The 272,702-nt window shown below is 54.8% G+C and overlaps 59 protein-coding genes across 59 annotated transcripts in view; 26 read left to right on the top strand and 33 right to left on the bottom strand.

The window, feature by feature from the left end:
- HRG_08603 (ent-kaur-16-ene synthase) overlaps positions 1-2,563 on the bottom strand; it is a gene marked incomplete at both ends in the record, with an annotated part of 2,812 nt that extends 249 nt beyond the window's left edge. The window contains 5 exons of the mRNA XM_044867074.1: positions 671-841; positions 908-1,831; positions 1,886-2,169; positions 2,225-2,345; positions 2,402-2,563. Coding sequence (XP_044717961.1) covers positions 671-841; positions 908-1,831; positions 1,886-2,169; positions 2,225-2,345; positions 2,402-2,563 — 1,662 coding nt within the window. The remainder of the gene's footprint in view (positions 1-670; positions 842-907; positions 1,832-1,885; positions 2,170-2,224; positions 2,346-2,401) is intronic.
- A 3,465-nt stretch (positions 2,564-6,028) lies between these two features.
- On the top strand, positions 6,029-6,778 carry HRG_08602 (enoyl-(Acyl carrier protein) reductase domain-containing protein; the record flags this gene model as incomplete). Its single annotated transcript, XM_044867073.1, has 1 exon — positions 6,029-6,778. The coding sequence occupies one exon, from the start codon at positions 6,029-6,031 to the stop codon at positions 6,776-6,778; it is 750 nt and encodes a 249-aa protein (XP_044717960.1).
- A 5,291-nt stretch (positions 6,779-12,069) lies between these two features.
- Positions 12,070-12,825, top strand: HRG_08601 (uncharacterized protein; the record flags this gene model as incomplete). Its single annotated transcript, XM_044867072.1, has 1 exon — positions 12,070-12,825. The coding sequence occupies one exon, from the start codon at positions 12,070-12,072 to the stop codon at positions 12,823-12,825; it is 756 nt and encodes a 251-aa protein (XP_044717959.1).
- A 2,076-nt stretch (positions 12,826-14,901) lies between these two features.
- HRG_08600 (ATP-dependent DNA helicase) lies at positions 14,902-17,407 on the top strand (the record flags this gene model as incomplete). The annotated part of the gene is made up of 7 exons (XM_044867071.1): positions 14,902-14,949; positions 15,136-15,285; positions 15,327-15,531; positions 15,613-15,703; positions 15,758-15,780; positions 15,835-17,308; positions 17,362-17,407. The coding sequence occupies 7 exons, from the start codon at positions 14,902-14,904 to the stop codon at positions 17,405-17,407; spliced, it is 2,037 nt and encodes a 678-aa protein (XP_044717958.1).
- Positions 17,408-17,753: 346 nt separating this feature from the next.
- HRG_08599 (PIF1-like helicase domain-containing protein) lies at positions 17,754-18,900 on the top strand (the record flags this gene model as incomplete). Its single annotated transcript, XM_044867070.1, has 5 exons — positions 17,754-18,052; positions 18,100-18,163; positions 18,218-18,313; positions 18,368-18,761; positions 18,815-18,900. 5 exons carry the CDS (start codon positions 17,754-17,756, stop codon positions 18,898-18,900), a joined length of 939 nt encoding a protein of 312 aa, XP_044717957.1.
- Positions 18,901-21,641: 2,741 nt separating this feature from the next.
- HRG_08598 (polyprenyl synthetase domain-containing protein) lies at positions 21,642-22,437 on the top strand (the record flags this gene model as incomplete). The annotated part of the gene is made up of 4 exons (XM_044867069.1): positions 21,642-21,666; positions 21,726-21,827; positions 21,885-22,030; positions 22,114-22,437. The coding sequence occupies 4 exons, from the start codon at positions 21,642-21,644 to the stop codon at positions 22,435-22,437; spliced, it is 597 nt and encodes a 198-aa protein (XP_044717956.1).
- A 3,160-nt stretch (positions 22,438-25,597) lies between these two features.
- On the top strand, positions 25,598-26,618 carry HRG_08597 (uncharacterized protein; the record flags this gene model as incomplete). The annotated part of the gene is made up of 2 exons (XM_044867068.1): positions 25,598-25,829; positions 25,885-26,618. The coding sequence occupies 2 exons, from the start codon at positions 25,598-25,600 to the stop codon at positions 26,616-26,618; spliced, it is 966 nt and encodes a 321-aa protein (XP_044717955.1).
- A 2,327-nt stretch (positions 26,619-28,945) lies between these two features.
- Positions 28,946-30,846, bottom strand: HRG_08596 (reverse transcriptase (RNA-dependent DNA polymerase) domain-containing protein; the record flags this gene model as incomplete). Its single annotated transcript, XM_044867067.1, has 6 exons — positions 28,946-29,077; positions 29,165-29,724; positions 29,949-30,115; positions 30,170-30,279; positions 30,334-30,383; positions 30,453-30,846. 6 exons carry the CDS (start codon positions 30,844-30,846, stop codon positions 28,946-28,948), a joined length of 1,413 nt encoding a protein of 470 aa, XP_044717954.1.
- Positions 30,847-31,370: 524 nt separating this feature from the next.
- Positions 31,371-32,096, bottom strand: HRG_08595 (endonuclease-reverse transcriptase domain-containing protein; the record flags this gene model as incomplete). Its single annotated transcript, XM_044867066.1, has 2 exons — positions 31,371-31,727; positions 31,794-32,096. The coding sequence occupies 2 exons, from the start codon at positions 32,094-32,096 to the stop codon at positions 31,371-31,373; spliced, it is 660 nt and encodes a 219-aa protein (XP_044717953.1).
- An 11,707-nt stretch (positions 32,097-43,803) lies between these two features.
- HRG_08594 (cytochrome p450 domain-containing protein) lies at positions 43,804-45,644 on the top strand (the record flags this gene model as incomplete). Its single annotated transcript, XM_044867065.1, has 6 exons — positions 43,804-44,136; positions 44,189-44,360; positions 44,421-44,736; positions 44,884-45,026; positions 45,091-45,161; positions 45,603-45,644. The coding sequence occupies 6 exons, from the start codon at positions 43,804-43,806 to the stop codon at positions 45,642-45,644; spliced, it is 1,077 nt and encodes a 358-aa protein (XP_044717952.1).
- Positions 45,645-50,131: 4,487 nt separating this feature from the next.
- On the top strand, positions 50,132-51,825 carry HRG_08593 (cytochrome p450 domain-containing protein; the record flags this gene model as incomplete). Its single annotated transcript, XM_044867064.1, has 4 exons — positions 50,132-50,266; positions 50,354-50,639; positions 50,697-51,305; positions 51,362-51,825. The coding sequence occupies 4 exons, from the start codon at positions 50,132-50,134 to the stop codon at positions 51,823-51,825; spliced, it is 1,494 nt and encodes a 497-aa protein (XP_044717951.1).
- Positions 51,826-53,191: 1,366 nt separating this feature from the next.
- HRG_08592 (DDE superfamily endonuclease domain-containing protein) lies at positions 53,192-53,676 on the bottom strand (the record flags this gene model as incomplete). Its single annotated transcript, XM_044867063.1, has 4 exons — positions 53,192-53,219; positions 53,269-53,291; positions 53,350-53,609; positions 53,664-53,676. The coding sequence occupies 4 exons, from the start codon at positions 53,674-53,676 to the stop codon at positions 53,192-53,194; spliced, it is 324 nt and encodes a 107-aa protein (XP_044717950.1).
- Positions 53,677-55,153: 1,477 nt separating this feature from the next.
- On the top strand, positions 55,154-55,789 carry HRG_08591 (uncharacterized protein; the record flags this gene model as incomplete). The annotated part of the gene is made up of 1 exon (XM_044867062.1): positions 55,154-55,789. One exon carries the CDS (start codon positions 55,154-55,156, stop codon positions 55,787-55,789), a length of 636 nt encoding a protein of 211 aa, XP_044717949.1.
- Positions 55,790-59,489: 3,700 nt separating this feature from the next.
- On the bottom strand, positions 59,490-62,632 carry HRG_08590 (PIF1 protein; the record flags this gene model as incomplete). Its single annotated transcript, XM_044867061.1, has 3 exons — positions 59,490-60,777; positions 60,852-61,945; positions 62,009-62,632. The coding sequence occupies 3 exons, from the start codon at positions 62,630-62,632 to the stop codon at positions 59,490-59,492; spliced, it is 3,006 nt and encodes a 1,001-aa protein (XP_044717948.1).
- Positions 62,633-65,329: 2,697 nt separating this feature from the next.
- On the bottom strand, positions 65,330-66,757 carry HRG_08589 (ATP-dependent DNA helicase; the record flags this gene model as incomplete). Its single annotated transcript, XM_044867060.1, has 1 exon — positions 65,330-66,757. The coding sequence occupies one exon, from the start codon at positions 66,755-66,757 to the stop codon at positions 65,330-65,332; it is 1,428 nt and encodes a 475-aa protein (XP_044717947.1).
- Positions 66,758-72,094: 5,337 nt separating this feature from the next.
- On the top strand, positions 72,095-72,649 carry HRG_08588 (uncharacterized protein; the record flags this gene model as incomplete). Its single annotated transcript, XM_044867059.1, has 1 exon — positions 72,095-72,649. The coding sequence occupies one exon, from the start codon at positions 72,095-72,097 to the stop codon at positions 72,647-72,649; it is 555 nt and encodes a 184-aa protein (XP_044717946.1).
- Positions 72,650-74,414: 1,765 nt separating this feature from the next.
- Positions 74,415-75,564, bottom strand: HRG_08587 (transposase-like protein; the record flags this gene model as incomplete). Its single annotated transcript, XM_044867058.1, has 5 exons — positions 74,415-74,444; positions 74,509-74,552; positions 74,615-75,088; positions 75,219-75,497; positions 75,540-75,564. The coding sequence occupies 5 exons, from the start codon at positions 75,562-75,564 to the stop codon at positions 74,415-74,417; spliced, it is 852 nt and encodes a 283-aa protein (XP_044717945.1).
- A 2,302-nt stretch (positions 75,565-77,866) lies between these two features.
- On the bottom strand, positions 77,867-79,839 carry HRG_08586 (kinase; the record flags this gene model as incomplete). Its single annotated transcript, XM_044867057.1, has 4 exons — positions 77,867-78,161; positions 78,458-78,759; positions 79,413-79,527; positions 79,607-79,839. The coding sequence occupies 4 exons, from the start codon at positions 79,837-79,839 to the stop codon at positions 77,867-77,869; spliced, it is 945 nt and encodes a 314-aa protein (XP_044717944.1).
- A 375-nt stretch (positions 79,840-80,214) lies between these two features.
- Positions 80,215-81,504, bottom strand: HRG_08585 (uncharacterized protein; the record flags this gene model as incomplete). Its single annotated transcript, XM_044867056.1, has 1 exon — positions 80,215-81,504. One exon carries the CDS (start codon positions 81,502-81,504, stop codon positions 80,215-80,217), a length of 1,290 nt encoding a protein of 429 aa, XP_044717943.1.
- Positions 81,505-90,284: 8,780 nt separating this feature from the next.
- HRG_08584 (GLEYA domain-containing protein) lies at positions 90,285-91,337 on the bottom strand (the record flags this gene model as incomplete). The annotated part of the gene is made up of 1 exon (XM_044867055.1): positions 90,285-91,337. One exon carries the CDS (start codon positions 91,335-91,337, stop codon positions 90,285-90,287), a length of 1,053 nt encoding a protein of 350 aa, XP_044717942.1.
- Positions 91,338-95,300: 3,963 nt separating this feature from the next.
- HRG_08583 (uncharacterized protein) lies at positions 95,301-96,237 on the top strand (the record flags this gene model as incomplete). The annotated part of the gene is made up of 3 exons (XM_044867054.1): positions 95,301-95,350; positions 95,374-95,463; positions 95,550-96,237. 3 exons carry the CDS (start codon positions 95,301-95,303, stop codon positions 96,235-96,237), a joined length of 828 nt encoding a protein of 275 aa, XP_044717941.1.
- A 3,814-nt stretch (positions 96,238-100,051) lies between these two features.
- Positions 100,052-103,330, bottom strand: HRG_08582 (PIF1-like helicase domain-containing protein; the record flags this gene model as incomplete). The annotated part of the gene is made up of 8 exons (XM_044867053.1): positions 100,052-100,209; positions 100,265-100,427; positions 100,509-101,649; positions 101,704-101,865; positions 101,982-102,405; positions 102,471-102,503; positions 102,564-102,719; positions 102,964-103,330. 8 exons carry the CDS (start codon positions 103,328-103,330, stop codon positions 100,052-100,054), a joined length of 2,604 nt encoding a protein of 867 aa, XP_044717940.1.
- Positions 103,331-103,418: 88 nt separating this feature from the next.
- On the bottom strand, positions 103,419-104,152 carry HRG_08581 (ATP-dependent DNA helicase; the record flags this gene model as incomplete). Its single annotated transcript, XM_044867052.1, has 3 exons — positions 103,419-103,616; positions 103,692-103,793; positions 103,880-104,152. The coding sequence occupies 3 exons, from the start codon at positions 104,150-104,152 to the stop codon at positions 103,419-103,421; spliced, it is 573 nt and encodes a 190-aa protein (XP_044717939.1).
- Positions 104,153-108,290: 4,138 nt separating this feature from the next.
- On the top strand, positions 108,291-109,312 carry HRG_08580 (uncharacterized protein; the record flags this gene model as incomplete). The annotated part of the gene is made up of 2 exons (XM_044867051.1): positions 108,291-108,328; positions 108,394-109,312. The coding sequence occupies 2 exons, from the start codon at positions 108,291-108,293 to the stop codon at positions 109,310-109,312; spliced, it is 957 nt and encodes a 318-aa protein (XP_044717938.1).
- A 5,911-nt stretch (positions 109,313-115,223) lies between these two features.
- Positions 115,224-119,336, bottom strand: HRG_08579 (PIF1-like helicase domain-containing protein; the record flags this gene model as incomplete). Its single annotated transcript, XM_044867050.1, has 10 exons — positions 115,224-115,565; positions 115,644-115,872; positions 115,925-117,066; positions 117,125-117,318; positions 117,410-117,648; positions 117,730-118,261; positions 118,340-118,622; positions 118,676-118,837; positions 118,930-119,023; positions 119,314-119,336. 10 exons carry the CDS (start codon positions 119,334-119,336, stop codon positions 115,224-115,226), a joined length of 3,240 nt encoding a protein of 1,079 aa, XP_044717937.1.
- A 241-nt stretch (positions 119,337-119,577) lies between these two features.
- HRG_08578 (uncharacterized protein) lies at positions 119,578-120,576 on the top strand (the record flags this gene model as incomplete). The annotated part of the gene is made up of 4 exons (XM_044867049.1): positions 119,578-119,795; positions 119,848-120,042; positions 120,091-120,209; positions 120,251-120,576. 4 exons carry the CDS (start codon positions 119,578-119,580, stop codon positions 120,574-120,576), a joined length of 858 nt encoding a protein of 285 aa, XP_044717936.1.
- A 2,364-nt stretch (positions 120,577-122,940) lies between these two features.
- On the top strand, positions 122,941-127,112 carry HRG_08577 (PIF1-like helicase domain-containing protein; the record flags this gene model as incomplete). The annotated part of the gene is made up of 10 exons (XM_044867048.1): positions 122,941-122,994; positions 123,211-123,928; positions 124,000-124,213; positions 124,590-125,135; positions 125,305-125,520; positions 125,574-125,748; positions 125,925-126,380; positions 126,435-126,530; positions 126,616-126,973; positions 127,027-127,112. The coding sequence occupies 10 exons, from the start codon at positions 122,941-122,943 to the stop codon at positions 127,110-127,112; spliced, it is 2,919 nt and encodes a 972-aa protein (XP_044717935.1).
- Positions 127,113-134,787: 7,675 nt separating this feature from the next.
- Positions 134,788-135,931, top strand: HRG_08576 (tc5 transposase DNA-binding domain-containing protein; the record flags this gene model as incomplete). The annotated part of the gene is made up of 6 exons (XM_044867047.1): positions 134,788-134,837; positions 135,026-135,082; positions 135,132-135,460; positions 135,514-135,654; positions 135,818-135,854; positions 135,904-135,931. The coding sequence occupies 6 exons, from the start codon at positions 134,788-134,790 to the stop codon at positions 135,929-135,931; spliced, it is 642 nt and encodes a 213-aa protein (XP_044717934.1).
- Positions 135,932-137,141: 1,210 nt separating this feature from the next.
- HRG_08575 (reverse transcriptase (RNA-dependent DNA polymerase) domain-containing protein) lies at positions 137,142-142,468 on the bottom strand (the record flags this gene model as incomplete). Its single annotated transcript, XM_044867046.1, has 11 exons — positions 137,142-137,607; positions 137,663-137,996; positions 138,074-138,434; positions 139,068-139,134; positions 139,194-140,186; positions 140,393-141,091; positions 141,189-141,433; positions 141,475-141,590; positions 141,636-141,899; positions 142,018-142,141; positions 142,292-142,468. The coding sequence occupies 11 exons, from the start codon at positions 142,466-142,468 to the stop codon at positions 137,142-137,144; spliced, it is 3,846 nt and encodes a 1,281-aa protein (XP_044717933.1).
- A 4,624-nt stretch (positions 142,469-147,092) lies between these two features.
- On the bottom strand, positions 147,093-148,599 carry HRG_08574 (phosphotransferase enzyme family domain-containing protein; the record flags this gene model as incomplete). Its single annotated transcript, XM_044867045.1, has 2 exons — positions 147,093-148,149; positions 148,205-148,599. 2 exons carry the CDS (start codon positions 148,597-148,599, stop codon positions 147,093-147,095), a joined length of 1,452 nt encoding a protein of 483 aa, XP_044717932.1.
- Positions 148,600-155,339: 6,740 nt separating this feature from the next.
- Positions 155,340-156,174, bottom strand: HRG_08573 (tryptophan dimethylallyltransferase domain-containing protein; the record flags this gene model as incomplete). Its single annotated transcript, XM_044867044.1, has 2 exons — positions 155,340-155,442; positions 155,507-156,174. 2 exons carry the CDS (start codon positions 156,172-156,174, stop codon positions 155,340-155,342), a joined length of 771 nt encoding a protein of 256 aa, XP_044717931.1.
- Positions 156,175-157,793: 1,619 nt separating this feature from the next.
- Positions 157,794-158,207, bottom strand: HRG_08572 (uncharacterized protein; the record flags this gene model as incomplete). Its single annotated transcript, XM_044867043.1, has 1 exon — positions 157,794-158,207. The coding sequence occupies one exon, from the start codon at positions 158,205-158,207 to the stop codon at positions 157,794-157,796; it is 414 nt and encodes a 137-aa protein (XP_044717930.1).
- A 9,129-nt stretch (positions 158,208-167,336) lies between these two features.
- Positions 167,337-169,147, top strand: HRG_08571 (cytochrome p450 domain-containing protein; the record flags this gene model as incomplete). Its single annotated transcript, XM_044867042.1, has 6 exons — positions 167,337-167,543; positions 167,609-167,725; positions 167,787-167,886; positions 167,941-168,009; positions 168,060-168,650; positions 168,720-169,147. The coding sequence occupies 6 exons, from the start codon at positions 167,337-167,339 to the stop codon at positions 169,145-169,147; spliced, it is 1,512 nt and encodes a 503-aa protein (XP_044717929.1).
- Positions 169,148-172,127: 2,980 nt separating this feature from the next.
- On the top strand, positions 172,128-173,003 carry HRG_08570 (phytanoyl-CoA dioxygenase (PhyH) domain-containing protein; the record flags this gene model as incomplete). The annotated part of the gene is made up of 1 exon (XM_044867041.1): positions 172,128-173,003. The coding sequence occupies one exon, from the start codon at positions 172,128-172,130 to the stop codon at positions 173,001-173,003; it is 876 nt and encodes a 291-aa protein (XP_044717928.1).
- Positions 173,004-173,648: 645 nt separating this feature from the next.
- Positions 173,649-175,832, bottom strand: HRG_08569 (MULE transposase domain-containing protein; the record flags this gene model as incomplete). The annotated part of the gene is made up of 1 exon (XM_044867040.1): positions 173,649-175,832. The coding sequence occupies one exon, from the start codon at positions 175,830-175,832 to the stop codon at positions 173,649-173,651; it is 2,184 nt and encodes a 727-aa protein (XP_044717927.1).
- Positions 175,833-177,159: 1,327 nt separating this feature from the next.
- HRG_08568 (cytochrome p450 domain-containing protein) lies at positions 177,160-178,527 on the top strand (the record flags this gene model as incomplete). Its single annotated transcript, XM_044867039.1, has 1 exon — positions 177,160-178,527. The coding sequence occupies one exon, from the start codon at positions 177,160-177,162 to the stop codon at positions 178,525-178,527; it is 1,368 nt and encodes a 455-aa protein (XP_044717926.1).
- A 383-nt stretch (positions 178,528-178,910) lies between these two features.
- Positions 178,911-180,376, bottom strand: HRG_08567 (tryptophan dimethylallyltransferase domain-containing protein; the record flags this gene model as incomplete). The annotated part of the gene is made up of 2 exons (XM_044867038.1): positions 178,911-179,043; positions 179,118-180,376. 2 exons carry the CDS (start codon positions 180,374-180,376, stop codon positions 178,911-178,913), a joined length of 1,392 nt encoding a protein of 463 aa, XP_044717925.1.
- A 1,280-nt stretch (positions 180,377-181,656) lies between these two features.
- On the bottom strand, positions 181,657-183,043 carry HRG_08566 (o-methyltransferase domain-containing protein; the record flags this gene model as incomplete). Its single annotated transcript, XM_044867037.1, has 3 exons — positions 181,657-182,157; positions 182,243-182,761; positions 182,828-183,043. 3 exons carry the CDS (start codon positions 183,041-183,043, stop codon positions 181,657-181,659), a joined length of 1,236 nt encoding a protein of 411 aa, XP_044717924.1.
- A 1,251-nt stretch (positions 183,044-184,294) lies between these two features.
- HRG_08565 (cytochrome p450 domain-containing protein) lies at positions 184,295-185,707 on the top strand (the record flags this gene model as incomplete). The annotated part of the gene is made up of 5 exons (XM_044867036.1): positions 184,295-184,714; positions 184,778-184,899; positions 184,980-185,278; positions 185,349-185,450; positions 185,520-185,707. The coding sequence occupies 5 exons, from the start codon at positions 184,295-184,297 to the stop codon at positions 185,705-185,707; spliced, it is 1,131 nt and encodes a 376-aa protein (XP_044717923.1).
- Positions 185,708-187,702: 1,995 nt separating this feature from the next.
- HRG_08564 (AMP-binding enzyme domain-containing protein) lies at positions 187,703-192,141 on the top strand (the record flags this gene model as incomplete). Its single annotated transcript, XM_044867035.1, has 3 exons — positions 187,703-188,693; positions 189,174-191,874; positions 192,087-192,141. 3 exons carry the CDS (start codon positions 187,703-187,705, stop codon positions 192,139-192,141), a joined length of 3,747 nt encoding a protein of 1,248 aa, XP_044717922.1.
- A 6,583-nt stretch (positions 192,142-198,724) lies between these two features.
- HRG_08563 (RNase H domain-containing protein) lies at positions 198,725-200,592 on the bottom strand (the record flags this gene model as incomplete). Its single annotated transcript, XM_044867034.1, has 6 exons — positions 198,725-199,253; positions 199,387-199,490; positions 199,712-199,847; positions 199,901-200,134; positions 200,220-200,355; positions 200,526-200,592. The coding sequence occupies 6 exons, from the start codon at positions 200,590-200,592 to the stop codon at positions 198,725-198,727; spliced, it is 1,206 nt and encodes a 401-aa protein (XP_044717921.1).
- A 1,013-nt stretch (positions 200,593-201,605) lies between these two features.
- On the bottom strand, positions 201,606-202,583 carry HRG_08562 (endonuclease-reverse transcriptase domain-containing protein; the record flags this gene model as incomplete). Its single annotated transcript, XM_044867033.1, has 3 exons — positions 201,606-201,935; positions 202,054-202,221; positions 202,329-202,583. 3 exons carry the CDS (start codon positions 202,581-202,583, stop codon positions 201,606-201,608), a joined length of 753 nt encoding a protein of 250 aa, XP_044717920.1.
- A 355-nt stretch (positions 202,584-202,938) lies between these two features.
- On the bottom strand, positions 202,939-204,006 carry HRG_08561 (Ribonuclease H-like protein; the record flags this gene model as incomplete). The annotated part of the gene is made up of 1 exon (XM_044867032.1): positions 202,939-204,006. The coding sequence occupies one exon, from the start codon at positions 204,004-204,006 to the stop codon at positions 202,939-202,941; it is 1,068 nt and encodes a 355-aa protein (XP_044717919.1).
- Positions 204,007-205,536: 1,530 nt separating this feature from the next.
- Positions 205,537-205,882, bottom strand: HRG_08560 (centromere DNA-binding protein complex CBF3 subunit; the record flags this gene model as incomplete). Its single annotated transcript, XM_044867031.1, has 2 exons — positions 205,537-205,646; positions 205,726-205,882. The coding sequence occupies 2 exons, from the start codon at positions 205,880-205,882 to the stop codon at positions 205,537-205,539; spliced, it is 267 nt and encodes an 88-aa protein (XP_044717918.1).
- A 100-nt stretch (positions 205,883-205,982) lies between these two features.
- HRG_08559 (centromere DNA-binding protein complex CBF3 subunit) lies at positions 205,983-206,952 on the bottom strand (the record flags this gene model as incomplete). Its single annotated transcript, XM_044867030.1, has 2 exons — positions 205,983-206,846; positions 206,896-206,952. The coding sequence occupies 2 exons, from the start codon at positions 206,950-206,952 to the stop codon at positions 205,983-205,985; spliced, it is 921 nt and encodes a 306-aa protein (XP_044717917.1).
- Positions 206,953-208,592: 1,640 nt separating this feature from the next.
- On the top strand, positions 208,593-209,719 carry HRG_08558 (Cyclin-like F-box; the record flags this gene model as incomplete). The annotated part of the gene is made up of 3 exons (XM_044867029.1): positions 208,593-208,691; positions 208,755-208,849; positions 208,906-209,719. 3 exons carry the CDS (start codon positions 208,593-208,595, stop codon positions 209,717-209,719), a joined length of 1,008 nt encoding a protein of 335 aa, XP_044717916.1.
- Positions 209,720-210,222: 503 nt separating this feature from the next.
- Positions 210,223-210,717, bottom strand: HRG_08557 (uncharacterized protein; the record flags this gene model as incomplete). The annotated part of the gene is made up of 2 exons (XM_044867028.1): positions 210,223-210,600; positions 210,682-210,717. The coding sequence occupies 2 exons, from the start codon at positions 210,715-210,717 to the stop codon at positions 210,223-210,225; spliced, it is 414 nt and encodes a 137-aa protein (XP_044717915.1).
- A 28-nt stretch (positions 210,718-210,745) lies between these two features.
- Positions 210,746-215,468, bottom strand: HRG_08556 (PIF1-like helicase domain-containing protein; the record flags this gene model as incomplete). The annotated part of the gene is made up of 9 exons (XM_044867027.1): positions 210,746-211,334; positions 211,556-211,821; positions 211,872-212,037; positions 212,154-212,351; positions 212,405-212,674; positions 212,735-212,829; positions 212,874-213,791; positions 213,867-214,790; positions 214,947-215,468. The coding sequence occupies 9 exons, from the start codon at positions 215,466-215,468 to the stop codon at positions 210,746-210,748; spliced, it is 3,948 nt and encodes a 1,315-aa protein (XP_044717914.1).
- Positions 215,469-218,378: 2,910 nt separating this feature from the next.
- HRG_08555 (uncharacterized protein) lies at positions 218,379-219,399 on the top strand (the record flags this gene model as incomplete). Its single annotated transcript, XM_044867026.1, has 2 exons — positions 218,379-218,509; positions 218,574-219,399. 2 exons carry the CDS (start codon positions 218,379-218,381, stop codon positions 219,397-219,399), a joined length of 957 nt encoding a protein of 318 aa, XP_044717913.1.
- A 2,302-nt stretch (positions 219,400-221,701) lies between these two features.
- HRG_08554 (centromere DNA-binding protein complex CBF3 subunit) lies at positions 221,702-223,865 on the top strand (the record flags this gene model as incomplete). Its single annotated transcript, XM_044867025.1, has 7 exons — positions 221,702-222,034; positions 222,095-222,326; positions 222,404-222,495; positions 222,692-222,866; positions 223,015-223,104; positions 223,178-223,317; positions 223,380-223,865. 7 exons carry the CDS (start codon positions 221,702-221,704, stop codon positions 223,863-223,865), a joined length of 1,548 nt encoding a protein of 515 aa, XP_044717912.1.
- Positions 223,866-228,100: 4,235 nt separating this feature from the next.
- Positions 228,101-229,756, top strand: HRG_08553 (chromo (CHRromatin organization MOdifier) domain-containing protein; the record flags this gene model as incomplete). The annotated part of the gene is made up of 2 exons (XM_044867024.1): positions 228,101-228,531; positions 228,607-229,756. 2 exons carry the CDS (start codon positions 228,101-228,103, stop codon positions 229,754-229,756), a joined length of 1,581 nt encoding a protein of 526 aa, XP_044717911.1.
- A 3,720-nt stretch (positions 229,757-233,476) lies between these two features.
- HRG_08552 (PIF1-like helicase domain-containing protein) lies at positions 233,477-234,727 on the bottom strand (the record flags this gene model as incomplete). The annotated part of the gene is made up of 1 exon (XM_044867023.1): positions 233,477-234,727. The coding sequence occupies one exon, from the start codon at positions 234,725-234,727 to the stop codon at positions 233,477-233,479; it is 1,251 nt and encodes a 416-aa protein (XP_044717910.1).
- A 544-nt stretch (positions 234,728-235,271) lies between these two features.
- Positions 235,272-236,523, bottom strand: HRG_08551 (uncharacterized protein; the record flags this gene model as incomplete). The annotated part of the gene is made up of 3 exons (XM_044867022.1): positions 235,272-235,448; positions 235,675-236,213; positions 236,295-236,523. The coding sequence occupies 3 exons, from the start codon at positions 236,521-236,523 to the stop codon at positions 235,272-235,274; spliced, it is 945 nt and encodes a 314-aa protein (XP_044717909.1).
- Positions 236,524-238,397: 1,874 nt separating this feature from the next.
- HRG_08550 (ATP-dependent DNA helicase) lies at positions 238,398-243,510 on the bottom strand (the record flags this gene model as incomplete). Its single annotated transcript, XM_044867021.1, has 3 exons — positions 238,398-238,428; positions 240,800-241,678; positions 243,479-243,510. The coding sequence occupies 3 exons, from the start codon at positions 243,508-243,510 to the stop codon at positions 238,398-238,400; spliced, it is 942 nt and encodes a 313-aa protein (XP_044717908.1).
- Positions 243,511-244,110: 600 nt separating this feature from the next.
- HRG_08549 (MULE transposase domain-containing protein) lies at positions 244,111-244,925 on the top strand (the record flags this gene model as incomplete). Its single annotated transcript, XM_044867020.1, has 2 exons — positions 244,111-244,690; positions 244,888-244,925. The coding sequence occupies 2 exons, from the start codon at positions 244,111-244,113 to the stop codon at positions 244,923-244,925; spliced, it is 618 nt and encodes a 205-aa protein (XP_044717907.1).
- A 648-nt stretch (positions 244,926-245,573) lies between these two features.
- On the bottom strand, positions 245,574-250,495 carry HRG_08548 (PIF1-like helicase domain-containing protein; the record flags this gene model as incomplete). The annotated part of the gene is made up of 13 exons (XM_044867019.1): positions 245,574-245,886; positions 245,952-246,388; positions 246,609-246,884; positions 246,950-247,493; positions 247,555-247,646; positions 247,840-248,072; positions 248,138-248,339; positions 248,383-248,606; positions 248,693-248,705; positions 248,896-249,167; positions 249,244-249,282; positions 249,571-250,360; positions 250,427-250,495. 13 exons carry the CDS (start codon positions 250,493-250,495, stop codon positions 245,574-245,576), a joined length of 3,504 nt encoding a protein of 1,167 aa, XP_044717906.1.
- Positions 250,496-255,485: 4,990 nt separating this feature from the next.
- On the top strand, positions 255,486-259,537 carry HRG_08547 (PIF1-like helicase domain-containing protein; the record flags this gene model as incomplete). The annotated part of the gene is made up of 14 exons (XM_044867018.1): positions 255,486-255,953; positions 256,005-256,375; positions 256,418-256,579; positions 256,648-256,991; positions 257,062-257,200; positions 257,452-257,524; positions 257,609-257,659; positions 257,732-258,025; positions 258,081-258,605; positions 258,745-258,891; positions 259,017-259,171; positions 259,238-259,259; positions 259,305-259,404; positions 259,503-259,537. 14 exons carry the CDS (start codon positions 255,486-255,488, stop codon positions 259,535-259,537), a joined length of 2,886 nt encoding a protein of 961 aa, XP_044717905.1.
- A 2,202-nt stretch (positions 259,538-261,739) lies between these two features.
- Positions 261,740-262,636, bottom strand: HRG_08546 (cyclin domain-containing protein; the record flags this gene model as incomplete). Its single annotated transcript, XM_044867017.1, has 1 exon — positions 261,740-262,636. One exon carries the CDS (start codon positions 262,634-262,636, stop codon positions 261,740-261,742), a length of 897 nt encoding a protein of 298 aa, XP_044717904.1.
- A 4,557-nt stretch (positions 262,637-267,193) lies between these two features.
- Positions 267,194-268,109, bottom strand: HRG_08545 (myb-like DNA-binding domain-containing protein; the record flags this gene model as incomplete). Its single annotated transcript, XM_044867016.1, has 2 exons — positions 267,194-267,460; positions 267,765-268,109. 2 exons carry the CDS (start codon positions 268,107-268,109, stop codon positions 267,194-267,196), a joined length of 612 nt encoding a protein of 203 aa, XP_044717903.1.
- Between the last annotated feature and the right edge of the window lie 4,593 nt (positions 268,110-272,702).

Here is a 272,702-nt window from a genome sequence, read left to right as displayed (position 1 = left end):
CGCGGAATATGTCCGCGCCGCCCGCCCGCACGGGACTAGCCGGGGCTTAGCATCCTTGATGATCACTACGTTCCACAAGAACTGACCAACTACTCATTCTGCGAGCCCGTATGATTTGTTTGAGCATTTCAATTGCCGACAGCGGCATTCGTGGTTTGATCCATAGCTAGACCCTGTCCCTCTTCATACTGCTGGATAGATCCCGAAGAACGTACAACTGATCATAAAGGTCTGTAACATCACAGAACCACTTGATTATGCTCATCTTCCTGCTGTCAAGATCCCTCCCTCTATTGTCGCCATGTGTTCGAAGAGATTCATGGTCTAGCATTCTGAGCGTCCGGGTGAGACAGTCGTGTTCATACTCGGCGAGCTCTATAAGAGCCTCTTTCTTTGTGGTAAAGGCCCCAGTTGGCGCTGTCGGGCACCGCACGAACTCAGGGAAATGGACCGAGTTTACATTGCGTTCAGCAGTGTCACGAGCTACCGAGCCAACATCATTGTACATACGACACATAGTCGTTAGGTGGCGAGTGGCTGCGGCGGCGAGATATTTCTGTGTTACCGTGGGGAAGACTTCCGTGCCGAAACACAGCGACGAAGAGATGAGGCAGCATGCAAAGGCGAACGAATATGCACAAGCCACATGGTTCGCTGCTGTCATGCGAACCCATTGGAAAAAGGGCCTTGTGGTCGAGGTGTAGACATCGGTGCTCTGTGGTACCTGGTGCTCGAACTGTGAGTTATCCCCGATTTGAGTGGCATGTGCGTGCAAGAAAGCCCGTAACTCTTCGCACAGGTTGTTACGGTCCCAGAGGCTAGACCTCAGAACAGCTTCATGCTTTAGGACGTGTCTCACAAAGCGAGCCAGAGGGTCGCTGATCTCTCGGGGTACTGATAAACATACGCGACTGCAGTTATCACCATCTTCGGCATTGATGCTCTTCAAGCCATTGGAGTCATCGACACAGTCAGTATCATCCTTTGTAGTGCTGTCAATAATTTTGTCAATGAGCTCGTGCAGCAGGTTGGTGGTCTCGGGAAAAGCCGGAGCAGCAATCGTCTCGATGAACTCGTCAGTTTGATAGCCAAGCAGTGACAGCAACATCAAGTCGTATAGAAATGAGGCCGATGCAAAAATGCGACATCTATTGTTGCACCCGACCCAGGTAAAGGGGATGATGTTGAGATACTTGTCCTCAGTTACCCGGGTCTCGTCCCTCGCATACACTTCAAGTCGTTGCGCCCGCAGAAGAGGTATAAATAGGGATGACTCAAGCAATGATGCTCGAATCTGCCATTCCGGAACCGCAGAGAATAAAGACGTCTGGCGCACCAGATGGACGTAGCTATCCATTTCAGCCGCAGAAAAGCCGACTCCGAGACTGTAGCCGACACTTCCAGGGACCTCCGTTGGGTGACGGACCTTTAGAGATGCTAGCGTGTATGCTTCTGCTACAAAGGCAACTTGGTAAGCTGTTTTGGAAGTCCAGTTATAGTCCGTAGATCGAAAATTGTTGGATTTTAAAGAGTCGATCCCCCGATCAATGGCAGACTGTAACTGCGCCTGTATCGGATTGAAGAAGCACACATGGCGTGCTTCCGCGAGCGCCAGGATGGCATAACAAGTCTGTTCGGGCAGGCCATTCCAGGAACCGTCCTCTCGCTGTTCCAGCATGGTACGAAGACAGGCTTGGAACAAGGAAATGGAAACTCTCAAATGCAACTCTGGGCCCGCCATGTCCAAAAAGGCGCCGCCGCTGTCCAGAAGTCGAAGGAGGTCTGTAAAGGCCTCGGCCAATAGCATGGTTGGGTACAGGTGACTCAAATGCTGCAAGGTAATGTCAGCAAGAACTCGTCAAGGGTCACGCAGCGCTATACCTACCCATTTGTCCTTGATATGGTGATCGCCATTCCACCGGCGCCCACAAATAAATCTGGTCGTCTTCAAAATTTGCGGATAGTAGCGAGAGTTGTCTGGATGATGGAGAAGCGCAAGCAGGACGTGGCAGTTTGAAGTGAAACTCGGATCTCTTTCTGAGCCGAATGTGGCAAAATGATCTCGTACTTCAAAGACTCTGATCATTCGATCCGGGTTGACATGACGATCAAGCATACCCAGGGCCAAAAGACATTTGGCCGTGTCGTCCACGTCAGCGGCGCGAGGCGCTTCGCTCTGTCAGCTGCATCAATCAATCCAGGGGCCACAATGGAGTGGACTTACCAAACCCAATAATGCCCTGTTCCTCTTGAAATGCTCTGCCGAGGATATCTGATATTCCTTGTAGCTCTGCGCATTCGAGGTCCAATTTCGAGAAGCCGCTTCGGAGGAGTGTAGCAAGAATCTACTTATCTGTCAACAATCTCCAACACCCGCAATAAACGAGCTGAACTCGCTCACCCAACTATACTCAAAATAGGTTGTCGGAAAAGTACCAGGGATCCCGCCATCGCCGTGGCCAGTACCGGCCTTGACAACATGTCTCAAATAAGCTTCAGCTTCCTCATTCCAACGTGAAGCATTTATCAAGTAAGCCGCAGTTGACGAAGGCGACGCCATCATAGAGCCTCTGAAAATATGATGGGAAACTCGGTCGTAATCGATCTTTCCCAGAAAAGCCTCTAGCGAATGGACTGCCGACGATGGCGATTGGTCGTACAACGACTCAGGCCTGAAGCGGGACAATTTTGCCGCATTCAGGGAATTGAGAGTATCTTTACCCGGAAAGTCAAAAGTCAATGTTTCATCTTCCTCCTGAAGATAAGCGAGCAAGGGGGGAATAATCATTTCAACACCAATGTGATTTGTCTCTTGGACATCGTCCCATGTTGCCATCTGATCGCGAAGTGACCTAGAAGCACTTTCAATGCGCTTATGGATCTCGTCGGATGATACGTCGTGGATTTGAAGCGGCTCTTTAACATGCTTGAGGAGAGCCAGCAGAGCAGCGGCGGTGTCCAAGATACCTGCGGTTTGCGTGGCGAGATGTGAACCCCAGCTACCGTCATCCGACTGTGTTTTTAAAAGATAGTAAAAGCTTTCCGGAAAGAGCCATAATTTCTTGTTACCCGTTGTTTTGACAACCATGGCTACCCAGGCCGTGTCATAGATCTGACAACTCGTCGTACTAAGGCCATAATAACTATCATGACTTGCGTACGACCGTTGAACCAGTGACCTTGCAGCTGCCGTGAGTGGCTCAGCACCCTCCGTTCCAGTAATTTCAGTCTTCATGACTAAAATGCTAGGTTTGGAGAAGAATTTGGATCGGTTGCGGAAAAAAGAAAACGGTAAGCTGCCAGATATATCAAATCCTTTTAGACTATCAATCTCGCAGGTGTTGAAATGGGAAGGTACCTAAAGAGTCAACATGTGTCACGAAAAATCAAGCCACCTGTTGTTCAGGTGACATGTTCAATTGAACATCAAATCTGCTTCGCGACACACCCCCTCAGGGATCACGGGCTAGCCTGGGATTCCTGAGACCACTCTCGCTTTAGCTCTGGGCCTTCTCTGCCTTGTGCCATTCGGGCTACTCTGCGACAGTGCCTCGGGCTCTGGCTATGGCATTACACAGGTGCAGGTCTCGAACACTGACTCCGTCGGGGTGCGCGCTAGCCTAGGTGGTCGTGCGCAGTTACCGGAAGTTCCAGGAGGGGTTAGCCCCTCCTCCCGGGCTCATAACTGTCACGAAAAATCAAGCCACCTGTTGTTCAGGTGACATGTTCAATTGAACATCAAATCTGCTTCGCGACAACATGTGAATTGAGGTCTATCTAAACGAACTAAGAAGGGGAGGAAATTATCCCCTATTTAAGGAAGGTGGAAAAGATTTAAAGGGAAAAGCAGCGCATCTGATCAGGACAGATTGCAGCTTTGGGGAACGTTCTTTGAGAATACGAATGTATTCTTGTAGGTGGCTTGAACCTGCTGACGTGTTCTTAAGAAAAGGGGTACCTAGTGGCTGAAAGCAAGGGCGGAATCAAAGGATCCGTGATGTGTCAAGTGCAAAGGGGCTTACAGGGAGGCAGCATCTGCACATTCTGACAGGACTGTCGATTGTTTGACACCCCTAACAAGATAGGAGGTGCGGCTTAACTTCGTACTCGTGCCCGCCCCCACTTTTTCGGATTTGAAATCCGAAAAAGTGGGGGCGGGCACGAGTAGCACAATTTACGGAGGAAGCTTTTCAAAAGTCATATCCCGCGCAAAAGCAGCCCCTGTAAGAAAAAGAAAGAGCGTACCGAATTTCTGTTACTGTATGTTATTTTTTGCTAATACTGTATACTGTCTCTCTTTCTCTCTTAACACTTATTTCTGCCTTATAATTTAAAATAAAATAAAAACTATATATACCGAGGAATTCGCTCTATCTAGGCTTATATCTATCTCCTTATACAGCAGATTTTTTAGGCTTGCTTTATCTTTTTAGATAATTATTCTAGAAGATGTTTCTTATGTTCCTTTGCAAAGGGAAATAGACATGGGGGGCTCTCTTTCTTCCTTTTTCTTAACAGGGGCTGCTTTAGCGCGGGATATGACTTTTGAAAGCTTCCTCCGTACGGAGTACAGCTTTACTTAATAAAAGTGGGGCGTAGCACGGGTAGTAAACACAGGTAAACAGCCTCTTTTACCAGGGGGTTTGGCCAACGAGTGAGACAGGCCAACGAGTGAGACAGGCCAACGAGTGAGACAGGCCGGCGAGTGAGACAGGCCGGCGGACAGGCCAGCGAGTGAGATCTCACCACGGCAAAGGCCGACTACTGCGTCTAGCCCTGCATGGCTGACGACAAGGGTGCCACTCAAATAGCTCCCTCTACGAAGGCTGGTCTCAAAAGTCGGGTGACCCGTGCAGGGAACCCCTGTCACCGTGCCAATCCAGAAGCCGGCCAGGCCGGATATTACCCGATTAAGCTACCGCTTCTGTAACAGACCAATCAGATCAGCCAATGGCAAATGCCACTCAGCGTCATCAACGTCTTCAATCCCTTCTTCATCCAACGACTTCCTTCCGGCCAATAATCCCTTGAGTCGTTGAGGCACCCTCTTTTGACCCCGTGGTGTGGAATCTGCCCACTAAATCATACAGGTGTGACCCTCCTTGAGCGGAGAAACAGCAGGACAGTGCAAAAGACAGTAGAATTATTCAGCCGTAGGCTGACTTTACATTAATCCGAATAAGTTTTCCCAATATGAGGGTTTGGTGCAGACAGGGATCAATAAGTTTCTTGGGCTCTGATTGGTCCTAAATTTGTGTTGTGCTTCACGACGAGGGCCATTCCGGGAACGAACATAACGATGCTGGTATCGATCGGTATGGAACTCTCATTCCCCTGACTTGTGTTCGGATATGAAAATCCGCAGCGTTGCCTGGTGTTGTCCTGGAAAGACATTGGTGGCATCCATGTTCAAGTTTCACCGGTTCCTATGTGATGCCCCGGTTCAACCTCCTGGTCACACCGGGTGCTGAGGTCTATATCCCACCGGTCCTACTGGTTGTTTCAAAATAGGGTTCGTTTTCTCAATATCCCCCCGCCTTTTCGAGACACCTTTCAGCCCATCACATCAGGGCACCATGTGCGACAGAAACCCCGCACCTCGTCAAGCCACCCAAAATGCTGCTCCGCCTGCTTGTCAACGTCCATGATGTCTAGAGCGGGATCTTCTTTGGCTATTAATGATTCAAACACTTTTGGAACTTGTCATAGCCCTGAATAAGCTGACGACAAGGATGCCCCTCACACACAGCTCCCTCTAGCTCCCTCGAGCCCAACTACTCAGCTAGGAGGCCTCCTAGCCGGTCAGGTTACTCTGGTAGGCACTGCTCTCAACAACTTAAAGCGTGCCTCTGTGTTGCAGACCTCTTCCCTCCCTTCCGTCCCTTCCCTCCTTAGCTTATATCAGGCAACAGTCTAGATAACATCAATCGGCTGTCCGCTTCTTACAGCAACAAACATATTAAACGGAGGAGACGAAGTCACAGGTTCAAGCAACAGATCAAGATCACAACAACTTCTCACATATAGAATGGCATATTCAGGAAAAATTTTCGCAGTTACTGGTGGTGCGTCAGGTATCGGACTTGCCACAGTCAAGTTGCTTTGGTCCCGCGGGGCTGCCTTAGCTGTGTCCGACGTGAATGAAACAACTCTCGAAGCACTCGAATATCTGGGGGGGACCGCGATTGGAGAATATCAGACACTTTCAACAACTGTTGTCGATGTCACCAAAGCCAGTCAGGTCGAAGCCTGGGTGGCTAGCATACTCAAACAGCACGGCAAGCTTGATGGAGCGGCAAACGTGGCCGGTATGAGCGACAGTGGCGGGCTCTTAGCGGAGAAATCGGACTACGACTTCGACTTCAGTGTTAATCTGAATCTGAGAGGGGTATTTAACTGCATGAGAGCCGAGCTCAACAGCATGTGCGATGGCGCTAGCATCGTCAATGTCAGCTCGGCAGCAGGTATCAGGGGCATGGTTGGATTTAGCCTCTATTCGGCGGCCAAGCACGGTGTGAATGGCTTGACGAAGTGCGCGGCGAAGGAATACGGCCCCATGGGCATCAGGATCAATGCCGTATGTCCTGGCATAACTCACACCCCGGCACTCGACACGCCGGTGGCGAAGCCTGTCGTTCGGTCGCAGGTTGAAGCTACTCCCTTGGGTCGATGGGCAGAGCCGGAAGAGGTGGCAAGCGTTATTGGATTTTTGCTAAGTGATGAGGCCACTCATGTGTCAGGTGCTATTATCCCAATCGACGGAGGGACTTTTTGTTGATTGAGATCTAATTGTCAAGTTACGAGCCAACACCAAGGGCATAAAAGTAGTCCGTAAAGTTGTCACTGTGACGGGCTGCACTCACAGGCTCCATAAAGGTTGTGAGGGCCGATGCTGTTTATTGCTAAACTAAAGAGAAGAGAAAGGAACGATCACTTTCAAGAGCGATGCTGCCTCTTAAAAGGGCCATCTCGCAAAGGTTAAAAAAGGTAGGTAAGAGTCAATCTGTTTATTGTCGTCTATCTAAAAATGAAGGTGAGAAGTTCTGTCTTCTTATACAAAAGCTATTAAGGTAGCAAAGGGAGCCTTCTGGGACGGGTTTCTAGGCGAAGCCTCTGGAAAAGACGTCTTTACAGCCTATGCATACACGAAACGCCAGCTTAGTCCTATTCTTCCTAGTATTTCATATACGAAAGATGGAGTAGAGACTTTGGCTACCACCTTTGACGAGAAGTGCGAAGCCTTCCTCTCGACTCTCTTTCCGACCCGCCAGCAACAGCCCCTATAACCTCTAGGGGCCAACCGGACCCAAGATAGCAACCCTAGACCCCAGAGCCCTCCGGAAGAGCCTCAGGGCTATACGGGCAGTAAGGCTAGAGGAGTTCCTATCTCACGGGAGGATGAGCAAAGTAGGCATAAAGATCAGGGACTGAAGAACTCTTGATTCTCTATCTAAAGAGTGGAAATGATGCGACTATAAATACATAGTGCAAACAACTAGAACCTTCTAGGTGATTGATAATGCTCACGTTATGTGGCAAATAGTCAACGTGGCAGGTGGCGAAGGTTGCAAGTGGCAATAGTAAGCAAGTGGCGATAGTGGGTTCATCTAACCACCATGGCGAGGGAGCCTGTGAAGACGACTATGCGAATAGGGGGATCAGACTGTTGGAGGCTGATATTCCCTGTGTGACATAGCTGGTATCCATTAGACGCTATAATGTCCCGCACGTAGAGAAGGAAGAGGATAGGACTAATAGGGGACCCTTGCGGCCCGCGGGACCCCTTCGTTCTCACTGATTACAAGCCCAGGGGAAAACGTTCGTGGAGGTACTGTTGGAGCTGCGTGGAAATCGTGTGACCAATGGTGAACCCTCCAAGTGCGATTTTACGAGCCTCTATGTGCAATTGTCCAGGTGCACCTCGCTTCGGGGCATCAAGCTTCTTGGTCCCGTGAGACGGTGAGACACCTAGGGGTGATAGATGAAGGCAAATTTTTCGAAGATTTTGAATGAAGGATGAATCAAATGAAGTGAATTTTTTGGATCTTGATTCAAAATCTTCAAGCTCCAATTTTCGCGATTCAAGTTAGGTTTGGGCCAATTCAGGCCATTCATGAATGGTTTGAAGGGATCCCCTAAACGAAGTGAATTTGGTGTGTACCTAAGCGATTGCAAAGATGCCTCAAAAACGCCAATAAGGAGTATATAGTTTTATAGCCTTCAGAAAAACCTCTCGATAATCCCGAATACTACAAAAATTACCTGTCCTAGGTAAATCGACCGAAAATAAGCACTTTCAAAAGCTTTGCCGAATCCTCAAAATACGACGGTACAACGCGCTCCAATCCGCCATTGTACACGGTTACACACCCGTATAGCCTCAATCCTCCGAAGCCTCCATTGTATCTGGACAGGGGGTTGATATCGCAGATTCATCGGCTTGGGAGGTAGGAGGTTTGTGGGTAGGAGGTTCGGTGGGAGCCTCAGCCTCGGTGGGAACTTCCGCATCAGCAGGGGGTTGATAAAGTTATATGACTCCTGTACACACAGGTTGTATTGTGAGCCAAGAACATCTCTTGGAAAGCAGGAGTCTCGACAACAGAGAAGGGTTGTCGATGTTTTACAAACCACCGGCGGATAGACTCCTTTGCTGTGAGCCTTGCTCGTTGCCTAGGTCGACCGCTCCATGCATCTGCCTCTGTATAATCTCCTCCACCAATGGCGCGGCCGTATCCATTGATTCGAGCGTGGTGAGACTCCTTCGTAATACTGTGCGTTTTTAAATGGTCTCCCATGCCAGAGGTAACCCCTCGGCGGTTCGATTCAAGGACCTGGAATATCTTCCGAAGAGTAGAAGGATTTCGAAGGCATTCTATACAAGTCCACCGGAACTCTTGGAAGATCTTCGGTCCATCCCTGTACTCCGAGTAAAAGCTTTTGGCTATAGCTTCTCTCTGCATGTACCAATAAACGTGGCTGTTCTTGTCTCTCTTCTTGCGAACATGCTTCTGTTTGTTGTCGGCCCACTTCTCGATAAGTCCGGCTTTCTCTACGAGCGTCATATGGCTACTGTTCAATGGCGGCTCTGGCGTATCCGCGTCGGGCATGTCATCATCTGACTCACAGTCAGGATGGCCCGGGGGCGCGCAGACGATTGTATCTTCGCCAGTTAGAAGAGGAGACGAAGGAGCCGGAGCGGTGCTAGGATCAGGGCGCGCGCGTGCGGGATTCTGAGGGTTGAATTGAGGACGTTCGATGCGAGCATAATTCTGCGTTGGCAATTTACGCCGGGTCCTAGGGGCGAAGAAGTTCGCTGCGGCAGATGTTTTTGATTCGGCAGGGGCCATACTATGTAGCACGTTATAATTAGCTATCCACTCGTAAAGTAATTAAATAAGGAGCGGTAGGTTGGAGTTTTACCTGGTCTTGGCTCAAGGGCTCGAGAATGGACGCGCGACACAGGTAGTCGAAACGACACCAAATAACCCACAATAAATGTAAGGGATTCGAGGTTGAACGGGCAGGATAGCTCGTCGGGCAGGACGTTGATTCGGGGTCCGACCCGAAGCCGCTGTCGGATTTATTGAAGCAGGAATTAGGCGAGGTCGTGGTAAAATAATGCGGCAGTTGTCGCGAAGACCGTTGCGCATGCAGGCAAAAAGTGGGAAGGGCTGACGACCGTGTCTTGCCGACAAGCAGGTAGAATTAACAAATGGTCAGTGGAGCACGAATAACGCGTCTAAACGCAGCTAGTTGACATAATATATCCTTATCATGCAGATGTTGCGGGTACTTCCTGATCATGCCAATTTTATGTGGACAAACAAGTAACAGTCGTATTGGGCCCGAGGAGTAGGTAACTCCCTAACAGCCTCCAAATCGCGACCTGACGCAATTCGTGTCAATTCCAATTTTTCGCGCAATATTGAGAAGTTGACGGGTCTGAACGCGTTTTTCGAATCAGCTTGCCAGAGGCTGTTTAACGGTATAAGTATCGTATTATATATCCAAAATGTGGACTGCCGAGCGTGATATGCGCTTCAAATGTAGTTCTGCAACTAGAAAATGACTTAAGCTATCGATCGCCTTCAGGATGATGTGGCATTTCTTAAGCAAACGTTAAGGACATGTATCGAGAGTTATATCATCCGAACGAGAAAATCCAGAACATCGAGTGGCACTACATTTAAATTGTGTGCATTCTGACATGGCACTGTTCATAAGCTTCCCGGTGTTTTTGATGCTCCCTCTAGGGTGGCAAGATTGGCGAAACGGTGGGGCGTATCAGGCACTGTTAGGGTAGTTATACCAAAATATATGGACGCCCTAACTACCCCACTTCCAATCCATTCAGACTGTGCGAACTGGAGTGTGGACGGAAGATTTTTTTTCGCCTTATATTTCGACCATATCGCCATTCATTCACAATTTGCATGAATGAATTGAATGAAGACTCCTGAATTTTTATTCGTCGAATTTGAAGACCTTACCCGATTCGGCTTCATTCAATTCAAGGGTCCTGAGGCCGATTCGACTTCAAAATCTTCAAATAGGGAGCAGTTATCCATCCACCACTTTCTACTATCCATCCACCAAGGTGGGGGCGATGAGAGTCCTGGCCGCTCTACCCGTTGATCTTGGTGTGGGGCCACAGCAGCCCAACTAAGTGTCTTCGCCACTTAGTTGGCCCAAAAAATCCGGCACAGCCCAAAAAATCCGGCACAGCAGCCCACCTCCAAAACGTCAACCCTATGCATCTCAACCGCGTTTTCTCGCGCAACTTGACTTTATTTACGTATCTTTTTGCCGGAATACATTATGACAGATAACATGGCTACCCTGGAGGCAGCAAAGCCGTTCTGGCGTCTCGTCGCGACCCCAGAGCCGATGTTCGTCGCTCAACAACACCAAAGAACGCCTCTTTCCGTGCGAGATGCGGCCATCCGTTACAATGTGAAGAGCTCATCCGTACAGAGAGCCATTAATTTCATAAGAAACCCCTTTCCCGTGCTCCAGGGCGTCCATTGGCGCTGACGGAGGACGAAGACGACGCCCTGGTTGCGTATGTACAGTGGATGGAACGCACCGGCATGCCCGCCACGAGAGCAACTTGAAGCTGTCGCAAATGCAATAAGAATGCGTCGAGATCCCAATGCCCGCCCGGTCTCGTCAAGTTGGCATGACAATTGGCGGGAAGTCATCCTGCGATCGCGAAGACGTATCTCAAAGCAGTTGAACGAGCCCGGAAGTCCTTTGAAGCCCACGGGGTAGAAGAAGTCGAATTTTTCTACTCAAAGCTTCGAGAAATCATCACCAGCTACCGTATTGGCAGTTCAGAGATCTGGAATGAAGACGAGGCCGGAATACGCATTGGGTGCCTGCGAGAACGCATCCAAGTTCTCATCACGCGCACCACTAGAGTCAAGAGCACCCGGCCCCGAGTTTTAGACCCAGCAAACCGAGAATCCTGCACGGTAATTGCCTCAGTTAACGCAGTGGGGGACTCTCTTCCACCCTGGCTTGTTTTCCAACATTACCCTACCACCAACTGGGCCGGCATCGACATCATGACAGGCGTACGGTTTGCCCAGTCGCCAACTGGCTTTTCCAACGCAGAGATACACCTTGAGTGGGCAAGGCATTTCAACTGCTGGTCTTGGGCATCGTCAGCGCAAGCAAAACAGTCAGGAAATTCGCTGGAAGAGTGGTTCGGCTGTGACGAGCATCTTCGGCGCCCCAACATGGGGATGAGTCGCGTGGAGGCGCCGCCAAACCAACGGCCTGACGACGAGAAGATCTACCGATTGCTTGTTGTGGATGGCTTTACAGGGCATACCACCCTTGACTTTGCTGAGTATTGTATCAAGTTTGATATCATCATTGCTATTTTCCTCCACATTCCACCCACCTCATGCAGCCGCTTGATGTTGGGGTATTCCAGCCACTAAAGTCAGCACATCAGAAAGCGCTTCGAAGTCGCTCGCAGAAGGCAACATATCATTTTCGCGGGTCAACTTCCTCACAGCTTTTCAGGACGTATATGAGGCTGGCTTCACGCGGCATAACATTATGGCGGCATTTGAAAAAACAGGCCTCTTTCCTGTCGACCCAGCGCCGGTGATCACCAAGATCCTCCACGAGCAGCTACGACAACAGCAGCCGATCAATCCTGCATACGCCTCGCTCCTACCCTCGGAGACGCGTTTCCAAGTCGCCGCGGATGCCCTCAATGATATCCGGCAACGGTATGGGCCCCTCATGAGCTCGCCATCACGAGAAAACTTGCGGGTTCTTGCGAAAGTGAACACCGAGTCTATCGCGATGGCGTCACATTCCCAGGGCATAGTCAGCGATAAGAATAGCCGAACCCAGGCGTATGCGAATCGAATGAAGAGAGGCAAGATTGTCAGGCCGCGCGGAGAGTTTATCACGAGCTCCAGCATGGCCGACATCACCCGGGAGTATGAGGAGCTCCAGGCAAAGCAAACCCGGCTTCAAACGCGCCAGGAGATAAGGATGCATCTTAAACGAGTTCGTGGAGAGATGCAGAAGATCCGAGAAGACTATAAAGTCGGGAAGAAGCAGTTAGTCAATGGCAGAGTCAAGACATTGAACTTTAAGCCCTGGCTAGAGTTTACGGGACGAGACGTTGAGTTCTACACTCTGGAGCAAAGTTGCGATACCCTCATGCGGGAGCTCAAAGAGCCATCCAAGGAATCCTTTTCTATGATACCACGAAGAGAAATAACTCCGCCAGAGATGTCAGGCGCGCGCAGCGACCCGACCTCGCCCACTTACAGATATGTCGTCGTTGCCCGGCAGTGACGATACCGTCTATTTCACAGGCCTCGATCTTGACAAACATAGTGAGGATGGCGCCGACGATGAAGACGAGGACAATTTACTCGACACGCAAGAGAATATACCCTCATCGCCGCCGTTAGCAGCGGTTGAAGCGGTAGTCGATACACCATGCCCTCGACCGCGCACCGATCGTCCAACAAGATACAGCAGACGCTCCAGGAACACAGGTATGGATAAAATAGCTCTCAGAGACGCACAACAGGCGAAATTACTACATAATACGTCTATTTGGACTCACAAACGCGGTCTTCCTATCTCTTCGACTGGAAGGCGGCAGCTCCTAAATAGGCCCAAAGACGTGATTTTTTTCACTTTTCGTTGTTACTTGCGTCTTTAGGTGATCCGCAGCTATTGATCACATGTATATTTTAGCTATTTGAAGTCGCATTGACGGCACCATGAAGCGAAGCGTAGAATTTCCCTTGATTTTGCACCCCAAATTGAGGACCCTGCTGTGCCGGATTTTTTGGGCTGTGCCGGATTTTTTGGGCCAACTAAGTGGCGAAGACACTTAGTTGGGCTGCTGTGGCCCCACACCAAGATCAACGGGTAATTCAGCCCGAAGGGCGTTCTACTCAGTCAGAAAGAAGAGCATAAAACCTCTTCTGATTGGCTACTTGGCCTCCCCTGTCCTCAACTCGTGCACGAATTGGTCGGCTGATAACGCCACCAAATGAAGGCCCACTACAAACCCCTGAGCGTTGTCTAGGTAACTAGCGAGCTCTCGGAGAGCTCGCCGAGAGCTTTCAGTTCTTCTTTTCTTCAATGCAGCCAATTTGTTAGTTTCTACGCACGCTTCTACTTCCCCTTTCCGTCGAATCTATCAAACCCATCGGGTTGCTAACGGTATCTAGGTTCCCATATCACGGCAGCCGACCTACCTCTCCAGATTCCCCAAAGCACCACCAAGCCCTCGCAAAGCCTCCCTGCCCGAGCCATATCTAGCAGTCTATGTGGGTAAGAGGTGGATATATATACGGTCAGATGGAGAACGATACACCCCAGGCAGTCCGCAACTGCCGTACCTGCAAGCAGGACCTGCCCGAAGTCGAGTTTCGAAGCGTCAAGGACCCTACGAAGTTTACAGGAGAGTGTGCTAGCTGTAGGGCACGCCGAAAGGAACGGGAAACCGAATCCCGAGCCGCCGTTGCCTCGATGCGGAATATTGCCTCGAGGCCATCGCCACGCAAAGCCACGAAGAGGACGGATTCGCTAGCTAACCTGACGCCTCCAAGGCGAACTGCGCCAACGCCTGCGTCTGTGAACGGCCTACAACCTCCTGTCACGCCTGCTTTATTTCGTGGCCTGGCGCCTGCGCTGGGACTGCCTAGACCTCCGCTGAGGCCATCTACCCCAAGCGTTGTAGAGGGACCTTCCCCTATTCCTCCTACCCCTGGCCTGCCAACAGTAGTTCTGGGCACGCCGATACAAGACACTCCTCCTACAGCTCCCGTTGTGCAAGGCACTCCTATACCACAGGAATCGCTTCCGACCACTCCTTCATTATTGCCACAGGGTCATCGCCGCGGCCATTATACACGCCAAGGCACACAGCCCCAAGAGCGACAGTTTGATCAGATGGTCGATCCACCTTTTACAGGGGACCTTGACTTGCCCGCCCTTGGTGAGGAGGATCAGGCGCTTGTGTGGGGGTTCTATACTGCCCTGAATGACGACAAGATGCATAGTTGCATTCGCTGCCGGGAGCGTTGGTTCGATATGAAGCGAAATAGCTCGAAAATCTGCAGTCGCTGCATTGGTCGAGACAGGAAGAAAGCCCTCGACGAGCCCTACTTCTTTAGCGCTGCGAATAACCTTGACTTCGGGGAAGTCCCCGCCAATCTACCTGATCTAACGATGGTCGAGGAGATGCTCATCGCTAGGGTTCACGTACATGTGAAAGTCTTGCAGGTGCGTGGCGCTCAATACAAATATCGCGGTCACGTTGTCCACTTCCTTCGCAATGTTGGCAGGCTATTTGAAGAGCTCCCAGTCCTACCTGAAGAGCTAGATATCGTCCTCCTGCGGCCTCCTAATATGGAGGGCGACCCTCGCTTCCGGCAACAGTTTGCTCGCGATTTCCGGGTACGTCGCTCATTCCTGTCGGCCTGGCTGCATTACCTACACCGCCACCACCCGGGCTATCGCGATATCGTTGTGAGCCAGAATCGCCTGCAACGGATTCCTCTTGATGGCAGCATAGTTGCTTCCATTGCCAGCCAAGTGGCTGACATACCTGATGGCGAGGTCCCCCAAGGCCCCGTTGAGGAGGTTGTGGAAGAGGACCCTAGCGATGCCGATGCATCAGCGATCCCGAATTTGCAGGTCACTGATACCGAATTGAACGCTCTGCAGTCCCGATTTCTTGATGGGACCCCTAACCCTGAGGGCATGACTGATCTGGAGTATATGCCGCGTAGCGCGCAGACTCACCACCAGATGCCACTGCCTTCCATTCGCAGGACCCTATCGACGAATTCAACCGTTCCCAGCCGCTGTTAACGCTCGCGTTCCCTACCCTCTACCCTGACGGCAAGGCCGACTTCGTGGAGCCTCGCCTACGGAGCATCGCGTACCAGGACTACCTTGGCCATGCGATGAGATGGCATGACGGACGTTTTGCCCGCCATAAAACGTGGCCTTTCGTCGCCCTCAACACGCTGCTACGTGCGCAGGTCCGAAAGCGAAGTGACTACTTCGTCAAGCAACGCGACAGCCGCCGTCAACCCCTTACACGCGCTGACCTAGAGGAAGCGATGGCTGAGCCTGACGAGCCAGAGGCTCAGGACCTGATCCAGTCGATCACGCGCCAAGCCGCGGTAATCAGGGGCACCCGGCCGTATTGGTATAAGCAAAGAAAGGAATTGGAAGCATATGCCTACAATCTGGGCAGACCTGGCCTTTTCGTTACTGCAAGTGCGGCCGATTACCACTGGGAGTCCCTATATCGTCACATGCCTCGATTCCAAGAGTGGAAAGCAGCTCCTGAGGCGGCGCGCATGGTCCTGTCCCGGCAACTACTGCGAGACAACGCCCACATCGCCGCTTACCACTTCCATAAGCGTTATACGCTGTTTAGGACTATTGTCCTGAAGCAGAAGTTCAACCTAACGGACTTTTGGGGCCGTTACGAGTGGCAGGGCAGGGGTTCCAGTCACCACCACGGCCTATATTGGCTAAGTGGCCACCCAGACTTAGATCCTGACAACGATCAGTCCCGGGAGCAATTCGCCCGCATCTGGGGATATCACGTATCTGCTGTCAACCCAGAGCCTCAGCGAATACAGGCGCCTGGGGAAGGGAATCCCCTGATCGGCAATCTATTGGAGCAGCCCCTTACGGTTCAGTTCCTATCAATGGTGGTCAACCGCGTGCAACGCCACCGCTGCAACAACTACTGTATGCAGCTCAATAAGCATACCAAGCAGGTGGAGTGCCGCTTTGGATTTCCTCACGGACAGCGCCTGCTAGCCTCCCTTGACAAGGTTCCTCATTCTAAGCACTGGAACTTCAGGGGCGAGAGGAACGATGGCCAGATTAACCACTACAACCGCTTGCTTACCGTTGCGTGGCTAGCCAATACAGACGTTTCGCCCTGCACGAGCCTCCAGCAGGTAATCGATTACGCGGCCAAATACTGCTCCAAGTCGGAAAAGAAGAGCGAGTCTTTTGCCCAGATTGGGAAGGCTTTGATGTCCCGGGTCAAGGACCACAACCCCCTGATTTCCTTCACGTCAAAGCTCCTCAATCAGCTGGTTGCTGAGCGGGATTACTCGAAGCAGGAGGTCAGCCACTTGCTCCTCGGCCTGCCGTTACGGGAAGGCTCACGAACCTGCCTGTACGTTGACTGTCGTAATCCTGACAGGCATTCCCGCTCCCTCCGTATTGACGGCGATGAGGTTGACGAGGCCCCCAACGTTTTCGAAAAGTACTGTCAACGCCCGGAAGCCCTAGCGGACCTAAACTACGTCTCCTTCCTGAAGTGCTGGAATTTCCGCCCTAGGGACCCTTCCAAGTGGAAGCAATGGCAGCCAGGCAACGTTAACGGCAGGCCTCGTGTGCTGGTTTACTTTCCTCGCTATCAGGCTGATCCAGAAGGCCAACAGTGGCTTGATTACTGTCGTGCAAAGCTAACATTAAATCACCCACATCGGCAGGTTGATGATCTCCTCACATTTGACGGCCAGCTTTTGGTTCTCACGCTGAGGCCTTCTCCTATTGTTGGCAGCACCACAGTCATGGTGATGACCATTATGGTCGGCCAAAAGAGGCTCGATTACAGCCTCAAGATGATCAATACGAGGCTCTGCCTGTGGAGGAAGAATTTGATGATGAAGACTGGATTCGCCTCGCCGCCCTTTTACCTGGGAACCCCCTTACCCAGGAAGATCTTGACCTTCTTGGCCGCCGTGATATCGACGTCAATTACGACTGGACACGGCATGTGGGTACATATCCGGAACTTCGAGACGGCTACTGGAAAGACCTTATCGCTAGCCACCCCATGGCCAACGATGTGGAGGTCCTGGCCTCACTGGCGTAATACGCTGAATCCGCAACAACGGCTCGTGTACGACACATTCATGGGTCACTTCCAGGCGAAAAATCCTACTCAAATCCTTCTCCACGTTGATGGTGGTGGTGGCACCGGCAAGTCGTTCCTTATCAAGGTGCTTTCCTCCCATCTTCAGGCGGCCGCTCTACCGAATCCTAGCCCTATTTGCCGCGTAGCGCCAACAGGCGTTGCGAGTAACCAGATACAGGGCAGCACCATTCATTCATTGCTACGCCTCCCAGTAGGTGGTGTTTTACCGACCTTCCCCAGCCGACGCAGCCGCCCTTCAGTCCCGCCTACGGCACGTCAAATACCTCGTGATCGATGAAAGAGCATGCTGGGGATTGAGCAGCTCGCGCGGATCGATTCCCGTCTGCGACAGGCCTTTCCACAGCGTAGCCTCGAGTTCTTTGGTGGTATGAGCGTCTTGCTTGTGGGCGATTTCTTCCAGTTACCACCAGTCCGGCAAAAGCCCCTGTATTCGACTAGCACCAGCCTGTCTGCGTTGGAAAGGAGAGGGCATGTGGCCTACCGGTTATTTGATCGCACCGTCTTCCTGACCACGGTACAGCGCCAGGCTGGTGATGATCAGGCCCAGTTCCGTCAGGCGTTGCAGGAACTGCGTGAAGTCAAGTTATCCATACCGTCCTGGAACCTCCTTAGCAGTCGGTACAGGCCAGGCTAACGCAGAGCGAGGTTGACAGCTTCAAGGCCGCTTTGCGGGTGTATTCTACAAGGGCGCGGGTCAACGAATACAATTACGAGCATATGGTTCATCTAAACTCTCCGGCAATACAGGTGGAGGCAAAGAATCAGGGCAAGGGCGCGGGGCAGGCACCAAGCGACAATGCTGGCAATCTATCTAACAAGTTCCCCATTGCTAAGGGCGCCAGGGTAATGCTCACTACTAACCTATGGCAGCCAGCTGGCCTAGTTAACGGTGCCCAGGGTACTGTATACGATATCGCCTGGAACGCAGGCGCCGAACCATTGGAAGATCCCCCGGCCGTTATTATGGTGGACTTTGATAGCTACGACGGACCGCCATATCTAACAACTAACGAGGGCAGGAAAATCTCACCCATCCTCCCAGTCAGGCGAGACTTCCTTGTGGGCAACGAGACCTGCGCTCGCACGCAGTTTCCCCTGATCGTGGCGTTTGCCATCACTGTTCACAAATGCCAGAGCCTAACGAAGGATCAAATAGTTACTGATCTCGCTACACGTGACTTCCAGGCCGGCATTAGCTATGTTGCTGTCTCACGGGTTACGTCGCTGCAAGGCTTACTCCTCGAGGCGCCTTTCGATCGTCAGAGCCTCTATAACCACACGCCGACGGAAGGTTTACACGTCTGCGTTTCCTACGTACCGCGTTCACGACTAACTATAAGGCAGGGATGAAGATGCGCCTCGCTGACCAACAACGGCGTCAGGGTCAACAGCTGACCGACGCACCATATACACCACGCTACCTTGACTAAACGACATCTTCCTCTCGGCTGCAGGGAAAAGGGAGGTTCGATATATAGTATATAGTTTACAGTTAGGTTGGGCCTGTTAGGAAGCAGCAGAGACTCCTAACTATCAATTCCCTTAGTGCAGGTTTGGGGCGATTTAAACAGCTGGTTGCCCGCGGCAGGCGAATGGGGGGTTCTAGGGGGTCTCCCCCTAGGAAAGTGAATTGCAGGTATACGATATTTACCCTTCGGGCTGGATATTCAGCCGTTGAGCCCCTTGCCTTGGCAACTTAACGGGTGTTCGAAGTATTTTTGGCTATATCCGCGCGATCTACTCTAAGTACTCTATACCTACGAGGCATCACTCCACGTTCGCTCGGGGCAAAACCCCGAGCTGCTCAGTAAATTTAGAGGGCATTTTCTCTGCTTCGGCCTGCGGCGCTTATAAGCAATTGCCAATCCGGCACAGCAGGCTGTTGTGCCGGACTTAGAGGGCTCAATTTGGTAACCCTTGGGTAGGTACTCGGTACTTCCCCTACGCAAATTTGGTGGATGGATAGTAGAAAGTGGTGGATGGATAACTACCCCCTTCAAATATCAGCCCTAGCGGCTGGCGAGCCTTCCCCTCGTCTGCGTATATCCACGGCGCGCGCCGTTCCGACGGGGTTGGATATCCGCAGATACGATTGGCCCGCCTGGTCGCTGATTCTGGGCTCGCCCCACCCGACCAGATCAGCGGCGCTCAGCAAGCCCTCGGATACCACAGAATATCAGGTCATCTGAGAATATACCTACTAAAAGTCCCTTTATTCACTTTTATGCCCACTCTTGATCTCTCCTTCGCGAGAGTGGGTAGACTTACATCCGTACCTCAACTTACGATCCGTCGACACTTTTGTAGACCCACTGTACCCCCAAATTCTAGACCCTTTTTGGGTGTGGTTAAATCCACAACAGCTTCCGCTAAATCCACAACAGAAAGTGGGGCAATCGTGGCTTGGTGTAGGTACCGTAGAAATTCAGCAAATTCGTTCGACTTTTAGCGCCTGGACCGGGGGGTTCCCCACAGGTCTCAGCGCCACCAAATTTGTGTACAGAATGTACATCTAGCCGGGCCCGCCTCTGCCAGTCTGACAACTCAGCGCACAACGCCGGCACGGCCAGGTACCTTTCGTATACAAATTTGGTGGGGCTGAAACCTGTGGGGAGCCCCCCGGCCCAAGCGCTAAAAAGTGAAACGAATTTGTTGAATTTCTACGGTATCCATGCGTGCGCCGGGCAGGCGGTACAGGCGGGCGATACTCGTACTATGGACCTTCCATACAATCAATTGCGGCGTGGAAAGGCGACCAATGAAAAATTGCGGCGTCACGATTGCCCCACTTCCTGTTGTGGATTTAGCGGAAGCTGTTGTGGATTTAACTACCCCCATTGTTTCTTGCCCCATCCCCCCGCCGCCACTGCCGCACCCAATCAATAGTGGGGAAACTTGAAGGCCCACACCTCAAATGGTACTATTTGTCAGCTGATGTCTGTACCTGGTCCATGTGACCTTGGAACACGTGGAGCCAATGACGACTTGCGGATGTCTCACAGCGGAGGGGAACGAGTCGGGAGTCTCGGGACAGGTCAACCTTAGGGCATGTCTCGTTACAAATTGGAACACGGGGACCAATGACGGATGCCAGGGGACCAGCACCCCCCCTCCATCGCCAGGCTTAATGATTCCCGTTGAACCATCGCCCAAATCGTCATATCGTGTCTCAGGAACGGGTCGAGAACTAGGGGAACACGTGGACCAATGACGACTTGCAACCCCATGTTACCTATGCACAGACCGGAAACATCAAGCCCCATTCATAAACAAGGAACATAAAATCCATCACGGACGACGTATGATGGCCGATCTTGAGACACTTAGCCGAGAATACTTCATGGCTCTAGTGGATGATCTGATATTTCTTGCTCTCGTCAATGTTTTCTTCGTTCTAGGCTACGTGTTCCTCTATCGTGAGTTCCAATTATCTACCCTCGCAGACCATTCAACACAGGAAAGGGAGGGTCTGCGCGAGAGCATCCTACTCCGAGTCCAACATCAAGATTTGAAAGATATGGACGTCACAGCAGTTCAGGAGGATGTGACTTCGAATGCCTGCCTATTCGAGATGACGACAGAGCCGTTGAAAAACACAGCAAGTGCGAACCGAGATGGTAATGAGTGTAGAAAGCCGTACAAGCATGACGGTGACGGTGAGATTAAAAGTCAGGTTCAACCGAAGTGTATTCAGACTATCGAAAATACTAGTTGGGTTCTCCCCAGTGAGACTGAGAGCGGCAATGTTCCATTTCCTGAGTTAAAGGCACTCGGGTTGGACAAACTCCTCCGAATCAGGGACCTACCACTTCTGGGTAATGAAGTAAGAACTATAGGTATGGCTAATTTTGTCCACAACATGTACTAACTGTCTAAGGTGATCGAAGCGCCGGCCGTATATTTACAATCACTCCCTGCTAAAGGAGTTCGAAATACAATTATCGATACTCTGAATATATGGTTCAATGTTCCAGAAAAGTCGACAACCACCATCAAGCGAATTGTCACCTTGCTGCATGAGTCTTCGCTGATGCTCGATGATATCCAAGATTCGTCCAGTTTGCGCCGAGGGATGCCCGCAACTCACACCATCTTCGGACCTGCCCAGACCATCAATTCGGCAAGTTACAAAATCATACAAGCGTTGGATGAGGTGCTCAAACTTGGTAGCATGGATTATGTCAGCATTGTGCTCGGTAATTATCTTATCATATTGCCTCGTTCTTATGCGTGAAGGTTGACTAACAGTCTACAGAGGAGTTGAAGATTCTATATATCGGCCAGAGCCTTGACTTATACTGGACTTGCAATCTCGTGTGTCCGTCAGTTGGGGAACACTTGAAGTCGGTCGACAACAGTATGACTTGCCATCATAAATTCGCAGTATTCAGGTGATATTACTAATTTGTTGCAGAGACAGGTGGCATCTTCCGCATGCTCCTCAGGCTTATGGAGGCGACATCGCTTTCGACAAACAACCCCGACCTCCGTTGCCTTATCATCCTCCTTGGTAGACACTTCGGAATTAGAGACGACTACCAGAACCTGTGCTCAAATGACGTAAGTGATTCCGATCACGGAAGTCGCACCTTGCATGGAGATAAGGAAAGGGGGAGAACTGATGTAGCTAACTCGGCTATCAGTATGCCAGACAAAAAGGGTTCTGCGAAGATTTGGACGAGGGCAAATACTCCCTACCTATAATCCATGCACTCCATTCTCTCTCAGAGGACCAGGGCATGGTTTTGCGTAACATGCTAGCCCAAAGACGAGTCAACGGCAAGTCGTCGCTGGAGCACAAGCAACTGATCCTGCAGCTCATGCAGCAGTCGGGCAGTTTGAACTACACACTTGCGGCCTTGAGGCAGCTGCAGTCCGAGATCGATAAAGAGGTTGAAGCGATCGAGCTCTTGTCGGGGTTTCGAAATGACGGTCTCAGGGCGCTACTTTACAAGCTTTACGTCTAGAATTGTGAAGCGCTGCACTCACAGGCGCCTTAAAGGTTGTGAGGGCCGATGCTGTGTCCCTGTGGAACAGGGTCGGGGGCCGACTTTTAGGCAACCCTAGGAGTACGAGGTATCTCTTTTTTTTCCCCAATCAACGACTTTTTTCCTACTCAACGGACCCCCCTGTGACGGTACAAGTGCACGAACAAGGTCGAGTGCGACTTGGGTAAAGTGATTTTCTACAAAGAGAGAAAGAGGTTCCTAAGGAAGACTCTGACTTTCGCTATTTACATGAATCAAAGTGAGACATTTCATTCAGCCGTAGGCTGACTTTAAGGGATTTTCCGATGATCTGCCGGATCTGGTGATCTGCCGGATTGCGGCGACTTCGCACGCTCAACATCAATCGACAATAGCTCAACAACAACGGTGCCAATTGACGTATCCTTTGATTTCCTGAATCATCAGAAGCAGTGAAAGTCTGGCATATATTTAGAACTTTTATCTAGGGGGCAATGCGCTGCGGTGCTGACATCAAACCAAGCAACGGCCAAAATAGGATGCCGACAGATTGTGTAAGTCATTTCAGCCAATACAGCAAAAACAGAACATTATTGGCTTTCATCGTAGGCTTTAATCATGTGGGATTCTCCCCATTCTATCCATAGTGCAGAACTTGGCTCAGGATACTGCAAAAAATGGGGGTTGGAAGGGCGAGCTGGATAACTTCATTCTACGCACCCGTAATGAGCCAGATTGAACGTGATTCGACGGTACAAGCATCTTCTGAAAAGAACCTATCTATGCATCTGAATGTAAGGTTTATTTTTAGCTTGAAATTCAGTGCGCGAGGCTCCGCTTTCACACCTGACAAGGAAAGACGTGCACGAAAATTGAGAAATTCGACACCCTACCCTAAAACACGTATAACATGGATGAAATGGGCTTTCTATTCCTTATGAGCATTTGAACGAACAGGGTATTCCTCTTATTATAAGAAAACAAGGCAAAATTGCTCGGCGTATTAAAAAATGGCAACCCATCCTCCCTTACGTTCAAGATGTGCGTCAGTCAAGAGATGGCATCGCTGCCCCATTTCTCATCCACCAAGACAAGCCAGCACAAACTCTGGACTTTTGGTTCGTGAAACGTGAATCAAGTCGTCAATAAATATTTTTAACACGTCAAAAACGAGGTGGACGAATCACAATATTGGAAATGAGCAGCTCACCGGTACGTTCGACCGGTTTACCAGGGTGAAAGCTCGAAACGGTTGTGCTTATCGCCTTTGGTTCCCGATGGCCACTTAACCATTTTAGTATCGAATTTATGGAGTGGTGTGACCGGCACCGAGTGATCGTTGTGGTGTTTCCCCTCAATCCATTCATCGGCTGCAACCCTTGATGTATCGTTATTCAGCCTCTCTCAACAGCGTATACGCATGATCTTATCCAGTACACAGACAAATCAAAAGGTTCATTGGATTGCTGAAATCGAAGATCTAGACTGTGTTTTGGAACGCATTTCAGGAAGTAGTCGAGAAGTCCTCTGTTGATGCTGGCCGCAACAGCCGAAGGCTGAGCAGCACCCTCGGGAGCCCTCAATATGAGTTTTAAGTGCTTGATATGAGAGTTAAAGTATGCAGAGAACAAGTAGTCACAAGAACCAGCGCAGGCAGACCGGTAAGGCTTCAAAGATGATCTCTTCTGCTGTACAGATTCTAGTGCAGACGAGGTGTTTAGCTCTAAAATTGTGGCTCAAGCTCGCCAAAAATGACAGTGAAAGGACTCCAAAGAAAGAGGAGGCTCTGAAGAAGGAGGCCCGAAAGCTTCAGCGACAGCAGAAGGCAGCGGAGCAAAAGCTCTCGCTCTAGAGAAGAGGAAGCAATGAGAGGCGGAAATTGGGAGAAAACGACGGATGACGGAGGCCGTGAAGCAAAATAAGGAGATAAATTGGCATTATTAACAAGAGCTGAAGATTTTGAAAGTGGAAAAGCCACAGAAAATGCAGAATGAGCGACGGGTGGCTTCTGAGGGTCGCGAGAGGAGTCAGGATGTTCACGCTGCAAAAATTGTCACTCTTCCGTTCACACCAGAGCGGGCCATAGCATTGCAGGTACCAAACACACTATATAATAACGCAAATAATAAGGCAATGATAACTTCAAACGACATATCCTGTCCTCAAAGGCCCTCTTTAGCTGTTGATAGTGATCGGGAGGCAATGGGTGCATTTCGGGGACTTGCGCGATCGGAGAGTAACAGAAGACGACCTCGATGGCTGGATGACTTCAAAAAGATTGAGTGGCATCTTTGAGCATTATTAACTGCTCTTATAAGATTTTAGAACAATTCAAATAGTATTCGTGAAGTTATTCTCAGTTCTTTGCTGGAATGCAATGAGCCCAAAATCCGGCGAATCGCCAGATCCGGCAGATCACCGGAAAATCCCTTACCCGTTGGCATGTTCCTTCGTACCTCCGTAAACCAACTTGGGGCCCCTACCCCTAAGTTGGCGCCAAATCCTCTGGACAGGGCCAAATCCTCTGGACACTAATTTTGGTGTGCTACGCAGCCAAATGTGCGTGCACTTATTCCACAGGCGTCTAAACGCATTTTTATGATATCCAGCGTGCATGGCAGATTAAAGTAATCAATTGAAGCATCTGACGATACGAAATAACGCGCGTTATGCGTTATAGCGCGGCGTTAAAGTGTCGCGTAAAGGACTGAACACGCCCTTTGTCAGACATTTGGCTCCACACGGGTCAGAGATGGCATCAGGCAATTGATGAGAATTATCTAAAGAACAAGAAGTGAACGAACGAACGCACGGAGTTGTGCAGCTCTTTATACGCAAATGAAAGGTCCGTCGCGTGATTACGCAGTAGTGGTTGCCTAGCAGGCAACAGCGGCGTTGCGAGTAACATCGCCACTTCATGAATAATCATCCTAGGCAGGCTTGATATGCGACACCCTTACTACCACGGCAGGCGCGTATTTGGTGTCCATTCCTACCTAAACGCCACCTCTGGCTTCGATAAGACAGGCGTTTTCCCTCCTACACACGAACCTGCCGTAAACGGATCCTCGAAAGGCAGCTCAAGCTTCGTGAAGCCGTCAACCCTTCATTCGCCTGTCTGCTGCCAAAAGAAACTCGCTTCGCCCAAGCGGTTGACTCTATGCAGCACCTCAAGAAGCGGTATTCCGACCTTCTTAGCTCCCCAACACGCCAGAGGCTCTCCAACGTTTCCTCAGTCGTCACAGAGGCATCTCTTCTAGCCTCAAACCTCCAAAGGCATAACAGTGACCGCCTACAGAGGATCGAGAAGATGAGCGCTCGGCCCAAAAGGGGGAAGACCGTCACGACCCAGGCGGGCGCCCACCTTCTATACCAGCGTCAGCCTCAACGAGGTCCGCAAGTCAGCCCAAAGCATACAAGCAGCTGAAGCGAAATCCAAACGTAAAGAGCTTATGATGCTTCATAAGATGATCCGCCAAGAGAAGGAGCAGCTGCTTGCTGAATATCGCGAGAATAAGTTCCAGGTCATTGACAGGAAGCGAAAAAGGCTCACGATTAAACAGTGGCTCGACCATAAAGGGAAGAACGAGGAATTCCTTAGCCTTGAGACCAGCGACGAGACCTCCAGGCGACTCCTCAAGCGGCCTGACCCGTTTACCATCGATATAACGAGAACACCCGTTGTTCGCTCGGCTGCGGAACAAGAAGACGCTGACGAGGCGTGTGCAACGGCGAGGCCGTTGCGGAATATGCGCTGGCCTCACCTCCAGCCAGAGCGCGAGGTCCCGATCTTCACTTCTACACAAGCAGCAGCAGCTGCTGCGGCCGCAGAAGCGATCGATCCCGCCCTCATCGAGGAGGCGTACGACTATGATATGGAGTTTGAGCGGGCGTGCAATGATGAGGTTGAGCGGGCGTTGCGATCATCGTCGCCGCCTCAGGGGCCCACGCCGGGGTCATCGCCACCAATGACCCCAAGGCAGAGGTCATCGCCGCCGTTGGGCTCATCGCCGATGATAATCCCAAGGCAGGAGACCCTAAGGCGGGGGACCCTCCCAAGGCAGAGCCCAAGGAGCCCAAGCATAAGGCAGCCGAAGTGGAAGGTTATTGAGCAGATGATCAAGGACTTCCGGGCTTCTCAAGCGTCCAATTCGGCTCAAGAAGACACTGAAAACGTATAGTGGCGGCATCTGCGAGGGATGTAGTGCCAAAACCGCCATCTTCGCTACGTACGTTCAATACACGCGCGCGGCGGCTTCAACGCCGCACCAAACGCGCAACGCGCGTTATTTCGTATCGTCAGATGCTTCAATTGATTGCTTTAATCTGCCATACACGCTGGATATCATAAAAATGCGTTTAGACGCCTGTGGAATAGGTGCACGCACATCTGGCTGCGTAGCACACCAAAATTAGTGTCCAGAGGTTTTGGCCCTGTCCAGAGGTTTAGTTTAGTTTAGTGTATTTTCCGTCCAGCAACTTTTGGTCGCTCAGGTCTCCGCAGGGGAGCACAGGACGTGCTGAGCTACAGTGGGGGGACAAAAGTTCCGGTCAATGACGCTAGCGCGTCGCGTACGCGCGTCTCCCACATTCCAACCCTTCCTCTTCAAATCACCATCATGCCTTCAAAATGAGCCCAATTACGCCCAAAAAACACTGGAGCCCTCATAAGAGGACGAAGATTGTGACCCTCTTTGATTGCGGCTTCTCAGCTGCCCTCGTCGGCGTCAAAGAGGACGTTTCTCCTAGAGCTGTCTACGGAATCGTCAGGCGTTACAGGACACAGTCGAGTGCGAAATCTTTGCCGCGCTCTGGGAGACCCTCAAAGCTCAATGACACCATAAAAGATATATCTTTCGATGCATCGCGAAAGACCCTTTCATCTCGAATGCTCAGCTTCTTCGTGAGGCTTCTCTAGAGTGTTCTACACGTACTTTAACACGGTACCTTCGACACCATGGCATACAACATGTACGCGCTCTTCGACGTCCAAAATTAACAGAAGAACATGCTGCAAAGAGGCTACAATTTGCACTACAATACCATCAAAAGCCAGCTTCCTTTTGGCATACATGGATTTTCTCTGATGAGACGTCAATCGCTCGTGGGGACGGCGAGAGACAGAAGTGGGTTTTGCAATTCAGTACGTCTTAATACCCTTACTTCAAAAATCCCTCCTAATTGCAAAAAGGGGGATAGATTAAATCCGAAAAACGTACAAGCAAGAGGAAAACCTACTCGACATTCCCAGATGTTTTGGGGCGGCTTCTCCTTTAATCGGCGGACTTCTCTTACACCAATGCTAGGAGACCCCGACTCAGCCCGTGGTGGCGTTACTGCACGCCGTGTGCTCGAGACCTTACAAGAAAGCCTACCTACAATTGCAGAGCCAGGCTATACATTCGCCCAAGATAACGCCTCAACACATACGGCGGCCATTGTGCAGGCGTGGCTTGGCTGCTGGGTCGAAGAAAACAGGGTAGATTTGGTCGACTGGCCGCCATATTCACCTGACCTAAACCCCATAGAAAACGTATGGAAGCTGCTTAAAGAGAGCATTATGGAGACTCACCTGAGCTCTCAGACCTTCCAAAGAACTATAGCTCCAAGCAGAAGCTCTGTTTGCAGCGGTTGGAGCGTGGAAGACCTTGAAGAGGATACCCTCAATCACCTAATAGAATCAATGCCTCGGCGCCTTCAAGCTGTTGTGGCTGCACGTGGCTGGTATACCAAATACTAGCCGAAACAACAATAATCTCCACTCAATTCTCTATATATTTATATCTTCGGCTTCATAATTGACGTTCATTTGGCAAAGTAATGTGCTGTTGAAAAGAGGGCTCTGATGCGGCGTTGTGGTGGGTGGGCCGGATTGACCGGAACTTTTGTCACCCGACTGTAGCAGGTGTCTACATGCTACATATCGTACACTTCACCCACTATCCAGCATTTCATCGGCTCAACGGCGCTCATGACAAACCTGTTGCCCGTCAGCGGGACGTCCAGGCACGAAGAGAAAGCTGTCCCGTGGTCAGATCAGCCAATTTGCTTCTGGGGCCTTGCAGCCCTTGATGACCTCGGCGATCGCATGGTCGTGAGACCTTGACGCCGCCCGAGATCGGAGCAGGTAACAGAAAGAATTGAGAGGAAAAGGTAGGGTGAGAGAGGAGAATGATGACCGTCTAGTGGCGTGGGCAGATCCCTCCGAAGAAGGAGCTCGCTGTCGCCAGCCTGACGAATTTGTCAAAGTCCTTGCCGATTGCGCGGTTGATGGCTGCAGCCGGCCAAGGTGCAAGCCGCATACGATGCCGTGGCGCAACCTTTCTGCAGTAAAAGATGTGCTGCTCTTTTCGTCGTCCGCACGAGCACGTCAGTCGCGCATCGTCGTGACCAAACCTTTCGTGGTAGTCAGCAAAATCTCCATGGTGGGTTCTTGCTGCAAGCAAGTTATGAAGCAGGGGCCGAGAGAGCGCCAATTCTGACGGACAGCTGGTTGTGGCTTTAAGCCTCAGGTCTCTGTATCGCTCCGGCGCAGAGGTTTCCCACCAGGCACTGCCTCTTTCCGCTGCAGTCGGGCAATTTTTCGCAGATGCGCTAGCGTCGGTTCGCCATCAGCGGGTTCTGGCAGTGATGCTCCCGCCTTTGCCAGAGCATCAGCCTCCTCGTTGCCTGGGATGTCAGCATGGCCGGGGATCCAATGGACCTCCACAGCTCCGTATTTTCGCGCCAAAGATTGAAACTCAAGGAAGACCTCTTGCGAGGAGTCGTTCGGCGTGCCCCGTAAGCATGTTGCGGTCGCGAGGTTGTCGAGGCAGACAAAGATGCGGTCAGTTTCTGGAAGGCTCACCGCTGCCTTCAACCCCTCCAATGCACCTTTCGCCTCAGCGTCGAAAACCTCAGCTGTTCCAAGACGGCCCTTGCCGCTCAAGACGGTGGATCCGTCCCGGTGAACAGCATAGCCGTATCCGATGTGGCCTTCCTCAGAACGAGACCCGTCGGAGTAGACGACAAGAGTTCGGGGCGACAGTGCCTGAAGCCAGTCGCGAAATTTTTTCGCCGTCTCGTGTTTCGATGCACTCTGCAGAGGCGCAGTCTGCTCTTCGGCAAATCCGCGCTGCAGTAAAGCAGGTCTCGGGCAGCTCGATAGCATTTCGTCGGCTCGCCGCAGTCTGGTACGGAAGGGCTGTGGCTGTTTCTGGTACTTCAACTTGATAAGTTTGTTCACGGTCACGACGGGAGCTTTTGGTCGCGACGTGCGCTGGACGAGCGGGTGAGCTTCGTCGAGAGCTTTAAGGCGCGCAGCAAAGGCCGTCCGACGCCCTTCGAGGAGTAGAGGAACGGGCGGTATTCCCGCCTCCTGTGCAGCACGTTCGTCGGTGTCGTCCTCCACACTGGCAGAATAGCCCGAAGAGACGTGTAGAGTGCCTTGCTCATCTTCTTGACGAGGTTGCCAATCCCCGACGGCCTCCTTGGAAGGCTTCGTCCAGCGCGGGCTTTTCGGACCAGGGTACCAGGCCTCCGCCGCGTACAGTAGCACGGGGATGACGCAAGCGCAGACGGCTCGTCGCATAGCACTCGGCAGAGGCCATGTTTCGTGTTCGTCAGTCTCCTAAGATGAAAGGCAACAGCTTGCGCCTTGGCCGTCCATTTCTCGACGTGTGTCTTGAAAGAGAGAGAGCTGTCGAGCCAAACGCCGAGCCAACGCATCGCTCGATCCGGCCGTTTCTCAAACTCGCCGTGGAGCACCGGCGGCGCCGTCTTGGGCTTCGTTCGAGAGAAGTGCATCACTTCTGTCTTGTCGGGGTCGAAAGAGATCCCGTTAGCGGCGCCCCACGAAAGAAGCTCACGTACATGGTGAGATGCTTCGGCGGTCGTTTCATCAAGGCTATTACCGACGCATAGAATGGCAGTGTCGTCCGCGTAGCCGAAGCGTCCCTGAGAGTGACCTAGGCGATATATCGGCTCCGTGTACAACAGGAAGAGGATCGGCGAGACGGGCGACCCCTGCGGCAGACCGCACTGGAGGGGCGATGAATCCGTCACGATGTCTTGATAGCGGATGCGTGCCGATCTGTCCTGCATGAACGAGCCGGCCCAGCGCGCGAGGTTCGATGGCCATCCTTGTTCTCGTAAGCGGAGGACCAATCTATTGCAGAGAACTGTATCGAAGGCGCCTTGTATATCCAAGGTCACCAGGGTTGCGACTTGCTTCCGGGCGAATGCCTCCTCGATGTCGTGAACCAAGGCAGCTACGAGATCCACGGCCGACCTCTTCGGGAGCGCGCCGGCTTGTTGTGGGTGTAGTACGCCGAAGTGGATTGAGCCTTCCGAGCCTGGAGATGTGTTCCCGGTGCGTAGAGTGGCGTCGCGAGCCTCCTCGAAGGAGACCTGATTGGGAAAGGGAATCATCTTATCCGTGTTCACGGAATCCACGGGTCTGGGATGTCGTCGCTCGCTGTGCGCCGCTCCAGGTTGCTCGCCGCAAGGCGGTGGCTTTCTCCAGCTGCGTCTCGTACACTCGGCCGTCTACTTGCAGGGGAGGTGCCTGGCACGGCCCTGAGGATTTTAGCCAGCGGACCGCCCGAAAGACGGAGTCGCCGTCGGCAAAGCTGTCGATCAAGTCACGCCAGTAAAGGCGTTTTGCTCGGCGCACTGCATTGTGAAGCTCCGCTTGGCTAGCTGCACTTCTCGGTCGAAGCCGAGAGGGTACCCTCCTCCACGCGCGATAATTGGCCGCCGCCTTTGCGCACTCTTCGTTCCACCACCGCGCCCCATGCGTCGTCTTACGGACGGGTCGGCCCGCAGCTCTCGCTGCACAACCAAGAAGGTCCACCAGCGCCGACGCAAAGTTGTCCAGCTCGGAGGGAGTTGAGGTTGTAGTCGGGATGAAAGCTGCACCGGCTTCTACCAGCTCGACAAATCGCTTCAATTCCTCATCGGAGTTGAGGCGGATCTTGCATAATGGAAGGGGTGCTAGGCTTGACTAGGCAGCGTGATACTAGGGTAAAGTGGTCGGACCCGGTTGCTAAATGATCCTCAACAACCGCGTCCGCCAAAGGTATATTGGAGAAGGCGAGATCGATCGTGCTGCCGCGCGCGTTAGTCGGGACATCGACAGCATTCAATAAGCTGAGTCGGTTATCCATGGCCCAGAACGCGATGTCTTCACCGCGGTGCTCTTGTCGACCGGCCTGCCAGCTGGGATGCTTGGCGTTGAAGTCGCCAGATACAAGGCATTTATCCGTCGCGCACCAGCCAAGCAGTATTTCCAAAGCCGCGTCGTAGTCCGGCTGCCGATAGAAGTTAACTACCGTCGTCCCGTTCACGGTGAGCCAAAGGATGTCACGAGTCGCCACAGGTCTCTTTTGATCAGCGACGAGGCCTGCGGAGCGCCGGACGTATGTCATGACTCTCGGACGAGTGTCGCGGCCGTCCCAGTCGGTGACGGGTGAGAATGTGTCGTAGGCCGGATGCGTCTTGGTGAGGCATCGGCCGTCTTTAAGTCCTGTCCATGGTTCCTGCAGCAGGATAATGTCGTATCGCTCCGAATCAGCCAGCGCGAGCGCAGTGTCATGCGCCGGAGGGATCTTGCCCACGTTGGCTTGGAAGACTCGCAAGGCCCTCCTGTTGCTTCGATTGTTGGGATGACGGTGATGCATTAGGGCAGCGTCACAGGGCTAGTGCGTCGTTTCTTCGACGGGACGACAGGGTGAACTGGTTGTCATCGCTAGCGTGCGGCGGCGTCGTGGCCACGACAATGCAAGGGGTGAGGAAGCGGCTCGCTCTGGAGTGGCGCTTCTGCCGGAGCTTCCATCCTCCACCTGCGTGCGACTCCGAAGAACGTAACTGACTCGAATCAGGGCTCTGACAAGACTGCTCGGGCACGTTGTGGTTTGGTGTCTGTCTTTTCTGCTGCGCGAAGAGCTGAGCTCCCGCCTGCCTCACCAGACCCTTCTCCTCTTTCGTCAGGCGCCGTACAATGCCATGAACGCGCATGGGGCGGGCAGGGCATTTAGGGTCATCAGCGCAATGTGGCCCGAGGCAGTTTGCGCACTGCTCGAGGGCTGCGCACTCTTGGCTACGATGGTTGGTCTTGCCGCAACGTCTGCAGCGCGCCGTCCGGTCGCAGCTGTGGCGAGGAAATCCCAGCATTTATCGCATTGGCTAGGGATGCTGGGTTTGTCAATGTAACGGGCGAGACGGCTGGCGCCGAAAAGTCTCCAGGGTCTTCGTGTGGGTTCCAGGAAGGACACAATCAGGGTCTGGGTGGGCATATCACCCGAGTCGTGTCGCGATAGACGTATGCTGATGGGCTTCAGTCCGGTTTGGCAGGCAATCTCTTCTTTGACCGCCTCCTCGTAGTTGATCACGACACCTCGTAGGTCTGTGAGCCTACGAGGACAATCGGCTACCACGTACGAATGCCATTTCTGGCTTATCTCTACGGCCGCGGCTTCCAGGTCTGCAGCCCACTCCGCCTGCCGTTGCACAAGTAAGTCACGCGTGGCCACATCCGATGCCTGGATGGCCCAGCCCGTGCTTACCGGGAAGGCTGCCGGAATGCGGCGCAGGTCAATACCGACTCTAGCGGCGATGTGGGTCCGGATTGCGTATCTTTCGTGGTTTCGGGCCGGAGCGTCAGCGTCAAGTCGGACGAAGACACGGAGGTCTTCCTTCGGTGGGGCTACGGGCGGTCGTCCTGGCAGACGAGTGGTGGTCTGTGGTTTTCGCTGTGGTGGGGCGGAGGCTGTAAAGGCCAGCTGTCCTTGCTTCGGCTTGCCGGATGCAAGAACGCTGCTGTACGTGGGCTTCGGTGGTTCTTCGAGTTCGGCAAGCGATTGAGTCAGAATTTGAGAAATTTGGTGGCGACTTGCTTGGCGATGCTGTTTTCGGTGCCAGACGTGAACTGCTTTGCTGCTTGTTCGAATGATTCGCTAAAGACCCGTAAGACTGCCAGCTTGGCGTTATGGGCTGCCGTTTTGTCGCGAGCAATTTTCGTGGCCGCTTCGAGGATTGAGACTGGCGCGTGCTCAGTGGGCTGGGCCGAGTCGAAGAGATTCGGGGCTTCTTCCAGCTGCGCTCCTTCCGTGACGGCAGCTTCAGGCGTTTCGGTGGACGAGATTGACTGGGCCAGCTGCTGGGCCGCGGGAAACGAGTCGTTTCGGCGAGCTTCCGTCGGGTAGCGAGGTCGGAGATGCGATATGTGAGCCGCCGGATTTGGCGGCGATCGTATGCCTGTCTCGAGGCATTGGAGTCGACATGCGAACCTGAGGCTGGTGCCATGGTCGCTGCCGGCGCTTGCGCGCGGCTCAATTGGAGTTTTGTCAAGAGCACTTGTTAAGCGAAAGTATGTGAGAATAGGCTACTTTCTTAACACTTGCGTGCCAAGAAAGTAAAAATACAAGGAAGGATGCCCTGTCCAGAGGTTTTGGCGCCAACTTAGGGGTAGGGTACGGCAGCCTATAGGGGTCACTGTTGCAAAACCCCCAAAACCGCCTCCGACTAGACAAAACAGGTTAGTGTGATATGCAGATTACCCCTCAGTACATTGCTCCATGTTCCTCAGTATGTTTCTTGAATTTTTGCCGCAAAACGAAGTACAATTCAAGCAGCGGGGCCGCAGAGGACCAGCAAAACGCATTTCTACAGACATTGCACCACAGCTCTAGGTGCAAGGCGTACAATCAGCCGAAGGCTGCGAGTCTGGCCAACAGTCAAGCAGTCACCGAACAATCAGTACAGTATCTACAATCATACGTTCATCTGTGCCTTGGAAAGTGTCGTTCTTGTCGCGGGTAGCATCAAGTGGAATTACGTAGACCCGTGGCGGCGACGCATAAGTCAGGTGATTGCGGTCAACGGGGCATCCAGCATCAGACCCTGCAGCGTTTTCACACGCGAGACGTCCACGTAGCTCAAACCGGTCTGAAAGTCACGGCAGGACAGATCTGTCACGATCATGTCTTCGGTGATGCTTTGCGACTTGTGGATAGTAATGGCGTAGCATACGATCAGGGGAAACTGGGTGCGTGTGCAGATTGTTGGCTCTGAAGCAAGACGTGAAAAGGCGTTGCGTGAATGATTTCCCCATGTGAAGCACATTCCTAGTAAACAAACCAGGGGGGTCCCACTTTTTAAGAGCCGTCGTCCAGTTGCTCCTCGTTTTGCGGCCGTCCATACAAATTTGGGACCAATCAGAGCCCAAGAAACTTATTGATCCCTGTCTGCACCAAACCCTCATATTGGGAAAACTTATTTGGATTAATGTAAAGTCAGCCTACGGCAGAATTATACCTGAACACAGGATATGAACATAGGGAAGGCACAGAGGGATATAAAAGGGGAGGGCTAGACGGATACAGGGCAACCGAAGAGAGCAAAGATACCTGGGTTGCCGCCGAATACGCCGTCACAGGAGTAAGCAAAGCTGTAAATTGTCACGAAAAAGAGAGTCGCCTGCTGTTACAGGCGTACACGTCAATTGACGCATATGGTACAGGCAGGCGCAGGCTTCGCGACATAAATTTCCGTGCTACGAAGATGCAAGCATTGATGTACGGCGCGCGCTGTGAGATCCGTTGCGGCAAAGGTGGGGGTAAACTTCCCTATGGCAAAGCAACGGGTAAACCATTTTGGCCAATCAGAAGCGTTTCGTACGGTACGAATAATTCTACGGCGTACAGTATACATTGGCTCTGGCCAATCACAACGCTGCCCACGGGTGAACTCTGGGTAAATCTGACCTGACCAATGATGGTTCTGCAAATTATGAGTAGGGGGTAGTTATCCATCCACCACTTTCTACTATCCATCCACCAAATTTGCGTAGGGGAAGTACCGAGTACCTACCCAAGGGTTACCAAATTGAGCCCTCGAAGTCCGGCACAACAGCCTGCTGTGCCGGATTGGCAATTGCTTAAGCGCCGCAGGCCGAAGCAGAGAAAATGCCCTCTAAATTTACTGAGCAGCTCGGGTTTTGCCCCGAGCGAACGTGGAGTGATGCCTCGTAGGTATAGAGTACTTAGAGTAGATCGCGCGGATATAGCCAATTAGAGCGGCCAGGACTCTCATCGCCCCCACCTTGGTGGATGGATAGTAGAAAGTGGTGGATGGATAACTGCCCCCTATGAGTAGGCCAATCAAAACGCTGGGTAAGGAAAAAGTGGTCTGCACTTTTTCCTCAGTAAAGAAGCACAGCTGAATCTGCGCACTGCGTGTACTTCGTCACTAAATTTACAGCTTTGCTTAATGAACACATGCATTTCACATACTATCTGATCGTATGATACCGGTACTCGACCTTCGAAAAGTCCCTTTATCCACTTTTATGCCCACTTTTGCTCTCTCCTTCGCGAGAGAATGAGGAGCAGGCACGGGGACTTCGCCGACTGTCATAACCACGAAGTGGCCCCGGATCGAACGCTCCTGCGGGAGAAGACAATCGCCATCGGGGCGAATCCCCGACTAACATTGCTACACTCTCTGCTTCCTTTTTCTTTTTCTTTCTGCCCCGTAGGCCCTCCTCGAGGGGGGCGGCCGGCCCATGACTTCGTGGGCTTTCTCAGTCACCCGGCCTCGGCCAAAGACTGACTACTATTACGGCTTCACTGCCGTGCCTGGAACCCGCTGACGGGGGAAGGGCCCCGAATTTCCGACCGGCCTCAGAGCCTCAGAATTGCTAGATGGAGTGGTTAGGTGCTACACACGGTCCTTAGTCCAGGTACTCGGGATATTCTATGTATCTAGTTCAGCCCGAAGGGCGTTTATTCAGTCAGAAAGAAGGGCATAAAACCTCTTCTGATTGGCTAATTGGTCCTCCCCTGTACTCAACTCGTGCGGGGAGTGGTTGGTTGATAACGCTACTAAATGAAGGCCTGCCGCAAAGCCCGCAAACCCCTGAGCGTTGACTAGGTAACGAGCTAGCCAGCTTTCCGGAGAGCTTTTCAGTTCTTCTTTTCAATGCAATCAATTTGTTGGTTTCCAAGCACGCTTCTACTTCCATTTTGCGACGAACCTATCGAACCCATCGGGTTGCTAACGAAATCTAGGTTCACATATCACTCCGCGGCCGACCTAGCTATCAAGATTCCCCGGTTACCCTGTCTCCGGGCAAGCAGTGCAGTTTCCCCCCTAATCATTGAGACTTGATCTAACTACCTCAAGGACAACCTCCCCACCGAGATCCATCACGGCATTGGACATCTGGGCTGCCAGACAACACCCTTGCGCATGTTTGAGGCGGTTTTGTGAGCTGCTAGCACCGCCTGCGGGTGTGTGTTGCGCAGCCACGTAAGTCCTCGCAAAGCCTCCTACCCGACCAATATCTAGCAGTCTAGGTGGGTAAGAGGTGGATATATATACGGTCAGATGGAGAACGATATACCCCAGGCAGTCCGCAACTGCCGTACCTGCAAGCAAGACCAGCCCGAAGTCGAATTTCGAAGCGTCAAGGACCCTACGAAGTTTACAGGTCAGTGCGCTAGCTGTAGGGCACGCCGAAAGGAACAGGTAACCGAATCGCGAGTCGCCGTTGCCGCAATGCGGAATATCGCCTCGAGGCCATCGCTACGCAGAGTGACGAAGAGGACGGATTCGCTAGCTAACCTGACGCCTCCAAGGCGGACTGCGCCAACGCCTGCGCCTGTGAACGGCCTACAACGTCCTGCCACGCCTGCTTTATTTCGTGGCCTGGCTCCTGCACTGATACTGCCTAGACCTCCGCTGGGGCCATCTACCCCAAGTGCTATAGAGGGACCTTCCCCTATCCTTCCTACCCTTAGCCTGCCAACAGTAGTTCTGGGCACACCGATTCAAGACACTCCTCCTACAGCTCCTGTTGTGCAAGGCACTCCTATACCACAGGAACCGCTTCCTACCACTCCTTCATTCTTGCTACAGGGTCATCGCCGCGGCCATTATACACGTCAAGGCACACAGCCGCAAGAGCGACAGTTTGATCAGAGTATTGATCCGCCTTTACCGGGGACCTTAACTTGCCTGCCCTTGGTGAGGAAGATCAGGCCCTTGTGTGGGAGTTCCATACTGCTCTGAATGACGATGAGATGCATAGTTGCCTTCGTTGTCATGAGCGTTGGTTCGATATGAAGCGAAACAGCTTGGGAATCTGTAGCCGCTGCATTAGTCGAGACAGGAAGAAAGCCGCCGACGAGCCCTACTTCTTCAGCGCTACAAATAACCTTGACTTTGGGGAAGTCCCCGGCAATCTACCCGATCTAACGATGGTTGAGGAGATGCTTATCGCTAGGATTCACGTACACGTCAAGGTCCTACAAGTGCGTGGCGCTCAATATAAATATCGAGGCCACGTTGTCCACTTTCTTCGCAACGTTGGTAGGCTATTTGAAGAGCTCCCAGTGCTACCGGAGGAGCTAGATATCGTGCTCCTACGGCCTCCAAATATGGAGGGCGACCCTCGCTTCCAGCAGCAGTTTGCTCGCGATTTCCGGGTACGCCGTTCATGCCTGTTGACCTGGCTGCATTACCTACGGCGCCACCACCCGGGCTATCGCGATATCGTCGTGAGCCGGGATCGCCTGCAACGGCTTCCTCTTGACGGCAGCATAGTTGATTCCGTTGCCAGCCAAGTGGCTGACATACCTGGCGGCGAGGTACCTCAAGGCCCTGTTGAGGAGGCCTCAGAAGAGGATCCCTTCGATGCCGACGCATCAGCGATCCCTGATTTGCAGGTTACCGATACCGAACTAAACGCCCTGCAGTCCCGATTCCTTAATCTTGCCCCTGACTCTGAGCGTATGGCTGATGTTGAGCATATGCCGCCTAGCGCGCAGGCTCAACACCGGATGCCATTGCCTTCGGTTCGCAGGACCCCCATCGACGAATTCAACCGTTCCCAGCCGCTGTTGACGCTCGCGTTCCCAACCCTCTACCCTGACGGCAAGGCCGACTTCGTGGAGCCTCGGTTACGGAGCATCACGTACCAGGACTACCTTGGCCATGCGATGAGATGGCATGACGGACGTTTTGCCCGCCATAAGACATGGCCTTCGTCGCCCTCAACACGCTTTTACGTGCGCAGGTCCGAAAACGAAGCGGCTATTTCGTCAAGCAACGCGACGGCCGCCATCAGGCCCTTACACGCGCTGACCTAGAGGAAGCAATGGCTAAGCCTGACGAGCCGGAGGCTCAGGCCCTGATCCAGTCGATCACGCGCCAAGCCGCGGTAATCAGGGGCACCCGGCCGTATTGGTATAAACAAAGGAAGGAATTGGAAGCATGTGCCTATAACCTAGGCAGGCCTGGCCTTTCGTTACTGCAAGTGCAGCTGATTACCACTGGGAGTCCCTGTACCGTCATATGCCTCGATTTAACGAGTGGCAAGCAGCTCCTGAGGCGGCCCGGATGGCCCTGTCCCGGCAACTACTGCGAGACAACGCCCACATCGCCGCTTACCACTTTCATAAGCGGTATACGCTTTTTAGAACCATTGTGCTGAAGCAGAAGTTTAACCTGACGGACTTTTGGGGTCGCTACGAGTGGCAGGGTAGGGGGTCCAGTCACCACCATGGCCTGTATTGGTTGAATGGCCACCCAGACTTGGATCCTGACGATGATCAGTCCCGGGAGCGATTTGCCCGTATCTGGGGATATCACGTATCTGCTGTCAACCCAGAGCCTCAACGAATACAGGCGCCCGGGAAGGGAATCCTGATCATCAATCTATTACAGCAGCCACTTACCGTTCAGTTTCTATCCATGGTAGTCAACCGCGTGCAACGCCACCGCTGCAACAACTACTGTATGCAGCTCAATAAGCATACCAAGCGGGTAGAGTGCCGCTTTGGATTTCCTCACGACCAGCGCCTACTAGCCTCCTTGACAAGGCTCCTCACTCCAAGCACTGGAGCTTCAGGGGTGAGAGGAACGATGGTCAGATTAACCACTACAACCGCTTGCTCACCGTTTCATGGCTAGCCAATACAGATGTTTCGCCCTGCACGAGCCTCCAGCAGGTGATCGATTACGCAGCCAAATACTGCTCCAAGTCGGAAAAGAAGAGCGAGTCTTTTGCCCATATTGGGAAGGCGCTGATGCCCCGGGTCAAGGACCACAACCCCCTGGTTTCCTTCACGTCAAAGCTCCTGAATCAGCTAGTTGCTGAGCGGGATTACTCGAAGCAGGAGGTTAGCCACTTACTCCTCGGCCTGCCGTTACAGGAGGGCTCACGAACCTGCCTGTACGTTGACTGCCGTCATCCTGACAGGCATTCCGCCCTACGTATTGACGGCGGTGAGGTTGACGAGGCCCCCAACGTCTACGAAAAGTATGGTCGACGCCCGGAAGCCCTGAAGGACCTGACCTTCGTTTCCTTCCTCAAACACTGGAATTTCCGCTCTAGGGACTCTTCCACATGGAAGCAATGGCGGCCAGGCAACGTTAATGGCAGGCCTCGTGTGTTGGTTTACTTTCCTCGCTATCAGGTTGATCCAGAAGGACAACAGTGGCCAGATTACTGCCGTGTAAAGCTAACATTAAACCACCCACATCGCCGCCTTGATGAGCTCCTCACCTTTGACAGCCAGCTTTTAGTTCTCACGTTGAGGCTTTCTCCTATTGTTGGCAGCACCACAGTCATGGTGATGACCATTACGGCCGGCCAAAAGAGGCTCGATTACAGCCTCAAGAGGATCAATACGAGGCTCTGCCTGTGGAGGAAGAATTTGATGACGAAGACTGGATTCGCCTCGCCGCTCTTTTACCTGACAACCCCCTTACCCAGGAAGGTCTCGACCTACTTGGCCGCCGCGATATCGACGTCAATTACGACTGGACACGGCATGTAGGTACTTATCCGGAACTTCGAGACGGTTACTGAAAGACCTAATCGCTAGCCACCCTATGGCCAACGATGTGGAGGTCCTTGGCCCTCACTGGCGTGATCGGCTGAACCCACAACAACGGCTCGTGTATGACACATTTATGGGTCACTTCCAGGCGCAAAATCCTGCTCAAATCCTTCTTCACGTTGATGGTGGTGGTGGTACAGGCAAGTCATTCCTTATCAAGGTGCTTTCCTCCCATCTCCAGGCAGCCGCCCTACCGAATCCTAGTCCTATTTGCCGTGTTGCGCCAACAGGCGTTGCGAGTAACCAGATACAGGGCAGTACCATTCATTCGTTGCTACGCCTCCCGGTAGGAGGTACTTTTACCGACCTTCCCCCAGCCGACGCAGCCGCCCTTCAGTCCCGCCTACGGCACGTCAAATACCTCGTTATCGATGAAAAGAGCATGCTAGGGCTTGAGCAGCTCGCGCGGATCGATTCCCGTCTGCGGCAGGCCTTTCCACAGCGTAACCTCGAGTTCTTTGGTGGGGTGAGCGTCTTGCTTGTGGGCGATTTCTTCCAGTTGCCACCAGTCCGGCAGAAGCCCTGTATTCGACTAGCACCGGCCTGTCTTCGTTGGAAAGGAGAGGGCAGGTGGCCTACCGGTTATTTGACCGCACCGTCTTCCTGACCACGGCACAGCGCCAGGCTGGTGATGATCAGGCCCAGTTCCGTCAGGCGTTGCAGGAACTGCGTGAAGTCAAGTTATCCATACCGTCCTGGAACCTCCTTAGCAATCGGGTACAGGCCAAACTAACGCAGAGCGAGGTTGACAGCTTCGGGGCCGCTTTGCGGGTGTATTCTACAAAGGCCAGGGTCAACGAATACAATTACGAGCATATGGTGCATCTCAACGCCCCGGCAATGCAGGTGGAGGCAAAGAATCAGGGCAAAGGCGCGGGGCAGGCACCAAGCGACAATGCTGGCAATCTATCTAACAAGTTCCCTGTTGCTAAGGGCGCCAGGGTAATGCTCACAACTAACCTATGGCAGCCAGCTGGCCTAGTTAACGGCGCCCAGGGTACTATATACGATATCGGCTGGAACACAGGCGCCGAACCATTGGAAGATCCCCAGCCGTTATTATGGTGGACTTTGATGGCTACGACGGACCGCCATATCTAACAACTAACGAAGGCAGGAAAATCTCACCCATCCTGCCAGTCAGGCGTGATTTCTAGTGGGCAACGAGACCTGCGCTCGCACGCAGTTTCCCTGATGGTGGCGTTTGCTATCACGGTTCACAAATGCCAGAGCCTAACGAAGGATCAAATAGTTACTGACCTCGCTACACGCGACTTCCAGGCCGGTATTAGCTATGTTGCTGTGTCACGGGTTACGTCGCTGCAAGGCTTACCCTTGAGGCGCCTTTCGATCGCCAGAGCCTCTATAAGTACACGCCGACAGAAGGTTTATACGCCTGAGTTTCCTACGTACCGCGTTCACGGCTAACTACAAGGCAGGGATGAAGATGCGCCTCGCTGACCAACAACGGCGTCAGACTCAACAGCTGACCAATCCACCGTATACACCACTCTACCTTGACTAAACGGCGTCTTCCTATAAGCTACCGGGAAGGGAGATTCGATATACGGTATGTAGTTAGATTGGGCCTGTCAGGAAGCAGTAGAGAGATTATTAGGCTGCAGGTTGAAGCGGTTTAAACAGCATGTTGCCCGCGGCAGGCGAGGGGGGTTCTAGGGGGTCCCCCCCTAGGAAAGTTCAATTACAGGTATACGATGTTCACCCTTCGGGCTGGATATTCAGCCGTTAAGCCCCTTGCCTTGGCAACTTAACGGGTGTTCGAAGTATTTTCTTCTGTCACACATAGGATATCAGCCTCCAACAGTCTGACCCCCTATTCGCACAGTCCGTTTCCACATTTCCCCACAGAAACTTCTAGGAGGCATCATCAACGCATCAGTGGCTTCCAGATGATCCGATCAGATGCTTCCATTCACTACCATTCCCTTCCATTCTCATATTCAGGCAGTCTATAAAGATCTCGCCTCTTTCCCACCTTAAATAGCAGAATCAAGAGTCTTCCAGTCCCTGATCTTTATGCCCACTTGCTCATCCTCCGTGCGATATCTTCTCTGGCCTAGCACGTCTTTTGCCCTTATAGGGATGTCCCAGACGGTAATCAATACTACTACTACTACTACTTCGCGAGAGAATACGAATATCTCTGAAGGCCACATAGGCCTGCCTTCCCTAATTCGATTGATCCACTGCATCACAGCCGTGCCTTTCCTATTCTGGGATCACCTAGAACCTCCAGTTCTGACAAATGGCTATGCTGAAAATCGATATCGATAGGGGTCGATACGATATTGATCGACGATACACTGTGTCAAACGACATTCCGCCCCAGTCGAGGAGGTGTCCCGACCAATTAGATAAAGTGACGGTACTAAGCTAGAAGGGTAATCCTAGCGCAAGTGGCCGGAACTTTTTGTCCTCCCACCACTGTACCATAGGGCCGTGTGGTATCGGCCATGACTGTGGCTCCAACTCTGTTGAGGATCAATTAAATCGGATGTTGTCGGGAGCAGTCATTGGATATGTGTCAGTTGCAGCGCACCTGTTGGAGCGCGTTCCACTTTTGCCTGCGTGGCGCGACGGTCTTGGCGACAGATGTTTCCTCACCGCTTGCGCTATCGCGGCGTTATTGGGGTGGCACGACCGCAGTGTGGGTATCCACTGGCCAATGATGGTTTGGCCATCTGGTTTGTCTTGGTCCTGTTGTCTGGTCAATGTAGTGCCGGGTGATCGCTCCACACGTTAGTTGGTGGCTGCGGCCTTAGCGGCGAAGACTAAGGCCAGCGCCATGTAATGTGTCATACCTTACCAGAAGCGCTATGCATCACGACACGCGATGCCGAGTAATCAAAATATACACTCCTGATTTTCAAACATACACTCCGACTTAAGCCTATTCGAGACCGCAGCCCCACTCGCGCGCGTACTTCAATTAATTCTACTGCGCCGCAAGGCGCCCGGCTACCAACACTTTCTACTTCCCAACTTTCCCGTTTAAAAGAATTGGCAATTGAATTATCACCGCCGGATGCCCGGAGCAGAGTTTTGGATTCCTAATTTATGGGTAGCAAGGGCCTTGGCCCGCGCGAACATGGTAGCGTTGTGTCGCGCTCGGAGAATTGAATTTGCGCGCCAGAGGCGCCCGAAGTGCGCCGGAGTGGGGCTGCGGTCTCGAATAGGCTTAAGTCGGAGTGTATGTTTGTTTGATTACTCCGCGATGCCGGGCACCCGGATTCTGGCCTCGCGCCACCGTGTCTTTATTATGCAATTTCTCATCCAGCACCCACACACCTGTCCGAATACAGGGTCGGCAATCTTTTGTTGCCCGTGCTGTTGTCCCTACGGTTACCTGGATTATAAGATACGCTCAGGTACCCTATAATCCGCAAGGCTCTTCGTGACAAAGACGAAACTTTCTACTTCCTTTGCCAAAACGAGTTCCCATCTATCACATTAGAGCAGCATGAGTCCTGCAATCGGTCTGTTGGCGTTGGCGCTTAGCGTCGTCTTGATAGCTTATTCCATTCGGCCCTTGACACTGCAAATTCTACGGCTTTCCAAACCGTCGCCGTTCCCTTTGGTCAACGGCAAACGCCCTTTCGAGCTCACCAATGTTCGCTCGAAGAAACTGTTCATCGTCAAGGCCGGGAATATGATATCAAACCGCCTTGCGCAAGTTCCAGGGCTGCCTTTTCGCATGCTTGCCGACGTTGGAGAGATTCTAATTCTTCCAGCCAAGTACACCCATGAGATTCGCAATCACGACGAGCTCAGTGTCACACAAGCAGCCTTCAAGGTGGGCTAACCCAGAATATCATATCTGACAGGTTATAAATCGAATAAAACAGTGGTTTTATGCGCATCTTCCAGGATTTGAAGGTTTCAGAGAAGGGACCAACGAAAGTGATGTCATGAAGCATGTTGCCATGCATCAGCTTACGCACCAACTCACCCTCGTAACAAAGCCGGTCTCCGATGAATGCAAAGTGGCCTTACAAGAGATTTACACTGACAATGAAGGTAACGAAGCGTGCTTGCTTTGCCTGCCTCAACTTTTTGCTAGCCTGCTGACCGGTACAGATTGGCATGAGGTCGTGGCCAAAGAAGTCAACTTGCAGCTCATGGCACGCATCACATCACGCGTGTTTTTGGGGCTGAAGATGTGTCGAAATCCTCAGTGGCTCCGCATCATGTCCACGTATACGACCGTGGCCTTTCAGGCGGTGGAAGAACTTCGGCTGTGGCCACACTGGCTTCGGTCCACTGCCCAATGGTTCCTCCCACATTGCACCTCGGCTCGTGCCTTGGTCCAGGAGGCAAGAGATCTCATCAATCCACTAATAGAGACCAGGCGTTGTGAAAAGGCTGCTGCCGCTGAGCGAGGAGCCAAGTGTGAGTACAACGACGCCATCGAGTGGTTGGAGCAAACGGCTCGGGAGAAACATGTGAGCTACGACCCGGCGTGTGCTCAACTTTCTCTCTCAGTGGGAGCGCTGCACACCACAACCGACTTCCTTACTCAGGCCATGTTGGACATTACCAGTCATCCGGAGCTCATCGAGCCCCTTCGTGAAGAAATCATCGCAGTGCTAAGCCAGAGTGGGTGGTCAAAGCGCTCTCTATACAGCCTCAAACTCATGGACAGTGTCTTGAAGGAAAGTCAGAGGATGAAACCGATTTCAGTTGGTAAGCTCGATCCCAGACTTGGCGCTCCACGTCGCAGTCACTTATCATTACGCCTCGGCATTAGCAAGTATGCGGCGCTTCACGACTGCGGATGTGAACCTCTCAGACGGAACAGTTCTGCCCAAGAACAAATTGGTACTGGTATCTGTTGAAAAACACTGGAATCCTGAAACATATGTGAATCCACATACCTTCAACGGCTACCGCTTTTTCAATATGCGCAAGCAGCCTGGAAAAGAGAATACGTCCCAACTCGTAAGCGCCAGTCCCAACCATATTGGTTTTGGGTACGGACTACATGTTTGCCCTGGGAGGTTCTTTGCCTCAGAAGAGATCAAGCTGGCTTTGTGTCATATGCTCTTAATGTATGACTTCAAGCTGGTTCCAGGGTCAAACGTAGAGCCGCGGAAATTCGGACTCAGCATGAGCGCCAATCCAACTGCGAAGCTAGCAGTTCGAAGAAGGACGGAGGAGATTGCCTTCTAGATCATGTCCTGGCCGTGTGTGGAAAAGGGAGGAGGGGGCGTTGTTGAGTTGGGCGTGCACAGTGTGGCTAACAGACAGACCGTCTGACAGGCTGCAGACCGACAGACCGGACAGGCCGGTCGGTCCGTCTGAGTCGGTCTGGGTTGGCCTAAGTGGGGCTGTTTCAGTGCCGCCATTGGTCCGATACAAAGGACTATTGGGGCATGTTGCATTGCCATTTTGCGATGCCAAGGTGTCACAGACCACGACACATAGGACCATGAAATGACACCGGAAAATGTAAATTCAGTCATTTGGCTACATGCTACAGGTGACTGCTTGTGAAAAGCTTTAAAATTGAGTAGATTCTGTGCAAGTGAAGTTGGTCCAATTTGTATGGAGCGGCGACATTTTTGCTGAGCATAAGGTGTCAGCTATCAAGGTGGGTGGCGAGTTCAGCCGCACGCTATCGCAATCCGCAACTGCTGCCTGGCAGGCAGCAATTACTGCCTAAACAGGCAACAACCTTTCATTTGTGTATAAAGTACAGCAAGATTCTGTGCATCCGCTCATTCAGTTCTTGCTCCTTAGATACTTTTCACTCAATTCAACCAAGACGCCTTTGCCGGCTCGTTTCATGCCTTGTCCAGCTTATAGCTGTAGCCCAGTTCCATACCGTGCGAATACCACATGTGGCCGCAGCTGTCTGACATAAGGGGGTGAACAAAACGGGGGTAAGCATGGTACAAATTCATGATCCTTGACGAAGCACAGCAGCAGCCTTTGCCTTTCTAGAAAGAGGATGTCAAATAGAAATATCCTCCTGCCTTCTTCGTACCGCCAGCTTCGCAGTCGGGTTTGCATTCATACTTAGTCCGAACTTCCGTGGTTCGATATTCGACCCTAGGACCGGCTTGAAGTCGTACTTCAAAAGGATGTGACACAAAACAATTTTCGTCTCTTCAGAGGCGAAGAATCGTCCAGGACAGGCATGGAGCCCGAATCCGAAGCCCATATGATCAGGACTGGTGCTGACAAGCTGGGCCTTGTTCTCCTTCCCTGATTGCTGACGCATGTTATAAAAGCGGTACCCATCGAAAACATCCGGATTCTCATACGACTCAGGGTCCCAGTGTTTTTGAAGAGATACAAGCGTCAACTTGTTCTTAGGCAGTACCGTCCCATCCGACAACTTCACATCGGCAGTTGCCATGCGCCGCATACTTGCTAATGATGGAAGATGTCTCGTTAGCTATGTTCAGAAATATAGTCTCGTAGAAATATGTGATTGACATACCCACTGAGGTGGGCTTCATGCGCTGACTTTCTTTAAGCACGCTGTCCATGATCTTCAGCTTATGTAGAGAATGCTTTGACCAACCACTCTGGCCTAGCACCGAGACAAGTTCTGCGCGTAGAGGCTCTATAAGCTCGGGATGGTTGGCAATGGGCCTAGTTAAATAGGATGAAGACGACCCTTTGGCAGGCGACTGTGACTTTGATACGATGGAACGGCTTGATGAGGCTAACGCCCTTGCGCTAAGGGAGATGGCGGAGGAATGCCCTTTATAGCCCTTGTAGTTATAGTGCTCTTGAATTGACGATGCGGGTCTAATGACTCCTAGAAAAGTGGCATTTCTATGTGTTCTGTGCATCGCGGCCGGCTTCACTTGCGTTGTGTGCCTTGGGCCTTGTGCCTTGGGTCTCGTTTGTGCACTGGGGCCGGCCGGACGTTGTGTGCGGCGATGCGCCACATTGACCCACTTTTGGGTGGCAGATTAGTGGGAGGAGGTGGTTATTTAACTAGGCCCATTGCCAAGGGCCTAGATGTTGCGCGGCGTGCCTTGTGTGCCAGGGAGGTTTTTGCGTTACGCCACCTTTACCTTAAAGGTGCGCCACATTGACCCACTTCTGGGTGGCAGATTAGTGGGAGGAGGTGGTTATTTAACTAGGCCCTTTTATAGTTTGGACACGAGGACGTTGATGACTGGTCGACCATCCGGCCCAACTACTACTAGGGGGGCCTAAAGGGGGTGGTTATCCGTACAACACATTTTGGTAAATGTACAACAAAAAGTGGAGTAAACGTGGCTTGCGTGTACCCAATACATGGCCAAAGGTCGTAGGCACGCAGGCATAGCACTTGCACAAGGCCACACAGGCAGAGGTTGCAAGGCCATAACAGGTAGACGTTGTGAAGCCTGCAGAGTGTTGCAAGGCTATAAAAGAAGAGGGCACGCAAGCAGAGGCCATACAAAGCAGGCGGCTTGCAGCCTCACAAGGCTACAGCCTGCCTGCTGCCATGTCTTATTGCGCGAGAGGCGGGCTGTGGAAAAGGAGTAATCAAACATGCACTCCTGATTTTCAAACATGCACTCCGACTTAAACCCCATTTGGAAGAGAGCCCCACCAAAATTTGGCGCGGCGCGTTCCCAACGCCGTGGCCGCCGCGGCTTGCCGCCGGCGCCCGAGGCCACCTCTGCACACGTTCGTTCGTTTTGAAGCCATCGTTTTGAAGCTATCACCAACTATTCAGCACACCACACCAACGCCGCCACCGCCGCCGCCGCCTACCGCACAACCGTCACGATGAATTCGACCGATCGCAACATGAATACAAACAGACGATGCCCTCACTTCCACAGGCGCCGCCGGGCTCACAGGGGTACTACGTAATGCCACCGCCTACAACACATGTGCCTGTATACACACAGGCGCCGCCGGCGGCATCGTACGTCTACCCGATGCCACCTACGCCCTCACAGTGGCAGGGGCCGCCCCCTCGGCACAGGGACATCACGATAGCTGCCTGTGGGCACAGCCGCCGGTACAGTCGCAAGGGACGGCAGGGAGCCTGCCCGACAGCCAGGGGATCAGAGGACACGGCGCCATACAATTTTGGTAGGCAGGCCGGGCATACGTTCGTCCTTACGTGCCTCGCCCTCCGCCGCGTCGGACGGATCCTCCGGCACCGTCACAGTCATAGTCACGGCGTTGATTGATCTCACGGGCGGTAGTCAAAGTGTGCACATTGTATATATATCGGAAAATAGGTCGGGCCGGGCGTATTGATATATTTGAACGACTCAAGGAACGCAGCTTCCAGCGTTGGTGATAATTAAATGCTGATTGAATGCGACCGGGCGGCAGCCGCGGCGGCCACGGCGTTGGGAACGCGCCGCGCCAAATTTTGGTGGGGCTCTCTTCCAAATGGGGTTTAAGTCGGAGTGCATGTTTGAAAATCAGGAGTGCATGTTTGATTACTCGTGGAAAAGCTCTGATGATGCGGATGCTAGCTACTGGCCCCATCCCTAGTGGAGGGGCGCGCAGACTATAGACCTGTGCGAGGCTGCAATCCCTGCAAATAAGGGCTAGGGCTGCACCCAGCGTTTGTGCAGTGAACTGGCCCTGCACAGTAGGCGGGCGATGCGCGCGTACGTACTAAGTACCTTCTATACAATTGACTGTGGCGTACTGTGGCGTAGAGAACCGGCCAATAGAAAAAGATGGCGCCACGTCTGCCCCGCCTTTTGTTGTACATTTACCAAAATGTGTTGTACGGATAACCACCCCCGATAAAAAGCATGTTTCAGGGGAAAATGGCGGTGAAGAGATAATGTCTCTATAGCCTCCGAGACAAACCAGATGGCAAACCATCATTGGCCAGTGGATACCCACACCGCGGTTGTGCGGCCCCAATAACGCCGCGATAGGGCAAGCGGTGAGGAAACATCCGATTTAATTGGGCACCCCTAGTCCTCAACATGTGGGGTAGGAGCCATAGCCATGGCCGATACCAAGCCCTGTTCCTTTAATCTTGGGCTTGACTAACCGGCAGACCACTCTGGCGCTGTGCCTTGACCAGCCACACTTTCTCCACTTTTGGTCTGCCGGTTAGACAAGCCCTTAATCTTCAAGGGCAAGCCTACCTCCTTTTATCTAAACACTGGAAGCTATTTCTTCGGTACAAACATTTCAGATTCATGGAGCAAATCGTCATCATTTTCAATACGCGATATCTTTGACCGGATGAGAACTTTTTCTGCTCATTGCGGACATATTCTGTGTGCAGGCTCGTTGCGCAATTACATCCCCTAAGCAGCACACACTTGCGATGCTCTACCCCAATCAGGAATTCGTTTCATTGAAACGCCCACATTGTCTCAGCCGCTCGAACCCTCAGGCAAAGAGGGAGAGGGAGGAAGCTGACCTGTACACGCTGCGGGGGCGCTAATAATACAACGTGGACGAATGGTAGCTGTCGTAAGCCGAAAGCCGATATAGCGCCACCGACAGGGAGCACCTAGTCAACAGCTCCATTCCTCAACGGTCGGAGCAAGTCGCTCAATGACGGCATATCCTGATCCAAGAGTGTCCAGTGATGTGCCGGAGCCGAGCGTCCGTCGGCAGAGACATGGTCAGGGACTGATCATGCTTCATTGAGGCTGTCGAACTATACTCTGCTTTTGTTACGCTTGTCAACACTCCATTCAAATGTTCGAATGACCAACATGAACAATAATACTACAACCATGACTTGGCCTTTATTATTCACTTTTGAGTTGGATCACATCCAACAAAACGGAATTAATGTGCAGACTGCTATTGCTTTGGGAGTGGTGTCATTGTTCTTGGCGTCCATGTCTTTGACACTGCTTAAAGCTGAAGTCAAAGTTCCGTTCGCCGGATATCGAAGCTATTGGGAGCCTACTTGGCTGGTCCGTCTCCGATTTGTGCGAGACGGGCCTTCCATTATTCGTCAGGGTTATCATCAGGTCAGTGATTCGTGAGGGAGGTGACAGAATAACCAATTGCGTGGGAAGCTTAAGTGCTGATGGTCTAACGTTTATGCTTCAATCAAGTTCAAGGATTCCCTGTTTCAAGTTCGGCGCATTGGGGCTGACATCGTCATCCTCACACCCAAATATGTTGATGAGATTCGTGCCCTTTCACAGGATAAAGTACGCTCTGTTGAGCCTTTCATCCATGACTTTATCGGTGACTATACTCGCGGCACGGTTTTTCTGGAGAGCGATCTACAAAACAGAGTGATCCAGCAAAGACTGACCCCAAACCTGGGCCTTCTCACTTCCATCATGAAGACTGAACTAGACCTTGCTCTGAAGAAAGAAATTCCCGAATGTAAAGGTAAGACCCATCGGCCATAACTCTTTAGGGTCATTGTCTTAGGTTGTATTCCCACAGACCAATGGTTTCAGGTTGATATAAACCACCTCCTGGCGCGGACTGTTGCCCACATTTCTTCCAGGGTGTTTCTTGGCCCGGAAGAGTGTCGGAACGAAGAATGGCACACAGCAACGGCTGAGTACAGCAAGAATCTTTTCATCACTGGCATGGCTCTACGGATGCTCCCGCGCTGGCTCCGACCAGTTGTCGCCCCCCTAATGCCTTCCTACAGGGCGCTGCTCACAAACGTTGCAACTTCTCGAAAAATCATCGGCGGCATTTTGAATTCACGTCAGGCTTCTAAGAAGGAGCTGGGGCCGAACTATGCGAAGCCTACGGATATCTTGCAGTGGATGATGGACGAAGCGACTGGCCGAGAGCGATCTCTCGACAACTTGGCCCAGCGGATGCTCATCCTGAGTTTGACTTCAATACATACAACGGCCTTGACGATGACGCAGGCGCTGTATGATCTATGTGCACACCCAGAATATTTCGAGCCGCTTAGAACAGAAGCCGCCAACGCATTGTTCGACGTCGGCCGATGGGACAAAACTCTCCTCAGTCGACTCTATAAGTTGGACAGCCTTTTAAAGGAGTCACAGCGATTCAGTCCCGTGTTTCTCTGTAAGTAAGGTGTTTGCATAAAGAATACGGCCAAGAGATAGCTGACATGTTCACAGTGACTTTTAACCGCATCTTTCATAATCCAATGACACTCTCTGACGGCACCTTTCTTCCGCCTGGGACTCGCGTCGCAGTGCCTTCGAATGCCATTCTGCAGGATCCTGGTCTCGTCCCCGGGCCCGCCGCGCCCTCCAAATTTGACCCTTTCAGATACTCTAAACTGCGCGAGGATCCGGCTCAAGCCGAGAAAGCACATCGATTCATGTTCACCATGACCAACTCTAGCAACATGGCCTTCGGATACGGGAGATACGCGTGTCCCGGCCGGTTCTATGCTGCCAACGAAATGAAGTTGATTCTATCTCACCTGCTTCTACGGTACGAATTTAATTTTCCCGCTGGTGCAAAGAGGCCCGCCAATTTTACGATTGACAGCGATATGTTTCCCGATCCTGCAGCTCGTCTCTTGATTAGGGAGCGGAAGTCTCTGGATCCCTTCCTATGGAAACTTACAGGATGAAGCTGAGCCTGGAGCAACGCACAACTCGGCCATTCTTTTTGGCAGTTGCTATGCGGGCGGAACCAATTTGCTACGGGGGCCGTCTTACGGAGGCCGTGTGACTGGTGTTTCCAATTTGGCAGTCGATGCATTCCATGGGTGGCACGGGTAGTGGATTGAGGGGAGTGGCTTTCAACCTGGCTAGGTCGGAGCCGAACAGACGTCGAAATCTTTCCCTTTCGGCCCTTCCTCCGTCTCTCAACTGGCTCCGGAATCCGAGCGAGCCGGGGCCGGCCTGCCGCTTGCCTGCCGCAGTAGGAGCGTTTACGACTGCTCTCTATTAACAATTCGCGTTTCTCGCACTTGAAATTGTCTTTCTCCCATGTGATCTCATGTGACGCGCGACCTTCTTTGTCGTATACGGAGTGATGCAATATAGATCCATTCTGGTCGTTCCATGTAACGGTCTCCACTAAGTATGTTGACAACTACCATGCCCCACCCCCTTTTCGGTAACACCCACCTTTCGGTAGCGCAATTGAAAAATTCTCCACCAAAAGTCTACCATTTGAACTACATGAAATATGATCAGAACTTAACATTATAAACACAAAAAAATATCATTCCGTAGAGAAATGGACGCTCTTATATGTACCGGCGCTTTTTTACCATTCGCCCGGATCTGGTGGTGACTGGAAGGGCTTCGGGTGCCACCTTGACTTCGATCACTGAAGCTGTCTCCACCTCTGAGACCGCCTCCTCCTCTGTGTCAGAATTCAGCACAACGGCTATCTCTTGGCTTTTAATTTGGGAATGGCCTCAGCCACCAAAGCTTCACTGAGAGTCATGAACCGTCTGTTCGGGTTCGGAATTGCTCTCCTCTTCTTGCCTCTCTGCAGCCGGGCCACTTCTTCCTCTAGCTTCGCGATTCTGTTGCTGTGCTCGGCAAGCGTCTGTTCTTGGGCTTCAAAGCCTCTAGCTATCACGGCGTATCGTCTCCGGGTGCCAGGAGTCTTGTTCTTTCCGAAATCGCGAATCTGGCGGCTGTTTCTTGGCGTATCATCAGAACCCAAAATGGCGCGGACTTTGGAGACGTCTCTACAATGTCCGCGTGAATTTCTGGATGCCGCAATGCCTTGGATCGTGAGATCGGCCAATTCCAGTGACCTCCAGCCGGACAATATATTCTTTGCCGTCATTCCAACCTCGCGCGCTTTAGCATATGCCCGTATAAAATTGACCTTATGAACAGGCGCAGAATCGGTCAAACAGGTCAATTTCTGAAGTTCTTTCCGGTAAGCTGCCTTGGAGGCATTGAATACCCCGTTATCTAACGGCTGGAGGCCATGAGAGCAGTGGGCAGGAAGGTAACAGCAATAAACGTTGTTCAAAAAGCATGTGGCCATCCATGCATCCTGGTCCCGGTTAACAGTAATTCCTACAGAGGTGGATAAAGAAACGCACCGTTGCATGACTTCCATGTCCATCTAATATGATCAATCTAGCATCTGAGCCATCGGCTGGTCGCGTCTGGGGCAAATAGACCCTCTCAAGCCACTCAATAGCGATATGGTTGTCCGTCCATCCGTTGGGCGACGTTATGTAATGCCAGTTGGCTATTTTGCCGAATTCCGTCAAGAACCACTGTTTCTGAAGTTCTTTGCCCTTAAAGATAATGCCAGGGGTAAGGACACGGCCGTCCGCGGTGATAGCTTCAATAAATGAGGTCCAGTTGCGGGACTGTGGCCCTTTCAGAAGAGCCTTCCGTTTTGGGTCTGCACTCCCAACCACAAGACTATCCAAACCTGGCAAAAAGAGTCTGGTTAGTAAAAGTAATGAAAGACAAGCCAAATACTCACCAAAGCCAGACATAATACCGCCTTCGTCAACATTCACGGTATTTTCTGGTTTAATCCATCCATACTCCTTTTCCTGATATCGAAGAACCAGTGAACCGCCCGAGGCGTAAAAGCATTAAATCGGTTAGCTTCCTGACGTCTCCACGCTTGTTCTTGATGTCCGGATGGCGATTGATGAATTTAGAGACCCAGTTGCACCCCACTGTCCGCTCGTTGTTCAGTTGCTTCATAAGAGCCTCCACACATGCGCGGATCTGACTGTGGGAGGGAGCATAGCCGAGAGACTCTTGGCGGAGGATCCAAGAAACCAAGCGAGCTTCCTGAGACTTACTCAAGAGTTGACGAGGCTGGATCTGATCAGCCAGGGCTACCTGGCCTTTGAGTCTGTCGGAAATAGACTGCTGAGGTATGTCATACTTTTGGGCGGCGCGGTACTGCGACAAGCCGTTTTTTGTGACATCAATTATCGCATTAGCCATAATATCCTTCGTATAAATACTCCGAGGCCGCTTTAAGGTCATTTTGGTCTTGTGGTGGAGGAATAACGAGAAGAATCATCGTCAGGAGGCGGAAGGAGATTAGGGGGTTGGATGGTAATTTCGCGTGCAAGGTACGCACAGGCCACAGACCCTGTACAAACATTCAACCATCGAAAAGTAGAATTCAATCAATCCTCTATCTACTCCAAGTGACGGCTTGTGAATATCTTCAAAGCTGGCTGGAATCGGTGTAAGTGAAATTGATGGTTTTTGGTGGGGATATTTTCTAATGCGCTACCGAAAGGTGGGTGTTACCGAAAGGGGGGTGGGGCATGGTAGCTGAGCGGCTGCAACGAGTATCCTAAATATCCTAAAGCTGGAGAGAAAGAAAGGAAGAGAATTGCAAGGTATTGGGTTTGCCAAACAAGCGACTGTGAACACTCCCATTTGTCCTCAGCGACCGGCTCAAAAGCGATTGGTTGAGGCCCTCGCCGCTCCACTTGGCAACTAGGGCTGATATTTGAAGATTTTGAAGTCGAATCGGCCTCGGGACCCTTGAATTGAATGAAGCGGAATCGGGTAAGGTCTTCAAATTCGACGAATCGAAAATCAGGAGTCTTTATTCAATTCATTCATCAAAATCTTGAATGAATGGCGATATGGTCGAAATATACGGTGAAAAAAAAGGATCACCCCGCTTCGCAGCTGCCAGCCAAGGGGGCATGCAGGGGAGGAAAAGGCTATAATGCCCAAGGGCCTAGTTAAATAACCACCTCCTCCCACTAATCTGCCACCCAAAAGTGGGTCAATGTGGCGCACCTTTAAGGTAAAGGTGGCGTAACGCAAAAACCTCCCTGGCACACAAGGCACGCCGCGCAACATCACACAGTCAACCGTAAGTGAAGCTTTTCGCGATATCTTAACAACGCCTTAATCGGTTGCAACGCCGTTATCACCGCCGCGCCGCCACGTCACGACCGTGCCACCCACGTCACCGTACCACTCGCCGCTATGGAGTCCATGAGCACTGTGTTCTCTACCACCTACGAGTCCGAGGCCGAGGCTACTCGTGCCTGCAAGACCGTAGGCTGGGAGATAGGCTTTGGCCTTAGGCGCCGGAATGCGAAGCCTTCGGCTCGTGCGCCGACCTATGTGTTGCTCGTCTGCACGAAGTACGGCCCGTACGTTGATAACCACGACCCAGGCGTACACGAGTCGAAGAGCCGGCCGAACACATCGTCACAATGCACCGACTGCAAGTTCGCCCTTGGGCTTAAGAAGCAGCCTGGAGCGGGAGGCGGCTGGACTGTGCAGCCTACCGCGAAGTGCGAGCCTCACAATCATCCCTTTACTCCAGCTATCACACACAGCGGCTTCCGTGCCGAAGTCATCAGCCAACGCCGCAAGCATATAATACACTTATACAACTGCGGCCTCCGCCCATATCTCATCGCGGCACACCTTCGTGGCCTAGTCCACGAAGACCCTAGTCTCGGCGGCATACAGGGGGCACACATCGCGAACGCCCTCGCGGCACACCGGCGCGAGGAACTTGCCAATCGTACGCCCATACAATTCCTCTATGACCTTCTCAAAGACTCGTCCTTCGGCTTCTTTCGCGATGCACGTGACGGGAGAATCGGCTAACTGCCCTCTTTGTGGCCCCGCGCTCTGGCATCAACCTTTGGCGTCAGTTCTGGCACGCCTTGCTGCTTGACTGTACGTATAAGACCAATAGGTTCAGGATGCCTGTCCTCAACTTCTGTGGCTCCACGTCAGAGAGGAAGACCTTCTCTATAGCCGCTACGTTCCTCACAGGAGAGACAGAGGGTCACTACCAGTGGGCCCTGCAGTGCCTCGTTGAGCTAGCTGTACAGGAAGGAATTCCTCTGCCGCGGGTGATAGTCACGGACCGGGAGCTGCGCTTATGAATGCCCTCCTTTCTATCCCGGAGTTAGCTGCAGTGCTTCACCTACTGTGCCGCTGGCATATCAACAAGAATATCCTTGCGAAGACGAAGGCCCATTTTCCTGGTCCAACGAAGGAAGGCAACCGCACCGTCAGGGCCCCCGAATTCACAGCCTTCCTCCAAGACTGGGCCAGCCTCGTCAACGCCCCTGAAGATGACCTCTTTAACACACGGCTACAGGCGTTCAAGACCGCTGGGCACCCCCCGGCCGCTGTGGCATACGCTATAAATACGTGGCTAGACCCCTGGAAGGAAAAGTTCGTCTTGTGCTTCGTTGACCGGCATAGGCACCTTGGCCATAGGACTACTTCTATTATAGAAGGCATGCACTCTACGATGAAGAGGTTCCTCTGGTCCTCAACGGGCGACCTGACCTCTGTTTTCCAGCGCCTACAGGCCTTCTGGAGGCATCAGGCAGAGGAAATCTCAAGTCACCAGCAGGCCACAGGCCACAAGGTTGCAATAGCAGTGCTGCAGCCACTGTTCTCGAAAATCCGGCCCAATTTGGCTAGGTGGCCAGTCCTACAGATAGGGGCTGGATGCCGTGCTGTGCCGAGGAACGTTGCCGCTACCGACGAAAAGGCGGAACCGCCTCCTGGCCGCTGTGATCGTCAGCATCACTGTGCCTTCAAGTCAACACTCGGCCTGCCGTGCCGTCATGATATCTTTGGCCGGCTTCAAGGCAGCGCCCGCGGCGGCGCCGGCGTTATACCCTTTGAGATGAGCGAGGTAGACGAATTCTGGCATCGACAGCGCCCACAGCGGCCCGACGATGTGCCACAAGAGCCGCTGCCTGTGCGTGGCAAGGGCCGGCCCAAGGGCTCATTGAACCTCGAGAAAACCACCCGCCGCGATGCCTCCGAATTCGAGGTCGTTGAGGCTATTGAACGTGCCGAAGCATCGCCGCCTTCCACAGCGCCGGCCGCGTTGCCGGGCACGAAGAAATCCACTCGCAAGCGCAAGGCTGACGGCAAGGCCGCCGGCAAAGGCAGAGGCAGGCCAGCCGCTGCTGCTGCTATTGCTGCTACAACCTCCACCGCACGCGGCTTAGAATACCTTCGTCAACACGGCGATTCGTACGAGCCGGGCACAGCTGCGCCGAGAAGCTGGCAAGATAATAACTCTGACAATGAGCTTGCCGACGAGACCCAGGGCACAATCCACGTACGTATAACGCAGGCAACACAGCCGGCTTCACAGTGGACCTCACAGCGGGTCACGATGCCTTCACTTGGGGAAGAAGCAGAGGATGAAGACGACCCTTTGGCAGGCGACTGTGACTTTGATACGATGGAACGGCTTGATGAGGCTAACGCCCTTGCGCTAAGGGAGATGGCGGAGGAATGCCCTTTATAGCCCTTGTAGTTATAGTGCTCTTGAATTGACGATGCGGGTCTAATGACTCCTAGAAAAGTGGCATTTCTATGTGTTCTGTGCATCGCGGCCGGCTTCACTTGCGTTGTGTGCCTTGGGCCTTGTGCCTTGGGTCTCGTTTGTGCACTGGGGCCGGCCGGACGTTGTGTGCGGCGATGCGCCACATTGACCCACTTTTGGGTGGCAGATTAGTGGGAGGAGGTGGTTATTTAACTAGGCCCTTTATCATGGTGGCTTCAAGAGCGACATAGGAACCGACGGCGTACGTGCAGCCAAGTGTCTTCGAGATATTTCACGAGCCTCGGCTGGTCTGTGAAGCCGAGAGTGAGGGCATCCCAACGCTTATCGAATTCCGCTTCGTCTGGTGCGTAGAGGAGGGATTTGAATGCCGTGACGAATTCTCCCGGGCCGCTTTTCCCTGGGCAGCTGGACCAGCGGCCTGGGTCATGACCGTGTTCGCGGCGCGATTCTGCTTCGAATGGATCGTCATTATCCCCTTGCCAGTGGCGCCGGGCATACGTAGAGACGTTCTTCATGATATGCCACGTACACACTTGAAGCTGAGCGATAGGAAAAGTAGCAGCAAGCGCGGCTCGCGCCGCGCTATCGTAGTCAGTAATCACGACGTACGGGATGAAGGTATCGCGAGGTCGCCCGTGCTCTTCTGCCTTAGCTGTCACCCACTCTCGAAGCTGCTCAAAACACCAAGTAAAGGCCGGGGTGTCTTCTCTGGGCACTAAACAGAAGGCCACGGGAAAGACAGTGCCTAGGGAAGTGATCCCGTTGATCTCGAGCAACTTGAGGCCGTACTGGTTCGTGTTATTTGTGACGTCTGCCATCATAAGGTGGGAATGTTGACTCCAAAGTTCGAGGTCCTCGTCAAGGCCGATAAACTGATACTTAAAGCGGTTTTCATCGTCAAGCCTCTCTTTATGGTAGACGCCTTCGCGATCGAGTAAGGCTATAAGCGCCTGGGTTGACGTATGGGCTCCAAGACGGTGCCGATGAAGCCGGGCGATGATGTTCATGATGTCCTGCTCAGTAGCTAAGACGCGGCTACGGCTAGCCGCTCGTAGCGAGAGCAAGATCTGCCGTGCCGTAACGCCGGCGTCAGCAGCGAGCATCTCCACATGCTTCACTTGCGGGTCAGACAAGCGGCGGTATTCCGGGAAGGCGCCCGGCGGGCTGGGGTCATGGTTATGATCCGGATTGATCACTATAACCCTCCATTGGTCGCCATCGAGCTGCCGCTGTACTATCTTAGCTGCGAAGGGGCAATTAGTCTTCCTCGAGCCGGCACGGCGAAGGCCGGCGGAGGAGGTTACGTAGCCTCGTCCGCCGCAAGCGCATACGAGGTCTAGCCGACGGGGCTTTCCACCCCGGTAATTACTCGGCTTATACTTGATGACGGCATACCCCTGGACGCGGGCATGAAGCTCAATAGCGCTAACGGCGTCCTCGAGACGTGAAAATAGCGGCATATCGCTCGGCGGAGGCAGGAGAAGCATCGTGAGCGAAAATCCGGGTCGATTGGTGCGTGTGTGGGCGTTGGGCGCGGTGCGAAGATCTGGTGGTCGTACGGCTACGTGTGAAGTTGTAGTATCACGAGAGGCATCGCGCACGAAGCGTGGTGTTATGGGCAATTTGTATGCGTGCATCGCCAGGGCGCCGCACTTACAGGGAGGTTATAGTGGCAAGGGCTGCTAGGAAGGGCCATCTTGAGGGCAGAATTAAAGACTATAGGGGATTAGATGCCCTGTATTTACAGGGCATCGCGCTTTAACCTAATGCGGCTAGCATACAGGATGGATAAAAAGGGCACACAGGACGATTAAGATGACCCCTTTTCGACCTCTTTGGGGCCTTCCTTCTAATTGGTCCATCTAGTGTATGGTTTGGCTGCTGGCCCTGTCGTTCTCCTTATCCTTCCTTTGTGCTATCACAATCCTCTAGGACATGCCTTCCCTCGCCTTAAATATATTATGACCCCAATGCCGCCCACCTTTAGCCACGGAGCAGGCTGCCTGCCTCCCGTGTCGTCTGCCTGCTTAGCTCCTCTAGCCGTGCCTGCGCCGCCGTCATCTCCTCTGGCACCCGGTTCCCTATGAAGTCCCGCTCCCGCACCTCCGACACTAGCGTGATGCCGTCGAGCGTCGGGCACCGCGAGAGCTGTACGTAGAGGCTGTAGGGGTCGCACGGCGACGCCACCGCCCTGCCCTCGACCGTCGCCGTCCTCGCCCCCCGCAGCTCGAGCGCGACGCGCTCTATCGTCCCGCCCTGCACCTTGTAGTCGGTGCAGGCGAAGGCCGCGGCGCACGGCAGGCCCCGCCGGCTGACGTCGTTGCGCTGCCAGGGCCGCTTCCGCTGCGCCGTGATCTTCACGCTGATGGGCGTCAGCAGGATCGTCCCCGCCGGCATCCCGACGAAGTGGAAGTCCTTGGTCGTCTCCGACGCCAGCACGAGGCCCGCCGGCGGCCCGAAGTGCACCGTCAGCTCCGCCGAGACCCGGTGGCCGGGAAAGGCGCGGTCTGGGATCACCGCCACCGCCGTGTACCCGGCCCCGTTCACCACCTTCAGCCCCTGGTGCGTGTTCTGGTTTACGACGACCGGCATCCCGGGCACGAAGACGAAGACGGCCGGCACCGGCGTCGCGCTGTCATCGCCCTGGCCGAGCATCAGCACCGCCTCCTCCTCCGTCGGCTCGCCCCCCTTCCACTTATGCTCGGATAGGAAGACGCGCGCCGCCGTCTGCTGCAGTACCTGGAACGCGAGCGCCGCCTCGAGGTTGAGGTTCCAGCGGTTCCGGTTCAGCGGCGTCACCACCGTCACCCCCGTCTCCCACGCGATCCGCGTGCCGGGCCGGTGGCACCTCGAGTTGAGCAGCTCTAGGTCCGACCGGTCCTGCTCGCCGCGCCGGATCCGCCCGAGCAGCCGCCGCAGCTCGGGGTCGCCGGCGGCCCGCATCTGCTCGTCGAGCATGACGACCGTCGTGAAGCGACGCCACAGCGCGTGCGCCTTGTCGTGCTGCCGCCGCTGCTCGGCGGCCTCGCCGCCCTCCCCCTCCGCCCGCGCCGCCGTCAACTCGCCTTCCTCGGACGTGGCAGCCCACTGCTTAGCATCGCGCTTCGCGTCCTCTGCCGACCTCCGAAGGAGCTGTACGTTATCTGTAAGCCGGGCGACCCTCGGTGTTAGCAGCTCCCGTGCCCGCGCCCAGATGTCTTTAATGTCGCCTACTTCCTCGCTAAGAAATTTCCCCCACGGCACGAAGAGCGCGAGGTGCTGTACCGCTGCCCTATGTTTAGTTAGTAGCGACCTTCTTACCTAGGCCGTCTTGGCGGATGCTAGCCTCCATCTTGCGACACGCACCTCTGGTGATAGGGGTCCTCGTCTTCCTCGCTAAAATCCTTGCTCAAGTATCCGTCGAGGCATACCATCGCCCCCTTACCTAGCCGCCTAAGCGCCTGCACCCAGCCCTTCCCTAACGCCCAGCTCTCCGTGAAGGATATCTCGCCCCAGCCTACGCAGCCATCCACGCCAGCATCGTCCCGCCTCTTTAGCCTGACTAGTGATGCGTAGTCATAAAGGCAGAGTCCCTGTAGGAGCTCGCCTCTATGCTGGTAGGCCTCGACGAGCGGCAGCCTCGGCCCCGCTGCCTCGACGACGACCGTCTCGTCCGGCCCGTCGCCCGTCGCCGCCGCGCCGCTTACCTGTCGGAGGTGTTGCCACCGGCGGAAGACGGCCCAGTAGAGCTGGTTTACATTTATATATGCCCACGCTGCGCCGCTGCTAAATTCGGCCGGGTACCCTAGAAGGTGCGCTATTACCTCGACCTGCGATAGCGACCGCTCTGTAAAGACTCGGTTCGCTGCCTTTAGTAGGAATACCCGAGTCTTGTTTTCCTGTACGGGGTCCGCCGCTACCTTGTCTCTGGACTCGGTCCCCTGGCCGGCGTCGCGGTCGGTGCTAGTGTTATCGCTCTCTGCCGTCGGCTCCAAGGTAGGCAGCAGCTCGGCAGCGGCGGCTACCCGCTTCCATATCGGGTCCTCGACCTTTGTCGCATAGTTGGTGATGTAGTAGATCAGGGCCATGGTCTTGCGCTGCGTCGCGATGAACGAGATGTCGTGGTTGTGCCGCAGCCCGACCGCCATCGCCCTGTTCCACCGGTTCACCATGCTGTGCGTCCGCCGGACCTCGAGCACCCCGTCCGCCGTCAACGCTGTCCTCTCCACCAGCCTCCACGGCGCCTTGAACCGGCAGAGGTCCCCTTTGCGAGCCCCGGCGCCGAGCGAGTACTTGACGCAGGTCGCGCTGTGCGTGTGGACCTGCGTCGCGCCCGCGCAGAAGTTGGCCTCCTCGTCGAAGGCGTCCGTGAAGCGGGCGACGTCGTAAAGCTGTGACGATATGTCCGCCGTGGCTGACCTCTCCACCTGTACAACGTAGTAACTTTCTGCGTCTAGCTCCTGCGCCCCTAAGTTAGCCTTGGCTCCTGGGTCTGCTGTGGTTTGGCCCCTCGGCCGCCTTACCTCGGAGAAGACGCTATCTATATATCGGACGATCCGCTCCCGGTACGCCGCCTGCTCCCCCGTGTCGGCGCCCGCGAGCGCCTCGCCGAGCCCCCTGTTACCCTTAAGCCAGAGGAGCCCGTGGAGGTGGAGGGCGCCTCGCTCGTTCGTCTCTACGGCCCCGTAGTACGCTCCGACGTGCCCGAACACCGACTCCTCCCCGGTCCTGACGTAGTGCTCGAAGAAGAGCGTCATCTCCCGGTGGAAAAAGACGGCCGAGCTCATCGGGTCCGAGATGGCTAGCTGTGTCCGCTTATACGCAGTCCCTAGGTCTCTTAGGAAGGCCTCGGCCGCGTCGCCGTCGCGGCCGCGGTGCGCCGCTAGCCGTAGCTTCACCAGGTTCGTGATGTCGTTCGGGTTTAGCGTAAACCAGATGACCGGCACCCCATACCTAATGGGCCCCCTTTCCGCTCCCTGTGCCCGATTTTTAGTCTCCCTGTGCACCTTACCGTACTTGGCAAGACTCCACACGTAGACGCGTAACACACCATAATACACACAATTGGCGTCGCGGCAAGCAGCCTCCTGGTACAACACCACAAGCCAAAATAACTCGTGATAACCACCCACCTCGCAATACCACATCGCGTCTGCGCAGCTAAGTTTCCAGAGGCACACAACCGCCACAAAGCAGCTAATCAAACCGTTCTTTTGTCAAGATGCTTCTCCAGCCCCGCCAAACAATATGCCACTCTTTGAGACCTTTGACGATGCGTTTGACGAGCTCCAGCGGCATGCGCGCTGCCAAGGCTACGCCATAGTTAAGTTCAAGCCAAGCAACTACGAACATGGGCTCCCACGCCGTTACGACATCGTATGCGCATGCGGCGGCCGTGAATACAAGTCAGCCTCGTTAGGACTCCGGAAGACTGGCACTAGGCGGACTTCCTGCCCGTTTAGAGTCAAGGTTGTGCGCCTGAAGCTAGAGGGAGGCCTCTGGCGAGTCTCTGTGATGTGCCCAAGGCACAACCATGAGGCCAATAGGGCCGGCGCCTTCCCAGAATACCGGCGCCTTCATCCACATCAACTCCAGCAGGTTAAAGATTTATCTCGCGATGCTGGCTTAACGGCGCGGCAGATCCTTCTTGCTCTTCGGGCTAAGAACCCGCGGCTACTTGCAACAGAGCAGGACATCGCGAATATCTGTGCCCGGCTTCGTCTCCGGGAGCTTGGGGCACATACATCCACACAAGCGCTTATTGCCAGGCTCGACGAGGAAGGTGCCTTCCATAAAGAGCTACTTGACGATGAGGATCGCTTCTTCTACCAGATTGTGGGCCTTGACCCTGCCTTGCGGCTTTGGGCACAACATTCACACCTCATGATGGCCGACGTAACGAACAACACGAATAGATATGGCCTCAAGCTGCTAGAGATCAATGGAATCACTGCCTTGGGCTCTATCTTCCTGTGGCTTTCTGTTTAATCCTTCCGAAGACACGAACGCATTTACCTGGTGTTTTATACAGCTTCGCGAGTGGTTACAGTCAAAGGCAAGGCTAAGAGGCGAGGCTGACGGCAATGCCTTTATCCCACACGTTATCATCACGGACTATGACGCTGCTGCGCGCGCTGCATTGTCGGCTACCTTCCCGGACTCGCAGCTACAGGTCTGTACGTGGCATATCATGAAGAACATCACTACAAACGCGAAGAAGCGCTGGCTTGGCGACTATGACGATGATGACCCATTTGACCCGCCGCAAGAGCCCCAAGACGATGAAGACCCCGGGCGCTCTGCAGCTACCGGAGCCACTGCCGGAAAAAGAGGCCCTGTGCCTTCACAACAGCCTTCCGGTCCGTAGTGTATGCCCCGACCGAGGACGAGTTCAACAGCCGCTGGGGCATCGTCAAAGGCGCCTTCTCAGACCAGCACATTATTCTTAGGTATGTAGAAGAGATCTGGATGCCTGTACGAACACAATGGGCGCGCGCTTGGGTCTGCCGTTACCGCAACTGGGGCCACACAACGACCTCGCCTTGTGAATCCCTTCACTCAAGCTCGCACCTTCCTTCGCAACGGCCAGTCGAACCTGCTTGAATTATATCATGCCTTGCAACTACAAGCCTCAACCTCACGAGAACACCATGATCGGACCGTTGAGCGCGAATCACGACGGACTCGCGACCCGTTCCGGCTACCATTATATGAGGATGCCGTCGAGAAGGCGTCATATCGGTCTCTCGAGCTTGTACAGAAACAGGCACTAGCCGCCTCGGCCGGCCTCCTCAAACCACAAGAGCGGCCACTTGGGGAATGTGGGAATAGCTTCACTGCCCAATACGGGCTGCCCTGCAAGCATATTATCGCCTCGTACCTCCAGGTCCAAGGGAAGGGGACTAGCCGCAAAGTTATAGCTACAAGACCCTTGCCCTTGAACTTGTGGGACAGCCACTGGCTTCTACGGCAGGATCTTGCCGTCACAGACCCATACAGACGAATTCGCGATCCTCGAGTCATTGCCCGGCGCCGCAGACCAGCCAGAGCCATAGCCTTTGCACCTGTGGCCACGACTGCAGCCGTTGCAACAGCCGCTGTAACTGCACCTGTGGCCTCGTCAGCAGCGGCAGCAGCAGCTACCCCACCAGCTTCGCAACAGTCACAGCCTCGCGGGCAACAGCAACAGCGGCAGCCAGTCTTGCAGACAGTGCTTTCGCGGCTTGAGGCTATTGGCAACTATCTTGGCATTGGGCCGGCTATAGCTTCGTGGTCGGTGTCAACACCACAAGCCGACATCGTGATCCGTCAAACGCCTACACAACCGACCTCATACCAGCAGCCGCAGACTTTCCGGCGCTCAGAGTCTGCCACCCAACTTATGCGGCGGCTACCCTCCGCCTTCGAATATCACGAGCCGCCGCGGCCGCCGCGTCAAGGAGGTTCTCAACGGGGCATCGCGAGCGCCCTCGTCTCTTTACCCTTGGGTCCTCGACCCTCTTTCTAGCACCCTTACATCAGTGGAAGGAGGATTCATGCCGCTCCCGGCTTCGCAGATAAGTAACGCTACAGTTAGAGGAAAGGGGAACGCTCGCCACGGCGGAAAAGAGGCCACGCAATGCGGCAGCCGTATGAGCTTGTAATGCGGCTAGAAGATATGGAGGAAATGTGCGAATAGCTTCAAGTTCATAATGTTCAACGCAAGACTCTACAATCCGTGACTACCTTCTAATTGGTGTGTTGCACACACAAATGCATGTCTTGGCCGATTCGCGATGCTTCTACCTAATACGGTAAGGTGCACAGGGAGACTAAAAATCGGGCACAGGGAGCGGAAAGGGGGCCTACCTAATGATAAGCGAAAGTATCTTCTTCCGCATGCTAAGCCGGCTTTCCCTCGACATCGGCTGCCGATGCCCAAACACCGATAGGGACCGTAGCAGCTCCTTCACCCCTTCGTCGCCTGTCTTACCCGTGGCCTCGAGCTCGACCCTCGCCGCCTCGAGTCTCTGCGCCGTTAACGACTTTAGCAGCCTCTCGACCATTGGGAAGTTCTTCCTCGTCATGCCTAGCATACTGGCCTGGCGGTTCCTGGACCGCACGCTCATATTGAAGACGAGGAAGGCGAAGATGGGGTGTGTTGCGAACCGGCCGCCGTGGCGCCGTAGCACAATATCGGCCCACGCTCTTAGCCTCATGTTCCGCGTCGATGTGAGACTCTCTGCGACCTGCTCCGCCTCGGCGCCCCGTGGGCCGGCGCTAGGGGCCGCGCCGTCGCCCGCGCCGGCCTCGTCGGCGAGCCTCGGGCCGCCTAGCCCGAAGGGGAAGAGGGTCGGGAAGGCCTTGGCGAAGAAGGACGCGTCCGCGGAGTCGGCAAAGTCTTCGCCGCGCCGCACCTGTATATAGGCCTCGCTATCCCCGCCGCGGCCGCTGCCACCCGCCGCTTCTCCGGCTGCCATACTAACCCACGTCCTCGGGCCTGTAAGCCCGATGGCCTCGCGGGCGAACCGGATCTTGTCGGCGTCCGCCACGTCGGGCGCCCCGTCGAGGGGGAACATGCTCGACGACGTTACCTCATTGATGATGTCCCCATCCTCTTCGGGCCTAGCGTCTTCTGCGTTCTCGCCGCTACCCTCGCCCTCTCGTGTGAGCGCGACGTCCCCTCTGCCCTCTGCGGGGTCCCGGCCCTGCCTCAGCATCGCGAGCACCTCCTCAATCTCGACGGCGCCCTCGTCGTCGAGGGCCCGCTCCGTCGGCGGCACCACGTGCGCCGTCTGCGTTCTCTCTCGCGCCGACGGCTCGTCCCGCTCCAGCCGCTCCAGCACAACCGCCGGCACCCCGTGCGCCGGCTCCCCCCAGCTGTCCATCTCGGCCGTGTCGATCTCGACCTCGCCGTACAGCGGGTTGTTATCCTTGAGCCACGCCAGCGCCCTCTCGACCGCCCGCCGCCGCACCGACAGCAGGCCCGACAGGTCCCGCGGCCCGGGCCTCTCGGCGCCCTGCCACGAGACGTGGATCTCGTCCATGACCCGGAGCAGCGGGTGCTGGAGCACCTTGGTCGCGAGCCCCTGGACGTCGTTTGGGAATACTGTGATGTGGCCCTTGACGTGCCTCGGGTACCTCACGCTCTGCCTCTGGCCGCCGGGAATACTGTACTTTGTCACGAAGCCGTAGCACGAGTTGAGGGCGATCAGCTTCTCCTCGACCGGCGTCAAGTCCTTGAGCTCGTCCGGGTATAGGTGCTCGCAGCCGAGCCGCCGGTGGAGGTGCATCGCCGCCGATGCGCCGTCGCGCCCGACCCGCCGCGCGCACTCGGCGCATACCGGCACCGGCGTGCCCTCGGGGAAGCAGCTTCGGCACCCGAACGGCGACCGCCCGCCTCCCTGCGCCGCGCCGCTCCGCGACCAGCCCTCCCACGCCATCTCCCTGAGCTCCACCCTGGCCTGCTTCCGGTAGCACAGCGTGCACGTCGCGGTCGGTAGCGTGCCGGCGTCGTGGAACGCCCGGTAGAATGTCACGGCGAGCGAAAGGAGACTGCAGACAAAGCTAGCAAGATACTCTGTAACGAAAGAATACTAAGATGAAGAGGAAAGAAAACCACATAACTCCTAACGCCGTGACCTCCTCATATCCTCCCTGTCGCTTCGGACCTGGATGACGGGGCTGCCCGTACCTACCGTCGGAGCTGCCCGTGCCCGTGCCCGTCCGCGGGTGCCGTGCCCGTCCGCGGTTTCCGTAGTAGTCCCCAGGTGTGTCACGGTAACCCAGGGGTCCCAGGTAGGGCCCTGACACTACCCCCTCCTTCCGGAGAGCTCGCCCCGAGCTCTGACCAATGCCGTAATGCCAATACCCAGAGACATACCTACTTCGTTACCCGTTGTCGCCTCATTTTTGTGTTGTCTTGCCGTTGAGTCGGGAGGTCGTCATCTGGTGTGTCTAGGGCGATTTGGTCCGTCGCCGCTGCTTGGATCCATGCAGCTAAGCGGCCCGGAGGGCCAGGCTTATCGGGGTGGGCGTTGTGGAAGTGTTGTAGGGCTAGCGGAGCGTTTTTGAAGTTACTCGCTAGATACCAATCTGGGTCCGGGTCCCAACCCTTCCAACTAACCTGGTATTGCAGCTTTCCCTGGCAATCCTGGATGCAAGGACTTGGTCGATCTCCCACTCGGATTCCCCTGTATGACTACCGGCGGGGCGGTTCGTAGGTCTGTCCTGGTACCGGATCCGAGGGCGCTTTAAGTAGTCGGCTAGCGTTAATAACCCGGTGGATTTTCATCGTTGGTGGTAGGTCCAATTCGAAAGCGTTTGGCCCCTTAGCTGATAAGACCCGAAACGGGCCGGCCCCCTTTCCGCTCCCTGTGCCCGATTTTTAGTCTCCCTGTGCACCTTACCGTACTTGGCAAGACTCCACACGTAGACGCGTAACACACATAATACACACAATTGGCGTCGCGGCAAGCAGTGCCTCCTGGTACAACACCGCAAGCCAAAATAACTCGTGATAACCACCCACCTCGCAATACCACATCGCGTCTGCGTAGCTAATTTCCAAGAGCCACACAACCGCCACAAAGCAGCTAATCAACCCGTTCTTTCTCCAAGATGCTTCTCCAGCCCCCGCCAAACAATATGCCACTCTTTGAGACCTTTGACGATGCGTTTGACGAGCTCCAGCGGCATGCGCGCTGCCAAGGCTACGCCATAGTTAAGTTCAAGCCAAGCAACTACGAACATGGGCCCCACGCCGTTACGACATCGTATGCGCATGCGGCGGCCGTGAATACAAGTCAGCCTCGTTAGGACTCCGGAAGACTGGCACCAGGCGGACTTCCTGCCCGTTTAGAGTCAAGGTTGTGCGCCTGAAGCTAGAGGGAGACCTCTGGCGGATCTCTGTGATGTGCCCAAGGCACAACCATGAGGCCAATAGGGCCGGCGCCTTCCCAGAATACCGGCGCCTTCATCCACATCAACTCCAGCAGGTTAAAGACTTATCTCGCGATGCTGGCTTAACGGCGCGGCAGATCCTTCTTGCTCTTCGGGCTAAGAGCCCGCGGCTACTTGCAACAGAGCAAGACATCGCGAATATCTGTGCCCGGCTTCGTCTCCGGGAGCTTGGGGCACATACATCCACACAAGCGCTTATTGCCAGGCTCGACGAGGAAGGTGCCTTCCATAAAGAGCTACTTGACGATGAGGATCGCTTCTTCTACCAGATTGTGGGCCTTGACCCTGCCTTGCGGCTTTGGGCACAACATTCACACCTTATGATGGCCGACGTAACGAACAACACGAATAGATATGGCCTCAAGCTGCTAGAGATCAATGGAATCACTGCCTTGGGCTCTATCTTCCTGTGGCTTTCTGTTTAGTCCTTCCGAAGACACAAACGCATTTACCTGGTGTTTTATACAGCTTCGCGAGTGGTTACAGTCAAAGGCAAGGCTAAGAGGCGAGGCTGACGGCAATGCCTTTATCCCACACGTTATCATCACTGACTATGACGCTGCGCGCGCTGCATTGACGGCTACCTTCCCGGACTCACAGCTACAGGTCTGTACGTGGCATATCATGAAGAACATCACTACAAACGCGAAGAAGCGCTGGCTTGGCGACTATGACGATGACGACCCATTTGACCCGCCGCAAGAGCCCCAAGACGATGAAGACCCGGGCGCTCTGCAGCTACCGGAGCCACTGCCGAAAAAGAGGCCCTGTGCCTTCACAACAGCCTTCCGGTCCGTAGTGTATGCCCCGACCGAGGACGAGTTCAACAGCCGCTGGGGCATCGTCAAAGGCGCCTTCTCAGACCAGCACATTATTCTTAGGTATGTGGAAGAGGTCTGGATGCCTGTACGAACGCAATGGGCGCGCGCTTGGGTCTGCCGTTACCGCAACTGGGGCCACACAACGACCTCGCCTTGTGAATCCCTTCACTCAAGCTCTCGCACCTTCCTTCGCAACGGCCAGTCGAACCTGCTTGAATTATATCATGCCTTGCAACTACAAGCCTCAACCTCACGAGAACACCATGATCGGACCGTTGAGCGCGAATCACGACGGACTCGCGACCTGTTCCGGCTACCATTATATGAGGAAGCCGTCGAGAAGGCGTCATATCCGTCTCTCGAGCTTGTACAGAAACAGGCACTAGCCGCCTCGGCCGGCCTCCTCAAACCACAAGAGCGGCCACTTGGGAATGTGGGAATAGCTTCACTGCCCAATACGGGCTGCCCTGCAAGCATATTATCGCCTCGTACCTCCAGGTCCAAGGAGGGACTAGCCGCAAAGTTATAGCTACAAGACCCTTGCCCTTGAACTTGTGGGACAACCACTGGCTTCTACGGCAGGATCTTGCTGTCACAGACCCATACAGACGAATTCGCGATCCTCGAGTCATTGCCCGGCGCCGCAGACCAGCCAGAGCCATAGCCTTCGCACCTGTGGCCACGACTGCAGCCGTTGCAACAGCCGCTGTAACTGCACCTGTGGCCTCGTCAGCAGCGGCAGCAGCAGCTACCTCACCAGCTTCGCAACAGTCACAGCCTCGCGGGCAACAGCAACAGCGGCAGCCAGTCTTGCAGACAGTGCTTGCGCGGCTTGAGGCTATTGGCAACTACCTTGGCATTGGGCCGGCTATAGCTTCGTGGTCGGTGTCAACACCACAAGCAGCGTCAACACCACAAGCCGACATCGTGATCCGTCAAACGCCTACACAGCCGACCTCATACCAGCAACCGCAGACTTTCCGGCGCTCAGAGTCTGCCACCCAACTTATGCGGCGGCTACCCTCGGCCTTCGAATATCACGAGCCGCCGCGGCCGCCGCGTCAAGGAGGGTCTCAACGGGGGCATCGCGAGCGCCCTCGTCTCTTTACCCTTGGGTCCTCGACCCCTCTTTCTAGCACCCTTACATCAGTGGAAGGAGGATTTATGCCGCTCCCGGCTTCGCAGATAAGTAACGCTACAGTTAGAGGAAAGGGGGAACGCTCACCACGGCGGAAAAGAGGCCACGCAATGCGGCAGCCGTATGAGCTTGTAATGCGGCTAGAAGATATGGAGGAAATGTGCGAATAGCTTCAAATTCATAATGTTCAACGCAAAGACTCTACAATCCGTGACCACCTTCTACAGTAATTGGTGTGTTGCACACACAAATGCAAGTCTTGGCCGATTCGCGATGCTTCTACCTAATACGGTAAGGTGCACAGGGAGACTAAAAATCGGGCACAGGGAGCGGAAAGGGGGCCTGATGACGTGTGGCTGTTCCCAATTTGGACTTGCATCCGCATGCGTGATCTGCTCGTCTGGATCACATGGCCACACCTGTGGACGCGCGCCAGCACCTGACCCCGCACTAGTGATCTGCACGGCAAGAATCGGACGAAGCGGGCCCCTGTCACTCCACAATGATCTGCACGGCAGGAACTGGACGCCGCCACCACGTAACGACGTCGAGAAACCGACATGTACTGTAGCTGCCCAATGCCAAGCAAAGAATCGGACGGCGCACGCCCCTGCCACTGTATTCCCACAACGGTGATCTGCATGTCAAGAATCGGACGAAGCGGGCCCCTGTCAATGCATCCGCTTACAAGCTCCACATCAGTGATCGGCACGTCAGTAGCGAGAGATGCCACCAAACGGCGTCAAGAAACCGACATTCAGCTGCGGCTCAATGTCCACACGAAGAACGGGACAACGCACGCTTCTGTCACAGTGATATTCACGCCGAGAATTGGACGGTGTACGCCCCTGCCACTGCATCGCACAAGCTCCACATCAGCGATCTGCCATGTCAGGAACCGGACGACGCTGTCCACGCGAAGAATTGGACGAAGCAGCACCCGTGCTATCTTATCTGTCTACCAGCCCCGCGTGACGATCTTCCTTGTCCAGTTTTGGGCGAAGCGGGCCTAGGGAAACTGCATCTGACCATACCCCGATGATCTGATCTGCTCCTCGGGAACCGGAGGACACCGTAGCGAGAGACACCACGTGACGACGTCCAGAAATTGGCATTTGGCTTTGGCTAAATGTCCATATACTCTTTTATCATACAGAGTTAGGCCATTCACGCAATGCCGCAACACGCCCCGGCTTCACAACAGGACTAGGCGTGCCTCCGTGCAATAACTGCACGCCTCACAGCGGCAGCTTTTGTCCTTCAACGATCTGAAGGAGTGCGCTCCAAAAACGTTCGCACTCTGCCGGCATAGGAGCTATCAATAGCAAGTCAAGAGTCATGCGTGACAGCCGCGGATGCTCCGTGCGCCTCGCCCACCAATTTTGGAAAGGGTCGGCAAGCAGGGGATCGTTCTCCGAATCTGAGCTGGACAGCCAGCGGTCGTATTCATCATGCTCTGAGCAGCGAGGGCTGGTGCAGAAACATCGACGCAGAGGAAAGGCGAGCCTATAATGCCGTGCGAGAGCATTGACACTGCCAGAATGCGCACTAAGTATGGTTCTCTCATTCAAAATCTGCTTCGAGAACGCCTGATCATGGAAGATTCTCGATCCAGCAATACAAGGTGGGACAATAGCCTGGCACTTCTTAACCGAATCTTTCCCTCTGATCGCGACATACCGATCGCGCGAATCGGACACATATCAACGATGGCCGACAACGCGGAGGTTTGGTACGCTACAGAGGAAGGTATGGGGAGCCTCATGAACCAAATCTTCATTTTGCGCAAACCCACGGTGGTGAGATCACATCAAATGAGAAGATGGGGCCAGGGACTCGACCAGTTCTTAGAGATTCTAGGCGATCATTTTGGAGGTGGCACCGTGGACTTCCAGGACCCAAGTACTACAGACAAAAGCCCTGTTCCCATGCCTGTCGACGCAGTCATCAAGCGAATCAAAGAAGGGACGGACATTCACGCCAGACGACTTCCAATAAACCCACTGAACTTGAAATATTCTGGACAAGCTCCGCCGGCCCCTGCCTTCCTCAACCTGCCTCGGTTCGGTGTCCTCCCGGCAATCAGTTCACGCCTAGAGGCAGGATTTACTGGACAAGCGATCGCCGGGAAACGGGGCCACGCCACAATGGTCGGAGCCAGATATGTCGACCTGGACCGCTCCTTAACCTTTTCGCTGTTTGCCCAGCGAGATTCTTTTACCGGATTCCATGTCGATAGCCCAGATGGAACATGGGTATGGTAAAGAGTGGGGCTTAAAGCTTTGGATCTTCGCTACAAGCACGGACGAATCCGACATGGTCAAATTCGCAGATGAAGGCGACGACTGGGTTCCCGATAACGTTGTCGCTATTGTATTGGAACCGGGTGATACGCTTATCATGCCCTCCGCGCGGATAGTCCCTCACGCTGCACTCACGTTGGCAGGCTCACGCATGGTGGGTGGCATGTTCATGGATGCACATCGCATTTTAGAATCGATTGAGAAGCTCCTCTGGATAGCAACACGCCCTTTGGTCTCGAACGAAGCAATCCCGCTCCAGCTTCTCAGAGGATGGGATCACCTGCACAGCTTTTCTTTGCCAGAAACCAGTCTGAAGCTAACCGGTTCAGGTTCGAGGGGATCTCGGGGCTTCTGCGCGAGAACTTGAGTTGTTAATGTTCCGGCTCATGTCGGAAGTCATGTTCCACCTGCAGATGCTCATCGTCGGTAGCGCAGGATGGAAGGTGTATTCCTTGGTGCCATGCTGCTCCGACAAGAAAAAGAAGCAGAATATCCAAAGACACACTGTCATGCGCCATCCTCTATGGCCTCATTTCCGCCGTTGGTGTAACATGGTGCTGGTGGTATTTAAGGCGTAACTGCGTCTGGATTATTTATCGCCTATTGTTGGGGGGTAGTTATCAATCCACCACTTTCTACTATCCATCCACCAAAAAAGCGGGGACTGTGGCTGATCGCGGTAGAGCGCGCCCCTACCAATTTTGCGCGCGCTCCTGACATACAATCTCGGCGCGCACAATTGATGTTGCAAAAGAACCGCACCTCTTTCAATTTTAAGTTACGGGCACTGCTAGTGGCTATGAGAGGCCCTCGTCAGCCAATTCTTGCTGTATACATTCTTCCTCGTCTACCTCTTCTTCCATCTTGTCAAAATTGGCCACAGGGTCATCCTCAGTGTCCTCTCTATAATTATATCAAGTTTGAGGCGAAATAAACTTACTTACTTGAAATACATTGGATGGTCAACTTACTTGACTTACTTGATATGCTTGACTTGATACTTGAATTGGGGTCAGCGCTGGAGGGAAGGGCCATGGCGGTCCTTTCTTTGTTGGCTTCAGCATACATCTCTGTCATGAGACTCTTCCATGTCAAAGTGCCTTTGTTCATGTCTCGCTCAAGGAAGGTATACCATTGGGGGTACACTTCACGAAGCCCTTTGATGGTGAACCATAAACAGGCTTTGTCGTCAAAACCGCAGTTCAACTCCTTTGTTCGGAGCTTGAGATACTGAATGCGGGTCTGGTAGGCCATCAGGCTGTCAAAAGTCTTGCGATTAATGCTGCCAAACTTGGCCACAAGACTCCGGTTGCATCCGCAGAGACCTTCGGGATGGCTCGTTGGATAAGTTCGTAGAGAGCTTTTGCATCCTTTTCCGTGAATCGGCTCCATCCAGCTGCTTCAAGGGTATTCTGGACTGGCGAAATAGACCCCTTGATGATTAGCATGACCTTGGCCCAGTGTTGCTAATAATATAAACAATACGTATATTGGCAATATGGACCCCTCGCAATATTATTGTATTGTCAAGAGGTGCGTATTGTATTGCGCAATATGGCATTGGTCCATATTGTATTGTATTGCCAGTGACCCAATATATTGCCAGTAAAACAATATATCCCGTATATCCCACGTGACCCTCATTATTCAACCGTCGTTGCTGAAATATCGTCACCTTGAAAATCCTGTATCCCAAACCATGACTTCAAGCACTCCAATGCCTGAATTACATCACTCCCAAGTCGATTTCGACGGTCTGTGATGGTTATTTTGCCCCAAGAAAAGAGTCTTTGGGGCTCAGCAGACATTGCGGAATTGACAGTATATCCACCGCCATTTTGCTCAGGTATGGGTAGTTCTTTTGCTGTGTTTCCTCCAGCCACCATGCGAGGGCGCTTGTGAACCCATAAACCCGTTCAGACTTACAATATCGCTCGTACTCGTCTGTGATAAGTGCTGGTTGTAGGTGCTTGTTTCTCCAATTCAAGAACTCGTTCGTGGTCGTCAACGGAACCTCAGATAGAGAAGGCGGCTCCACAGGTTTATAATCATCCCACAGTGTCTCCATCAGCTTCTTTGACGAGTCAGCCCACTCCTTCTTCCAGTTTTCGTGTATGTAGTGCCATTTATGCGAAGGGTGAAGCACAATCGCAGCGACGTAGGCAGGCGATTCGTCAGTAAGACAATAGTACTTATCCATCTTCGCCCAGCCCGAGTTATACATTGGTGCCATAATCGGATCGTCGATATGTGCCTCTTTTCCTGCTTCGAATTGCGCCAATACGAAGTCCATAGCCAAGAGAACATTGTCAAGAGTTGCAAACGATGACTCAAGGGCCTTTGTCGTCATTTTAAGCTTCTCCAAGAAAGACTTGATCTTCTCGAGGATGACCCAGCCCCCTAGAGAGAGCTCGTCTCCGGCACAATCTCCTTCCACCCATTTGTTGAAATATCCTCGACTGCGCCTCTAAGATGCAAGGCCGCTCGTAGCATGGTGTACCACGAACTCCACCTCGTGTCATTATCTCACGCAAGCTTGCGATTATGGCTGATGGCCAGAAACTTTTGGCGACGCTGAACACTACTTTGGACGAAAACCACGAAGTTGTGGAGCTTGCCAAGGGGACCCTTTTCCGCCACGCCTCGATCTCTTTTAGTGTCACATTATGCCCATCACGTTCGTCGTCTTTGAGCTTCTCATTATCGGTAACGAAGAGGAAAGCTTTGGCGGCAAGGTTGATAATGTGACCTTGGCAGCGGAGTCGGTGAGATTTGGGATCGTATCGAATGTCATATCGACGTAGAAGGCCTGTAAATGTTAGGGCCAGTCAGAAAAAACAGTGCGCCGTACTTACCAAGGAAAGAGATCTCATCATTGTATCGTTATTGCCTGCATTGTCCATCACAAAATATCCAAGGTTGGAAGCAAACCCCAGTCATCAACCACTTCCAAAATTGCCCTTGCCAGGTGATATCCGTCGTGCTCACTGTCGATGTCTTTCAAAGCCAAGACATGGTGTTCCAACTGACTGTCTTCTGCAACGTAATGAGCAACTACGCCTAAGATGGCCAAAGAGTTGGGGGAAGTCCATAGGTCGCAGCTGATATGAATTTTTGACTTTGCTGACTGGATGCGCTGCTTGACCTTCTCCTTCTGACCTTCGTACTGCCGCATAATCCATTTCTTGATGGTCTCGTGTGTATCTGGAAGCCAAGTATCGATATCGGCGTTGAGGTAGGCTAAGAATGCTCGGAATTCTGGGCATTCCACAAGCCTAAATGGGAGAGAACAGGACGTAATAAACCTTACGTATAAAGCTTCGAGCTGGTCTGGGTCGATCGAGTCTCCGGATTGATCGTTGAGCCGACGGCGTTTTCGGGGATGTTCTTTGGCCGTAACACGAGCTATCTCGAGAATAGTTCGTATATTCGTGACTTTGGCTGTTCGTGGCGCGCCTTTGGGAGGCCGTGACCGTCAGGAGGAGGATCCGTAAGGTGCTTGGCTGGGGCCGCAGTTCCACCGGAACAGCAATACGTTTTGTCACAGTGTTTGCAGCGCCATTCTTCTTTTCCGGTCCGCTGATTGTAGTATTTCGTCTCTATGTCCTCGTCTGGCATATGAGAAAAGACCCATGATGTTCTTGGCTTGGCCGAAGGGTTTATGGAGGCCGTGCGAGGTTGCGACGATTGGCATTCAGTGGTTTGGGTCTCATCTGGATCATGCAACCGTGGGCTGGAAATCTCCGAGTATTCGTCTGATATTGACGAATCCCGTCGCGGCGATGTTTGAACAAAAGGCAGGCGTTGTTGAGGCATCGAGATTGCTTGTAAGTCCTGGGGTGGGAAAGCGGGGTTGAGGAGGAAAACAGTGTTTGGACGGCGAGCCGCTACCCTGTAGGTCTGGATTTATACATACATTTACGCGTTTTAGAGCCTATGAAATGCTGGATGGACATCTGGGAGGACTGGCCGCGGGGGCCCTGGTGGGTGGCCTTTCGGTGGCAGGAATTCTAGATAGTCTAGCTCAGCACGTCCTGTGCCCCGTCTCGGGGACCTGAGCGGCCTAAAGGCCGCTGGACGAAAAATACAACACACACACACACATTTACGCGTTTCCGTGCGCCAATAGGAAACTTTTACGTCCTGGAGGTCCGCCAGACGAAAAACAATACATAGAACATGCTTATATTTACGCGTGTTTTTTGACGCGTCATCATATTGGCGCGAATTGGGGAACGGAAAGGCGAATGACCACCAACCAATACAAACAATACAAGCCATATATTGCCAGTATGGAAGGCGCTATATTGTATCGTCACAATATGACGGCGAGCATATTGTATTGGTACAATATGAGAAATCGCGTATTGTATTGTATATACTGCAGTATACTACTTTATTGTCATATTATTAGCAACACTGCCTTGGCCCGGTCACGTTTCCATTGTCCTCGTTCTGTAGGGTCCACAGGATGTCCTTACATTCTTCAAGGTTCGACTCTCCCTTGAGAAGAGGGACTTTCGGAAGTTGTAAAGAAGATTCAGTCATTTTGACTTGAGTAAAACTTCAGATCGCCTCAGTATGAGGTGCGAAAATGTCCAGGCGACATCTTGCCGTGGACCAAGTTTGGTTCCGAAACACACGTTCAGAGCCTATGTAGAATCGTAGAAGCGCGAGGGGTCATAACCTGTTGTCCACACCCGTAGACTAGGAAAGACGAAATGAATGATCTGTTGATATGATATCCCTAGCTACAGAAGGAGTGGAAGGCTAGGTCTTATATAGACATAGCTGACAAACGTCGACATGATCATAGAACCTTCTAGAGACTACGAGTCTCTTCCAATAGTAGTATATTGACGCCCACAGGGTTTGGGCGAGGGAAAACATCAAGTGGCCTGGATGAATGATGCGCTGCTGCAGCATAATATGTTGAGGTGCGATTCGCCGGCCAGAAAGGAGCCGACCGATCATAAAGGCCAAGAGTGGCACCGTTGACGCAACTTGTACAAGCCAAAATCCAGCGCGGAGTGATCCCACCTGAGTAGAACAAGCCAAATGGGGTCGCCCGCTGCGAGTGCCAGGGCAGCCACGTATGATCACGTCGCAGGCTTGCGATGGCACATAGATACAGAGACATGATGAGCACTACCTGATTGAGCAGCGGACACCCCAAACTTATCTTTCCATAGCGTTATTGTCATCAATAGCCTTGTCAAACGCTTCGATGGTTGCCCCATAGAGAACTTCTGGATCCTTTGGTGTCCCGATGAAAAGCCCGTCACTGTAAGGAAACAGGATGCTCCGCAACTCTCTGCGAAAGGGCTTGACACAGTCGAACTCCGGTTGGGGAAACTCCAGGATTTCTTCAAATCCATTCGCATCCATATGCCCTCGTTTGGCGCTCGCGATCTTCCGGAAGCTGCCATTGTACCAATCGGTGAACATGTTGTCTGTAAGATGATCTCTTGCCCTGTTCACAAGTTCCCAGCCACGGCGACCACACAGCCAGAGCTATCGCACGAGGTGTAGAGCAGCAGCAAGCATGAAGATCAGGAAGTGGAAGAACTCTTGATTTAGCTATCTAGAAGGAAAAGGAGCAACATCTTTATAGATGATATAAAGGAGTGGTTGGGAGATGCTAGAAGCATCTGATCATGTAGTGTAGGGGCCTACAACGTGTGCATAATGTTGATGGCTGGTGTGGGTATTTGGCATAGTGTAGATGGTAGGGGTCAGCCTGTTGGAGGCTGATATCCTGTGTGTGACAGGAGCACATAAAAGAACGACTCCAAATCGTGTCGGTAGGCGTGTGAGATCCCGCGCAGCACCTCGATAGCCATGAACTCCATCGTGCCAGTGCGACATCGCGCCCCGCTGCGCCCGCTGCCCAGCTCCTTGGCAAGGTCCAAGTCGATCAGCATGCCCATGAGGCCAGTTGCTTTGCAGTCGGTTATGATGATGTTGTTCTCGGAAATGTCCCGGTGTAGGATGTTGACTTTGAGGTATAGGGGCTTATGTGCCTTCATCGCGTCGCGAAGGGCCTCCAGGAGCTCCGAGATCTTTACGTACTTGTGGATCGGTCGGCCTGCCGGGGAGATCACTAGATATCGAAAGCCTCGATTATCATAAGGTCCGTTGTTAGGAGCGAGCAGCCTCGTCCCCTGATCTTCCTTAACATCGTACGTAACCTCGTCCTGCTCTTGGCTCGACCTTTGGCTGTTGGATCTTGATCGCTTAGAGGATTTCCGGCCGACATCAACCGACCTCCAAGTTTCGCTTCCTTAACGGCTTGTCATCGATGCTCAAGCCATGAAGCTTGCTGAATGACCGAGAAAGGGCATTGGGAGGCTGAGACCGGGAGAAAGAATGCGGAAAATTCGACGCAGTGCTTGCAAGACTTCGAAAGGAGCAAGGTCTCGTGAATTTCAGGCCTGATCGCATTTCATCGATGCTGATTGTGCGGCGATCGCTTATCAACTCAGCAATGCCCTCGACTTCTCTGGCGGGCCAATCTCAGAAGATCTGCCTCTGGCTTTCGCCGGTCGGACGTCCACGAAAACTTCGCTACATAACTCCAATTCTCGGAGTCCGAAGGCTTCGTGGGATAGCAAGATGTCCCACGGCAGACGACTGCCCGTTGACGGGTGAAAGGCTGCGATTCCAGCCGCAGCCTCGTCCTACTTGAGGCTTCGTCCTGTTCAATGCGTATCAAGCGACTGACGCCATCCAGCTCTGTAAATGTGTCCAAGCCCAGTTCCCCATCATTCATCATTGTGTAGCCGGCGATCACATGTAAGAACCGTTCGGGTTTCTCATGGATATCGAACGCGCCAGGACTGTAACACCCCGAGCGGTCAAAAACCCAAATCTGAGATCTCCATTTCGCGCCCGCAGATTGTAAACGCATGAACGTACCAGCGTGTTGGTCGGCAGGAGAAAATATCCCGCACGTATCGGCCGAGCAGGAGAAGCGTCGCCTTCTTGTTGTTGCTGGACGCCTCGAGTTCACCGATCACGCCAACATCTCCCCAGTCGTGCGCGGCGTCTGGCGGCTGCCCATTCTTTCGCCTGACAAAGAGATCGATTTGTCGCTGAGCTTCAGCACCGACAAGGTCCTTCGGGTCTGTCTGCCGGGATCTCCTCCGCATCATTACCGGCTCTAGGCCAAAGGATGCTCATCTTTAGCTAGGTCCTTGGCAGTAATCGTCTCGCCTGTGATCTCCTGCTCGACGAGAATAGCCTCCGAGGAATCAGTTCTAAGCGGTTCGCCGTCCAGATGCAGAAAGAGCCCGGGGTGTTTCTCATCATCAATCTCAGCCGGCACGGCACTCTCATGAGGTCCGCAGACCCTGCCATGACTCTGGTCAAGTCATAGCGAGCTTTCGGGGCCAGCGAGGCATGAGGTACTACCTAAAAGGTGGAACGGATCAATGCCATCACAGGAACACCAATCGTCAGATCATCTCAGACTACCCAAACCGACAGACTGCTCTGGCCGGTCGGTCTGTCTGTTAGCCACATCGTCAGAATGGCTTGGTCAGAACACGATACTCGACATAGTCCTCGCCATCAATATGAATGATGGTGCCCTGCGACACGAACTTTCCCGTAAATGGCCCGGTCGACTTCCGCTCATACTTGACGTCGTCGTACATCTTGGCGTCCTCGGCATAGGCTATCATGCGAAACGACTCCTTGCGAGCCCAGACCTTGTTGACGTGTTGCGTATCCTCTGATTCGTGAATAAGTGTCCGTCCGTTGATGGCTGAAGCGGGAGCCGCTGTCGCGACAGCATTGTTAGCCGCGGCGGAGAAAGCACGTTCTCGGGTTAGGGCAAGGCGGTCGGCGCGATCCTGGGCGGCCTCAGCTCTGGCTAGCTCACGACGCGCTAAGGTGCTGGTGCGTCCTATGACGTTGAGCCTCTGACGAAGCTGAGACGAGCTCAGCTCGTTCTCGTTGAGCAATTGGCGCGGCGTCCATCCGTCCGCTCGCAGATCGATTCGCCGTGACTGGCCAGGCTCGCCGCCGCCATAGCTTGTTCTCGGGCTGGCCCGATCCCTGTCCACGTTGGCAGAACGGGTGATGCTGAAAGTCGGCATAGCGACACCGGTCTGTTTAATGGGAGTTCTGGCTCGGGTCTTGGCCTCATAAACGGCCTTTGTTTCGTTTTCGATCCGCTTCCTACCGATTTCGCCGTGATCCAGCTGGTTCTGCCGAATGCGGCAGTACTCCTTGACTTCCTGTTTGTTGAGAGCCTTGAGGTGGTTCTCAAAGACTACCTCCTCGTATGGAATCCACAGAGCCCCAGCTCCCGAGGGGAAGTTTCCATCCACGAAGCGGCCGTCTCTCGTCTCTCGTACCACCTTGACTCGGAACTTGTCGTCGTGGCCAAGTACTCCATACACGGCATGTCGACCCCTTGAATCAGGCTCGCTAGATTGCTTCCAGTATCCTAGAAGGATTCGTGTCGGGCGAGTGCCCGGCAGAGGGTTGGTGGGAAAGCGGGTTTGATGAACGGCCATGAGCTGAGTGGACGCTGGCTGAGAAATCTCCATCTTGCTCTCGCTCAGGTCGTTATACAGGCAGGCGCGCTTGCGCTTGGGGTAGTGAGAGACAGCCTGCCGCGATGACTTGTCGCCGACAGTAGCTGCTGCGGTGGCGTCCGCTCCCGCTCCTGCGGGCAAGGACGACTCTCGAACGCCTGCGGCAGGCGATGGCGCCGTCGCGGCCGCCGGCTCGTGGCCGCCGGCAGCGGAAGCTGCTGATGAAGACTTGGGCACCGTCGGCGCAACCTGCGGCTTGCTGTACTTCATTGCGCGCGGCTGGACAAAGGCGAAGGGGTCCGACGGCGAAGTGGCCTCTCTGCTCTTGGTTCGTCAATGAACAGCCAAATCAACAGCCAAACTGGTGCTTTCTTGCTTTCCCAGCCGACAGAGGCATAGGAGTTCAGAGGCGAGTTGCAGTTTCGATAGACCGAGCGGAACTTGGCTACTTACTTGCATGCGCCACGGCCATGTCCTGCAAGGGTGAAATGAGCTTGGGGCACCCCTATTCTTGGTGAGCGGGCAGAACGCGCTCACCGCCCGGCAACTAGCGCCGACCCCGCAAAATGTGCATCCCTTTGGGTGTGCTAAGGGAGCAAGCAGGTCACGGGGCCCACAGTACGTAGCTACATGTCAGATACGCCATCAGCCGCGGGCAGTATTTGTACCCGGCCAGACTGCTAGGACTTCTATCATAGCCTAATTTGCTAGTAACATAATTGTCGCATCGGAGCCCCTAATGAAGGCGGCACGTGCAGTCGTATCCCTTTAAGTGCGCGAAGGGAGCAAGCGGGTCACTTACAAGATTCCTAGCCAGTGAGAACACTGCGCTATCGTTGGTACCTTGTCCATAACACCACCTAGTGGGCCACACCACCTACCCGTGCCACACCCCACTTATTTCGCGTTCGTTCCTCACCAGCTCAACAGCTCCAGCAGGAGGCGACCCTTCGTTGTGTGGGAAATGCTACGCCCGATTTCCCTCACGCAATGCACTCTTCAGGCACCTTCCTGGTTGCGTGTCACAGCCCAAGGCCCACGCAAATGGAGAGGCATATAAAGCCGTAGAGCAGCACAATCCAATTCCTCCCAGAAAGCCCAGTATCTTTGGGAACAGTCGCGAGCGCTATCGCAGGAAATCCTCGAGCCACAGCCGCTCGAGCCGCCATCGCACAATGCCCCTTTCGGCTACTCATATCTTCGCATCAAGATCAAGGCAGCTCCCACAGGACCAGAGACCGAGGTCTGTGCGGATTCCGGATGTGGCAACCCCCTGATTGACAGAAAGCTTCTCAAGAGCTTCGATCACACCATTGAGAAGAAGCCTCCAACGCCAATTGCAGGCATCAGCGGCAGTGTCCGCTGCACAGACTGGGCCACGTTCTCCTTCTATGCAGAAGGAAAGAGGGCTGACGGCAGCAGCGCCGGCATAGCTAAATTCACCAGTTCCGCTTGGGTGACTACCGTGGAACCAGGAGCCTTGCTAGGCAATGCCTTCCTCAAGCCGTATGTTGAAACATCCACTACGACAAGGAAGTCGTTCAAATAGGCCTCCTCGACGACTTCGGTATCCCTTTTAACATCTATAAGCCTCATAAAGGGGTAGTCCGACGCGTTCAGGCCGTCAGAAAACCGTGGTCCCGGCAGGCAAGACAATGCTAGTCCCAGCTAGCTGGAAGGAAGTCCTAAAGGCCGTTCCTTCGCTTTTCATTCCAATCATCCCTTGGCCGCTCATGCTCTCGTTGACCGAAACACTGTCCCGGCGGTCATGTTCACGAACACTACGAACCAAGATATCATCGTGAACCGCAAACAGCGCCTAGGGCAGATCAGAGAATGCGAGGAATCGGGCTACTTCGCTGCAGCCTCATGGAAATCAGCTCTGACAGCTTTGACAATGGCCACAGCGGCAAGAGCAGCTCCAACAGCGGCCTTGGCCCCAGCAACTTCTGCAATGACGATTGAAAGTGCTCCCCAGAGCCATGCATCGTATGATCTTGCTATCAACAGCACCTTCCACCTCTCAGACGATGTTATCGCAATAGCTGACGGGACCTTCACCCCGGAGGAAGCCCCTGTTCTAGCAGCAACCGCAGAATCAATTTCAAGCTTATCAGAAGCTGTGTACGCGTACACAACAGCAGCCAGCAACGACAGCCAGCCTTGGTCAACAACAAGAAAGGAGCTCAACGTCACAAGCACCCAGCTTAGTGCAGCAGCAACAGCCGATACTCCTGACCTTGCCCCCGAGACCCGAATTCCGTATCAAACGCACGTTCAACGCACGCCAGAGCTCCCAGAGGTGTGCACTGACGACGGAATTCACATCTATGCGCAAAAAGGCAGCTTCGTGACCAAGATCAAAGCCCTCGTTGAAAAACACGCCAAACTATGGAAAGACTCGGGCACAGCTCAAGTCGAAGCAGGCCACGAGCTCACAGTTCCCCTTATCAAGGATTGGCACACGCACAAGGTGGCTCAACGCCCCTATCCTCAGGGATTACGAGACAAACAGGTCATTGATGAAACCCATGACAAGCTCCACGCACAAGGACGCATGGAATACGTGCACGGCCAACCCCTTTGCAGCCCCGTCTTCGTTGTGTGGCGAACAGCCCGAGGAGAAACCAAGGGCAGGGTCGTCATCGATTTGCGAGCTCTTAATAAGGTCACCATGCCAGACAGCTATCCCTTGCCATTGCAAGAAGACATCATCCAAGAGCTTCGAGGCGCACAGTACATCACAGCAATCGACGCATCGTCCTTTACCACCAATTCCGAGTCAAACTCGAACATCGTGATCGTTTTACCTCACGAGCCATAGAGGACTGGAAAGACTGACTGTTGCACCAATTGGCTTCTGCAATAGCCCGGCCTACGCCCAGCGCTATATGGATCGAGTGCTTCGACCATATAAGGGGTTTTGCAGAGCGTTTATTGACGACGTTGTGATCTATTCGAAAACGGAAAAAGAGCACTTACAGCACCTTAGCAAAATCTTCCAGCTATTCGAGCGTTTTAACCTCACGATGTCGCCAAAGAAAAGCTGGATTGGGTATCCTCTGTGCAGCTCCTGGCTTCCGCGTTGATGCCTTTGAATGAGCACAACGGAACACAGGCTGGCAGCCTTTGCAAAGCTGGAATTTCCAGACCAGCTATCTGCGTTGAAAGCTACATTGGAGCAACAGGCTACCTACGGCATCTCTTACCGTATTATGGAGCCCTCATTGAGCCATTGCAGCACCGGAAAACTCAATTACTAGCCCAAGGACGAGAAATTGGCAAAATTCAGCAAGGTAACATCAACAAACGCCGTGCCTTTGCGAGGAACACCAAATTCGAGCCTAGTGAAAAGGAGCGGTTGGCATTTGAAGCTATCCAAAAGGAAGTAGCCTCCGGCAGGATGATCCACCATATGGACCCAAGCAGGCAACTGTTCTGTCAAGTTGACGGGTCCTTGCAACGAGGATTTGCCTGTACCTACTTCCACCTTAAAGAAGGTTACGAATGGAAGCCTGGCCAAGCTATTTCCTCAACAGCGATGCAACCTATAGCTTTTCTCAGCCGCACCCTCACCAACGCAGAGAGATCATATGGTCCGTCGGAATTAGAAGTGGCCTGCCTAGTCTGGGCTATCAAAAAGATGCGCACAGTGGTCCAATCGTCAACGAAGCCCTTAATCGTGCTTACGGACCATTCAGCCACACAGCAGATCGTCAATAAGACCTCCCTCGACACTTCAAGCACGGACAGAGCAAACAGACGGCTAGTAGTAGCCTCCATCTATCTCTCTCAGTACGAATTGCAGGTTGATCATCTTCCAGGAAAATCAATTTCATCCCTGATGCCTTAAGCAGGCTGTCAGCCCCTGAGACCGACCAATTGATCGAGCGACAACGACCTGACTACACAGCGCTTGACGATGTGCTCCTTGCGTCTGAGGCCATCATGGATCCAGCATACCGCATCAAATTCACAGAAGGCTATCAGGCTGATACCCATTATCGCAAGATCCTTCAAATGATCCAGGACAGTGAGAACACGGTCAAAGCTTCTAGGCCCCGGAAATCGCGAAAATCAAGCGCAGAGGAATTCTTTTCGTGGACCAGGGTCTGTTATATCACGAAGGAAAAGATGGATATGTTCGTCTCTGCGTGCCCGCAAGCCTCACGCACGAATTGATGCAAATGGCACACGACGACAAGCACCACTTTGGCGTTGTGAGAATGCTCAAGGAGTTGGAAACCTATTCGATCAGGAACGTCTCTGGCAAGCGAAAAGCACATCGCCAAGTGCAAAGCTTGCTGCCTTGGACAGACTGATCGACAACAGCTTGCTGGAAGCTATCTGCCCAATCGACCCCCGATGCTTCCAATGCAGTCAATTGCAATGGACTTCATCACAGACATGCCTGCCGTCTCAGCTATGGGCTCACCCTGGCATATTGAAGGCTTTAATGCCTTTAATCAATTACTTACAGTCACTTGCTTAGCTAGCAAGCGATGCCTACTGATTCCAGGCAATGCAAAGTATAGCGCCAAGGACTGGGCAGCCTCCCTAGCTAGGCAGCTCATGCTATGTGATTGGGGCATGCCGCGCACGATAGTCAGTGACAGAGACCGCAAATTCACCTCTGCTTTCTGGCAAGGGCTCTGGAAGGCCTTTGGCACCAGAATCAGCATGACAACGGCATATCATCCGCAGGCGGACGGCTTGGCCGAGCGGCGCAATCAAACAGTGGAAACAGCGTTGCGACTGGCCTATATTGAGGACCCCAACCTTGACTGGAAGACCCTTATTCCTTCGCTGCAGTGGCATCTAAACACAGCCTACAACACCAGCACGAAGACCTCAGCCCATGAACTAATGTACGGTTTCCCCCTGAAAGGGCCCCTGGAGGCTGTTGATCGCACAGCCAGCGCAGAGGCAGACGAATTGCCCTACATCAAGGAAGCCTTGCGTAAGCAGGCCAGCCTAGCTATGGACCTTGCAGCGATGAAGGCCAAGCGTTGGTACGATGCCAAACACCGACCTATCCATCTCAAGGCTGGAGACAAGGTATATCTCAAGCTTCATCAGGGATATCACCAGCCAGGCAGGCCACCCAAGAAGTGGTCACAACAGCGGGAAGGCCCCTTTGTGATCAGAAGGATGGTTGGAGACCTGGCCTGTGAATTGACCTTCCAGAGCAAATTAAGGTCCACCCAGTGATCTCAATACACCACCTCAAGCCAGCTCACGAAGGCTGCTTTGAAGAAGCTCACCCCGGACCAGTAGAAGTCACAAGGGACTTTACGGACCAGGAAGGCGAATTCTACGAAGTTGACAAGCTTCTGGACGTACGGGTCAGGAAGATTGAAGAAACAGGAAGCCCGTCACGGAGTACTTGGTCCACTGGAAAGGATGGGGCAGCATGCATGATCAGTGGGTCAGGAAGGAAGAGATATCGTCAAAGGCCCTGGATGAGTTCCACGGGCAGACGACGGGACCGCGAGTGGTTCGCAACAGCAAAGCAAAGGGACGATCGGAAAGTTCTGACATGTAGCCTTTGTTGAGGCAGTCACTGAGGACAGTGGAGTTTTCTTTTTGAGGCCGGCATTATGATGCGTTTTTGCGTGTCCCTACGCACACTGGAGCGTTGGGCACGGCACCAAGCATCAAGGACACCGGCTGCCGCACGCACAGCCATGTGAACAGGCAGCCGTGTGAAACAGGCAGCCGTGTGAACAGGCATCGGTATGTGGCTGCCTTGTAAACCGGCCGGATCGCCTAGATAGTCCGACCTGGCTGCCTCCTACATAAGGATGAGGCAGTCATAGCTTAGTTGGAGAGACATCGATCCCACTTCATCTCATTCATATGCAAAATGCATCAATTTCCCATCGTGCTTTGTATTGGACAACAAACCCGGTAGAACACGAGTCGTAGGATAAAGTTTATGCATTTTCGCACTTAATTTAGCTTCTCTAAGTGAAAAGATATACGAGAAGCATCTAGTGGATTTCGAGTTCAAGTATACGGTAATTACATCGAATCACGCTACATCAAGACGTATTGACTTGATCCTTGCAAAGAAAAGCTTGTGAAGCGCTAATAGACTTGTCACATTGATTTTTCTCTATCGGAATGCATGATAAACGAAGGCCGATTATATTTCCGAGAGAGGCTATACGTACCCGCAGGCGAACTACGGACCCTTCTCACTCAACTCGCCCACGACAGCGTCGAATCAGGCCACCCCGGGAAAAACAAGCTATACGAACTCATTTCACGCTCTTATTGGTGGCCAAGGCTTAGCGCCGATACGAAACAATTCACACGCAATTGCCACGGATGCCTGAGGAACAAGACCTCCCGGTTACGGTACCAGGGGACGTTGAAACCGCTCCCAGTTCCCTTGCAAAGATGGAGGACTTGTCCGTTGACTTCATTGGCCCAATTCAGCGCACAGCTCGTGGATTCAACGCAATCATGGTGGTAGTCGATAGGCTGTCAAAGGACAGACATTTCACGCCTTGCAAGACCGACATGAAAGCACATGACTTGGCAACGCTCTTCGTACGAGATGTCTGGAAACTCCATGGACTACCGGATTCAATCGTATCTGATAGAGGACCACTGTTTGTCTCGGAATTCTGGAAAGCGGTTTGCCACCGCCTACAGATCAATATCAGCCTCCACAGCATATCACCCCGAAACTGACGGCCAGACGGAAAACGCTAACTCATTTCTCGAACAATACCTTCGCCAGTATGTTAGCTTTGCTCAGGACGACTGGGACGAGTGGCTCCCATTGGCCGAATTCGCAGCCCGTAACGTTGTTAGCGATTCAACGGGAATGTCTCCATTTTTTGCGAACACAGGCTACCACCCCCGAATGAGCTTTGGTCCCCCTCGCGCAATACCACTCGCGGCATCCAAAGACCTGGCAGAACGCTGCAACGAGGGGAACGAATTTGTCGCCAAGATGCAAGAAATCACTGATCTACTTCGGACAAACCTGCTCTCAGCTCAAGCCTCACAAGAACAGTTCGCCAACGCAAATAGATCACCGGCGCCAGCGTACCGAGTTGGAGACATGGTGCTACTTAGCACACGCAACATCGATTCGGCCAGACCCATCCCCAAACTAGATCATAAGTTCATTGGCCCTTTTCGAATCGAGCGCGTGCTCAACCTCACTCCTACCAACTGAAGTTGCCACATGAATTAGACTCAATTCACAATTCATTCCACGCCAACCTCCTACGACCGTCACCAAACGACCCGCCCCGGCCAATACAACACACCGCCCCACCAATAACGCTAGATGCAAGGGGGAGAAACTCTGGGCGATTGAAGCAATACTGGACTCGAAACGCACAAAACAGAAAGGCTTCCAGTACCATATACTATGGAGAGGCTTGACCTTGAGCAGGCAACATGGGAACCACTACAGAACGTCGTCAACGCTCACATCGCCATCAGAGACTTCGAGAAGCACAGCAAAAACAAACCCAGACCCACGAAACAAGAAGTGCAAAATGCTCGCCTACAGGCTCAGCAAGACGTGGAAGAATCAGAAGCGATGGAGTAAGGGAGGCCCATGTGTGAGGGAACGATCATGTGACTTTCATACTTTATGAAATGTCTCACTTTGATTCATGTAAATAGCGAAAGTCAGAGTCTTCCTTAGGAACCTCCTTCTCTCTTCGTAGACAATCACTTTACCCAAGTCGCACCCGACCTTGTTCGTGCACTTGTACCGTCACACTTGCAAAGACGAAGATAGCCTGGTGCATATGTTCCATGAGCCTGTTCAATTGCCTCACTCATTTACATTACATTAATCACCCTACGTTCAACGGCTCTACGTGAAATGCAGTTATGCTGTCGGGCCTATGACGACGGCAAATGTGTGCACCGGCGCGCAGGCAAAGCCGTAAAGTAGGGCTCTAGTTAATGGGCCCTTGGTTTTCCTTATCGGGCCCTTAAAGTGTGGCTAAAATAGTCACATGACTGTCGCGTCCCTTTCCCCGCCAAAACATTAGCCGCCAACTGTGAAAAGCTGTCAATACGGCCTCGTGAGCCAAAGCGAATCCCAAAGTGGAGGCGGGCACGAGTAGTCAATGGTGCATCCAGCTAGAACGCGACAAAGTTGACAACGCGCATACAACGCACGCCAACGTACGAACGCACGAACGCATACCAAGGTGAGGGCATCCCCAACGCACCAACGCCGCACCGATGAAGTCACCTTTCCGCCGCAAGTTCGAGACCTGGCAAGCTGCTGCAGAGAGCGCCGTAGCTGCATTACGGAGCGAGAGCCTAATCAGGGACTGTGTCGTTGTAGCGACGTAGCCTCGGGCATATGTTCCACGAGCCTGTTCAATTGCCTCACTCATTGACATTACATTAAGCACCCTACTTTTAACGGCTCTACGTGAAATGCAGTTATGCTGTCGGGCCTATGACGCCGGCAAATGTGTGCACCGGCGCGCGTGCAAGCAAAGCCGCAAAGTAGGTTTGACAGTCCGCCACACTTTCAGCCACACTTCAAGGGCCCGATAAGGAAAGCCAAGGGCCCATTAACTAGAGCCTAAAGTAGGGTTGACAGTCCGCCACAGTCTCAGCCACACTTTAAGGGCCCGATAAGGAAAACCAAGGGCCCATTAACTAGAGCCTTGATTAACTACTCCGTACTGTCGTCTTCGAAGTCTAATACAAGGACTTCGATGCCAACTCTTCATACATTCTAGCATTTCAATGGTTTCTGCCGATAACTGCGCTCTATCCCACGAGATTGTACGACGCGCTCCTGAAAAAACTCGCTCTGCCTCGTCACTCATTGCTGGAATTGAGAGGACATCAATTGCCATGATCGAAAGCCGTGGAAAGCGTGTTCGTTGTTGGTCTTGTTACCCAAGATCCTCTTCAGCCAGGAAAATGGCTGGGCCATCGAGCAGGATCGAGCTTATTATATCATACTAAGCGAGCGTGCATTGCCGTGAGCATTATTATGAGGTCCTCTCCAACCAGGCCTGAGCATCATGAAATTCTTCCATTAGCGATTAGTAGCCGCCGGGAGCAGAGTAGTCATCGTCCTTGGGGCTGGGAGTCTTGGGCTTGGAGCCGTGGGTGGGCTTGGAGTGGTGGGCGGAAGCAGTCTTGGCCTTGTCACCGTAGGGGTTGTTGCCCTGGCAGTTCTCAGTGACGACGTAGCTCTTGCCCTTGCTGTTCTTGCCGCTGAGCTTCTGGCCGTTGGGAGCGTAGATGTCGAGGTTCAGGTAGCCGGCGCCGTTGGTGTTGCCCCAGAGAACGCGGATCGGGTAGTACTTCCCGGCCTTGATGTTCTTGTAGACGGTCTGGGGCTTGTTCTCGCCATACCAGGACTGGCAGATGTCGGCGTTATCGCGGGTCGAGTACTTGACGTGGTCGTCACCGAACCACATGAGGGTGATGTCGTCAGACTTGGGCGAGGTAAACTTGTACTTGCCGCTCTGGCAGGCGAAGAGGAAGGTTCGGTACTCCATGGCGGCGTTGGCATACGTCTTGTTATTCGCGTCAGAGGTCAGGGAAATGTCGGTGACGATACCAGACTCGAGAGGCTTCTGCTTTAGGAAGTAACCGAGGTCGAACGACTTGTAGCTGCTGCTAAAGTCCTTGGAGAAGGGGTTCGAGTAGCGGTTGAACTTGACACCGTGCTTGCCGCAAGTGGGAGTGGCACAGGCCTTCTTGGTCGGCGTCGGGCGGTGCGTGTAGCGGCTCGTCGGCTTGGGCTTGGGGCAGCTCTCGCAGCGGATCCTGTCGACCTGCCGGAGGAGGGCCTCGAGGGTGGCCTTGACACGGCGGACTTCATCCTTGCAGCCCGTGGGGCCGTGCTTGTCCCCTTGGCCTTGGCCGTTCCAGTAACTGTCACCGTAGCCGTTCCAGTAACTGTAGTCACCGTACCCCTCAGGGCGGCGAAGCTTTTCGTCATCAGCCGCCTGGATATCGTGAACTTCGTTGATCTCGGGAGTCTCCTGGACGCCAACGGCCTGCTTGTTGGCGACGGCCTGCTCCTCTTGGGTGACGGCGAGGCCGTTACCCACGAGGAGGGCGACTGCAGCAATGCTGAACTTCATTTTGCCGCGTTGGAAAAAAAGGTTGAAAACCTAACAACCAAATACTAGTCGGGAAGATGTGGCTGATGCTAGATCTCAGGCTTTGCTGTGTTACTGAAGCTTGTGATGGTGAGCTGATGAGGAGAAGAGTTGGTTTGGGGGTCCGTCTGGGCTCACTTTATAGTCGGATGGCAATCTGTTCTGCTTCTTCTGTCGAGAAGAAGGGTCTAAGACTTGATCCTGAAGCCTGATAGCTAGCTGAAGGTGTAGGGATGAGACAGGATGAAACCGGGATGACGTGGCAAGCTGACGCGGAGAGAGGGTGCCTATGCATTAGTAAGTCAGCAAGGAAGGAGATGGAAGATTGAAGAAGAGAGGGCAAAGGGCATAAATGGGAGAACGGTACAGCAGACAGGGAGAACAACGAGAAAAAACAGATGCACCCTAAAAACATTATGCCCCTTGCCCTACTCTCTTCGCGAGATCTTCAGTTTGACTCCATCTACCGAGTACAAGACTCGGTCCAGTCCATTCTGTTCGACCTAGTTTACCGAGGGCATAGCTTTGCTGGAATGTCCCGACTCGTTCTGCTATGGAGGCTGGAATCCGCAACCTAGGCGTCCAGGAGCAGCGGACAGCCCACGGCTGGAGAAAAAGAGCGACAGAGCCATATGGTCAGCATGGTGTAGGTCTCGAGGGTGCGGGAGGCGGGAAGCCGCTACTAGGGATTTGAACAAGAGCGGCAAGTTTCGAAAGGAGGAGAATTTTTTGTGGAAGCGGAGTGCTCACCAGAGACTCCCTGGATAACCTAGTGTCAAACAGAACAGCTACGCTAAGCCAAGCTGCCGGCCAGTCGCCCTGGGAGACCGTTCCACTTTTACCGCCGTAGCTTGCCACGCCAATCAGTCTGGCAGCGCAAGTCTAGCTGGCAATGCCGGTTGCCGGAGTGCGGCACGTGAATATAGGAGGCTAGCCAGCTAGCTGGTTCTCGCTGCCGTGGCAGCGGCTAGTTTGAGTCAAGGCGACCCGGACTAGTCGTTCGTGCAGAGACAAAGGTCAAGCCATGGACTCAAGACTAAACTCGGTGACAAGGTTAAGCTGCAATGTGCAAATAAGCCACCATGACGTAAGTAGCCGCTATCTCACAGGTTTCTTGCTGGTTCGGAAGGGTCTTCACTTGAGGCCTGTCCATATTTAAGAGATGGCTTCCGTTTGACCCTTGGCCGGGGTTCTCCAACGACTGTCTTTGCCCAAGCCCCGGCCCAATCAGATTGAACCATTGCCACACCACTCCCTTTTAACTGCTTACATGCTGTGGCAGAGAATCCCGACACGTGTTCTTGCCCTTGAAGCCGCACCAGCAATGCAGCATTGCAGCCGCAGAAGCTAGTTCCAGTTCACTCTTGTTTTCCCCCTTAACGGCGACAAAATGGATCAGGAATGTTGATCTCTGTGACTCATTAGTCGAAGATTGGCTGAAAAGAGCAACACTTAGCGTTTGAGAGCCAATCCTATTGCCAGTGGTATCGAACCTTCTAGATGACAACGTCATCTAGGCGGCCTGGGTGGCGACATCGCCACCCCAAGGCATCCACAGGTGACAGAACTATAAGAAGTCACTTTTTGTTAGAGAGAAGGAAGAATATCTTAAGAGACTTAATCAAGTCATCAATTGCATGCCCTCTGCGCGAGAGCGGCGGCGATGGTCATTTCCAAGGATTCCCCGATACGATCGATAAACTGAATAATTAGACTCGCTTGGTGCAGGCGATTAGCTACCGGTATGTCTGAGGAATCCGCAACTCTTGTATCAAAAAATGCTAGTTGCTGGACATGGCTCTTGTGCCTCAAAAGGCATCCTCAAGGCACAGAAGAAGTCCTTTCGTTCCTCAAGGCAAAGCCCGGCTGGATCAGCGCGGCCATCTGAGACCATCTACGGCTCATCATTGGCCGATCTCTAATAATTCACATAACTACGCGGGGACAGGAACTCAAGGAGTTCAGCTGATATCACAGTCAGCCATATTCAAGACATTATTCGAAGCATTTTGGATTTGAGTACCGGTAAGCCGACGAAAGCGTGGAGCATTTAAAGATGGCTGAACCCCCCCTCGTAGTAATAGTGTCTATATTGTTACTGACAGCTGGACTTTAGCTTGATACTTTTATTATTCGCACTTTGAGCATCTTTGGCAAAAATGAAGGTTACGATCGTCCTTTTGACAGCCCTTGCCGGACGGGGACTAGCAAGCCCAGTTTTGGACGCAGAATCAGGAGCAAGACTGGAGAAACGAGTGAACACCGTCGTCAACGGCGTCAACTGTTGTTGTGTCGGGAACCCCGAGGCCAACGGTTGTCCCAGCTGTGCCGTCCTCAGTAACCCCGCCGTCTGTCGCGCCGCTCCCCCCGTCTGTGGTGCCTGTAACGATCTCGCCAACCCCGCCCTCGCCAACGACGCCGCCGGTACCGTCGCCCGCTGGTGGGCCTGTCGCGCTGGCAGATGTGCCTGTGGTATCGAGCCCGCCTCCCACTGTACCCCCGGTGGTGGATAACTCCGATTTCTTGTGGCGGGTTCACCGTTCATTTGGCGAGTTTGGAACGTTTTGATAGGTTACGGCATGGATGCTTCGGTCGTTGTATGGAGTTCTCCTCGGGAGTTTAAGCTCGGCCGACCGTTAGCAGGTAGTCTTCACCAGCGATGGTGATCAGGGCAGCGGAATGCCTTGAAGAGACGAAAGGTACTCGGGAGCCAATAGCAGTGTGGATAACAGACCGACCGACCCAGACCGGCCCCTTCGGTCTGTCGGTCTGGGTTTGTCGTGGCTGCCGGTCTGTCGGTCTAGGTCTGTCTGGGTTGGAGGACCGGTCGGTCTGATGGTCTGATGGTCTGATCCCGAGGTGCTATAGTAAGGGGCATTGTCAAAAGACTAGAGACCAAAAATGCATTTTCTCTACTTAGGATGCTGCTATGCGACCAACCCTTTCATTAGCCACTGCTTTTGAAGCTGATCGGCCTCGACTATTTCAGGAGACAGCCGATTGCGCTCGTCCGTGATCATCTTCTTTGTCTGACTGAACACTCTCTCACATTCAGCACTCATGCCAGGAATCGAGAACAGATCCAGCGCCATTCGATATAATACTGGGTATTCCTGCTGATGCCGGTTCCACCACTCAAGAGGGTTTGCGACGTCAAGTGTCGAGAAGAAGGTCCCAACGAAGTGAGGCCTCTAGGTTTCTCTAGGTAATACAGCTCGAAGCCAGGTAAGGAGGGAGGCTTATGGTCCACTGCGGGGTTCGGAGTATCTCCTATTCGAACGGGATCTTCCAAGGAGTCCAGTATCTCTCTTACTGGCTCGGGGACCTCAAGAGACTGAACTATCGACCTAATAGCTTGGAGAGCTATTGATTGGGAAGATGGAGCTGAATGTGTTGACGTAGATGACTTACGTGGCCTTCAGTAAGTGGCAAGAAGTGCCCTCTTCCTGATAGAATATATACTATACCTGAAAACGGGATATTAACTTGGGGAAGGCATTGAGGGATATAAAACGGGAGGTTTAGACGGATGAGGGCAACGGAAGAGAGCAAGCAACACATGCGTTTCACATACCCTCTGATCGTGTGATGCTCAACCTTTGAAAAGTCCCTTTATCCACGTTTATGCCCACTTTTGCTCTCTGCTTCGCGAGACACACGTGTCAGGGATGGCATCAGGCAAATGAATGAGAATTATCTGAGGAACAAAGAAGAGAAACGACTGGATGCACACATTCGTGCAATATATACCTTCATCATGCGGCGAAGCTGCGGCGGAGCCGCGGTGCAGCAGTGGCAGTGATGGGGCATGACGTTTCAGGATCTGTGATACGTGACACAAAGCTCTCTATTGCGCCGTTGTGCATGTGAAGCCGCATTATCCTCCTCGATGAGATTGATGGAGTCGATGTGCCGCTATCCATGCACGTGTATCCCTTCCCCCAAATGGATGAGTGGGAGAGCCAGTGGTTCTTCTTCGACGCCCAGCTACATCCGTATCAGCTGCATTCCGCCGCAGAGTCGAAGATGGAGACGAGTCAGCTGTCGGGATGTGGGAAGACTCGTACGCAAAGTTAGCCCAGGTCCGTGGACATATGTGTGTTCAACCGTATGTTGAAGCCCTGCGTGCAAGCATCACTCCGACAGAACCCCAACCCCACAAGACTGGGGAGAACTGACCGGCCCTGCCTCTAGGATCGCGATGAGGCCTCTGAGGCTTGCGAATGGCAGTTTCCCAACCATCGCACCGCGTGCTAGCCTCCACGGACCCATCGACACGACAACATTCCGTTTCAAGGCCGGATCGCTGAGCATTAACCAGCTAAAGTGCTGTGGCTTCGTCCGGTGTAGCACATATCTCGTACCGCCCCTTGGCAGAGACCCGACATTTAAAGGCGGCCAGATGTTCCACATCCTAGTGTACTTGCCACACGATCAGCAGCCTTGGAAAAGCCGTATTGATTGGATGAAGAGCGCACCCGAAGGCGGCTTCGCAGCCAGAAAATGGATGTATGGGAGAGGCAGCATCGTCGGTGTGCTGAACCCTGCGCTGCTAGAGGAGGAGCTCCAGCCTGGTCAAGATATCCTAGTAGTGCTCGCGGATGAGTTCGGCTTCATATCGAACGCTACGTTCGACAGTGCTGTAACGATGAGGAAACAGTCTTCTCCACAGAACGCAAAGGCCGAACCGGGGAAACGACGAAACCCTTTCAGCAGCAGCCCGGTTGCTTCGCCATCTAAACGCACCAAGGATTCTTCGTCAAGTAGTCGGGCGAATGATGGCATGTTAGAGGCCGTGGACGACCAATACATCCCTATCGACCCGTGCCTTGCGCAGGAATCCGCAGATCACGAGACGGGAGCAATATTTCTAGCAGGTTAGCATTCGATGCAACACCGGGAAAGGCTTTACAGAGCAGAACTGAGCAAAAGACTGATGCAGAAATGGAGATTTAACAGAGTCCCAGTTAGAGAAACGAGGTGCATCTGTTCTGTCAGCCGGATGTGAAGTGCAACTATTGAAGCTCCCTCCAGAAGGCACCACTTACCCTTCTTTAAAGAAATAAGACGAGAGCTCTTCGAATTTGCCAAGTCGCAAGGCTACGGTATTCGTATTTGTCGATCTTTCCAAAAATGCTCGAAAGTCACAGGAGGCCCAGTTGCGAAGAAGAGGCTTGTTTGGGAATGTAACCGCGCAGGGGGACAGGGAGGAAAGAAAGACGGGTTGTCCTTTTCGTTCAATGCCGTGGAGATTCAGATGGGCACCAACAGATGGGAAATAAGACACAAGGAAAAGGCAAGTCAACATGTCCATAATCATGGACCAAGCGATGGATCTGTTGCACACCCTAAGGGAGGAGAGCGGATGGTGCAAAGCGAAAACGGGTCAACAATGCAATTACGGCAGAATGCTGGCTCACCACATCGCACACCGGGATGAGAATCCCAGCTGAGCAAAGAGAGGTGGCAGCATGGATGGATGCGCGAAATTTAACTTGCCCCGTTCAGGCATACCTAGATGATGAGTTCCTTTACAATGGTAATGGCCCCGGAGGTCGGGGGCAGCCATGTAAGGCTCGGATGTCTTGCCGAGCTTAAGTTCTCCATAGTTTGGGGAAGGCCCTTCAAGGGACTCCCTCAAAGGCACAGTAGATATGACATGCAGCATTGCGCTGTTCAGATTGGATCGTAGAGAGTGCCTAGTTGTGTAGTATGATATCGTCCGGCATGCAGGCTGCAAATGATGATGAACGATTGGGAGTGCCCCGTGGCTTTAGCCCTCGGCGACCTTCTGGTCCGACCCCAGCCCGATATATGTGTGAGGCCGCCTGTAACCCGGGCACACAGAAGGAAGAGGCTCCTGCCCCGTCGTAGAAGTTTGGCCAGCTGTGTGGCTTGTGGCTGGTGCGTGAGGCGCAGCCAGCACGGATCGTTGAGTGGCCCGAGCTTCGTCAAGGACGGGGCGGAAGAAAGACCCTTGAGTTCCTCAAGGCATACAACAGGAGACCGGCCCCTTTCAGGGTCCGCCAATGCCTTGAGGAACGGGACTGAATTTGGTTCCACACTGGCAGGTCTGCTGAGACGATGAGGCTTGCTCCCGGTAGTGTGGCTGCTTGGACGCCATTTTACCCCGCCACAACAAGGTGGGTTGAGGGCGGGCGGGGTAAGAACGCGGAGGTAACTTGTAAGGGATTTTCCGATGATCTGCCGGATCTGGTGATCTGCCGGATTGCGGCGACTTCGCACGCTCAACATCAATCGACAATAGCTCAACAACAACGGTGCCAATTGACGTATCCTTTGATTTCCTGAATCATCAGAAGCAGTGAAAGTCTGGCATATATTTAGAACTTTTATCTAGGGGCAATGCGCTGCGGTGCTGACATCAAACCAAGCAACGGCCAAAATAGGATGCCGACAGATTGTGTAAGTCATTTCAGCCAATACAGCAAAACAGAACATTATTGGCTTTCATCGTAGGCTTTAATCATGTGGATTCTCCCATTCTATCCATAGTGCAGAACTTGGCTCAGGATACTGCAAAAATGGGGTTGGAAGGGCGAGCTGGATAACTTCATTCTACGCACCCGTAATGAGCCAGATTGAACGTGATTCGACGGTACAAGCATCTTCTGAAAAGAACCTATCTATGCATCTGAATGTAAGGTTTATTTTTAGCTTGAAATTCAGTGCGCGAGGCTCCGCTTTCACACCTGACAAGGAAAGACGTGCACGAAAATTGAGAAATTCGACACCCTACCCTAAAACACGTATAACATGGATGAAATGGGCTTTCTATTCCTTATGAGCATTTGAACGAACAGGGTATTCCTCTTATTATAAGAAAACAAGGCAAAATTGCTCGGCGTATTAAAAAATGGCAACCCATCCTCCCTTACGTTCAAGATGTGCGTCAGTCAAGAGATGGCATCGCTGCCCCATTTCTCATCCACCAAGACAAGCCAGCACAAACTCTGGACTTTTGGTTCGTGAAACGTGAATCAAGTCGTCAATAAATATTTTTAACACGTCAAAAACGAGGTGGACGAATCACAATATTGAAATGAGCAGCTCACCGGTACGTTCGACCGGTTTACCAGGGTGAAAGCTCGAAACGGTTGTGCTTATCGCCTTTGGTTCCTGATGGCCACTTAACCATTTTAGTATCGAATTTATGGAGTGGTGTGACCGGCACCGAGTGATCGTTGTGGTGTTTCCTCAATCCATTCATCGGCTGCAACCCTTGATGTATCGTTATTCAGCTCTCTCAACAGCGTATACGCATGATCTTATCCAGTACACAGACAAATCAAAAAGGTTCATTGGATTGCTGAAATCGAAGATCTAGACTGTGTTTTGGAACGCATTTCAGGAAGTAGTCGAGAAGTCCTCTGTTGATGCTGGCCGCAACAGCCGAAGGCTGAGCAGCACCCTCGGGAGCCCTCAATATGAGTTTTAAGTGCTTGATATGAGAGTTAAAGTATGCAGAGAACAAGTAGTCACAAGAACCAGCGCAGGCAGACCGGTAAGGCTTCAAAGATGATCTCTTCTGCTGTACAGATTCTAGTGCAGACGAGGTGTTTAGCTCTAAAAATGTGGCTCAAGCTCGCCAAAAATGACAGTGAAAGGACTCCAAAGAAAGAGGAGGCTCTGAAGAAGGAGGCCTGAAAGCTTCAGCGACAGCAGAAGGCAGTGGAGCAAAAGCTCGCTCTAGAGAAGAGGAAGCAATGAGAGGCGGAAATTGGGAGAAAACGACGGATGACGGAGGCCGTGAAGCAAAATAAGGAGATAAATTGGCATTATTAACAAGAGCTGAAGATTTTGAAAGTGGAAAAGCCACAGAAAATGCAGAATGAGCGACGGGTGGCTTCTGAGGGTCGCGAGAGGAGTCAGGATGTTCACGCTGCAAAAATTGTCACTCTTCCGTTCACACCAGAGCGGGCCATAGCATTGCAGGTACCAAACACACTATATAATAACGCAAATAACAAGGCAATGATAACTTCAAACGACATATCCTGTCCTCAAAGGCCCTCTTTAGCTGTTGATAGTGATCGGGAGGCAATGGGTGCATTTCGGGGACTTGCGCGATCGGAGAGTAACAGAAGACGACCTCGATGGCTGGATGACTTCAAAAAAGATTGAGTGGCATCTTTGAGCATTATTAACTGCTCTTATAAGATTTTAGAACAATGCCTTGAGGAACGAGGAACGAGTGACGAAAGGTTCTTGCCTTGAGGAACGAAAGGATTTCTATGCCGCGCTTTTTTGCCCCCCGAATCCGCGCCTCTGATTCGCTAGCTTTCTCGGCTTCCCGTGCCTTGAGGAACGAAAGGCTCTTCTGGACGCGGAGAAACCCAAAACCGAAACCCCCAAAAATTTTTAACCCTCGAAAATCCCGCCTTCTGATTGGCCCAGACTTTTTTTCCCTCTCTCGTCCTAGCCCCTCCTTGCAAGCTTCCTTGTCATTGGTGCCTTGTGCCTTTCGCTGCATTTTGGCCCGTGCCCTTTGCCTTGCCTTTCCTTCTGAGGACCGAGCCGATTTTTAGAGCCGGGACAGGGCCTGACTGACCCAACCAGGCTAGGCCCTCGCGCCTTTGCGCACACACTCGCGAACTTGGTTTGCCTTTGGCCACCGAACCTCTCCCGCACGGGCCGCACCCTGACACGAGCACGGTGCCGTCTAGCGCCCGGCATCACGATAGCTTCACGTGCAAGCCCGCAGGGTCTAAGGAATCAACGTCTAGCCATTCCAAGGCCTCGCGAACAGTCTTGTCACTCAGCCGACCCAGCCTCGCTTCTGCGTCGGTCATCTCGTCCGGGACTTTGTTGCCCACCAAGTCTCTCTCCCGCACTTTGGAGACGAGCATGATGCCATCCAACGTCGGGCAGCGGACAGCTGCACGTACAGGCTGTACGGGTCGCACTGCGAGGACACGGCGCGTCCTCGATGTTTGACGTCCGCGTCCCCCGCAGCTCCAGAGCCACACGCTCGAGCGTCCTGCCCTGCACTTTATAGTCTGTGCACGCGAAGGCTGCCGTACAGGGCAGGCCCTTTCGACTGACGTCGTTCTGCTGCCACGGCCTCTTTCGCTGGCATTGTATCTTGACGGTCATGGGCGTCAACAAGATCGTGCCTGGCGGCATCCCGACGAATTGAACATCTTTCGTCGTCTCGGACTCTAGCATTATCCCCGCCGGCGGCCCGAAATGGATCGTCATGTCGGCCGAGATGCGATGCCCCGGGTACGACTTGTCGAGGATAACCTCCAGCGCCGCGTAGCTGGCACCGTTCACCAGCTTTAACCCCTGGTGGGTGTTGTGGTTCACGACGACCGGCATCCCCGGCACGAACATGAAGACGGCCGGCACCGGTATTGCGCTATCGTCGCCCTGGTTTAGGATCATGATGGCCTCCTCCTCCGTCGGCAAGCCCTCCTTCCATTTATGGCCGGATATGAAGATGCGTAACGTCGACCGGTGCTGGATCTGGAACGCCAAGCTGGCCTCCATGTTCAGGTTCCACCGGTTCCTGTTCAGCGGCGTCACCACGGTGATGCCTGATGCCCACGGGATCTGCCTACCCTCCTGGTAGCACCTGGTGTTGAGGAGGTCCAGATCCGTGCGGTCCTGCACACCCAGTCGGATTCGCTTTAACAGCCTCTGCAGCTCTGGGTCGTCGGCGGCGCGCACTTGCTCGTCCAGCATGACGACCGCCGTGAACCTCTTCCACAGCGCGTGCGCCTTGTCGTGCTGGTGCCGTTGCTCGGCCTTGAAAGAGTTGTCCATGTCCCACGAGACAACCGTGCTGGGGAGGAGGATCGACCGCTCTTGGACCGGGCGGAATTGGTGGAAGTCTCCGCAGAAGAGGACGATGGGGATCCCTCCAAAATCCCGGTGCGACCCGCGCAGCCGGCAGAGCTGCTCGTTGACTGCGTGTAGCGTCCGCGCCCCGAGCATGCTAACCTCGTCAACGACAAGCACGTCCTTCTCCTGCCAGTCCATCCGGGACTGCCCGTGGACGAACCGCTCCGCCTGGTTCGGCATTCGCACCCCGTCGAGATCCTTGCCCGTGTTTGCGACTGCCGCGAGATCTTTGGAGAACCCGCAGGCGGAGTGGATCGTGATGCCGTTGATCCGTGCTGCTGCAGTCCCTGACGTCGCCGTTATTATCAGGCGATTCGATTGATCCTTGGACGCGAAGAGCTCGACGAGCGCCTCGATAACTCGCGACTTGCCCGTTCCGCCCTCTCCACCGACGAATTGGCACAGCTGACGCACGTTGCCTTTTTCCCTGCGCCGTATTAGGTCAAGCTGACGGCATATGATTAGGAAGGCGATCGCCTGCTTCTTGTTCAGCGTGAACCTCGCTACCAGGGCCTTACCCGCCTCGATAAAGGAGGTTGAGGTGCCAAGCCGGATCTCCATTCCCGCGCTGGCCTCCTCTACCGTTTCCTCGAGGTCCGCCGCCGTCATCTGGATATCGTCATCCCCGAAACCCGTGAGCACGCTGCGCACCGCCGCCCGACGATCAGTCACTGCTGCCGTGGGCACGCTTTGTATGCCCCGGATCATCTTCTCCCTCTCCCTGGATGCACAGGTTTGCTGCGACTTTATGGCCCTAACCTGACTCTGCGGCGGTATTCTGGCTCCGGAGAATGCCCGCCCGGGATGTTGATTCGTCTTGGGCCCCGTTCGGATAGTATTGCGGCCTGGAACTCGGAAGACGACGACAACGCCAATTGCTGGAAGCGGCTGAGCTCCTGCATCATCGCCGTGAGCTCTGGCGAGCCGGCCGTGATTTGGTTCGCCCCGATCGAGCTTCTGACAACGTCGATTAGACGCATCGTGTTTCCGGTACTGTCGGCCTGGTATACCGATCCAGGCTCGACACCCGCCTCCCCAGTGCCATCCTCGTCCGGATGTACTGCCGTGGCGTCACGGTCCCCGGATGAGGCTGCCCACTGCTTGGCGTCCCGCTTTGCATCTTCGGCCGACCGTCGCAGCAACTGCACGTTATCGACGTAACATGATATCCTCGGGACCAGAGCTGCTCGTTCCCGCCTCCATATGCGGTCGATGCCACCGCTTTCTTCACCTAAGAAGGACTCCCACGGCACGAATAGCGCAAGATGCTGCACAGCCGCTCTTCGACGTGGAAATTAGCCTTCTCGACCCGACACCCTGGTCCGTCGACGACAAACGCACCTTCGGTAGCACGACCTTCGTCGTCTTCGTCGAAATCCTTGCTCAAATACCCATCGAGGCAGACCATGGCCTGCTTGCCCGGTCGCCTGAGCACCTGCACCCAACGGCTCCCGGAGCCCAGCCGCTCTCGAGCGGGACCTCCCAGGCGGCGGGCCTCTTGTCCGTGTCGTTGCGCTTCAGCCTGACCAGCGAAATATAGTCGTAGAGACACAGCCCTCGAAGGACATCTCCCGATGACGATATGCCTCGACGCGGCAAATCCTCTGGCCTGCTTCTTCGACGAGTATTGACTCGTCCACGGAACCATCTGCAGTGGATGCGCCGCTTTCCCGTCGAAGGTGCGGCCATTGTCGGAAGACGTGCCAGTAGAGCACCGAAACGTTCAGGAACGCCCAGGCACCGTTATTCGTCAGTTCAGTCGGGTATCCCAGAAGATCCGCAATAACCTCGACCTGCGATAACGGCCTCTCCGTAAACACGCGATTCGCCACCTTCATCAAGAATTGTCGTGTCCTGTTTTGTTTGCCATCGTCCCCGCCACCTTCGCCTCCACGAACCTCCGCGTCGTCGGCCATTTCGTCGCCTGCTCTGGGAGGCAAGAGATCCGCGGCCGCGACGACGCGCTTCCACACGGGGTCCTCTACCTTGGTCGCATAGTTGGTGACGTAGAAGACGAGGGCCATGGTCTTGCGCTGTGTGGCGATGAAGGATATGTCATGGTTGTGGCGAAGCCCCACGGCAATCGCCTTGTTCCACCGATTCACCATGCTGTGCGACCTCCGAATCCGCAGCACGCCGTCTCCCGTGAAGGCCGTCTCGTCGACCAGTCCCCACGGCGCCTTGAAACGACATAAATCACTCTTGCGCCCCCTTGCCCAGCGAGTACTTGACGCAGGTCGGGCTATGGGTATGGATCTGCGTCGCGCCGGCACAGAAGTTCGCTTCCTCGTCGAACGAGGCTGAAAATTGCCGTTCATCGCCCAGCAACTGCGATATATCTGATGTTACCGATCGCTCTGCCTGGATTGCGCAGAAACCTTCCTGGTCCAGATCCTGTCTTGTTCGTCAGCTTTCTCGGGTTTGACTGAACGGAGGACACAGGCCAACACGCCGCCCCCCGCGCCATACCTCGGAAAAGACGCTGTCGACGTATCTGACAATGCGCTCTCGGTATGCCGCTTGATCCTCGCCGTGGATATCGACAAGCATTGAGCTTAGATGCGCATTTCCCTGCAGCCAGAGCAGTCCGTGAACATGAAGCGCCCTCGCTCGTTGGTCTCCACGGCGCCGTAATAGTGGCTGATGCGCCCGAATACCGACTCCTCGCCCACTCTGACGTAATTTTCGAAGAACAACGTCATCTCTCGGTGGAAGAATTCGGCCGAGCTCAACGGGTCCGAGATGGCCAGCCGCGCACGTTTGAACGCCATGTCGAGGCTTCTCAGAAATGCCTCGGCCGCTTCAGGATCACGTGTGCGGTACGCCGCCAGTCTCAGCTTCACCGGGTTCGTGATGTCGTTCGGGCTGAGCGTGAACCAGATTGCAGGCACGCCACGACACAAGATGAGTGACTGGATCTTGCGTCGCATGCTCAGACGGAGTTCCTCGACATGGGCTGCCGGTAGCCGTATAGCGAAAGGCATCTTAGAAGCTCCTTCACGCCATCATCGGTGGTCGTGCCCGAGCTCTCAACTCCACCCTGGCCGCCGCCAACCTATCTGCGGTGAGCGACTGTACGATGCGCTCTACTCGGGAAATTCTTCCGCGTCACGCTGAGCATGCTGACACGACGATTCCTCGACCGCACGTCCATGTTGAAAAGGAGAAACGAGAAGATGGCATGCGTCGCGAATCGGCCACCATGGCGCCGCAGCACGATGCCGGCCCACGTCCGAAGGCTCATGTTCCGAGACGACAGGAGATCTCGCGCGGCCGTCTCTTCTCCGGCAGCCGTACCGCGCGGATTGACCGACCCCTCCGGCCCTAGGATGAATTCCTCCGCCAGCCGTGGTCCTCCAAATCCGAACGGCAATAGGGTGGAAAGGTCTTGGCGAAGAACGAGGCGTCCAGCGAGTCGGCGAATTCTCTCCACGACCAACGTGAATGTACGGCTCACAGACATCCATACCGCCTCGACCTGCCCCCGCCGACCTTATCCATGCCTCGGCCCCGGCCGGCCGTCTCGGCCCCGTCGCCGCTCACGGCATTGCAAGCAAAGCGGAGCTTCTCCGCGTCCGACACGTCCGGCGGTCCGTCCAACGCAAACATGCCGGAAGAGGTTATCTCGTTGATCATTTTGGCCCCGTCTTCGGGCTCGGCATCATTAGTCCCATCCGCTCCATCCCCGTCGGATTCTCGACTCGGCCTGTCCGATACGTCTTGTCCCTGGTGGAGCCGAGCAAGGACTTCCTCGATCTCCGCCGAACTATCGCCGTCCATGGCCCGCTCTGCGGGCGGCACGACCTGTGCCGTTCGCGTCTTCTCCCACGCAGACGGCTCGTTCCGCTCCATGCGTCCGTACACCATCGACGGCACACCGTGCGATGGGGTTCCCAACTATCCATTTCCGCCTTGTCGATCTCAATGTCGGCGTAATGGGGATTGTTCTTCTTCAACCAGACAAGCGCTCTCTCGACGACTTGACGCCTCACCGACAAGAGACCCGACAAGTCGCTCGGTGCTGGCTTCTCCGCGCCCTGCCACGAGACATGTATCTCGTCCATTGTTTGCAAGAGCGGGTGCGGGAGCACCTTCTCGCCAGCTCCTGCACGTTGTTTGGGAACACCGTGATGTGGCCCTTGACGTGTCTCGGATACCTCACGGCCTGCCGCTGCCCGCCCGGAATGCTATACCTCGTCACAAAGCCGTAACACGAGTTCAGCGAGATGAGCTTCTCCTCGACCGGCGTCAGGCCATTAAGCTCGTCGGGAACATGTGCTCACAGCCGAGGCGACTGTGAAGGTGGACAGCCGGCGACAGGTTCCCGCGCCCCAAGCATCGAGCACTCCACACAAATCGAGACGGACTCGTCCTGGGGAAAGCAGCTCCGGCACGCAAATGGCGACCGGCCGCCTTTTGGAACGCTGCTTGACCTCCATTGGTCCCATGTGCTCTCCCTCAACTCCCTCCTTGTGCGCTTGCGGTAGCACATCATGCAGGTCATTATCGGCAAGGTGCTCACATCGTGGAACGCCCGATAGAACCTTCGCACCGTCGATACCTTCCTCTCGTGCGGTACTGGTGTGCACCAAGTTTGCTCGTTGGATAGTCTCTCCTTCGTAGCAAATTCCTCCTCGAGGTAACACAAGACACTGGCCAATTCCTCCGCCTGCAACTCCTTCTTCCTCTGCCCCGGATGGCCCCCCCGAATGCGTTTCGTCAGGGGCCGATCACGGTCGGGGTGGCGCGTCCTCTTTCGCTGCTCCACGGGCCGCGAAGGTCTCGCTGCCTCGTTTCGTCTCGGTCGATCCTGTTCTTCACCTGTGGTCTGCCGGGGTGGCCGCGCTGTCAACCGTCCGGTGGCTGCCCACCCCTGCTACATCTCCTCTCTTTGGGTTGGATTGGCCGAACCAGGGGCTCCCTGACGTTCCCAGACGGACGCCCGCCGGTCGTTGCCGGTCGGCCTTTTCTTCCCGGGTTGCTTAGGTGTGCCTCGGGCCCCTTCGGCCTCGTCTGCGCACCATCGTTTTGCTTTCCAGACGTGCCGTTCTGCATGCCCTCCTCGATCCCGACGAGTAATCCGGCCTCGTCCGAGGGCGGTCCGGCCGCGGTCTCCATCTCTTTGGGTCGGATGGGCCTTGGCGAATGCTGGCTCCCGTCTCCCAGCCGAAATCTCATCGTCGTTGTCGGTCTTCCTTCCCGGCGTTTTCCCACACCAACTGTCCGCTCAACAAGGCCTTTCAGCCTCATCCGTACGCCACCGCTGGGTTGCCTAGGCCTAACGGTCTCAGGGCCACTTACACCCACGACGGACTGGCTCCCACTATCTAGGCCGTCGTCTCGCCCGACCAAGGCTTCTGGGGGACTTGGTGCTTGCAGACCAACGGTGGCCGCTGCGCTGCTCTCGTCACCCCCAATCCTCCTCCTCTTGGGCAAAATGTGCCGGTACGAGATCGAGTCGTTACCCTCGCACTGCAATACACCGCCGACGGGTGGCTCCAGGCTCCCTCCACACGGCTTCGTACCCAGCCCCGGCATCGCAGCGTCCGTGTCCATACTCACGGGCTCGTCACGCACGTTTATCGGTGCTAAACGCCGTGCTGGCCGCACCTTCGAAATGCCATCGTTCAGATCTGATGTTCCCTTCGCCGCCGACCGCCTCGCCGACTGCCCCTGGGCGACGCTCCTTTGAGTGCTTCCGCTTGTTCTCCCCGGGAGACCTCCTCGGCCGGCGCCTGCTTGGCCTGGATAGGCCGAAACCTGGATACCACGTTCGCCTGTCTTTCATATTCCGGCACCCGCTTCAACCCTTCATCCATTGCACTCAATCTCGCCTCCGCGGTACCCCCCGTTGCAGCAACGGCCGCTGCTGCCGTCACTATCTCGCCTTCTCCCCCCACCGATTGAACCTTGCACCTAGGATTCTCCCCCATGATGATGCTGTCTTAACGCCGAAGATCTGCAAACGGACGATGGATCGCAAAGCTTTCGCCCGGAAGATTCTCCCAGGTTGTCTCGCTTTCTGGTAATGGTGCGCTCCGCCGTATCTGGCATTCTTCCTACCAGCGGTTTCCCAAAACCCTGTTGTCTTTATATCACCGAGGCAACGCGGTAATGCTTGTCTGAGAGGGCCCCCTCCCCCCTCCCCCCCCCCTTTTCGGACGGCCTCGACCAGCCCATGCGTAGGAACTGACACCGCAACCCTATCCTGAGCGACCTTCAACCGCTCTGCCCCGCTTCCTCCGATTCCATCGTCGCAAGTGCGCGTTTGAACAAACGTCGTATCAGACTTTCTTTTCTCCACTGTCCATGCTGCAGCAGGAAAGGTAACCCTGCCATTTGGCTCAGCTCACCCGGACGATAGCTTCCAACACCGTCATCCCCAGCTTTCCCTCAATCCTAACAGCAACGTTCCCAGACCGCCTCTTCGTGTCACTCATTCGTGGCGTTGAGCACCATGTGCACCATTCTTCTCCTCATCCTTGTCATGACAAGGTTGCTCGCCCCTCCCATCCTTTCCGTAATCCCTTCAAAATACAATAAGCTCGTTTACTCTCCGCTTCCTACTTTCCTGCTCCACGGTTGCAACAGTCGTTTGCGTGCGGGACAAAACACTGATCAACCCCACGTAGATGCAGTGATACACCATGTCTTCCTCTTCACCTCTGCCCCACCACACCTTCGAAGGCCGCTCGACAGCCAGAGAGGCGCTGGCGGTGAAATGTCCATGATGTTCTTCGTCCAGCCGGATTGCCCCTCCAGATTCGCCCACCAAGACGAGCATCGCATCAGAGGCCTCAACGCCGAGACCATGGCCCACGTCTTCCTGCCTCCTCCGTCGTGGTTGCTCACTGCGGAATATGCGCCTCTCCGATCGGATACCGACGACTCCGCGACATCCATCTTCTTCAGCCTCAATCTCTCAATTTACAATCAGCCAGTTGTCGCCTCCGAATGGACCGAAGAGTGGTTTTTCATGAATGGCCGCGTCCATCCCTACGCCCTTGCGTGGAGGTCGAGCAACGAGACGGTCTTGAGTCTGGCGCCGGAGGCATCCTTCTCTACACTATGCCCGCCCTTATCATCCGCGACCAAGGCTACCAGCCGTAAGGACTACCCAATTCCTCCGCGCACACCTCGAGCACTAAATTTAGCTGAAATGGGCCTCAAGCGTTCTTCCTAGGCTCTTTGCCTCCATGGACAGCTTCCCCCGTATCCCGCCCATCGTTTCCTTCACCGGCCTCATCGTTGGCCCCGGCCACTCCCTGCTACGACAGGACCTTCTGCCAGGTCTGGACGCCACCCAGCTGAGGTGCTGCGGCTTCCTCCAGCTTTCGACCTATATCACTCCCGGGATCCCTGACAAGATCCCTCTCAGGGGCTTCCACCCGTTTCAGGTCTTCGTCATCTTCCCCATCCGCGCCAACCCGTGGGCCATCCTTTGCAAGAAGATGGCCGAGAGGCGGGACTCTCAATTCCATACTAATATCTCCTTCACCTGCACGGGCAAGGTCGCTGGCCTCCTCGATCACCGCGTCATGGTCCACCAGCCGAGCTCCGACAGAGACTACATCTTCATCGTCGTCCCGGATTCTTGGACTTTTCTCGACAAGACCGCCACCACCGCAGCCGCGTCGGCCTTAGCCCTCACATCGCCACCGAAGCGGCAACCGTCCTCCGCTTCGGCGGCCTTCCAGGATGCCCGCGCTGCCTCTTTCTCTGTCGCTACACCTGGCGCCCTCCCGCCGAGTCCTCCGCCTTCGGCTTCGACTTCGGCTTCGGCCGATCCCGTTACACCGCTGCAGAAGCGTCCTTGTCCCGAGCCCGCCGACACGCCAACGAAGAAACCGCGCCTGTTGCAGCTGGCCTCAAAACCTTCCTCATCGGCCGCCACTGGAAGCTCTGCCACTCAATCGTTCTCTCTTTCCGCTGCCTCTTCTTCCTTCGAGCCGGAGACGATGAGACAGAGTCCTGCCTCGGGAACCGTCTTGGGACCCGCCGTTGATTCGATCGTTGCCTACACGTCAGACTCATCGGCCCGGCCGCTCAGAAACCGCCACCCAGGACAAAGGACAATGGAAACAGAGTAACTGCTTGATATAATAGTCTACCGATATAAGTTACAACATTCACAGAAAAGTGATTCAGTTCCATGCTTTATCTTGCTTCTTAGCAAATATCTACACCGAGCTGCAATCTTACAACACTCCGTCCACAACTTCGGATCTCGTCGTCATTCCCTTCCAGACCTTCCCTCTCTAGTGATCTTCTCTCGGCACGCATGCCTTTTTGTGAACCTTCCAGTCCGCCTTTTGGTGTTCTTTCCGCAGTATGCCACTGCATGACATCTGCCGCAGCGACTCACGCCCGCGGTCGTCCCGCATACTTTGCACAACGTGACCTCCGTGCAACCAGTGCGTCCTAAGAACTCGTCACGTGTTTCGTGCTCTGCCGCATTTCCCCATCATCAGTTGCATTTCCTGTCTCATTTCCACCTCGCACTGCCCGCTTCCGCATAAAGATGTGACCCAAACTATAATGCGAGCTTCGTCCGCGTGCAGCAAAGATATTGGACTCTGTAGGATATCTGTCGCAAACCGCCCGCAGCATTCGCAGAAAGCCCCCGACGCGCTGCGACATGCTGATTCATGCTCCTTCATAAGAGGCATCATGGCCTGTGCAAATTGTTCCTTGTATTCAGCATCCTCTCCGGCGCGGTTTGCGCCGGTGATGAGGCTCCGGGCAATGCCGTGGCTGCGTATGAATTGCTTGGCACCGATTTGGCATTCGAATCGAACCGTGGACGTTGCCATAACTGACTTGGCCGTGATTTAGATGCTATGGGTGATAATGCGTAGGTAGGCACGTATGATGAGAAGGACGGGGAAAGCCCGTGGCTCGGGATCGGATTCTACTTGTCCGATCTATTGTATCGGCTCTTCCACCCATCCCTTCTCACCTTCGCCTTGCTTTTCTTGACACGTTGTGCTGCATGACACGTTGGCGCGCGCTCCCAAGGCCTCTACGTTTCGCCCCCAACCGGCCGTCGCGCAATGCAAGCTACTGCGGGAAGGAATTGCCGGTTACCTAGTGCCGCAACCACCACAAAATTTTTCAAATAGATGACTCCCTCTCCAACGTCATCTCATCCAACGTCATTTTCATGTGTTAACTCAATCCTCCAACTTTCGTTCCGAAAGGCTCTTTGCGCAACCCCCGTTGGGTTGCCTCTCCTGTTCTTTTCTTCCCGCACTGGTCGTAATCTTCGTTCCGAAAGGCTTATGCCTTGAGGAACGAAAGGATGCCTTTGAGGAACGAAAGGCTTCTTCTTACCCTGCGAGACCACTCTTTTGCCTTTCGGAACGAAAGGACTTAAGGGTTCCTCCCCGGGGAAAAAAAAATTCGCCATCAATTTCCCCCCGCCATTCCGGCCCCCTGATTGGTCGGCGCTTTTGAGCTCTTTTCATTCGTCGGCGTTCTCGCCCCCGATTGGCCATATGGCCATAACTTACCCCTTCCTACGTCCTTCCTCCCCCTCCTTTTTCTGCCTCCCCCCCTCTGCGTTTTGGGCCCTTTGAATCGTACTCCTGATTGGAGGCTCTTGTGCTTGGTCTTTTCGCGCTCTTTAAAGCCCCCCCTTCTATATTGGCCCGTCTTTGTCTAGATCTATGCCTTCCTATTCTACCCAGTGGTATATGTGTGTACGCTTGCCTTTTCTAGTCTAGCTGTTGTTGCCCTTGTTATCCCTACTTCTATCCTTCTTCTCATCTTCTTCTCGGTGATGATGAAGTAAGACGCTTTGGTGGCGAGTTTGCTAAGATATGTCTTCCTCTCCCCTGAATAAATATCGTGATGGTCCTAATCCCGCCTACCTTAGCTGCGGAGTAGGCTACCTGCTTCCTGTGTTGTCTGCTTGCTTAGCTCCTCTAGCCGGGCCTGCGCCGCTGTCATTTCCCCGGGCACCCGGTTCCTATAAGGTCCCGCTCCCGCACCTCCGATACGAGCATGATGCCGTCGAGCGTCGGGCACCGCGAGAGCTGCACGTAGAGGCTGTACGGGTCGCACGGCGACGCCACCGCCCTGCCCTCGACCGTCGTCGTCCTCGCCCCCCGCAGCTCGAGCGCGACGCGCTCGATCGTCCCGCCCTGCACCTTGTAGTCGGTGCAGGCGAAGGCCGCGGCGCACGGCAGGCCGCGCCGGCCGACGTCGTTGCGCTGCCAGGGCCGCTTCCGCTGCGCCGTGATCTTGACGGTGATGGGCGTCAGCAGGATCGTCCCGGACGGCATCCCGACGAAGTGGAGGTCCCTGGTCGTCTCCGACGCCAGCACGATGCCCGCCGGCGGCCCGAAGTGCACCGTCAGCTCCGCCGAGACGCGGTGGCCAGCTGTCGTCGCCCTGGCCGAGCATCAGCACCGCCTCCTCCTCCGTCGGCGTGCCGTCCTTCCACTTGTGCTCGGAGAGGAAGACGCGCGCCGCCGTCCGCTGCCGCGCCCGGAACGCGAGCGCCGCCTCGAGGTTGAGGTTCCAGCGGTTCCGGTTGAGCGGCGTGACCACCGTCACGCCTGTCTCCCACGGGATCCGCCTGCCGGGCCGGTGGCACCTCGAGTTGAGCAGCTCGAGGTCCGACCGGTCCTGCTCGCCCCGCCGGATCCGCCCGAGCAGGCGCCGCAGCTCGGGGTCGCCGGCGGCCCGCATCTGCTCGTCGAGCATGGTGACCGTCGTGAACCGCCGCCAGAGCGCGTGCGCCTTGTCGTGCTGCCGCCGCTGCTCGGCCGTGAAGGCCCTGTCCTCGTCCCACGACACCGCCGCGCTCGGCAGCAGGATCGACCGCTCCTGCACCGGCCGGAACTGGTGGAAGTCGCCGCAGAAGATCACCACCGGGATGCCGCCGAAGTCCCGCGCCGACCCCCGCAGCCGGCAGAGCTGCTCGTTGGCGGCGTATAGCGTGCGCGCCCCGAGCATGCTGACCTCGTCGACCACCAGCACCTCCTTCTCCCGCCAGTCCATGCGCGACCGGCCGTCGACGAAGCGCTCGCCCGCGCCCGGCAGCCGCACGCCGTCCACCCCCTTGGTCGCCCCTCCCGCCTGGCCGCCCTGGCCGACGGCGAGGCCGCAGGCCGAGTGGAGGGTGATGCCGTTGATCCGCGCTGCCGCCGTGCCCGACGTCGCTGTGACTAGCATCCGGCTCGACAGCTCCTCCGGGCGAGCAGCTCGACGAGCGCCTCGATGACGCGCGACTTGCCGGTGCCGCCCTCGCCGCCGATGAACAGGCAGAGCTGACCTTCCCCGTCTCCGTCGCCGCCTGCCTCATTGGCCTGCCGGACCTGGTCGAGCTGCCGGCAGACGATGAGGAGGGCGATCGACTGCTTCTCGTTCAGCGTCAGCTCCTTGGCCAGCTCCCGGCCGGCGGCGAGGAACGAGCTCGACGGGCCGAGCCGCACGCGCATCCCCGCCGCCGTGCCTACGTCTGGGTCGCCGTCGGCCGCCGTCACGTCCATGTCATCCTCGCCGAATCCCCCCATGACCCCGCGGAGGGCCGCGCCGCGGTCCGCCCCGACTCCTGCCGCCGCCCCGCCGCCTTGGGAGCCCTGGATGCCCTGTATGGCCCGCTCCCGCTCCCGCGCGGCGCTCCTCTGCTGCGACTTAATAGCCCGCACCTCCTCCTGCCGCGGCAGCGCCGCCCCCGAGAGCGCCGAGCCCGGTAGGTTTACTCGCCTCCCACGCCATCTCCCTTAGCTCCTCCCGGCCCGCTTGCGGTAGCAGAGACTGCATGTTGCGGTCGGTAGCGCGCTGGTGTTGTGGAACGCCCGGTAGAACCTCCGTACCGTCCTGACCTCCCTTTCGCGCGGCACCGGCGCGCACCACGCCCGCTCCTCGGCCAGCCTCTCGCCCGCCTCGAACTCCTCTTCGAGGCCCCGCAGCACGTCCGCCAGGTCTTCGGCCTGCATCTCCCTTGGCCTTGGCCTCCTCTGGTCGCCGCGGCTCCGTTTTGCCTCGGTCTGTCCGCTGGCGGCACTGCCCTTGTCACGGCCAGAACTAAGCCTTGACGGCTATCCTTGTATTGGCTCTATGGACGAAGTTTCTAGCTTAAGGGGTCCAAGAGAAAGAAAGAAGAGAAGCCCCGTAGGCAGAGATTTATATACAGCCTTGGGGTGTGGTCCGTGCACGGGCACGTGCACCCGTTGTTAGTTCTGTCTCGTCGTTACACCTTCCTCTTCTGTCTCTCTCGACGTGGCGGGCCTCTCGTCATCCCATCTATACCCTATTAGACGTCTCTATGCACACCCCTTGGCCCCGTTTAGGATCCCTACCTGCGCGTCGGCCTTCTATTGCTTCGCCAGGCTCTGCGGCCTTAGCCATGTCCCCTGTGGCGCTCTCTATCGCGGCTACTGGCCGAGGCAGGATATCCCGAGGCGCCTGTTGACTTGCCGTGGGGCCTAGGGACGGCCCGGCCATGCTTGACGCGCGGCCGCCATGTCTTGCCTCGATTTCTTTGCCGACCGGGCTGCGCTTTCTCTTCTGTCTCTGTCGAGGGGGCGCGGCCCATCGTCGTCTCATCTACATCACGTTAACCACCTCTGTCCGTCGACCGACCCTGGGGGCCTGCTTGGGAACTATACCGGCGAGTTGGCTTTTCATTTCTGCACTGGGCTGTGCGCCCTCGGCGGCGTCCCCGATGGCACCCCCTGGCCCCCTCCCCGGCCGGGGCTGTATCCTCTGAGGCCGTCTTTGACGTGCCGCCGGACCTGGGGCTGGGCCCGCCGCGCTCCACGGCTGTGTCGCCAGAGCCGCCCCGATGTCGGCCGCGGCTGGATATCCCGGAATAGCGGCTGCTGGCTTATGTCGATCTGCTGCCTTGGCCGCCCCGGCCTCCTTCCCGCCCCGCGGCGCTTCGGCCGGAGCTTGGCGGCGTGAGAAGGAAACCACCTCGCCTTCGCCGGCTTCTCTACGTTTCGCCTCCCGCCTCGTCTCCGGTGTCGACGGCGCCGTCTTCCTTCCATCGCCCCTGGTCGCTTGTGCCTGGGGCGTCCTTCCGCCGTGGCCCTGGTCGTGCCTGCCTCCCCGCGCCGGTCCTCCCTGATTCCTCGCCGGCCGGCCGCCCCGCCGCCTTCGCTTCGGCAGCACCAGCCCTGACGCCCTCTCATGCGCCCCCTGCCGGCCCTCCGTACCGGGCACCGGCGCCGCCGAGATCGGCCTGAACCTCATTGCTGTGTATGGTCCTCTGGCTGCCTCCCGTGCTGGGCCTACGCCGCTCTCCGCCCCGTGCTGCCATTCGATGCTGGCTGGCTTCATCGTAATGGGTGCTGCCCTCTATTGCGTCTGCTCTCTTGGCCTTACCTACTTACTATGCTACTACCTCCTTAGGCAAACATTCTTCATATATATGCCGCTGACGTATAGCCCCCTCTCTTCGCCATGCTCCCGCGCGGCGCATAACATGTGCTTCTTAATCACATATCCATATTCCCTCTACCTCCCGACTTGGCATGTCCTTACGTATGCTACTTACCTACTATTATGCGCGCGCTAGCTGTCTATGGTCCCTACTGACTGACGCCTGCTGCACTACCCCGCGGCCGATATGGCCTCGGCTATTCCCTAGATGTAGGTCCTACCAATGGCTTCTCGTCCCTTATCTATTCCTTCTGCCTCTCTTATGTTTGCTCTTTTCTCTTCCCCTCCGGTCGTAATCTTCGTTCCGAAAGGCTTATTGCGCAACCCGTGCGGGGTTGCCTTACCTGTCCAAAAATTTCCAACCCACTTTCCGGCCCTCTGATTGGTCGGCGCTTTTTACCCCGTGTCCCTCATCTTCTCATTCGTCGCCGTTCTTACCTCTGATTCGTCGTAACTCGACCCCTCTTCCCGCTCTTTCTTCCCCTCTTTGCCCCCTTTGAAGCCTCTTCCTGATTGGCCCCCCCCTCCTCTTGGCCATCTCTTGAAGACTCCCTCTCATTGGTCTTCTTTGGGGCCGGGCTGCCTCGGCCCTCCTCGCCCGCGTCCTCACCCGCGGAGTAGGCCGGCCGCCTCTCGCGTCGTCAGCCCGCTTAGCTCCTCCAGCCGTGCCTGCGCCGCTGTCATCTCCTTCGGCACCCGGTTCCCTATGAAGTCCCGCTCCCGCACCTCCGACACGAGCGTGATGCCGTCGAGCGTCGGGCACCGCGAGAGCTGCACGTAGAGGCTGTACGGGTCGCACGGCGACGCCACCGCCCTGCCCTCGACCGTCGTCGTCCTCGCCCCCCGCAGCTCGAGCGCGACGCGCTCGATCGTCCCGCCCTGCACCTTGTAGTCGGTGCAGGCGAAGGCCGCCGCGCACGGCAGGCCCCGCCGGCTCACGTCGTTGCGCTGCCACGGCCGCTTCCGCTGCGCCGTGATCTTCACGCTGATGGGCGTCAGCAGGATCGTCCCGGCCGGCATCCCTACGAAGTGGAGGTCCCGGGTCGTCTCCGACGCCAGCACGATGCCCGCCGGCGGCCCGAAGTGCAGCGTCAGCTCCGCCGACACCCGGTGGCCGGGGAAGGCCCGGTCGGGGATCACGGCCACCGCCGTGTAGCCGGCCCCGTTCACCACCTTCAGCCCCTGGTGCGTGTTCTGGTTCACGACGACCGGCATGCCGGGCACGAAGACGAAGACGGCCGGCACCGGCGTCGCGCTGTCGTCGCCCTGGCCGAGCATCAGCACCGCCTCCTCCTCAGTCGGCTCGCCGTCCTTCCACTTGTGCTCGGAGGAAGACGCGCGCCGCCGTCCGCCGCAGCGCCCGGAACGCGAGCGCCGCCTCGAGGTTGAGGTTCCAGCGGTTGCGGTTGAGAGGCGTGACCACCGTCACGCCCGTCTCCCACGCGATCCGCCTGCCGGGCCGGTGGCACCTCGAGTTGAGCAGCTCGAGGTCCGACCGGTCCTGCTCGCCGCGGCGGATCCGCCCGAGCAGCCGCCGCAGCTCTGGGTCGCCGGCGGCCCGCATCTGCTCGTCGAGCATGACGACCGTTGTGAAGCGCCGCCACAGCGCGTGCGCCTCGTCGTGCTGCCGCCGCTGCTCGGCCGCGAACGCCCTGTCCTCGTCCCACGACACCGCCGCGCTCGGCAGCAGGATCGACCGCTCCTGCACCGGCCGGAACTGGTGGAAGTCGCCGCAGAGGATCACTACCGGGATCCCGCCGAAGTCTCGCGCCGACCCCCGCAGCCGGCGGAGCTGCTCGTTGGCCGCGTGCAGCGTCCGCGCCCCGAGCATGCTGACCTCGTCGATTACGAGTACCTCCTTCTCCCGCCAGTCCATGCGCGACCGGCCGTCGACGAAGCGCTCGCCCGCGCCCGGCAGCCGCACCGTCCAGCTCCTTGTCGCCCCTCCCGCCTGGCCGACCGTGAGGCCGCAGGCCGAGTGGAGGGTGATGCCGTTGATCCGCGCCGCAGCCGTGCCCGACGTCGCCGTCACGAGCATCCGGCTCGAGAGCTCCCTCCGGGCGAGCAGCTCGACGAGCGCCTCTATGACGCGCGACTTGCCGGTGCCGCCCTCGCCGCCGACGAATAGGCAGAGCTGGCCTTCTCCGTCGCCGCCTGCCTCGTTGGCCTGCCGGATCTGGTCGAGCTGCCGGCATACGATGAGGAGGGCAATTGACTGCTTCTCGTTCAGCGTCAGTTCCTTGGCCAGCTCCCGGCCGGCGGCGAGGAACGAGCTCGACGGGCCGAGCCGCACGCGCATCCCCGCCGCCGTGCCTACGTCTGGGTCGCCGTCGGCCGCCGTCACGTCCATGTCGTCCTCGCCGAATCCCCCCATGACCCCGCGGAGGGCCGCGCCGCGGTCCGCCCCGACGCCTGCCGCCGCCCCGCCGCCTTGTGAGCCCTGGATGCCCTGTATGGCCCGCCCGCTCCCGCGCGGCGCTCCTCTGCTGCGACTTAATAGCCCGCACCTCCTCCTGCCGCGGCAGCGCCGCCCCCGAGAGCGCCGAGCCCGGTAGGTTGACTCGCCTCACGGGCCCATCCTCCGCTACCACCGTCGCCGCGAGCTCGGCGGCTGACTCGAGCCCGGGCTGCTGGAACCGGCAGAGCTGCTGCGTCATCCCTAGCAGCTCTGTCGACTGCGCCGTCACCTGCCCCGCGGCGGCTGCATTCCGGACCACGTCGATGAGCCGGGCCGTGTCGCCCGCCCCGCCGCCGCGGTACGCCCCCCTCGCCGCCGCTCCCCGTGGCCCTACCTTCGTCTTCGGCCTGTGGCGCTGTCGACCTGTCTTCCTCGGCTGTCGCGGCCCACTGCTTGGCGTCGCGCTTCGCGTCCTCCGCTGACCGCCGGAGGAGCTGTACGTTGTCTACGAGCCGCGCGACCCTCGGGGAGAGCGACGATCGCGCCTGTGCCCAGATATCGTTGATGTCGCCGGCTCCTATGCTGACAAATGACTCCCATGGTATAAATAGGGCAAGGTGCTGCACCGCCGCCCTGGGTGCCGTTAGCCGACCTAGCCTATATGTATCCTCAAGCTGCCTTTCCTATAGGCATTTCCTACCTTATAATACGTACCTTCGGTGGCATGACTCCTCGTCTTCCTTACTGAACTCCTTGCTTAGGTACCCGTCTAGCCGCACCGTCGCCGCCTTGCCCGGTCGCCTAAGCACCTGCACCCAGCCCTTCCCTGCCGCGCAGCCCTCTGCGAGGGGTATCTCGCCCCAGCCCGCCCTGCTGTCGGCGCTGCCGCCGGCCCGCCTCAGCCTTATAAGTGACGTATAGTCGTAGAGGCAAAGCCGTTGTAGGAGCTCCCCCCTGTGACGGTAGGCCTCGACGAGGGGAATTCTCGGCCCGGCCTCCTCCACGACGACCGTCTCGTCCGGCGCGTCGCCTGTCGCCTCCGCGCCGCTTGCCCGTTGGAGATGCCTCCACCGGCGGAAGACGGCCCAGTAGAGCTGGTTCGCATTGACGTACGCCCACGCCGAGCCGCTGCTGAACTCCGCCGGATACCCTAGGAGGTGGGCTATTACCTCAACCTGCGAGAGTGGCCGCTCTGTGAAGACCCGGTTCGCTACCTTGAGTAGGAACGTCCTCGTCTTATTCCTCCCTATAGTAGGCTCTGGCCCTATCGCTACCTCCTCGTTAGCCCTGGGCCCTCTCCTCTCGCTCTTGCCCTCGCTACTACTGCCGCTGTTCTCTTCTATTAGCTCCCCCTCTAGCGTCGGGAGGAACTCGGCCGCCGCGGCCACCCGCTTCCACGCCGGGTCCTCGACCTTGGTCGCGTAGTTGGTGATGTAGTAGATCAGGGCCATAGTCTTACGCTGCGTCGCGATGAACGAGATATCGTGGTTGTGCCGCAGCCCGACCGCCATCGCCCTGTTCCACCGGTTGACCATGTTATGCGTGCGCCGGACCTCGAGCACCCCGTCCGTCGTCAGCGCCGTCCTCTCCACCAGCCTCCACGGCGCCTTGAACCGGCAGAGGTTCCCTCGCGCGCCCCGCCGCCGAGCGAGTACTTTACGCAGGTCGCGCTGTGCGTGTGGACCTGCGTCGCGCCCGCGCAGAAGTTGGCCTCCTCGTTGAAGGCGTCTGTGAAGCGCGCGACGTCGTCGAGCCGCGACGATATGTCCGCCGTCGCCGACCTCTCCGCCTGCACGGCGCAGTAGCCTTCTGCGTCTAGCTCCTGTGGCCCCGGGTTAGCCTAGAACCCCTCCTCTGTCCGTACTGAGTGGCATATATCTGGAGGGCCTCTCTAGAACCTTGTCGCTGCCTTACCTCGGAGAAGACGCTGTCTACGTAGCGGACGATTCGCTCCCGGCACGCCGCCTGCTCCTCCGTGTCGGCGCCCGCGAGCGCCTCGCCGAGGCCCCTGTTGCCCCTTAGCCAGAGGAGCCCGTGGAGGTGGAGGGCACCTGTTAGATCCGGTAGAATCCGGGTAGATGCAGCTACGATAGCGTCAGGCTACTAGTGGCAGCGCCAACGGTAGCGCAGACGATAGCGCACCAGGTAGCGCAGCCGATGAGGCCACGAGGACATCTATGAGACAGTTACAGAGATATGACGTGATGGCATGTCATAGGGATTGAGGCCATCGCCCTTTGATATAGGGCTTGGGCAGAGCACCCCCAAATGGGGGACACAGACAGACACACATCATACCTCACTTCATCCGATCGTACCATTCTTGCTGTGTCCGTGACCTATCCGACGAGAACCTCATCAAGGTTCTGACACTAACCCTTTATGCCTTCTTTTCTCTAGGACTTTAACCTATATCCGATCTTCTAATCTCCCTAACCCTACCGCGCTTCTTAATGCAGTATCGCGCTATATAGGCTTCTTTGCGATCTATATAGCTATGTATGGCTTCCCCCCCTTGCCCTATTGCTTACTAGTTGACTTACTTCCTGCTAGAGGGCTATAATGTCCCCGACGCCGCCTACCACCGACTCTCCGCCGCACCTTCGCAGGCCTCTTACAGGCAATAAGGGCGCCGGCGGCGACATGACCATGATGTTCTTTGCCCAGCCCGACTGCCCCGTGAGGTTCGCCCACCAGGACGAGCACCGCGTGAGGGGCCTCAACGCCGAGGCCATTGCCCGCGTCCTCCTTCCCGCCCCCTCGTGGCTGCTGGCGCTCGAGTACGCCTCCGGGCAGCGGGGATGATAACGATGTCTCCCCCCTCTTCTTTAGCTTGAATCTCTCAATCTACGGCCAGCCGGTCGTCGACTCGGATTGGTCTGAGCAGTGGTTCTTTATGTCCGGCCGCGTCCATCCGTACGCCCTCGCCTGGGAGGTCGAGCGCCGCGACGGTCTCGAGGCCGACGTCGGCGAGACTCTCCTCTATACGATGCCCGCCCTCGTCGTCCGCGACCAGGGCTACCAGCCGTGAGCCTCCCTCCGTCCTCTTTGCCGCCCCGCTGATCTCTTCCTAAGCGTCCTCCCGCGCTCCTTGGCACCCGACGGCCACTTCCCCTCGACGCCTCCTGTTGTCTCCTTTCACGGCGTCGTCGCCGGCTCCGGACTTGACCTCCTGCAGGCCGATCTTCTTCCTGGTCTTGGGACCGACCAGCTCCGCTGCTGCGGCCTAATCCAGCTATCGACGTACATCGCCCTGGCGTCCCGGACAAGGTTCCCTTCAAGGGCTACCACCCCTTTCAGGTCTTTGTCATCTTTCCCATCTATGCCAACCCTTGGCTCGTCCTGTGTAAGAAGCTGGCCGAGAGGTCCGCCTCTCCCTTTCTGCCTGGTATCCCGTTTACCTGCACTGGCAAGGTCGCCGGCCTTCTCGATCATGGCGTGATGTGTGTCCCGCCCGGCTCGGACCGCGATTACGTCTTCGTCGTCGTCCCGGATAGCTGGACTTTCCATGATAGGTCTTCCGCCGCTGCCGCCTCCGCTTCCCCGCTGGCCCAGCCCTGAGGCGTCAACCTCTTCCACCTCCTCTGCGTTTGACCTCGTCCGCGCCGCCTCCTACTCGCTTGCTACGCCGCCTTCGACCGCGCCGCACACGCCTTCCAAGGCTCCGGGCCCGCCTGCCGATGCGCCTGTGACGCCGCCGCCCAAGCGGGCCTGCTCGGCCGTGGCCGACTCCCCGATTAAGAGGTCGCGCACCTTGCACCAGCACCATTCGCTTCCTTCCTCCTCTTCGAGCACTGTTGGCCCCGCCGCCACTTCCTCCTCACCCCCGCAGTCCGCCTCGTCGTCAAGGCCGCCCGGGGACACGCCCGCTCATGCCCTGGCCGCCGCGCCCGGTTCCCTTCTTGACTCTATCGTCGCTAGTACTAGCGACGCGCCCATCCGGCCCCTCCGCCAACGCATGCAAAAATGAGCCTACTATCTGAATAACACTGAATCTATACTTGATATCTACTAAACTCTCCAAAATAATATACCTCTACAACCTAGTTACTATATAAGCTAGGCCTATACTCTCGCTATACTATTAATATAAGAAAAGCTACCCCTACTTATTAGTCTATATCTCACGGTACTAAGGTACCTCTACACACCACGTGTCTATAGCCACATACATATATGCCCGGCCCTCGCATACTGTCCATAGCTCTGTATCCGACAACATCGTTCTTCCTCGTTGCCTAGTCCGCCCCGTGATACTATAACTCCACTTCCCCTCTTCCCTTCCCTCCCTTCTTACCTTTACTATATATTACGAGCTAGGCCTAGACTAACTTTATGCAACTGGACCTACTTCTTGACGTAGGTATAACTCCTTTCCTTCCTCCTCTTTACCCTCTATATTCTCGTCCTTATTAGCTTATTCGTTCTAACTAGGTAGCTAGTTGTTGAACTTGCTGAACTGTTACACCCCCCATTCCTTCTGCCTCTCTGCTGCTGTTTATTCCTTTCTCTTCCCCTCTGGTCGTAATCTTCGTTCCGAAAGGCTTATTGCGCAACCCGTGCGGGGTTGCCTTACCCGTCCATATTTTTGATTCAGCCCGAAGGGCGTTCTACTCAGTCAGAAAGATTCGAGCATAAAACCTCCTCTGATTGGCTAATTGGCCTGGCCTGTGCTCAACTCGTGCGCGGATTGGTCGACCGATAACGTCACCAAATGAAGGCCCGCAAAAATTACCCCTGAGCGTTGACTAGGTAACTAGCCAGCCTGGCAAGCTCTCCAAGAGCTTTCTTTCAGTTCTTCCATTCTTCGGCACTCTTCACACTAACTAACCTACATGGCGGCTGCTTCCCTGTTCTGCCCAATATATCAAACTCATCAGGTTACTAACGGTACATAGGTTCACATATTACCTCGGCAGCCGGCCCACCTCCCAATATTCTTCGGTAATTCTGCCTCATCTAGCAGTCTGGTGGGTAAGAGGTGGATACATACATATACGGCCAGATGGAGGACGACATACCCCAGGCAGTTCGGAATTGCCATACCTGCAAGCAAGACCTGCCCGAAGTCGAATTTCGAAGCGTCAAGGACCCTACGAAGTTTACAAGAGACTGTGCTAGCTGTAGGGCACGCCGAAAGGAACGGGTTACCGAATCTCGAGCCGCCGTTGCCGCAATGCGGAATTTCGCTTTGAGGCTATCGCCACGCAGAGCCACGAAACGGACCGATTCTCTAGCTAACCTGACGCCTTCAAGGCGGACTGCGCCAACGCCTGCCTGTGTGCAAGCCTTACGACCCCCTGCCACATCAACTTTATGCCGTGCCCTGGCACCCGCACTCCAGGGACTGCCTAGACCTCTGCCGAGGCCATCTACCTCAAGCGCGGTAGAGGGACCTTCCCCCACCCCTCCTACCTTTGGCCTGCCAACAGTAGTTCTGGGCACGCCGATTCCACAAACGCCAATTCCTCAAGGCACTCTTCAATCGGCTTCTGTTGTGCAAGGCACGCCTATACCACAGGAATCTCTTCCCGCTTCGTACCCTCCTTCATTACTGCCACAGAGTCATCGCCGCGGCCGCTATACACGTCGAGTCAACATTAACCCCCGGCCACGGCCACAGCCTGAAGAGCGACAGTTCGATCAGATAGTTGATCCGCCTTTTACAGGGGACCTTGACTTACCTGCCCTTAGTGAGGGGGATCAAGCCCTTGTGCGCGAGTTCTATACTGCTCTGAATGACGACAAGATGCATAGTTGCATTCGCTGCCAGGAGCGTTGGTTCGATATGAAGCGAAATAGCTTGAAAATCTGCAGTCGCTGCATTGGTCGAGACAGGAAGAAAGCCCCTAACGAACCGTACTTCTTTAGCGCTGCGAATCACCTTGACTTTGGGAAGTCCCCGCCGATCTACCTGATCTAACGATGGTCGAGGAGATGCTCATTGCTAGAGTTCACGTACACGTGAAAGTCCTGCAGGTGCGTGGCGCTCAGTATAAATATCGCGGTCACGTTGTCCACTTCCTTCGCAATGTTGGCAGGCTTTTTGAAGAGCTCCCAGTCCTACCTGAAGAGCTAGATATCATCCTCCTGCGGCCTCCTAATATAGAGGGCGACCCTCGCTTCCGGCAACAGTTTGCTCGCGATTTCCGGGTACGTCGCTCATGCCTGTCGGCCTGGCTGCATTACCTACAGCGTCACCACCCGGGCTATCGCGATATTGTTGTGAGCCAGAATCGCCTGCAACGGATTCCTCTTGATGGCAGCATAGTTGCTTCCATTGCCAGCCAAGTGGCTGACATACCTGACGGCGAAGTCCCCCAGGGCCCCGTTGAGGAGGTTGTGGAAGAGGACCCAAGCGATGCCGATGCATCAGCGATCCCGAATTTGCAGGTCACTGATACCGAATTGAATGCTCTGCAGTCCCGATTTCTTGATGGGACCCCTAACCCTGAGCGCATGACTGATCTGGAGTATATGCCGCGTAGCGCGCAGGCTCACCACCAGATGCCACTGCCTTCCATTCGCAGGACCCCTATCGACGAATTCAACCGTTCTCAGCCGCTTTTATCGCTTGCGTTCCCTACCCTCTACCCCGACGGCAAGGCCGACTTCGTGGAGCCTCGCCTACGGAGCATCACGTACCAGGACTACCTTGCCCACGCGATGAGATGGCATGACGGACGTTTTGCCCGCCATAAGACGTGGCCTTTCGTCGCCCTCAACACGATGTTACGTGCGCAGGTCCGAAAGAGAAGTGACTACTTCGTCAAGCAACGCGACAGCCGCCGTCAACCCCTTACACGCGCCGACCTAGAGGAAGCGATGGCTGGGCCTGACGAGCCGGAGGCTCAGGCGCTGATCCAGTCAATCACGCGCCAAGCCGCGGTAATCAGGGCACCCGGCCATATTGGTATAAGCAAAGGAAGGAATTGGAAGCCTATAATTTAGGCAAGCCTGGCCTTTTCGCTACTGCAAGTGCAGCCGATTACCACTGGGAATCCCTATACCGTCATATGCCTCGATTTGACGAGTGGCAAGCAGCTCCTGAGGCGGCGCGGATGGCTCTATCCCGGCAACTGCTACGAGACAACGCCCATATTGCTGCTTACCACTTCTATAAACGTTATACGCTGTTTAGGACTATTGTCCTGAAGCAGAAGTTCAACCTAACGGACTCTTGGGGCCGCTACGAGTGGCAGGGCAGGGGTTCCAGTCATCACCACGGCCTATATTGGCTAAGTGGCCACCCAGACTTAGATCCTGATAACGACCGGTCCCGGGAGCAATTCGCCCGCATCTGGGGATATCACGTATCTGCCATTAACCCAGAGCCACAGCGAATACAGGCGCCTGGGGAAGGGAATCCTGATCGGTACTCTATTGGAACATCCCCTTACCGTTCAGTTTCTATCGATGGTAATCAACCGCGTGCAACGCCACCGCTGCAACAACTACTGCATGCAGGTCAATAAGCATACCAAGCAGGTGGAGTGCCGCTTTGGATTTCCTCACGGCCAGCGCCTACTAGCCTCCCTTGACAAGGTTCCTCACTCTAAACACTGGAGCTTTAGGGGCGAGCGGAACGATGGCCAGATTAACCATTACAACCGCTTGCTTACCGTTGCGTGGCTAGCCAATACAGACGTTTCACCCTGCACGAGTCTACAGCAGGTAATCGATTACGCGGCCAAATACTGCTCAAAGTCGGAAAAGAAGAGCGAGTCTTTTGCCCAGATCGGGAAGGCCCTGATGCCCCGGGTCAAGGACCACAACCCCCTTATTTCTTTCACGTCAAAGCTCCTCAATCAGCTAGTTGCTGAGCGGGATTACTCGAAGCAGGAGGTCAGCCACTTGCTCCTCGGCCTGCCGTTACAGGAAGGCTCACGAACCTGCCTGTACGTTGACTGCCGTAATCCTGACAGGCATTCCCGCTTCCTCCGTATTGACGGCGATGAGGTTGAAGAGGCCCCCAACGTTTACGAAAAGTACACTCAACGCCCGGAAGCCCTAGCGGACCTATGCTATGTCTCCTTCCTCAAGTGCTGGAATTTCCGTCCTAGGGACCCTTCCAAGTGGAAGCAATGGCAGCCAGGCAACGTTAACGGCAGGCCTCGTGTGTTGGTTTACTTTCCTCGCTATCAGGCTGATCCAGAGGGTCAACAGTGGCCAGATTACTGCCGTGTAAAGCTAACATTAAACCACCCACATCGGCGGGTTGATGATCTCCTCACATTTGACGGCCAGCTTTTTGGTTCTCACGCTGAGGCCTTCTCCTATTGTTGGCAGCACCACAGTCATGGTGATGACCATTACGGTCGGCCAAAAGAGGCTCGATTACAGCCCCAAGATGATCAATATGAGGCTCTGCCTGTGGAGGAAGAATTTGACGACGAAGACTGGATTCGCCTCGCCGCCCTTTTACCTGGGAACCCCCTTACCCAGGAAGATCTTGACCTTCTTGGCCGCCGCGATATCGACGTCAATTACGACTGGACACGGCATGTGGGTACATATCCGGAACTTCGAGATAGCTACTGGAAAGTCCTTATCGCTAGCCACCCCATGGCCAACGATGTGGAGGTCCTTGGCCCTCACTGGCGTAATACGCTGAATCCGCAACAACGACTCGTGTACGACACGTTCATGGGTCACTTCCAGGCGCAAAATCCTACTCAAATCCTTCTCCACGTTGATGGTGGTGGTGGCACCGGCAAGTCGTTCCTTATCAAGGTGCTTTCCTCCCATCTTCAGGCGGCCGCCCTACCGAATCCTAGCCCTATTTGCCGCGTAGCGCCAACAGGCGTTGCGAGTAACCAGATACAGGGCAGCACCATTCATTCATTGCTACGCCTCCCAGTAGGTGGTGCTTTTACCGACCTTCCCCAGCCGACGCAGCCGCCCTTCAGTCCCGCCTACGGCACGTCAAATACCTCGTGATCGATGAAAAGAGCATGCTGGGGATTGAGCAGCTCGCGCGGATCGATTCCCGTCTGCGACAGGCCTTTTCACAGCGTAGCCTCGAGTTCTTTGGTGGTATGAGCGTCTTGCTTGTGGGCGATTTCTTCCAGTTACCACCAGTCCGGCAAAAGCCCCTGTATTCGACTAGCACCAGCCTGTCTGCGTTGGAAAGGAGAGGGCATGTGGCCTACCGGTTATTTGACCGCACCGTCTTCCTGACCACGGTACAGCGCCAGGCTGGTGATGATCAGGCCCGGTTCCGTCAGGCGTTGCAGGAACTGCGTGAAGTCAAGTTATCCATACCGTCCTGGAACCTCCTTAGCAGTCGGGTACAGGCCAGGCTAACGCAGAGCGAGGTTGACAGCTTCAAGGCCGCTTTGCGGGTGTATTCTACAAGGGCGCGGGTCAACGAATACAATTACGAGCATATGGTTCATCTAAACGCCCCGGCAATACAGGTGGAGGCAAAGAATCAGGGCAAGGGCGCGGGGCAGGCACCAAGCGACAATGCTGGCAATCTATCTAACAAGTTCCCCATTGCTAAGGGCGCCAGGGTAATGCTCACTACTAACCTATGGCAGCCAGCTGGCCTAGTTAACGGTGCCCAGGGTACTGTATACGATATCGCCTGGAACGCAGGCGCCGAGCCATGGAAGATCCCCGGCCGTTATTATGGTGGACTTTGATAGCTACGACGGACCGCCATATCTAACAACTAACGAGGGCAGGAAAATCTCACCCATCCTCCCAGTCAGGCGAGACTTCCTTGTGGGCAACGAGACCTGCGCTCGCACGCAGTTTCTCATGGTGGCGTTTGCCATCACTGTTCACAAATGCCAGAGCCTAACGAAGGATCAAATAGTTACTGATCTCGCTACACGCGACTTCCAGGCCGGGATTAGCTATGTTGCTGTCTCACGGGTTACGTCGCTGCAAGGCTTACTCCTCGAGGCGCCTTTCGATCGTCAGAGCCTCTATAACCACACGCCGACGGAAGGTTTACACGTCTGCGTTTCCTACGTACCGCGTTCACGACTAACTATAAGGCAGGGATGAAGATGCGCCTCGCTGACCAACAACGGCGTCAGGGTCAACAGCTGACCGACGCACCATATACACCACGCTACCTTGACTAAACGACATCTTCCTCTCGGCTGCAGGGAAAAGGGAGGTTCGATATATAGTATATAGTTTACAGTTAGGTTGGGCCTGTTAGGAAGCAGCAGAGACTCCTAACTATCAATTCCCTTAGTGCAGGTTTGGAGCGATTTAAACAGCTGGTTGCCCGCGGCAGGCGAATGGGGGGTTCTAGGGGGTCTCCCCCTAGGAAAGTGAATTGCAGGTATACGATATTTACCCTTCGGGCTGGATATTCAGCCGTTGAGCCCCTTGCCTTGGCAACTTAACGGGTGTTCGAAGTATTTTATATAATACAATACTTATACCATTAAACAGCCCCCAGCTAGCTGATTCGGAAAACGCGTTCAGATCCCTCAACATCTCAATACTGCGCGAACAATTTGAAGTGACACAATTTGCGTCATCTCGCGATTTGGAGCCTGTTAGGAACTTATCTACCCGTTGATCTTGGTGTGGGGCCACAGCAGCCCAACTAAGTGTCTTCGCCACTTAGTTGGCCCAAAAAATCCGGCACAGCCCAAAAAATCCGGCACAGCAGGGTCCTCAATTTGGGGTGCAAAATCAAGGGAAATTCTACGCTTCGCTTCATGGTGCCGTCAATGCGACTTCAAATAGCTAAAATATACATGTGATCAATAGCTGCGGATCACCTAAAGACGCAAGTAACAACGAAAAGTGAAAAAATCACGTCTTTGGGCCTATTTAGGAGCTGCCGCCTTCCAGTCGAAGAGATAGGAAGACCGCGTTTGTGAGTCCAAATAGACGTATTATGTAGTAATTTCGCCTGTTGTGCGTCTCTGAGAGCTATTTTATCCATACCTGTGTTCCTGGAGCGTCTGCTGTATCTTGTTGGACGATCGGGTGCGCGGTCGAGGGCATGGTGTATCGACTACCGCTTCAACCGCTGCTAACGGCGGCGATGAGGGTATATTCTCTTGCGTGTCGAGTAAATTGTCCTCGTCTTCATCGTCGGCGCCATCCTCACTATGTTTGTCAAGATCGAGGCCTGTGAAATAGACGGTATCGTCACTGCCGGGCAACGACGACATATCTGTAAGTGGGCGAGGTCGGGTCGCTGCGCGCGCCCTGACATCTCTGGCGGAGTTATTTCTCTTCGTGGTATCATAGAAAAGGATTCCTTGGATGGCTCTTTGAGCTCCCGCATGAGGGTATCGCAACTTTGCTCCAGAGTGTAGAACTCAACGTCTCGTCCCGTAAACTCTAGCCAGGGCTTAAAGTTCAATGTCTTGACTCTGCCATTGACTAACTGCTTCTTCCCGACTTTATAGTCTTCTCGGATCTTCTGCATCTCTCCACGAACTCGTTTAAGATGCATCCTTATCTCCTGGCGCGTTTGAAGCCGGGTTTGCTTTGCCTGGAGCTCCTCATACTCCCGGGTGATGTCGGCCATGCTGGAGCTCGTGATAAACTCTCCGCGCGGCCTGACAATCTTGCCTCTCTTCATTCGATTCGCATACGCCTGGGTTCGGCTATTCTTATCGCTGACTATGCCCTGGGAATGTGACGCCATCGCGATAGACTCGGTGTTCACTTTCGCAAGAACCCGCAAGTTTTCTCGTGATGGCGAGCTCATGAGGGGCCCATACCGTTGCCGGATATCATTGAGGGCATCCGCGGCGACTTGGAAACGCGTCTCCGAGGGTAGGAGCGAGGCGTATGCAGGATTGATCGGCTGCTGTTGTCGTAGCTGCTCGTGGAGGATCTTGGTGATCACCGGCGCTGGGTCGACAGGAAAGAGGCCTGTTTTTTCAAATGCCGCCATAATGTTATGCCGCGTGAAGCCAGCCTCATATACGTCCTGAAAAGCTGTGAGGAAGTTGACCCGCGAAAATGATATGTTGCCTTCTGCGAGCGACTTCGAAGCGCTTTCTGATGTGCTGACTTTAGTGGCTGGAATACCCCAACATCAAGCGGCTGCATGAGGTGGGTGGAATGTGGAGGAAAATAGCAATGATGATATCAAACTTGATACAATACTCAGCAAAGTCAAGGGTGGTATGCCCTGTAAAGCCATCCACAACAAGCAATCGGTAGATCTTCTCGTCGTCAGGCCGTTGGTTTGGCGGCGCCTCCACGCGACTCATCCCCATGTTGGGGCGCCGAAGATGCTCGTCACAGCCGAACCACTCTTCCAGCGAATTTCCTGACTGTTTTGCTTGCGCTGACGATGCCCAAGACCAGCAGTTGAAATGCCTTGCCCACTCAAGGTGTATCTCTGCGTTGGAAAAGCCAGTTGGCGACTGGGCAAACCGTACGCCTGTCATGATGTCGATGCCGGCCCAGTTGGTGGTAGGGTAATGTTGGAAAACAAGCCAGGGTGGAAGAGAGTCCCCCACTGCGTTAACTGAGGCAATTACCGTGCAGGATTCTCGGTTTGCTGGGTCTAAAACTCGGGGCCGGGTGCTCTTGACTCTAGTGGTGCGCGTGATGAGAACTTGGATGCGTTCTCGCAGGCACCCAATGCGTATTCCGGCCTCGTCTTCATTCCAGATCTCTGAACTGCCAATACGGTAGCTGGTGATGATTTCTCGAAGCTTTGAGTAGAAAAATTCGACTTCTTCTACCCCGTGGGCTTCAAAGGACTTCCGGGCTCGTTCAACTGCTTTGAGATACGTCTTCGCGATCGCAGGATGACTTCCACGCCAATTGTCAAGCCAACTTGACGAGACCGGGCGGGCATTGGGATCTCGACGCATTCTTATTGCATTTGCAACAGCTTCAAGTTGCTCTCTCGTGGCGGGCATGCCGGTGCGTTCCATCCACTGTACATACGCAACCAGGGCGTCGTCTTCGTCCTCCGTCAGCGCCAATGGACGCCCTGGAGCACGGGAAAGGGGTTTCTTATGAAATTAATGGCTCTCTGTACGGATGAGCTCTTCACATTGTAACGGATGGCCGCATCTCGCACGGAAAGAGGCGTTCTTTTTGGTGTTGTTGAGCGACGAACATCGGCTCTGGGGTCGCGACGAGACGCCAGAACGGCTTTGCTGCCTCCAGGGTAGCCATGTTATCTGTCATAATGTATTCCGGCAAAAAGATACGTAAATAAAGTCAAGTTGCGCGAGAAAACGCGGTTGAGATGCATAGGGTTGACGTTTTGGAGGTGGGCTGCTGTGCCGGATTTTTTGGGCTGTGCCGGATTTTTTGGGCCAACTAAGTGGCGAAGACACTTAGTTGGGCTGCTGTGGCCCCACACCAAGATCAACGGGTACTCCTCGAGCCCAATATGACTGCTACTTGATTGTCCACACAGATTAGCACGATCAGAAAGTACCGGAAACGTCCGCATGATAAGGATATATTGTGCCAACTAACCGCGTTTAGACGCGTTATTCGCGCCCAATTGACCACCTGTTAATTCTACTGCTGTCCGAAAGACACGGTCGTCAGCCCATCCCACCCTTTTGCCTGCATGGCGCAACGGTCTTCGCGACAACTGCCACGACATTATTTTACCACGACCTCGCCTAATTCCCGCTTCGATATTTCCGACAGCGGCTTCGGGTCGGCCCCCGAATCAACGCCCTGCCCGACGACCGATCCTACCCGTTCAACCTCGACTCCTTCATACTCTATTGCGGTGTATTTGGTGTCGTTCCGACCACCTGTGTCGCGTCCATTCTCGCCCCCTTCAGCCAAGACTAGGTAAAACTTCATTACTCTCCAACCTACCCCTCCTTATTTAACGACTTTACGAGTAGATAGCTAATTATAACATGATACATAGTATGGCCCCTGCTGAATCAAAAACATCTGCCGCAGCGAATTTCTTTGCTCCTAGGACCCGGCGTAAATTGCCAACGCAGAATTATGCCCGCATCGAACCTCCTCAATTCAACCCCCAGAATCCCGCGCGCGCCCTGATCCTAGCACAACCCCGGCTCCTTCGTCTCGTCCTCCGACTGGCGAAGATACAATTATCTGCGCGCCCCCGGGCCATCCTGACTGTGAGTCAGATGATGACATGCCCGACGCCGATACACCAGAGCCGCCATTGGACAGTACCGGTAGTCGCGAAGACCATTGCGCCACGCAGGCAAAAGTGGAACGCGCGCTCCGACAGGTGCGCTGCAATTGACACATATAACTAACAACCGCGTTTTCCGACATTTTACGGAGTGCTTATACTCAGGAAGATAAGATCGATCAGGCGTTGATCAAGGCGGCCATGGAGTATGACATCCTGCCCTTCGCCAGTAGTATTATTTGGAGACCAGACCACATTCCGGGCAAGCTGGTAGATGGTACGAATATACCCTCATTGTTTGTGTATAATGCCAATCTGCTTGCAGGCGAGAACCCTCCTCAACCCCCTGCTCCGGCGGAAGTTCCCACCGAGGCTCCCACCGAACCTCCTACCCCCAAACCTCTTGCCTCCCAAGCCGATAAGTCTGCGATATCAACCCCCTGTCAAGATACAATGGAGGCTTCGGAGGATTGAGGCTCTACGAGTGTGTAGCCGTGTACAATGGCGGATTCGAACGCGTTGTACCGACGTATTTTGAGGATTCGGCAGAGCCATTTGATGAAAGTGCTTATTTTCAGTCGATTTGCCTAGGACAGGCGGATCAGTATTCATGTAAGTTAATTTTTGTGGTATTCCGGATTATCGAGAGACTTCTCATACTACTTCTTGGCGTTTTTGAGGTATCTTTGCAATCGCTTAGGTACACACCAAATTCACTTCATTTAGGGGATCCCTTCAAACCATTCATGAATGGCCTGAATTGGCCCAAACCCAACTTGAATCGCGAAAATTGGAGCTTGAAGATTTTGAATCGAGATCCCAAAAATTCAATTCATTTGATTCATCCTTCATTCAAAATCTTCAAAAAATTCACCTTCGTATATCACCCCTACCCACGCCCTCATGGCTGTCGACTCCGGAGTATGCAGCAATCCGGTCAGATACTGGCAATCCATCGACCTGCATCTTCTTCAGCCTTAATATTTCCATATACAACCAACAGATAATCTCCTCGGAATGGACCGAGCAATGGTTCTTCATGGTCGGCCGTGTTCATCCCTTTGCCCTGACGTGGGAAATCGAGCGACGTGATGGCTTGGAGTCGGACGATGATAACATCACAGAATACACCGTCCCCGCGCTTATAGTCCGCGATCACAGCTACCAACCGTGAGTCTATGCTCCAAATCTCTCTGTCGCCACTGCCCTCCCTGACGATATCCATAGAATTGTCACTCGCACCGGACGGGCCCGCCAGCTCTTGCCACCATGGCCCTCCACCAGGGCTGGGGATTGCCCTGCAGCGGAGGGTGCGCCTTATCTCTAGGTTTTTCGGCCGACCCGACCAGAGCAGGTGGCTACTGGTCCTGGATAATCTCGGTCAGGTCTGGGAGGGACAGGTCAGTGCCATGATTCCAAAACTTTGCACGAACCTGCCTCACAGCCGAGACTCGATGCTCATCACTACCCAGCTGTCAAGCCTGGTGCAGCTGGGCAACGTGCCGCGAGTGCAGCGGGTTGACGGGTCCCTGAGTAAAGCTATGTTGGATAAGTGGCACGGACAACGACGCCCCGGCAGAGAATCAGTGGCCTTAGCCAAGCTCCTTGACCTCGTGGATGGGCTAACCGTGGTTCTTGCGCAAGCGGGCCACTTCCTCCAAGTGACTGGGTGCGATGCAGCCGTCTTTGTACGCTGCTACCAACAGCGGGGTTGCTTCTTCATGGCCGAGGGCGGCTTGCTCGACGGCTGGCTGCCTCTTTAGTATCCTCAAGACCCCCGATACCCTCAAGAGTCGGGGGCTACTCCCTGGACCATCTCGATGCGAGCAACCTTTCGCTCCATCGAAAAGCGAGACGGCGTCGCGGCAAAGCTATTGTTTCTCTGGTCCTGCCGCGACAACAGACATATGTTCTATGACCTGCTTAAGGCCACCGGGGATTTAACGGAATACTGGCCGTGGACACAAATACCTATAAATGCAGCATGGATATCCTATAGCTAGACAGATGTATGGATCAACGTTTTATCCAATTGTGAAGCCCCTTTGACCTTCCTATACGCTGCCAATGTCACTATATAACGTCACTTTGACAGTGCAAGGTTTGGTAATGTTATAGCTGCAACGCCATAATTACAGTGCAAAGTCAACCCCGATATTCTTCATCGGTGATCAGACAGTTCTTACCCACGAAACGATGGTCCTCATTGTTGCAGGAGCCTCTTCTCTTGGCCTAATCGGTATGGCCGTGGTCACTCCGCATGCCCTTCAACTCATGGGTACTGCAGCAGGAACAGATGGTACCCTCGGAGCCGTTGCCGAAGGCACCATAGTGGGAGCTGGGGTTGTTGTTGGAGGCACAGCAGCTGTCACCTAAACTGCCGTAACGACTGGAGTCACATCCTCCTTGACAGCGGGAACTATCGCCGAAAGCGCCTCTGCTTCCGGTATTGCTGCTGCGGCTATCTCCGGTCCCGTGGGAATGGCTGTCGTGGGTAGCGATGGCTACAATTGGGACTGTTGGAAACGCGGGACCACGATCGGACTTACATGGGTGTCCTCGTTGCCCTCAGTGATTTGGGCTACGGAAGCGCCACAGGCCAGCAACTCGCCTAGTGTCTACTGCCTGCTAGGCAGTAGGCAGGGAGCAACGATCTTTATAGGGCTGATACCCCCTGTGTGACATCTCCCCAACGACAGTTGCCACACAGAGGAAATCAGCGTCTAACAAGTTGACTCCTATTACACAGTTTATTCACGCAGTCCCCGGAATAACCTCCCCACAAGTGACGTCGTTACGCTTATCCTGTGTTGTCCGGTTCCCAGCCCGCGGACCTCGTATGTGGTGCTTCTTCGCTTGATAGTCTTTGGCGGATCCAGTAGGTGCAATTCCAGAAGGGGCCGCGGCAACAGGTCGCCGTGGGAGCACATTGAGTAGGTAACGCTTCGCAAGGCCAATACTGACCACTACAGTGGCGCCGACCCTGCAGCTTGCATCCAATTGTCTAGTTGGGGGTGTTTCCTGGAAATTGTGACCCGAAGGCAAGAAGTCGACAATCACCACTGACTCATCCACCAAGCCCCCAAAAATCCATTCCACCAACCGACCCCCGGCCCCCGGGCTCCCCCTTCGGAAGTGATGGGTGAAGGCAGCAAGCTGCCGATGTAGGGTGCGCTTATCGTGGGGACCGGCACACCCCAGGGCGTCCGTGCAACGCATGCTTGACGGCATTCGAATGTATTCATGTTTCACTGAACAAAGAAGAGGCATTGTGGACATGCCACTGCGGCATGGGGACGGGGGTGTGGACAACTGGCCAATTTTACGGGGCGACCCTCGCGCTGCTGCATCGTCCGGTTCTTGGAGCAGATCAGTGAGGGTGTAGTGTGGGTGCAAGTCCAGAAGAGGCGTTGGAAAGCCAATACGGGCAGAGGTTGAGCGCACGACGTGGCCAAGCTCTATAGACCGGCCAGCGCAAACTTGGCCCTTCTTTTTCCGTCCAATGACGGTTTTACTACCCACAATTTAGTGTCGTCGTTACCATCCTTACCACCCCTTTTGCTCACCCCCCTTTTGCTCCGCAAAAATGTTGCCGCTCCATACAAATTGGACCAACTTCACTTATACAGAATCTACTCAATTTTAAAGCTTGTACCGAGCAGTCACCTGTAGCAGGTATAAAAATGACCGAACTTACATTTTATGAGGTCATCTGGTCACCACAGGTGTCATGGTCCGTTACACCCTGGCATCGCAAAATGGCAATTTCGACCCCTAATCTCCTCCTGTCTCCTTTGCTTTCCACTCTTGCTCATCCTCCACCACCTGTCACAAATGGCTCCAAAAAAGCCTCGCTCTATCTATACAGAGAACGTGATGGCTGAGGCAATCCTCGATGTCACTGATAACGGTCTGTCGCAGCGCCAGGCTTCTCAGAAATGGGGATACCCCAGAGTACTACTTCCAGCAGAATGCGAGGTCGGTCGGCATTAACTGACCAGGAACAGCCTGAAAAACACTTATCCAGAGACCAGGAGGCCAACTTGGTTGCCTGGACTCTTCGCCAAGAATCTCTGGGTTACGGTCCGTCCCAGAGTCAAATCCGCGCCTGCGTTGTTGCCGTTCTGAAACAGCAAGGCTGCGACTCAAGATTGGGACGTCTTTGGGTAGAAAAGTTCATTCAACGCCATCCGGAACTTAGAGGCAAGGTCGGTAGGTGTCAGGAAGCCAACAGATTCGACTCATTTACTCCCAAAGCCGTGCACTGGTACTTTGACATCAGGGAGAAAGAGTACGGGTGGATCAAGCCAGAGAACACGGTGAATGTTGATGAAGGGGGGATTATGTCGGGCTTTGGTATGCAATCAACTCTCCATAGGTGATATAAGATAATTCGATCTCTTTGCTAGGTCTAGACAGTCTGGTGGTTGGAAGTTCGGACCCCAAACGGAAGACTCTTCTCAAGGGACCCCAGTCCCGAAGTTGGACCACTTTTATAGAGGCCATCACCGCCGACGGGCGCGCCTTGACTCCAGACATCATATTTAAGGGTAAAGACCTCCAGAAACAGTGGTTTAAAGAGGAGTTTCGAAGATTTGCGGACTGGCACTACATAACTTCACCAAATGGATGGACGGACAATCACATTGCCGTTGAATGGCTTGAGGAAGTCTATTTGCCTCAGACGCGACCTGAGGACGACTCTGAGGCCAGCCTTATCATTCTGGATGGACATGGGAGTCATGCAACGGTTCGTCCTTTGTTTTTACGGTAATGAGGCCCTGCTGATTTGACGATAGAATGAGTGGATGGCTACGTGCTTTCTGAACAATGTCTACTGTTGTTATCTCCCATCTCACTGTTCTCATGGCATCCAGCCATTAGACAACGGTGTTTTCAATGCTATAAAGACAGCCTACCGGAAGGAACTTGACAGACTGGCTTCTTTGACGGATTCCACGCCTGTTGACAAGGTCAACTTTATACGTGCGTATGCCACAGCACGTCAAACGGGAATGACAACAAGAAACATCTTGTCCGGTTGGAGAACCACTGGAAATTGGCCAATCTCGCGTTCCAAGGCGTCGGGGCATCCTGAGATCCAAGAAGATAAAGTTACGGCATCCCCGGAATATAGGCCGTTTTTGGACTCTGACGACACCCCGAAATCCAGCCGCCATATTCGTGATCTTGGCAAGAACAGAACACCTACGACTCAGAGGCGATATGCCAAGATAGCTAAAGGCTGGGAAACTCAAGAACAGACACTAGCAGAACATGGTGGTAAAATTGCTAGGCTGGAGGAGGAAGTGGACAGGCTGAAGAGAGGAAGAAAGAGAAGGGCCATCCCTAACCCAAATAGACGCTTCATGTGTCTCGCCGAAGCTTTGGCGGCCGGTTGTTGATCACCTTGTTGTAGTACTGTTCAAGCTCGCGGTGGTCCTTGGCTACCGCCTGCGAAATGGTAGACATGGCTGCGATATGGATGTGTGCAGGTTTGGGGGAGAACAATCGCGTTACGGTATTCCTAGAGGTTCTAAATATAATCGTTTGCAAGGTGGTCATGTTCAACTCGATGGGATGGGGTTAAGCGTCGAAATAAGGCCTCAAAGATGCAGCTCACAGCTACTTATAGGAAAGTCTGGGTGAGACGTAGTCTAATGAAGTGATTCGTTTGAGAGTAGGACTGCATTGGATTCTTCGATGTCAATCACGTCACCTGCACATCAGTTGACATCACGCAACCGTCAGTATGGCAGCGTGCGGTGTATTTATCGGCATCATCTACATGCAAGCGCCACGCACCCCAGATGCAAGGCCTGGGGGTTCCGGGCTATTCTGGGGTGCCCAATTACAACTTTTCGCGTGTCACGCTGTGAACGGTGCACCATTAAGCACTTTGGCCGGACGCGGGTTTGCCCACATATTGGAGAGGCGCCCGAACGAATCATTTGCCATGTCAACATAGAGATGTTTGGTAAATTCAATGGTGGCATTACAAGGCAGTTCAACGCATCCTTCAACTTGATCCGTACGTCTAACCGGCCTGATACACGGCAAGGGCCGCAACCTGCGGATTGATCAGCGCCAAGTTATACGGAGTCACGTACAGGTCCAGATCTGTCAGGGCTAGGAACATGGTCCCGTTCATGGCTGCATCACCCGCCCAAGTCGACACGTCGGGCTGAAGCGTGTGCGCAGTCTTGTCTCGGATGCTCACGTTCAAAAGAGGCGAGTAGGTCACGTTCAGCTGCGACACCCACCCGGCGAACCTCGGCTCCTGTACGTTTGTCGCCGTTGCGTAGCTGTTGTTGGGACCGACGAGCTGCCCCGGGCTGTCCCACTGCAGGAGGACTTTCCGGCCAGGGTACGACAGCGGGATGCTCCTGTTCTGGCTGACGGCGGGGGCACAGTCCAGCAGCTTGTCGGTCGCGTTGATGCAGAGCTGAGTGAGGGACGCCCGCGGTAGACAGCGTGTTGCTCGCGCCCCCGGAAGTCTCATTCTAGGCATCGGAGCCGCGGATGCGGGCTGGGTTGGGCTGGTTGAGAATGCGCAACGCCAGAAAGTTTTGCCAGACTAAGCGTGTTTGGTTACACGGACAGCTCGAGATATAGGGCGCCAGGAGGGTCCAGGCCCAGCTCTGGGGGATGCTGGGCGTGTGCCACTCGGGCATGGGGAACTGGCCGCCGAACTGCCGAAATATCATCTGCTGGCGAGCCTCGACGGTGATGCTCTGGAGGAGCAGCTGCGCGGCAGGGCCCGAGTTGAGATGGGGCAGAAAGCCATACACGCCTGCCTCGCCCCATCGCGTGAGCTTCTGGTTGAAGTCGAGGAACTCGGGCACGTTGGACATAGGGTAGTTGTATGTGCACTGCTTCGGCGCCTGGGGTCCTAGATGTTTGTCAGGACCGTCGCATGGCCAATCTCTTGGTCCGCCATGTGCTGCAGGAGGAAGCGGTCTTTAGCACTGAGTCCGTTGGCCTCGAACTCGTCGACGCTGAACATGGCCAAGCCCCAGTGGAAGAGGTCCAGCTTAATCCACTCCTGGTAGAGAGCGAGGGCAAGGGACTGGTAGTCAAAGTCGCTCTGCACGCGATACACAGGCGCCGAACCGTTGGTCCCGATGCCGCCGCTTGGAGTGAAGGGCGCGGGCTGATCACCGTGGAGCTCGCCGTCGGCCGGATATTTGTACGAGTCGCTCGGAGGAGGCAGAGACGGTATGGCAGTGCCCACAACCGAGGCCGAGAGCGCGCCCGTAGTGGTAGTAAGGAGGCCGGTGAAGGGGCCGTGAAACGTGACGTTGGCGTGAGGCACGGCCGCTGGCGGAACCTGACCTCGGAGGCACAGACGGGGAGGCATGGGCACAGCTCCATAGCGTGAGCCCAAGGCCGAATATGCAAAACAGCATCCTGCGTCTGGATTGCTGTCTTTAAGTTGATGTTATTATTATTATTATTATTATTGTATTTTGCGTCCAGCGACCTTCAGGTCGCTCAGGTCCCCGAGACGGGGCACAGGACGTGCTGAGCTACTGGGAGTCTACAATCTACTTATCGATACAGCAAAAGCGGGGTGAGCCATGACCTTGAAACGCGCAAACGAAATGGGCGCCAACCCGCAGTAGCTGCCTTCCACAGAACGTACACAATCCACCATCCAGCATTTCATCGGCTCAAAGGCTCCTTTGCTCAGCCTGTTGCCCGTCAGCGGGACGACCAGGCGCGACAACATTGTCTTTCATATTGGCCTCAACGAGGCAAACTTCGAACGAGATGAGGAGCTGCAATGCAGCTCGATTGACCCGGGCGGGACAAAGGGTGTCGCAACACCCTCCGCCTGGCCGAGTCGAGGAGAGAATACGCACACAAAGGAAAGCGGGGAAGGAGGGGAAGAGGCGCAGCCGCCTAATGGCGAAGGCAGATCGTCCCGAAGAACGAGCTTGCCTTCGCCACCTTGACGAACCGGTCGAAATTTCTTCCTATTGCTCGGTTGACCGCCGCGGTCGGTGAGGGCGCCAGCCTCATCCGAACTTGCGGCGGGATCTTCCTGCAGTAGAAAAGATGTTTTGGCTCTTTTCGTCGCCCACACGAGCACGTCAGTCGTGCGTCGTCGTGGTTGAACCTTTCATGGTAGTCAGCGAAGTCCCCATGGTGGGTTCTTGCTGCGAGCAGGTGGTGGAGGAGAGGTCGTGGGATGGTAAGTTCTGGCGGGCAGCCAGTCGTGGCGTCAAGGTCGAGGACCTTGTATTGCTGGGGTGCAGACACTTCCCACCAGGCTTTAAACGCGTCTTTTGGTCGCCGCCGAGCGACCTTACGCAGATATGCCAGCGTCGGGAGAGCATCTACCGGTTCGGGTTGAGAGGTTCCCGCCTTAGCTAAGGCGTCGGCCTGCTCGTTGCCTGGGATGTTGGTATGGCCGGGAATCCAACGGATCTCGGTGGCACCATGTTCTGCGGCCAAGGCCTGGAATTCCAGGAACTCATTCTGGGACGAGTCTGACGGCATGCCTCGCAGGCACGACGCGACTGCAAGGTTATCGAGGCATACGGCGATTCGCTCTGGCCCTGGGAGACCGAGAGCAGCACGGAGGCCTTCAAGGGCGCCCTTGGCCTCAGCGTCGAAGACTTCAGCGGGACCCAGGCGCCCGTTTCCATCGAGGACGGTGAGTCCATCCAAATGTATTGCATAGCCGTACCCTGCGGCTCCCTCTGCGGAGAGGGATCCGTCTGAGTAGACGATTGCTGTTCGTGGAGCAACTGACCGGAGCCAGTCGCGGAAGTTGGCCGCTGATTCCTCCTTCGGTGCAGTTTGCAGGGGCTGGCCGCTGGCGAATCTGCGTGGAAGGAGCTCTGGCCTGGCGCATCTGGCTAGCAGCTCGTCAGTGCGACGCAGTCTGGTCCGGAAAGGCTTTCGTGGAAGCTGATACTTGAGCTTGATGGCCCTGTTGATGGCGGGGGCCCGTATCGGCTTCGTTCGCGTCACAAGTGGATGTGCTTCATCGAGGGACCTGAGGCGGGCCGCGAAGCGTATTCGGTACGACTCGAGCAGTTGCGAAACTGGCGGTATACCAGCTTCCCGGTGCCTAGCGCTCAGCGGCGTGGTCTTCAGATTGGAAGGATGGCCCGCACGGCCGTATGGAGCGACTTGTCCATTCGCCGGATGAGGTGTCTTATTCCTGAAGGCCCTTCCTCACCGGTTGGGTCCATCGCGGGCTGGTCATGCCCGGGTACCATGCCTCTGCTCCGAAGAGGAGTTGAGGCTCGATGCAGGCGCGGACGGCTCTCGGACCGCACTCGGCAGGGTCCCCGGTTGGTGTTCGTCATTCCCTGGAGGTGGTGGGCTACTCTTTGCGCTTTGGCTGTCCACTTCTCGACGTGGGTCTTGAAGGACAGGGTGCTGTCGAGCCAGATGCCTAGCCAGCGCATGGCGCATTCCGGCCGCTTTTCCATCTCGCCATGGAAGACTGGCGGTGCAGTTCTCGGCTTCGTTCGGGAGAAGTGCATGACTTCGGTCTTCTTGGGGTCAAAGGCTATCGCATTTTCGGTACCCCATTCCATGAGTTCGTGGACGTGTCTTGACGCTTTGCGGGCAGTCTCCTCCAGATTGTTGCCGACGCAAAGGATAGCGGTGTCGTCTGCATAGCCGAAGCGTCCTTTCGGGCTGCTCAAGCGGTAGACTGGCTCCGTATACAGCAAGAACAGAATGGGAGAGGCTGGTGAACCTTGTGGCAGTCCGCACTGCAGGGGTGACGACGGAGTCGTAACGTCCTGATAGCGGATACATGCCGTTCGGTCATGCATGAAGGAGCCGGCCCAGCGAGCGACGTTCGAGGGCCACCCCTGCTGTCGAAGGCGGAGAATGAGTCTGTTACGGAGGACGGTATCGAAGGCACCTTCGATGTCCATCGTCACGAGTGTGGCCACCTGCTTGCGTGCGAAAGCTTCCTCAATGTCGTGGACTAGTGCCGCGACGAGGTCAACGGCGGACCTTTTGGGCAGTGCGCCGGCTTGTTGCGAGTGCAAAACACCATAGTGGACTGATGCCCACGCCAAACGGCGTGCAATCAGCCGTTCGAGCCCCTTACCAAGGCAAGAGAGGAGCGAGATCGGCCGCCAGGCGCGGGCCTCTGACAGGTTCCGTCGCCCTGGCTTTGTGATCATAACCACTTCCGCTTCCTGAAGGCTTGGGGTGGTGGCCGATGTTGAGACAGCCCTGGTACAGCTTGTGGACAAGGTTCCCAATGGCGTGCCAAACGGCACGGAGCATCTTGACAGTGATGTTATCAGAGCCGGGAGAGGTGTTACCCGTTCGCAGGGTTGCGTCCCGGACCTCCTCGAGGAGATGTCCTGGGAGAATGGAATTGTTCTCACTGGATCCACTGGGACCCACGGGTCCGTGATGTCGTCCTGCGAGGTGCGGCGTTCGAGCGTTGCCCGTCGCAGTGCGTTGGCTTTGTCCAGCTGGGTCTCGTAAACTGCATCGTCCACTTGCAGAGGCGGTGGTTGGAAAGCACCGGGCGATCTCAACCAACGGACTGCCCTGAAGACGGATGCGCTGTCCGTAAAGCTGTCAATGAGGTCGCGCCAGTAGCGGCGCTTGACTCGTCGCACGACTCTCCGGAAGGTCTTTTTGGCGAGCTGAACCTCACGACAGAAACCGAGAGGGAAGACTCTCCTCACCGCGCGATACTCCGCCGCCGCCAAGACGCATTCCTCCGTCCACCAGGGTGCGCTGCGCGCACCTTTGCGGACCGGCCGGCCTGCAGCCTTGGCGGCAAACTGAAGTAGGTTAGTCACTGCCAGGGCAAGTGAATCCAGGTCTTGAGGGGATGCGGTCGACGGCTGGATAGCCGCCACACCGTTTTCAACCATCTCGATAAAGCGTCGTATTTCCTCGTCAGAGGTGAGACGGACCTTTCCAGTGGGTGGAGGCGTTACGGCGAGTTCGGGAGGTGATATTGAGCGTGAAGTGGTCGGAGCTGGTAGCGAGGTGGTCCTCGACCACCGCGGCGGCCAAGGCAATATTAGAAAGCAAGGTCTATCGTGTTGCCATGAGGTTTGTCGGGACGTCAGCCGGATTGAGCAGATTCAGACCATTGGCCGTCGCCCATGCAGCTACAGCCTCACCGCGACCTTCGATGCGGCCGGCTTGCCAGCTGTGGTGTTTGGCGTTGAAATCGCCAGCTACCAGACATCTGTCAGGTGCTGGCCATCGGAGTAGTATGTCAAGTGCCTCGTCGTACGACGGTTGGCGGTAAATGTTGACTAGAGTGATGTCGTTGACCACGAGCCAGAGAATGTCACGTGTTGCCGTGGGCCTTCTCTGATCTACCATCAGTCCCGGCCTGCGGCGGACATAGGTCATGACCCTGGGTCGGGTGCTATTGTTCTCCCAGCTGTCTACCGGGGAGAAGGTGTCGTAGGCGGGATGCGTTTTGGTAAGGCATCGGCCCCCCTTTGTTTCTGTCCATGGCTCCTGGAGTAGAACCACATCATATCGTTCAGAGTCCGCGAGGGCAAGCGCGCAGTCGTGTGCTGGCGGGATCTTGCCCACGTTGGCTTGGAAGACTCGCAGAGTCTTATTGCCACCTCTATTTGTACGGGGGTACCTCGTCATGGAGAGACGGAGTCCTGGGCGATGCGCCGCTTCTTCGTGGAGAGGCAGATCTGTGCCGTTGACCTCCCGGAGGCTTGGGTGGTGGGGCCATAATGACAGGCGGCGGGGTTATGGTCCTGGTAGGACTTAGGGTCGAGGTGACGCTGCCACGCCGTGGCGCAACATCTTGAGATTGAGCCGGCTGGCCGTCGTTTTGAGCAGCGCTTGAGGTCGCGGGTTGGGTTGCGTCGGTTCCGAGACGGCCCTCCCTGTCAGATCCAGGCGTCGCCGTCCGTTCGGTGATGCCGCCCGGCGTGAGGGCGTCATCCCGCGCGGGTGGCTCTGATCGTTCTACGCTCTCGTATTGTTCCTTTCGCTGGGCGGACAGTTGAGCGCCCAGCTCTCGGACGCGAGATTTCTCTTCTCTCGTCAGACGGCGAATGACGCCGTGTGATCGTTTCGGGCGCGCAGGGCACTTCGCAAAGTCTGCGGCATGAGGCCCGAGACAGTTCGCGCACCGCTCGAGGGCTACGCAGATCTCGGCGTCATGACCGCGCCGTCCGCATCGCTTGCAAGACGCTTGTCGATCGCAGGTGTGTTGGGCGTGAAAGTCCCAGCACTTGTCGCACTGGCTGGGCAGGCTGGATCTCTCGACATATCGGGCGAGCCGGCTGGATCCAAACAGCCTCCAGGGCTTGTGCGTGGGTTCGAGGAATGATACAATCAATGTACAGGTCAGGGCTCATTCGGCTTGCGCCTGGCGGAGCGCACCCTGATGGGTGTGAGGCCGGTCTGGCAGGCGATCTCGTCTCTGGCGGCTGCCTCGTAGTCCAATTCTTTCCCATATAGGTCGGTGAGGGTGTGGGGGCAGTTTGCCACGGCATAGGTGTACCATCTCTGGCTGATCTCCACATTTGTCACGCCCAGGTCCTCAGACCACTCGGACTGTCGTTGGACGATAAGGTCCCGAATAGTTGCATCCGTCGTCCGGATGGCCCATCCGGAGTTCACCTTGAAAGCGGCTGGGACTTGGTGAAGGCCGATGCCGACTTTGGCGGCGACGTGGGTCCGGATTGCGTAGCTGTTGTGGTCCCTAGCTGGCGCTTCGGCCGGGAGCCGCACGAAAACCCGGAGGTCTTCTTTCGGTGGGGCGGGGATTGGTCGTCCCTGGAGACGGGAGATTGGCTGTTGTGGCTCTTGTTGTTGCGGGGCTGCAGCAACCGTAGGGGCGTGGCCCCCGGGCGGTTGGCCTGCGGTGCGACCGGCGGCGACGCTGCTGTATGTCGGCGCCGGTGCGAGTCGGAGATCGGAGGGTGTCTGCCTCCAAAGGTCAAGAAAGCGGTTGGAGAAGTGTTCTGCAAAGCTGTGTTCGAGACCAGATGTGAATTGCTTCGCAGTCTGCTCGAATGATTCGCAAAAGGCTCGGAAGACTGTCATTTTAGCGTTATGGGCATCGGTTTCGTCGCCGGCAAGTTTGTTGGCTGCATCAATTATGGACACCGGCTGGAGCCTGCTGGTCTCAGCGGTGCCGGGCCGGTCCGGGGCGGGGTCGCACCACGCTCCTTCCGTAGCGGCGGCATGTGAGAGACGGACTAGAGGCGACGACGGCGTTGCGGCCGGTCGCCGGAATGTCGATGAGAGACCAATAGGGCGGGTCACAATAGGAGAACTGTCACGGAGCTGAGATGCACGGGCTAAGCGAGCAAGGTTAGGCGGAGTATGAGCACCCAGATCAAAGGGATCTGAGCTGGCATGCGAGCTCGTGGCAGATGCCATGGCCGCAGCCGAAGCCAGCGCAGAGCGCTGCTGCAGAGGTTGGCGTGCACGTGTTAGACAAATAGGTTAGGATAGCGCCACTTTCTTAACAATAGCATGCCAAGAAAGTGTCATGGCAAAGGAAGGTGTTTGTGTTCCACCCACCACATGTGGTTGGGGAAAAAGTCTAGGGTAGGATATCCTGGTGATACATCTCGCAACGCGGCGATAAGAAGCAACGACGAGCTGAGATACGTTATAGAACATGTTTTTACATCAATGTCAAACCATGACGACTTGCCCTATCCTCTTCGATTTCTTCATCAAATACGGTGCCAGGCAGCTGTTGTCATCATATCAATCGCAATCTCATCACCGAGGCAATTTAACTTTTCTCGCAGACAGAGACAGTTATCACAGACACACGGAATCGCTACAATACAGATGCTGTAGCTGCTATTGAACATCGCAGGCACCTGCCTTAGAAGTCATATGTTGTTACCATACAGTGCTTAAGGGGCCAAAAAGAAATCGTTCAAGCAAGGTACCGACAGTGCCAAAAGTCTTAGGCGGGGTACATCGTGCAGCCAAATTAGGAAATACAGTCAAGCAACATCAACCAACCAAGCAAAGTAAGCCCCTCTCGTCAAGCAAACCAAGTAAAGCAAAGGGTCCGGTCAACCAAGTCAAGCAAAGGGGTCAAATTTTGCTTTACTTGGTTGATGGACACACTGGTGTGTAGCACCTAACCACTCCATCTAACAATTCTGAGGCTCTGAGGCCGGTCGGAAATTCGGGGCCCTTCCCCCGTCAGCGGGTTCCAGGCACGGCAGTGAAGCCGTAATAGTAGTCAGTCTTTGGCCGAGGCCGGGTGACTGAGAAAGCCCACGAAGTCATGGGCCGGCCGCAAGCCCCCTCGAGGGCCTACGGGGCAGAGAGAAAAAGAAAAGAAAAAGGAAGCAGAGAGTGTAGCAATGTTAGTCGGGGGTGTCACGGCCAGAACTAAGCCTTGACGGCTATCCCTGTATTGGCTCTATGGACGAAGTTTCTAGCTTAAGGGGTGGAAGAGAAAGAAAGAAGAGAAGCCCAGTAGGCAGAGATTTACATACAGCCTTGGGGTGTAGTCCGTGCACGGGCACGTGCACCCCGTTGTTAGTTCTGATCTCGTCGTTACAGGGGGTTCGCCCCGATGGCGATTGTCTTCTCCCGCAGGAGCGTTCGATCCGGGGCCACTTCGTGGTCATGACAGTCGGCGAAGTCCCCGTGCCTACTCCTCGTAGCAAGCAGGTGGTGGAGGTGTTGTCGATTGGTGTGCAGCTCCGGGGGGCACCCGGGTGAGGCCTTGAGCTCTAGGCTCTTGTAGCTCCTCGGGGCCCCCGCGGCCCACCAGTCCAGAGGAAGTCGTGGCTGCTGGGCGGCAGTAAGGGCCGCAAGGCGGCAGAGGTCGGGGCCGCGAGACGGCAGACTTGGGCTTGCAGAGATGTGTGTATTGCGTGTGTGTGTTCTTCTCCCGGGGCGGCCCCTTTTTGGGGTCTCTCGGGCTCTATTCCAATGAGTCATCTGCTTATCTCCCTATCGCACGTGACCTCTGCTCCCGTTGTTCTGACAACTAGCCACACTAACCCCACTTTTGGTCGGGCTAGTTAGGCAGAGTGGTCGGCCGGTTAGTCAGGGCCTTTATATACCCTGCTCGTTGTAACATCATGCGCATAATATGCGGGGTAGGTAGTTATAGGCCAGGTATGTATTATTAGCCAGCCAGTCACAGCCGCCTAAGCAAGATGTAGCGGGGATGATTCCTACGGCTAATAGGACATTGGGTACTACCTAATGAAGTTGTCGACGGCTGCTGATGCGACTATTACGACAAGTTGTGTGGCTTATCGTGCGGCTACTTGGGCGAACCATCGAATAATCCTATCGATGGCTGCATGATACGAACATCGACAGCGCACTGCAACATTAAGGCTCCCATCCACCTCGCCAGTGTATAGCATTAACCGAAGTAGCGTGCATATTATAGCACCCAACAGGCTGCAGTGCTCTATAAAATAGTTCTAGCCTTCATGAAGCGATGCTGCAATATTCCTGCTCTTTCTCAACATTATCGCAACTCCTCGAGCCCGCGCCTCTACTGTTCCAAGACACCCCGCTTCGTATCAACCCTAGTAGGTCACTCCAATCTGGGGAATAACTGGACTGATAGCTAACGCATGCGAATTTATCCTTGCCCGATCATGGACGAATTAACGAAGGCAGCGGCTAAGAAAGAGCTAGATAGCCTGATGGAAGAATGGAACAAGAAGGAGGCCGTGCTTGATAAACTGTTGCAGAACGCCGCCTCTTTGAAGGTGCTGGCCGAACGAGGCTCAAGCTCAAGGGCAAGGAGGGGAGGGGAGGTATCAGAGGATTTTGACACACAAATCAAGGGGCTTGAGGCAGAGGCGGCTCGCCTCCGAAAAGAGCAACAGCGGGTATGGCTCAAAATCGAGGAGCTGCAGAGACAACAACGCTAGTCGCATGTAGCAGCGGTACATTCCCCAGTCACAAGGCTGCCTTCTCGCATTCATCATTCAAGCCATGATATTCTACAATGTCCTAGTGACGGTGATGCAGCTGTAATTGAGAAATCCTTCCGCTATTCTTGGGGGGAAAATTGGCCAGCTTCCAAATCTCTGATCATGGCTTGAGAGCTCCTCAGCAACCGTTCCATCTTTTCATAATGCCCTTCTTCGTCAAGACTGTTGTCTTGAAGGTATTTCGTGTAGTGTCGAGATGTCTCTAGGCGCTGATCCACGTTTCGTCGCATTTGTAGAGGATCGGGTGATGGAATGCCGCATAATGCAGGAATGTTCCGGAGGATGTTCTGTTGAAAGATGAAGTCAAGGTCTACCGGGTCTATCAGCACATGAAGGATAGACCATCGAAGGGGGTCCTGGAAACCCCAGTCAGCCGCCAGTTGAGAATGATACTCCGACTTCTGTCTAGTAGAGGAAAGAACGCGGAGGAACTCTGACGACAGATCAGGGAGTCCTTTGTCATTCCCGGTAATCCACGTAGGAGGTATGGAGGCGCATCGCGGAACGGTTGCTGTGTACTCCCAGTCGATGACGCCACGAATGTTCAGCTCACCGTCCACGAGGATATTTTGACAGCGGAGATCTGGGTGAGCTAGGAAGAACGTCTTGTCAGAGGATTGAATGGCGAGCCGTTCTTCGACCTCTGGTTGACTGATGAATTGTAGCGCGAATTCCTGTCGTTCGGCCTGCTCGTAACCAAGACGTTTCTCAGGCACCGTCCACATTTGGTGGAGAAGGCAACGTTGGTCCTGGAAAAACTCTTGGGGAGTGGCATTTAGACTGCGGGAGACCGTATGACCGGCGGCATGGAGTTCGCTTTTGCGCATCGAGAAGGCGCCGACGAGATCCAGTGTATTTTCGGCGTCACCTTCAACAAGAGATCCTCCTTGCGTGAACGGCAGTTTCCGAAGCTCGGCGAACAAATCGATGAGTTGCTCAAGAAATTGACGTCGATATGGCTCTGAACTGCCCTTGAGTGTCGTCTTCGTTAACGATTGACCTTTGATGTGTTCCAGAATCATGAAACATTGGGGCTCCGAAGTATCTCGACGAAGTTGGCTTCGGCCGTACGTATATATGACGGGAACGGGTATTGTTGTCTTGTGTCGGAGGTACCTGTGAACATAATGTTAGCCGCTGAGAAAACATCATTTGGATGGAGGCCACTTACCGCATCGTGGAAACTTCACTACGCATTTTGTCCCATGCATCTTGCACTGCTGGTTCATGGGGTATTCGGATGATTCGTGTGGATTGGTCACTGAACTCAAGAACAAAGCAGGTATTGAAGCTGCCTCGGTGTCGGGCTTTGATCTCGCATGTCTGATTGTTGTGGTGCTCGGATGCTAACGACCGAAGGGCATCTTCGTCGATAGCTTGGAGGAATTCGTTGACGTTGCGGTCAATCTGCTCGTCTGTCAACGGCCACGTGTCGCGCTGCGTCAGTAGCACAAAAGACCTGTGGATGAAAGTAAAAAAACCGATGCGGATCTTTTGGATGGATCTTATGAACAGGATCCAAGATATCCAGAGAGATGAGAGGCGGCGCTTAATGATTGTAAACATTATAGATGGCGAATGAACGGATTATCTGGTAATAGACGTGGTATCGAAAGAGGGAAATCCCAGCTCCTCCCAATGACGTGCATGTGGTTCAGGAACCGGAAGCACTGCCACATAACACAGCCACGACTTGACCTGTGGCTTATGGGCTTGCGACTAATCGTGCCCGCCCCCACTTTATTGGGATTCGCTTTGGCTCACCCACTACTCGTCCCACAGAGCCTCCATGGCGTAGTGGTGACACGTCTGGAGCCTCTGCGTCGCAGAGGGGTCGGTTCGAAGCCGGCTGGAGGCACCCCTGAGCGAACAGGGTACACCCGGGTTCCCGCCCGTCAACAGGGAACAGCGTCATGAAAGAACACAATCGGCGTACCAACCACCATCAATGACTAACACAACCACGCTTCAACTTCGACACATCGCGCTTCAGTTGCTGGGAATAGGATGCTGAACACTTGGAGAAATTGACCTTCAAGCAGGTCTGTCATGGAGTGAAACAGTGGTACGGTTGGCGCAGCGTAAGATGATCGATCTGTGGGGCTTGGGGAGTCAAGGAACAAACGTGTTGAACTGTACTCTAGACAGTGTAAAGGCCTTATAGGGACCTCCCTCCGGGCGAAATAAATCCTACTACTCGTCCCACAGACCCACGTAAAGTGGGTCCTCACCACCTGTCTGTGTCAACCACCTGGCTGTGTCACTTTACGGCTTCAACGCCAACTTAATTTAATAATAAAACGGCAAAAAAAGTAAAAAATTGATGCATACGATAATTGAATACTGGCCGCAATAGTCTACCTATTTTTGACTTTTGTAGCTTATAAAGCTGATCGTTGGGCTTCCTTTTCGGCTTTCTTAGCCGCCCGGGCTGCCCGTCGCTCCTCGAGCTCAATCGCCCTTTTCTCCCTCTTTTGCTTCGCCAGTACCAACTTTTCTGCTTTTGCAATGCGAATATCTTCCTTTGACTTCGCAATAGCCCTCCATTCGTCTACAGTCAGTACTCCACCGCTTTGAAGGTGGCGGTTCTTGTATTTCTTCCGGCCTTGGCGTTGCTGCTCGGCAAGCTTGGTATTGTACAGATCGACCATCGTTTGCTTTAACTCGTGGCCTTGGGAGATTGCACCTTTAACGTAGCGTTGAAGGTTATGTACGAAGACCTCCTTCTCAATATCATCAATTGGGTCAAACTCAAGGAGACGTTGGCCAACTGATTCAAACTTCCGTACGGTATGGGGTACCAAAGGGGATGAATACGGCTCTGCAGGTAGCTCTGTCGGCGGCGTCTGGTCCCGTACCCTCTCTTTGAGTCTCTCGAGGATTGGCTTTGGATTGAATGGGTGGATTCCTGTTTTTTGAATGCCGAGAGGATTGTAGACTCCTTGAAGGCTTTGACGCGGATTGATTGGATCATAGCGAGGAACTCCAGCTTGGTGATTTTACTCGCACCACTGCGAATAGCAAAATCGACAGCCCGACTGTGGTAATGTTTATACGGCTGAAATACCACGACGTCAAGCGGTTGAAGGAGATGCGTAAGATGCGGAGGCAATGCAAAGAGCACAATATTATGGGCTTTAGCGTACTCGATAAGGTCAAGGGTATGGTGGGAGCCGTGGCCGTCAAGGAGCAATAGCCTCCAAGCACCTTTGCTCTTTGCATGCTTATCGAAATGTTGAATCCACGCTAGATTGAGCTGATCGTTCGTAAATCCCGTTTCCGTAACACCAATAAGGGTATCGCCATCTAGCTCCTTGATGCCGTACCACTGTTCGAGGTGGACCTTGCCGGATAGGATCAAAACGCAGGGATGTATCGACCATCGGCAGAAATCGCTTCAACGGCTGTTGCCGACTCCCTGTTTTCCTCAATACCAAAGTATTGCGATCGCCTTGATTTCGTGACGACAACTTGGTCCCTGCCAATACCAATACGGAAGCCCGTCTCGTCCATATTCCAGATATCAGCCGGGTTAAATTGTTAATCCCGTACGAGGCAATCGTCTCGTGGAGCTTCTTGAAGTACTCGGTAACGTGCGGGACTGATTCGGCAAGCTTGCGTTGGTTATCGAGTACCTTTTGCTTCATAATATGATATCCCTTGCGTTTAATAAAACGGGATATCCAGTTTTTGCCAACAAAGCATTGGGAGTCGAAGGGTTCGTTGCGGGTACCATCAGGGGCCAAGCCCGCACGGCTGGTTGTGAATGCATTTCTTCTGATTGACCTCATTGAGGTGACCGCACCTAATCGAGCCTTGCGTGATAATATGTGATGTCATTATTTTATTGCAGGTAGCTTGACAGCGCTTGTTCGAGTAGCAGAGTTTTGTGAATGGTGATGGCTACCGGTATGTCTATTTCTACATGCGCCACTCGATGCCTTATATGTCAGACATCCAGCTCCATAGCTGCCAGCACTCATTCTGCGCCTAAGAGCTATACTTCGACAAGCTGTCTCGGAACTATGCCATGTCGTTGGCTGGGTCACCTACGGCGTACACGCCGAATGTAGGGCGGATGCAGCATCAACCAGGCAAGACACAAGGCTGCCGCAGAGAACTACTGCAACAACCCTGGCACCTACATCGAAAGGTCATTATCAGCTTCGGACCAGGGTTCATGTCACCGCCAAACAAGGCCGCTGGGCACTAGAGCGAAACATTTCATGACGCCCTGCCCTGCTTAACAGGCAACCATAACTTACCACCACCTTTTTGCTTAATATGGGGTGCATATAGAGATCACTCGGCGTGGCTACACCAACTTCACGTATATAAATCTGGCCCAATAACGGATCAATTGAAAAGCTGATTGCTGTATTAAAGCTGTCGTGTAAGGGCCAGTTTTAGGACTGTATGAGAAAGATAGAAGACGCTGTAACCCGAATGTTTTGTCAAAATCACACTTAGGACTAGCGCCGTCAAGGTTAGTGGTGGGATGAACCTTTATCCGCCCGTTGACGGGTAATAACTTACTAATAAGTTTTCAAATTATCCTTGTATCTGCGTGCCTCCTCTTTCCATCCAAGCTTATCAAATAAAGCCACTACTGCATCGGCAGCTTTGCTGTCTGTTAGATATGATAACGGAAAATATATTTTCGGCTGCGGCCACAGCTCTCCAGGACGGATCTCAAAGTTAAAAATAAGTGGTTGATCATCGAAAAATTCCCGCTCCCCAGATGGCGCTTTGCGAGCTTCACCGCAAGTTTCGGCATTCGTGCTTTTCCTCAGGAGGGAATTTTGGAGGGACGGATAATGATAACCTTCGGGAATTTGAAGGATGGACAAGATCTCACGCACTAGCTCTAGCCCCTCAGCAATACCAGGGGCGTTCTTCAGTCGTCCCCCCAGTGTGTAAATGTCAACAACTCGGTCATGTTTCCACAAGGACTCGAAAAGATAGACCTTGAATCGGGTTCGGGACACATCAACGTGATCGCAAGCCACCGCGCCGAATTCGGTTATCTGAGGTGTAGTGGGGTGTGCAGGCTGCATCTTTGTTTCTGCAAAGTATTCTTCAATGAGACGTAGAGCAGGTACCAACAAGTCTTTCCCATCATCAATCTTCCGAATCGCTTGAAAAGAAAGTTCAGAGATTGGGGTTTTGGTGACCATGGACTTTGCCGATAGGAACCAATAGCCTTTGAGTGTTATGCTGCCAGTACGGGGGAACTGCACGGCAAGGTTACCCTGGGTCTTGAAATAAGGCGATAGACTATTGTAGCAAGTAGGCTGCAACAACTCCTTTTCCTCTTTCTTAGTCAAATTGAGGTGACTTGCAAGCAGATGGTAAGGCTGTAGGTCCAGCTCAACGCCAGGCACTTGGCCAAGCCTGGCCATCGCCTCTTCGGTCGATAGCTCGCCGAAGGGGTCCCGGGCGCTCACATGGCTGGAGTAGCCCCTGGGTTTGAATCCGACGCGAATGATACTTCCTGAGCTCTGAAAATTTTGGCTTATTTCCAGTGGATGATAATCATGCTGATGCTCGGACTCCTGGTTGCCTGGTATTGGACCCAAAAGAGGTGTAATGTGATGTGCAAAGAAGCACAAGTACTGGTATTGCTTGTTGATATCGTAGTTGGCAAGCAGGAGCTGCTGTCCTAGGACAGGGCCTGCTCGTTTCCACCACTGATGCTGCGCTTGGTCATCAAAATGAAGAGCAAGATCCAGGGCTTCGAATGGTGTTGCGCTCATTGCGGATCTCGTGGACAGGTCGTAGTGTTGCGATTGGAGATATATGTCTGAGTATCTCGCATTCGAGAGGGAAGTCTTTGTGAATATGGGTTGGGCCTGAGAGATGGTGATGAACATGTCTTTATCTTAGGAGTCAGACCAATTAATCATTTATACCCAGCTGGGGGATGTGCTACTCGAGATATTTGGGCAGCCACTTGACCCCCGTGCGCGTCTAACAACAGCTCCGTACTGCCATTGGAAACTAATCTCCGCCTGGGGTTGCAGATCAGCTGCAAGCCAAGCATATAACATTTTAGTACATTTTGGAGCAGTTGTAAGCAATCTTACATTGCATGTTGTCATGATATTGTGACGTTGCAATGATATTGTGACGTCATGATATTGTGACGTTGTCATGATATTGTGACGTTGTCGTGATATTGTGATGTTGTCATGATATTGTGATGTTGTCATGATATTGTGACGTATCACAAGCTAGAATGTCATGGGTGTGCATCATATTTGCAGGGTGGACAAGCTCCAAAAGAGAGGACGGTCGGCGTGTATCAAATCGCCGGTTCAGAATCCCTGTCTGACTAATGTACCGGCAGGTAACGTCGTACGACTGCTTTATTAGCATGCCAGATGCTTAAAAGTGAACTAGAGTCCGGAAAGTATTCCGCGACGGCATTCATGCACGCGATGCAACGGTCCGTCCAGATCACCGATGGAGGCTTGGCGGCGCATTGCTCGTAAAGCAACTTTAGCCGATCTAACGCCTAACCATAGTCGTCTTCTGTCTCGCCACTTAGGAACGCGAAAGCGACGGAGAACGACCGCTGGCAAGCATCGACGCTAATCATTTAAAAAGTGGCATCTCGTAACCTTATTTGTTCGTCTTATAAGTGCAGTTAAGTGACAAAATATCCGAGTAGGCTTGCAAGTACTCTAAAGACTCTAGATAAGTAAATAAGACGGCCGTTACTCGACCGTCCGGGCCTAATTGCATTCGGTTCTAAAAGCCTTCGCTGTCTAAGTAGTTAGAAAGAGCATAAATAGTGCTTTGTCCCTCCTAAAGATCTCGTCTAGTGGTAGCGATGCGATTATAGATGTCTTGCTAAGTATCTAAAGTGTTACTATTGTCACGGCGAGCGAAAGGAGACTGCAGACAAAGCTAGCAAGATACTCTGTAACGAAAGAATACTAAGATGAAGAGGAAAGAAAACCACATAACTCCTAACGCCGTGACCTCCTCATATCCTCCCTGTCGCTTCGGACCTGGATGACGCGGCTGCCCGTACCTACCGTCGGAGCTGCCCGTGCCCGTGCCCGTCCGCGGGTTCCGTGCCCGTCCGCGGGTGCCGTGCCCGTCCGCGGGTGCCGTGCCCGTCCGCGGTTTCCGTAGTAGTCCCCAGGTGTGTCACGGTAACCCAGGGGTCCCGTGCCGTGCCCGTCCGCGGTTTCCGTAGTAGTCCCCAGGTGTGTCACGGTAACCCAGGGGTCCCAGGTAGGGCCCTGACAACACACAGGATATCAGCCTCCAACAGGCTGACCCCTACCATCTACACTATGCCAAACAGCCACACCAACCATCAACATTATGCACATAGGTCTCGCAGGGAATTCTTCAAGGAATCGGGTCTTTCTCTTCCACTTGCAAACTTCCTCTCTCGGGACTATGGTGCAACCTATAGAAATAGGTCTCGCAGGGAATTCTTCGAGGAAACGGGGATGCTTTTCGATACCTAACTTTCTGTGGTTAAACAGACGTTCAACCACTGATCAGTGTTGGGTCGTGGGTATTCGTGCTGTGCACAGGGTGATAGAGAATACGAATCAAAGGTGCTAAAGAGCTATGCCCGTGACTGTTGTATTGGTAATCTATGAAGAGAAGAGAAAAGATGAAGAAGAATGAGGAAGGAGGAGAAGAAGGAAGGAAGGGAGGAATGAAGGGAGGCGTGTAACCCCGGTCCGAATGTCTTCCGAGACCCTCCTATAAAGCCTCCTTCTCGCGTAGGGCCAGTAGAGCCCATGTCCCCACATAATGAAGTCCTCCGCATCTAGACAACCTTAGCATTTAATATATATTAAACCTATAGGATATATATTTAATTTAAGTTAAATTAAATAGGCAAGAAATTTTATATGTTCGATTTAATGCGAATCTACTAGGGTTACATTCGATTTAACCTCGAATCGAAGGGGTAATAATTTTTACGCATTCGATTCGATGCGAATCTGCAGAGGCCCCGTTCGATTCTAACGCCAAGTCTTGGCGTTCGATTCGATAGATTCGTAAGATGTCCGTCCCTGGCAGGGGAAACAGCAGCGGAAGGACAAGGATAGGAATAGCCACGGTTATATGTCAACACTACTCAACACACTTGGATTCAACGCAATTTTGCACTCGACTGATCAACCACACCAAGCCAGTCAGTTGACAAGGTAAATTCAATGTCACTGGGATGCCTGGTGGGTTGAATGGAATGACTTGGAACCCTGATTCCAGTCCTGAATATCTCCTCTTGGCTCTTTCTTCGTGCTCACAAGTTTACTTTCCGCGCTCTCTCAGAAAGGCGAGTAATAAAGACTTAGGTAGGGCTTTGAATGGCGATATGAGAAGGAAACTCCTGAGTGTATGTAGTTGGTTTTCGTTAAATCGAGGCCGGGACTGTCAGCAATGTTAGTTCTACTCCAGCCCGTTGCGGCATTAGTCCACCACAGGGTCAACTTACTAGTATGAGGCCACTTTATCCTTGTACGTGTTGGCCAGATCCGTCCAGCCCAGAACCTTGTAGAAGGCCACGAGTGCGTTCATTATCACCTCGTCATTCATTCCAACGGTAAGGAGGTATATTTGGGGGTCCGGGAATCTTTTCGTGGGAGACAAGGTCCAGTTCGCCATCATGACGGGTCGGTAGTCCTCGGGAGGAGGTGTCCCAAAAGTAAAGTCGGGCCGGACGTTGCTCCGATACCCTTCAGGTATCTCGAGAAGATCCCACAGCTTCCTCAGGAGGGTCAGACCATCAGCACATTGAGGATCTTCCAGACGTTTCCCGCCAAGAGTCCACATGTTCTCTACCCGATCCCATGATACTACCTGGTCGGTGACGTAGAATTTCAGGCGACTTCGCTCGGGAGCGCACAGGTCGACGCCGAGAAGGAATGGGGCAATGGCGCTATCTCTTGGGTTTCCGTCGTCTTGTAGGCCGAGAGAGTTGCAAAGGTGTTGCACGGGCTCCTTCAATCCCGAAAGGGCGAGCGTCTCGATGGAGGCGAGAATGAGCTTTCCTGGCGAAATTCCAGTCGCCAGCGACTTCATGCCTGGGAAGAAGTAGGCCTTGGCGCTGATACCGCCATTCTGGAATTCTACCGCCAGGGTTTGCTGACCTCGTCCGGACATGGGGAGGGGGGCTTTTTCCTTGAGCAACCGACTTTCTTCATCAGGAGTCACCACAAGTTCGTGCTGGAAGTGCCTGAACCGGGCTAGATCGATGGTGTCGTCTATACTTGCAAGGCGGGATAAGCATTCGTCTGGTGCCGACTTGTTAAAAGCATCGACGCCGGATTCTGCCAAGTGCGAAAGTGGTTCGAACCCAATCCGCACGATATTATGGAGGAGATTCCAGCTGAGCTCGAAAGGAACGCCATAGGTGGTCACATTGCTCCACCAAGGCAGAGGTGCCTGCCCAGCGACAGGGAAGGTGCCGAGGTATGGAACCAGAAGTTGCTGCAGGAGATGGAGGCAAGGAAGCTGGTCTTTCTGCGGATACTGAGCATCACGCAGAAGCTTGAGCAATTTGGGTTCAGTGTGTTCCCACCAACGTCGCTGGTCGTCATTGGGAAACCTCAAGTTCTTGCCGAGGAGACGGAGTGCCTCTTCTTCAGGGCGCAAAATCTCAGTTGCCATGGTCCTTGTATGGCAGGGATGCGGATACTAGAGCGAGATGAAAGATTGGGTGTTGTAGAAGTGGACTGTACAGGAGTCATAATCTTCGCTGCTGGCCGCAGGACGAGGTGCGGCTTTGAATTCTTTAAGTACGATTCTATATAAATTGTAAGTGTCTGCGAACATGTACGGTAGCGCGGCAAAAAGAGCAGTCAGGTCACCACCCTAGACCTCATAACACCCCCACCCTGGTCAAGACCCCCCCCCCCTTTCCCATTCAGCCGGCGCCTTCGCTCGGCCAAGCTCTTAGTTGCCGAGGCCCGAGGTCTTTGATGCCAAGGCAAAAAGTGCGGAGGAGGAGCTGCGTGCTGCTTTAGGTCCCCTAAGGGTAGATCGCATCGTTATTTGCCTCGTGAACCTCGAAGCAGCGACACGCTTACAAGTAATAAATACATGATCTTAAACTGTACTAAAAGAAGCTTAAGTATATTTACTTCTACTAATAAATACTTCTAAGTAAAATTATACTTGTTGTTAACGTTAGGATAAACTACTCTGCTATATAAAATAGGGGCACCCCTAAGGGAGGGCTAGTTTATTTAAGTACATAGGTTTTTTTCTATCTAAAACTTATAAATAAAATATATTTATAAAGTATATAAAAGAATATAAAATATTAATAAAGTATTAATTATAAATATTATAGCCTAGCTAATTATAAGAGGGACTAGCTAAAAAGTAAGCTATAGCGCCTTAGTAATTAAGATCTTATAAAGTATAAATGTCACGGCGAGCGAAAGGGGACTGCAGACAAAGCTAGCAAGATACTCTGTAACGAAAGAATACTAAGATGAAGAGGAAAGAAAACCACATAACTCCTAACGCCGTGACCTCCTCATATCCTCCCTGTCGCTTCGGACCTGGATGACGGGGCTGCCCGTACCTACCGTCGGAGCTGCCCGTGCCCGGAGCTGCCCGTGCCCGGAGCTGCCCGTCCGCGGTTTCCGTAGTAGTCCCCAGGTGTGTCACGGTAACCCAGGGGTCCCAGGTAGGGCCCTGACACTACCCCCTCCTTCCGGAGAGCTCGCCCCGAGCTCTGACCAATGCCGTAATGCCAATACCCAGAGACATACCTACTTCGTTACCCGCCGTCGCCTCATTTTTGTGTTGTCTTGCCGTTGAGTCGGGAGGTCGTCATCTGGTGTGTCTAGGGCGACTTGGTCCGTCGCCGCTGCTTGGATCCATGCAGCTAAGCGGCCCGGAGGGCCAGGCTTATCGGGGTGGGCGTTGTGGAAGTGTTGTAGGGCTAGCGGAGCGTTTTTGAAGTTACTCGCTAGATACCAATCTGGGTCCGGGTCCCAACCCTTCCAACTAACCTGGTATTGCAGCTTTCCCCTGGCAATCCTGGATGCAAGGACTTGGTCGATCTCCCACTCGGATTCCCCCTGTATGACTACCGGCGGGGGCGGTTCGTAGGTCTGTCCTGGTACCGGATCCGAGGGCGCTTTAAGTAGTCGGCTAGCGTTAATAACCCGGTGGATTTTCATCGTTGGTGGTAGGTCCAATTCGAAAGCGTTTGGCCCCTTAGCCGATAAGACCCGAAACGGGCCTAGGTAGGGTTGATCAAGCCGTCACTCGGGCGTCCCGTTGACCAGTGTCCCTTTTCAGGTATACCAGGTCGCCTACCTCCCAGTCGACCTCCTACGGCGTTTATCCGCCTGCCGCTTGTATTCCGCCTGCTTGGTGAGTAGGGTTTCCCTCGCCCACCGGACCCCCTCGGCGGCCCGGGAGGCGAACTGCTGCGCCGCTGTTCGCCCTAGCTGCTCTCTGGGGGGGGCCGTCGCTGTGGGTGGCGCCACGGACCAGTCGAACGACATTCGGGGTAAGTATCCCATCTCAAGCTCCGCAGGTGCTAGACCGATGCTCTCGTGTGGGTGGGTTGAGTGTGCGAAATCCAAGCAGGGGAGCATTTCGGACCAGTTATCCTGGTAGTAGTCTAGATAGGGACGGAGCTTTGTCTGTAGGAACTGGTTTATTATCTCGGTCTGACCGTCCGTCTGAGGATGTTCGGCCGTAGATAGCTTCATCTTCGTCCCCACGAGGCGACAAAGTTCGTTCCAAAAGCTCGAAATAAACTGCGGCCCGCGATCTGACGTAATGGTCTCCGGTGCGCCGTAGGTCCTCCAGATATGCTCGTAGAAAAGCCAGGCCATATCCTGCGCGGTACAGGTCGTATATGTCGGTAGGGAGAACGTCCTCTTGCTCAACCGACAGACCGTAACGAAGACCGCCGTATACCCCTTCTTGTCTCGTGGCATTGTCTTAAAGTCCATAGAGATGTGCTGCCAGGGGCGCTCCGGAATTGGCAGTGGCTGGAGTAGTCCCGCTGGTCGGAGGCGGGAGTCTTGGGACCGCTTGCAGTCCGCGCAGTTCGCGCAGTAACGGTCAATAAAACCTCCTATCCCGAGCCAGTAGTACCGTCTCGTTAAGATCTTCCTCATCTTATTCCGGCCGGGATGTGCCTGACTTCGCGGACGGTGCGCCTCGTGACAAAGGGCAGTCCGTAGGTTCGCCTCGTCGGGGACGACTAGTCGTCCATCGTAACAGAGGAGGCCACTCTGGACTTGGAACCGGGAGTCTGGTATCTCTGCTTGCTCCTTTCGGAGCGTAGCGAGGTGAAGCCAGTTTGCCTGGAGGATCGCTTCGATAAGCTCGAATCCTTCCAGTAGGCACCCATCTCTAGAGTTTGGGGTCTCGGCTTGTCTTGCGGAACCGGGGGTATATATGGCAATAGTAGGGTCGTCTCCGCCTGCGGCGCCTGCGGCTATAGCAGCCCTCCCGTCGTGCCCCTGCAAACTGAGTTGCTGGGATTAGGATCTGCGAGCGGTTCAACTCCTTGAGCGCCTTCTGTAACTGCACGTCCTGGGCCTTGCGGGAAAGAGCGTCGGCGACGACGTTTTGCTTGCCCGGGCGATAGTGGATTTCGAATCCAACCATAGCAAGGGTCTCGATCCATCGAGCTTGCCGTGCGTTTAGCATCCTCTTTGTAGCGAAGTACTGGAGGGCTTGGTGGTCGGTGAAGATCTTGATGACTCCGGGAGCGACTAGGGATACAAGGGCATCCATTCCTTCAGGCACACGATAATAGCCAGGAGCTCCTTATCGTGTATCTCATAGTTACACTCCGCTGCGTTCATCGTTTTCGTAAGGAACGAGACCGGGTGCCATTGTCCATCGTCCGCTAGTTGTGAGAGCACGCCCGCGATAACCCCATCCGACGCGTCAGTCTCTAGCTTCGTCTCGCGGTCCTCTATGAAGTGGACGAGGACTGGCGCGGTAGTTAGAGCTGTCTTTAGGGTCTCGAAGGCCTCAAGGCACCGGTCGTCGAAATCCCACCTACTCTCCCTGTCAAGCGGTTTAGGGTCGGCAGATTCTACCGTAGTTACGGATAAACCGACGGTAGAAGTTGCAGAATCCGAGGAAGGACTGCAGCTCTTTTTTGCATCGTGGGGTCTGCCAGGTCAGGATAGCCGAGACTTTCCTAGGGTCGACGGAGATACCATCCGTACTAATAATAAACCCAAGGAAATCCGTCTTTGTGACACCGAATTCGCATTTCTTGATGTCTACTTGAAGACCCGCTTCCCGAAGTCGCTCTAGAACGAGCCGTACGTGTCGCATATGTTCCTTCTTATCTTCGGAGAACACGAGGATATCATCGAGGTAGGCCGTACAGAAAGAGTCGAGGTAGTCCCAAAGGGTCGTGTTAATAAACCGTTGGAACGTACTAGGCCCGTTGCATAACCCGAAGGAAGGACCTTGTAGTGGAACTGGCCGTAACGCGTGCGGAAGGCGGTTAGTTCGACTGAATCCGGTTCGAGCCGGATCCGGTGGAACGCCTGCCTAATATCTAGCTTCGTAAATATCTTCGCCTTCGCAATGCGGTCTAGGGTCTCGCTAATAAGAGGATAGGTACCGATCCTTCTTAGTTAGCTGATTGAGTTCCGAAATCTACGCAAAAACGCAGCTTGCCATCCTTCTTTTTTGCAAAACAGACAGGGGATCCGAACTGTGCGCTGCTTGGCTCAATGAAGCCCTTCTGGAGACTATCCTGTAAATACTCCTTCATAGTCTCCAGCTGTTCGCGGTTAAGGCTGTACAATGGGTGCGTTCGTAACGCAGCAGGCCCTGTTAGTTCGATCTTATGGTCTACCCCTGGGCGGGACGGAGGCATCCTATTGCTGTCCTCGCGGGAGAACACGTCGGCTAGGTCTGCGAGCTCTGGAGGTAGCTTTTCTGCGAGGAAACGGTCGTCCTCGTCCTGTTGGTTATCCTGCTCGCCCCTTTCCCCGAGCGCCTTATCGATCATGTGAAGGTTGAGGAAAGTCACATCTTCGTAGGCATGCCGATGGTCCTTCCTGCGACGGATACCTGCGTGGAATGCTGGTGCCGAAATCATCAGTATATCGAGATCCTGCGCCCTCCGTTGGTACCGTGGCCTGATATCCTTCTGGCAGGGTCTCTCCACTCGATGCCCGCCAGTGCTCGGTTCATCTTCCCCAGGTCATCCCCTCGATGAGTAGAGTACCGTGGACGATGTTGCCGTGGGCCGATGGTGCTCGTGGCCCCTGTTGGTTCCTGTATCGCGGGAGAGATCTGGATGATATGGGCCGCGCCGTCTTCTTCCTGGTCCTGTCTTTCTGCTTCTTCCCAAAGGTGGTCTCGCCGCTCTACGTCGGCCTGAACTCGTAGGAAACTGGCTTCGGTACATAAGACGAGAAGCCTTAAGTGCAATATCCGGGATCCAGTCCCTCTGGGCTTCCAGCTCAGGAGGGAAGATAAGGCGACGACGGCGGCAGTCGAGACGGATATCGAAATGGCTCAAGAACATAAGTCCTACGATCAGGTGGAAATCGTTCCTCGTCCCTAGGTCGGCCTCAAGGATCGGTTGATCGCGGAAAGTCCGCCCCTGGAGCTGGAAGTCTGCTTGGATAGAAGAAGTGATACACTGAGCACGACCATCAATTCCCTTAATATAACGCGGCGCTGTATAGCTGCGTCTAGGGAGGTCGAGTCGTTTAGCTGCTGGCTTTGTTAGGCGTGAGTTGCCTAATAGCCACGTTTGTGCTCCGGTATCCACAAGGATGCGTACTGAGATAGCGAGACCATGTTTGCGAATCGTGCTATTAATCACAAAACTAGGACCGCCAATTAAGTGATCAATTGTCGATAAGTTCAGGTTCTCAGTAAGCTTGCGAATACTTAGGATATAGCCTGTGCGGGAGCCTTTGCTCAGGCTATGGCATTTCCCGCTACCTCGAACTCCTCATCTTGATCGTCCTGCGACTCGCTACCTTCGCTGTCCGACCCTTCCAATAACGCTCTCAGTTGGTCGTTTACCGTCCCCACTGCCGCCACAAGTGCGGCCACTCGTGGGGATCCCTTTGTCGGACAGACGGCAGCCTGATGGCCCGGTCTTTTGCAAACGAAACAGTTCCCCTTAAAGGTACCATCAGACGGCAACGTGGTAGTCGGCGGGGTCGAGGGTCGCTGGGCCCGTAACTCGGTTTGGGGAGCGAATCGGACTGCCTTTGACCGAGGGAGGCGGATTATTCCTCGGTCTGGGGTCGGTATCCTAGTCTTCGCAACCTCCTCTCGGTCCTCCTTCAGTCCCTCTAACGCGTCAACCTGAACAAGATACCGGGCAGTCATCCGGTCACGATATTGAGCAAACGTAAGCTCCTCGTACCGCTCGTAGATATCTTGGCTGTTTAGGCGGATCCGACCGGTGAGCTTCTTGTGAAGCTCTGTGATCCGGTCTCGGTCATGGAGTCCTGCTTTTGTCGCAAGGGTTACGAACTTCGCTGCGAAGTCGATAAAGGACTCCCCTTGTTTCATTTTCAGGCTATCCAGCCGCTGCCTCGCCTCCCACTTGTGGCTCTTGTTATCGTAAACTGACCCAAGGAGCTCGAAGATCTGACCCACGGATCTGATCTCGAGGTCGTCCTGTTTCGCGAGGTAGGGCGCTAGGACCTCGTGCGCTTGTCCTTGATAAGGGTCGCGATCCACGTAATCCTAGCGAATTCGTCGGGAAAGAAGTAGGCGTTTAATTCCATCTTCCGCTCCACTGCTGCCTTCCAGTCAGCGTAACGCGGATTCGATCCATTGTCCAAGGGCTCCGGGTCCTTGATCTTGATTGTATTGTGCCGGGTCCGGGCTGTGGACGTAGTCGACGATGGCGCCTGCGAGGGGGTTCGTTCTTCAGACGGGGGAGATGGCGTGAGGTCGTGGGGTGTGTGGTGCTCCTGAGGGGGGGGTATCCTGTCGGAGCGCCCCAGAGTCTTTGATGCCTGCATAGCTCGCCTCGATCGCACGGATCTGGTCCGTGTAATCCATAAGATCTTGCTGGCGAGCTCTGGCCTGACGGCCTAGCTCCTTCTGGTTCGCGAGGGCTCGTTCGAGGATCTGACGGGCAACCTTCTCTCGGGTGCTGGACCGTTCGACCGTCCAACGAAGTAACTGTAACGCCGCGTTACGTTCGTTGACTAAGTGTTGCAGTTCCCTAGCAAGGCCCTCATGTTTCGCATTCGCGATGACGCTTTTCACCCAGGCCGCGTCTAGGGTCCCGCTCGTGCGGCCTGTCTTTGCTGTAAAGGGGGTAGGGTTCTCCTGCGCGGCAAGGACGGTGTGTGCGAACTGCTGGACGAGGTCCTGGTCGGAATCCGTAAGGAGGAGCTCGTGCAAGTCTGTTGTCAGTTTCTGGGGGACCTGGAAGTCGCGGCCCACTCTAGCCGTCTCTTCTAACGGTCTCTGCATTGTCGTTCGTCCCTCAAGTAGGGGATCAGGTTGTCTCTCGTTCTTCTGACTAGCCATCTGTACTTCGATGCAGTCGTGGTCGTCGGCGGCCCGTCTAGGCTGGCCGGAGTCTCGCTCGTCGTAGGAGCCATCGTACGCGTACTAGCGGACGGAAGATCAGTTTCTAACTGATATCTTTGGAATCTTCCACGTAGGGTAAGGGGTGCCGGGTGTGCGGCGTGACCGGCGGCAATAACCACTTAGCGCAATTGGCAGAGCAATTAACGCAAATGGGTATTGGGGTCGGTAAGGGCGATCTTAGTATTATGTCACGGCGAGCGAAAGGGGACTGCAGACAAAGCTAGCAAGATACTCTGTAACGAAAGAATACTAAGATGAAGAGGAAAGAAAACCACATAACTCCTAACGCCGTGACCTCCTCATATCCTCCCTGTCGCTTCGGACCTGGATGACGGGGCTGCCCGTACCTACCGTCGGAGCTGCCCGTGCCCGGAGCTGCCCGTGCCCGGAGCTGCCCGTCCGCGGTTTCCGTAGTAGTCCCCAGGTGTGTCACGGTAACCCAGGGGTCCCAGGTAGGGCCCTGACAATAAAGTAACTTAATAATATTAAGCTATATAACTAAGTAGTTAAATTAAGCTAATTAGTTATATTAGTACTAAGTATATATAACGGCTAAACCTAGGTTATAGGGTTAGAGGTATTTCCTAAGGTATAAATCTAAAGTATTACTATTTATACTTACGCAAATCTCTATTTATACATACGCCCTATTTTAAAGATATATACCGACGCTAGCCCGCCTTACTTACTTATACTGCGTAAGCTTAAAAAGTACCTATACCGCCCTAATGCCTACGCCTATATATATATAGCCTATATATATAACGCACTTAAAAGTTAAAGCTATTACTAGCGCTATAATAGACTTTACTTTTTTCCTCTTTAATGCCCTTTTATTTATACCTCTTATTATAATTTTACTTTTTACGCCGTCCTTAGGCCTTTTATAGCATTATTATAACGATTATTAGCTTAAGGAAATATAAAGGAAAGAGGATTAAGAGGAGGACATAGTAAAGGGAATAGGGCTATAGCTTTATTAAGGGCGGCTTCGTTAAGGCGGCTCGCATCGTTATATATAGCTTCGTTATACGTAGTACTAAGCGTTATTAAGTAAAAGACAATTAAGTAGCCTCGCTTACTTATATAGTTATAAGGGCCGGACTAATTAACGGCCTATATTATATATATATCTTATAAAAGCCTTAAAGATATACTATTTAAGCGAATTAAAAGGTATATATTATATATAGCCTTTATTACTATATAAAGGCGTAGGTAAATATATAGGCGTATATAAGGGCGTAGGCATTTAGGCGCTATAAGTACTTATTAGGCTTATATAGTATAAGTAGGTAAGGCGGGCTAGCGTCGGTACGTATCTTTAAAATAAAGCGTAAGTATAAATAAAGATTTACGCAAGTATAAATAGTATTACTTTAAATCTATTATAGTTTATATTAGTAAAACTAATAAAGTATTATTTAAATAATAAAATATAAGTTATATTAGTAATAAGCTTTATATTATAAACTATAAGCTATAAGTAAATAAATAAAATTAAAGATAAATTATAATAATATTTTTATATATTAGTATTAAGATAAAGAAAGACCTATAATATGCTATAATATTACCTTTACTAATAGGTGCCCTTATTTTACGTAGTATAGCGGTATTTTACTAGCTTAATAGTTATAAGCCCGGTTATAGGTCCTCGCTAAGCAAATTAGTGTTACGGCCAGGCACATACGAGCCTTGACGGCTATAAAGATGTATTGGCACTATGAACGAAGACTCAAAGCTAAGGAGCAAGAAAGGAAGACTAGACTACACGACCGAGCGGGCCCTTATATAGACACGAGGTCGCGCGTGGGCACGTGATGCTGCTTGGGCACGTGACACTGGTGAGGTGCTGCGCTGGCGGCTCTACGCTGGCGCCCAGGGTCGTGACACTACCCCCCGTCTAAGGCCTTGATATGCGTATCAAGGTAGTCAGTCGTGGCGGCGGCTTCTTGGTTTCACGGCTTTCTCTGCTGTGTCGTCATCGTCTCGTTCCTCGCAGCCCTCCTCCGCTGCAGCACATTCGATCCAGTATTGCAGGTTGACGGGCGGCCAGCTGAGCCGTCACTTGGGCCATCGTTGGCGGGTCTTCGATTGAGGCCGACGTCTCCTCTTGCAGCTGGAGAGTCGGGGTCGAGTCTTGGTCTTGGTCTTGGGTCGAGGGCCTTGATCAGGCACTTGCGATGCCGTACGGACTGACTTCCTTGTCGGGGTCCGTAGTCGAGTTTCTTCGGCATCACCTAGTCAAGGGCGAGTCGGGGTCGAATCCACACGAAGCGAATCGGTGGGCCAAACCTCCTGATCACACACAGGAGGGTCAAGTCGACAGGCGGAGGTTGTTCCTTTCCAGTCTTTAGGAAGAGGGAACGGGTCGATGCGCTGCACAGTCCTTAGTGCGTGCGCGGGTCAAGGCCGAGCCGAGCTGCACACGACGAGTCGACAGGTGCCTCCAGTACCTTCGGAGGGCTTGGTCGAGTGTCCTCACGGACAGTCAACCCTCTGATCACATACAGAGGGGTCGGAAGTGATTCGCAACGCAGTCCTTAACGAAGCGAATCGGTCGGGCTCCTGATCACACACAGGAGGGTCGGTCGGTGTTGAGTCGGGGCACAGTCCTTAGTGCAACGGGTCAACGGTCGGTCGGAGTGCACGAGTTTTCAGTCCAGCGCGAAGGACCAGGTTGTGGGTGCCTATTTGTTTATCGCGGGGCACGCGAAGGTTGCCTATATTTGTTTCGCGGGGCACGCGAAGATTGAGCTTTGAGTAGTGTTACGGCCAGGCACATACGAGCCTTGACGGCTATAAAGATGTATTGGCACTATGAACGAAGACTCAAAGCTAAGGAGCAAGAAAGGAAGACTAGACTACACGACCGAGCGGGCCCTTATATAGACACGAGGTCGCGCGTGGGCACGTGATGCTGCTTGGGCACGTGACACTGGTGAGGTGCTGCGCTGGCGGCTCTACGCTGGCGCCCAGGGTCGTGACAATTAGTAAGGGTTAAAAACCTATTCCGAAAGCTACGTAAGCTAGTTAGTCTACTATTCGACTCCCGGTAAAGGTTATAATGCGCTACGGGTAGCTAATAGCCTAATACTAAGTGCTAAGGGGGTTATCTATACCTCTAAAACTACACAGAAAATCCTATGTTTGCTAGTTAAGGCCCTAGTAGTTCTACGAGTCCTACGGGTAGCTTACTAGCTCTATAAATATTGCAGCTATTAACCTAGGGGGTGTGTTAGGACAAAGAAGGACCTATAATACGCTATAATATCACCTCTACTAGGGGGTGCCCTCATTTTGCGTAGTGTAGCAGTATTTTACTAGCTTAACAGTTATAATTCTATCTCTTCTTGTTTTCTTTCCTATCTTTAACCTTTATAATAAAATGCTATTATTTATCTTTTTTTTCCCCTCAAGTTGGAACTTTTGTTACTACACTGTATCTTATTGCAGTTTCTAAAAATTCTTTGTCGCCAAGAAATTTAAATGGCGAGTTCCGGGTCTGCAAACCCCCTTTCCACCCCCTTTCCCCCCCCCCCCCCCCCCCAAACACACACACCTACACCCACCCCCTCATCTTGCGCTTAAGCAAGTGCACTCCTCGTCAGGCAGGATATTGCGCCCGTTACTTAATTCTGAGCCATGGGCCTCCGCCTGATCAACCCCTGCCTGGACTTGAGCTGTCCTCAATCGATTGGCAGGCTCTACGACTGTCATAGAAAAGCGATTCGACAATGACAACCTTCGATGCGATTCCGCTGCCCTACGCCGGCGCAGTGAGCGCAAGCTTGCTCGTCATACTGGGAGTCACATTGTTATTTCCCTTGAACAAGGGCAACTTTATAATCATTAATCGACACCCGTGGGACTTTTTTCAGACAAAGGCCAAACAGAAGTTTGAATACAATGCAACTGCTCTACTCAATGAGGGTCTTCAGACGGTGAGCTTATAGATCCGGTCTGGGCTCCATATCTTTGCCAGCAGGGACTTACCTGCTTTATAAAGGGTTGCTCAGCATTCCGGCTGGTGACCAACATGGTCACCTATCTGATCCTGAAAGACAAGTATGCAGAAGAAATCAAGAATGATAGTCGGTTCGGCGCTCATGAAGCAGTAGATCCTGTATGTATCCCCTTTCATGAAGCAGATTTCTTGCAGAACGATCCAGTTCTCATCCGTCTAGGTACTACTCGTGGACCTGCCTGGCTTTGAGACCATGTTCCAAGGATCGCTGCATAATCAAGTGCCTCCCGTGGCAGTTCGTGCGTTAAACAAGGAGCTTGGTGAGTCCCCTGTTTCTTTCTCCTTCGGGAGTTATCACTGAGCCCGGGATATAGTAAACTTGACACCTTTCCTCTCTGAGGAAGCTATGAACTGTCTGCAAACCAGGTGGACGGACACAACTGGTACGTGCGTTTCTAGCATCTCAGTTGGACAATAATCTGATTAAAGGCAGAATGGCATGACGTGTCAATCCCGGAAACAGTACTGGCCTTGATTGCCCAAATGACAACCCGAGCACTGCTGGGCCCTAAGCTCTGCCGCGACCCCGAATGGCTGGATATTGCGAAATCCTTCACAACGAATCGAGCTATTGCCGTCGCCGCCGTCCATTCCTGGCCAAGATTTCTTCAGCCTGTGGTTCATTGGTTTCTGCCCCCTTGCAGGGCTCTTCGCCGTCAAATCCGATGCGCCCAGCGTATCCTCCTTCCGGCCCTCGAGCGTCAACGGCGTGCGTATCGCAGTAATCAGCCAACGAGGCGGGAATTCTCGAATCTGGCGGTCATCGATCAGTATGCCAAGGGAGCTCGCTATGATGCTACCATGGCGCAGCTGCGTATCATCGCCGTTGCGTTCCAGACTACGAGTGATTTTGTCGAAAAGGTGATAGCACGACTTTGCAAGCACCCAGAGCTCATTCAGCCCTTACGCGATGAGATGGTTTTGGCATTCGGGGAAAGTGGCTTGCAAAACCACTCATTACGCAAGTTAACGTTAATGGAGAGTGTGATGAAGGAGAGCCAGCGGCTTGAACCTGCTGTTATCAGTACGTTGCTTTCGAAAAATTTCACCTTCTTCGCTACGGGCATCTTGCTAATCTGGTTTCCGGCCTCAGTCGGCATGTTCCGCCTCGCCAAAGAAAAAGTGACCTTGAAGGATGGCACCGTTGTTCCCAAGGGTACCAATATCGCCTTTGCGAATGATCTCCGCTTCGACCCAGAAATGTACCCGGAGCCGGAAACCTTCGACGGCTATAGGTTCCAGCGGATGAGAGAGGATCCTGAGAAGCTTGACCTCACGCCGTTAACCAAAACCAGAATGAGCCATCTCGCTTTTGGCCACGGCAAGCACGCATGCCCGGGCCGCTTTCTCGCCTGCGATGAAGCGAAACTGATTTTGTGTCATATACTCCTCAGTTATGATATTAGGGCCGTGGAGGGATCTCCTCCGGAACTGCGTGCAAATGGGATGTTTGTTCAGCTGGATCCTAGAGCAATGATGTCAGTGAAAAGGCGGGAGAATGAAATAGCACTGGATGGGTAGGGGATCATCTTGGATGGTGAAGGTGCATTCTGTCTGCCTTCTACGGTTGACCACTCGCCTATTGTGCTTTGATAGAGATCACAGATGGTAGTATGGTTTGGCTTCGTCCTGCATGTAGGAGCTACTTTGATCTATCTATTATCGTGTACTATACAGTGCATAGATACATAGTTTTCACTTGAACGAGTGTTCCATGAGGAGCTACTTTGATCTATCTATTATCGTGTACTATACAGTGCATGGATACATAGTTTTCACTTGAACGAGTGTTCCATGAGTTGCGTGCTCCTCCTTGCTGTTTAAATCTTCTTGCCGTCAGAAATTGCAGGTCAATGTTCGTAAGGAACTTGTACGGTTCACCGAGCCCGTGGGAATTTAATGTTCGCTACCCGCTGATTCAATCCGAAACAGGATCCCGCAACTGCTTATTTAGGAAGTTGCATTGCTTTTATAGCGACCCCAAGACCTGTAGCTGAAGTAGAAACACCTTATAGACTGTCCAACCCTAGCCCACAATGGGACGTTCTGTCTCTGGGAAGATAGATCTTGAGAGTTTCATCTAAACAGTTTTCTCTAACGTCCTTGAGACGACGATCCCGCTCTACCGTAACAGCAGCGGGAAGGAAAAAGTGTCGTCTATCTTTCTTCGCTATCCTTTACAAGCTAATAGCTATAGGCTTCTCCTAGCTACGCTTTATCCTTTATTCTAGTACTTATTCTCATGTATTCCTGATGTAGATAAGTAGAGCTTTATTATTAAATCAATAAATCTCTATTATTGTAACGGGCAAGCCGATTCAACGGCGGCCGCGCCGCCTAGCTTCTAGAACCTTCCATTGGCTCGAAGCTATAAAATGCTATTATGTTCTCGTGTCGTAGATTCTCTTTCTTTTTTTCTTCTATATCTTGATAGTAAACAGCATAGGAACTAGTTAGTTGCATCAACTCACTAGAGGCCTTTCACAATTATTAAGTTGATATTAAATCGTAATAATGAATGATATAACTAGAAGTAAATGATAAGTTGATTATTATAGAACAACAAAAAAAAGAAAAAGGTATTAACAAAAAGAAATTCAATTTTAATACCTTCATAAAACAGATAGCTTTTAATAGTCTTAATATAATCCCAAAGCTTAAGCTCTCTATCAATATCAAAAATAATTCTGGCTCTTGTTGGAACGGCGCAGCAGGAAGGGCGGCATGGGTCACCTGCCAGGTCACGTGGGGCATTCAGTTGAGATTTCTGCGGGCCCAAAAAGGGGCACATTCCTAGCCGGAAGGGGAGAACACACACATCGCTCACACACACACAGCCGTGCCTATAGCTCCAATTGACCTCTTCTGTGTGCCCATTATCGTTGCCACCTTCCTCATTCGGACGAGCCGCAGAACCGCTGTTCTGACAGCTCTTCGTATACTTACAGGGGAGCACTTAGCAACTGGTGTGTCTATAGTAAGAGCAAGCTTAAATTGCACGGTGACTAGCTTCCCTAGTAACCTCCCCTAGTCCGCATCTCAAGTTCTCAATGGAAGGAACCTTTGTAGGCAGGATCCAGTTCTCGGTCGCGCTGGCGCGTTGACGGCTATTCGGGCATTACGCGCCTACAGGACCTCACACCACCCGGGCCCAGTTTCGCTTGGAGGCTCCCCACCTGTGCCGGCGGGCGGCTGCGACGTATCTTGCTCATACTCCGTAACGATGGCCCGCCGCGGGCCGAGGCCGGCGAGAGTTTGTAAACATGTGTAAAAGCTATTATGTGATGTGGTTATGATATATGAGTAATATATTGAGCGAGTTTGTATATACATAAATACCGTTGAGGTGAGGATAGGCGGCAGCTCGCATCGTGGATGCATGTAAGCACGTATGTGCATGAGGCCTGTGGAGGAGTGGGTTTAGATTGAGGCCACACAGGCTATCTGCTGAGGGCGGGTCAGAAAAGAGAGGGCCGCTACTTTGTAGAGCCCTCAAAACAACAAGCAGGTTACTAGGGTGTATCGTTCTGCTAATTTAGCGGGGAAAAGGCACATATAGTGGGTCGGTCTCGTGTAACGCGATCGGGTGTGCTCCTACCCAAGCCAAGAGCCCCCAATGCCCGTAAAAGCAAAAACTCAGCCGATATCAGTGTTAACGTTGCCTCTTACACCAGACCCGCATATGAGGGCTCTGTTGGTGGTCTCTCCAAACGATACCTTGACTGGGTCGATAATGAAGCCTTAGAAAAAGTATCGTCTTAGTCCAGATTTACTGCATGTAAAATGCATGCATGGAAAAAGCATGTTCCAATATATTTCAATTTGGCCATTGACTGTATTGATTACAGCTGCGTGGCCAAGCGGTGGACCATCCGGCGAACCGTGCAGGAGTCAGCGCACAAGGCCGAATGGTGGCGCCCATCACGCGGTTTGCTTCCGAAACTGGTCACCTCTGTCTTTCACTCGGTTCCTTCGCACAGACCTACGCGTACGGTCGAGTGCTGTTAATTTCCAAGTGAGTAATGTACATGATTCGGGGCCATCTCGGTAGAGCGGGCTTCTGTCAGAAGCTCGGGTTTCTGTCTCCTTCAAACGCAATTGAAAGGCAGCTACAGGGTGGAGCAGCACGGGTGATTGATGAAAAGGTCAATTGATTGATCACCCGATCATGAAAAAAGTCCATGATTGGAGCATGATCACGAAAAATCGTCTTATCCTCGCTTCGGCCGACAGCTCGGCCTCCCTTTGTGCTCTTACGTATGATCTTGGTCTTGTGTACATGCAGTGCCAAGGCTGATCTCCGCTTTTGCAGAATCTCACATCCGCATATTCAATCTGAGAGCTTTCAAGCAAAAGTGCAGGTCATAGTTGGGCATCCCACCAAGACCTCGCTCTCGAGGTTAAAACACCTCCGGCTGCAGTCCATCCAAGGCCATTCTCCTATCACTCCACATGTACCTTGATTACTCTGAGCAATAATTGATCATTCTTCTTCTCCACCATGACTGTCGACCCCAAGCCGCAACTCCGGCGCCTCACCGCCGATGCCGATGTTGACCTGATGTGCAAGCTCCTCGAAGAGGACGGTGCCTTTATCCTGAAGGGCCTTCTTCCCCTCGACGTGGTTGAAAGCTTCAACCGCGAGCTGGACGTTCAAATGGCCATTCCCCCTCCCAAGGGAGAGCGGCTCCTTGCCGACAAATACCCCCCTCACTTCAAATACGTCCCCAACATCCCCACCACCTGCCCGACGTTCCGCAACAACATCCTCATCAATCCGGTCATCCACAGCATTAGTGAGGGCTACTTCAAGCACACGGGCGATTACTGGCTCAGCACGGCCTTCCTTCGCGAGATCGAATCGGGGATGCCGCCCCAGCCGTTCCACCGCGACGATGCCACCCACCCGCTGATGCACCACCAACCCGTGGAAGCACCGCCAGTCTCCCTCAGCGTCATCTTTCCCCTGACGGAGTTCACGGAGGAGAACGGCGCCACCGAGGTCATCCTCGGGAGTCATCGGTGGATGGAGATCGGGACACCGGACCGCGATCAGGCGGTTCTGGCGACTATGGATCCGGGCGATGTTCTCATTGTGCGACAGCGTGTGGTTCATGCGGGGGGTGGGAATCGCACGACCGCCGGCGATCCTCGACGCGTCGTTCTCGCCTATTTCAATAGCTGCCAGCTTACCCCGTTTGAGACCTACCGGACGATGCCGCGCGAGATGGTGGAGTCGATGACTGTTCTCGGCCAGAGGATGCTCGGCTGGAGGACGATGAAACCGTCCGATCCCAACATTGTGGGCATAAACATTATTGATGATAAGCGGCTCGAGAATGTACTGCAGTTGAAGGCTACTGATTCGCTTGCTTAGGAAGAATCGTGGCTGCTTCTTAATGTGTTAACTATTGTAAACAACGCTGAGTTTCTTTCAGAGTGGTGATGTCCGGATTACTGCGTGGTTTGCCCTAAAATGGGATTGTATTAGGGACTTGAATTCCTCCGGAACTAGCAGACAAAACGGCTCTATTCAATCCTGCTTGTTGGCTTCTGTCGTGGACCGTGCTGGAGCCTCCGGTCGACGGACCATAACGAAGCCGAGGAATTTTTCTATAAACCAACGTGGGCATTGAATATTATCGATATAACCCTCCCTCAAGTATTATTCACGGGATTAAAGACCTTAAACGAATAAATAAGAAGAAACACACCACCTAATCTCAGCCCTATGACTACTCGTTTATCCAACCTACCCCCTCAAGCAACCACCCTGTTATTTCGAAAGGCTCTAGTTAATGGGCCCTTGGTTTTCCTTATCGGGCCCTTAAAGTGTGGCTGAGACTGTGGCAGACTGTCAACCCTACTTTACGGCTTTGCCTGCGCGCCGGTGCACACATTTGCCGTCGTCATAGGCCCGACAGCATAACTGCATTTCACGTAGAGCCGTTGAACGTAGGGTGATTAATGTAATGTAAATGAGTGAGGCAATTGAACAGGCTCATGGAACATATGCACCAGGCTACGTCGCTACAACAATACAGTCCCTGATTAGGCTCTCGCTCCGTAATGCGGCTACGGCGCTCTCTGCATCGTCAGATGCCTCATCCATTGCGTTTTCGAGCTCAGCGTCAACATCACCCTCGTCATCCACCCAAGCTGGTATCTCTTCAAGTTCAACGTCGTCAGGATCGTCTTCGAGGGCCGTAATTGATCGATGTGATGCACGAGGCATCTCGGTGCCGGGTTCGTATGTATCTGGCTTTTGTTCGAGCCGTAACAAGCCCATATCTGTAGTCGAATTTTTCGTCATTGTCATCGTGAGAGCTGCTGGGGCTGTGGAAGGCGGCGGTTGCATATGCCTCACGGTTTCGTCTGACTCTATCTGAGCAAGTAGGTCTGCTGTGGTCTGGCGTCTTTTTGTCTTCTTGGCCCGGCCAGGAGGCCCATCGTCGCGAGGTCGGCCTTTTGACTTCTTCGTCAACGGTTCGTAGGGTGCTATGACCTGTGACCCCTGCTCGTGATCATCAACATCAAGACGGCGGCGGGCCTGACGCCAGTAGGGGTCAATCTCCTCGAGCTCGATACAGCCCTTGATACAGAGGGTTGTGTGGATAACGTGACGGCACGGAATACCGTAGGCTGTGAAGAGACTGCAGTGGCAAGGGCCTGGCGGTGACTTCGATAGATCTTTATCAAGGCTGCGCTGTTCCTTCAGCATCAGCTTCATCGCCGAGGGGGTTACATGTTCTCGTATGAGCTCGTAAAGCCGTTGGAATGTAGCTGTAGGCACCTTGCCTGTGGCATTGATGTCAGCCGTAGCAACGGACGCCTCTTGGTCAACCCAAAAGCGATGGAGACCTCGGAAGACGGTAGATAAATCACCCGTGCTACTCCAGACCGTCCGTTTCATCGTGGCATGAAGAGACTCAATAATGGAGGTTGTTGTATGTCCAAAGTGACGATGCTGGTCGATGAAGCACACCACAAACTTCTCTTTCCACGGCACAATCCACGTATTGGTAGCGTACGTGACTGCGGCGGCTGGATGTCTGCCCCCTTGAAGCTTCTGTAAGTTCTCTTTGAATTCCTCCTTTGTTGGGCTGCGGACGAGGGAATTCCAGTCTTTGATGAATGCCGTGAACTCAGGGGCTCGCATGACCCTGCCGTCTGCATTCCTAAGGCCGGGCGGAAAGTGCCTCTTCGTCTTTGCAAGCACGTTTTTATTGATATGCCAACGGCATAAGATATGTGGAAGCGGGTGGAAGAGTCGGTTCGTGTTTAAAGCCTTGATGAGGGCAAGGTCTCGGTCCGTGATAGTAACCCGGGGTCGTTGATCGATCGAATTGTCGCAGAGAAGGCGCTCGAACTGACTTAGAGCCCAATCGTAATCTTCTTTAGTCTCGCCGCTCATAAATACGGCGAAGATTTGGAAGGTCTTGCGGTTTGGCGTAGCGCCACAGGCGTTAAAAAGAGGCATGTTGAACCGGTTAGTCTTATACGTGCAGTCGAAGAGCATGACATGAGGGTAACGGCGGAAGAGCTCGATGCCACTTTTTGGAGCAATAAAGAGCGCCTTAAGCCTGTCCTCGTCATCGCGACGATCATAGCAGACGTAGTCACCGGTCTGATAGAGCTCGTCATAAAGCCACTGCAGCTCTGACCTACCCGAAAGCACAGAGGCTTGGTACCGGTTTAGTACGTTCCTGATGTCTTGTTGTGTAGCGTACTTGATGTCTTCGGGAAGGTTGGGCTCGCTGTTGCGCCAAGATGAGAGAATCTTTCCGGGTCGATTGCCGTCATTCCAACGTCTTACGATATCGTCAAGGCGGTTCTCGAGAGCTTGACGCCGATTACGTGAGAAGACGGCAGAGCTTTTGGCAGGATCGTGATTGTGTGGCCTTGGGCCTCGACTAACGGACCAAAGGTCATCATCACCAAGCGTAATAGTGATACGGTAGGGGCAGGCACACATTTGTGTGCCTCCCTCGCGGCGGTCCTTCTCCGCGACCCCGGGAGCCTTGATAATCTTCGCCTTCCGACCCCTCGAGCAGCGAAGAACCACCTTCGTGAGCCTATCTTCAGGCATTCGAGACGGCAGCTTCTCTTTGAATGCCCATGAATAGCCATTGGCGTGCCCGGTGGCATCAAGGGCAGCCTTAGCAATTTGCCAGGTCTCGAACTTGCGGCGGAAAGGTGACTCCATTGGTGCGGCGTTGGTGCGTTGGGGATGCCCTCACTTTCGTATGCGTTCGTGCGTTCGTACGTTCGTGCGTTTGCGTGCGATGTATGCGCGTTGTCAATTTTGTCGCGTTCTAGCTGGATGCAATATTGACTACGGAGGCCGTCTTGACAAGCTTTCACAGTTGGCGGCTAAGGTTTTGGCGGGGAAGGGACGCGGCAGTCATGTGACTATTTTAGCCACACTTTAAGGGCCCGATAAGGAAAACCAAGGGCCCATTAACTAGAGCCTTTAAAACTGTCTGATCATTTGTACGATAGAGCGCACATCGCAGGAGGGTATCACGTGCGTCAGCAGGGAACAACGTTTACCCGACACGCACACAACCTATCAAACCTCACAGCATGGTCTAGATAGCTGAAGGCATAAGGAACATCATCACGATCATCGATCACCCAACTGAGACCTCAGTTAGAGCCTATCCACAAAAACGTCTTTTACTTTATTATTCTTTAAGTAATTAGTAATAGTAGAAAATCTTTATATTATATTAAAATATGTACTAACTATATTATAAATTTCTTTCTATATTTTTAAGATAATATATATGCTTAAATGCTAAGTATAAGCTAAGGTAAAGAGTCTAGGGTGGTGCTGTTTAACAAAGTGGCCGGAATTTTTGTCATCCCACTGTAGCAGTAATACCCCGGCCACTTCATCCATGGACTATCGAATTTTTATTCCCCCCCCCCCCTTTATTTGTTGTTTTGTATTGTATTAGTGTTTTTATTGGTGTTTTCCTTTAGCGCCGTGGGGACCATCTGCGGCTTACTCTCGCCGGGCCAGTGCAGTATCAAGGCAGCCGCGGTAACACTGCATCTGCCGCACTTAGTTCCTGAAGACTGATATTTGGACGGAAGGTAGAGCTGAACCTGCTGGAGGGACGCTGGATCAGAAGGAGGCATACTCCCGGGCTCAGATGTAGCGCGGCAGTGACAGCCAGAATATCTCGCCGAAATTGTACGAAATAGAACAGAGCGGGCGTCCGCAGGGTGTGTTTTGACAGAGGGAGGAGAAACGATCGTTCCCTAACCACATTACCCTCCCCAGGGCTAATCTGGCACCAGCCATGGAGCGACTCCCACTATCCCCCGCTGTGCTCTTGCTAACCATCGCCCTCCCCATTCTCTACTTCTGGATTCCACACAAACGACCAGCCAGGCACCATGGGAAGCAACTTGCTCTTCCTCCAGGGCCTCCAAAGCTCCCTATCATCGGCAACCTCCACCAGGTACCTCGCAAGATCCCATGGAAGAAATACAAAGAATGGTCCGACACTTATGGCCCCATCATGTCGGTCCAATTAGCCAACACCACCGCCGTCGTCTTCTCCTCCTGGGACCTCATCAAAACCCATATTGAACGCCGGAGCACAATCTACAGCAGCCGACCGTCCGTGCCCTTCTTCCTCCATGCGACAGGTGGCCTAAACGCGTCTATTCTCCCCTACGGACCGGAATGGAAACTCCAGCGGGCCATCCGCAGCTCCGTCCTCAAACCGTCCATGACGAGCATGTATCGGGATGTCCAGAACACGGAAACTGCGCAGCTCCTACGCGAGCTGCTGGCCACGAATGACTTCTCCAATTGTCTGCGTCGGTGTATTGCCAGTGTCTTTCTGACTTTGGCGTATGGGGAGCGATGTGTCGACCATGCCGGGTTGGAGGCGATTGACCGGCTCGAGGAGCTGAATCGCGCCATTGCACTGCACGCCGAGGCGCTATTTTCCGGTCCTGCCGGCATCCTCACCCACTTGGTGCTCCCTCAAGCACTGGTCAATCGGCTGCCGGTCCGGTGGAAGAAGGACGCTGATATCCTGCACGATCGGCTGACCGCTGACCTGGTAGCACGGGCGAGGGCTGCGCTGCTCCGACCGGGCTGGAACTGGGTCAAGGCATTCGCCACGAAGGAGGGGGTTGGAAGCGGGGAAGGCGGCGGGGACCAAGGACAGGAGTTTGGGTTGAAGCGTCTCGCCTACATGGTCGGGTCGCTGTACGAGGCCTCCATGGCTGCGTCACAAGCACTCCGAGTCATCATTCTCGCCGGTATCTTATACCCTGATGCCACACGGCGAATGCACGACGAGCTAGACGCGGTGGTCGGAAAGGACCGCCTTCCCGACTTCAACGACGCCGCCCAACTGCCCTATACGCAAGCCTTCGTCAAAGAAGCCATGCGCTGGCGCTCTCTGACACCCATGGGGTCACCCCGTGCCACATCCGACGAAGACGAGTGCAGAGGCTACCACATCCCTCGTGGCGCTACTGTCCTCGTCAACGTGTGGGCGATGAACCACGACGAGGCCGTTTTCCTCGACCCCTTCGCGTTCAAGCCGGAGAGATGGATCGAGAACCCGGATCTGCCGCAGATGCTGTATGGGATGGGCCAGCGCGCGTGTCCGGGGCGCCACATGGGGCAGGACTCGTTGTTCTTGGGCACTGCTCGTTTGTTTTGGGCGTTTGATGCCGCCCTGCCGGTTGGCGCGGAGGCGATTGACCAGGAGCGGTTCCTGGACAGTGGGACGACGCTCGCGGCGTTCCTACCGCATTTTGAGGTGAAACTTACGCCGAGGTCTGGGAAGCATCGGCAGGTCATTGAGGACTCTGCGGATAGCGTGGTTGTGTCGTCGGATGTCTTGTCAGCTGCAGTGGCTACGTAGTTATCGTTGGTGGTTTACGCGTTGCTGGGCACGTAAATGGCGAGTAACACTATCCGCACAACACTTTTTTTGACTATTTGTACATACCCCTTTTTCAAAAGCCCTTGCAAATTCTAAATAATATTCCGAGACTAACCCCCTAACCCTCACCCCGTCGGTTTGAAGAAATTTTCGGTTTGCTGGGCATATCAACGGGCTTTGTACGAACAGTATTTCTCTAGAAAGTCGTGGAGTCTGTTTTGAAAGATAAATGATAAGAGTATGGAGTGGTAGGGACCCCGATATATACTGTTCATCCGTGTCGAATTGTAGAGCCCTGAAGCACAAGCACCGATTTTCATCGAAAATGAGAGGGAAATGTAGGGGAGAAAAGCAAAGGTATTTCAATTGGCAAGCGCTAGGTCTCCGACAGGGTTGAAGCTGTGGTTGTAGAGCGTTACGTAGGGACCGCCGTCCTTGTAAGCAAAAGAGATATATGCGCACAGGTGCGCGGCTTTCTCAAAGTCCTCACCGGGGCTGTCAGAGCATGACATTTAGTGATGCTCCTATAAAAACAGGGAGGAGGAAGGGGGGGGGTAGGGGGGGCTCACTAATTCGCTAGAAAATTGCCCTGGTAGTGACTGGCCATATCCTCCCAGCCAAGCCTCCGGTAAAAGGTAGTAAGCCCCTCAACAAGCTTCCGCGAGTTCATCCCGAACACACAGACATACATCTGGGGATCAGGGAATGGCGACCGACTCCCGTCCAGATGGAAGTGGAACATCATGGGCGCCTCGAATCCGGCCGATGACTTTCCAAGCTCGCAGAAGTCCTGCGGCATGGTATAGTAACCCTCGCGCATCTGGATATCAGCCCAGAATTGCCGCAGCAGCTCCAGGCCTTTGAGTACATCCGGGTCTCTTCGGAGGCCCCCAAAGGTCCAGATATCCTCCACTCTGTTCAGATCCACATGGCGCTCGCTGGCGTAGAACTTGACGCGCGATTGGCCGGGCTCGACGAGGTCGGTGGACAGAAAGTGAGGGAAGAAGGAACAGGCGTCGAACGTCTTGTCCGCTTCGGTGGGCGGGGGCTTGTCCGCCGTGACAACTGGGACATGTTGGCCCCGGCGACGCCGCTCCAAATACCGTTCCAGATTGGCCAGCTGCGTCTCGAAGCGCGACCCCCGATCTACCTTGCGGATGGCGTTGACGAGAAGCTCCTCAGTCGAGCGGCCAGTGACTGCAGATTTGGGCTGCGGGTAGAAATACGCCTTGACCAGGACCGTCCCGGACTTCTGCAGGTCCATGGCAGTGAGCACCTGCGACTTCCAGGGGCTCTTGAACAGACCCGGGTTGGCTTGGAGGACGGCCTCCTCTTCCTTGGAGATGACCAGCTCGGCCGCGAACTCGTAGAAGCGTGTCAGGTCCACCCCCGGCAGGAGCCGGGCGGCCGTCTCCAGATAGCCCTTGGGACGGGTGGTGTTGAACGGGTCTTGTGCGGTGCCAGAGTCAGCCGTGGCGGGGTCGACGCCGATGCGAATCAAGGCCCGGGCGACGTTGTTGCTGAACTCGATGGGCAAGCCGGTAAGTACCATGCCACTACGCCATTGCGTCGCAATGATGCCCGTGTCTGGGTCACGCTGGGGGTAGGGGCCCAGGGCGGGGAGGACCAGGTGTCGATACAGCGACAGGTATTTGTATTGCACGTCAACGGGGTAGTTGGAGGATATGAGGAGCCTGGAGAGGATGGGCGCGGTACTATGCCACCAACGCTCCTCGTCGAGACTCCCAAACACTATGCTTTCACTGAAGGTCCGGTAGGGGGCGGGCTGCCCGTGGGAGGGCTTCTGGTCCGGCGGTGCTGGAGGCATCTCTGCATGCCGAGGAACCAATGATGCTGACTGAGAAGAATTGTGGTGGAGATTCTGGCTTTGGGTCAAGGAGACAGAGTTGTACTTAATCGATTTTGTGAACATGAGCTGGCCGCTGATGAGTGACGCCCTGCAGGCAAGGGCAAGAGAGGTGATGCTAGGCGTGCAGTGCGAGGGTGGCCCTAAGAATGGTGGGCCGCCCAGACGGGCTGACTATTATGCTACACAACAGCCATGCCAGGATGCCGGGACTGCTTCGTAGGGTCGGCGACGGCTGCTTCGCGCTGTGGGTCTTTGGTCCGGTCAGGGGACGTACAGTCATACCCCTGAAAGTTTGTTAGCGTCTGTGTAGCATTTGTACTGGGCTTGCTAGTAAAAAGATACATATTGACATACAATCTTTCAGGGACAAGACTGTACGCTAATTACCTACATGTATTGTGAGGGCATCCCCTGAGTCAGTCTGCCGCATTCACCGCCGCTGCTGGGGCCTGCCCCCTTCCTTCTAGCTTGCTGCCTGTGCGGCCCCTGTGGCCCACATCTCCAGCGGCCTCATGCAGCTGTAACTGTAAGACAGAGCGGACTTATACAACATACAACACTAGCTGATAAAATGCAAAGTACTGTAAGCCCCTGGTGGGGGTGCCCCTGTCTTGCCTGGCGCAGTGGTTTTTCCCAACTTGGACAGTATGCCGAGCCGAATGCCTGGCATTGACAAGGCGCGCACGAACCCGCCAGGGATGAAGGGACAGCAAACGGTCGAACTACAACAATACGCCAGCCGATTGACGCAACCTTTTGCAGTCTACTTGGCTAGGTGGTTGCGGAGCTCGATTTCCACAGACTTGGTGTAGGTAATATATGGCAACCGAGTTGGAACATGGGTTCTGTAGCTCGTCCTGCTGTACTCTCTCTGCCTTGCTGTAAGCATATCTGTCACGGCGATAGCCCCCATCGGCTTGGGCAGGTCCCTCAAAGAAGTACGTGCGTTAATTAGAACTTCGTAGACCGTGTCCATAATGGCACTCACTCCCGCGGGCACGGTTGACTAATATCTCGGCCCGTACATGTACCTGTATATAGGAAGACCTTATCTTTAAAGACGCAACACATATCCAAGCAATGCCCCATCTTTGTGCGTAGCGACAATATCGTTGCGTTGCATACCTCGTCAACAGGGGGGTGCTGCTTTTAGGAAAAAGGTTGCAAGGGGCACTGGGATTCCTAGTTCTGCTTTCATACACGAGCCTGACTGTACCAAACCCAATGCAGTACTGTAGCTACTCGCAGATCCAGCTCAACATACTGGCGTGGCTCCCAGGCGGAGTATACAATTTCTCAAACCGTAGCCGACTGTCACACCCTTCCACCAGCCCGCGCATCTGAGCCAGACTTCTCTCCTTGGCAGAGAAAAGCAGGTACATCCCGATGTCGCTCCGACGCAGCTGCCGCTCACTCTGCAGGGAGCCTTCGCCCGGCTCCGGCAAGACGGCGTCCATGATGAGCAGCCGGGCACCGGGCCGTAGAGCCGAGCAAATCTGGCCGACGATGCGAGTGCAATCCGCATCGTTCCAGTCGTGGAGAATGAGGCGCAGCAAGTAAGCATCTGCGATGCGTGGCTGGGGCCTGAAAAAATCGTGCTCCTCGAAGGTGATATTTGGGTGCTGATCTACCCGCTGGCAAGCCTGCTCGACGATTTCGGGCCGGTCTTGCACCGTGATTTGGAGGTGAGGGAAGGCCTCCGCAATGACTGTGGCGACGTGGCCTTCCGATCCTCCGACCTGAAAGGCATGTCAGTAGATGAGTGGAGCGGTTGTTGGTGTACTTCTCTCTTGACGCGAGTGGCGATCCCCAATAGCAACTTACGTCGATCAACGATTTTACCGCGTCCCAGTCATAGGCATTGGCCACGTGGCGTACCATTGACTCATTATGAACAGCCATCCCATCATGCCATCGGTTTCGATTCACCGGGTCTTTTTCCAAGACCTCGAAGAACGTCGGGCCCTCGCAAGCCCCGGGTTCTCTGGCCATCAGGGCCAACGGACCCAGGCGCGTCACTTCGCCGCTCGGGTCCAGTGCCATGGACTCGTACAGGAACGAGCAGGGCCGAATGCCAAAGTCGGCCATGAAGCGAGCCTGACCCGCGTAGTCCGGGTCACTCACGAAGACGGCGGACATGGGGCTGTGTTTCACGGCACCCTCCGCATCTTCATCGAGGAACCCAGCCAGTCGGGCGAAGCGAATCAGACGCTGGAGCAGTCCCGGCGCCACGGGCCTTTTCAGTTTCTTGACCAGTGCATCGTATGTAATGGATCCGGTGGATGGGACATGATCTGGGACTTCAAGCCGGATCAAAGTCTGGATGGTGCCGACGTCGACTGCCTATGCCGCTCATGGAAATGTTAGTCACGTCACGGGAAGAAACGGGTAGGGACAAGGGGGAATTACAGATTCCAGCAGGCTCAGCAGTGACGGACCAGGGCCCCGGCCTTGCTGGAGAAGCTTTTCAGCCGCGAGCATGATTTCGTGTCGGGCGGCGAACCCTTTGGGGCCCAGGAGAGTCGGGTTCCCACCGTTTGGCAGGGACCTCGTTTTGTCAATCTCATCCACCAAAAGCTCAACATTTTGGCTCAGCCTGGTAGCAACCTCGGGAAGATTGAACATTGTACAGAAAACGGATCGTGGTGCGATTCAGCGATGTAGCGTACTGTCCAGCAGGGTCGGCAGGAAGTCGAGCCAGCTGTTGGTTGTCGACGATAGATAAGCATATAGCTGCAATACCGAGAAGCCTCGCCGTGACTGCGCAACAATGCGCATAGTCACCACTGACGTCCAGGGGATCCTGCAGCACAGTCAGCACGACCAGCATGAGGTGAGACACATCGACTCTATTAGCCCCGACGGCTCCCGCAAGAACCCATATTACCGCAGGGTTACACTCCGCCAGCAAACTATTGGGTTCTGGGCACAGCGCCATGAAATCCGTGGCATTTCGTCCGAAGATGGTGCAACTCTGTTTGCATACATCAACGGCCCCAGCAGAAACCAATCTCAGCGCAGGGTCACCTCGTACAGTACGCCAGCAAACAACCGGCTTCTTGGCATACTGCCGCTCATATGGCTCCAGCAAAAGGGGTAACCCACCAATATTAGCGGCAGGGTTACACGGCGTTGGGAAAACAACCGGGTTCTTGGCACCGTGCTGTGTAACGCCAAGTAATTCCGTTCGAAGATAAGGCAGATCGGCTAACCGATCTTGTTTCTTGGCTCTTCAGTAGGGCCCGTGCGGACAATGCTGAGTTAGCTGCTCGGGGAGTTCTGTCTTTTAACGATGAGCCGTTCTCGAGTAAGCCCCTCGCAGCGATTTGGCCCCAGAGTCACTCTAGTATTCGCCCCAGGGTACTACGCGTCATGAAGTACGGGTATATGGCGACGGCTGGCCTGATTGGCATCTGCACCCATCTTTCGTATTTTCGACATGGAGAGCATCATCTGTATCCCTGGGGGTATGTACGAGTCCACCTCTGCCTGACCCTGGGGGTGTCAGCCCTGCTATATGCCAAGAAGCCATCGCAATACACCCTCTCTCCAGAAGACCTCATCAAAGAGACCTGTCTGCTAATGGTGGCATACCTCGCTGGACTGTTCACGTCGCTCCTCCTCTATCGAACATTGTTCCACCCCCTCCGCCGGATTCGTGGCCCCTGGGCAGCCAAGGTCTCTTCATTCTGGTTGTCATTCCGTCTAAGACATGGGCCGTCATTCCGCATTCTTCATGAGTTGCACGAGCAATACGGCCCTGTCGTGAGGGTCGGCCCCTCAGAGGTGTCCATCATCCACCCGGAAGCCTTCGGGATTATCTACGGACCCAACTCACGCTGCTCAAAGAACGCCTTCTACGACAACGGCCATCCGATGATGTCGCTACATTCGTACCGAGACCGAACGGCCCACGACCAATGCCGCCGTGTCTGGAGCGCGGCCTTCGGGGACCGGGCTCTGCGCGGTTACGAGCAGCGCATCCGGGTCTATCGCCAGAAGCTCTTTCAGCGATTGGAGGAGAGGGCTGGTGCGGAATCGCCAATCAATATCAGCCAGTGGTTCAACTTTTACAGCTACGACACCATGGGCGACCTGGCCTTTGCGCGCAGCTTTGATATGTTAGACGCAAGCCGGAATCATTGGGCGGTAGACATGCTCATGCACGGCATGACCGGGTATCGGTATCTGTTTCCGAGCTGGTTCTTTCGTCTGCTCGCTACCATGCCAGCGTTGTCCAATGAGTGGCATAAGTTTATCGGTTTTGCGACAGATACCCTGCTGCGTCGCCTGGGTGTGAGTCGCCTTCTCCTCGATCCACCCGTCTGCCCTTTCTTGAACTGAACGTTGCCTGCGCAGGAGCAAGTGGATGTTCCGGACATCTTCGCGTCCTTGCTTGCGCCGCTCAATGGCCGAGACCCTACCGATGACGAGCGCAACATGCTCATGGGAGATGCAATGCTCATAATCACAGCAGGAAGGTTGGTTTCTCCCCAGGCCAGAGACGCCAGGAAATGACTCGACTGACCATCAATTTACAATGGATCTTGCCGTCAAGTAGTGATACCACAGCAACGAGCTTGACAAGCATCGTGTACGAATTAAGCCGCCGCCCTGATGAGGTCGACAAATTACGAGCTGAGATGGAGCACATCGAAGCTGATAGTGACGGGGAGTACCAGCACGACAAGCTCGCCAAGCTACCGCATCTCAACGGCTTTATCAACGAGGCATTCCGGCTGCACCCTCCCATACCCGGTGTCGTTCCGCGAAAGACCCCGCCAGAGGGGATCCATGTCAGGGATGTCTTCATTCCAGGAAATATGACGCTGTTTAGTCCGCAGTGGAGCACGGGTCGATGTACGAGAACCCTTCTACATTCGTTGAGCTTGTGACACTTGACGTCTGACTCCTCACTTCCCTACTTCAGCCGAAGCTGCCTACGTCGACCCTGCGCTGTTTAACCCAGAACGGTGGTACAAGCATATAGACCTTGTAAAAGACAAGTCGGTCTTCGCCCCGTTCTCCATTGGTACTTACTTCCGCTTGATTCTTGCAGCGTCCATACAATCGCCACTAACTACGTCTCTCAAATCGCTAGGTCCTTATTCATGTATTGGAAAGCCCCTCGCCTTGATGAATATCCGCACAACCGTGGCGCGTTTGATCATGACGTTTGACATGAGCTTTCCAGCTGGTGAGGATGGGACACGGTGGATGGACGCTGCGGATGAGCACTTTGCCATGGGTATACATCAGATGCCCGTGGTCTTAACCAGACGCCATTAGTTCTGTAGTTCTCAGGCCTCGCCATTGGCTTTGATCAGGCCAAATAAATCGGAACACTCTCCGCCCCCCTACATCGTTTGCTGCAGGGGTCCGTCCAGTCCTACTCAGCACTCCTTTGCAGCCTGCAGATTCGGCTTCCGTGCAAATGCAAGGGCGGCTGGCCAATTGCACGGTGCCGCGGCTGATGTGACGAATCAAGTATTTGGCTCGTGCCATGGACGTACAAAGATCTCCAAAAATCCCGGGTGTGCAGCTGTGAACCTTGCATCAGGACTATTATCTCATACATTGCATAATGCACGCAAACCATGCCGTTTTATTATTGCGCGGCGGCGTTCGGGTCGATTCTTCAGCTGCAGATGATGCTGTGTCCCAGACTACCTATGCTACTGCCCTTGCCTCGGTAGAGAATAGGGATCTATGCCTCTCGCCTCATAGTGGGTGACTTCGTTGAACAGTATTTTTCCGCATGGCCCTTCATAATATCCGATGCTGTCTGTACAGCAGGTTTGCTCTAACCAAGGGGGGTAGCTCAGCTGTATATATGCCTCGTTGCACAAGGAGTAGGGCCGCGAAAGCCACATGCGTATCTATTCCCATACTCGCTGCACTGTAGATCGATTAGGGCTTTCTCGCCGGAATATTGACTGTAAGCCCATGCACATTACTGTGGATGTTTCAGGGTATGTCTGGAGAGGAGAAATGCAACCACACGTCAGTGGGGTCAACCGAGTCGAATGTGCTACAAGGCCTGACAGCAATAAGGCCCTTACTAAGTTGGTGACCTTCTTGGCCGTGAGGACATAGAGCATAGAGGCGAGTATGGGGCGGTGCGATGTTTGGCTTGCCTTGATATTCACCTGGCGTGAATGCTCTGCAGCACGGGGCTTGAGTAGTGCTATAAGGTTATACACACATCCCCTGGACACGGAATTTACACATCCTGTCCTGACCTATGCTATGGGACGGGGGATTCTGCCACACATGCTACTACCTAGCAAACGAAGAACGGAAATCCGGTCATTTCCATTACCACAAAAGCCACAGAATGAATATTCGGACATGCAGAGTCTGGTGTCCAGGGAGTGTAGTTGGCCAACACCCGCATGTCTGTCCCCAGACGCGTCGGCTAGAGAATCAAGCTCTTTGCGTAACGAGTTCCACTCTCACCGCGACCCATAAGACTGCAGACGGAGGTTGCAGCGCAACCTCCGTCTGTTTACAGTCTTTGTTCACGTTGAGCACTCTTGTTCTTATAAGATACATGTAGTCAGCTAAGCTTGATCCTTCCTTAGGTTGTAAATTTAGAGTTCACCAGTCCTTGGTCTATGTTCCAGCTCTGCTCATCCTCCATAAGACACAGCATACGATTGCGCAAATTTGTTTTTCCTGCCCCGATCGGACTTTGCGCTGGGTCGGGATCGACTTGTTCTCCATTGTGACGGAGAAATGGCACCTTCGGTAGCATTCGAACGGAGAGATATTCCTCCATGCAAGACATCCAAAGACAGTCCGACGGTGCACAGCACCGAAGTAACGACAGGCAGCGAAAACAAAGAGGAGGACCAAAGATTCTGGGACACTTGCGTACACCAAGTCATTCGCGAGCAATGCCAGAGATCTCCGGACTCACCCGCAGTCAATTCGTGGGACGGGTCATTCACGTACGCCGAGCTCGACAGCCTGTCAGATGGCCTTGCGTCAGTCTTGATCCTCCTTGGAGCCAAGCCAGAGTGCGTTGTACCCATTTATATGCACAAGTCCCGATGGACAACGGTTGCTATATTGGGAGTCCTCAAGAGCGGAGGAGCTTTCACCCTTCTGGATCCATCCTATCCACGGAGCAGGCTGGGGGAGATGTGCAAGGAAATCAGGGCAAGCTTTGTCCTCACGAGTGAGGAGCTCAGAAAACAATGTTCAGAGATGTCTCCTGCTTTAGTCGTGGAGCACCTGAGCCGGGCATGCCCGCCGAGTCCCGGCCAAGCTGGGCCAACCATGCCTCGACCTGAAAACGCCGCGTATATCGCGTTCACATCAGGTTCGACCGGGAAGCCCAAGGGCATTATCATCGAGCATCGGTCATATTGCTCTGGAGCCCGGTCGCACCTGAAGGTGTTCGGTATCGATTCGACGTCGCGCGTTCTCCAGTTCGCCTCGTATGCCTTCGATGTCAGTGTCATGGAGACGCTCAGTACTCTGATGGCAGGAGGCTGTTTATGCGTAATGAGCGACTCTGAGCGAAGCGATCCAAACTTGTTCGTTGAGTCTTACAAGAAGTTCCACATCTCCCACAGTTTCCTGACCCCATCCTTTGCGAGGACGGTGCCATGGACAGAATGCTGCAGCCCGCCACCTACGCTGATTGTGGGAGGCGAACTGATGCGCTCCCCCGATGCGGCAGCATACGAAGCATTGGGAATTCGCATAATGAACGCATACGGGCCTGCCGAATGTTCTGTCAATGTGTCTGTGCAGTCTAGGGTGGAGGATGGTGTTGATCCTCGAAACATCGGATACACCACAGCGGCGACAGCCTGGATTATTAGCCCCGAGGATCCAGAGAAGCTGATGCCACCCGGTACGGTGGGGGAGCTGCTCGTGGAAGGGCCGATTGTTGGCCGAGGCTATCTCAATGATCCCAGTGCCACTCGCCAGGCGTTTATTGATGCACCCGGCTGGCTGCGCCGGCACCGCAAGGGCACCTCTTATCGGCACCGCGTCTACCGCACCGGAGATTTGGCCTCCCTGGACAGCATAAGCGGTGCACTGATACTGCACGGCCGCAAAGATGCCCAGGTGAAGATTCGCGGTCAGCGGGTCGAGCTCCATGATATCGAATGCCATCTCCAACAGACCTTCCCCGACGGAAATGCCGAGGTCATTGTCGAAAAGGTCATCTTTTCCGACGACGGAGTGGAAAAGCTCATTGCCTTTGTCTTGTTCCGTCCGTTTGGCACTGGTTTCAGCACGGACGGCATGGGAGATGGTCTGTTCCTATCGCCGCAATCGAAGATGACGGAGCAATTCGCCATCAGCAAGCAGTATTTGCAAGCCAATCTACCCAGCTACATGGTTCCAGACATATTCATTCCCGTATCCACTATCCCTCAAACTGCATCGGGGAAAACAGACCGTCGAGCCTTGCGAACCCGTGCTGCTGCCCTTTCGCGACGGGACGTTGAACGTCTTTTGCTCTCGCCCTCGGGTGAAAAACGTCCTCCATCCACACCCAGAGAATCAACCATACGAAGTCTGTATAGCAATGTGCTGGGTCTGCCAGCCGACTTGATAGGCATGGACGACACTTTCCTGCGCCTCGGAGGGGATTCACTTCAAGCCATTCGTCTCGTTGCAGCGGCTAGGACGGCTGGGCTTATACTACACGCCAAAGATGTCCTTTCGTCTCAGTGTACGCTGGCCAAGCAATCAAAACGTGCGGCTTTGATCCAGACATCACACCATGCAGGAAAGGCTTTGGCTCCGTTTGCCCTCTTGCCTGTGGCAAAGAGGCATGATATCGTCGACCTGGCGCAGAAGCAGTGCCGCGTGTCTGCGAAGCTCATTGAAGATATCTACCCTTGTACCGCACTGCAGGAAAGCATGTTCCTGGCGTCTTTGAGGCACCCAGGCATGTATACCGGGCATATAACGTTTGGTATTCCCGACAGCATGGAGCTACCCCGTTTGAAGGCTGCGTGGCAGTCGGTGATATCCAAGAATGCTGCTCTGCGAAGTCGCATCATCGAGACCCATGAGGGGCTCATGCAAGCGGTCATCGTCGATGGCTTCGCGTGGGACGTAGAAACCGAGGAGATGCTGCCTGGCTGCTGGGAGAAACTTGAGATCACCAAGATCGGTGTGCCTTTGGTCCGGTTTTGCTGCCGTCCTCGGCATGGGCAGCTGATCATGACAATCCACCACTCCATCTGGGATGGCTGGTCGCTCCGTCTGGTGCATGAGCAACTACAGCGTGCCTACCTCGGACGCGATCCTTTGCTGAGCACCTCGTACCGCTCCTTCATCCAACACACACAGGACCTCCCAGGGGCAGACGAGTTCTGGGCCTCGGAGCTCGCCGGTGTGAATGCCCCGATATTCCCTACCTTGCCATCCGGAAAATATCGGCCGCACGCAAACGCATCGCATCGGCATTGGGTGAGAAGCTTGGTCTCCACCGGACGGGAGGAGCATACCACCGCTACATATATTCACCTTGCCTGGTCGTTACTCGTGGCTCACTATACGGACGCGGACGAGACCTTGTACGGGGTGACTGTCAACGGGCGTGGTGCCGACATACCGGGGATCGAGAATATCGTGGGCCCAACGATTGCAACCGTCCCGCTGCGCGTTCGAATTGATCAGGAAGATACCGTGAAGATGGCGCTGGATCAGGTCCAGGACTCTCTCGCACGCATGATTCCATACGAACAGGCTGGCTTGCACCGCATCAGCCGGTGCAGCAGAGATGCTTCGGAAGGCTGTCGCTTCCAGACTTTGCTCATCATCGAAGCTCACGCGGATCGCGACATGGCTGGCAAGGAGAACAAAGCTGGATACTTGTCCATTATCCGGGGAACGACTCAGACTGGGATGGACTACACGGCGTTCTCTTCTTATGCTATGATGGTAATCTTTCGTGCCAGTGCCGATACGAGCGCGATTTCCCTCGATATCACATACGACACGGACGTTATAGGCGGCGTTGAGGTGGAGCGAATGGCTCATCAATTCGAGCACGTCTTGCGCTACATCTATAAGCCTACCACGGAGAGAGTCGGAGAAATCAGCTTTCTCGGGCCGCGGGACATGGAGCAAGTACAACAATGGAACAGTTACATGCCACCAGCCGACAATCGCTTCTTGCAGGAGTCGGTCTTTGCCCAATGCTCCCGTCGACCTCAGGCACCCGCTGTCGTTTCCTGGGATGGCTCATGGACATATCGGGAACTCTGGGCACACTCGTCGCTCGTCGCCCGGCAACTGCAGGGACATGGTGTGGAGCGAGGGACTCCTGTGGCTGTCTGCTTGGACCGCGGCAGATGGAGCATTGCAGTCATCCTGGCCGTCCTGCTCGCTGGAGGCACGTGCGTGCTAATCGATTTACTATCTCCACGAGAAAGAGTGCGAGGTATCGTCCAAGCCGCCGGCGCAGCTATCTTGGTCAACAGCCATGCCACTGCCCCGGTGACGTCTGGCCTCTGTCCCACCATCATTGATGTGTCCCTCCTTGCGGCCCAGAACGGCTACTCGCAGACGGAATGTCCCTCCCTTTTGGACGCCTGGGAAAGGGGGGTAGGAACCCCAGAGGATCTCGCGTTCATCATGTTTACGTCGGGCAGTACTGGCCATCCCAAAGGCATCGAGATGCCCCATCGCACCCTGGCCACGAGCATCTACCATCACAGCGCGGGGATGAAGGTGAACTGCAGCAGTCGGGTCCTGCACTTCTCGTCATATGCGTTTGACGTCAGCATCTATGAAATATTTACCACCTTGACCGCAGGCGGAGCCATCTACGTTCCATCCGAGTTTGACCGCATGAACAACCTCGCCGGCTTTATTCGAGACGCGCAGGTCAACTGGGCGTTTTTAACCCCTTCCACAGCCAGAAGCCTCGACCCCGCAGATGTTCCCTTGTTGACTACTCTGGTCCTAGGAGGCGAAGCCGTGACCGACGATAGCGTTGGGGCGTGGGCAAAAGGCCGTTCCCTCATCAACGGCTATGGCCCTGCCGAGGCAACGATCTGCGGAGTGGGCAGTATCGCCGAGGTTGGGTGGAAATCCGGTGTCATCGGCCGAATCGTTGGTGGTTTGGGCTGGGTTACTGTGCCATCAGACCCAACCAGACTAGCAGCGGTTGGCGCCGTGGGTGAGCTTCTCCTCGAAGGCCCGTTCCTGGCTCGAGGATACCTGAACCTGCCAGAGGTTACGAGGGCTGCTTTCATTGGCCCTCCCCGCTGGAGAAGACAGATTCCTGCTCCGTCGCCATATCCTGCCCTCTACCGAACAGGAGATCTGGTCCGGTATCAGCCGGACGGATCCATTCAATACATCGGTCGTAAAGACAGCCGTGTCAAGCTCCGAGGCCAGCTCATCGATCTAAACGCAGTTGAGGCAAGTCTCAAGAGAGTGTATCCGGCTGCCAGTCAGGTCGTCGCAGATGTGTTGGTTTCCGATGATATCGCCAGACTGGTTGCCTTGATAAAGCTCGGCCCGCCAGTGACAGAAATCCACGATGATACCATGTTCGAGGAACCAGACTTGGCTTTCAACGGGGCCGCTGCCTCTATTCAAGCTTATCTTCGGGCCATTTTACCTCCTTATATGGTGCCGTCCATTTTTATTCCTTTATGTCACATCCCTCACACCCTCACAGGCAAGACGGATCGTCGTCAGCTCCGAGAAAAACTATTCTCGTTGTCACAAAGTGACCTGCAACGTTATATCATGAGCTCCCCGGCCAAGACACCCGTGTCTGATGACAATGAACGGAGACTTCAGGAAATTTGGGCAGAGGTGCTTCGACTACCATGCGAAGTGATTGGGAGAGAGGATTCTTTCTTACTCCTCGGCGGCGAGTCCCTAGCGGCGATGAAAATGGTAGCACTAGCAAGAAGGGTCGGGTTCGTGTTCGCTGTGGCAGACGTTTTGAACAACACGAATCTGTCAACCCTCGCGCGGTCCCGACATCTGATCACAGAGCATGACCCCCCGAGTCCGTCGCCCTCGCTCTCACTGTCAAAAATCGAAGATCAGTCCCTCCAGGAGATTCTTCGACCACTACAGAACGTCGGCCTCATTCAAGGAGGCAATGACATTGCGGCTATTTATCCTGTCACCGCCGCGCAAGCATTCCTCATACAGAGTTATCCATGGTCCCATTTCCAGTTTGACTTATCGGGGGATATTTCGACCAGCAAGCTTCAAACCGCCTGCACTACGTTGATAGCCCGATTCACTATCCTTCGCACGGTATTTGCCCAACATGCGGACCATCTCTTGCAGCTCGTCTTGCCGGAGGTGCGCGAGTGCGTCCGTGAAATTACAACCGATGAGCCTCTCAATGGCTTCTGTAACTTTCTTTGCCAACAGCAGCAAGTTATCGGTGTAGCGGGCTCTACGGAACTGCCAACTCTGTTCACTCTCGTGTCCAACCGCCGGTCTAACACACGTCGACTTCTCCTCCGCCTTGCTCATGCACAGTACGATCTCACCACTATCCCTTTTATCGTCCAGGCCCTGGCCGATGAATACAACGGAACCCCCCGTGCAAACTTCTCCGACTTTGACATCTATCTCCGTCATCACATGTGGCAGACTAACGACGAGAGTGCCCATGCCTTCTGGAAGCAGTACCTGTCAGGCTCTTCTATGACGTCTACCTATCAGACTGCAAACACTACGACGCCTCAAAAGCGCATCTTTCAGGTCACTGGATCATGCACAGTTACGCCCCCATCACACCCCCCGGGCATCACAACTGCCACCGCCGTCAAAGCCGCCGTCTGCCTGGTTCTAGCGTCACGGACCGGCTGCACAGATATCGTCATCGGTCAGACAGTGGACGCCCGTTGCAGTTCGGTCGACAGCTGTCTTGATCAAATTGTTGGCCCCTGTACGAACTATATCCCGTACCGGCTCAGCGTGTGCTGTTCTAAAGTTGCGTTGGAATACCTCAAAAGCGCGCAAGCCCAGCACACCACATCCCTCCGATACTCCTCCCTGGACCTTGACCAGATCGTGGCCAAGTGCACCAGCTGGCCGAGCAGTACTCAATTCGGGTACATCGTCCAGCACCAGGACACTGGCGCAGACTTGGCTCTCTCGCTGGGAAGTGGTACTACTTTCTCGCCAATGACTTCTTACGGCCGTGTATTTCCTCAAGGTGAGGTCTGGATCAGCTCGACGCCCCATTCTACTGGCCTGAAGATTGATGTCATTGCCCTGAGCTCAGTGCTAAGCCAGCAGGACTCTCAGACTATGGCTGAGGAGGTTGGCGCGGCTTTGGAGAACTTGCTTGGTTGTGGAGATCGCCCTGTTTCGGACTTGATAGGATATACCTTCGCTAGCTAAATTTATTTACTGAATATATACACAGGTTACTTAACTGGGTCGTAGATACTACTTGTCTCTGGGCTCACCACGTTGGGGAGTCGAGAGAAGCTCCTTGAGATAACGAGTCACCCATTGACAACAGATCCAGCCCCAAACTTAAGTTCAGCTTTCTCTCCATTATAGTGAGTGGAGGCCAGGAAAGTGCAATAGAAAAAACCCTTTTCATTGTCACGTTTCACGAGTATATCTAGGGCTATCCTGAAGTGGCCAGTCTCTGACAGTCTCTGACGTAACTTGCTTGAAGCACCTCCTCACAAATTTCTCTGCATACAAAGCTCAACTGGTTGAAAAAGACAAGAGCGGAGATCAATATTAAGATCACAGAAGAAAACAGGTCTGAAAGTACTAATGCGAAGGAAAGCGAAACTGTGGCAACCAATGGTTGACCCCAGTTTCTTTCTTCGGACCTCACTACGAGATAGGTATCTCAGCGAGAGCCCCAATAGGCCTAGGCCGGTACCTTAGGGAGGAACATCAGTAGACCATATCTATAAGGGCATACATTTTAATTATTTTGCTGTTATGACTGGCGAACTGATGACATCGCCGTGTCCCGAGCAAAGAAGCTGAGGGATAGATAGCAGAACAGATGAAACGGCAAGCATGAAGCCATCTGTTAAAAGGAAAAACGCAATAGATCTCCTGATAACGACGTCGACCAGGTTCTTGACACAGAGCGCCCGCGTCTGACAGCCGAGCTGGCCAGCTGTTAGGGACCCCCTGGCCGCCGGTCGCGCCTGGAGAGGTGCCTTGAGAGGGCACCGAACATACAGGGCGCTAGAGTCATTGCTCCGACAGTTATATATCTGCCTGGATTTGTATTTTCAAGGGCCATACATTATATAGGAATCTTTTTTTTAGATTTGTTTACTACTGTAACTGGCAAACTGCTTCAACGGCGGCTGCGCCGCCTAGCTTCTAGAACCCTCCATTGGCTCGAAGCTATAAAATGCTATTATGCTCTCACGTAGTAGATTCTCTTTCTTTCTTTCTTCCTTCTCTATCTTGATAGTAAACAGCATAGAGTCTAGTTCGTTGTACCAACTCACTAGAGGCCTTTCACATACTACCAAGATCACTGAAGACACTGAAGACACCGAAGACACCAAAGTAACTGAGTCCCGTCTGAACTATTAGCGTTCAGCGAAGTCGCGATGGCCGAAGATAATGACAATATGTAGCCGGACGTCCTCAGCGCCCTGGTTGCCGAGATACGAAGTCTTAGAGAACAGAGTTCCCGAAGAAATACCCAGTTTGAAGAACGTTTTATTTTCCTGGAACTCCAACAACACCAGCAAGCGCGTTTGTCAGGAAACGAGGTCGGGGGTATAGATATATTGTTGATCCACGAAGGACTAAAGCTATGGACGTGGACTAGCGATCAATATGTACAGGAGGTGTGGTCATGTGACCCTACGTGGCACGTGACATGGCATGACATCCAACCGTGACAGTACTTCCCCCTTAAACAAGCGTTCGACTCGAACGCTAAGGGGAAATACCCGTTGGCTAGTGCCTTCGTATGCCAACTTGGGGCCCCTTCCCCTAAGTTGGCCAAAAAAGTCGTGGACATGCAGAAAACCCGTGGACAGCCGCGCACGGGCCCACTATCGTAGCACCGCGTTTTTAGTGCATCTTCCCACCAAAACTCGCGACCGCATGATACTCATGACGTATTTCTACGTCGCCAACACGCAATGTATTCCCAAATCGCTATCGCAAGGGCTGTAAAGCTTGTTCTTGAGTCTCGCGAGAGCTTCGAAACAGGGAGCCTGTCACACATAGGATATCAGCCTCCAACAGTCTGACCCCCTATTCGCACAGTCCGTTTCCACATTTCCCCACAGAAACTTCTAGGAGGCATCATCAACGCATCAGTGGCTTCCAGATGATCCGATCAGATGCTTCCATTCACTACCATTCCCTTCCATTCTCATATTCAGGCAGTCTATAAAGATCTCGCCTCTTTCCCACCTTAGATAGCAGAATCAAGAGTCTTCCAGTCCCTGATCTCTATGCTCACTTTATCGCACGGAGGATGAGCAAGTGGGCATAAAGATCAGGGACTGGAAGACTCTTGATTCTGCTATCTAAGGTGGGAAAGAGGCGAGATCTTTATAGACTGCCTGAATATGAGAATGGAAGGGAATGGTGAATGGAAGCATCTGATCGGATCATCTGGAAGCCACTGATGCGTTGATGATGCCTCCTAGAAGTTTCTGTGGGGAAATGTGGAAACGGACTGTGCGAATAGGGGGTCAGACTGTTGGAGGCTGATATCCTATGTGTGACAGAGTGTAGCAATGTTAGTCGGGGATTCGCCCCGATGGCGATTGTCTTCTCCCGCAGGAGCGTTCGATCCGGGGCCACTTCGTGGTCATGACAGTCGGCGAAGTCCCCGTGCCTGCTCCTCGTAGCAAGCAGGTGGTGGAGGTATCGTCGATTGGTGTGCAGCTCCGGGGGACACCCGGGTGAGGCCTTGAGCTCTAGGCTCTTGTAGCTCCTCGGGGCCCCCGCGGCCCACCAGTCCAGAGGAAGTCGTGGCCGCTAGGCGGCAGAGGTCGGGGCTGCGAGACGGCAGAAGGAGTCAGGGCCGCAAGGCGGCAGAAGGCGAGGCCAGCCAGTAAAGGCGGCAGAGGGTGCAAGGCAGCGCGAGGCGTGCCAGGGAGGGCGAGAAGAAGTCGGGCCGCGGGGCGGCAGAAGAGGTCGGGGCCGCGAGGTGGCAGCAGAAGTCAGGCCGCGAGGCGGCAGAAGTCGAGGCCAGCCAGTAAAGGCGGCAGAAGAAGGCGATGCCGCGAGGCGGCAGAAGGCGAGGCAGCGCGAGGCGTGCCGTTATTCGAGACCAGCTTCCCAAGAGGAGACGAACTCTCCAAAGTCTGCCTTTGGTGCCTGCTAGAGCCCCGTTAGGGCTAGAGAGGCAGAAGCATGGTCGGGTGGCCTGGAAATTTCTTCATCACTAACAGGCTGCTAACAGCCCGCAGAAGAGAAGAATTTTTACAGGGGAGAGTTGGTCCCTTTTTTTTTTTGGTTGTATTACGCCCGGAGGGTTCCCCCATAGAGCCACTACGCTAAGCTACGTACCTACTATACATGGTTTCTCCTCACCTAAAGCCCAACGCTTCTTTCCATCTGTTTCCAGCCTCGTTCGCTGTGACATGACAGTCCTGCTTGAAGGTCAGTTTCTCCAAGTGTTCAGCGTCCTACCTTCAGCGACTGAAGCGCGGTCTGCCAAGTTGAAGGCTGTTGTGTTAGTATGGTTGTTCTTGATCAGTACATGGCCCGTTAACGGTCCATACTGAAGCGTTTTGTCGCCAATGCGAACTGTATCGTCGCACGCACAGCCCCAATATCAGGTTGCCACTTGTCGTCGTCTGACTCTGCCTTGCCTCCTAGGAAGAAAGACAAGTCTCCCACCTTTCCGCGCGCATATCGCAGCATGGTCTCTCGTTGTACCGTCCATCTTCTGCATCGAAAGAGGAAATGCTCCACTGTTTCTGCAGACTGCCCACAAGTGCACTCATCCGATTCCACCGCCCCGATTTTGCAGAGGTAGCTATTCAGCCGCGATTTGCCAGTTCGAAGTTCGGATTCCTTTCTTGTTAGCTCGTCGTACAACTTGCGGGTGTGCTTGCCCGGCAATGCCTTATCGATGCGCTTTGAGTGCTTTCCAACCCCTTCCGGGATCTGACGAACGCGAGCGTTTTCGTTGAGCAGAGTTGGTCCCTTCGCTGGTAGTAGTAGTAGTAGTATTGATTACCGTCTGGGACATCCCTATAAGGGCAAAAGACGTGCTAGGCTAGAGAAGACTAGATACATAGAATATCCCGAGTACCTGGACTAAGGACCGTGTGTAGCACCTAACCACTCCATCTAGCAATTCTGAGGCTCTGAGGCCGGTCGGAAATTGGGGCCCTTCCCCGTCAGCGGGTTCCAGGCACGGCAGTGAAGCCGTAATAGTAGTCAGTCTTTGGCCGAGGCCGGTGACTGAAAAAAGAAAAGGAAAAGGAAGCAGAGAGTGTAGCAATGTTAGTCGGGGGTTCGCCCCGATGGCGATTGTCTTCTCCCGCAGGAGCGTTCGATCCGGGACCACTTCGTGGTCATGACAGTTGGCGAAGTCCCCGTGCCTGCTCCTCGTAGCAAGCAGGTGGTAGAGGTCTTGTCGATTGGTGTGCAGCTCCGGGGGGCACCCGGGTGAGGCCTTGAGCTCTAGGCTCTTGTAGCTCCTCGGGGCCCCCGCGGCCCACCAGTCCAGAGGAAGTCGTGGCCGCTGGGCGGCAGAGGTCAGGGCCGCAAGGCGGCAGAAGGCGAGGCCAGCCAGTAAAGGCGGCAGAGGGTGCGAGGCAGCGCGAGGCGTGCCAGGAAGGACGAGAAGAAGTCGGGCCGCGAGGCGGCGGTCCCTTCGCTGGTAGTAGTAGTAGTAGTAGTATTGATTACCGTCTGGGACATCCCTATAAGGGCAAAAGACGTGCTAGGCTAGGTATAGTACAAGATGAGGGTGCTCGCCGGAAACCCGTCGCGCCTTCCTTACTTCTACCCCTATCTAGCAATTCTTGGACTCTGTGGCCGCTCGGATTCTCAGGTCCCTTCCCCCGTCAGCGGGTTCCGGGCACGGCGGTAAAGCCGTAATATTAGTCAGTCTTCGGTCAGAGCCGGGTGACTGAGAAAGCCCACGCAGTCAGCTGGGCCGTAGGCCCACGGGGAGCCTACGGGCAGAAAACATAGAAAAGAGAGAATTGTACATATTAGGTTGGGGGGTTGCCTCGAGCTAGTGGCGGTGGCAAATCCGATCAAAGAATCCTGCCTCCGTTACTAGCCCGAGGAACCGGTCAAATCCCCTTCCTAGTGCCTGGTTGATAGCCTTGCCCGCCGTGGGGGCTAGCCTTAGGCGGTGTCGAGTACCTACCTTCCGGCAGTAGAAGGGGTGTGTCGGTGATTTTCTCCTCCGCAGGAGCATTCGATCCGGGCCTCTTCGTGGTTAAACCTCTCGTGGCAGCCGGCGAAGTCCCCGTGCCCGCTCCTCGCAGCGAGCAGGTGATGGAGGTGCTGTCGTTTGGTGTGCAGCCCGGGGGCACCGAGCGAGGCCTTGAGCCCTAGGCTCTTGTAGCTGCTCGGGGCCCCCGCGGCCCACCAGTCCTGGAAGTCGCGCCTGGCCGCAGCCTTGGCCTGTCTCTTGATGTTCGCGTACGTCGGCGGCCTGTCCGGGCCGAGGGCCCGGCAGCCCTCCTTTGCTAGCTGGTCGGCCCGCTCGTTGCCGGCGATCCCCGTATGGCCGGGGCACCAGCGCGTCCTGACGTCTCCGTGCCGAGCCGCGGCCTCAGCGAACTTCTCCGCCGCCGCTTGCGACGAGATCGATGGGCTGCCTCGTATGGCTCTTATAGCCGCAGAGTTATCAAGGCAGACGACTATCCGGCACTGCTGGTCCGGGGTCCTGGGGACCACGTGAGTGCCGCTCGAAGCCCTCGAGGGCGCCTTCCACCTCTGCGTCGTAGACCTCAGCGAGTAGGACCCGACCGCTGCCGTAGGTCACTTCGCTGGGGCCTAGCCACACTGAGTACCCATACCCGCAGGCGCCGTCTTCGCTCTGCGAGCCGTCAGTGTAGACGATGAGGGTATCTTCAGGGCATACCCGGAGCCACGAGTTGAAGTCTCGCCGCCTGCGTTTTGTCTACGCCCCTGTCGGGTCGGGCTGAGGGGTGCTGGGGAGAAGTCGGGGCCTCGGAGCATGGGCCGTCATTTGGTGAAGACGCAGGAGTCTCGAGGCGTGCTGCTTCTGGGCCGCGCGAGGGGCCCGCATACCGTGCCTCTTCATTAGCTCCCGGCCAGGCGTTGGGAGGATGCTCATACAGGGTGTCAAGGGGTGCCGCTCATCTAGGAGCGTAGACGGACCGCGGCGCGTCTCTGAGCGTCTGCGAGGAGCAGCGTGGCAGGGGGGATCCCGGTCTCTCGGTGGAGGGCCACAATGGGCATGGTACACCAGACGGGCGCGATGGCGCGCATCGCGACGTTTAAGGTCAGCTGGATCCTATTCTTCAGGTAGGTGATCCGCGACGGAACTAAGCGGGCAGTCCCCCACACAGGCCGAAGCGCCCCGGGTACCATACATGGGCGCCGTATAAAGGATCGGGAGGACGCAGGCCGTGACCGCATGCCGTGTCGACCGGGAGGATTCCGCGCCGGGTGTTTGAGAGGTTCTGGAGGAACCCTGCGGCCGTCATCGCCTTCGCGGCCCACTTCTCCACATGCGTGCGGAATGAGAGCTTTCTGTCGTACCAGACGCCGAGCCAGCGCAGGTCCTGCTGTGGCTCCTTTCTACGGACCCGTGCCAGACCGACGGCAGGTCCCTTTGTATCTCGGTCTCGTGAAGTGGATGACTTCTGTCTTGCCCGGGTCGAACACTACGCCATTATCGGCTCCCCACTGGATGAGCTCACCCGCGGCGCGCGTGGCCCGGGCGGCCGTCTCCTGTAGGGACCGGCCCCGGATCAGGGTGGCCACGTCATCTGCGTAGCCGAAGCGCGAGTTCGGTTCCCCTGTCGAGTAGATGGGCACTGTATAGAGGAGGAAGAGAATCGGGGAGGCCGGGGAGCCCTGTGGCAGCCCGCACGTCAGGGGTTGTCGGCGTCGTTATATCCTCGAGCCGTATTCTGGCCGATCTCTGCTCCATAGCAGCCTGCCCACCGGACCAGGTTTGTTGGCCAGCCCTGTTCCCGTAGGCGTAGGAGGAGCCGGTTCCGCAGAACCGTGTCAAAGGCGCCCTGTATATCCATCGTGATTAGCGTGGCGACTTTCCCTCGGTGAGGGCCGTCTCCGCGTCGTGGAGCAATGCTAGCGCTAGGTCGAGCGCTGAACGTTTGGGCAGGGCACCCGCATGCTGGCTGTGGATGACTCGTTGTGTGATCGCAGCCCAGGCCAGGCGCCGGGCTATTAGGCGTTCGAGTCCCTTGCCGAGGCAAGCTAGAGAGAAATCGGCCTCCAGCCTCTCGGAATAGACAGGTCCCTCTTGCCAGGCTTAGGGATCATTACGACCTCTGCTGCGCGGAAACAGGCGGGGTGGTAGCCCACGTGTAGGCAGCCTTCATATAGTCCCCTCACCGCCTCGCCGATGTGGTTCCAGACGCGACGCAGCATTCGGACCGTGATGCCGTCGATCCCCGGGGAGGTGTTGCCCGTAGAGGTGCAGGCGCATGCCGCATCCGCGAGCGTGACGCTGCAGTCGAGAGTCCTCCTGGGGCCAGCACCTCTGGGGCCCAGGGGTCCGGGATGTCGTCCGCGGCCCCGCGCCTTTCTAGGATCTCGACTCGGAGCGCGTTTGCCTTTTCCGTCTGGGTCTCGAAGACCTGGTCGCCTACCTGTATAGGCGGGGGCCGGAACGGGCTCGGTTTCCTCGACCACCGCATGATCTTATAGATATCCTGGTTGCTCTCGGCGCCTTCTAGAACAGTCTGCCAGAAATGTCTCTTACCCCGCCGTACCGCCCGGCGCAGCTCCCGCCGGGCAGTCTGGACCTCTCTGCCGTGCCCTGTGGGGTAGATCCGCCGCATAGCTCTTAGCTCGGCCGCTGCACCGGCGCACTGATCGTTCCACCATGGGGTGCCTCTCGCGTTCTTCCTGGGCCGTCGGCCCGCTGCGTCGGCCGCCTCTTGGAGTAGGCGAGACAGCGCCTCGGCCAGCCTCTCCAGGCCTCTGGGCTCAACGGCCAGCCGGGGTAGTGCTGTGGCCCCAGCCCGCACAAGTTCCTCGAATCGCTTCATTTCTTCCTCGGAGCTTACCCTTGGTCTAGCTATCGTCCTTGGGGGAATCCGCCGGGGAGCGTAATGCTGATCGTGTAATGGTCCGAGCCGGTATGAAGGTGCTCTTCGATAAGCGCGTCAGCAGAGGGGATATTGGCAAAGGCTAGATCAATGGTATTTCCGCGGGCGTGTGTGGCCTCGCCTGGCGTGGTGAGCAGTCCGAGCCCCTTGTCGGCCGCCCACTGGGCGATGTCCTTTCCGTTCCTCGCACTCCGGGCTCCAGGCTGCCAGGAGAAATGACAGGCGTTGAAGTCGCCCGCGATGAGGCATCTCTCGGGGACGTCCTGCTGGTGGAGGAGGTAGTCGAGTGGCTCGGGTGTCTTCGCGTGTCGATAGAAGTTGATAATAAGGGTGCTGTTTACCCGGAGCCACAGGATATCACGCGTAGGGGCGGGGCAGAGTTGCTCTGCCCGTATATCTGGGTGGTTCCGGACATACGAGATCACTCTCGGGCCTGATCCGGTTCCCAGGCGCGTTCTGGGGCGAATGCGTGGAAGGAGCGGTGCGTCTGGGTCCTGCAGGCTCCGCCTTCTTTTCTATCCAAACGTTCGGTTCCTGGATGAGCACGACGTCGTAGTCTCTGCTTCCGCTAGTCGTAGGGCTATGCTATGATAGGCCCCTATTTTGGCCACGTTGGCCTGGAGAACTCGGATCGTCCTCCTGTCGCGAGTTGTTAGTGGTAGGGCCTATTGTTCATAGGGGTCCAGGGATACGTTTCGTCGGCGCCTCTTCATAGGAGACTCGGATCTGTCTTCCTGTGGTGGAGGGAGCGTTGTGGAGTCTGGCGCCTGCGCGCTGGTGGGGGACAGCCGCTGGGGTCGACATTGCTGCTGCTGTTGCTGCTGCTGTTGCTGCTGCTGGTCCTGTTGCTTGCCTAGGCGGGCCTCGGCAGCTCTCATGCAGGGCGATGGGGTCGGTCCTTGGGAGGGTTGGGGGGAGGCGGTCGCCGTGGCCCGTTCGAGCTCCATATTGGCTTGCCGGTATAGCTGAGAGCCGATCTTCCTTACGGCGTACTTCTCGATCTTGAGAGCCGCACGAGTTGGCCGAGAGCGCCTGGGTCTGGCGGGGCCCTCTTTATGGTTTGCCGGAAGGGCCCGGAACAGTTCGCGCACCTCTCCGGCTGCTTGCAGTCGTTATCGCGATGGTCTTTCCCGCCGCATCGTCGGCAGGCTTGTTTTCGGTCGCAGGCGTAGCGGGAGTGATAATCCCAACAGGTGTCGCACTGCGCGGGCCGGGCGGTCTTGGCGATCAGTCGGGCTAGTCGGCTGGTGCCGAAGAGCCGCCATCTCCTCTGTATCGCCGCCTGAAAGGACACAATCATTGTCACAGTGGGCTGGTCGGAGCTTTCGGAGTATCTCTAGCAATGTGCACATCAATTGGTTCGGCACCTGTCTGGAGCTTGATCTCTTCTTTGATAGCTTGGTCATAGTCCACGGCGGCCCCCCAGATATCCGTGAGCTGCCTGGGGCAGTCGGCCACAGCGTACGTGTGCCACTTCTGGAAGCCTTCAACCGCCACGGCCCCGAGGCGGGCCGCCCAGTCGTCCTGCCGTTCCACAAGTAGGTCCCTCGCCTCCCGGTCTGAGGCCCGTATAGCCCATCCAGTCTTAACCCGGGCGATCTGTGGCATGCGTTCTGTCCCTAGGTTGAGAGTCTTAGCTACGTGAGCTCTGATGGCATGCCCCTGATAGCCCCATGCTGGGGACTTGTCGTCGAGCCGCACAAAGACACGCAGGTCATCTTTAGGCGGCTGGACCGGAGGCGCCTTCCGGGGCTTCGGGCCGAGGCGTGCCGGCAGGGGAGCCCTTGTCTGTGCCATCCCCTTCTGGGCCATAGCGGCGTAGGTCGGTGCGGTCCCGTCTCTGCCGTGGCGGTTGTTGACATTCTGACCGGCGCGTGTGGGCGCGCCGTTGAGCGCGTCGTCCCAGTAGCTAATGAAGCCGCGCGAGAATTCCTTCGCGAAGCTGAGCTCGTGGCCCGAGTTGAACTGGGCAGCCGTCTTGTCGAAGGCGGTGCAGAATGCGCGGAAGACGGCCAGCTTTGCCTGTTGTGCTTCCATCTGGTTGGCGATAAGTCTCTCTGCCGCGTGGGCAACCGTTACTGCTGGGCCTTGAGCCTCGGGCAGGTCGTCCGGCTCGTCGGTCTCGGTTTCGTCTGCTGCGTCTCCCATTACAGCATCTAGCTGGTCGGTGTCGGTGTGGGCATTGTCGCTGTTCGTGGAGCCGAATGGAGAGTCGTCGGGTTGCTGTGCGCGTCGTGGCAACAGTAATTCGGCAAGACCCGCGCGTGGGGCCTGCCGGAGGAGCGCTTCTGGCTCCTGAAGCGTTCGTGGAGTCATCGGCTCTTGTTCCTGGGGCGGCAGTCGCGCCTGGTCCGCGGGGTTGGGTGCCATCGCCGCCCTCAGCTTGCGCTGAGCGTGGTGTTAAACGCCCTTGTTAGCGGATGTGTGTTGTGTACAGCGAAGTCCTTAACAGATGGTGCCAAGAAAGTAAGAATACAAGGGAGTGTGTGGTCCCTTCGCTGGTAGTAGTAGTAGTAGTAGTATTGATTACCGTCTGGGACATCCCTATAAGGGCAAAAGACGTGCTAGGCTAGGTATAGTACAAGATGAGGGTGCTCGCCGGAAACCCGTCGCGCCTTCCTTACTTCTACTCCCCTATCTAGCAGGTCCCTTCGCTGGTAGTAGTAGTAGTAGTATTGATTACCGTCTGGGACATCCCTATAAGGGCAAAAGACGTGCTAGGCTAGGTATAGTACAAGATGAGGGTGCTCGCCGGAAACCCGTCGCGCCTTCCTTACTTCTACTCCCCTATCTAGCAATTCTTGGACTCTGTGGCCGCTCGGATTCTCAGGTCCCTTCCCCCGTCAGCGGGTTCCGGGCACGGCGGTAAAGCCGTAATATTAGTCAGTCTTCGGTCAGAGCCGGGTGACTGAGAAAGCCCACGGTCCCTTCGCTGGTGAAGGCTTGCCGGAATCCAGAAAAGTGGGGCGGGCACGAGTAGTTGGGCTGCTGTGGCCCCACACCAAGATCAATAGGATATCCACAGCGGGGTTTTGGTGGCTGATTCAGCGGCTGAGCGCCACAACACCGCAGTTTAGCGTCCGTGCCCTCAGCGGCTTCCAATATCCACCCTTGTCCACGGTCGGCCGGACGGCCGACCGCCGCCCGGAACGCCGCGTCTTGAAGGGCTCTCAAGGCTCGACGAGCTCGTCAAATTACGAGGGGGAGGGGAAACAAAAATAGTGTATTTCTACCTCTTTAGTTGTACAACTTTTGCCTTTCTGTTGGCTCGGAGCTGTTTGCAAAATAAGTCCAGCGAGCAGCCGGTTTGCTGCTGTTGTAAGTTGACAATGTGCATCGCGGCCTCCTCGCTACACCTGTGGGCCTTCGCCACCTTGCGAATCTCCCTTATAACCTCGAGCCGTAACGAATACCACTGCAATTCATTTTGTCGCCCGGCGCGCCACCGGCTTCCCCATCTACCGTCGAGGTCGGCAATGGCTGGCCCGCCTCGAAGGCCAACCGTCCACTCGCTCCAGAGCGCCTCGACCATTTTTACTGCTCGGCACATCTGATACCGTGGCGGTGGCTCTGTCTTAACCGTGATCGTATCTGTCGCCGTCGGGCTCGTGGCACGGCTATCAACAATGCTCGACTGAGCCGAGACGAATCGGCTTCCATCTCCTCGTCCTCCCTGCCCAACGACATCAACCACGGCCGGGGCCGTGGTGGCAGTGGTGGTCGTCGCGGCCGTAACTTGGAAGTTGAAACCATTCGAAAAAAGGGACGACTGGGCTACCGCAAGACGTTCTTCGGTGGCTCGAAGCTGCTCGCTTAGCTCTGTTTTAAGCAGGATCGTCCTTGCTTCGTTCCGCGCGTCGATGGATTTAAGATAGTCCGCGAGGACCGGCATCGCCTGGACTAGGACTGCAAGCTGGCTTGGACGCTCCTCTTCAAGGATGAAGTCCGATAGCTGGTGCGCGAACGGGGCGTAGGCCGGATGCCGGAAGACCGGGTGGTTCCAAACGGGGCTGCCGGGGTATTTCTTCATCAGGACAACGGAATCCTGCAAGACAACCTCCCGTAAATAGAAGATGAGGTTCGTCGAACCCATCGCTGCCAGGTCGTTCTCCTGCTCGGTACCGGGACCGAACCGGCCTCGCCAACGGTCCAGCTCGGGCCAGATCATCGAGAGCAGGACCTCCGGCGGCGTCACGCCGGCACGGCGTATCTCGAAGCATCCGGCCTGCGGCGGGTGCCCGGCCATCGTACGCATGAACTTGCGAGGCAACGAGTTCAGGTAACAGCCGACCATCTGCTCCTGGTTCCAACGACCCCCGCGACGGATCTGGGCTTCGCTAATCCCCTTAGTTCAGCCGTCCTCGCCCCGAGCTGCGGCCGACATGCGTCTTCTTCTGCGACGTGACGCCGGCGTAGGCGAAGGCCTTGACAACCCACTCGCGCTGTGAGTTGTACGAGAAAGCCGCCGTCCGGCCGGTGCCGTTACCCTTGATTAGCCGGATGTCGTACCACGAGGACCGCCTGCTGAAATCGGGAAACGGCTCACTACCGAGATCCCAACGATACAAGAGGTAGAACGAGAGGCCACCCAAGATGCAGATTAGCGGGTTCCTATTCCGATACGCGCCGGCGGTCTCGAGGCGGCCGTGCTGGTTCTGCTTGCCGGCTCGTGTCGTAAAGATGAGCGGCATGCACCGGGTCGAGCCCTCCCCGGCAAACTCAAAGGTGAATAGGTCTGAGATCTCTGCAGCCCGACGATCGCCGCCACGGGTGAGAAGATAATGGCCAAAGAGGAGATCCACGAGGGTCCGAAAATGACACTCGGGCGATGTGCCGCTGTGGGCCCACAGCTCGTGGCATACTCGTTCGAACTCGGACTCCGAGTAACCATCGAGCAGAGTATCGCGGCCTTTATCGGCATAGTTCTCCCTGTCTCGTTGGGCGTCCCGGCGCTGTAGGGACTTGAGGTACTCTCGTACGTTGTCCTCGCGCGGCGACGGGTGCGTATTCATTCCGAGGGCCTTCTGCGTCCGGTAAAGATCCGTGATTGCGGTGACATAAGTTCGGACCGACCGCCAGGCCAGGCGGGTCTCGTCCTGCGGAGTATCAGTGGCGGCCTTGCGGCTCCTGACCTTCAAGGGCCGACCGGCCACCTCCTCGACGAGGAAGAGGAGGAGCTTCTCCTCTGTGACCGTAGCGCCGTCACAGTACTGTTTGTGGCGGCAGAATTGCTCGAATTCCTCTTGCTTCGGTGCGTACGCCGAGGTCGTATTCCTGGCCGAGACTCGTGGATCGCAGAGAGGATCGTCTGCGCATTGGCGCGTAGCTCCGCGTCGTTTATCGCGTTCTGCCGGATGCGTTGGTCCACTCGTACGCTCGACGGCTTTGCGCGACTCCTGCCCTGCCCCTGCCCCGGCCGCTGCTCCTGCGAGCTTCGGCTTGGGCCCGCTTTGTCTTCGCCTTCCGTCGATTTGGCGTCCGGGCCATGGGATATATCGTGACGGGAAGACCAAGGCAAGCCTGCGAGTGACCACCAGTCCGGGTTGGAGCGGGTGGCGCGCGGCGACGAGAGATGCCCTATCTAGCGATCACGATGCGCACCGCCTGGTCGGGTCGCCCGCTAAAATTCCAGTGGACAGGGCGCCGTAGCGAACGTGAATAGCGGCTTCTCCATCGAATCAGCGACGCAATCAGCGGGGCACCGATATCTGCGTATATCCACGGCGCGCGCCGTTCGGGTGGGGTGGATATCCGCAGATACGATTGGCCCGCCTGGTCGCTGATTCTCGGATTGCCCCACCCGACCAGATCAGCGGCGCTCAGCAAACCCTCGGATACCACGCGTACTCGGGGGGGTTCCCCTGCTAGTCAACCCCCGGAGTACCCACACATGAGACAGGCACCGTTCTCGCTCCGCTGATCTGCGAGAAGAAACTGAGCGGAAACACTGTCAACCCTGCAGCTTGCAGAAGGATGACGACCATGTTATTAGAGATACAGTGTCTATCGCACGGAGGATGAGCCGAGCAAGCATGAAGATCGGGGACTGAACAACTCTTGATTCTCTATCTAAGTGATGGTGAGAAGTTGGCTTCTTATACTTGTGACGTTGGGTTGAGTGGCGATGTCGCCACCCAGGCAGCCTAGATGACGATGTCATCTAGAAAGTTCGAATCCATCACTAATATGGCATTACAAACTGCCACGACCTAAAATATAGGCTAACTGTGCGAATAGGGGAATCAGACTGTTGGAGGCTGATATACTCCGTGTGACAGCGTCTAACTACCTGAAATAGCACGTCTCATGTCGAAAATATTTTAGATAATTCAGGGGGTGAAATACAGCCGACCGCCAAGAGGGGCTTGTTCCACCACAACTCAGACATGTGTGACGGTACAAGTGCACGAACAAGGTCGAGTACGACTTGGGTAAAGTGATTGTCTACAAAGAGAGAAAGAGGTTCCTAAGGAAGACTCTGACTTTCGCTATTTACATGAATCAAAGTGAGACATTTCATAAAGTATGAAAGTCACATGATCGTTCCCTCACAACATGTCCGTACGAATACCGGTCATTGCAAAACACGCTACGCGCCATGACCATTATCCGAAACTCACGACACCGAGAATTTCGCGACACAGGGTCACTACAGAGGAGCACTTCGAAAGCTGTGACCCAACAGCTCCCCTGTGAACCCCCTGTGAGGCACTGTGCCAAGTCATACTCTTTGAAAGGCCATTTGAAAGGTCCCTCCGTAATATGCCTTTGAAACTCGTCCGTGTTTTCAATACCACCTCAAAATGTGACCACATCTCTAGTGCTTAGAGGCCTGATCTTTCTCTTCTCTTTCATCCCATTCTACATCGGCCGGTCCGCTATTTCAGTCCCTCATTTTTTTATTTTCTCTGCTATAATTTCTGATTTCTGTCATTTTGCTTCCATACCCGTTCGAAATGTTCAAGTCGAGGAGTACGGCTCTGGCAGTGCTGCTTCTGCTCGCGATTCTCTGCATATCCTTCGTCGAAGCCACTCCCCAGAACAAAAACAACCAAGTGGGCAAAAAGGGTGGCGGTAAGAATGGAGGCGGTGGTAGGAGTGGAGGTGGTGGCAACAAGCAAACCCCACGAGACAAGGTGATGAAAGAACCTGAGGGTATATCCGCCGATCAAGGGTCTGGCTTGACCATTCTCGACAAAACTCTCACCTGCAAGTAAGAGCGTCATGATTTCTCACAGTCTCGCAGTCCATCTAACGCGTGCCAACCAGCAATCTTGAGATTCGAATGAAAATTAGCGGTCCCGCCGACCAGTTCACGAAAGCTTCAGGTGTGAAGGGTGCCGCCGCCGAGGCCGGTGACAAGGGTAAGAATGGTTTAATGGTGTTACTCCACGGCGATGGCGGCCAGTCATTCACCGCCTACCCCAACAAAGGTATCAACGAGGCCAACCAAATGGGCGTCGTATTCCTCGCTCCCAACGACGGCCTCCAATGGGGTGGTGCACCCAAGGGCCAGCAGGAGCGGCCAAACGGTGCCGCAGACGCACAAGCAGTCAACGATTGCATACAGAAAGAGCTCCCTAAGCTTATCGCTTTCGACAAAGCAAACGTCCAGTTCATGGGCGTTAGCGGTGGCTCTCAGATGCTCTCTGGCTTCTTCATGCCGAAATTTATGGGTAAATACCCTAAAACAGGAGCCTTGTTTAGCTGTGGTGGCATGGCTCCTCAAGTCGAGTTCGCGAGCGATGCAATGCAGGCCATCAAGACGACTCGAATCCACTTCGAGTCGACTTTCAACGAACTCGAATCGCTACAAGAGACCATTCCTCAGTCTATTCCGGCATATGAGCAAGCCGCTGCGTCAGCTGGGCTATCTGAGAACGAGATCAATCAACTACAGACGGTGGACAACGCCCCGAAAGGCGGGCATTGCGCCTTTGATGAGAAGAGTTTTGAGAGTGGTGTGCAGGCCTTGACCGACAAGTTCGTTGCAGTTATGTCTGTTAATGGCAATGGTGAAGGATTTGGGAAGGGAGTAGTTGGAAACGAGAATCCCAAGTTCGGCCCAGAAAAGAGGCAGTAGCACTGCAAAGCGTGGACTCGATTTTGAAACACGATGCCTTGAGGAACGAAAGGATTTCTATGCCGCGCTTTTTTGCCCCCCGAATCCGCGCCTCTGATTCGCTAGCTTTCTCGGCTTCCCGTGCCTTGAGGAACGAAAGGCTCTTCTGGACGCGGAGAAACCCAAAACCGAAACCCCCAAAAATTTTTAACCCTCGAAAATCCCGCCTTCTGATTGGCCCAGACTTTTTTTCCCTCTCTCGTCCTAGCCCCTCCTTGCAAGCTTCCTTGTCATTGGTGCCTTGTGCCTTTCGCTGCATTTTGGCCCGTGCCCTTTGCCTTGCCTTTCCTTCTGAGGACCGAGCCGATTTTTAGAGCCGGGACAGGGCCTGACTGACCCAACCAGGCTAGGCCCTCGCGCCTTTGCGCACACACTCGCGAACTTGGTTTGCCTTTGGCCACCGAACCTCTCTCCCGCACGGGCCGCACCCCTGACACGAGCACGGTGCCGTCTAGCGCCCGGCATCACGATAGCTTCACGTGCAAGCCCGCAGGGTCTAAGGAATCAACGTCTAGCCATTCCAAGGCCTCGCGAACAGTCTTGTCACTCAGCCGACCCAGCCTCGCTTCTGCGTCGGTCATCTCGTCCGGGACTTTGTTGCCCACCAAGTCTCTCTCCCGCACTTTGGAGACGAGCATGATGCCATCCAACGTCGGGCAGCGGGACAGCTGCACGTACAGGCTGTACGGGTCGCACTGCGAGGACACGGCGCGTCCCTCGATGTTTGACGTCCGCGTCCCCCGCAGCTCCAGAGCCACACGCTCGAGCGTCCTGCCCTGCACTTTATAGTCTGTGCACGCGAAGGCTGCCGTACAGGGCAGGCCCTTTCGGCTGACGTCGTTCTGCTGCCACGGCCTCTTTCGCTGGCATTGTATCTTGACGGTCATGGGCGTCAACAAGATCGTGCCTGGCGGCATCCCGACGAATTGAACATCTTTCGTCGTCTCGGACTCTAGCATTATCCCCGCCGGCGGCCGAAATGGATCGTCATGTCGGCCGAGATGCGATGCCCGGGTACGACTTGTCGAGGATAACCTCCAGCGCCGCGTAGCTGGCACCGTTCACCAGCTTTAACCCCTGGTGGGTGTTGTGGTTCACGACGACCGGCATCCCCGGCACGAACATGAAGACGGCCGGCACCGGTATTGCGCTATCGTCGCCCTGGTTTAGGATCATGATGGCCTCCTCCTCCGTCGGCAAGCCCTCCTTCCATTTATGGCCGGATATGAAGATGCGTAACGTCGACCGGTGCTGGATCTGGAACGCCAAGCTGGCCTCCATGTTCAGGTTCCACCGGTTCCTGTTCAGCGGCGTCACCACGGTGATGCCTGATGCCCACGGGATCTGCCTACCCTCCTGGTAGCACCTGGTGTTGAGGAGGTCCAGATCCGTGCGGTCCTGCACACCCAGTCGGATTCGCTTTAACAGCCTCTGCAGCTCTGGGTCGTCGGCGGCGCGCACTTGCTCGTCCAGCATGACGACCGCCGTGAACCTCTTCCACAGCGCGTGCGCCTTGTCGTGCTGGTGCCGTTGCTCGGCCTTGAAAGAGTTGTCCATGTCCCACGAGACAACCGTGCTGGGGGAGGAGGATCGACCGCTCTTGGACCGGGCGGAATTGGTGGAAGTCTCCGCAGAAGAGGACGATGGGGATCCCCTCCAAAATCCCGGTGCGACCCGCGCAGCCGGCAGAGCTGCTCGTTGACTGCGTGTAGCGTCCGCGCCCCGAGCATGCTAACCTCGTCAACGACAAGCACGTCCTTCTCCTGCCAGTCCATCCGGGACTGCCCGTGGACGAACCGCTCCGCCTGGTTCGGCATTCGCACCCCGTCGAGATCCTTGCCCGTGTTTGCGACTGCCGCGAGATCTTTGGAGAACCCGCAGGCGGAGTGGATCGTGATGCCGTTGATCCGTGCTGCTGCAGTCCCTGACGTCGCCGTTATTATCAGGCGATTCGATTGATCCTTGGACGCGAAGAGCTCGACGAGCGCCTCGATAACTCGCGACTTGCCCGTTCCGCCCTCTCCACCGACGAATTGGCACAGCTGACGCACGTTGCCTTTTCCCTGCGCCGTATTAGGTCAAGCTGACGGCATATGATTAGGAAGGCGATCGCCTGCTTCTTGTTCAGCGTGAACCTCGCTACCAGGGCCTTACCCGCCTCGATAAAGGAGGTTGAGGTGCCAAGCCGGATCTCCATTCCCGCGCTGGCCTCCTCTACCGTTTCCTCGAGGTCCGCCGCCGTCATCTGGATATCGTCATCCCCGAACCCCGTGAGCACGCTGCGCACCGCCGCCCGACGATCAGTCACTGCTGCCGTGGGCACGCTTTGTATGCCCCGGATCATCTTCTCCCTCTCCCTGGATGCACAGGTTTGCTGCGACTTTATGGCCCTAACCTGACTCTGCGGCGGTATTCTGGCTCCGGAGAATGCCCGCCCGGGATGTTGATTCGTCTTGGGCCCCGTTCGGATAGTATTGCGGCCTGGAACTCGGAAGACGACGACAACGCCAATTGCTGGAAGCGGCTGAGCTCCTGCATCATCGCCGTGAGCTCTGGCGAGCCGGCCGTGATTTGGTTCGCCCCGATCGAGCTTCTGACAACGTCGATTAGACGCATCGTGTTTCCGGTACTGTCGGCCTGGTATACCGATCCAGGCTCGACACCCGCCTCCCAGTGCCATCCTCGTCCGGATGTACTGCCGTGGCGTCACGGTCCCCGGATGAGGCTGCCCACTGCTTGGCGTCCCGCTTTGCATCTTCGGCCGACCGTCGCAGCAACTGCACGTTATCGACGTAACATGATATCCTCGGGACCAGAGCTGCTCGTTCCCGCCTCCATATGCGGTCGATGCCACCGCTTTCTTCACCTAAGAAGGACTCCCACGGCACGAATAGCGCAAGATGCTGCACAGCCGCTCTTCGACGTGGAAATTAGCCTTCTCGACCCGACACCCTGGTCCGTCGACGACAAACGCACCTTCGGTAGCACGACCCTTCGTCGTCTTCGTCGAAATCCTTGCTCAAATACCCATCGAGGCAGACCATGGCCTGCTTGCCCGGTCGCCTGAGCACCTGCACCCAACGGCTCCCGGAGCCCAGCCGCTCTCGAGCGGGACCTCCCAGGCGGCGGGCCTCTTGTCCGTGTCGTTGCGCTTCAGCCTGACCAGCGAAATATAGTCGTAGAGACACAGCCCTCGAAGGACATCTCCCCGATGACGATATGCCTCGACGCGGCAAATCCTCTGGCCTGCTTCTTCGACGAGTATTGACTCGTCCACGGAACCATCTGCAGTGGATGCGCCGCTTTCCCGTCGAAGGTGCGGCCATTGTCGGAAGACGTGCCAGTAGAGCACCGAAACGTTCAGGAACGCCCAGGCACCGTTATTCGTCAGTTCAGTCGGGTATCCCAGAAGATCCGCAATAACCTCGACCTGCGATAACGGCCTCTCCGTAAACACGCGATTCGCCACCTTCATCAAGAATTGTCGTGTCCTGTTTTGTTTGCCATCGTCCCCGCCACCTTCGCCTCCACGAACCTCCGCGTCGTCGGCCATTTCCTCGCCTGCTCTGGGAGGCAAGAGATCCGCGGCCGCGGCGACGCGCTTCCACGTCGGGTCCTCTACCTTGGTCGCGTAATTCGTCACGTAATAGACGAGGGCCATGGTCTTGCGCTGTGTGGCGATGAAGGATATGTCATGGTTGTGGCGAAGCCCCACGGCAATCGCCTTGTTCCACCGATTCACCATGCTGTGCGACCTCCGAATCCGCAGCACGCCGTCTCCCGTGAAGGCCGTCTCGTCGACCAGTCCCCACGGCGCCTTGAAACGACATAAATCACTCTTGCGCCCCCCTTTGCCCAGCGAGTACTTGACGCAGGTCGGGCTATGGGTATGGATCTGCGTCGCGCCGGCACAGAAGTTCGCTTCCTCGTCGAACGAGGCTGAAAATTGCCGTTCATCGCCCAGCAACTGCGATATATCTGATGTTACCGATCGCTCTGCCTGGATTGCGCAGAAACCTTCCTGGTCCAGATCCTGTCTTGTTCGTCAGCTTTCTCGGGTTTGACTGAACGGAGGACACAGGCCAACACGCCGCCCCCCGCGCCATACCTCGGAAAAGACGCTGTCGACGTATCTGACAATGCGCTCTCGGTATGCCGCTTGATCCTCGCCGTGGATATCGACAAGCATTGAGCTTAGATGCGCATTTCCCTGCAGCCAGAGCAGTCCGTGAACATGAAGCGCCCCTCGCTCGTTGGTCTCCACGGCGCCGTAATAGTGGCTGATGCGCCCGAATACCGACTCCTCGCCCACTCTGACGTAATTTTCGAAGAACAACGTCATCTCTCGGTGGAAGAATTCGGCCGAGCTCAACGGGTCCGAGATGGCCAGCCGCGCACGTTTGAACGCCATGTCGAGGCTTCTCAGAAATGCCTCGGCCGCTTCAGGATCACGTGTGCGGTACGCCGCCAGTCTCAGCTTCACCGGGTTCGTGATGTCGTTCGGGTTGAGCGTGAACCAGATTGCAGGCACGCCACGACACAAGATGAGTGACTGGATCTTGCGTCGCATGCTCAGACGGAGTTCCCTCGACATGGGCTGCCGGTAGCCGTATAGCGAAAGGCATCTTAGAAGCTCCTTCACGCCATCATCGGTGGTCGTGCCCGAGCTCTCCAACTCCACCCTGGCCGCCGCCAACCTATCTGCGGTGAGCGACTGTACGATGCGCTCTACCTCGGGGAAATTCTTCCGCGTCACGCTGAGCATGCTGACACGACGATTCCTCGACCGCACGTCCATGTTGAAAAGGAGAAACGAGAAGATGGCATGCGTCGCGAATCGGCCACCATGGCGCCGCAGCACGATGCCGGCCCACGTCCGAAGGCTCATGTTCCGAGACGACAGGAGATCTCGCGCGGCCGTCTCTTCTCCGGCAGCCGTACCGCGCGGATTGACCGACCCCTCCGGCCCTAGGATGAATTCCTCCGCCAGCCGTGGTCCTCCAAATCCGAACGGCAATAGGGTGGGAAAGGTCTTGGCGAAGAACGAGGCGTCCAGCGAGTCGGCGAATTCTCTCCACGACCAACGTGAATGTACGGCTCACAGACATCCATACCGCCTCGACCTGCCCCGCCGACCTTATCCATGCCTCGGCCCCGGCCGGCCGTCCTCGGCCCCGTCGCCGCTCACGGCATTGCAAGCAAAGCGGAGCTTCTCCGCGTCCGACACGTCCGGCGGTCCGTCCAACGCAAACATGCCGGAAGAGGTTATCTCGTTGATCATTTTGGCCCCGTCTTCGGGCTCGGCATCATTAGTCCCATCCGCTCCATCCCCGTCGGATTCTCGACTCGGCCTGTCCGATACGTCTTGTCCCTGGTGGAGCCGAGCAAGGACTTCCTCGATCTCCGCCGAACTATCGCCGTCCATGGCCCGCTCTGCGGGCGGCACGACCTGTGCCGTTCGCGTCTTCTCCCACGCAGACGGCTCGTTCCGCTCCATGCGTCCGTACACCATCGACGGCACACCGTGCGATGGGGTTCCCCAACTATCCATTTCCGCCTTGTCGATCTCAATGTCGGCGTAATGGGGATTGTTCTTCTTCAACCAGACAAGCGCTCTCTCGACGACTTGACGCCTCACCGACAAGAGACCCGACAAGTCGCTCGGTGCTGGCTTCTCCGCGCCCTGCCACGAGACATGTATCTCGTCCATTGTTTGCAAGAGCGGGTGCGGGAGCACCTTTCTCGCCAGCTCCTGCACGTTGTTTGGGAACACCGTGATGTGGCCCTTGACGTGTCTCGGATACCTCACGGCCTGCCGCTGCCCGCCCGGAATGCTATACCTCGTCACAAAGCCGTAACACGAGTTCAGCGAGATGAGCTTCTCCTCGACCGGCGTCAGGCCATTAAGCTCGTCGGGAACATGTGCTCACAGCCGAGGCGACTGTGAAGGTGGACAGCCGGCGACAGGTTCCCGCGCCCCAAGCATCGAGCACACTCCACACAAATCGAGACGGACTCGTCCTGGGGAAAGCAGCTCCGGCACGCAAATGGCGACCGGCCGCCTTTTGAACGCTGCTTGACCTCCATTGGTCCCATGTGCTCTCCTCAACTCCCTCCTTGTGCGCTTGCGGTAGCTGTCATGCAGGTCATTATCGGCAAGGTGCTCACATCGTGGAACGCCCGATAGAACCTTCGCACCGTCGATACCTTCCTCTCGTGCGGTACTGGTGTGCACCAAGTTTGCTCGTTGGATAGTCTCTCCTTCGTAGCAAATTCCTCCTCGAGGTAACACAAGACACTGGCCAATTCCTCCGCCTGCAACTCCTTCTTCCTCTGCCCCGGATGGCCCCCCCGAATGCGTTTCGTCAGGGGCCGATCACGGTCGGGGTGGCGCGTCCTCTTTCGCTGCTCCACGGGCCGCGAAGGTCTCGCTGCCTCGTTTCGTCTCGGTCGATCCTGTTCTTCACCTGTGGTCTGCCGGGGTGGCCGCGCTGTCAACCGTCCGGGTGGCTGCCCACCCCCTGCTACATCTCCCCTCTCTTTGGGTTGGATTGGCCGAACCAGGGGCTCCCTGACGTTCCCAGACGGACGCCCGCCGGTCGTTGCCGGTCGGCCTTTTCTTCCCGGGTTGCTTAGGTGTGCCTCGGGCCCCTTCGGCCTCGTCTGCGCACCATCGTTTTGCTTTCCAGACGTGCCGTTCTGCATGCCCTCCTCGATCCCGACGAGTAATCCGGCCTCGTCCGAGGGCGGTCCGGCCGCGGTCTCCATCTCTTTGGGTCGGATGGGCCTTGGCGAATGCTGGCTCCCGTCTCCCAGCCGAAATCTCATCGTCGTTGTCGGTCTTCCTTCCCGGCGTTTTCTCCCCACACCAACTGTCCGCTCAACAAGGCCTTTCAGCCTCATCCGTACGCCACCGCTGGGTTGCCTAGGCCTAACGGTCTCAGGGCCACTTACACCCACGACGGACTGGCTCCCACTATCTAGGCCGTCGTCTCGCCCGACCAAGGCTTCTGGGGGACTTGGTGCTTGCAGACCAACGGTGGCCGCTGCGCTGCTCTCGTCACCCCCAATCCTCCTCCTCTTGGGCAAAATGTGCCGGTACGAGATCGAGTCGTTACCCTCGCACTGCAATACACCGCCGACGGGTGGCTCCAGGCTCCCTCCACACGGCTTCGTACCCAGCCCCGGCATCGCAGCGTCCGTGTCCATACTCACGGGCTCGTCACGCACGTTTATCGGTGCTAAACGCCGTGCTGGCCGCACCTTCGAAATGCCATCGTTCAGATCTGATGTTCCCCTTCGCCGCCGACCGCCTCGCCGACTGCCCCTGGGCGACGCTCCTTTGAGTGCTTCCGCTTGTTCTCCCCGGGAGACCTCCTCGGCCGGCGCCTGCTTGGCCTGGATAGGCCGAAACCTGGATACCACGTTCGCCTGTCTTTCATATTCCGGCACCCGCTTCAACCCTTCATCCATTGCACTCAATCTCGCCTCCGCGGTACCCCCCGTTGCAGCAACGGCCGCTGCTGCCGTCACTATCTCGCCTTCTCCCCCCACCGATTGAACCTTGCACCTAGGATTCTCCCCCATGATGATGCTGTCTTAACGCCGAAGATCTGCAAACGGACGATGGATCGCAAAGCTTTCGCCCGGAAGATTCTCCCAGGTTGTCTCGCTTTCTGGTAATGGTGCGCTCCGCCGTATCTGGCATTCTTCCTACCAGCGGTTTCCCAAAACCCTGTTGTCTTTATATCACCGAGGCAACGCGGTAATGCTTGTCTGAGAGGCCCCCTCCTCCCCTTTTCGGACGGCCTCGACCAGCCCATGCGTAGGAACTGACACCGCAACCCTATCCTGAGCGACCTTCAACCGCTCTGCCCCCGCTTCCTCCGATTCCATCGTCGCAAGTGCGCGTTTGAACAAACGTCGTATCAGACTTTCTTTTCTCCACTGTCCATGCTGCAGCAGGAAAGGGGTAACCCTGCCATTTGGCTCAGCTCACCCGGACGATAGCTTCCAACACCGTCATCCCCAGCTTTCCTCAATCCTAACAGCAACGTTCCCCAGACCGCCTCTTCGTGTCACTCATTCGTGGCGTTGAGCACCATGTGCACCATTCTTCTCCTCATCCTTGTCATGACAAGGTTGCTCGCCCCTCCCATCCTTTCCGTAATCCCTTCAAAATACAATAAGCTCGTTTACTCTCCGCTTCCTACTTTCCTGCTCCACGGTTGCAACAGTCGTTTGCGTGCGGGACAAAACACTGATCAACCCCACGTAGATGCAGTGATACACCATGTCTTCCTCTTCACCTCTGCCCCACCACACCTTCGAAGGCCGCTCGACAGCCAGAGAGGCGCTGGCGGTGAAATGTCCATGATGTTCTTCGTCCAGCCGGATTGCCCTCCAGATTCGCCCACCAAGACGAGCATCGCATCAGAGGCCTCAACGCCGAGACCATGGCCCACGTCTTCCTGCCTCCTCCGTCGTGGTTGCTCACTGCGGAATATGCGCTCTCCGATCGGATACCGACGACTCCGCGACATCCATCTTCTTCAGCCTCAATCTCTCAATTTACAATCAGCCAGTTGTCGCCTCCGAATGGACCGAAGAGTGGTTTTTCATGAATGGCCGCGTCCATCCCTACGCCCTTGCGTGGGAGGTCGAGCAACGAGACGGTCTTGAGTCTGGCGCCGGAGGCATCCTTCTCTACACTATGCCCGCCCTTATCATCCGCGACCAAGGCTACCAGCCGTAAGGACTACCAATTCCTCCGCGCACACCTCGAGCACTAAATTTAGCTGAAATGGGCCTCAAGCGTTCTTCCTAGGCTCTTTGCCTCCATGGACAGCTTCCCCGTATCCCGCCCATCGTTTCCTTCACCGGCCTCATCGTTGGCCCCGGCCACTCCTGCTACGACAGGACCTTCTGCCAGGTCTGGACGCCACCCAGCTGAGGTGCTGCGGCTTCCTCCAGCTTTCGACCTATATCACCCGGGATCCCTGACAAGATCCTCTCAGGGCTTCCACCCGTTTCAGGTCTTCGTCATCTTCCCCATCCGCGCCAACCCGTGGGCCATCCTTTGCAAGAAGATGGCCGAGAGGCGGGACTCTCAATTCCATACTAATATCTCCTTCACCTGCACGGGCAAGGTCGCTGGCCTCCTCGATCACCGCGTCATGGTCCACCAGCCGAGCTCCGACAGAGACTACATCTTCATCGTCGTCCCGGATTCTTGGACTTTTCTCGACAAGACCGCCACCACCGCAGCCGCGTCGGCCTTAGCCCTCACATCGCCACCGAAGCGGCAACCGTCCTCCGCTTCGGCGGCCTTCCAGGATGCCCGCGCTGCCTCTTTCTCTGTCGCTACACCTGGCGCCCTCCCGCCGAGTCCTCCGCCTTCGGCTTCGACTTCGGCTTCGGCCGATCCCGTTACACCGCTGCAGAAGCGTCCTTGTCCCGAGCCCGCCGACACGCCAACGAAGAAACCGCGCCTGTTGCAGCTGGCCTCAAAACCTTCCTCATCGGCCGCCACTGGAAGCTCTGCCACTCAATCGTTCTCTTTCCGCTGCCTCTTCTTCCTTCGAGCCGGAGACGATGAGACAGAGTCCTGCCTCGGGAACCGTCTTGGGACCCGCCGTTGATTCGATCGTTGCCTACACGTCAGACTCATCGGCCCGGCCGCTCAGAAACCGCCACCCAGGACAAAGGACAATGGAAACAGAGTAACTGCTTGATATAATAGTCTACCGATATAAGTTACAACATTCACAGAAAAGTGATTCAGTTCCATGCTTTATCTTGCTTCTTAGCAAATATCTACACCGAGCTGCAATCTTACAACACTCCGTCCACAACTTCGGATCTCGTCGTCATTCCTTCCAGACCTTCCTCTCTAGTGATCTTCTCTCGGCACGCATGCCTTTTGTGAACCTTCCAGTCCGCCTTTTGGTGTTCTTTCCGCAGTATGCCACTGCATGACATCTGCCGCAGCGACTCACGCCCGCGGTCGTCCCGCATACTTTGCACAACGTGACCTCCGTGCAACCAGTGCGTCCTAAGAACTCGTCACGTGTTTCGTGCTCTTGCCGCATTTCCCCCATCATCAGTTGCATTTCCTGTCTCATTTCCACCTCGCACTGCCCGCTTCCGCATAAAGATGTGACCCAAACTATAATGCGAGCTTCGTCCGCGTGCAGCAAAGATATTGGACTCTGTAGGATATCTGTCGCAAACCGCCCGCAGCATTCGCAGAAAGCCCCCGACGCGCTGCGACATGCTGATTCATGCTCCTTCATAAGAGGCATCATGGCCTGTGCAAATTGTTCCTTGTATTCAGCATCCTCTCGGCGCGGTTTGCGCCGGTGATGAGGCTCGGGCAATGCCGTGGCTGCGTATGAATTGCTTGGCACCGATTTGGCATTCGAATCGAACCGTGGACGTTGCCATAACTGACTTGGCCGTGATTTAGATGCTATGGGTGATAATGCGTAGGTAGGCACGTATGATGAGAAGGACGGGGAAAGCCCGTGGCTCGGGATCGGATTCTACTTGTCCGATCTATTGTATCGGCTCTTCCACCCATCCCTTCTCACCTTCGCCTTGCTTTTCTTGACACGTTGTGCTGCATGACACGTTGGCGCGCGCTCCCAAGGCCTCTACGTTTCGCCCCAGGGGTTGCCTCTCCTGTCGTCTTGAACGATTGCTTTTCGGTTGGCCTACAAGTTTGCCCCTTTTTCCCCCCCCTCTTTTGTGTCCTTTTTCATCCCGCTTTCCTGTTGGCCATAACGTACCCCACTGCGTCATGCAACGCACTAGGTCATGCAACAATTTTCAACACCTGACGCGTCTTCTTCAAATTGACGCGATATGGACCACAACACTCGTATTGCAGAGGCAATTATAGAACTGCAATCCCAAGATCGCCCTAAATATGCAGAGACCGCGAGGAGATACAATATCGACAAATCCACGCTGTGGCGCCGCTTCAAAGGCAAAACAGCCTCAAATCACGACGCGAACTCTTACTCGCGACAGAAACTCACCAGCGCGCAGGAGGAGATTCTTATTGGGCACGTCAATAAGCTGACCGACCGTGGTATCCCGCCTACCCCTCAGATGTTGAAGAATATCGCCGAGGAAATCTAGATCATCAGCGGAAGGCTGCTGATAATTCCAGGCATTTCCAAAACTTCTTCAATCTAGTAAGACTGCTTTTTATCGTCATTTCAAGGGGTATACTGCCGACAATACTCGGTCAAATGCCGTAAAGTCGCCATTTCTGACCGAATCCAACTAACTCCGCGAAAAGATCGAAAAGTACAACATCAGTCCCTCAAATGTTTATAATTTTGACGAGAAGGATTCCAAATTGGTCTCTCTCGCTCCACCAAGCGAGTTGTCCCCGAGAAGCCCTCAGGCGCGGAAAACTGGTCGGGCAAGCCAAGACGGGAACCGGGAGTTCATCACGCTGATCGCTGCCATATGTGCAGATTATTCGTACCTGCCACCGGCCCTCATTTACAAAGGGGAGTCAAAAGACTTCCAAGATACTTGGCTTGAGGATTTTGACCATTCCAGCGAAGTAGCCTTCTTCGCCAGTACGGAAAACGGCTGGAGCTGTGATGCACTGGGTTTACACTGGCTTCAGCGCATATTTGACTGCCATACGAAGCAAAAGGCTGGTCGTGCCTACCGTCTCTTAATTTTAGACGGTCACAATAGTCACATTAACCTGAAATTCATTGACTATGCCGATCGGAATCGAATTCTCATTGCTGTGTTGCCATCGCACTCAACTCATCGGCTTCAACCACTCGATGTTGGCCTGTTTTCCGCACTCTCCACCTATTATGCTCAAGGTTCCGACCAGCTGGTGTCACAGGTCCCGGGGCCGGCCGACCGGTCATCCGGTAATCGGATTACCGCCCCGCCCCATGCAAAACCATGTCGTTTTCGAAGGCCCGGCCCTGCGGGGCTGGCGTTTTCTTAGTCGGATTACCGCCATCGGACGGCAAAATCGAAGGTCCACGCCCGCGGGCCCTGCGCGAGACCTTCGATTTCGGTCTCGCTCACGCGCGTTGCGCTCCACCTCCCTCCTCCCACCTCCTCCTCCCCCTCCTCCATTGCCACCGTCGCGACGGCGACCGCCTGCACCATGTCGAACGCGATAGAGGATCCCCGGTCAGGGCGGCCATTGAGCACTACCTGTTAGATCTGGAGAACACCCAGCCGAAGAATACGAAGCGAAATTATCGTCCCAAGCAGGAAGAATGGAAGGCAAGCCCGCATGCGCGCCCTGCAATCTTCATGTAGATCCATGCATTGACCGCCTCACAGGAGTGGTGTCAAGCCAACTGGCCTGCGATCCCGGACGTTTGGCCGGCCTCGGTACCACAGGGCCAACAGCTACCGGGAGACCTGGTCGATGAAGGAAAGCTCTTGCTCTTCATGAAGGAGGTAGTGGCATCACGTCCTCCAAAGAAAGGAAAGAGGGTCGCCGATGAAAGAAAACGACACCTCGAGGCTCAGGAAGCCAAGAGGGCCGTGAAAAGACGCAGAGCACCATCAGGTAACAGATGTTGATCACGGGATGTGGTCGTCGGACTGAGCCAGCCCATCATACTAACACCCAGCTTCCCCCAGCAGATACCATCGTTGTAGGCGGCGGAGGTAGCGAATACGAGTCAGACTCCGACTTGGAGTTGTATGAGTCCACGCTCAAACTACAGTATAATACTGTACGGGGCTACGTCTCGGCCATACAGAAGCTTTACGACGAGCAGAAGAGCCGGGAGTCAATCCTGCGGCCCGGCCACAGGGAGTGGCACTGAAGGCGCTCAAACGCAGCATTCTTGCAACGACTTGGAGCCGGAAGAGGAAGGAATACATGGACAGGGAGTTGGAACTCTGAGAGATGTGTATGCGCCGGCGCAGATACCCGACCACACCAACGTGGCATGGTCCGAGAGAGAGATCGCCTGCGCCCTGAGGACGCAGGTGGACTTTCTGCTCGGGAACCACATGCTGCTGCGGTCCGGCAACCGCCTGCCGATGGAGTTGGCAGACTGCTTTCCCCTGGACTTACCCAACGAGGGCTTCAAGGCCCAGGGTATACCACAAAGGCGCTGGTTGTCGTGATGAACTGTGGGAAGACCAACCAGCACGGCCGCATGGAGTATGGATCTGCTTTGCGGCATCGAGATCCGCGATCTTGTCTCATCGGCGCCCTCGCGTTCTGGCTTTTCTGGCGCTGGCAGGTAGAAAAGGCGGAAAGGTTTCCGTCTTCCAAAGAAGCGAAGACTGGTATGAAACGAAGGTGCTCCGCCGATCGGCGAAGGAGCCTCAAGGTAAGCGTGATGGCATTCACCGGAATCCCATAACTCAGAGGTGCATCGACCCTTTCACTCACCGAATATACAGCTCCGTTGTCGGGCCAGACTGCCCGAGAATGGACGTCCAGGTTCTACAAGAAGGCCGGCATCAAGGTCTCCAAGGTCAGCCACGCGCCTAGAGTGGCGGCGACGCAAAACGCCGACATGGCCGGAGTGGATGAAGGCCAGGCATGTCATCTGCCCTAGGCAAGCCGCCAACCCCCTGGCCTGGGCTGACCCGAACTATACAGATCCGCCGAGCCGGTCGTTGGAATAACGGAGACCAAATGACCGGCTGCTATCTGACTTCCCTGCCTTTCGAATTCATGAGGGCCGTGGCCGACTTTGACCCTGAATGGTCGGGGTCTTATTTCGTGCCCCGGGCCACCGTGAGGCCGCCTGTGGTGCTACTCGTGCAGGTCTGGCCTCAACTCGACAAATGGAAAGAGGCCCACAGTAGCCCTTTCTCAGATCTCGGGGTGGAGCAGAACATGGCCGCCGGCGCCTTCTTGGAACTCCTGGAGTGGCTTCGAGAGGTGCTCCTGCAGGACGCTGTCTTCCTTCGCGAGTCCTACCCCGACCATCCTATCTTTCAGGATCCGGTCTTCTCTTGCCCCGAGTTTGAAGCGTTCGCCAGCAAAGTTCAAGACACATGCACACGGGACCACGAAGACAGCCATACCACGGTCATTCAAAAGCGATCCCGGTGGTTGCGGAGAAGCTGCGCACAGTACTGACTCAACAGGTCGCAGCCGAGCAGTTAGCTGAGCGAAGACATCTAGACCTTTGGGGCTTCTTACGAACTATGCACAAAGTTGGATGAGTTTGCGCAGGCCACCTACACCGTCACCTTCAGCCCCGGCCAAGGTGCTGCAGGTCAACATGCGGAGATCGCGGGAGCTCATCAACAGAGGCGCCGCGCTCCACGAGAGACGGTCCTCAGGTCGAGATAGGCCCTTCGCAAGCGGGCGGTCCGACATACGCTCCGCTCTCTCTAGAGCAGCAGCAGGGAATGGTGCAAGCGGGCCAGGCAAGCCCCAGGGAAGAGCGCATGGCGAGCCGCCTGGGCCGCGCGAACCTCCGAGCTTCAAGCTCCCCGTTCTGTCAAATCTGTACAGGAGCTGCTGCGTCTCTGGCGGCAGGGCTGGGGCGAAATGCCTTCTGTGGATTCTCTTGAGCGAGACTGGGGTGCTCGATGGCGGCCATCTGCAGAGAAGAATTACCTTTCCACGCGCAAGATCATCGTCGATGAGGTTCGGAGGCGGGCCCAGTCGGACGGCTTAACTGAAGATATCGTGGCGAGGCAAATGGACGAAGAACGTGGACCCAGCTCTTTGGATAAGTTGTTCAAGGCCATCCGAAAGGACAGGCAAGGCGAAAAAGGGACACAAACGTGCGTCGGGGCAATTCAACGTCGGTGGTAGCGAAAAGTCGATGGCGCAGTGATTTTGAACACCCGTCTGATAGAATGACGAGGACCTTGGCGGCGAAAGTGCCCCCAGGCCGTCAGGGGCTGCGTCGCTACAGTCAGCGGTAGTGGCCTGTAGACAGGGTATGCATCCGCTAAGCGCCGCTGTAGCTCCAGCGCGTCAAGGCTAGAAAATGCTTCAAATCACCGCAACCTCGCAACCGACAGGATGTAGGACCTTAGACAGGGTGCATTCTGATCGCACAAACGCAGGCTATCCAGTCGAACTGGTTTTGTCGTCGTCGGTCCCGGCTTTCGCGCTTTATGGCGCTCCGAAGATGACATCAACCCGGCAGAGGTGATGTCAAGGGCAAGCGGGTAATCGGCGGTAATCTGCGGGGTAATCCGCTGACCGCCCACCAAAGCCGGACCTGTGACATCCACTTGATGTCCATTGGATGGGGGTTAATTCGCCTTACCAAACGGAAATTTTGGCCACTCTTTCGTGATGCGTGGAACCAGGCATTTACGGCCAAAAATATCGAGGCTGGTTGGCGGGCCACAGGAATCCATCCACTGACCCCGGCAAAGTATTGTCCAAGATTAGCCACAGCAGTGATGTGACACCCCCACAAACTGCATCTGAGGAAAGGGCGATGAAGACTCCAGGCTCTCTTCGGGCTATTCGGCGCATTACCCGCCGTCTCCGCAAGGAAGGGCTGATGGACTCCCGAGTCACAGCGCTCTCCCGAGCATCAGAGAAACTGGCGACACAATATGAGCTCGTACAACACGAAAATCGAGATCTACAGGAAGCGCTCAAACTTGCACATAAAAAAGGGAAACGCAGAAAGGCCTTGGGCCTTTTCAATCCAGAAGAAATGGTGGCCAGCCGGTCTTTTTCAGTCCAGCCAAGGTGGAACTGGCGCGGCGACGTCAGACGGACAAGGCACAGGCCGACGAGCAGCGCAAGCAAGCCATTGAAGATCGTCGACTCCAGGTAGCCATATCACGTGAAGAAAAGGCTCGAGAATCCGCCGAGAAGAAAAAACAGCGGGCTGCAATGCGTCAGGCCTTGCGAGAGCAGCGTTCTCGAGAGAAGACAGAGCGTGCTGCGGAGCGCGAGGCAAAGCGAGCTGAGAAACGGGAGGCCGCAGCAAAATTAAAAGCAGAGAGGTCTGCACGCGAGGCTGAACGCCAGGCTATTCGGGAAGTCAAGTTTGAGGTAGCTGCTACGTCAAAGCCTGGTAAGAGGGCACAAAAGACATGGTAGCGGTGAGAAAAACGAGGGGCGTTGGAAGCGGGTTTGCGCGACGGGCATTCAACCACGCAACAACTCGGAGGAAGAAAGGGTAAAGATTGGTTCTGAAGCTTCAGTGGCTCGAGACCACAGTCCCGGAGCTTTAGGGGTAAAAGACATACCTCCCGTTCGACGGAAGCGCAGGGAAGTATGGAGGCCGGTTTCTCAGTCTCTCAGGTCTGGGCGGACCACAAGACCGCCTGCTCATATTTCCTAAGAAAACCATCATATAGATAGACTCTGTATGAAGTGTTTCACATAATTGTAATGTTTAATAGTATTTTAAATGGTTGTGTCGGTTGCAGGATTAATTTTCGCTCTGGCTTGCCGGTCGGGCAATTTGTTGCATGACGTGGTGCGTTGCATGACTCAGTGAGGTACGTTAACTGACGCATATGATGCGAAGAACACTAGAACAGCAAGTAGGCCACTCAAGGCCGAATTCTCTACGCCTTATTTTATCCCTCTTCCTCCATCACTTCTCATCTTCTCCTTGCTTTTATTCACACGTATTGCTGCATGACATGACTGACAGCTTGGCGCCCGATCTTCTTCGCCCCCAATCACCCGTCGCGCGATGCAAGCTACTGGGAAAGATTTTTTCCGTGCCAGTGATGCCGCAACCACCACAAAACCTTGAAACATCAAACAGACAGATAAATCCCCCTTTTCAGCCTCAAATTTCAACCACAAACTTTCGTTCCTCAAGGCTCTTTGCGCGAGCCCGAGGCGAGCCTTCTCCTGTTTCTATGCCGCGCTTTTTTGCCCCCCGAATCCGCGCCTCTGATTCGCTAGCTTTCTCGGCTTCCCGTTGGCTAGAAAAATTGCCTCTTTCGTCTTGAACGATTGCTTTTCGGTTGGCCTACAAGTTTGCCTTTTTCCCCTCTTTGTGTCCTTTTCATCCCGCTTTCCTGTTGGCCATAACGTACCCCACTGCGTCATGCAACGCACTAGGTCATGCAACAATTTTCAACACCTGACGCGTCTTCTTCAAATTGACGCGATATGGACCACAACACTCGTATTGCAGAGGCAATTATAGAACTGCAATCCCAAGATCGCCCTAAATATGCAGAGACCGCGAGGAGATACAATATCGACAAATCCACGCTGTGGCGCCGCTTCAAAGGCAAAACAGCCTCAAATCACGACGCGAACTCTTACTCGCGACAGAAACTCACCAGCGCGCAGGAGGAGATTCTTATTGGGCACGTCAATAAGCTGACCGACCGTGGTATCCCGCCTACCCTCAGATGTTGAAGAATATCGCCGAGAAATCTAGATCATCAGCGGAAGGCTGCTGATAATTCCAGGCATTTCCAAAACTTCTTCAATCTAGTAAGACTGCTTTTATCGTCATTTCAAGGGTATACTGCCGACAATACTCGGTCAAATGCCGTAAAGTCGCCATTTCTGACCGAATCCAACTAACTCCGCGAAAAGATCGAAAAGTACAACATCAGTCCTCAAATGTTTATAATTTTGACGAGAAGGGATTCCAAATTGGTCTCTCGCTCCACCAAGCGAGTTGTCCCCGAGAAGCCCTCAGGCGCGGAAAACTGGTCGGGGCAAGCCAAGACGGGAACCGGGAGTTCATCACGCTGATCGCTGCCATATGTGCAGATTATTCGTACCTGCCACCGGCCCTCATTTACAAAGGGGAGTCAAAAGACTTCCAAGATACTTGGCTTGAGGATTTTGACCATTCCAGCGAAGTAGCCTTCTTCGCCAGTACGGAAAACGGCTGGAGCTGTGATGCACTGGGTTTACACTGGCTTCAGCGCATATTTGACTGCCATACGAAGCAAAAGGCTGGTCGTGCCTACCGTCTCTTAATTTTAGACGGTCACAATAGTCACATTAACCTGAAATTCATTGACTATGCCGATCGGAATCGAATTCTCATTGCTGTGTTGCCATCGCACTCAACTCATCGGCTTCAACCACTCGATGTTGGCCTGTTTTCCGCACTCTCCACCTATTATGCTCAAGGTTCCGACCAGCTGATGTCCATTGGATGGGGTTAATTCGCCTTACCAAACGGAATTTTTGGCCACTCTTTCGTGATGCGTGGAACCAGGCATTTACGGCCAAAAATATCGAGGCTGGTTGGCGGGCCACAGGAATCCATCCACTCGACCCCGGCAAAGTATTGTCCAAATGTCATCGTGAACCGCAAACAGCGCCTAGGGCAGATCAAATAATGCGAGGAATCGGGCTACTTCGCTGCAGCCTCATGGAAATCAGCTCTGACAGCTTTGACAATGGCCACAGCGGCCTTGGCCCCAGCAACTTCTCCAATGACGATTGAAAGTGCTCCCCAGAGCCATGCATCGTATGATCTTGCTATCAATAGCACCTTCCACCTCTCAGACGATGTTATCGCAATAGCTGACGGGACTTTCACCCCGGAGGAAACCCCTGTTCTAGCAGCAACCGCAGAATCAATTACAAGCTTATCAGAAGCTTTGTACGCGTACACAACAGCAGCCAGCAACGACAGCCAGCCTTGGTCAACAACAAGAAAGGAGCTCCACGTCACAAGCACCCAGCTTAGTGCAACAGCAACAGCCGATACTCCTGACCTTGCTCCCGAGACCCGAATTCCGTATCAAACGCACGTTCAACGCACGCCAGAGCTCCCAGAGGTGTGCACTGACGACGGAATTCACATCTATGCGCAAAAGGCAGCTTCGTGACCAAGATCAAAGCCCTCGTTGAAAACACGCCAAACTATGGAAAGACTCGGGCACAGCTGAAGTCGAAGCAGGCCACGAGCTCACAGTTCCCTTATCAAGGATTGGCACACGCACAAGGTGGCTCAACGCCCCTATCCTCAGGGATTACGAGACAAACAGGTCATTGATGAAACCCATGACAAGCTCCACGCACAAGGACGCATGGAGTACGTGCACGGGCCAACCCCTTTTGCAGCCCCCGTCTTCGTTGTGTGGCGAACAGCCCGAGGAGAAACCAAGGGCAGGGTCGTCATCGATTTGCGAGCTCTTAATAAGGTCACCATGCCAGACAGCTATCCCTTGCCATTGCAAGAAGACATCATCCAAGAGCTTATGTACGGTTTCCCCCTGAAAGGGCCCCTTGAGGCTGTTGATCGCACAGCCAGCGCAGAGGCAGACGAATTGCCCTACATCAAGGAAGCCTTGCGTAAGCAGGCCAGCCTAGCTATGGACCTTGCAGCGATGAAGGCCAAGCGTTGGTACGATGCCAAACACCGACCTATCCATCTCAAGGCTGGAGACAAGGTATATCTCAAGCTTCATCAGGGATATCACCAGCCAGGCAGGCCGCCCAAGAAGTGGTCACAACAGCGGGAAGGCCCCTTTGTGATCAGAAGGATGGTTGGAGACCTGGCCTGTGAATTGGACCTTCCAGAGCAAAATCGGGTCCACCCAGTGATCTCAATACACCACCTCAAGCCAGCTCACGAAGGCTGCTTTGAGGAAGCTCACCCCGGACCAGTAGAAGCCACAAAGGACTTTACGGACCAGGAAGGCGAATTCTACGAAGTTGACAAGCTTCTTGACGTACGGGTCAGGAAGATTGGAAGAAACAGGAAGCCCGTCACGGAGTACTTGGTCCACTGGAAAGGATGGGGCAGCATGCATGATCAGTGGATCAGGAAGGAAGAGGAAGTGGACAAGCTGAAGAGAGGAAGAAAGAGAAGGGCCATCCCTAACCCAAATAGACGCTTCATGTGTCTCGCCGAAGCTTTGGCGGCCGGTGAGATTGTCCCCGAAATTGGGGGTCCAAAGAAAGCCGTTGTGGTGGATTGCGACTCGGAGGAGGAGGAGGTGGAGTCGGATACGGAGACAGCTCCGGTGATTGAGGTCAAGGTATCTGGGCCTCCCCAGCGCACCACGCGACTGGGTCGCGTCATAAAAAGACCAAGAACCTATTAGTGTGTTCAATTCTCGTTCAAATGATGTAGCCTTTACATTTTTATCTCCATAGTTCGCTGAAATATAAGCAGTTCAAAAATCCGATTTTTGGTGAGGTTTGTCTCATTTGGCGGAGCAAAAGGGGGGGGTGAGCAAAAGGGGGGTTAAGGATGGTAAAGCATTGTGTTGAGAAATGCAGGTCTCAGCGGTAAGTATTAAGGTTAAGGTTACGGGCCAGACGCTCATGGGCTCGGCCCGTTACAGGAAATCTCGACTTCCCTGGGGCGCAACTACGTATCCTGCAATACCCTCGTCTCTGTACCCCAAGTTTCTGACTGCATTCCCTATCTCTGCTGCATTAACGGTGTAAAAGTGATCCTTGCTTCCCGGACTGTAGGCGCGGTGGAGTGGCACCGTATCGTGGAAGCCAGCCCGAGGGTATATGTAGCCGGTGATGCCTTCATCGTGGTACCCAAGATTACGAATTGCATTGTCTCGCTCCGGTGCCGACGTGGTGTAGAAATGATCAGTCGCAGTAGGCGAGTACATCCGATAGAGGGCGACACTGTGGCCCACCTGCGATGAATAAATACGGCAAGCGACTCCCTCGCCATGATATCCGAGATGGTTAATGGCGTTCTCGTATTCATGGTAATTGGTGGTGTAGAAATGATCAGTGGCCCCAGGACTATAGGCCCTGAACAGTTTGACGAGGTCCCGTTGATTCTGTAGAGCGTGTCAGAGAATGGTTATATATATTTGTTTGGGGATATAGGAGAGTTATTTCGGGTTATCAGATAGGGGTGATTTAGTCCTACCAATGCAGATGGAGCAGCCAGTGCGATTGCACATAGCATTAGAATGACGGATAAAAGCCGCATACTGAAATAGAAATTGGTTGACGGTTGATGGTTTATGAACGATGTTTATCTCTGGGAAGTTCTCTGAGACGAAAAATCAGTCGAGTTGCTTTCTCATACCCCGAGGAGGTGGCTCATTATATATTGAACATTTTGAGGCCTAGGCATACGTTGGTACAGAAACCCTACTGACCTAGCGCCTCGTATGGTTGCACTCCCTCGTATGGTTGCACTCGTATGCACATCTGCAGCAATCCGAGGCGCTATTTGTTTAGCTGTCATCTATTATATATGTCTCAGTTACACTCGGGCACGGGGCTGACTGATCGTTGGCTTTGTTGCGGTGAGCGAGGTATTTCCCCTCTAGTTCGAAATGTCAAACGACATTCCGCCCCAGTCGAGGAGGTGTCCCGACCCACATGGGCACCGTTCTTGTGTATATAACTGGGACCTTCGTCCCCTTGACTTGGGCAGTGGTTAAGGCCAATAGACTCTCTATAACCGTCATATGCATGACACCTCTCATTTCCTTTTGACACGAAATACCACTTACACCATTTTCGTTGTTCTAGGTGCCTTGAGCAGAATGAAAAACTGACGAACAGCGTAACTACTCCGTATGTGTATATGAAATGTTACTGGTATTAATTTACCTCAAGTATTATCTAGTGTACGGAGTAGGCGGTGATTGCTATAACTTACGGGAAAAAACTTCTGGATTAATTCATAGTCAGACTTCGGCTGAATTAATACTTAACAATATATATTGATGGGCTGCGCCTGCGCCTATATCTATATCGATATGAGTAACCTTAACAATAAATATGCCCATATCAATCAATATGTATTGATTACTGAGATGTCTGGATGCATCAAGGGTGGGTTGCATTTTCCACGACGTAGCGTTGAATTCTTATCTGTGCTGATGAGGATTGAGGGCGCTGACGAGGGCATCTAGCTGAAGGAAACCATCAACGTCCAAGTGGGACGAATGCGAACTTTTGTCCAACACGATGCGACGTGCTACGATTATGATTGGCACCATTCGGTTGGTTGGCTAGACATGGAGGGGAATCTGCTGCAGGCGCAAGTCCTCGTTGAGGGGGACGTGCATCAGGTTCGCTGTTCCGGCTATCCTATTGGTTCCGTGGCACCTCAAAGGTAGGGAGGGGTATGGTCGCACATTAAGCAACCATGTAACCAATCGAGACTGTACAGATGCAACCCTCCAATGGATTCCGACCTTCAGCTCGAGTAACGGATATATTGGTGAGTCGCGCCACTATCATCCCCCTCACCACTTAGCCTGGTTCCCCTCACTTCCACGTTCCCTTGTCCCCCAAAGTCATGTCAGGTCTTTTTGGACAGGTCCCGGAGCACCTACTCCTGCGCGTAATGGCTGACGGCTTCTCGGAGAGATGCACTGGCATCGATACCGTCTCATACGAGACACCCTCGCTTGGCCGGGAATCGCGTCGTCGGCCATGCCTTGCAGAAGTGATGATCCAGGCAAGTCCATCGGAAGTCATACATGCAGGCTGCAGCCACTAGAGCTGCAAGAGCGGCACAGGCCTTGAACCTGTTGTCGTCTTTGTCGTCATCCTCTTCTTGGCTTCGTCACAGTAAAGCAACATAGCTCGCTTTGTAAAAGGCCAGTTCTGCCAGGGCTTTTCAACATTTTGCCATTTTATTTTCCACAGTTGCAACTCCTATAAAACCACATTTGTATTGATTCAACTTCCTCTGCGAATTTTAAACCCTGTTCCAAAATGAAGCTGTCAACCAACCTCCTTCTCGGCGCGCCTTGGTCGCGCCAATCCTTGCTGCCGCCACCGCGGACGCGGCGGACATTGCCGACCAAGATGTCTCTACTGCCGACGATGGCGCGGATTTGTTCGACGAGGCTAAACGGGTAAGACGGCGTCGTAGTCACTTCCTCAGAGGTGTTTACTGACTGCACGTCCCTCGTTTCTCCAGGTATGCCATGGAAGTTGCCGCACGTATCGATGCCGGTGCACCCACCCTGATCGGAGCTGCCGCCAACGCGTCTGCAGCCGCGACCACAGTAATGGCCGTCGGTGCAAGTGTCCTTAAAATACTTCGAACACCCGTTAAGTTGCCAATGCAAGGGGCTTAACGGCTGAATATCCAGCCCGAAGGGTGAACATCGTATACCTGCAATTCAACTTTCCTAGGGGGGGACCCCCTAGAACCCCCCTTTCGCCTGCAGCGGCCATCCAGCCGTTTAAACCGCTCCTTGACTGGCCCAATCTAACTATATACCCTATATCGAACCTCCCCCTTCCCTGTAGCTTATAGGAAGACGTCGTTTAGTCAAGGTAGAGTGGTGGATACGGTGCATCGCTCAGCTGTTGACCCTGACGCCGTTGTTGGTCAGCGAGGCGCATCTTCATCCCTGCCTTAGCCTTTGTAGTTAGCCGTAAACGCAGCACGTAGGGGAGACAGGCTTATAAACCTTCCGTCGGCGTGTGGTTATAGAGGCTCTGACGATCGAAAGGCGCCTCAAGGAGTAAGCCTTGCAGCGACGTAACCCGTGACACAGCAACATAGCTAATACCGGCCTGGAAGTCGCGTGTAGCGAGATCAGTAACTATTTGATCCTTAGTTAGGCTCTGGCATTTGTGAACAGTGATAGCAAACGCCACCATCAGGGAAACTGCGTGCGAGCGCAGGTCTCGTTGCCCACTAGGAAATCACGCCTGACTGGGAGGATGGGTGAGATTTTCCTGCCCTCGTTAGTTGTTAGATATGGCGGTCCGTCGTAGCTTTCAAAGTCCACTATAATAACGGCCGGGGATCTTCCATGGCTCGGCGCCTGCGTTCCAGGCGATATCGTATACAGTACCCTGAGCACCGTTAACTAGCCAGCTGGCTGCCATAGGTTAGTAGTGAGCATCACCCTGGTGCCCTTAGCAACAGGGAACTTGTTAGATAGATTGCCAGCATTGTCGCTTGGTGCCTGCCCCGCGCCCTTGCCCTGATTCTTTGCCTCCACCTGTACTGCCGGGGCGTTGAGATGCACCATATGCTCGTAGTTGTATTCGTTGACCCGGGCCCTTGTAGAATACACCCGCAAAGCGGCCCTGAAGCTATCAACCTCGCTCTGCGTTAGCCTGGCCTGTACCCGACTGCTAAGGAGGTTCCAGGACGGTATGGATAACTTGACTTCACGCAGTTCCTGCAACGCCTGACGGAACTGAGCCTGATCATCACCAGCCTGGCGCTGTACCGTGGTCAGGAAGACGGTGCGGTCAAATAACCGGTAGGCCACATGCCCTCTCCTTTCCAACGAAGACAGGCTGGTGCTAGTCGAATACAGGGGCTTTTGCCGGACTGGTGGTAACTGGAAGAAATCGCCCACAAGCAAGACGCTCACACCACCGAAGAACTCGAGGCTACGCTGTGGAAAGGCCTGTCGCAGACGGGAATCGATCCGCGCGAGCTGCTCAATCCCCAGCATGCTCTTTTCATCGATAACGAGGTATTTGACGTGCCGTAGGCGGGACTGAAGGGCGGCTGCGTCGGCTGGGAAGGTCGGTAAAGTACCGCCTACTGGGAGGCGTAGCAATGAATGAATGGTGCTGCCCTGTATCTGGTTACTCGCAACGCCTGTTGGCGCTACGCGGCAAATAGGGCTAGGATTCGGTAGAGCGGCCGCCTGAAGATGGGAGGAAAGCACCTTGATAAGGAACGACTTGCCGGTGCCACCACCACCATCAACGTGGAGAAGGATTTGAGTAGGATTTTTCGCCTGGAAGTGACCCATGAATGTGTCGTACACGAGCCGTTGTTGCGGATTCAGCGTATTACGCCAGTGAGGGCCAAGGACCTCCACATCGTTGGCCATGGGGTGGCTAGCGATAAGGTCTTTCCAGTAGCCGTCTCGAAGTTCCGGATATGTACCCACATGCCGTGTCCAGTCGTAATTGACGTCGATATCACGGCGGCCAAGAAGGTCAAGATCTTCCTGGGTAAGGGGTTCCCAGGTAAAGGGCGGCGAGGCGAATCCAGTCTTCGTCATCAAATTCTTCCTCCACAGGCAGAGCCTCATATTGATCATCTTGGGGATGTAATCGAGCCTCTTTTGGCCGACCGTAATGGTCATCACCATGACTGTGGTGCTGCCAACAATAGGAGAAGGCCTCAGCGTGAGAACCAAAAAGCTGGCCGTCAAATGTGAGGAGATCATCAACCCGCCGATGTGGGTGGTTTAATGTTAGCTTTACACGGCAGTAATCTGGCCACTGTTGACCTTCTGGATCAGCCTGATAGCGAGGAAAGTAAACCAACACACGAGGTCTGCCGTTAACGTTGACTGGCTGCCATTGCTTCCACTTGGAAGGGTCCCTAGGACGGATATTCCAGCACTTGAGGAAGGAGACGTAGCTTAGGTCCGCTAGGGCTTCCGGGCGTTGAGTGTACTTTTCGTAAACGTTGGGGGCCTCGTCCACCTCATCGCCGTCAATACGGAGGGAGCGGGAATGCCTGTCAGGATTACGGCAGTCAACGTACAGGCAGGTTCGTGAGCCTTCCTGTAACGGCAGGCCGAGGAGCAAGTGGCTGACCTCCTGCTTCGAGTAATCCCGCTCAGCAACCAGCTGATTGAGGAGCTTTGACGTGAAAGAAATAAGGGGGTTGGTTCTTGACCCGGGGCATCAGGGCCTTCCGATCTGGGCAAAAGACTCGCTCTTCTTTTCCGACTTGGAGCAGTATTTGGCCGCGTAATCGATTACCTGCTGGAGGCTCGTGCAGGGCGAAACATCTGTATTGGCTAGCCACGCAACGGTAAGCAAGCGGTTGTAGTGGTTAATCTGGCCATCGTTCCGCGCGCCCTGAAGTTCCAGTGCTTAGAATGAGGAACCTTGTCAGGGAGGCTAGCAGGCGCTGTCCGTGAGGAAATCCAAAGCGGCACTCCACCTGCTTGGTATGCTTATTGAGCTGCATACAGTAGTTGCTGCAGCGGTGGCGTTGCACGCGGTTGACCACCATTGATAGGAACTGAACCGTAAGGGGCTGCTCCAATAGATTGCCGATCAGGGGATTCCCTTCTCCAGGCGCCTGTATTCGCTGAGGCTCTGGGTTGACAGCAGATACGTGATATCCCCAGATGCGGGCGAATTGCTCCCGGGACTGATCGTTGTCGGCATCTAAGTCTGGGTGGCCACTTAGCCAAGATAGGCCGTGGTGGTGACTGGAACCCCTGCCCTGCCACTCGTAGCGGCCCCAAGAGTCCGTTAGGTTGAACTTCTGCTTCAGGACAATAGTCCTAAATAGCGTATAACGCTTATGGAAGTGGTAAGCGGCGATGTGGGCGTTGTCCCGCAGCAGTTGCCGGGATAGAGCCATCCGCGCCACCTCAGGAGCTGTTTGCCACTCGTCAAATCGAGGCATATGACGGTATAGGGATTCCCAGTGGTAATCGGCTGCGCTTGCAGTAGCGAAAAGGCCAGGCTTGCCTAGATTATAGGCATATGCTTCCAATTCCTTCCTTTGCTTATACCAATACGGCCGGGTGCCCCTGATTACCGCGGCTTGGCGCGTGATTGACTGGATCAGGGCCTGAGCCTCCGGTTCGTCAGGCTCAGCCATCGCTTCCTCTAGGGCGGCGCGGGTAAGGGGTTGACGGCGGCTGTCGCGTTGCTTGACGAAGTAGTCACTTCGCTTTCGGACCTGCGCACGTAACATCGTGTTGAGGGCGACGAAAGGCCACGTCTTATGGCGGGCAAAACGTCCGTCATGCCATCTCATCGCATGGCCAAGGTAGTCCTGATACGTGATGCTCCGTAAGCGAGGCTCCACGAAGTCGGCCTTGCCGTCAGGGTAGAGGGTAGGGAACGCGAGCGTTAACAGCGGCTGGGAACGGTTGAATTCGTCGATAGGGGTCCTGCGAATGGAAGGCAGTGGCATCTGGTGGTGAGTCTGCGCTACGCGGCATATACTCCAGATCAGTCATGCGCTCAGGTTAGGGTCCCATCAAGAAATCGGGACTGCAGAGCGTTCAATTCGGTATCAGTGACCTGCAAATTCGGGATCGCTGATGCATCGGCATCGCTAGGGTCCTCTTCCACAACCTCCTCAACGGGGCCTTGGGGGACCTCGCCGTCAGGTATGTCAGCCACTTGGCTGGCAATGGAAGCAACTATGCTGCCATCAAGAGGAATCCGTTGCAGGCGATTCTGGCTCACAACGATATCGCGATAGCCCGGGTGGTGACGGTGTAGGTAATGCAGCCAGGCCGACAGGCATGAGCGACGTACCCGGAAATCGCGAGCAAACTGCTGCCGGAAGAGGGTCGCCCTCCATATTAGGAGGCCGCAGGAGGACGATATCTAGCTCTTCAGGTAGGACTGGGAGCTCTTCAAAGAGCCTGCCAACATTGCGAAGGAAGTGGACAACGTGACCGCGATATTTGTATTGAGCGCCACGCACCTGCAAGACTTTCACATGTACGTGAACCCTAGCGATGAGCATCTCCTCGACCATCGTTAGATCAGGTAGATTGGCGGGGGCTTCCCCCAAAGTCAAGGTTATTCGCAGCGCTAAAGAAGTAGGGCTCGTCGAGGGCTTTCTTCCTGTCTCGACCAATGCAGCGACTGCAGATTTTCGAGCTATTTCGCTTCATATCGAACCAACGCTCCTGGCAGCGAATGCAACTATGCATCTTGTCGTCATTCAGGGCAGTATAGAACTCCCACACAAGCGCCTGATCTTCCTCACTAAGGGCGGGCAGATTAAGGTCCGCTGTAAAAGGTGGATCAACTATCCGATCAAACTGTCGCTCTTGAGGCTGTGGCCGTGGCCGTGGGTTGAAAGTGCCTTGACGGGTATAGCGGCCGCGGCGATGATCCTGTGATAGTAAAGAAGAAGTGGTAGGAAGAGTGTTTTGAGGAATCGGCGTTTGCGGAATCGGCGTGCCCAGAACTACTCTTGGCAGGCTAAGGGTAGGATGGACAGGAGAAGGTCCCTCTGCAGCGCTTGGGATAGATGGCCTCAGCAGAGATCTAGGCAGTCCCTGGAGTGCGGGGGCCAGGCCACAGAATAAGGCAGGCGTGGCAAGAGATTGTAAGCCGTTCACAGACGCAGGCGTTGGCGCAATCCGCCTTGGGGGCGTCAGGTTAGCTAGCGAATCAGTTCTCTTCGTGGCTTTGCGTGGTGGTAGCCTTGAGGCGATATTTCGCATCGCGGCAACGGCGGCTCGGGACTTGGTTACCCGTTCCTTTCGGTGTGCCCTACAGCTAGCACACTGTCCTGTAAACTTAGTGGTATCCTTTACGCTTCGAAATTCGACTTCGGGCAGGTCTTGCTTGCAGGCACGGCAGTTGCGGACTGCCTGGGGTATATCGACCTCCATGTGACCGTATATATATCCACCTCTTAACACCTAGACCGCTAGGTATCGCTCGGAAAGTGAAGCTTTGTGAGGGCCAATGTCCAATACCGTGATAGATCTCGATAGGGAGGTTGTCTGAAGCAGTTAGATCGGGTCTGAATGATCAGGGAGGGAACTGAACTACTTCCCAGAAGCAGGGTAACCGGGGAATCTTGAGAGGTAGGCCGGCGGCGGCGATATTTGAACCTGGATACCCTTAGCAAACTGGTGGGTTTGATGGATTCGACGGGAAAGGGAAGCAGCGGCCATCTAGGCTGGTGTAAGGAAAAATACTGCGCTACGCCTTGCACTTTAGTCTTTAGGGTTGTGGTGCAAGGCGTACAATCAGCCGAAGGCTGCGAGTCTGGCTACCAGTCGAGCAGTCACCGAACAATCAATACAGTATCTACAATCATACAATCTGTGCCTTGGAAAGTGTCGTTCTTGTCGCGAGTAGCATCAAGTGGAGTTACGTATGCCCGTGGCCTGTCTTGTACGGATTCTGGGTGAGAACCTGTCGTTTGCGAAGTTGCTGATCCCTCATTTTCATCTTAATTCCTTCCGGTGGCGACGCATAAGTCAGGTGGTTGCGGTCAAACGGGGCATCCAGCATCAGACCCTGCAGCGTTTTCACACGCGAGACGGCCACGTAGCTCAATCCGGTCTGAAAGTCACGGCAGGACAGATCCGTCACGATCGTGTCTTCGGTGATGCTCTGCGACTTGTGAACTGTAATGGCGTAACACACGATCAGGGGAAACTGCGTACGAGTGCAGAGTGTGGCTCCGACGAGGAAGTCCCTGTCTACTGGCAGAATGGGGACAATCTTCCTGCCATCTGCGGTGGTCAGGAATACCGGCCCCGTGTACTTGTCAAACTCCATCATGATCACGCAGGGAGGGTCTTGCATGGGGTCAGCTCCAGGCGCCCAGGCGATATCGTATACCGTACCGCGTGCGCCGTTGCAGAGGCCAACTGGCTGCCAAAGGTTGGACGTCAGCATCAGACGGGCGCCAATGCATACGGGATCTGCTTCGCAAGGTTGCCCGCCTTGTCGTCCGGAGCAGCTGTCGCGCCGGGGCCAACGTTTGTAGCGATGACCTGGATGACTGGTCGGTTGAGGCGGTCAAGGTGGTAATGGTTATATTCGTTCACCCGGTCTTTCGTGGCGTATACCCGTAAGGCGTCGGCGAACCTGGCGACCTCTTGATCGTCTAGCTTTGCCTGCACGCGGCCAGAGAGAAGTTTCCAGGACTCGTAGGATAGTTGGAGCAGCCGCAGTTCCCCGAGAGCCTTGCGAAAGGCCGCCTGGTCATCGCCGCACTGCCGCTGAACAACGCTCAGGAAGACAGTCTTATCGAAGCGCATATACGCGTTCCTTCCCTTGATCTCTACTCCCTGCACCTCTTTGTCGTAGTATAGCGGTTTCTGTAGAACAGGAGGAAGCTGGAAGAAGTCGCCCACCAAAGGACATTGAGTCCGCCAAAGAACTCCTCGTTCCTATGCGGAAATGCCTCGCGGAGACGGTCGTCAATCCAGGATAGCATACGCAGTCCCAGCATGCTTTTCTCGTCGATGATTAGGTACTGAATATCCTTCAGTTTCTTCTGGAGCTGGGCTTTGTCGATGGCGGAGAGCGGCCTGAAGTCCTTGTTGATCGGGAGGTGAAGCAGCGAGTGCAAAGTAGTGCCTGATATCTGATTCCTGCGACGCCTGTCGGTGCGGCACGCCAGACAGGTGTCCTCTCCACGTGTCGCAGCCTGGAGGTGCGCCGAGAGCAGGTTGATGAGATATGACTTGCCTGTGCCACCGCCACCATCCACATGGAGTAGCAACTGGGAACGGTCCTGGGCGAGAAAGTGACCCATCACCGTGTCATACACTATGCGCTGCTCTGGATTCAGGGCATCGCGTGCTTCCAAGGGCTGATGCTCCACATCAAGGTGAAAGGAGCTTTCCGCCTTGCGTTGCTCCCAGTAGTTGCCGCTGAGAATGTCGTCGTTGGTGTATCGTCCGACGTGAGGAGTCCAGTCATAATTCACGTCGATATTTCGCCGGCCAAGTACGTCGATGTCTTCTTCCTCCAGCGGCCGGTCTGGCAGCATGTGGGCGAGCTCATGCCAGTCCTCCTCTGCGATGGGCTCGTCATGCACCTCCTGCACAAACTCATCGTCCTCCGCCTGGAGCTCGTTTGTCCCCACCTCCCGTAATGGTCGTCCTCATGGAAATGGTGTCGCCGCCGACAGCACTGGTACGCCGCAACAAAGGACTCACACAGCTGCCCGTCCACAGCAAGCAACTCCTCCGGAGCGCGGTGCGGATGGGCCATCATCAACTTGACACGGCAGAAGTCATGAAACTGGGTTGAGGTTTCCACTGGCCTGTACCGAGGAAAGTAGGACAGAACCTCTTCTTCGCGTTCGCACCGAGTCTCCTCCATGTCTTGAGATTGTACAGCTGCAGGTACTCGAGATAAGTAATACTCTCATGCTGGTCATTTCTCTGCAGATATTTCCGGTAGCTGCCGACAGCCTCTCTGACATCATCATCGACGCGGTAGGACCGTGCATGCTGCTCTGACGGGCGGCAGTCGACGTACACAACCATCCGAGTCCCTTCCTGCAGAGGGATGTTGAGCAGCAAGTGGAAATTTCCTGCGCTGAATAATCTCTCTCGGCAATCAACTTATTCATAAGGCGAGAGGAGAAAGACAACAGGGGTTGGTGGTGTGCTGTATGCGGCAAAACCTGATCCGCCAGCCTGCAGTAAGGCTCTGTCTTCTTCTCCGATTTGCTGCAATACTTGGCAGCGTACGTAATGACTGCTTGCAAGCTGGTGCATGGAGATATGTCAATGTTGGCCAGCCATCCCAGAATGATGGCAGGGTTGAAATGATTCATAAGGCTGTCGTTGCGGGCCGCCTCGAAGATGTAGTACGACTTGCCTTCCTTCCTGATGACCGCGGCCAGCTCTCGCAAGGCACGGGGGAAGTCAAAACGACACTCCCTTTCCGGATTGGCTGCGTTGGCCGCCTCAATATCGGCAGCAGCTCCTTCCATGTCCCTCGCCAGGTCGCCGCTTCCTTTTCTGACACGCAAGCAGTACGTGGTATTGCATCTGTGGCGCTGGCAACGGTTGACAATTTGCGAGAGCCGCAGGAATGTCATCTCCACGCCCAGCGGATCTACGCTCAGCGGGTTACCCTCCCCCCGAGGCACAGTCCTACGGGGCTCCGGGTTCACGGCCGTGATGTGGAAGCCCCACGTGCGTGCAAACAGGTCTCGAGCGGCTTCGTCCTCCATGTCGGCGGCGGGGCCCTCCTTCATCCAGTACAGACCGTGGTTGTGCGGACTACCACGCCCTTGCCATTCGTACCGATCCCAGTAATCCGTGACGTTGAACTTCTTCCGCAACACGATATCTCGAAAGAAGCAGTATCGGCGGTAGAAGTGGAAAGCAGCAATGTGAGGGTTCTGTCGCAATAAGTACCGCGACAATGCCATCCTCTCCGGCTCGGAAACGCGCAGCCATTCTCCATATCGGGGCATGTGCTGGTAGAGGCTCCGCCAGTGCAAATCGGCTGGGCTGAATGTGATAAATGCGCCAGGACAGCCCAGGCTGTATGCATACGCCTCGAGGTCCTGCCTCTTTCTGTTCCAAAAGGGGCGCGTACCGCGAATCGACACCGCATGCCTTGTGATCGAGTTGATCAGCGCCTGCGCCTCGGATCTTCGCTGTGTTCAAGTGCCTGAATAAGCTGCTCTCGCGTGAGTTGTTCGCGGGTGCCGTCATGTTGCTTCACGAAGAATCTCGACCGCGCGCGTGCTTGGGACCGCATCAGAGTGTTGAACGCGACAAAACGGAAGGTCGGGTGCCGTGCAAAACGGCCGTCGTGCCACCGCATCGCGTGCTCGATGTAATCCTTGTACTCAATTGACCGCAAGCGAGGTTCCACAAAGTCGGCTCTGCCGTCTGGAAAGAGGCAGGGGAATGCCAAGGAGAGCAGGGCATGAGAGCGATTGAACTCATTGATCGGCGTGTGCCGTATATTCGGCAGCCGCAGCCCGTGCTGCCCCCGCCCCTGGGAGCCTGTGGCGAGAGGAAGCCTTGCGTTCGCTTCTGGTTCGCCCGCGAGAACAGACCGCAGAGCATCGAGCTCCGTGTCCTTGGCCAACAGGTCAGGCACCGCAGCCGCGTCCTCTAGCTCAGGCTCTGCCTCCTGATCTTCCTCCGGTCCCACATCGGCAGCCTCCACCTGACTTTGGGGGATGGCATCCACCGCATTGCCGTCCTCGGGCAGTTGGCTCAGTCGCTCTTCGTCGATGACGATGCATCGATAGCCAGGATGATGATGGCGGAGGTAGTCAAGCCATATCATAACCGCCTGGCGGCGCACACGGAACTGGCGGGTGAATTGCCGACTGAGATTGGCGTGTGACGACGTGTTGGCAGGACGCAGCAACACCGTGTTCAACTCCCGCGGCAGAAGCGGGAGCTGGTTGTACACCAAGCCAACCTCGCGGAGAAAGTGAACGACGTGCCCCCGATACTTGTACTGCTGTCCCCGCACCAGCATGATATTGACGTGGACGTGCACGCGAGCGATCAACGACTCTTCAGTAGGCGTAAGCTCAGGCAATCGGGCCGGCACAGGGCCAAAGTCGAGTTGATTTTCGGCAGAGAAGAAATAAGGTTCGTCGGGGCCACGCTTCTCATCCTTTCGATAGCAACGCGAGCAAATGCCGTCATAATCTATTTCCATCTGAAACCAACACTCGCGGCATCGGCTGCAGTATTCCATCTGGTCATTGTCAAGCTTAGTCCAGAACTCGCGCAGGGTGGCCTTATCGCGGTCGGTCAAGGCACAAGCGTCGAGGTCGCCATTCCACACCGGATCTTGCGCATGGAAGACCGCCAATTCTTCCGGTGGAATTATCACTGGACTCCGAAGACGTCGTGGCGGTCTCGACGATCGTGTTTCTCTCCGAGACCTTCTTGGCCGCCCTCCTGTACCTGGGGCGGGACCTCGGCGACCACGCCTTGGCCGTGCGGACGGCTGCGGCGGCCGACGGCGAAGTGGGCTTCTATCCACAGAATCATTGTTCCTGTCACCGTCCTCGTCTTCCTCACCAGGTTCAGAGTCCGGCTCGATCCCCAATCGCTCGAGATACCTGCGTGGTCGAGCGGGTGAAAGCAGGACGTTGACATAATCCTCAGCGTCAATATCAGACTCTGAGAACTGGCCCCTGTCGTCTCCTTCCTTAGGTATCATACCCCCACCTTGAAACCCACCCGTCCGTAGTCGATCTGGGCTCGCATCTATGTTCCATGGTCAGCCCGTAGAAGCTATTGCGAACCACAGCACGAGGATAAATACATTCTCCAGCCAACTCCGAGCCTTGTAAGACGCCCAGCTGAGATATCGTTGGCGTCAGTGACACAACCTCCCCCTGCGCGACGTCGTGACCGGTGGTCGCGCTGGATCGCGGCTACCTTGGTCCTTGCCCTGGCTTTCGAGGGATCATCTTGAGAGTTCTTCCCCCCCTTATGGAATCTAGCAGCCACATAAGAGTAATCTATACCACTTGTGCTGCTTCTCTCATAGCAGACAAGCCTGAGTGTGGCGCGGCCTGCTCAGTCGTCGACTGCATCAAGGGTGTTGGCGCAAGAGTCCGAAAGGAGCGGGCACTTCCTTGGCTTGGTGGAATTGGCGTCCCCAGCACTACCCGCGGCTGGTCAATCGACTCTTCGAAAGACCTCGCCGTATGACGCCCCAGTAACGTCTCTGATGACGCAGGCCGGGTTCCAGATCTGTCAGCACCAAACCCTCATATTTGGGGAAAACTTCCTCGATTAATGTTAAGTCAGCCTACGGCTGAATAAAGGGCAGTGGCTGATTGGGCCAGAATCGTGTTTAGAACTGAAAGCTCTTGAAGAGCTTGCTAGTTACCTGGTCAACGCTCAGGGGTCACCGCTCAGGGGTCTGTGCCGAGGCCTTCATTTGGTGGCGTTCGCGGTCGACCAATTCCCGCACGAGTTGAGTACAGGGGAGGCCAATTAGCCAATCAGAGGAGGTTTTATGCTCGATTCTTTCTGACTGAGTAGAACGCCCTTCGGGCTGAATTATGGATAATACGTATAAGGTCAACCGCTTCAACATGCCGCTTCTACAGATCATTGGTACAACAGGGCTACACAAGAGCTTCAGTATAGGCTTCGGCCTCGCGGCTAAGGAAGACGAGGGCGCGTTCCAATGGATCCTCTCGCAGTTGCGTGAGGCCGGCCAGCAGGCTGATATTCCGGACCCGGGCGTTGTGATTACTGACTTCGATACCGCCCTGAAGAACGCCCTTGACTCTGTCTTTCCATTGACACAACAGCAACTGTGCGTCTGGCACATGATTAAGAACGTGGTCCTTCATATCAAGAAGAAGTGGCACGGATCCCTCGATGGTACCGAGATTGGCGGAGACAGGCCAGAAGAAGAGACTCGCCTCGCTGCAGCAGCCGCCCTCGACGATCCGATACAGGCAGATGACGCTATTGACGAGGACCGACCTATCGACCGTGCTGCTGATCACCAGGTTCAACATGCCTCACAACTGGCAGATCTGTACGTTCAGGATCAAGATGATCATAACGATGACGATGGAAACCCAATACCACCCCCGGCTCCTAGGCGGGCCTTTGAGCACACAGCTGACGGTATCCGTGATGCCTGGGCTTCAGTCGTCAGGGCTCGTACGGCTGAGGAGTGTAGAGATCAGTGGGATCTACTCTGTACAGAGTTTTCAGACCAGCAAGGTAACCCTAGCCCTATCTTCCCTCCTATAAATTTGCCCTAATTCAGCCCGAAGGGCGTTTGCCTTGAGGAACGAAAGGCCTTCTAACGTGCCCCGCAGACCCCGCCCTCTCCCCCCAAAAGTTCTCCGCCCCTTGATTGGTCCCTTGTGATTGGTCCCTCCTTGCCTCCCTCCTTGTTGGTCGCTGCCCTTCCCCCGGCTTCTGTTGCCTTTTCGCGTGCCTTATCCCACCACTGCCGACTCTTCCCGCCTGCCGAACTCTTCATCGCGTCACCTAGCGCGGCCGCCTTGACTCTTCAGCATCACCGTCCAGCCAGCGCAACGCCTCCTCAACGGTCCTCTCGCTCAGTACCTCGAGCCTGGCCTGTGCGGCAGTCATCTCCTCGGGGACCCGGTTGCCCACCAAGTCTCTGTCCCGCACCTTGGACACGAGCATGATGCCGTCTAGAGTTCGGCAGCGCGATAGCTGCACGTACAGGCCGTACGGGTCGCACTGCGAGGGCACCACCGTTCCATCCATCTTCGTCGTCCGTGTCCTCGCAGCTCGAGGGCCACGCGCTCCAGCGTTTTGCCCTGCACCTTGTAGTCCGTGCACGCGAACGCTGCTGCGCACGGCAAACCCTTTCGGCTGACGTCGTTGCGTTGCCACGGCCTTTTTCGCTGGCACTGTATCTTAACGGTCATGGGTGTCAACAAGATCGTGCCCGGCGGCATCCCGACGAAGTGGAGATATCTCGTCGTCTCCGATTCGAGAATGATCCCCGCCGGCGGCCCGAAGTGGATCGTCATATCGGCCGAGATCCGATGCCCGGGTACGCCTTGTCGACAATGACCTCCACCGCCGAGTAGCTCGCGCCGTTCACTAGCTTCAGCCCCTGGTGGGTGTTGTGGTTCACCACGATGGGCATCCCGGCCACGAACATGAAGACGGCCGGCACCGGGATCGCGCTATCGTCGCCCTGGTTGAGTATCATGATCGCCTCTTCCTCCGTCGGCAGCTCCTCCTTCCACTTGTGCTCGGAGATGAAAATGCGCATCGTCGACCGCTGCTGGACCCGGAACGCCAGGCTCGCCTCCATGTTCAGGTTCCACCGATTCCTATTGAGCGGCGTCACCACGGTGATGCCCGTCTCCCAAGGGATCCGCCTTCCTCCCGGTAGCACCTTGAGTTGAGGAGGTTTAGATCCGTCCGATCCTGCACGCCTAGACGGATCCGCTTCAGCAGCCTCTGCAGCTCCGGGTCGCCGGCGGCGCGCATCTGCTCGTCCAGCATGACGACCGTCGTGAACCTCTTCCACAGTGCGTGCGCTTTGTCGTGCTGGTGACGCTGCTCGGCCTTGAACGAGTTGTCTACGTCCCACGAGATGGCCGCGCTAGGCAGGACGATCGACCTCTCTTGGACCGGCCGGAACTGCTGAAAATCTCCGCAGAAGAGGACGATGGGGATCCCCCCGAAATCTTGCCGCGATCCGCGAAGCCGGCGAAGCCGCTCGTTCACGGCGTGCAGCGTCCGCGCCCCGAGCATGCTCACCTCGTCGATGACGAGCACATCCTTCTCCTGCCAATCCATTCGAGACTGGCCGTGGATGAACCGCTCCGCCTGTTTCGGCAGCCGCACCCGTCAAGGTCTTTGACCATGTTCGCGCCCCCGCCCTTGGTCTTTAGTGAACCCGCAGGCGGAGTGGATCGTGATGCCGTTGATCCGCGCCGCCGCAGTCCCCGACGTCGCCGTGATCAGCAGACGATTCGAAAGGCTCTTTTACTGAACAGCTCGACGAGTGCCTCGATGATTCGCGACTTGCCGGTACCGCCCTCGCCACCGACGAACTGGCGCAGCTGGCAGGCATCGCCCCGTCGGTCTGCTGCATCAAATCGAGCTGGCGGCATATTATCAGAAAAGCGATGGACTGCCTCTTGTTCAGCGTCAGCCGTGTTGCCAACACCTTGCCCGCCGCGAGGAAGGAGGTTGATGGGCCAAACTGAACGTCCATTCCCGCCCCTGCGTCGATAGCGGTCTCGTCGGAGTCGGCCATCGTCATTTCGACCTCGTCCTCCCGAAACCGGTCATCACCCTTCGCAACGCTGCGCGGCGATCGCTTTCCCAGGCGGCGGGCGTGCTTTGTATCCCTGGATCATCCTCTCCCTCCTTCGAGGCACTTACCTGCTGCGACTTGATAGCCTTGACCTGATCCTGCGGCGGTAGTGCGGCCCGGAAAATACCCGCCCTGGCATGCTTAACCGCCTCTCCTCGTTCGATCAGCGCCGTGGCCTCGAGCTCGGCCGTCGAGCGCAGCGCCGATTGCTGAAACCGACAGAGCTGCTGTATCATTGCCATGAGCTCCGGCGACTTGGCCGTCACCTGATTCGCTCCCACTGCACCTCGGACGACGTCGATGAGCCGCGTTGCGTCTCCGATGCTGTTGGGCTGATATGTCGCTGCAGACTCCGCGCCCGCCTCGCCTGCTCCACCCTCCTCGACGTGTGCGACCGTCGGGTCGCCATCGCCGGACGAGGCTGCCCATTGCTTGGCGTCGCGTTTTGCGTCTTCGGCGGATCGTCGAAGCAGCTGCACGTTGTCGACGAGACATGATATTCTCGGGGCCATAGCGTCTCGAGCCCGCGCCCAGATGCTGTTGATCTCACCTGTTCCTTCGCCGAGGAAGGACTCCCACGGCACGAACAGCGCAAGATGCTGCACGGCTGCCCTTCAGGGGGTAGGTTAGCCTCTCCGATAATGCCCGCTGACAGAGCAGTTGCCATACACACCTCCGGTAGCACGACTCGTCATCGTAGGTGAAGTCCTTGCTCAGGTAGCCGTCGAGGCAGACGGTAGCGTGCTTGCCCGGCCGCCTGAGCACCTGAACCCAGCGTCGTCCCGGCGCCCATCCATCCTCGAAAGACATCTCCCTGCCGCCCAGCTCTCGTCGTTGCCGATGCGTTTCAGTCTGACGATCGATATGTAGTCATACAGGCATAGGCCTTTCAGCAGCTCTCCCGGTGCTGGTACGCCTCGACGTGGGAGATTCTCAGGCCTTCTTCTTCGACGACGACCGACTCATCCAAGGTGTCATCCATAGCCGCAGCGCCACTGGCTTCTCGGAGATGCCGCCATCGCCGAAAGACTTCCCAGTACAGCAGAGAACAGTTCAGGTACGCCCACGCGCTGCTGTCGGTGAACTCGGCCGGATATCCGAGAAGGTGAGCGACGACCTCGACCTGTGATAGCGGACGCTCCGTGAACACGCGGTTCGCCACTCTCATCAGGAACTGTCGCGTCCTGTTCCCTTGACAGGGTCATCGGTGGCAGCGTCTCCGCCACCGTCCCGCCCTCCGTTGGCCGTGCCATCACCTGTTGAGGCGGCCAGGAGCTCGGCCGCGGCCGCCACACGCTTCCACACCGGGTCCTCCACCTTGGTCGCGTAGTTCGTGACATAATAGATGAGGGCCATTGTCTTGCGCTGCGTCGCAATGAAGGAAATATCATGGTTGTGCCGGAGCCCGACAGCAATAGCCTCGTTCCATCGATTGACCATGCTGTGTGTCCTCCGGATCTGCAGCACCCCGTCTGCCGTGAGGGCGGTCTTGTCGACTAACCTCCATGGCGCCTTGAACCGGCAGAGGTCCCCTTCCGCCCTCCTTGCCCAAGGAATACTTCACACAGGTCGGGCTATGCGTGTGCACCTGCGTCGCGCCGGCACAGAAGTTGGCCTCCTCGATAAACGCGGCCGAGAACTGCGCGGCGTTGTCCAGCAGGGAACCAATACCGCCCGTCACAGATCGCTCCGCTTGCACGGCGCAAAACTTTCCTGGTCCAGATCCTGCCTTGCACGTCAACCCGGCCCCACTTGGCCATCAGAAGAGTACTTCAGGCTCCCGGTGGCATATCTTAGGTAGGCATTCTTACCTCTGAGAAGACGCTATCGATGTATCGGACGATTCGCTCGCGATACGCCGCCTGATCCTCCCCGTGGATGTCGGCAAGCATCGAGCTGAGATGCGCGTTCCCGTGCAGCCAGAGCAAGCCGTGAACATGAAGCGCCCTCGTTCGTTCGTCTCCACGGCGCCATAGTACTTGCCGATGCGCCCGAATACCGACTCTTCACCGACCTTCACGTAATGATCGAAGAACAGCTTCATCTCGCGGTGGAAGAACACGGCCGAGCTCATGGGATCCGATATCGCCAGCCGTGCCCGCTTATACGCATCCCCAAGGCCTTCTAAGAACTCCTCGGCCGCGTCGGGATCGCGTGTGCGGTATGCCGCCAGTCGCAGCTTCACCGGGTTCGTAATGTCGTTCGGGTTGATGGTGAACCAGATGGCCGGCACGCCATATCCGACGATGAGCGACTGGATTTTCCGCCGCATATTGAGACGGACCTCTCGACATGGGCTGCCGGTGGCCGTAAAGCGAGAGGCTCCTGAGAAGCTCCTTCACGTCACCATCGGTCGTCTTACCCGAGCTCTCCAACTCGACCCTCGCCGCCGCTAGCCTTTCTGTGGTCATCGAACGCACGATGCGCTCTACCTTGCGGAAGTTCTTCCTCCCACACTCAACATGCTGACCCGGCGGTTCCTCGATCGCACCCCATGTTGAAGACGAGAAATGCGAAGATGTGGTGCAGTGCAAATCGACCACCATGGCGCCGGAGCACGATCTCGGCCCACGCCTGAAGGTTCAAGCTTCGAGACGATACGGGTCTCCGCGGCCGCCTCTGCCTCGACAGCCCTGCCTCGCAAGTTGGCCGTGACCTTCCCGCGTCGACCATGGTCTCTTCAACCAGCCTTGGTCCCCAACGCCAAATGGGAACAGGGTCGGGAACGTCCTGGCAAAGAAGGACGCCTCAAAGGAATCGGTAAACTCACCCCCGCGAAACCCGGATGTATGGCTCACAACCACCGTCGCCACGCCCCGAACCCCGGCTAGGGACCCGACCCACGCCTGGCCCGCACGGCCGTCGTCGGCACCTTCACCAACAGCGTCACAGGCAAACTGCAGCTTCTCCACGTCCGCGACGTCTGGCGGTCCGTCGAGCGCGAACATGCCAGAAGACGTCACCTCGTTGATCGCTGGAACGTTCTGGTCGGGGCAGGCGTCACTTCCATCGCGAACCGCGCCTTCTCCGTTGGGCCCGTGACCTTCACCCTGGCCGCCGGCTTCTTGTCCTTGGTTGAGCAGGGCGAAGAGCTCCTCGATCTCCACCGGCCCTCCTCGTCCATGGCGCGTTCCGTGGGCGGCACAACGTGCGCCGTCCGCGCTTCTCCCACCCAGACGGCTCGTTCCGCTCCATACGATCGCACACCGACGACGGTACCCGTGTATCGAGTCTCCCCAGCTCTCCATCTCCGCCGCGTCGATCTCGATCTCGGCGTAGTGGGGGTTGTTCCGCTTCAGCCAGACAAGGGCCCTCTCGACCACCCGCCGCCTCACCGACAAGAGACTCGACAGGTCGCTCGGTGCCGGCTTCTCCGCGCCCTGCCACGAGATGTGGATCTCGTCCAGTGCTTGCAAAGGGGTGCGGGAGCACTTTGTGGCCAGCTCCTGCACATTGTTCGGAAACACCGTGATGTGGCCCTGACATGCCTCGGATACTTCACGCTCTGCCTCTGCCCGCCCGGAATGCTATATCTCGTGACAAACCCGTAACATGAGTTCAGCGAGATGAGCTTCTTCGACCGGCGTCAGTCCCTTGAGCTCATCGGGGAACATGTGCTCGCAGCCAAGGCGACTGTGAAGGTGGATCGCCGGCGACAGGCTCCTGCGCGCCAGGCATCGGCCACACTCGGCGCACACCGACACGGACTCGCCCTCAGGAAAGCAACTCCGGCATGAAAATGGTGAGCGGCCGCCCTTTGGTACGCAACTTGACAGCCAATGATCCCATGTAATCTCCTCAACTCTCCTCTCGTACACTTGCGGTAGCACACCATGCAGGTCCGTATCGGCAACGTGCTCGCATCGTGGAACGCCTGATAGAAGTCTCGCACCGTCGACACCTTCCTCTCGAGCGGTATTGGCGTGCACCACGTCTGATCGTTAGACAATCTCTCCTTCAAGGCAAAGTCTTCCTCCAAAAAGCGCAGCACACTCGCCAGGTCTTCGGCCTGCAGCTCCCGTCTCCTATGCCTTCCGATTCCACTTCGGACCTGTTTTATCGGGCGCCCATCCCGGCTAGGAAGACGGGCTCTCTCCCGCCTCCGGGACTGCCTCTGTCCGCGCAGCGAGCCGTCCGCTGCCTCTGCTGCGCCATCGTCCACACCCACCTGTGCCCTTGGCCGCCGAACCGGTCCCCGACGGAGCTTGGGCAAACCCCATGCAATCGATGCTGCAAATTGCGCCGTTCGTCTTAGGTCTTGGAAAGTCGTATCCTTGGGCTGGATAGGTCGGAGCGTCGGTCCCTTTTTCGAACGAACACCCGGGACACCGCCGGTCGCCACCTTATCTCCCTGCCCGTCACCTTCAGGACCCTCTCCTGGGGCAAAACGGCCGATGAAGGGCGGACTGTTAGAGCCCACTGCCCCTGGTCTCCACGTTCTGTAGGCAACACGAACCTCGGAAGCGGACTCGGTGACTGACGTTGCGCGGAATTTCCGCTGCTGACCAAATTACGGGACTTCCGTGCTCTGCTTGACCGCAAACCGCCTCGCGGCGGTCTTCTCGGCAGTGACTTTGCGATCGCCTCTGCATGCTTTCTCCATGCGGTTTCTTCGACCGCAGACTGCTTAGGCTGAATCAGCCGGAACGTTAATGCTTCATTCGCCACTGATCTGTATCTCCCGAACCGCCCCAACCTTGTCTCCCGTGCTCTGTGCCCTTCTCGGAGTTGCCCTGTATCATCTCCGCACCCCGAAACAGGCACTCCCCCGTTCCTACCCTCTTCTCCATCCTCGACTGACAACGAACAGGCTCCACGGTGAGCGGCCGCCTCGCCTAGCTTCCCTGCAGGACTGTCCGCCATGCTACTGCCTCCTCGACGTCGACTAGCGTGGATTGGCAACAGGCTAGAAAGTTTTGGCTCCGGAGCACTTCCACTTGGATAATCTCGCTTCTTGGCGTACACTATTTCTTTCCGAGTGGGAAGCTTCCTAACGATCACTACTCTCATGGCCGTGGCGTTTCTTCCTTATAATGCTTGCCTATGGTACCGAAGCGATGCAATACTACTACCCTTTGTAATCCCCATTTACCCTCCCTATGTGCGTCCACCGTCCCGGCCCTCGGCTGGTCTCCACGTGCGACCTGCTACCCCAGCTTTGCCAAAGGCGGCCCTTCCATCGCCGTGCTCTCTTTGCGCACTCCAGCGAATCCCTGGCTACCGCCGACCTCCGGCACATGGGGGTGGCCGCGCCAACCGCCCGCCGCACACTTCCAACCATACTCCGGCCCTTCCAACGCCGTCCCACCCACCTTGCGCATCAGTTGCTCCATCAATATCTGCCACTCCACCTCGTCGAGCAACAGCCAAAAGGCTGCCGGCGATAACATGTCCACGGTGTCCTCGTGCAACCGGACTACCCGGCTAGGTTTGCTCCTCGCCACCACCAACGTCGCATCAACGGCCTTCATGCAAAGCGACAGCCAGGATCCCCTGCCTGTCCTCTTGTAGTCGCTAGCCACCGGAGTCTCGACTTGCAAACCCTCTTGAGAGTTCTCGTGACCAACTCGCATCCTCCTCCTCAGGTCGTCCCCTATATCCGACTTCACCGTGTCCCAATAGTGGACTCGACACGGTCGGCACCCGCCTCGCTCAGCCGCACGCAATGCCCATCCAACTACCGACGACCGTCAAAAGGGACCCTGCAATACTACCATAACCTCTTTCTTTCCTTCACTCTCATTCGTTATTGTCGCCTTTGCTATCTACTCCATGCAACGATGACACCGAAGGGTACTGCTGGACTTTCTTTCTCCGCAGACTTACCCACACTAACCTTACTGTTCGCCGACCTCCAACTTCTCGCGACATAGCCATCACCCCTACTCAACTTCCAACCCCGGCTCCTACTTCACTCACGACCATAGAACCAGATGGTCGAGACTGTTCAAGAACCTCGCCAGCTCATTCCCGCATACCCCCGCTTCTGATCTATCACCTAGGTAGCATTCTCTGACTCTTAAGTCTCCCCGACCCTAGCCGCGAGCCCTCTTTCGAGCAGCAAGAAAACCTGCTTTATAGGATGCCCACCTCCACTCTGCGTAACCCCTCATTTACACTTCCACGGTGACTACATCTGCCATGTTCTCACGATGTCGGCCTCCCAGCTCAACGTCGATACCTCGTCCTCCCGCGGCAACCTCTTGACAGCCAGAAAATGCTGGCGCCGACATGTCCATGATGGCCTTTGTCCAGCCCGGCTGCCCGGCTAGGTTCGCCTACCAGAATGAGCATCGTGTCAAAGGGCTCAACGCAGAAACCCTAGCGAGGGTCTTCCTTCCCACGCCCTCATGGCTGTCGACTCCGGAGTATGCAGCAATCCGGTCAGATACTGGCAATCCATCGACCTGCATCTTCTTCAGCCTTAATATTTCCATATACAACCAACAGATAATCTCCTCGGAATGGACCGAGCAATGGTTCTTCATGGTCGGCCGTGTTCATCCCTTTGCCCTGACGTGGAAATCGAGCGACGTGATGGCTTGAGTCGGACGATGATAACATCACAGAATACACCGTCCCCGCGCTTATAGTCCGCGATCACAGCTACCAACCGTGAGTCTATGCTCCAAATCTCTGTCGCCACTGCCCTCCTGACGATATCCATAGAATTGTCACTCGCACCTCAGCTCGGTGGATACTTTCCCAACGATACAACCCATTGTCTCCTTCACGGGACCTGTCATCGGCTCCGGCCGCGACCTCCTGCATGGAAACTCGGCTGCGGCCCTTGACGACACCCAGCTGAGCTGCTGCGGCTTTGTCCAGCTCTCCACCTTTATTTGTCCTGGGATTCCCGGCAAACCCCTTCAAGGGCTTTCACCCTTCCAAGTTTTCGTCATCTTCCCCATTCACGCTAATCCTTGACCTCCTATGCAAGAATATGACCGAGAGGCGCGACAGCCAGTTCCAGTCGAACGCTCTCTTCACCTGTACGGGCAAAATCGCCGGCTTACTGGATCACCAGATCATGAAACATGCCCCGGCTTTCGACCAAGACTATATCTTCATCGTCGTCCCCGACACGTGGACTTTCCACGACAAGGCCATGTCCGGCCAGGCTTCTGCAACACAACTACTGCCGACGACACCCAAGAGCGCGGTCGGCAATCCTCGGACTATAGCGTTGCGTTGGCCAGGTTTACCTCTACGAAGAAACCCAAGGCCGCCCAAAGCCCCGCCTCCCCACGCCGCATGCTTCTGGCCCAGTCGATCCCTTATGCTGGCATCAAGTCGGTCATTGCCCGATCCCTACCAAACCCCAACCAAGAGACCGCGACTTTCTCCCGAAACTTCCACCATAATCACCGACTGTGACGGTCAAGACTCCCAAATCCGATACCTCCTCCTTTCTGTCCCCGGAAGACCCCGCAGAGTCAGAGACGGACACCGAACAGGTCAATCACCAAGACACATCCGCCTCTGGCTCTATCAGACCTCCCGCGTCGATATCTTCCCGACCACTGCGCGCCCGACGTCCGCCCAAGAATATTCTCTGAACTTTAAAGCATCAAACGAAACAATACAACATGACAACATGTCTCATCATCCTCAAAATCAACTGCCAAAGGCTCGAATAGCACATTCTCTTCTCTTCTTGTTCTCCTTTTCATGAAGACGATCAAGTCAAAACTTCCCAATATACTCCTTATTCTGTTTATACCTACGACTTATACCGGTAGCACATGTAAATTTTCCGAGCCTTCCACTCGCCCAGACATGCATTACCCACTCACATCTCTCTTCAACCCTGCCGTCTCTCCACGCCCTTTGAGTTTGCGCCTTTTAAACAAAATTTCCTCCAGCGGCCTAGCCTGCCTTCCCGACGCTCTGTCTCGGTTTCACTCACGATAATGCTCTACGTCTCTCGCCGTGTCTCGTATCTCGACCTCACTCTTCTTCCTGTCTCCTATCTACTGTCGCCAACTCTCTCTCTTCTGTAGCCAACTCTTCTCCGGTTCTCTTGTCGCCAAATTTCGTTCCGAAAGGCTTCTTTGCGCGAGCCGCGGCTGGCGAGCCTTCCTCTCGTATGAGGGTTTGGTGCAGCAGGGATCAGTTAAGTTTTCTGACATCTGATTGGTTGTATGGTTTCTAAAACGTAACTCAACTGGATGATGGCCTTCTAAAAGTGGGTCCAATTTTGCACTTGCCCCTGAATGTCACAGAGCTACTCTGAGCATCGCGGGTCGCCAACAAACCCATCGTACGCAGCTGCTTTCAACCGCAGTGAACCCTATGCCTCATCGAGGGTCTCAAGGTGGCGTGGTTTCCATCGTATGCATTCGCTGTGGCGAGGAGACCAAACTTGACAATGATTAGATGGAATACTGCAGCCGATGTCGCGAGTGTTGGTTTCAGATGGGAATTGATTATGACGGCATTTGCTCGCGTTGCTATCGAAAGGATGAGAAGCGCGGCTCTGACGAGCCTTATTTCTTCTCTGCCGAAAATCAACTTGACTTTGGTCCCGTACCGACACGATTGCCTGAGCTCACGCCTACAGAAGAGTCATTGATCGCTCGCGTCCACGTCCATGTGAACATCATGCTGGTGCGAGGGCAGCAGTACAAGTATCGGGGGCATGTCGTTCACTTTCTTCGTGAGGTTGGCTTGGTGTACAACCAGCTCCCACTTCTGCCACGGGAGTTAAACACGGTGTTGCTGCGTCCTGCCAACACGTCGTCACACGCCAATCTAAGCCGGCAATTTACCCGTCAGTTCCGTGTGCGCCGCCAGGCGGTTATGATATGGCTTGACTACCTCCGCCATCACCATCCTGGATACCGATGCATCGTCATCGACAACGAGCGACTGAGCCAACTGCCCGAGGACGGCAATGTGGTGGACGCCATTCCCCAAAGCCAGGTGGAGGCTGCCGATGTAAGACCGGAGGAGGAAGATCAGGAGGCGGAGCCTGACCTAGAGGACGCGGCTGCGGTACCGGACCTGTTGACCAAGGACACGGAGCTCGATGCTCTGCGGTCTATTCTCGTGGGCGAGCCAGAACCGGAGGCAAGTCTTCCTCTTGCCACAGGCTCCCAAGAGCGGGCGCGGCACCAGCAGCTGCGGCTCCCGAATATACGGCATACGCCGATCAATGAGTTCAATCGCTCTCATGCCCTGCTCTCATTGGCATTCCCATGCCTCTTCCCAGACGGGAGAGCCGACTTTGTCGAGCCTCGCTTGCGGTCGATAGATTACAAGGATTACATCGAGCACGCGATGCGGTGGCACGACGGGCGTTTTGCGCGGCACCCAACCTTCCGTTTTGTCGCATTCAATACCCTGATGCGGTCCCAAGCACGTGCGCGGTCGAAGTTCTTCGTGAAGCAACATGATGGCACCCGTGAAGCGCTCACGCGAGAGCAGCTTATTCAGGCGCTCGAACACAGCGAGGATCCTGAGGCGCAGGCGCTGATAAACTCAATCACAAGGCATGCGGTGTCGATTCGCGGTACGCGCCCCTTTTGGAACAGAAAGAGGCAGGACCTCGAGGCGTATGCGTACAGCCTGGGCTGTCCTGGCGCATTTATCACATTTAGCCCAGCCGATTTGCACTGGCGGAGCCTCTACCAACACATGCCCCGATATGGAGAATGGCTGCGCGCGTCCGAGCCGGAAAGGATGGCATTGTCGCGGTACTTATTGCGTCAGAACCCTCACATTGCTGCTTTCCACTTCTACCGCCGATACTGCTTCTTTCGAGATATCGTGTTGCGGAAAAGTTCAACGTCACGGATTACTGGGATCGATATGAATGGCAAGGCCGTGGCAGTCCGCACAACCACGGTCTGTACTGGATGCAGGAGGGCCCAGCCGCCGACATGGAGGACGAAGCTGCTCGTGACATGTTTGCACGCGTATGGGGCTTCCACGTCACGGCCGTGAACCCGGAGCCCCGTAGGACTGTGCCTCAGGGGGAGGGCAATCCGCTGAGCGTGGATCCGCTGGGCGTGGAGATGACATTCCTGCGGCTCTCGCAAATCGTCAACCGCTGCCAGCGCCACAGATGCAATACCACGTACTGCTTGCGAGTCAGAAAGGGAAGCGGTGACCTCGCGAGGGACATGGAAGGAGCTGCTGGCGACATTGAGGCGGCCAACGTGGCGAATCCGGAAAGGAGTGTCGTTTCGACTTCCCCGTGCCTTGAGAGAGCTGGCCGCGGTCATCAGGAAGGAAGGCAGGTCGTACTACATCTTCGAGGCGGCCCGCAACGACAGCCTCATGAACCATTTCAATCCTGCCATCATTCTGGGATGGTTGGCCAACATTGACATATCTCCATGCACCAGCTTGCAAGCAGTCATTACATACGCTGCCAAGTATTGCAGCAAATCGGAGAAGAAGACAGAGCCTTACTGCAGGCTTGCGGATCAGATTTTGCCGCATACAGCACACCACCAACCTCTGTTGTCCTTCTCCTCTCGCCTCATGAACAAGCTGATTGCGGAGAGAGATTATTCAGCGCAGGAAATCTCCCACTTGCTACTCAATATCCCTCTGCAGGAAGGGACTCGGGTGGTTGTGTACGTCGACTGCCGCCCGTTGAGCAGCATGCGCGGTCGTACCGCGTCGATGATGATGTCAGTGAGGCTGTCGGCAGCTACCGGAAATATCTGCAGAGAAATGACCAGCATGAGAGTATTACTTATCTCGAGTACCTGCAGTCGTACAATCTCAAGACATGGAGGAGACTCGGTGCGAACGCGAAGAAGAGGGTTCTGTCCTACTGTCCTCGGTATAGGCCAGTGGAAACCTCAACCCAGTTTCATGACTTCTGCCGCGTCAAGTTGATGATGGCCCATCCGCATCGCGCTCCGGAGGAGTTGCTTGCTGTGGACGGGCAGCGGTTTGAGTCCTTTGTTGCGGCGTACCGGTGTTGTCGGCAGCGACACCATTTCCATGAGGACGACCATTACGGGGAGGTGGGAACAAACGAGCTCCAGGCGGAGGACGATGAGTTTGAGCAGGAGGTCCATGACGAGCCCATCGCAGAGGAGGACTGGCATGAGCTCGCCCGCATGCTGCCAGACCGGCCGCTGGAGGAAGAGGACATCGACGTACTTGGCCGGCGAAATATCGACGTGAATTATGACTGGGCTCTCACGTGGGACGATATACCAACGAGGATATTCTCAGCGGCAACTACTGGGAGCAACGCAAGGCGGAAAGCTCCTTTCCCTTGATGTGGAGCACCAGCCTCTGGAAGCACGCGATGCCCTGAATCCGGAGCAGCGCATCGTGTATGACACGGTGATGGGCCACTTTCTCGCCCAAGACCGTTCCCAGTTGTTACTCCATGTCGATGGTGGCGGTGGCACAGGCAAGTCATATCTCATCAACCTGCTCTCGGCGCACCTCCAGGCCGCTACACGCGGGAGAGTGACACCTGTCTGGCGTGCCGCACCGACGGGTGTCGCAGGGAACCAGATATCAGGCACTACTTTGCACTCGCTGCTTCACCTCCCGATCAACAAGGACTTCAGGCCGCTCTCCGCCATCGACAAGGCCCAGCTCCAGAAGAAGCTGAAGGATATTCAGTACCTAATCATTGACGAGAAGAGTATGCTGGGACTGCGTATGCTATCCTGGATCGACGACCGTCTCCGTGAGGCATTTCCGCATCGGAACGAGGAGTTCTTTGGCGGACTCAATATCCTTTTGGTCGGCGACTTCTTCCAGCTTCCCCTGTTCTACAGAAACCGCTGTACTACGACAAAGAGGTGCAGGGAGTGGAGATCAAGGAAGGAACGCTTATATGCGCTTCGATAAGACCGTCTTCCTGAGCGTTGTTCAGCGGCAGTGCGGCGATGATCAGGCGTCCTTTCGCAAGGCTCTCGGAGAACTGCGGCTGCTCCTACTATCCCACGAGTCCTGGAAACTTCTCTCCGGCCGCGTGCAGGCAAAGCTAGACGATCAGGAGGTCGCCAGGTTCGCCAACGCCTTACGGGTATATGCCACGAAAGACCGGGTGAACGAATATAACCATTACCACCTTGACCGCCTCAACCGACCAGTCATTCAGGTCATCGCTACAAATGTTGGCCCCGGCGCGGCTGCTGCTCCGACGACAAGGCGGGCAACCTTGCGAAACAGGTCCCTGTATGCATTGGTGCCCGCTTAATGCTGACGTGCAACCTCTGGCAACAAGTTGGCCTCTGCAACGGCGCTCGCGGCACAGTGCACAACATTGGCTGGGCACCTGGCGCTGATCCCATCCGAGACCAACCGTGTGTAATCATGATGGAGTTTGACAAATATACCGGACCGGCATTCCTGACCACCGCGGATGGTAGGAAGATTGTCCCGATTGTGGCAGTAAAGGGATTTCTCGTTGGAGCTACACTCTGCACTCGCACTCAGTTTCCCCTGGTCGTATGCTACGCCATTACGGTTCATAAGTCGCAGAGCATCACCGAAGACAGGATCGTGACAGATCTGTCCTGCCGTGACTTTCAGACAGGTTTGAGTTATGTGGCCGTCTCGCGTGTAAAAACGCTACAGGGGTTGATGCTCGATGCCCTGTTCGACCGCAATCATCTGACATACACATCCCCGGAGGGTATCAAGATGAAGATGAGGGACCAAAGATTTAGGAGTTGGCAGGTTCTCACCAGAATCCGTATAAGAACGGCTAGGGCTACGTAACTCCACTTGATGCTACCAAGACGTAGATGACGCAATGAATGCATGACTGTAGATTCTTGAATTTTCAGGCCTGCCTTACCGTTGACAGCAGACTTGCAGCCTTCGGTTGATTGTATGCCTTGCACCACTGGTCTAAAGTGCAAGGCGTGACGAAGTATTTTCTCTTTAAGCAGAAGTCACGAGGCTGAAAGACGAGATCCAAGAACGCAACAAGGCTGAGATCACTATAGTCACAACTATCAGCCCTTTCGGCAGAACACATCGTCAGACTGTTCGATACGAACAACAGCAAGGTATTCCAACATCCTCGCAACGAATGCAGTCTTCATCCCCGGAGACCAGAGCCCCAACGGCCATCACGACAACGACAGAGTTACCTCCACAGATCGGACTCCCACGTACTATTCGTACAGTCAGAGATCTCGTGAGGCTCTGGAGACATGGTCTGGCAGGCTATATGGACTCGGTTGACGCGTTAGAGAGGCGATGGGGCTCACAGTGGCGGCTACGTAATGAGGGCGTACAGGCCAAAATAAATAGCTCCTGGATCAGATTGTCAAGCGATATTCCGCCCCAGCCGAGGAGGCGTCGCAACCTACAGGGGCACCATTCTTGTGTATATTACTGGGACCTTTGTCCCCTTGACATTGGCAGTGGTTAAGGCCAATTTGACTCTCTATAACCCTCACATGCATGGCATCTTTCCAGTTACATGTGACAGAGATCACCCGAGTGTCTATGGCCTAGGTCACCCCTGAGCAATCTAAGTCAGATTTGGCCATCTAGTCGTGACAAAACTGATGCCATCTTGTTCGTCTCGTTCTGACGAGTAAAATGATAGTATCTTTGTGTCCGTAGTGTAAAGAAAACCAAGCCCACGATGAGTCTAGCGTTGCCAAAGGCTGTTATACCAGTAATGAGAAGAATTGGAAATAGTCGACTATTTTAGTGGAGGTTTAGTGGAGATGTGGCGGCAGTGCGCTGAACGATACGCTGGAGACCGCCCGAAAATCCGACCCATTTCACGTTTCCGGACACAATATCACAACCACGCAAGCTACCAATACGCAAGTTAGATCAAATGAATCGTCAGACGCAGGGCTTCACGTAGGTACAATTTTTATTGTGCCGCGATGCGCAGCCGTCGGGCGCCTGCGTCGCGCTGCCGATATCACCAGGAAATCCGGGATATTACGGGCTGGGCTGTCATCTGCGGGGTCATCCGCCGATCACGCACTAAAAAGCCCCTGCGATATCCGCCAGCTATCTAACGGTACTCTAAAAGTCCGTCCAGAATTTGTCGCGAAGCAGATTTGATGTTCAATTGAACATACCGCCTGAACAACAGGTGGCTTGATTTTTCGTGACAGTTATGAGCCCGGGAGGAGGGGTTACCCCTCCTGGAACTTCCCGGTAGCTGCGCACGACCACCTAGGCTAGCGCGCACCCCGATGGAGTCGGTGTTCGAGTCCCGCCTGGCTTCCCCGAAGTGTCTGCCTAGTAGGGGCCCAGGAAGAACAGGGAATCCGTTGTGTAAAAGTCCCAAGATGCGAGTGTCTGTTCAGATGCGAAGATTTCAAGCATAAGGGTCCAGGAATCCCGGGATCGTCCCGGCCTCCCTGAGGGGGTGTGTCGCGAAGCAGATTTGATGTTCAATTGAACATACCGCCTGAACAACAGGTGGCTTGATTTTTCGTGACAGATTTCGAGGAGAAATAATGCAGAGGGTATGGCGGGAAGGCCAGCTTTCCACGTATCCTGAGAAGATGCCATAGATCTAGTCACCCTCTCGCTCGTCCGAACATCAACACACTCGCCGAATGCCTGTCTCGCTGCGCGGATTCATTGCATTCTAGTTCATCGATGCGGCAGAATGGATGGCAGGGAAGTAGAGAGCATGTAGCACATAGCCAGGGTTGTCATGATCCAACCTGCAGCAACACACATCCATCACCTCACATTAAGAACCAACAGCCCCGGCCACGGCCAAGAGTCCTCCCCATATGCCACATCTGTGGCGTTTCTTGGCTGCGTTTTCGTGAAACTGGTGATACTGCTCCATCAAGATCTTGCAAGGCGGCATTCGCATGCTCAACGGTACTGGCACGTCCTTGGGCGTTTCGGTGTTGATAACAATCCCGACGGGCGAGTCAAATAAGCGGGGAATTTTGGGTCTCGCAAACATACGCATCGTCGGCCGATTCCAGAGGCGTGGTCGAGCAAGACTGTTGTCGGCTCGAAAGAGCCAACGAGGCGTACGAGCTGCCCGAGCTAGTGTAGGTCCTCCCTCCTCCAGCAACGCGCATGTGCTCGGGAGTGGCGTCGTGGGAGCGCGAGTTGCCTCGGGGTAAGGCAGGGCTGTGATAGTGGGTTGCAGGGATGTAGATCTCCTGCCGCCGCCTCTGCTCCTCCCTCGGCCGCATCGCTATTGCATATCTCTCGACAATCTGAGCGCGGACGGGCTCGAGGAAGAAGTCGAGCTCGCGGTACAAGTCCTTCGTCGTGATCCTTAACTCCCACCCAAGCAGGAAGAGGAGCTGCTTTTCCATCATGTTGACCTCGGTGCGGGTGAAGCCGAAGCTGTACATCTCCGTGTTGATGTGAGTGTGATTGGCCCAATGCTTATTCTTGGGCGACCTGTCGTTGAGATACTTGGAGGCTAGGATGAGGGAAGCCAGGAAGATGCGGTGGATGGTGCACCGCTGACCGCGGGCCATGGGCTGCAGCTTGGACTTAACGCGGGCCAGGTAGACAAGCGTTGACATGAGCGTCGGTACCTGCACATTAGATGACACGACCAGCTGGGTGATGAACTCCCCCAGAGTCGGTATATTGTCTTCTTCGACGGGTATGGCGGACCAGAGTTCAGGGCTCTTTTGCGCGGGAGGGAGGTCCTGGTGCTTCGAGGGGTTGAGCGAGTCGCAGGTGACGACGTTCTGCGCGGCCGCGGCCAAGAGGACAATCTTGTCACTGCTGACGGGCTGGTGGAGAAAATGCTCGAGTGCGGCCTTGTTGAGTTCATCCATGGTGAGGTGCAACGACGCCATATTGGGCTGTAAGGATTAGCTGTGTTAGGGGGGACCATGCAGCTGAGTCGGCGACATGGTGATGGGCGGATTCGCGGAATGGCACAATCGCACCCAAGTAGAGCCAGTAGTAACGACGACGGCGGCGGTGGTGGTAAAAGATATAGACGTGGCCTTTTGACGATGGGAAGGGGAAACAGTGAGAATTGTTGGTTTTCGAAAAGCAAAGGCAAAGCTTTTGCCTCGGCGGGTCTGGAACCAGCGCTGCAGTCATAGCTGGCTGCTTTCACACACCCGATTCGGGCACTTTGCCTCCAATATGCAATGTTCCCTTCTAACAGCACGGCAACGAGATCACCCACCGCCTGTGGTCTCTGAGTCCTCCTTGCGTCCGAACCTATGTGGAGCCGTTGCATTTTGTTAGTTGGGAGGGGTGGAGGGAGGCAGGGGTTGCAGCGACCCGCATCATTCATTTGCTTTGGTTCTCGCTTCCCCAACCAAAATGCTGTTGCCAACGGTAAGTTGCTAGAACGTCCGGAGCGACGCAAGGGACGGGGAGACAAACGGGAGCGGGAGGAATGAGAAACGCTACACAGTTCAATCAAACGGTCGCGGCAGTTGCCGTGTCCGTCCCGAGTGCTAGTGCCTTCGTAAGCCAACTTGGGTCGTAGACATGCAGAAAACCTGTGGACAGCTTTTTGAAAATGACCTACACCATTCCACGCATGTCGCATCTCACTTTTAAGACATATAAAATGAGCGTATGATTTACTTATTATTTGAAGCCATTGAAAATGCAAAGTGGAGTGCGTGGTGCGGTGTGCGCGGCGTTGAGGCTGCACTAAAAATGTTGGATCAAATGTCCCGTCTCACGAAGAGAGCATGCAAGTGGGCATTGATGTGTAACTGTCAGAGGGAGCAGACTGACGGTCTAATCCGCACACGTATAAACTCCGGTGAAAGAGGCAGGTCAGACACAGGGACTTGAGTCAGGTATCGATACAGTAGAGGAACATTGCCCTAATCGGGATACACGGGAATTGGCCCTGATTCAGGGCCTCCACGGGTCCCAGATAGGTATCTATTCGTATAAATACCCCCTCAATGTCACACAGATAGATAAAAAACATGCATCATCGTTTGGACTCAATTGTGCCTGCCCTTATCCTTCCGCCCGCGCTCTCAGCTTGCTGAGAGTAACAATGGGTGTGATCGTTGTATTTCGTTGTGTCTGTCCCTCCTTGAATGCCCTCTTCCCCCACCCCTCTTTCGGTAACACCCCTCTTTCGGCCTCACTGCGTCGTGCAACGCACCACGTCATGCAACAGATTACCCGACCGGCACAGGAAGGAAAAGAAAGGGGGGGGGAGTTTTTACCAATTGAAACCATGTGTACTTTCGTACTTGCACCACAAGACGGAGAGACACAGACAGGGTGACTCCCAGGCTCGGAACCAAGGAGAAAGGTGGAAATTGATTTTGCGCCTCTTTCCCTATTGTCGTCGAAGCCCTCCCGATTGCTCCAGGCCCGGCCCAACAACACTGCGCACCAAGGATCCATCTCACACACGCCTATAGACACGCCTACGTAGCCTTAACACCCTGACGATGCAGACATGGCAGTAACTGAACGGGGTGAAATCCATCAGACAGAGCTGGGTATTAATGAATGCTCCTTAAACACTATTTGGCCCAAGAGCGCGACCCCGTGAGAGTTCTGTAAAGAGCTGCCTTTGAACATTCATGAGCCGTACCTGTCGCGAAGCAGATTTGATGTTCAATTGAACATGGCTCTAGTTAATGGGCCCTTGGTTTTCCTTATCGGGCCCTTGAAGTGTGGCTAAATAGTCACGTGACTGCCGCGTCCTTTCCCCGCCTTAAACCTGAGCCGTCAACTGTGAAAGCTTGTCACTACTCGTCCCACAGACCCACGTAAAGTGGGTCCTCACCACCTGTCTGTGTCAACCACCTGGCTGTGTCACTTGACGGCTTCAACGCCAACTTAATTTAATAATAAAACGGCAAAAAAAGTTAAAAATTGATGCATACGATAATTGAATACTGGCCGCAATAGTCTACCTATTTTGACTTTTGTAGCTTATAAAGCTGATCGTTGGGCTTCTTTTTCGGCTTTCTTAGCCGCCCGGGCTGCCCGTCGCTCCTCGAGCTCAATCGCCCTTTCTCCTCTTTGCTTCGCCAGTACCAACTTTTCTGCTTTTGCAATGCGAATATCTTCCTTTGACTTCGCAATAGCCCTCCTTCGTCTACAGTCAGTACTCCACCGCTTTGAAGGTGGCGGTTCTTGTATTTCTTCCGGCCTTGGCGTTGCTGCTCGGCAAGCTTGGTATTGTACAGATCGACCATCGTTTGCTTTAACTCGTGGCCTTGGGAGATTGCACCTTTAACGTAGCGTTGAAGGTTATGTACGAAGACCTCCTTCTCAATATCATCAATTGGGTCAAACTCAAGGAGACGTTGGCCAACTGATTCAAACTTCCGTACGGTATGGGGGTACCAAAGGGGATGAATACGGCTCTGCAGGTAGCTCTGTCGGCGGCGTCTGGTCCCGCCCTCTCTTTGAGTCTCTCGAGGATTGGCTTTGGATTGAATGGGTGGATTCCTGTTTTTGAATGCCGAGAGGATTGTAGACTCCTTGAAGGCTTTGACGCGGATTGATTGGATCATAGCGAGGAACTCCAGCTTGGTGATTTTACTCGCACCACTGCGAATAGCAAAATCGACTGCCCGACTGTGGTAATGTTTATACGGCTGAAATACCACGACGTCAAGCGGTTGAAGGAGATGCGTAAGATGCGGAGGCAATGCAAAGAGCACAATATTATGGGCTTCAGCGTACTCGATAAGGTCAAGGGTATGGTGGAGCCGTGGCCGTCAAGGAGCAATAGCCTCCAAGCACCTTTGCTCTTTGCATGCTTATCGAAATGTTGAATCCACGCTAGATTGAGCTGATCGTTCGTAAATCCCGTTTCCGTAACACCAATAAGGGTATCGCCATCTAGCTCCTTGATGCCGTACCACTGTTCGAGGTGGACCTTGCCGGATAGGATCAAAACGCAGGGATGTATCGACCATCGGCAGAAATCGCTTCAACGGCTGTTGCCGACTCCCTGTTTTCCTCAATACCAAAGTATTGCGATCGCCTTGATTTCGTGACGACAACTTGGTCCCTGCCAATACCAATACGGAAGCCCGTCTCGTCCATATTCCAGATATCAGCCGGGTTAATCCCGTACGAGGCAATCGTCTCGTGGAGCTTCTTGAAGTACTCGGTAACGTGCGGGACTGATTCGGCAAGCTTGCGTTGGTTATCGAGTACCTTTGCTTCATAATATGATATCCCTTGCGTTTAATAAAACGGGATATCCAGTTTTGCCAACAAAGCATTGGGAGTCGAAGGGTTCGTTGCGGGTACCATCAGGGCCGACCGTGGAGCTTAGAACCCGATTTGCTGCATCGCGTAATAAGTCCTTCCGCACCGCAAGTCCTATACGCTCAAGACGATCGATATACAGATCGATTGAGTCCTCTTGAGCTGGCGATAGCCTCGTATGCGTTGCTTTATGGCCGCTGCGAGGTTGGATGCCGTGAAATCGCAAGCGGAGTCGTTCGCGTGGAACCCCAAATTCCTTAGCCGCAGCGCGAAGGGACATATTGGGATTTGCCTCAATGGCTTTAATAGCCTCGGCTACGCGCCTTTCAAGCGTAAGCTCTTTATTCTTCATAATGTGCCGTTGTTGAGGTCAAGATAGAGGCTTGAAGCGGTGAAGTGACACAGCCAGGTGGTTGACACAGACAGGTGGTGAGGACCCACTTTACGTGGGTCTGTGGGACGAGTAATTAACTTAGTGTAGAGCTAGGAGCATATCAGGCCAGACAACCAGTCACCATTGGAGGTGGCCTCCACTTTTGGTGGACTGGTGCAACACTTAGAACGCATACCAAAGTGAGGGCATCCCCAACGCACCAACGCCGCACCGATGGAGTCACTTTTCCGCCAGAAGTTCGAGACCTGGCAAGCTGCTGCAGAGAGCGCCGTAGCTGCATTACGGAGCGAGAGCCTAATCAGGGACTGTGTCGCACCGGCGCGCAGGCAAAGCCGCAAAGTAGGGTTGACAGTCCGCCACAGTCGCAGCCACACTTCAAGGGCCCGATAAGGAAAACCAAGGGCCCATTAACTAGAGCCTTGAACATACCACCTAAACAACAGGTGGCTTGATTTTTCGTGACAGTACCACCATGACACTCGACCCGACCCAACCTGCTGCTGCCCGCATGTTGCCTGTCACACTGCGTCACCGACGCCGTTGCCACTCGAGGCCACGCTTCCGCCAGGCGCCTGCTTCATCCGTCCAAGAAAAAAAAAATCAAAGTACTTCCCGAGTCAGTGCTCACGGCATCGCCGCCACAGCAGACGACGTGAATCATGCGTGTACAAACGCACGTTATTTTTCTCCCTCCTCGCAGCATGGATTCGACCCCGGGCCTCAGCATATGAGCGGGCTCCGGAAATGGCATCATCATGCTGAAAGGCTCATGTGGCCATGATTGTAGCCTTCGTCAACCAAGCAGCGTCGCCAGCCTCATCCTCGAGTCCCTATCTCGAGTGGCATCCTCGGACCCGGACCCGGCCTGCTGCTGCTGCTCTTGGCTCCGCACAGGTGAGTTGGGCGCCGTTGGCAGCTGACCCAGGGCTCCCGCCAGAGGCGGACGAGGTTGCGACCCGGGCTGGCCATTTTGGGGAGCCAAGGAACTGGGACTGGGCAGGCGGGCACCCCTAGACCTTGAAGCCTGCCATGTTCGCAAGGGCGGCAGCTCAATGGGAGTCTGGTCCAGGACTCGCGAGCTGCAAGCCGGCGACGTCGTGTAGTTGGAGCCGGCATCCGACTCCGCGGGCTCAGATGAGCAGGGCGAGGGTAAAGGCGCCTCGCCCCATGGGACATAACGGTGGAGTACATGGCCGTCGGCGGCTGGAGAGCGAGGGCAGGCGGCCGACCAAGGAAATGGGAGGCCACCCGGTCTCACCATGGGCAAGGGCACAACCCGTGGACACCTGTCGTCGTCAAAAAAAGGCGTGCGTGTGTGTCTGTACATGCGCGTATGCGTGGGATGGTGCTGCTGGCGTGTGTACCACGGCGCGGCGGCGGTCGAGGCGCTTGCGGCGGTTCTGGCTACCGTTCCACCAATTCTTGACGGCGTTGTCGCTCCGGCCATGGAGTCGACGGGCGATTTCGGCCCAGCGCTTGCCAATCTCGTGTACAAGGCGTTCGATTTGCAGACCCTCCTCGGGAGTGATGGGCTCGTGGTCTAGCGTCGGCTTCAGGTTCTGGTGATAGCGCTCGCGACACTGCTTGGCGGTGCGCGAGCCCAGTGTCTGGGCTATGCGAACCCAGTTGAGAGGGCCATGTGCATGGACGAGCTGCATCAAATACTTGTCCTCTAAATTAGACCATGGTCCTCTTCGATGGCATGGCATGGCGACTTCGGCGGGCGTTGACTCGTCCTCTGCCGTCGTACGCGGCGAAAAGGAGTGAGTTGTCGAACGGCATCCGCTCCCAAATCCGGCTCGGGCTCCGTCCGACTTGAGCTCCAGGTCCGGATGACTGACACCTTGGACACTAATGGCCGCTGTTCCTCGATGTCGGGTCAACTCCACCACGGATGCCGGGTGAGTGGATGGACGAGATGGGGACGGTAAATGGTTGAGTGCTGCTGGACGAAGTCGAGAATGGGCTCTTTTCCTTTGCTTGGTGAAGGCCGAGGTTGAGAATACAGTGGGCGAGTCGATAAAGCGTTTCGAGCGGATGCGGGAGCTCTGGTTGCAACAAGGACTCGGATGAGATTGTGTTGGGTGAGAGGTTTGTGTTGTAAGGCAGGCGAGGCGAGGCGAGGCGAGGCACGGGAAGCAGGTGCGTAAAAAAAGATAGGTGATCCAACGTCCGGAGAGGGAGGGAGGGCGTGGGAACGGACGGAAGCAGACAGGGGACAAGGGTGGAGAGGAGAGGTGTGTGCGGGGAAGAGACAGGAGGGGGCGTGGGCCTGGAGAAGCCAAAGTGTAAAAGAAGCAAGTTCCCAGGAATGGCAGATGGCGCCTGTTGGTTTTGTTGATGCAGCAGCCGAATGGGGTCATGATGGCACAAGTCGACGATGGCCGGCCCTCAGGAACTCTGCATGTCGGTGCGGTAGGTGGGTGCCCAGGCACGTTAGTTGGGCGGCACGCAATGGCGAGCGTCATTGGAGGGTGATGATGGGCTGGGTTCAGGCAGGAGGGAACATTTGCATCTCGTAGATGCACGCTGCCTACCTACCTAGGTACCTAACCTGGGTACGTAACACGACCTTTTTTTTTCGTACTACTAGGGGGGCCTAAAAGTCGGCCGATCCCCGTGACCGTTCCACAGTCACGGGGGGGCCGTTGACCAAGGAAATGCGCTTTGACCGAGGAAAAAAAAAAGTGACTTATTAATAGGTGCGCGATACATCTATTGCTAGGTAGACATGTTTTAGACCACATCCCCTTTTATTGCATAAGACTTCCCTCCTTATTGCGTAATATCTCCCGATGAACAACGTCATCACGACCTTTCGGTAATACCACGCCAAAGCTTCAAACCTTAGTCAAATCTGCTCGTCTTTGCAGCTATGGACTCATCGGAATCTAAAGATGCTGAATATCAAAGATGGATCGATTCTAGCACCGGCTTGCCTATCTTGACAACAACGAGTGGATGTGTGCAAGATACTCAACGTTCCGCGAGGCCTTCAACAGCGGCTGGAAGCGCAGCAACACCATTACATGGCCACAGTCTTATGATCGTGAGATTGTGGCGGCAGCAGCTCTCAGTGGCCAACGAGGCTGGCGAGCGCGCCGCAAGCCGTCAGGCGCTCTGCCTTGAAAGTGACGGCATTCAGATCACCTCTCTAGCTACTATTGGGGACTCACAAGGCACATTTAAAGTGATCAAGGAAACCTCGACGAATAGCTTAGACACCAAGACAAAAGTATCGCGATACGTGCCGTTGATCGTAGTGACGGGTGTGCATTAAAGCAAGCTATTGTGCAATTAATGAGGGAAAGGAGTGACTTCCTAACGCGCAAAAAATGGCGGGGCATGCATGTATCTAGATTCCTCGGTCAAAGCGCATTTTTGGTCAACGGCCCCCGTGACTGTGGAACGGTTACGGGGATCGGCCGACTTTTAGGCCCCCTAGTAGTGGTGACACGTCTGGAGCCTCTGCGTCGCAGAGGGGTCGGTTCGAAGCCGGCTGGAGGCACCCCTGGGCGAACAGGGTACACCCGGGTTCCCGCCCGTCAACACGGAACAGCGTCATGAGAGAACACAATCGGCGTACCAACCACCATCAATGACTAACACAACCACGCTTCAACCTCGACACATCGCGCTTCAGTTGCTGGGAATAGGATGCTGAACACTTGGAGAAATTGACCTTGAAGCAGGTCTGTCATGAAGCGAAAACAGTGGTACGGTTGGCGCAGCGTAAGATGATCTGTGGGGCTTGGGGAGTCAAGTAACAAACGTGTTGAACTGTACGGAGTACCCATGCTTACCCCCCCTTCTGCTCACCCCCCCCTTATGCTCCGCCAAATGAGACAAACCTCACCAAAAAATCTGATTTTTGAACTGCTCATATTTCGGCGAACTATGGACATATAGATATAAAAGATACATCATTTGAATGAGAATTGAACACACTAATTCGTTCTTGGTCTTTTTATGACGCGACCCTGTCGCGTGGTGCGCTGCGGAGGCCCAGATACGTTGACCTCAATCACCGAAGCTGTCTCCGTCTCCGACTCCACCACCTCCTCTAACCAGTCGCAATCCACCACAACGGCTTTCTTTGGACTCCCAATCTAATCCTCCTCCACCTTTAATAGGGCAGCCTTGCAGCACCTTGCGCTGTTCGTGCCGTGGGAGCGGTTCCTGCGCGAAGAAACTGGCGACATCAACAGCATCTGGGCGCGGGCGCGAGAGGCGCCGGCTCCGAGAATATCATGTCTCGTCGACAACGTGCAGCTGCTTCGACGATCGGCCAAAGACGCAAAGCGTGACGCCAAGCAATGGGCAGCCTCATCCGGAGACAGCGATCCGACGGCCGCACACGTAGAGGAGGGTGGGACCGACGACGCGGGCGTAGAATCTACAGCGACGTATCAGTCCAACAGCATCGGAGACGCGACGCGGCTGATCGACGTCGTCCGAGGTGCAGTGGGCACAAATCAAGTGGCGGCCAAGTCGCCAGCGCTCATGGCGATGATGCAGCAGCTCTGTCGGTTTCAGCAATCAACGCTGTGCTCGGCGGCCGAGCTCGAGGCCACCATGGAACCCGAACGAGGGCGAGACGGATAGACATGCCGGGGCGGGTATTTTCCGGGGCCGCACCACCACCGCAGGATCAGGTCAGGGCCATCAGGTCGCAGCAGACGAGCGCCTCGAAGGAGAGGGAGAGGATGATCCAAGGCATACAAAGCATGCCCGCGGCCCGGGAAAGCGACCGCCGCGCCGCGCTGCGGAGGGTGATGATCGGCTTCGGGGAGGACGATGTCGATATGACGACGGCCGACTCCGACAACACTGCAGGCGACGCGGACGCGGGAATGCAGGTCCAACAGCCCATCGACCTCATTCTCCGCGGCGGGCAGAGAGTTGGCAAAACGACTGACGCTAAACAGAAGGCAGTCGATTGCCTTCTTAATTGTATGCCGCCAGCTCGACTTGACGCGACAAAACGACGGAGGCGACGTCGGCTAGCTCTGCTAGTTCGTCGGCGGCGAGGGCGGGACCGGTAAGTCGCGAATCATCGAGGCACTCACTCATCGGGTTGTTCAGTAGGAAGGGCCTTTCGCATCGCCCGCTCATACCGTACGACAACGGATTGTACTCGGGTTGACTGCAGCTAACGATAACTCGTCTCTCCTGCGTGCTGCGTTTACGGTTAATTACAAAGCAGGATGAAGATGTGCCTCGCTGACCAACAACGGCGTCACTGCGTCAGGCTCAATAGCTGAGCGATCCACCGTATCCACCACTCTACCGTGACTAAACGACGTCTTCCTATAAGCTACAGGGAAGGGGGAGGTTCGATATATCGTATATAGTTAGATTGTGCCTGCCAGGAAGCAGTAGAGACTCCTTCGGAGTCTTGACTATGACTCAATTCTCTTAGTGCTGTCGCGTAGAATATATGCGTTAATTGACGTTGTCACCTGCAATCAACAGGTGGCTCCCACTTTCGCTAGAATGGCAGCGTGGGATTATTCGTGACAAGTACAGGTTTGAAGCGATTTAACAGCTGGTTGCCCGCTGCAGGCGAAAGGGGGGTTCTAGGGGGTCTCCCCCTAGGAAAGTTGAATGGCAGGTATACCACTTTCGCCTTCCTGGCTGGACATTCAGCCGTTAAGCCCCTTGCCTTGGCAATTTAACGGATGTTCGAAGTATTTTAGCACCTCATGTTATGCGACATGGAGGTTAGGGCCCTCCCCACCGCATCGCTATCTTGCCCAACTAGCTGCTTCTAGACCTTGAACCCTGCGGTCCTTGCCAGCCTGATCGTCACCTCCGGACCCTGGCACGCGCGCCTGCCGCGATAATCGGTCCGAACTTTAACATGGGCGGGTCACATCAGGCGAACCCAGGAATGGAAGCATATGGACCAGCATCGTAGGACAGCCCGTTTAGTGATTCACGCGAAAAGGGACCCACTGTAGGTAATCTCGACTCGTCGATGAATAGGGGACGGCCCCGGATGCCATAAGGTTAAGGTTATGCACTGCCCCCGAACTACAGTGGGGGGACAAAAGTTCCGGTCAATGACGCTAGCGCGTCGCGTACGCGCGTCTCCCACATTCCAACCCTTCCTCTTCAAATCACCATCATGCCTTCAAAATGAGCCCAATTACGCCCAAAAAAACACTGGAGCCCTCATAAGAGGACGAAGATTGTGACCCTCTTTGATTGCGGCTTCTCAGCTGCCCTCGTCGGCGTCAAAGAGGACGTTTCTCCTAGAGCTGTCTACGGAATCGTCAGGCGTTACAGGACACAGTCGA

Source organism: Hirsutella rhossiliensis, assembly GCF_020360975.1.
Source record: "Hirsutella rhossiliensis strain HR02 chromosome Unknown scaffold00010, whole genome shotgun sequence".
Taxonomy (NCBI): domain Eukaryota; kingdom Fungi; phylum Ascomycota; class Sordariomycetes; order Hypocreales; family Ophiocordycipitaceae; genus Hirsutella; species Hirsutella rhossiliensis.
This window is presented reverse-complemented; position numbering and strand designations above follow the sequence as displayed.